The sequence below is a fragment of the Pipra filicauda genome, unplaced genomic scaffold (genome assembly GCF_003945595.2).
Source record: "Pipra filicauda isolate LSUMZ 115617 unplaced genomic scaffold, ASM394559v2 scaffold96_size2947999_pilon, whole genome shotgun sequence".
Taxonomy (NCBI): Eukaryota; Metazoa; Chordata; class Aves; order Passeriformes; family Pipridae; genus Pipra; species Pipra filicauda.
Genome location: NW_024105164.1, coordinates 1850261 through 2085689, shown reverse-complemented (window position 1 = coordinate 2085689; position 235429 = coordinate 1850261). Strand labels below are relative to the sequence as shown.

At 43.2% G+C, this 235429-nt stretch overlaps 7 protein-coding genes and 1 long non-coding RNA gene across 8 annotated transcripts; 3 read left to right on the top strand and 5 right to left on the bottom strand.

The window, feature by feature from the left end:
- Window positions 1-1917: 1917 nt before the first annotated feature.
- On the bottom strand, window positions 1918-14904 carry LOC120322484 (zona pellucida sperm-binding protein 4-like). The gene is made up of 7 exons (XM_039377877.1): window positions 14709-14904; window positions 14234-14355; window positions 14053-14155; window positions 13345-13500; window positions 12780-12967; window positions 12500-12597; window positions 1918-1981 (listed from the first exon to the last, which is right to left on the bottom strand). The coding sequence occupies exons 1-7, from the start codon at window positions 14902-14904 to the stop codon at window positions 1975-1977; spliced, it is 870 nt and encodes a 289-aa protein (XP_039233811.1). The 3' UTR covers window positions 1918-1974.
- On the top strand, window positions 5786-11875 carry LOC113987116 (cytochrome P450 2C19-like). Its single transcript, XM_039391471.1, has 9 exons — window positions 5786-5969; window positions 6309-6471; window positions 6971-7120; window positions 7423-7583; window positions 7974-8150; window positions 8622-8763; window positions 9191-9378; window positions 10504-10645; window positions 11317-11875. Exons 1-9 carry the CDS (start codon window positions 5790-5792, stop codon window positions 11496-11498), a joined length of 1485 nt encoding a protein of 494 aa, XP_039247405.1. The 5' UTR covers window positions 5786-5789; the 3' UTR covers window positions 11499-11875.
- A 2790-nt stretch (window positions 14905-17694) lies between the features above and the next one.
- On the top strand, window positions 17695-23751 carry LOC120325366 (cytochrome P450 2C19-like). The gene is made up of 9 exons (XM_039377876.1): window positions 17695-17894; window positions 18235-18397; window positions 18897-19046; window positions 19349-19509; window positions 19900-20076; window positions 20591-20732; window positions 21160-21347; window positions 22473-22614; window positions 23286-23751. The coding sequence occupies exons 1-9, from the start codon at window positions 17715-17717 to the stop codon at window positions 23465-23467; spliced, it is 1485 nt and encodes a 494-aa protein (XP_039233810.1). The 5' UTR covers window positions 17695-17714; the 3' UTR covers window positions 23468-23751.
- A 318-nt stretch (window positions 23752-24069) lies between these two features.
- LOC113987713 lies at window positions 24070-31661 on the bottom strand. Its single transcript, XR_003540628.2, has 3 exons — window positions 31482-31661; window positions 25077-25142; window positions 24070-24643 (listed from the first exon to the last, which is right to left on the bottom strand). It is a non-coding gene; the product is annotated as an uncharacterized LOC113987713 (long non-coding RNA).
- Window positions 31662-33964: 2303 nt separating this feature from the next.
- TLL2 (tolloid like 2) lies at window positions 33965-124858 on the bottom strand. The gene is made up of 21 exons (XM_027719388.2): window positions 124708-124858; window positions 90388-90498; window positions 73686-73763; window positions 70986-71156; window positions 70632-70749; window positions 70071-70249; window positions 69657-69762; window positions 64799-64923; window positions 59906-60021; window positions 57884-57986; window positions 54968-55084; window positions 51428-51573; window positions 50286-50481; window positions 46121-46246; window positions 44214-44374; window positions 42697-42877; window positions 41271-41396; window positions 40313-40440; window positions 39309-39522; window positions 38007-38257; window positions 33965-36812 (listed from the first exon to the last, which is right to left on the bottom strand). Exons 1-21 carry the CDS (start codon window positions 124856-124858, stop codon window positions 36678-36680), a joined length of 3039 nt encoding a protein of 1012 aa, XP_027575189.1. The 3' UTR covers window positions 33965-36677.
- Window positions 124859-132996: 8138 nt separating this feature from the next.
- Window positions 132997-176766, bottom strand: TM9SF3 (transmembrane 9 superfamily member 3). The gene is made up of 15 exons (XM_027719365.2): window positions 176644-176766; window positions 168343-168538; window positions 165121-165243; window positions 160929-161089; window positions 158052-158129; window positions 156981-157112; window positions 156285-156451; window positions 153603-153697; window positions 151606-151736; window positions 142899-143038; window positions 141282-141350; window positions 141041-141187; window positions 140800-140883; window positions 140612-140688; window positions 132997-136284 (listed from the first exon to the last, which is right to left on the bottom strand). The coding sequence occupies exons 1-15, from the start codon at window positions 176719-176721 to the stop codon at window positions 136217-136219; spliced, it is 1746 nt and encodes a 581-aa protein (XP_027575166.1). The 5' UTR covers window positions 176722-176766; the 3' UTR covers window positions 132997-136216.
- A 1028-nt stretch (window positions 176767-177794) lies between these two features.
- PIK3AP1 (phosphoinositide-3-kinase adaptor protein 1) lies at window positions 177795-218497 on the bottom strand. Its single transcript, XM_027719301.2, has 17 exons — window positions 218424-218497; window positions 212299-212715; window positions 200670-200818; window positions 199677-199821; window positions 198070-198212; window positions 196811-196943; window positions 196228-196424; window positions 194791-194980; window positions 189253-189348; window positions 188551-188727; window positions 187719-187781; window positions 186579-186784; window positions 184920-184992; window positions 184437-184592; window positions 182634-182704; window positions 182343-182452; window positions 177795-181536 (listed from the first exon to the last, which is right to left on the bottom strand). Exons 1-17 carry the CDS (start codon window positions 218434-218436, stop codon window positions 181482-181484), a joined length of 2394 nt encoding a protein of 797 aa, XP_027575102.1. The 5' UTR covers window positions 218437-218497; the 3' UTR covers window positions 177795-181481.
- A 4625-nt stretch (window positions 218498-223122) lies between these two features.
- On the top strand, window positions 223123-235037 carry NOLC1 (nucleolar and coiled-body phosphoprotein 1). Its single transcript, XM_027719347.2, has 14 exons — window positions 223123-223236; window positions 223333-223388; window positions 223504-223616; window positions 225198-225313; window positions 226081-226225; window positions 226761-226864; window positions 227517-227667; window positions 228533-228676; window positions 229095-229184; window positions 230449-230595; window positions 230816-231382; window positions 232095-232207; window positions 232599-232679; window positions 232961-235037. The coding sequence occupies exons 1-14, from the start codon at window positions 223123-223125 to the stop codon at window positions 233117-233119; spliced, it is 2100 nt and encodes a 699-aa protein (XP_027575148.1). The 3' UTR covers window positions 233120-235037.
- Window positions 235038-235429: the final 392 nt, after the last annotated feature.

Below are 235429 nucleotides of genomic sequence, written 5' to 3'. Positions count from 1 at the left end.
ACAAGTTCTTTCTCCATCCAATTACTTTTAGTCTTGGTCTCTATAGAATTTCATGTAGGCTCAAAGAGAAAACATTGAATACAATGGCACCCAGCAACATCAGCCCCAGGGTAATACCTCAAAGTGCTATCCCTAGTGACAGAGCCAAGGCTTGCAGTTTTCACATCCCTGGATGCCACCAACTCATTCTCATATATGGCTTGGTCTCCAGTCACCTAGAACAACAGACAGGCATCAATCACTGTGGTAAAGTCAAGCTGGATCACTATGAGGCTGGAGAACACCACTTGGCCTCTGGAAGTCTATAGGGTGTCCATTCAGTAGCCAAAGCCACGTCAGGTTGTGCCAGGTCTGACAGCTTCTGCTATTGCAGCCTAGTGACAGCTGCAACTCTTACCTGAAAAGTGGTGCCACAGGCAGAGAGTGGGAACTGGTACACAACAAATGCATTGTTTTTCACAGTAGGAACACAGCCAGTACTGTGCCCACTGGCCAGTTGCACAGAGTCCAGGACAATGGGTGGCAGGGTCACATCTCGAGAAACAGCAATGGAAAACTGGCCATCTGGTGTGCAATGAGCTGTCACTAGAGGAAAAGATACAATCAGTCTTAAGCTCAGGAAGAAGAGGAATGGAAAGGAGACTCAAAACATCACAGCAAAGATGAGGCCAGCAAGTTTTGCGAGTTCTCCTGCCTTTAAGCCCTGAAACAATTGCTAAGCATGGCAAGGCAAGTGCAACCAGCTCTAACAGCAACATCGATTCTGGCCATAAACCCAGGTCTGTTGCAATACACTTGAAAAGGCTGGACACCTCAATAGAACATGGTATTCTTGACAGGCAAAAACATAGCCCTGAGCCACCTGCAGGACTGATAATACACCAACTCCACTCTGACAGCAAAGTGAGGAATCCTGTTTTGAAGCAACTCAGCAGGAGGGGAGGACAGCTGCTCAGGCTTACCTGTGTTACCAAAGTAGCAAGGATTTACCCTGTCTCTAGGGTCATAGCAGCAGCCTCGCACTTCACAGTTTCCCTGGCTGACAGGCAAGGAGGCACATGGCAGCCGGTCCTGGCTGGGAACGGCCGAACAGACACTACTGCTTGGAGCATCTAGGGGTGGAAAAAAAAACAGCAGGAGTTTGCAGCTAAAGCACAAAAGCAGGGGGACAAAGACAAAGGACTTTGGTGGAAGATGTCCTGGTGACTCTGCATAAAAATGAAGGGAAATTAAAGTCAGGTGAGGGTTAAACACATGGCCTGGAGGTGGCATGGAAGCCTGCTCAGAAGGGACATGCATTTCCCTGGAACAGAATCTCCCCTAGAAGCCACGTACAGGAGACTGGACTTGTATGAGATCTGTCAAAATACAGTGTTTTGGATCAACTCTTGGTAGTTAGGAAAATCATTGTACCTAGTCTCTGGCTCAATCCCTGAACTTGCAGGGACCCAAGCAGTCAAAATATGGCTAGAGACACAGTGAACATGTTCACCCGCCGATCCTGCAAAGACGCACAAGTTCCCAGCAAGTTGGTGGTTCCTATGTCCAAACCCTTTTGCAGGGAGTTTTCTGCCCAGCAGAAAGTCTCCTTTCCTAGCCCCCAGACTGACCAGAAACAGCCAACTGAAAGGCATGGCACTCATCACCCACAAGATACAAGCAACTATCAGAATCTTACCAGGAAGGTCCACAGGGCACCTGAGCAGCGTCTCTTCATGAAGAACCTTTTGCCCAGCAGCATCTGTTCCTTCAAGCCCAACCAGCAGAAGGTAATGGCCATTCTAGGGGAAAGCCACACCAGTCAGGGCAGCCAGAGCAGCAGTAGTCACAGTCCCAGCAGAATCCATAAGGTCACTCACCCATTCAAAGATATAACAGCCAGTATAAGAAACCAATACTTTCCTGGAGCCATCTGGAGTCTCAGATACCAAGAGCCCACAGTCAGAGTCATTCTGCAGAGCATGTGCCTTCCCCTCAGTATCTATGGAAAGAGAAGACACAGCAGCAGTGGCTTTAACATCCCACATTACAGATAGGGTCCACTACAATCCTACCTTTCTGTAGGAAACAGGGACCTAGACAGTATTAGGGTCTGGACCAGGAGGGGTGCATGTGAGAGAATCCAGCAGCCAAGACCATCTAGATCCAGGCACAGTACTTCACCAAAACCCTTGACTACTGGGTCACATAAACAGCCCCCTGATCATACAAGATGCACTGAAAGCTGTTCAGCAACACTTCCCATCAAAACCCACTCCTTCCTCCTCTTTCCAGGCATACCTCTGCAGTGTGCAAAGATACGGCTAAAAATGCCTCTGGACACTGCCCTCACTTACCCCAAGTAGTCAGCACCAATGAAGCATTCCCTTCCCAGCCCAGAGGTAAGGTGAGCTGTAAGCTTTCTTGGCCACAAATCAGCAGGGTGGGGTCAGAAAAAACACTACGAGCCCCCATAACCAAAGCTAGGGGACCAAGAAACACCCAGAAAAGCACAGCACCCAATGCAGCCCCAGACTGTCCTACAACACCCATCCTGCTCTCTTGCTAAGGACCATGAAGTAACTGTTCTTAGCCTAGCCCTTTTAAATTGTGGAGCCAGCTGGGATCAGAAATCTCTGAAGTGTCCAGGTGGGGACAGCCCAGCAGTTTTTAGCACCTGTCATTGCCCTCACCTGAACCCAACAGAGCCTGCTTGCACCCTTTGAAGGAAACCATAGAGCAAGAGCTGAGCGTATGTCAAGAGATGGGTCTGTATTCATAGACCCCCAGCAGGGTCTTCAAATCCTTTTTGTCACTCTCAGTTCTTCCAACGGCCGAGACATGCAGGACATCTGGCTGCTTTTCCCCAGGTGCCCTATTGCTGCTCTAATTGCTCATTACAAGGCATGAGTGCCAGAAACTGAGTGACAGTGCTCTTTTGCTCTTTTATTCTCTTAAAGCTGACACTGCCTCAAATGCCAGATGTAGGGTGCTGACATGAAAGCACAGAAATAGCCCTTCACATGAAATCTGTGGGAAACTATGGAGCTCAGGAGGCTTTGCACACCTAAAAGGTGGTGATTCCCTGTAAACACTCTTGGCTATGGACTTACAGCCCTGTTTGCAGTGTGGTTGTGCAGGGATAAGCTGCAGAACTGGTCTAGGCCTGGCTGGCAGGTGGCAGGACTGTATGCTCTGTTGGATCCCCGCTCCCAAAAACTTACAGGGGGTCCCTTAGATGGGCTTGAAACACACATAAGGGGAGCCTCTGTGATCCCCGAGAAAACTGTGCCCTTCCAGCACCCGTTGCCTGCCTGTAACTGCAATGTGTCTCATGTCGAGCCTTCTCCCTAGCCATGCACCAGGCAGCCACACACCTCGTTGTCCATCTTTCCATACAGATGTTTCTGCATTCATGTAATGGAATTTTTACACTGTTGAGTGAATGTTTTTACACTGTTGCAGAAGTGATGCACACATTTGTGTTTGTGCATGCCTTTTTGTGCCCCATGTTTTGCAGTGGGAATGCTGGCATAGCCTGAGCCATCCATGTTCTTTTGTAGTCTGCTTATTTCTTTGGGAGTCGATCAACACACAGACATCCCAACATGGTGTGCGTTAGATGTGTGGGATTTCTAATCTTGACCCTTAATAATGTGCTTCCATTGGTAGCCACTCATGCTTCTGCCCTCATCAGACCCTCCAGCTCCTGGATGTCTGCACAGCACTGTGCAGCAGTCAGCCACTTGTTCCTCCAGCTAGTCCTCACCACAGGAAGGGTGGATAGTAACTGAGTCTGTGGGAGCCATTTCCTCTGCTCTTTCACCTCAGCCCACAGCCCATCTTTGCTCTGCAGGTATACAGGCTGCCATGATCCCAGCTGGGTGAAGAACATCACTGTGCCTACCCTGCACATTGCTAATTTCATGCACCAGTCAGGATGGCTGTTCCACAAAGTACAAGACCTTCGGAGCTGCTTTGCTTTGTTTGAAAGAAGTTGTTATAGAAAGTGGGAAGCAGCCTGGCTGAGATAAAACAGGCAGGTTTCTCTTCCTCACAGATCTTTTCCTCACCCATTTGATAGTTCTCGTGCATTACAATGACCCAGCTGTAAGCACCAGTTTAGGCAGCACCCAAGACCACCACAAACAGGACATGGAGAGGATGAGGACAGGAGAAGCAAATGTCTCTGTGGTCCACTAGCCTGAAGCTGATCAGTGAGGGTCATGGGAACAAGGGAACTTTACAGACAAGGTGGAAAGTTCATGATTGCTGTTAGCTGGCAGCTACCTCATATAGCAGTGCAAACTCTCATGAACTTTACTTTTATCAGGTGAAAGTCCATAAAGCTACATGAACTGCCATGAACTGCCCTGACATCTGAGCTGATGCAGGAATTTAGGCCAGCAGATAAGCACCCAGCCAAAAGTTGTTGGTAATTCAGTTTTCCCACTAAAATATCTAGTGTGGGTCTTTAAGAAGTAAAATGAGATTTAAAAAGAACAATTAGCAAATTATTGCACCTATGCAAGAGAGCGAGGGTGACTTAAGAACTCATAGGGAAGGGAAGGTACAGAAACTTTTGCAAGGGATGGAGACTTTCCCTAGCACCTCTGAGTGGAAGGGGAAACTCACATTAACACACGGACTTAGAGCAAACCCAGCACAGTCCAGCTAAGCACTCAATTCACCCAGGCCTCTTGCTAATTCCTGCCAAGTCCTGCATCCCCTGTTCTTGCAACACCTGATCAGTTGGATCTGTCTGCCTGCAAAAGTGTCACAGTTCAGGAGAGACAGTGGGATAAGGCCAGACTGAGCAAGCTGAGAACAACCTTGAGGGTCCTTTCCCAGACATGCTCTGCTGTTTCTCAGAGCACCTATGGACCTTCTGGGGCAGCAGTTCCTCCTAGTGGAGTCAGACATAACAAAACAAGAGCTTGTGCATGCCAGCTTCCAGCAGTAGTTTGGGTGATCTTCTTTGGTCATTACAAGTGCAAGGACTAGTTGCCAGGTTGCACTAACCTATACTCAGCCTCTGCTCTGTCACAATTTGGGAAGCCATTCCCCAGAGACCCTCTCAAGTTCTTAATTTCTCTTCTCTGCCTGCTTTTCTCAATTGTTTTCTCCTCTAGAGAAAACTCCTCTCCTTGAAGAGGTCAGAGTCCCAAGGTCTCATCCACTTTTCTTATGTCTTTGTCTACTGTGATGTCTGGAGACCTTTCTGCCCATGCTAGATGGATATTTTACACTTTCCTCTCTTGTGAGGCCAGACACCCCTAGGGAGAGAGACTGAGGCATTTAATTGCTGTGCACTTTCTGTATGTCCTTTGGCAAGTCACATGCAGCGCAAACTCTACCAGTGTCAGGAAGATTTCAGGAACAATCAAGGATGGCTCACATCACTGAGAGTTTGCACAATTGATACTGAAGAATTAAAATCCTAAATGGCACTGAAGATGCTCCCATGAGAGGGAATTACTGTGAGCGCCTCAGTACAAGAATGCACCCTTGGTGTGATCTCTTTAACAATTAACTGTAGGGTAAACAAAACAAGATTTATGAGCACATTATAAATTTCTTAGCCTCTGTTGGCCTCTGCAGTTGTTTGAGATGAGGCGTGTCTTCAATGACCAATTAATAGCAATAAAAGTCTTAGTTTCATAACACAGGGCAATGTAACAAATGATTGACTAGTAACACTGACTAACTCAGCCATGTGACCTAAAACCTGCTCTTGAGCTAACACAGCCCTCAGTATATAACTTGGACTCTGGCAGCCAGACTCACCCTCTCCTGAACTGCAGAAACAAATGGAGCTCCTGGGAGCAGCCACTGTTGTCCTTCTGATTTGCATTGCTTGCCTGCTCTCCCTTGCATCATGGAAAGGGAAGTCTGGAAAGGGGAAGATGCCTCCAGGACCAACTCCCCTTCCCATTCTAGGTAACTTGCTGCATGTGAGACCAAATAATTTGGCCAAAACCCTCGAGAAGGTAAGGCCACTTTCTTTTCTCTCTTTCTTCTGTGGATGAGAAACGTGTGGCACCTGCGCATGGGGACAACCTCTGGCTATAGCTTGATGAATTGCAATCCCAGAGGAGCAGCAGAGTCATGGGGATTGCAGCTGCTCCCCCTTGTTGCTGTTGCCCTGGTTGTTCAGGGCTGGATAGCTGGGACTCCTCTCTGTAGCCACATTTATCACGAGAGGACCAAATCTCGATGTTGCTGGTGTGTGAGGCTCACTGCCTGCAGTGGGATGCAGCAGCAAGGACACTTTTCAGCTCTTCCTTCCTATTTGCTACATGGTTGTGTTCTCTCTTGCATTTTTACAGCTTGGTGAAGAGTATGGACCAGTGTTCACAGTGCACCTGGGCTCTGACCCAGTGGTGGTGCTGCACGGACACGATGTGGTGAAAGAAGCTTTGGTTGATCGTGCGGATGAGTTTGCTGCCAGAGGACACATGCCAATAGGAGAGAGGGCCAACAATGGATTAGGTCTGTTTGCTGACTGACCTCCTTCTGAGAAGGGAAGGGCTGTGAGGATGTGTTCAGCAGATTAGAGCTGGAATGTACCATGCACGAGGGAGACTGCAGGGTGTGGGTGCGTCCCACCTGGAGAAGGGAAGGCAAAGTGGGCTGTAGTTCCTGGCTTCCACCACCCAAAGGGGGAGAGGTATCAGAGAAGTGGAGCCAGTTGTTCTCAGAGATGGGCTGGGAAGGGGCAAGGGGCAACAGCCCCCAGCTGCAGCCAGGGAAGCTGTGAGTGGATATGAGTGATCAATTATTCACAAGGAGGTTGGGTATGTAGTGGAGAAGGCCAGAAGCAGACAGTTGGACTACAGAACCTCCAGAGATTGCCTCCAAACCACAGGACTCTGTGACCCTACCATGTCAGTGCTCTCCAGGGACAGGATTCTCTGTCACTGTGAGCCACCGTTCATCCCACACCCAGCATGCCCAAACCAGGTCTTCCCTCTTCCTTCTTCGTCTGCAGGGATTATTTTTAGCAACAACGAGCCGTGGTTACAAGTCCGGCGGTTTGCTCTCACCACTCTGCGGAACTTTGGAATGGGGAAGAGGAGCATCGAAGAGAGGATACAGGAGGAATCTGACTACTTGCTGGAAGAGATAAACAAAACAAAGGGTATGGTCCATTTTTAATATATCTTAGGTTTGAAAAAAATTTACTGTAGTAGGGGAGCTCATGTCTTTAGCAAAGAACTGAAGTTCCTATGGATTTGGTCCATGCATCAGATACCCCTCATTACAAAGGTGTAAATAATTTCATGATCATGTACTGTTCTCTTTGGAGGACCCTTCTGTGTCACTCAGAGACTGTGATCTGATATTTCCACTAACAACCAGAGTTCAGATTACCCACAGTAGCCATAAGTAAATATAGTTTTGTGAGGTTTTTTTATAGCTGTAACTTTTCTGAAATCACAGGAACACCTTTTGACCCAACCTTCATGCTGAGCTGTTCTGTCTCCAATGTCATATGCTCCATCGTCTTTGGGAAACGGTATGATTATAAAGACAAGAAGTTCCTGGCTCTGATGAACAACATGAACAATATCCTTCAGATGATGAGCTCCCATTGGGGACAGGTACATTCAGAAGCCATTTCACAGTGGCAACATTCTCCCAGAGGAGCAGGAGGCCTCCCTCCCAATGAAGTTCCATTTCAGTCTTCTAATTAGGAGCCCATCAATGCTCTGCTGCACAGAAGGGATTTCATTTGAGAGCAAGAAGCACCCTCACCAATGGAATTGGCTTTGCTAAGTGCAGCTTCCCATTAGTCCTGAACACCCTTCTTCTCCAACTCTAAGGTTCCTACTACCACTAAGCAAGCCCCTACAGCCCTGCCAGACTGCCCAGGCTCATAGTCCTTCTGCTTGGCTCAGTTGACAGGATTGTGATCTTCCTTGGTTTTTTTGTTAACATCAAAGGATGCGTTAATGGTCATACTAGCAACCTTCCTGTTTCTTTCCTTCTAGCTCTACCAGATGTTCTCAAAGATCATGGATTACTTGCCTGGTCCACACAACAAAATATTTGAAGAATTTGATGCTCTCAAAGCCTTTGTGGCAGAGGAGGTGAAGTTGCACCAAGCCTCCCTAGATCCCAACTCCCCTCAGGATTTCATCGACTGTTTCCTCAGCAAAATGCAGGAGGTAAGGAGACAGCATACAGCCCCAGCTCATCCCCAAACACACCTATGCTGAGTCTATTCCCTCTCATAAGTAACACAGACATTGGGATGACCCCTTCCCTGTCAGCTGTGCAATGGGAAGACATATCCCAGATATTGCCTGTGCCAGAGCTTATAGTTCTGGGTGTGCATGCTCCCCAGCCCCCACTACCTGCAGCTGCTTGGACAGGGAGAGCTTCATCTGCTCTCACCATAACACAGGACATTTTCACTCTAGTCTTCCACTTCTTTCACTGGAAAGCAGCTGGTATAGCAGGAAGGTTGCTCAAGGCAGTTTGAGTTTACTGCTCAAGGTAGCATTGCAGTGTCCCAGATGGTGCTGCACTTTAACACAAAAATGCAAAAGCTCTAGGTAAAAAGGAAGCCTGGGATGGCATGAGAAAGGGCCACATTTCTCAGCTTAGCCAGAGAAACAACCCAGCCTTTTCCCTAGGAGAAAGATCGTCCGGATTCCAGTTTCCACCTGAAGAACCTGATAACAAGCACCTTTGATTTGTTTATTGCTGGAACTGAGACAACAAGCACCACCATACGATATGGGCTTCTGCTGCTTCTCAAACATCCAAAGATACAAGGTACCAGTTTGTGATCTCTTCCTTTCTAGCATTTTCCCTGGGCTGGGCACATGCCTAATGCCACATCCTTCTCCCAGCTTTTTCTCTCTCTCTCTCTCTCTTTTATCCAAGTGGACAAAGTCCTTACACTGTCATTCCTCATGGTGGCCAATGGAGGCCCCTCAGCCCCACTGGTATCATCATCAGCTACAGTCCCTTCACAGCCTGGCACCTGACTGTGTCCACACCTTTATCTCCCAGTACTCCTGTTTAGCCAAGTCAATAGGAAAACTTTCTTTGCATGGGCAGCAGTGGAACTGTGTTCTAGTGAACACCAAAACCAACATCAATGCCCCTGCCATCTGCGATTTGTAAACAGCTTAGGGCAACCTATTTATGTAGGTTTGGTTATATTTACCCACTTTATGGTTTGTGCCTCTCATGATAGAGAAAGTTCAAGAAGAGATTGACCAAGTAATAGGACGATCACGAAAACCGTGTGTGGCTGACCGGACCCAGATGCCCTACACAGATGCGGTGGTCCATGAAATCCAGCGCTTCATCTCTCTTATCCCCCTGGCTCTCCCTCACACTGTGACCAAAGACACCTCCTTCAGAGAGTACATCATTCCTAAGGTTAGTGGGCAAGCTCCCTTAAGTTCAGCACGAGGTGGCAGCACATTTGCCCTTAGGCTGTTACAGCCAGAAGCCAGAACTGTTGTGGCTTGACCTTGTTTTCACCCAGACCTAGTTGAAGGTTTTATCCTCAGGCTTCTGTAGCTCATTTGCACTCCCTTGTTGACACTCCATGGGCCAAGACTAGAACAGTAGCGCTGACCAACACATTTGTTCCCTTGCTTTACCTATCTGTGGAAGCACAGTGGGTTCACAAAAACCCAGAGCAGCAAAGTCATGGAGCTGCTCACCACCATCCAGGACAGCCTATGCACATGCTTGGGAGCAAAGTCAGTTGCTGGTTATTGAGCACAGAAAGCCCCTGAGCCACAAAGTGCTGGAGGGTATGTTTCCATTCAATGGAACAAGCAAAACCTGTTTGCTCTGTTCTCACATACTTCCTGAGGCAGTCTCTGCTGGCCACTGCCAGAAGCAGGCTGGTGGGTTACAGCAGCCCATGGCTTGGCCTGGCCCACTGCAGCAATGCTTGTTGCTCTTCTGGGTGACTGTAAACAGCAGCACATGTGCTGTTGGCATTGTGATTTCCAGCTGTCTGTGTAAAATCACAAGGCAGGATCCAGAGAACTGCTCAACTTCCAGCAAAGAGCTCTTCTGTCATCACTGCCGATTAATCCAGCCCCCATCAATGCCTGGTCAGGAAGAGGATTGTGGCAGGAGAAATCTGTCAGGGGAGGGGAAGTGAGCTTCATTTCCACAACCTTGTGTGCTTTCGCTTTTTGAGGCTCACAGAAAAGAAGGGACATGGTGCCTCTACAAGTTCATTATTGTGAAACACTAAGAAAGAGGAAGAATTAGCTCTGATGTCCCCTGATGACCAGAGCAAGGTGAGGATAAATGTTCTGGAAGTGAGAGGGAACATTAAGGAAGAGCAGCCAACAACTGTCACTGCTGTGACATCCACTAGGGTCTCCCTAACGCTGCCTCCCCAAAAGAAGGGTCCCCAAAGGGAAACCAAAGGCACTGGTAGGGCTATACTGGGAATCTCAGTTTTAACTTGGCAGGCAGTCAAATTGAGTGATCTAAGTTACCTCCCCTTCACGTTCTGCTCTTCTTGTGTTACTTCAGGGAACCACAATTTATCCTGTCCTCAGTTCTGTCCTCCATGACAGTAAAGAGTTTGCAAATCCATATGAGTTCAACCCTGAACATTTCTTGAACAAGAATGGCACCTTTAAGAAGAGCAACTTCTTCATGCCCTTCTCAGCAGGTAAAGCACAGGCTTTCTCTTTTTCTCTGTCTGTCAGCCTTCTCCTCTGGTGACTACCCGGCCTTTCCCTGTAACACACACTGCCTCTTCTCAACATGGTCCTACTGGGGCTTCCTCGGGGCTCACTGCTCTCTGGATGACTCTTCCCTGCTGCTCCCATCTCCAGTGGCATTTCCCACCTTGTTCAGGCCTGAAGGCTTCCCAAATTTCCTACTAGGAGTTGCCAATGTAATGATGTGAATGGGATCCACTGACACTTTCTAAAATACCTGTCACCTTCCTATACAACCACCAAAGTCATCCTGAACCAACCTTTTTCAGTGGTAGCTCCGCTTTTTCCCAGCACCTCTACATGCAACCACTCACCTAAAAATAACCTCAGCCTTCCACTTTTTCACCTGTGCTTTATGTCCCCTTGCTCTCTCTCATCTTCACTCCTGTGATGTTCTGTCCGTGTTTGAGACTTCTCCTACTCCTGTTCTTCCTTCATACACCCATCCAAACTGCCAAGGGTACTTTCTTCTCTTGAAAATGTCCTTAGTAAATCTTGACAGTCATCTCACTGCTGTGGCTGTGGGTAGTAAACAAAGCTGTGCAACACATCTGCTTAGTACAAACTCTGGTCTACTTAGAAACACCTACTGAGTGCTGGTTTGTGCTTCCACTTTCAGGAAAGCGAATATGCCCTGGAGAGGGCTTGGCACGAATGGAGATATTCTTACTCATAGCCACCATCTTGCAGAACTTTACCTTGAAGTCTATTGTCGACCCCCAGGAGCTCAGCATAACCCCAACACTGAGTGGGACAGGCAACGTACCTCCTGCCTACCAGCTCTGTGCTCTCCCCCGCTGAAAAGCACTAAACCAATCTCTACAGCATCCTCAGCCTGGCTATTCCTTTACATCTCCTTTACTGAAACCAACAGCAGGAGCATTGGCCCACCTTGCCCAGGTTCCAGGAAGGCAGTCCAAACATAGATATATGCACAGAGTAGACAGCTTTGAAACCTCCCAGAACTCCACCCCATCACAGGACGCTCTGGGTGACATTGCAGCCCCTTGCACTGACACTCAGTCATGAGATCATTGAGCACAGTGGCTGCATCAATCAGCTGCTTTTCTCACACACACACAGATCCCATGGCTGCTCCTGCAGCCCATGTCCCACCAAGACCATGCTTTGCAGATGGATAGCGCTGCATGTGTGTACATTAACAAGCCAATTAAAAAAAAAAATCTATTTATGAGCATTTGAGCTGTTATTTAATTTGGGTTGGGGCAGTGCCCACATCTGCTGCTACACTGCAGAGTAGGTCTGCAGTGCCTGTGGCCAGTGCCCTGTGGGAGGGGCTGTTCCTCCCAGGCAAGGGTCCTTCCTTGTTCATCTGCTGTGCTCACTGCTGCTGCCTGCAAGGATCTGAGCAGTTGCAACAGACCACCAGTCAGGAAGGCTCATGGTGTTAGAGGGGAAGAGAGTCCTGCAGCCTGAGGGCTTTCTGCCAAATGAAAAGAATGCCTTCCTGTTTTTTGAAGGTTGAGGCAAAGGAACTCAGTTACCTGGGACTGCAACCAACTCTCTGGCTGCTCTTTTCTACCATCAGTATCACTGCAGGGATTTAGATGTTCTTTATTAAAATGAATTAATGTAGGAGAACAGCAAAACCATCTCTTTCAGAGAACTTGGGGTACTCCAGTGGAATCTGATTTTGCTTCTACATCTCAGAGGCACGATTGCAAACAAGTTCTTTCTCCATCCAATTACTTTTAGTCTTGGTCTCTATAGAATTTCATGTAGGCTCAAAGAGAAAACATTGAATACAATGGCACCCAGCAACATCAGCCCCAGGGTAATACCTCAAAGTGCTATCCCTAGTGACAGAGCCAAGGCTTGCAGTTTTCACATCCCTGGATGCCACCAACTCATTCTCATATATGGCTTGGTCTCCAGTCACCTAGAACAACAGACAGGCATCAATCACTGTGGTAAAGTCAAGCTGGATCACTATGAGGCTGGAGAACACCACTTGGCCTCTGGAAGTCTATAGGGTGTCCATTCAGTAGCCAAAGCCACGTCAGGTTGTGCCAGGTCTGACAGCTTCTGCTATTGCAGCCTAGTGACAGCTGCAACTCTTACCTGAAAAGTGGTGCCACAGGCAGAGAGTGGGAACTGGTACACAACAAATGCATTGTTTTTCACAGTAGGAACACAGCCAGTACTGTGCCCACTGGCCAGTTGCACAGAGTCCAGGACAATGGGTGGCAGGGTCACATCTCGAGAAACAGCAATGGAAAACTGGCCATCTGGTGTGCAATGAGCTGTCACTAGAGGAAAAGATACAATCAGTCTTAAGCTCAGGAAGAAGAGGAATGGAAAGGAGACTCAAAACATCACAGCAAAGATGAGGCCAGCAAGTTTTGCGAGTTCTCCTGCCTTTAAGCCCTGAAACAATTGCTAAGCATGGCAAGGCAAGTGCAACCAGCTCTAACAGCAACATCGATTCTGGCCATAAACCCAGGTCTGTTGCAATACACTTGAAAAGGCTGGACACCTCAATAGAACATGGTATTCTTGACAGGCAAAAACATAGCCCTGAGCCACCTGCAGGACTGATAATACACCAACTCCACTCTGACAGCAAAGTGAGGAATCCTGTTTTGAAGCAACTCAGTAGGAGGGGAGGACAGCTGCTCAGGCTTACCTGTGTTACCAAAGTAGCAAGGATTTACCCTGTCTCTAGGGTCATAGCAGCAGCCTCGCACTTCACAGTTTCCCTGGCTGACAGGCAAGGAGGCACATGGCAGCCGGTCCTGGCTGGGAACGGCCGAACAGACACTACTGCTTGGAGCATCTAGGGCTGGAAAAAAACAGCAGGAGTTTGCAGCTAAAGCACAAAAGCAGGGGGACAAATGACTTTAGTGGAAGATGTCCTAGTGACTCTGCATAAAAATGAAGGGAAATTAAAGTCAGGTGAGGGTTAAACACATGGCCTGGAGGTGGCATGGAAGCCTGCTCAGAAGGGACATGCATTTCCCTGGAACAGAATCTCCCCTAGAAGCCACGTACAGGAGACTGGACTTGTATGAGATCTGTCAAAATACAGTGTTTTGGATCAACTCTTGGTAGTTAGGAAAATCATTGTACCTAGTCTCTGGCTCAATCCCTGAACTTGCAGGGACCCAAGCAGTCAAAATATGGCTAGAGACACAGTGAACATGTTCACCTGCCGATCCTGCAAAGACGCACAAGTTCCCAGCAAGTTGGTGGTTCCTATGTCCAAACCCTTTTGCAGGGAGTTTTCTGCCCAGCAGAAAGTCTCCTTTCCTAGCCCCCAGACTGACCAGAAACAGCCAACTGAAAGGCATGGCACTCATCACCCACAAGATACAAGCAACTATCAGAATCTTACCAGGAAGGTCCACAGGGCACCTGAGCAGCGTCTCTTCATGAAGAACCTTTTGCCCAGCAGCATCTGTTCCTTCAAGCCCAACCAGCAGAAGGTAATGGCCATTCTAGGGGAAAGCCACACCAGTCAGGGCAGCCAGAGCAGCAGTAGTCACAGTCCCAGCAGAATCCATAAGGTCACTCACCCATTCAAAGATATAACAGCCAGTATAAGAAACCAATACTTTCCTGGAGCCATCTGGAGTCTCAGATACCAAAAGCCCACAGTCAGAGTCATTCTGCAGAGCATGTGCCTTCCCCTCAGTATCTATGGAAAGAGAAGACAGCAGCAGTGGCTTTAACATCCCACATTACAGATAGGGTCCACTACAATCCTACCTTTCTGTAGGAAACAGGGACCTAGACAGTATTAGGGTCTGGACCAGGAGGGGTGCATGTGAGAGAATCCAGCAGCCAAGACCATCTAGATCCAGGCACAGTACTTCACCAAAACCCTTGACTACTGGGTCACATAAACAGCCCCCTGATCATACAAGATGCACTGAAAGCTGTTCAGCAACACTTCCCATCAAAACCCACTCCTTCCTCCTCTTTCCAGGCATACCTCTGCAGTGTGCAAAGATACGGCTAAAAATGCCTCTGGACACTGCCCTCACTTACCCCAAGTAGTCAGCACCAATGAAGCATTCCCTTCCCAGCCCAGAGGTAAGGTGAGCTGTAAGCTTTCTTGGCCACAAATCAGCAGGGTGGGGTCAGAAAAAACACTACGAGCCCCCATAACCAAAGCTAGGAGACCAAGAAGCACCCAGAAAAGCACAGCACCCAATGCAGCCCCAGACTGTCCTACAACACCCATCCTGCCCTCTTGCTAAGGACCATGAAGTAACTGTCCTTAGCCTAGCCCTTTTAAATTGTGGAGCCAGCTGGGATGCGTGGGATTTCTAATCTTGGCCCTTAATACTGCACTTCCATTGGTAGCCACTCATGCTTCTGCCCTCGTCAGACCCTCCAGCTCCTGGATGTCTGCACAGCCCTGTGCAGCAGTCAGCCACTTGTCCCTCCAGCTAGTCCTCACCACAGGAAGGGTGGATAGTAACTGAGTCTGTGGGAGCCATTTCCTCTGCTCTTTCACCTCAGCCCACAGCCCACCTTTGCTCTGCAGGTATACAGGCTGCCATGATCCCAGCTGGGTGAAGAACATCACTGTGCCTACCCTGCACATTGCTAATTTCATGCACCAGTCAGGATGGCTGTTCCACAAAGTACAAGACCTTCGGAGCTGCTTTGCACAGCAGGAACCCAAGCAAATGGATCTCGACGGGCTGTGGTTTGAGCAGCACACATGAACCAAGTGTGCTCACCACAGTTCCTGCCTGGGCACTGGGCAGAGGCATTGGGGATGCACCCAGGGAAGACATTTGGACTTTGGCAGGGAGAACATTTGGACTTTGGCAGGGAGGCAGGCTTCATCTTTGTAGAAGCTGAATCTTGCGCTTGCTCAGATCGCACTGCCACTGCTTGACTGCTGAATGCTTCATTTGACTGCATTACCTGATGATAATTAGGTAAAAGATAACAAACAAAATACTTTGGAGCTATAGGGATGTAGCTTTAGTTACTCTTTAACCCATTAATATTTTGTTTATGCTGACAGGAAAAATATCTACATGGAGATAAAGAATAATTCTACATGAAAGAACCCTGAGAGTGCTGTAGATCCAACAAGCAATACCTGTGCTGAGAACAGTTTCAGGTAATTGTCCTTTCCTAATACCTACACACACACTGGACAGGGATGAGAGGCACTTGAAATGAGCCTGAAATTCATGGAAGTGAAATGCTTTGTTTGAAAGAAGTTGTTATAGAAAGTGGGAAGCAGCCTGGCTGAGATAAAACAGGCAGGTTTCTCTTCCTCACAGATCTTTTCCTCACCCATTTGATAGTTCTCGTGCATTACAATGACCCAGCTGTAAGCACCAGTTTAGGCAGCACCCAAGACCACCACAAACAGGACATGGAGAGGATGAGGACAGGAGAAGCAAATGTCTCTGTGGTCCACTAGCCTGAAGCTGATCAGTGAGGGTCATGGGAACAAGGGAACTTTACAGACAAGGTGGAAAGTTCATGATTGCTGTTAGCTGGCAGCTACCTCATATAGCAGTGCAAACTCTCATGAACTTTACTTTTATCAGGTGAAAGTCCATAAAGCTACATGAACTGCCATGAACTGCCCTGACATCTGAGCTGATGCAGGAATTTAGGCCAGCAGATAAGCACCCAGCCAAAAGTTGTTGGTAATTCAGTTTTCCCACTAAAATATCTAGTGTGGGTCTTTAAGAAGTAAAATGAGATTTAAAAAGAACAATTAGCAAATTATTGCACCTATGCAAGAGAGCGAGGGTGACTTAAGAACTCATAGGGAAGGGAAGGTACAGAAACTTTTGCAAGGGATGGAGACTTTCCCTAGCACCTCTGAGTGGAAGGGGAAACTCACATTAACACACGGACTTAGAGCAAACCCAGCACAGTCCAGCTAAGCACTCAATTCACCCAGGCCTCTTGCTAATTCCTGCCAAGTCCTGCATCCCCTGTTCTTGCAACACCTGATCAGTTGGATCTGTCTGCCTGCAAAAGTGTCACAGTTCAGGAGAGACAGTGGGATAAGGCCAGACTGAGCAAGCTGAGAACAACCTTGAGGGTCCTTTCCCAGACATGCTCTGCTGTTTCTCAGAGCACCTATGGACCTTCTGGGGCAGCAGTTCCTCCTAGTGGAGTCAGACATAACAAAACAAGAGCTTGTGCATGCCAGCTTCCAGCAGTAGTTTGGGTGATCTTCTTTGGTCATTACAAGTGCAAGGACTAGTTGCCAGGTTGCACTAACCTATACTCAGCCTCTGCTCTGTCACAATTTGGGAAGCCATTCCCCAGAGACCCTCTCAAGTTCTTAATTTCTCTTCTCTGCCTGCTTTTCTCAATTGTTTTCTCCTCTAGAGAAAACTCCTCTCCTTGAAGAGGTCAGAGTCCCAAGGTCTCATCCACTTTTCTTATGTCTTTGTCTACTGTGATGTCTGGAGACCTTTCTGCCCATGCTAGATGGATATTTTACACTTTCCTCTCTTGTGAGGCCAGACACCCCTAGGGAGAGAGACTGAGGCATTTAATTGCTGTGCACTTTCTGTATGTCCTTTGGCAAGTCACATGCAGCGCAAACTCTACCAGTGTCAGGAAGATTTCAGGAACAATCAAGGATGGCTCACATCACTGAGAGTTTGCACAATTGATACTGAAGAATTAAAATCCTAAATGGCACTGAAGATGCTCCCATGAGAGGGAATTACTGTGAGCGCCTCAGTACAAGAATGCACCCTTGGTGTGATCTCTTTAACAATTAACTGTAGGGTAAACAAAACAAGATTTATGAGCACATTATAAATTTCTTAGCCTCTGTTGGCCTCTGCAGTTGTTTGAGATAAGGCGTCTTCAATGACCAATTAATAGCAATAAAAGTCTTAGTTTCATAACACAGGGCAATGTAACAAATGATTGATCAGTAACACTGACTAACTCAGCCATGTGACCTAAAACCTGCTCCTGACTAACACAGCCCTGAGTATATAACTCGAACTCTGGCAGCCAGACTCACCCTCTCCTGAACTGCAGAAACAAATGGAGCTCCTGGGAGCAGCCACTGTTGTCCTTCTGATTTGCATTGCTTGCCTGCTCTCCCTTGCATCATGGAAAGGGAAGTCTGGAAAGGGGAAGATGCCTCCAGGACCAACTCCCCTTCCCATTCTAGGTAACTTGCTGCATGTGAGACCAAATAACTTGACCAAAACCCTTGAGAAGGTAAGGCCACTTTCTTTTCCTCTCTTTCTTCTGTGGATGAGAAACGTGTGGCACCTGCGCATGGGGACAACCTCTGGCTATAGCTTGATGAATTGCAATCCCAGAGGAGCAGCAGAGTCATGGGGATTGCAGCTGCTCCCCCTTGTCGCTGTTGCCCTGGTTGTTCAGGGCTGGATAGCTGGGACTCCTCTCTGTAGCCACATTTATCACGAGAGGACCAAATCTCGATGTTGCTGGTGTGTGAGGCTCACTGCCTGCAGTGGGATGCAGCAGCAAGGACACTTTTCAGCTCTTCCTTCCTATTTGCTACATGGTTGTGTTCTCTCTTGCATTTTTACAGCTCAGTGAAGAGTATGGACCAGTGTTCACAGTGCACCTGGGCTCTGACCCAGTGGTGGTGCTGCACGGACACGATGTGGTGAAAGAAGCTTTGGTTGATCGTGCGGATGAGTTTGCTGCCAGAGGACACATGCCAATAGGAGAGAGGGCCAACAATGGATTAGGTCTGTTTGCTGACTGACCTCCTTCTGAGAAGGGAAGGGCTGTGAGGATGTGTTCAGCAGATTAGAGCTGGAATGTACCATGCACGAGGGAGACTGCAGGGTGTGGGTGCATCCCACCTGGAGAAGGGAAGGCAAAGTGGGCTGTAGTTCCTGGCTTCCACCACCCAAAGGGGGAGAGGTATCAGAGAAGTGGAGCCAGTTGTTCTCAGAGATGGGCTGGGAAGGGGCAAGGGGCAACAGCCCCCAGCTGCAGCAAGGGAAGCTGTGAGTGGATATGAGTGATCAATTATTCACAAGGAGGTTGGGTATGTAGTGGAGAAGGCCAGAAGCAGACAGTTGGACTACAGAACCTCCAGAGATTGCCTCCAAACCACAGGACTCTGTGACACTACCATGTCAGTGCTCTCCAGGGACAGGATTCTCTGTCACTGTGAGCCACCGTTCATCCCACACCCAGCATGCCCAAACCAGGTCTTCCCTCTTCCTTCTTTCTCTGCAGGGATTGTTTTCAGCAACAACGAGCCGTGGTTACAAGTCCGGCGGTTTGCTCTCACCACTCTGCGGAACTTTGGAATGGGGAAGAGGAGCATCGAAGAGAGGATACAGGAGGAATCTGACTACTTGCTGGAAGAGATAAACAAAACAAAGGGTATGGTCCATTTTTAATATATCTTAGGTTTGAAAAAAATTTACTGTAGTAGGGGAGCTCATGTCTTTAGCAAAGAACTGAAGTTCCTATGGATTTGGTCCATGCATCAGATACCCCTCATTACAAAGGTGTAAATAATTTCATGATCATGTACTGTTCTCTTTGGAGGACCCTTCTGTGTCACTCAGAGACTGTGATCTGATATTTCCACTAACAACCAGAGTTCAGATTACCCACAGTAGCCATAAGTAAATATAGTTTTGTGAGGTTTTTTTATAGCTGTAACTTTTCTGAAATCACAGGAACACCTTTTGACCCAACCTTCATGCTGAGCTGTTCTGTCTCCAATGTCATATGCTCCATCGTCTTTGGGAAACGGTATGATTACAAAGACAAGAAGTTCCTGGCTCTGATGAACAACATGAACAACATCTTTGAGATTACGAACTCCCATTGGGGACAGGTACATTCAGTAGCCATTTCACAGTGGCAACATTCTCCCAGAGGAGCAGGAGGCCTCCCTCCCAATGAAGTTCCATTTCAGTCTTCTAATTAGGAGCCCATCAATGCTCTGCTGCACAGAAGGGATTTCATTTGAGAGCAAGAAGCACCCTCACCAATGGAATTGGCTTTGCTAAGTGCAGCTTCCCATTAGTCCTGAACACCCTTCTTCTCCAACTCTAAGGTTCCTACTACCACTAAGCAAGCCCCTACAGCCCTGCCAGACTGCCCAGGCTCATAGTCCTTCTGCTTGGCTCAGTTGACAGGATTGTGATCTTCCTTGGTTTTTTTGTTAACATCAAAGGATGCGTTAATGGTCATACTAGCAACCTTCCTGTTTCTTTCCTTCTAGCTCTACCAGATGTTCTCAAAGATCATGGATTACTTGCCTGGCCCACATAACAAAATATTTGAAGAATTTGATGCTCTCAAAGCCTTTGTGGCAGAGGAGGTGAAGTTGCACCAAGCCTCCCTAGATCCCAACTCCCCTCAGGATTTCATCGACTGTTTCCTCAGCAAAATGCAGGAGGTAAGGAGACAGCATACAGCACCAGCTCATCCCCAAACACACCTATGCTGAGTCTGTTCCCTCTCATAAGTAACACAGACATTGGGATGACCCCTTCCCTGTCAGCTGTGCAATGGAAGACATATCCCAGATATTGCCTGTGCCAGAGCTTATAGTTCTGGGTGTGCATGCTCCCCAGCCCCCACTACCTGCAGCTGCTTGGACAGGGAGAGCTTCATCTGCTCTCGCCATAACACAGGACATTTTCACTCTAGTCTTGCACTTCTTTCACTGGAAAGCAGTTGGTATAGCAAGGGTAAACAAGCACTTGAGTACCATTCGATGCTCAACTTGAAAGAAGGTTGATCAAGGCAGTTTGAGTTTACTGCTCAAGGTAGCATTGCTGTGCCCCAGATGGTGCTGCACTTTAACACAAAAATGCAAAAGCTCTAGGTGAAAAGAAAGGCCAGGGATGACATGAGAAAGGGCCACATTTCTCAGCTTAGCCAGAGAAACAACCCAGCCTTTTCCCTAGGAGAAAGATCGTCCGGATTCCAGTTTCCACCTGAAGAACCTGATAACAAGCACCTTTGACTTGTTTATTGCTGGAACTGAGACAACAAGCACCACCATACGATATGGGCTTCTGCTGCTTCTCAAACATCCAAAGATACAAGGTACCAGTTTGTGATCTCTTCCTTTCTAGCATTTTCCCTGGGCTGGGCACATGCCTAATGCCACATCCTTCTCCCAGCTTTTCCTCTCTCTCTCTCTCTCTTTTATCCAAGTGGACAAAGTCCTTACACTGTCATTCCTCATGGTGGCCAATGGAGGCCCCTCAGCCCCACTGGTATCATCATCAGCTACAGTCCCTTCACAGCCTGGCACCTGACTGTGTCCACACCTTTATCTCCCAGTACTCCTGTTTAGCCAAGTCAATAGGAAAACTTTCTTTGCATGGGCAGCAGTGGAACTGTGTTCTAGTGAACACCAAAACCAACATCAATGCCCCTGCCATCTGCGATTTGTAAACAGCTTAGGGCAACCTATTTATGTAGGTTTGGTTATATTTACCCATTTTATGGTTTGTGCCTCTCATGACAGAGAAAGTTCAAGAAGAGATTGACCAAGTAATAGGACGATCACGAAAACCGTGTGTGGCTGACCGGACCCAGATGCCCTACACAGATGCGGTGGTCCATGAAATCCAGCGCTTCATCTCTCTTATCCCCCTGGCTCTCCCTCACACTGTGACCAAAGACACCTCCTTCAGAGAGTACATCATTCCTAAGGTTAGTGGGCAAGCTCCCTTAAGTTCAGCACGAGGTGGCAGCACATTTGCCCTTAGGCTGTTACAGCCAGAAGCCAGAACTGTTGTGGCTTGACCTTGTTTTCACCCAGACCTAGTTGAAGGTTTTATCCTCAGGCTTCTGTAGCTCATTTGCACTCCCTTGTTGACACTCCATGGGCCAAGACTAGAACAGTAGTGCTGACCAACACATTTGTTCCCTTGCTTTACCTATCTGTGGAAGCACAGTGGGTTCACAAAAACCCAGAGCAGCAAAGTCATGGAGCTGCTCACCACCATCCAGGACAGCCTATGCACATGCTTGGGAGCAAAGTCAGTTGCTGGTTATTGAGCACAGAAAGCCCCTGAGCCACAAAGTGCTGGAGGGTATGTTTCCATTCAATGGAACAAGCAAAACCTGTTTGCTCTGTTCTCACATACTTCCTGAGGCAGTCTCTGCTGGCCACTGCCAGAGGCAGGCTGGTGGGTTACAGCAGCCCATGGCTTGGCCTGGCCCACTGCAGCAATGCTTGTTGCTCTTCTGGGTGACTGTAAACAGCAGCACATGTGCTGTTGGCATTGTGATTTCCAGCTGTCTGTGTAAAATCACAAGGCAGGATCCAGAGAACTGCTCAACTTCCAGCAAAGAGCTCTTCTGTCATCACTGCCGATTAATCCAGCCCCCATCAATGCCTGGTCAGGAAGAGGATTGTGGCAGGAGAAATCTGTCAGGGGAGGGGAAGTGAGCTTCATTTCCACAACCTTGTGTGCTTTCGCTTTTTGAGGCTCACAGAAAAGAAGGGACATGGTGCCTCTACAAGTTCATTATTGTGAAACACTAAGAAAGAGGAAGAATTAGCTCTGATGTCCCCTGATGACCAGAGCAAGGTGAGGATAAATGTTCTGGAAGTGAGAGGGAACATTAAGGAAGAGCAGCCAACAACTGTCACTGCTGTGACATCCACTAGGGTCTCCCTAACGCTGCCTCCCCAAAAGAAGGGTCCCCAAAGGGAAACCAAAGGCACTGGTAGGGCTATACTGGGAATCTCAGTTTTAACTTGGCAGGCAGTCAAATTGAGTGATCTAAGTTACCTCCCCTTCACGTTCTGCTCTTCTTGTGTTACTTCAGGGAACCACAATTTATCCTGTCCTCAGTTCTGTCCTCCATGACAGTAAAGAGTTTGCAAATCCATATGAGTTCAACCCTGAACATTTCTTGAACAAGAATGGCACCTTTAAGAAGAGCAACTTCTTCATGCCCTTCTCAGCAGGTAAAGCACAGGCTTTCTCTTTTTCTCTGTCTGTCAGCCTTCTCCTCTGGTGACTACCCGGCCTTTCCCTGTAACACACACTGCCTCTTCTCAACATGGTCCCACTGGGGCTTCCTCGGGGCTCACTGCTCTCTGGATGACTCTTCCCTGCTGCTCCCATCTCCAGTGGCATGTCCCACCTTGTTCAGACCTGAAGGCTTCCCAAATTTCCTACTAGGAGTTGCCAATGTAATGATGTGAATGGGATCCACTGACACTTTCTAAAATACCTGTCACCTTCCTATACAACCACCAAAGTCATCCTGAACCAACCTTCTTTCAGTGGTAGCTCCGCTTTTTCCCAGCACCTCTACATGCAACCACTCACCTAAAAATAACCTCAGCCTTCCACTTTTTCACCTGTGCTTTATGTCCCCTTGCTCTCTCTCATCTTCACTCCTGTGATGTTCTGTCCGTGTCTGAGACTTCTCCTACTCCTGTCTTCCTTCATACACCCATCCAAACTGCCAAGGGTACTTTCTTCTCTTGAAAATGTGCTTAGTAAATCTTGACAGTCATCTCACTGCTGTGGCTGTGGGTAGTAAACAAAGCTGTGCAACACATCTGCTTAGTACAAACTCTGGTCTACTTAGAAACACCTACTGAGTGCTGGTTTGTGCTTCCACTTTCAGGAAAGCGAATATGCCCTGGAGAGGGCTTGGCACGAATGGAGATATTCTTACTCATAGCCACCATCTTGCAGAACTTTACCTTGAAGTCTGTTGTCGACCCCCAGGAGCTCAGCATAACCCCAACACTGAGTGGGGCAAGCAACATACCTCCTGCCTACCAGCTCTGTGCTCTCCCCCGCTGAAAAGCACTAAACCAATCTCTACAGCATCCTCAGCCTGGCTATTCCTTTACATCTCCTTTACTGAAACCAACAGCAGGAGCATTGGCCCACCTTGCCCAGATTCCAGGAAGGCAGTCCAAACATAGATATATGCACAGAGTAGACAGCTTTGAAACCTCCACCCCATCACAGGAGGCTCTGGGTGACATTGCAGCCCCTTGCACTGACACTCAGTCATGAGATCATTGAGCACAGTGGCTGCATCAATCAGCTGCTTTTCTCACACACACAGATCCCATGGCTGCTCCATGTGTGTACTTTAACAAACCAATAAAGGAAAATCTCTTTATGAGCATTTGAGCTGTTATTTAATTTGGGTTGGGGCAGTGCCCACATCTGCTGCTACACTGCAGAGTAGGTCTGCAGTGCCTGTGGCCAGCACCCTCTGGGAGTGGCTGTTCCTCCCAGGCAGGGGTCCTTCCTTGTTCATCTGCTGTGCTCACTGCTGCTGCCTGCAAGGATCTGAGCAGTTGCAACAGACCACCAGTCAGGAAGGCTCATGGTGTTAGAGGGGAAGAGAGTCCTGCAGCCTGAGGGCTTTCTGCCAAATGAAAAGAATGCCTTCCTGTTTTTTGAAGGTTGAGGCAAAGGAACTCAGTTACCTGGGACTGCAACCAACTCTCTGGCTGCTCTTTTCTACCATCAGTATCACTGCAGGGATTTAGATGTTCTTTATTAAAATGAATTAATGTAGGAGAACAGCAAAACCATCTCTTTCAGAGAACTTGGGGTACTCCAGTGGAATCTGATTTTGCTTCTACATCTCAGAGGCACGATTGCAAACAAGTTCTTTCTCCATCCAATTACTTTTAGTCTCTATAGAATTTCATGTAGGCACAAAAAGAAAACTCTCTTGTTCATAAACTGCAACTGTGTGACCCCTGATGTCCAGGAAAAGGGTTGTGTCTTGTTGTTATTTCTGGTTGTTATTTCTGGCCCCAGATACAATTTTGTGCTTTTCTTTCAGTTAGAGACTGGATGGTTTTCATAAAAATATTCCACCACAGGCGACTCTCTTCTGGGCTCCTTTGTTCTCATGGGCCTTGGCTGTGTCTGGATGTTCAGTTTGAGGTGTTTGTCTTGATCTTCATTTACATAGATACTTGTTGTCCCCTGCATCATGGTCATATAGAAGTCCTAGAAGCAAAATATAATTTCTTTGATTGGTTGTCACAAGGTACTCGAAAACCAAGTGAGTACTGCAGAGAATACAGTATGCAAGAATTCCCACCTCCCTTTGAAAATGTTTAGCATTATTTTGAAGGAAATATCCTATCTGCCCACGTCAGGTCCATCCCTCCTTCCCCCTCCGTTTTTTGCCCACGAAGGCTGCAGTGCTAATGCCTGTGTATTCTAAAACAATGGCAAACCATTGCTGACCTCTCATCTGGGATTGCATCAAATGGACAGACATGCAACCAGAAACAGCAGTCATGTAGGAGACACAGGCAAGCCTGGGGAGGAGGTTATGACGAGCTTTCTATTAGTCTAGGGCTACCCTTAAAGCCAGTCCTGTGATCAGTAACTCAGCAGCATGTGTGCTATGTTGACAAATTAACAGATGGCTTACGTCTGGAGGTCTGGGAGGGGATGATTCATATTCGTGTCCTTCCTGCCGGCTGGGATGTTGATTCGTCTGAAGCAATGAACAAAACAGTGACAAACAACATCTATCAACAAGTCACAAACAACTGCATGAGAAGCACAGGGCAGTGAGAAAATGTTCTGTTAGTAAACAACTCCAGAACGCAGGACGTACTCGGGGGATAAATAACCACACAGGGGATAATATTTGGTATAATATCCAACATATTTTAAGCTGGATGCCAAAACACTCCTTCATTTGGAACAATTATAGGGTCCACTTGACACCTGCCCATGAGAATGACCTTGCAAAGGGGAAATCAATGCCTGACTGTTGCCTTATTAGAACATCCAAAATCTATCTGGTCTTTTAACATAGGGGAAAACCTTTGCTTTCACATTTAAACTTGAGAGAAGAGGAGAAGAGAGGAGAGAAAAAAGAAAAAGAAGGAAAGGGAAAGAAGTTGACCAACAACAACTACAGGGAAATCGTCTCCCTCAGTATTGTTACCTTACTTGCTAAAGTAAGAAAACAAAGATCCAAGAATGCAAAAAAGCTGGTTAAAAACATCTGTAAACTGGTAGGGAAAGAAAAGGGACCTTTTAAGTGGAACTGTCAATGTCTGGCTGCCAGAATGCTTCACAGTATTCTTCCTCTGTGGGCAGGTTGACTGTCTCTCTGGTGGTGCAGATGATTTTTTCACCTCAGAGGAAAAAATATGATGCTACAGAAACTCCTAACTCTGGAAACCCCAGCACTGTGGATGTAGGCAGAGCATGAAGACCCACCCCATGGGCTCAAACAGAGGAAGCAAGTGATCAAACTAAACATACTACGAAACACCTTGGCAATGTTTCTGGAGCCAAATAATACCATTTGTACTGAGAGGATGATTTCCTGTAGGAAATGAGAGAGAAATCCACTGAAGAACAATGGTGATAGCTTGTGGATTTTTAATTTCCTGCTATTTAAACAGACCACTTGGCAGTGCCCTTTCAGTATTTGAACATGAATTTCTGTTTTATCCTCATGAACCCTTCAAATTCTAGGCTGAGGTCCAGCCTTTGAGAGACAGTGCAGAAACAATTGGAAAGTCAAGAGATGTGGTCCTGAACTTCCCAAGAGCTGAAAAGGGTGTTGAATCAGGTTTCTGATATGGAGATCTAGGCTTAGAAGCAGCAAGACACCCAGGAGATGGAAGGTAGTCACCTGATTCCAGCTGTAGTTCTTCCACCGGAGAATACAGACCACTGCCAAGATGACAGCAAGGACCAAGGCCAGAATGCTGGGTATTCCTGTGGCTACTCCAACCACCCATGGTTCATACTAACTTACAAAGAAAGATAGCCCAGTCAAATGCATGCAGTGTGGTCCTTTACAACAGAGTTAGTAGCCGAGTGAGTGGCTACCATAAAACAGCAAGAAAAGCCAATGTGAGGAATAAACCTGAAGCCCTGGATCAAAACAGTAGCTTCCAGCCCAGCTGTACTGTGAACTGGGGTGGACAGGGGAAGCAGAGGTTTGATTGCAGAGGGAAAAAATTCCATGTAATCAATTGCCTTAAACAATGAAATATACTCTTACCCCAGAAGAGCAATCTGGCTGGACAGTTGCATTTCCAGATGTCTGCGCAGAATTCTAGAAATACATGGTTATAGAACATATACAAAAGAGTGTTTCATACAAAGCAAGCAAGGGGAGAGTGAGCAGCTGCAAGACTCCAACAACAGCATGTTGTAACATGGTCAGTAACACATGGAACACCCAGCCACGCTCCAAGGTCATGGCCTGTACTTGCCAGTCATAAGCAAGAACCAAAATTCTGCTCCTTCCAACAATGTCTCTGGCTGAAGGGAAGGAATATATGCTTTTCCTCAAAAAGGGGCCTGAGGCTGAAAAAAAAGCATATACAAAGCCTGTACAAGAGAAAAGTACAAATATACCCTAGAGAAAGTTTGACTCGGAAAAGCAGCACAAAGGGGAGTGGGAAGCCCCAGAAAAGATGTGTTTTTGTAACAGTCTGCTCTCTGTCCTTCCCATGGCGCTGAAGGCAACTGCCTGCACGGCCTTGCCTAGATGCATGTGCAGGGCTCTAGCAAACCTCGTGTGCCCTAACACAAAACCCTCTGGCATTTTCTACCCATTGCAAAATGTCACACTCAGCTCCAAATTATGAGGCAGCTCCAGCAAAAAGGAAGTCCACCACACAGGCAGTGATGACAGCAGGTGCCTCTCTTCTCCCGTCTCCCAGACTGACCCACCACCTCAAGCTGACATTGCTGCAGCTGAGAGCTGCAGGACCCAACATCCACCCCAGACAGCCCTGGGGAGAGGGCTCTGGGAACAGGCCAGAGGTCGAGAGCTGAACATGTTCCCTCAAAGGCCACAGGCCAGATGGGTCTTCTCTGGACCCTGCAGATAACAGATGCTTGACAAAGAATAGCCATGATCAATACCCACATCTACAGTCATCTTTCAGCAACTCAGCAGTCAGAAAATTGCCTTTCCGCATTCTGGGGCAGGCTGTGGCTGGACTGATTGTACACAATGACTATGATTCAGCAGAAAAAAGCAACCGACTGATTCCTGGCTGGATAACAAAGCAGTGAAATGCCATTGAACCCTGACTGGGAGGATGCAAAACCAGAAAGGGTCTGTGCATCAGAACAGAGACTACATTTCACAATATAGCAAGCAGGAAGGTAGGATTAGAAATACCAGTTGTTTGCAGGCCCACAACTTCTGGTGGAGAAAGAAGAACCTTGTGTCTTTTACCAAAGAATTGGCTATGACATGTATCTTAAATGAGTGTCAGGACATGTAAAGGACCGTCTGGTAACTGCTGTGATGGCTGGTGCCCTGCTCCCCTCACCATCCCCTCTCCCACTGTGAGAAAACAGAAATGAAATCTGAAACAACACTCACATTCCCTTTGGTGAAAGGAGCAGGAAAGAAGTTCTGTTGCATTACAGTAGGCTTAGCAAAATAACTTCTAGTTGGATTTGATAATTTTTAAATAAACAGGAAAACAGGCACAAATGCAGGAATCTGGGTACTTTAAGACTCTCACCTTTCTTTATTGCTACAAAATACCATCAGCATCATTAGGACAGTCTGTCAGAAGATCCACATCAACACTCACTCATAAAAGCAGAAATTTCTCTTCCAGAATTCCACCCCCCGCTCCTACAGATAACGTGATGGTGTGCAGCTAGCTGATCTTCACCTTAAGCAGTGTATTTACCAAATTTACTGTTGGACTGTAAAACCATGAGAATGACTCTGATGTCTCCTGTAGAGAAATAAAACAAAACCAAACAAAACCCCCAAACAAAACAAAACAAAGCAAACAACAAAAGCAAACCAAATCAATCAATCAATCAAACAAACAAACAAAAAAGAAAATCAGAACTGAATATTAGCAATTGGGAGATGCTTCTGGCCAGGTATGGAATGGGGAGGGGTGCTTCTGAAGTGACTGGAAATGATAACATGAGAATATAGTAATTTGAGCTGAACAGGGCAGGCACGCTAGTTACTCCAGAGAAAACAAAAACTCTGTCATGCTGTTGAAGATATGAGGAAACATGAACTGGTTTGCCTGAATCGTTTATACCATGTAAGGCCTCTGAGTAGTCAGGGGCCTTATTGTTTAATTACACTGGCATTTATGCCAACAGCTCCCGAGTGAGAAAGGGTAAGGCTGTGTAACCCCACTGCAGTTTGGGAGCTGGAGTACAACAGTAGCTTGTAAACCAGCAAGGACTTGCACCTGCAACCTTTGAGTCACAAACTAATCTCATGTGTCTGCTTCTGTAGATTCAAGGACAGATGAAAATGACAGAAACATATTAACTCCTCGCTGACCAGATTGTTCCCACACATAGAAAGGGAAGTATTCAGAAGAATCTCTGTTGGATGTGCTGTCTGTCAGTTAGATGGGATATAAAGACTCTGCCATCCGGGAGGAATGTAAAAAGACGCTTGGAGACAGTTGAAGGCTGCTCTCAGCTTCTTTTGCTGGTGCAGCATTACTGCTGGAAGCAATACTGGGCACATTATATGGGGAGCTCTATGGGCAGCTGGGGCTGCCTGCAGGGATCAGTGCTAGTGATGGGAATAGTACTGAGAAGAAGCTTAGCTTCAGGCATGGGTTATCAGGAAAAGCAGTTGCAGGACCCTCTCCTATAATCCAGGGCCAATTAATATGCACTTCTGTATGAAACAGCTCCTTTAAGACACTTACGTGAGAACACCAGTCAGTCCCAGAAACGTGTAAGAATTAAATAAACTGAAGAGAAAGAGCAAAGCTGCTGAGGTCTCCCTTGCAGCTGAGATTGGTGCTCTGCAAAGTGTCAGGAAAAGGGCAAAAGACCTTTGCTTTGCATCCACAAAAAGCCAGCAGAGAGGGAGCTGGCAGAAAGCTGTCCTTTTTCTGCCTGCAGAAGTTCTGTTGCCATGCACTGAGGAGGGAGAGCCTGGTTGTTCAAAGCAGGAGGTCAGTGCAGTGAAAGCTTGTCAATAGCAGGTTGTGGAGAAAAAAGGCTCAAGATGCGAGTCGTGAGAGATTTGGATCAGTCCAAGTCCTGTAGTCTAGGAGCGGGGCACAGCACTATGTGTTGAGGACCATAATCCACAACAAAGTCAAAGAGGGGGTGAGATTACCAAAAGATCCAGAATTTATCCTCCCATTACAGATACCAGCTGGAGGTTTGTTTAGAAATGTGGCCTTTATATGCAAGCAATGAACACTGTACTGAAAGTTTAACCTTTGAACAGCTGAGCTACGGGACTGCAGATGTTGTGAAATGCCTCTTGGCATGCAGACACAGCTAGCAATCGGCCACTGAGTGGAAAGGATCTCTTTCAAACTCTACTTAGAGGTGCAGGTACTGCTGCATCCAGGCTGCCAACTGGGAATGAAATATAGCAGACATTTCTCACCCAGATTTCATACTGTGCCTTCCTTGGACTTACTCACTAAACCACAGCTTTGTGAATAGCTGATTTGTTAATTTGAGCTTGGATTTTCATACCTGCCCCTTCTCTGAAACTGTAAATTTATTTCTTTCTTCTTGGCTAAAGACAGTGCACTTAATGAACTTCATTATTATTTCTAGGGCTGTGCCTGCAAGTTAAGTGAAAGTTTGAATAGAAAGAGCCACATCAATAATATATTTACATATGGTCACCTTTCTCAGGTCAAGTTCTTTGTGAAACTACATTTGTGTATGCAATGGAATAGGTCTGTTACTCACAATAACCTGATTGGTAGCCCTTGATTTGAGAAGAAATGTTTCTCCTGGCTTATTCTGTCACCAGGGTTAAATACTTAGTTTCTTAAGGTGGGACACAAGAAGATAGACCATATAACTCCTTACTTAAAGGAAAAACCTAGTTCTGCCCTTAAATCTCTAACAGCTGACTTGCAGGGCAGTGGGTATTTGTGCTCTCTTCTGACTTGAATTACAAAATTCAAGATTTGGGACATCCTAAGAGTTCATATTTGGAAACTGAAGTGTCTAACCTGCTAGCAAGCAAATATAGAAAGCCATAGCAAGACACTGAAAAATAGGCTGTTTCTTTCAGTTGTCCCATGGTTTAAAGCCAGTGTCTCAAGTTACTTGCAAAAATGGATCAGTATACAAGTTTGTATTTAGCCTCATCAGGAGAGACATGAAGATTACGATTGACCTCCAATTTAGTTACTTAAAAAAAGAAAGCAGAGGATGTTTCTAATCCTCCTGATTAAAACTCCTGACCATTGCTCTGAAATTTCTAAATGTAAAGTGAATGTAATTAAATATTGTGAGATCTTTCTATGCCTGCACTGCTCCTGCTTTTGCTCACAGATTGCCCTGACTACTCCACAGTAAGTTTTAAGGGGCTCTGAGTACCAGTTACTCTGATATGAGTCAGGTAGGTTTCCCGACAGCATTGACCGCCTGCCAAGAGCACATCTTGGGTGAGAGAAAACCTTTTACTGCAGCTGAGGGAAAAACTAAACACTGCAACCCTTCCCTCTCCCTTCTTGCCATTCAGTAACTCAGAGCATCCTGCAGACCTGCAAAGAAAAGGAGACCACAAGGAGACAGGCCTCTTCCCCAGCCAAGTCCATATCACTGGAACCCTGCATCTCAGTGCAGAGAGCCTCTCATGGAAGGGAGGGGAGTTGGATGAATGCAATTAACACACACGGCATGATCAGGTGCTCTAGATTTACATCTCAGTTTTAACACAGATGCTTCCACCTCTCAGCATCAACTGTCCAACATACAGATAATACTCCCTTTCCCCTAGCTTTTCTTGCACTTGTTCAAACTGTGATTGCTGATGGTCAGGGACCACTCCCTCTTTGGTGCCTATACAGCTCCATGGGTAACAACTCACCAGTTCTTGGATGGAGCTGGCACAGGCCATTCACTGAGTAAGGCTGAGGAAGAGAGACAAAGGGAGATCCCAAAGGGACCAATAGGGGGAACTGAGAGAAGACCAACAGAGGTTAGAGAGATCAAAGCCATTAATATATTATTTCTGCTTGTATGCCATTAACAAGTAACTTTGTGCTGCACTTCCATAAGTCTTCTGTTGATCAGTGAATGCTCATGGAATTAGTTCATTATTACATTTCAGAGGAGAATGTTGCTTTAGCCCAGAGTCAGCTAGGTGCTGGGAGGAGGGAGGTTTCACTCTCAGCCACTCTCACCTGGCCATTTTTAAACAGATACCAGTGTGTTTCAGCTCCCAGGACAAGAAATCTCCTGAAGGGTCCACTTCATGATTCAGGGCATCAGTGTCCTCTTTGCTCCAACTGCCCTAAGACCAGGCAATACCACCAGGACAGAAAAGCTGGGGCAGATGTTAAAATCCAAGCAGATATCTGAACCTATCTGTTGCACCATAAGGAAATGCACAGCAAACAATCAGCTTGACTGATCTGGTCAGGGCAGAGAATGGGAGGGTTAAACACCCCAGGGAGCTTTTCAACCGATAGATAACCGGTTCAGTGGCCTCACCTCTTCTGCTCTCTGATGTCCTCATCCTCTCATTACTTCCATCCAAACAAAGCCAGCCAACTCCTACTCACCATTTTGCTCTTCTCCCCGAGAAATCCCTGCATGCAGTAACAGCAGACTGCCCAATGCCAGGGTTAGTGCTCGTTTTAAGATGAGTTTCTCTTCCTCCTAATACACAAACTGTGGACCTGTAAAGAGGAAGAGATGATGGCATTTCTCTTGGGCTGACTCAGACAACCTGGCTGGGTCCCAGCACACCTGACAGAGCCAAGTCCCTGCCAGGAGCAGGGTCTGGCATGCACCTGGGAAGCTGGGCTTCAGGGCACTGGAAACTCCACCTCTTCTCTGCCAGATACATGGCAAATAAGAGCTCCTGGCTCCAAGAGTGTGCCACAGATCAGCTTGAGGGGAATCCTGCTTTTGGTTTCTAAGGCTAGCACCTTATCTGCCAGAGCACCTGCTGGAAATGTCAGAACAAAGTGAAGGATTTCTGCTGGCTTAATGCTGAGACCAACAAGCCTGTCTGGTCTGAGGCATCGTTCTTTGTCTGAAATGAGTTGTGCCACTGGGTACTTGCGTTTTTAAAGGATGAAGAATCTTCTGGCAGACAATGGATATGCCCTTTATCAACTCACACACAGTGACTGGATGGTCTTTGGGCACTTTCTGGAAAATTAAGTCCTGTTTATATAAGTAAGTAGAGAAAAAAAGGACCAGCCCTGTCACAGCACTGGTGGCAGACAGTGTGGAAAGAGATATTAAGGGAACATGATAGTTGAACAGTAGAGAAACAACAAACCTGCAAAAGATCTTTACACACACAATAGATACATCATGCACACAGTAAGAACCTATCTCGCTGTAACCGCAAATGTCTCTGTGTTTCTTTAACAGCTGTGACTCCAGTTCATATCCCACCTTCTATTTTACCTCCCATTTCCTACCAGCTTCACTTGGGCTGCATCATTTCTAATGTTTCAACGTTGCTTTGCTTTGTAACTATCCATATGACTGAAGACTCATGGGTGTCATTTTGGAAATCATGTCTACCTACTGTCTTGACTGTCAGCCTCTAGGTTCATTCCAGGGTCATACTGTGCCATGGTACTCTGATGCAGGAGGCTACACGGGGATGCTTATTCCTTACTTGATATCCGTTGCTGCTTTGCCTTTGGGAACAGCTGGGAGGAAATTCAGTCACCATGAAGGTTTGGGTAGCTTTGACACACCACAGGAAATGTTCTAGGTGGTAGGTCACAGATGAACTAGGTATGTGTTGGGGAAAGAACACAGACATGGTTCTTAGCAAGCAGGGTAGACATCAAGCACTAGACAGAAAGAGGAAGAAAAGCATTTTAGGTTCTACCTATCGGCATTTGGCTGCTATGGTGCATGGACCACAACTTTGCAATACGGAACATCTGCCTCATGCTCATCCTGCTGTCCTTTGCACAGGAGTTTCATGTCTCTTGTCTTTGGGACCTGCTGATGAAGGCCATAGCCTGTAGTGTAGCAAATGAGCCTCATCCTTTGAGGTATACTTATGGACTAATTACCAGATCTCTAATGTTTATCACTGCAGATCTGTATCTCAGCCCACTAAAGTGTAAGTGCGCAACACGAACCAACGATGTAGCTCTTTGGCTGAACAACTTGTTTCTCTGCCCCACTTACTAATGCTCTCTTGATTGCAAAAGGGAGACAAGCCTAAAGGCTCACAGGAAAGCACTTCCTGCAGAGAGTAAATCCCACCTGGTATTAGCAGAAGACACAAACAACAGCTGGCAGAACAAGGAATATAGTAACAAATGTCCTCCCCTTGAAGAAGTGGAAAATGCATGCATACAACAGAATGTGCAACTGAATCCACAGTCTTTAATGAATGCAGAGACTCACTCACTCGTTCTGGGCACAGGTACATTTATGATTGCCCCCACACCCTCCTCTCCTTCCCCTCTAAAAAATTATTTTAGTTAGTGAAATGTAAAAACCACACAAAGACCAGAATACATACACACACATCAGAGGGTCTGACATTTTTTTTCTTAAGAAAATTTCACACGTTTAGAATTATTGACTGCTAGGTCCAGTCAGTACAGCAGAAATATTCTACATAGATCATTGGTTGAAATGCACAGTACAACAGTTGTGAGCACACTGTCACAAGAGACACCTGGATGAATGCTAATGAGTCTAGTACATCTGTCAAACCACATTGCAAGCATCTGAAACAAACCAGTCTGGGGTAGATGGGAAATTACCAGAACAACGAACAGAGATGTTAAAGCACATGTCTACAGCTCCTACAGTCACTTTTCCCTAGAGCCATTGCTGCCACTACAGGGTCAGGAAACTTGAACTGCTGCTTGCCACCTGAAACTTTGCTTCTGTTTCAGAGGCACTGATGTCACATTTTATTTCCAGACCTGAGTCACTGTAATTTTGCTTGAACTGGAGCAAGGAAAAGAAGGATAAACACACACCTCGTCTAGCAGTGCTCACTTCCCCAGACCTGCATGGTCAAACAGCTTGAGATCAGAGGTCTTGCCTGTAAGAAGGCCTCAAAATTTGAAAAAAAGAAACAAAGCAGAGCTAAAAAAACCCCAAAACACAAACAAAAAACCAAAACCAAAACAGAGATAACGTGATTTTATACAGCCTGCAATAAAGCTATAGTCAGTGGTACAGTATTGTTCACTTTACACTTATTAAGGCTTTGACTACTGGTCTTCTACATGCACATTTTATATACATATAATCTTCCATGTGTGTGTATAAATTACTTTACTTTTCTTGTTCTAAGCAAGAAAATATTTTCATGCATTTGCTTCTCCTAGTATTCACAATACTTGGACCATATCCTGTTCAAGGATTTCTGGAGAGGGCTGAGTCTATTTATTATCCATCTGAAAATGCCCTCATCTCCAGGAATGTCGTTTGTGCCTGACAGTGGCGCTGGCCCCATACTTCTCCACAGTGGTACACCACAAAGGAGGTGTCATCTCGGAGCCTGACAGCACATTGGTTATGTAAACATAGTAATCCTTGGATTATAAATACTTTATTAAAGCTAACACACCTCAGCTTTTAGCTCATAATTGCCCGTGAGTGCCTTAATGAAACATTCAGAATAAAGTCTTTTTTTTAACTTCCATATCAACAGTTCAATTACGGTGGTTCCCCCAAAAGCAGAGTTTTCCCTACTTTTTTCCCAAAGAAGTGTCAAGCTACCTTTTAATTCTTCAAGCCTGTGGTAGCTTCCATGAGCAAACAAGAGCAGGTCTGAGCCTTATAGCCCAAAGTGCTCTAAGTCACCGTCTCACTTGCACCCTTGCCATGAAATTAAGAGACTGGGCCATGCACCAGTGACGAACGAGGAGGAAGCAGAAACCAGAAGAGCTCTTCTGTTCCTAGTCCCGTGCCTGCAGGTTGCATATGTTTGACAGGTTCCCACAGCTCACCAGAGCTGACCCGTAGCATGGCCTGTGTCCCTCTGCCTCAGGGACACCCAGGCTCCCTCTGCCCCAGCATTCCCTTCAGTGACATACTCCAGCTAGCAGATGCTGCAGAGCACTCCTACGTTGTGGTGGGCAGCCCTGGGGAGAGCAGCTCAGCTGTGAAAAGGAAGGGCTCACAGGGAAATGGTAGTAAGCAAAGGAAGCAGTGAAAAGAAGGCTGAGAAAGCAGGCAGGGGTGGAGTGAGGAGGAGAGAGATCCCTTATTTAAGATAAGGCCTGGACTGCTGCCACAGCTCTCTGAGCTGCTTTCCCTGGTGGTGTAACTGGAGCATGCTGTCAGTGTTCCTGTTACTAAGCTTTGCCACCATCACAGAGTCATGCTTTGCATTCCACCACAGCATTTCCATATCAGCCACCACCTTTCCCTTGGGCACTACATCGAAGTACCTCCATTCAATGTACATCACGACAATTACCACTAATCAGACACTGGGCCTGTCTCATTTACTGGGATCTAAGTAGCTAGCAGCTCTAAAAAAATTGTCCCTGTCCCCTGCCTTGCTCTCCACTCAACAATAAGCAAGACAATAAATAGAAGGGACAGAAGGAGTGATGGATGTCCAGCCATCTGGTTGTTCTCTTATTGCACAGAGTATTTTAGGCTGGTAGGGGAGAGTGGGTGGCTCAAAAAGTCCTTTGAAGAAATCCTACTGGGTATCTGTCCACATCACCTGCATCAGAAAATATGTTCAGACAGCTCATGTGGGTGATTGGGAATTATCACCTAGAAACAAGATATGCAACAGACGAAGGCTTTTCTCAATTCAAGTTCAGTCTTACTCAGCCTCATGGCAAGTTGTGCAAAATACAATGTTTATGCCCTGGCAGGTATGATTAGAAGACAATTTTTTGGTCCTGGGTATGTTAACAAGAAAGGGTCATGCTAATAATTGCAGAGGCAAACCTTTGAGACTGGATTTAGTTTTAGTTACAGAAAATACTGTACACTTCTTTTGGCCAGGTGCACAGAAGCTTAAAAAAAAAAAAAGGACAAAGATCACAGTTAAATGTCTCAATCTTCATATGGGGAATGTCTGTGAGGAGCAGTCAAACTACTTTCTCATGTGCAATGCATCCTGAAATTTGGTACTTGTGTATCGGGCATGAAAGCCTTTCTTGTTGATGGTGTCATCTGTATGGAATCGAATCATGATGGAATCCCCTGCAGAGTAGATTTCTTCCAGAGGCTGCAGAAAAGGAAAGAAGACAGTACATAGTGGTCAAGTCTACAGACTAAATAACTGCACTATGATAATAGAGTTTAAGCTCACAGTGAAGACAGATTGGTCAGTAAATGTGCAGACTGAGTGCTCAGTACCTCCTGCCCTGATCTGCCTTTCCATGCATATTTTCCTTGCTCTTTATGTTTGAATACTGATGCCAGTCCAATCTACAATCTCAGTTCTTCCAGTTATTTTTTTCACAGGACTTTCTGGATATTCTTGTTCCAGTTTTCAGGTTTACTCTAATTTGCCATTATCTTTTCAGGAAATGACACAATACAAACTGGACCCTGTTTGGCAGCTGAGGCTCTCCCAGGGTTCATTAGCAGCAAAACGACTTAGGTACTTATATTTCATGACAACTCTGGTTATCTCCCACACTGCTGTGAGCTGCTACAATGTCCCTGTGCTTCTCTGCAGGACCAACACTTTCCCAGCCATTCTTCATTTGTCAGTGTGCAGGTAGGTACATTACTACTCTGCTGCCCTGAACTTTTTCACAGTGAGCTGCTATGCCTTTGTTTATATTCCAGACCATTTCCCCAGTTTGTGAGGACTTCTTCCATACCTACTCCCTGATTGTCTCTCTTTAAATTCAATAAGAACCTTCTCCATTTCATTGCTGAAGTCCTAGAGAAATCAAACACAGACCCTCTGATTTTAAAAACCACACACCATCACTCATGCTAGAGTCACTCCTGTTAATGGGGTTGCAGGTAACAGTTTAGGAGACAGCAATGCCATTCTAGAGTCAACAAGCAGCTCTGTAAGTCCCTCCACTGTTCCCCCTTGGCATAGCATGGCCACAACGTAACCTGGCTTCAGGCAGCAAGTGACTGAAACTGCCCTTTGGAAGCTGTTTCTCACATTTACACATCACTTTTGTGGCAGGGCTGGGGCACAGCAGTGCAGCAGTCTTGTGCTGCTGTACATGGTCCTGGGCTAAAAAGGGACTATCCGTCAGCACCATTTTCCAGCCAGCTCTGTGCATCAGATAAAATGGCTGTGATCTCCAGCCAAAGGGGAAGAAACAAAACCCAGTCAAAAAGGATTCTCATTACCAGTTTGTGACAGCTGCCCCTCTCCAGAAGTGGTATGACAGTATTCTTCCTTGCCACCCCCAGTGATCCCTAAGAAATCACCACCATCATGGCTTACCCCTGAGCCACAGAAGCGTCCCAGACGGGGTGCAGTGCTGTCGTAACCATCATAAATCTCCATGTAGTCGTACCCACAGTCAGCCTCCTCCTCAATCTCGAATATCTGGAATATTAGCTCCACCCCATAACCATCTTCAGCTACAATCACCCATTCACAGTTGGCTTGACCTGGGTAGTTGTTGTCCCCAAACTGAGCATGGGAATATAGCTCCTTAGTTCGTACTTCAGCCTTTAGGAGCCCACCACACTCTGAAGGAAGAAAAGGGCACAAAACAGTCTCTCAAAGGCCTTACCTCACAAGAAAGACTCATCCCACTTTTGGGCCGGTCATGAGCAGAAAAGACCTCCAGCTTGAAGTACAGTAGGGAAGGTAATTAAACACTGCACCAAACTACCATAAATAGTGGTTGTTCACCACAGTGAATTCTCCAGTCACCCATGAATCCATAGACCCACAGAGCTAAGAGGAACTTGGTCCTTTTGGTACAGAACACGCATGGAAAGAGGTGACCAGTTTAAACTGGCAGGATGGGGTTCTTGACACATTATACTCTGGGAAAATGTATTGTTTTAGAAAGCAACTGCTTTGTTCTTTGCACTTGTCCTGTAGCTGAAATTCTGACCCCAAGTATTTTGTCAGCAGGAAGTTGAAGCACATCAAAAAACTGGGGAGCAAAACAATCCTTTTCTGCCCACACAATACACAAAAGTAGCCCTGTGTTTGTGCAGAAGGGGTATACTTTAACACAGAGTTTTCCTGCAGCCAATGAGGAAGATGCCTCTTCACCAGTCTCTCATGCACTGCCACTCAGAGCACATTTCACCTGTTTACAGTGGCAGGGATTTCAAAGAAGTGAATGTTGGTACAACACGCCCACCTCTGGGCTGCCACAGATAAGAGGATCAAGCTGTGTCTGTCCACAGCACAGCTCTGCTTCTACCATAATCAATCTCATGTGGGCCTGTTTTGTGTGTGGGCCAGTACGTGGACTAAACTGCACCACCTCCTTTTCTGATGGTTGATGTGGAACAGAAGGCATTGTTGCTCAATCAAACACCTCCAATTTAAACAAAAGAGCATGAGCAGAAATGTCCAGTACCAGGAGACCTCAGAGTTGTTATGGAAGCTGGTATTTATGGTATTGTGGCAGCAACGGTCTGAGAACTGAATATACAACCAGTTAAAGTTCGGGCTAAGCTTATTTGGGAGAAAAGTGTGTTTGGTTTTGCCTAGTAAAAAAATGCAGTGAGACTTGATGATATCTTATGGCACTGGGGTATTGGCAGGCAACCAGCTTACCTGTGCTATGCTTTGCCTGGAAACCTCTCCTTTGCACAGAAGCATCAGAGTAAAACCTGAGGAACATCTTGTTGGTAGAAGCCACTACAGGGTCTGGTTTCTTGCTGCCACAGAAGCGGCCAAGGATAGGTGACTTGCTGTTGGGTCCATCATACATTTCTAAGTGGTCATAGGCACATTCTTGGTGCTGTTCAATCTCAAACTCATTGAAGGTCTACAGCAAGAATATGGAGAATTAAGACAGACATCTGTAAATCTAAGTATGCAGTTTAGCAGAGGATGAAATGCCAAGTGAGAAACAGATCAAACAGTGCATCTGTCCCACTCCTCCCACAGAACAGTGTGCTTTCAGACAAGAATGATCTCAGGGTGGCAGAGCTCAGAATTCCATATCAATGTGCCATGTTGCCTTAGCTTTGCTGCCTCACATAGGTGCATGACAACAGTTGTCAACTGCAAGTCTTATAAGCATTTATTTTTTTCCACTGGGAACACTGCCCAGCACACCAAATGGGCTGTTCTTCAATATTACTTCCACTGAGCATAGGGATTATTTCCCCCAGTGCTTGGGCCATCTGCACAGATTTGGGTATGTCCTGTCATTTCCATGAGGCCATGTTGTAAAATGGCCCTGATGCCCGTCCCTCAGAGGGGCTGGGGATCAGCTCAGCCACCACCTTATTTAGATACCACCCCAACAAAGTGGTCCACAAGGAGAGGTAGGGGTGGGAGGGCGTGTTATTGCCTGTAAACAGAGGGCAATACTCCACAGTTGTCATCTGCTGGAGTATCCTCTAAGCTGCCTCTCCCCGCCTGGTGTCTCTCTTGAGACCTTCTGCCCTTTTGCAAGCCAGGACAGCCTCCCACAATGCTCTCCTCCAAGAGCCCCAAACAGGACCTGTAGGCATCAACCTCCTGCTCACACAGTGGTGGTGGGAAGTCACTTGAGCTCCTCACAACCCAGCCTGCTTCTCCCCTCACAGTCCCGCTCTCTGGTTACTCACCACTTTCACTCGGTGGCCAGGTGTTGCAGAGATGTCCCAGGTGCACTCTTTCCGGCTGGGGTACTTGTCAGGCCAGTTGGGACTGCTCATCATTCCCTCCGCACCACTCAGCTTGTGCTCACAACCAGCTTGATAGAGAGAGAGTACACTGAGGCAAGTCTCACATGGGAACCCTCTAGTGTCCTACATGCTCCTCTCTGCCCACTGAGACCCCTCCACAGGGCAGAGATAGGGAAGGCTTCAGTCACCAAACAAGACCTTTTAGTATTATTGCATAGTTCTGGTAGGTTTGTCCTATACTTTTTTGAGCTAACCTGGCAGTTGGTGAAATGGACCATCTCATTCCCCTGGGCCTCACTGACCTCATTTACATCCTCACTCCCTAATTATTCTTCTGCTCCTCCATCTCATCTGCCCTGCTCCCAAGGCGATGATGTCAACCCCTCCACTGTGTTGACTCTGGTGCTATCTCAGCCTCACACTGTTTTGCCAACTTGGAAAGTTGAATCAGCTCATGGAGAGATCAGACAAGGACCGGAGACGATACACAGGAGGGCCATGGCAGCACAGAGCAGGGGTGGTGGTGCAGGAAGAAAGGTAATTTTGGCACCAGCAAATGGTTAGATCAGCCCATCCTTTTTCTTCTGACTCAAACACAATAATTGAATGAAGCAGCAGTGACCGGTCTAATGGTGATGTCCCACAACTGCTCCTTTTGCTAGCCCAACTTCTTATTCCCACCCTGTCTCCCCTATGGTGATATAGAGGGCAAGACTGGGGAATGGGTCAGCCCCCTACCCCTTTTTCTTGGGCAGTTTTTCAGCTAGTTGGGGCTTTTTTGGTGCCCCAGCCTAGTACATTGTACAAACTTCCTGCCAACACAGGGCAGAAAGGACCCTGAATCAAGCCATGTTTGAAGTACCTTGGCTTTCCTGAGGGCAGGAAGTGGGGACCTTACCTTCTTTACAATCATGGCCATTTTCATGCAGCATGAAGCCATTTCTGCACTGGCATGTATAACTCCCAAAGGTGTTGATACATTCGTGCTGGCAACCACCATTGTCTTTGGAGCATTCATCCTTGTCTGGGCAGGATCAAAACAACAAACACTGAGTTGACAGTGAGACAGACTACCACGGTCACCAACTGGGAACCCCACACCCAGGCTGGCAGATAGCAGTGCAAACCTTCAACCTCTACTGCTGGATTAGTCCAGTCAGCTTTTTAGCCCAGATACTATTCTCTTCAATTGTCTATCATTTAATAAAATACATCACAAATGTATTTTATTTTATAATGTAAGTTTAATGGTTAAAGACTTCTGTCTAAAAGAAGCATATAGCAGTGTCTCATACTTTTAAAATAGAGTCCAGGAAAAGTATCACATAAATTCACTAGTTTAGGCAAAAATCTACTGGCCAGCCTTTATATTTTCAAGTTCCTTTGTGCCCTGATGAGCCTCTATTTTTAAATAGCTCTGTCCGAAAGCACGAACAGTCAGATAGGAAGAAGATCTAAGGTATGAGCTGCTCTCTGAAGCTGAAATATGCCCCAGTTGATGTTCAGGACTATATTCCTCAATCTCACTGTTCTGAGCATAGGATCTGCTCACAGTTTCCAGTTCAACCTAAATTATGAGCAGTTTATCTCCATTTTTTCTTGGGACAATGCCCTCCCTAGATCTCATTAACCCCATCTGTCTTCTCACTCCCAAACACACTACCAGATGAAACATACCGACCTCATCATTCCTCCTGCTAGATTTAATAAGTCAACCCCCTAGCCCTGATTCTACTCTGCACCTGTCTTAATTCAAGGCTGTTTTGCCTGATCATCCTCCGCAAAAATCATTAATACTCTTTGGTCTCCGCTGAAAAGACAGCATGAAATTGAATTTCTACTTCCAAATGACATACAATTAACCTCCAGAACTGCCTGCCAGCAAGGTCCATCACTGACACAAAGTATTCAGAACAGAGGATGAGGAACTTCCACTAGCACACACTGCTTTGATGGGAATAGTTGCTGTACAGAACATTACTGGAAATTTTCTAAATCTTCTAGTTTCAGAGGAAAAAGCTTTCCTTTAATGACTCTAGGGACAGAGATAACTTCTAGAATTGGGTTCCCCATTGTTTCCTGCTGTGGAAAGACTGGAGGCATTGATGCAATCCATGCATCTTGCTGATACTACACTATGAAACTAGACCATACACTGCACTGAGAAACCAAGATGATGGTGACACAGCACAGAGCAACCATGCTTTTAAATGTAACCATGTCAGGCTCTGCCTGATCTAACAGGAGGTTGAAGAAAATTCATCAAAACCAAGAGGTTTGGTCAGAAGACACAGCTAAGCAAGTGAAAGGATACAGCCACGTACCAGAGAAGTAGTGAACTTTAAAGCCTTTCTTGGAGACCGTGTTGTCTGATTTGAACTCCAGTCTCATGTTGTTGCCATAGGATGTGATTACTTCGGGCTTCTCTGAGCCACAGAATCTGCCATGTAGCTTGGAGTCAGAAGCCAGCTCACTACGAACCTCAACATAGTCATATTTACAGACCTGACAAGAGAGAAGATTTCTCAGCTCTGTGGACTTGGAACAGAGAATTTCAGAGGAAGGGGACAGAGGCTTCACTGAGAAGGAACAGAAACAGTCTTGTACTCAAACATACTCCTAACTTCCCCCAAACCTCCTTTGTCAGTTTTCTCACCCCTTCCCTTGTTGTCCTGATTTTAAAGCATAGTTGTGTTTATCAAAACAGCAATGGTTCCATTTAATTTAGCTAAAATAATTTAGCTTATCCAAGAGCCTGACAGTGTTGAATGAACTTCAGCAGCCTACTGAATTAAGGAAGTGCCACTGCTCCCATTTACAGTGCAGAAAATGAGACCTGAATGCTTTGTTCAAACTCCACCCTGCCCTTGGCAGGACAGAGAACAGCCTCTTTTACTGGTTATTTCATTTATCCTTGAAGAACTCTACTTTATTGTTCATTTCCAATTACTTTCCTGCAAAGGCAGTACTGGGGAAGTGGGGGATGGTACATCAGGGCTGGAAAATACCTACAATTATGCAAAACTGGTAGAGAAAAGAAGTCCATTGTGCTGGTTTTGGCTGGGGTAGATTTAATTTTCTTCACAATGGCTAGTATGGGGTTGTGTTTTGGATTTGTGCTGAAAACAGGGTTGATAATATAAAGATGTTTTTGTTATTTCTGAGCAGCACTTCCAAGTCAAGGCCTTTTCTGCTTCTCATACCATTCCACTAGCAAGGAGGCTGGGAGTGTGCAAGGAGTTAGGAAGGGACACAGTCAGGACAGCTGATCCTAACTGACCAAAGGGATATTCCAGACCATATGACATCATGCTCAGTATATAAAGTGGGGGGAAGAAGGAGGAAAGGGGAACATTCAGAGTGACGGTGTTTGTCTTCCCAAGTAACCATTGTGTGTGATGGAGCCTTGTTTTGCTGGGGATGGCTGAACACCTGCCTGCCCACTGGAAGTAGTGAATTAATTCCTTGTTTTTCTTTGCTTGCTTGTGTGGTTTTTGCTTCATCTATTAGATTGTTTATCTCAACCCATGAGCTTTTCTCACTTTTACCCTTCCAATTCTTCCCCCACTCCACTGGGGGGAAGTGAGCGAGCAGTTGTGTGGTGTTTAGTTGCCAGATGGGGTTAAACCATTACATGTATTTATAATAGAACAGCCTTAATCCTTCCACTCTATAGAGAAAGCTGATTCAGACTTCAAGGAGAACAATCACTGTTATTCGTGTCATTCTGCCTTACTCTACCAGTAAGACAGAGCCTCCTCTTCCTTGTACCCCAAGGATTTATCCAGTTCTGAGTATAGCCAATAGTCCCACCTCTGAGATGCAGGGACTGGTTACGTACATCATTGCCTTCCAGATCAAACACTTCGAACTGCAGAGAGATCCGGTACTGGGCTGGAGCTACCACCTGCCAGACGCAGTTTTTGTTAGTAGGGTATTCCTTGGGCCATCCAGGGCTAGTAATGGTCCCATTGAGCTTGGTGATGAAGCCCCCACAGGCAGCTGGAGAGGCAATAAATGAACACAAGGTTTACTTGGTTCTGTTCAGACACACAGATTGGGCCACAGTGTTAACTAGGAGATGAATCAGATCTGGGTTGGTGGCACATTTCAAATCCCAGCCTCCAGAACAGGTTTAAAATGCTGGCAACTGTGAAGAAGACAGAAACCTCACCTGCCCAGTGAAATACAGAGTTAGGCTATGTCCCTGAGAGCCACCACATAAGACTGATCTCCTCTTTAATCTCTCTTCTTGGGCTTACTGTGAATCAGTTGACTTGACATGCACAACACAGTTTTAAAGGCCAGCTCAGTAAATTCACCTGCACTTAGTGCTACAAACCGTACTATTTCAAGCTGATCAGTAACAGAACAATTATAAGATAATAGAATCCTAGGGAAGACACTGTCAACTCTTCAGGGGCTTATTATATGTGGACTGCTTCTTCTCTAGGGAAAATAAATGACAAAGTCAGACTTAGCTTTATTATCCCATTTCCTTTAAAAATTTAGGACATCTCAGCTTCATTCTCTTATGGGAGGGCAGGGCTTTTACCTCAAAGGAGTCAGCCTCAATTTGCTCTTTTGCTGCAAAATTCTATTTGCAATGAAGCATTTTTTATCCTCTTTTTTCTTGCTGTTTCTTGAGAGCAATGAGATATGGCCACATCCTCAAAACCCACAGGGACAAAAGCTTTCTGTGTCTTGTTCCCAGCACCATTTTGCATTAAGAGAACTAACCCAAGGGAGCAGCTTCAATATAAATAGTGTAGCAAGCATATCTGGAGAAACAAAAGCAATTTACTCTGTTGTATGTTGCTACATTTTTAAAGACCATCCCACAAATGAAGTTTAAAACAGGAGGTTAAGAGTGAAGTTCAAAAAACGCTTGCTAAGTTATAGTGGTTTGCCCTAGTTATAGTGGCTTGACCACATTATACTGGTTTGCTCAAAATTGCAAGAAATTATTAAAAAAAAAAAAAAAGACAAAAGCCTTTTGCACACACCTAACTCTGCCCTCACCAAGTCAACAGCACTCTTCCCCAGACAGTTTGACAAAAGGAGAAGTCAGGGCAACCTGGATGACTTTGAGAGCACCACTCACAGGGTGTGGAGCTCCCTTCATGTCTCAGCTGACAGGCAGAGCTATGAGACAAGAACAAAGGATGGATTTTCAGCACATCAACAGCTGTATTGTTGGCAGGAGCAAACACTTGTTGCATGAGATTAACAGTATAAATAGAAAGCTGACACAAACAGTTTCTATTGAAGGTGTGGGGCTTTTTCCTCCATAACAGAGCAGGGGAATTTACTCCTCAGTATAGAGAATATCTGTTTTGCATGCAGACAAAATATTCATATTTTATTATATGACGTAAATTTTTTTCAGAAAAGAAAAAATCAGCTTTAGATTTATATACTTTTAGGCCACTCAATGGTTAGGTTGTAATGCCTACACTCCTTTGTGCTGTACTGTGGGAGATCTGGTCTGAACAGCAATCTGGCCACAAAGGACAACTGGTTTTAGGGATGTTTAGCAGTAGAGAATCAGAGTATTTTCAGGTTTTTAACCAAAACTTGTTTTTCAGTGGAAGATGTTGACAAAAAGAAATTTTTCAGGTGGTGGAAAATAAACTGAAACAAAGAGGATGTAGGGGCAAGGAAAATCATCTCCAAAGACTGTTAAATTTCATTATTAGCCATAGTACCCATCCTATAGACAGATGCCTCAATCTGTAAGTTACTTACCTTCACAGCTCTTTTTATCAGCTGTCAACTCATAGCCAGGCTCACAGGTACATTTGTAACTGCCCAGTGTGTTCTCACAGTGCTGCTCACAACCACCATTGTCCGGCAGAGAACATTCATCCATCTCTGTCAGGAGAAAACCAGAACGAGTCACACTTTCTTGACCACCTAAACTTTATATTCCTCATAGAACCCTTCTGTACAGAAGGAACAGAGCAATAGCTGCTCATCTGAGCCCATGGAGTGGGCACTGCAGCAAACCTCACAGATGCTAAAGCACTCCTAAACATGAAACCATAAAGGACTACAATTACTGTTGGTACCCACTAGTGCTTTTTCTAGACAGGAGCAGGGAAACAGAGGCTCCTGTAAAGACTTTACTGCCTTTTGTTCTCATTTGCCTATTTCTTTGTTCTGTTTGTTTTAAGTTCCTTATGCTCTTGAGTGACAGAAACCAGCCCATTATGGTGCCCACAGTAATGGAGCTGAGGGAGGTCATACCCCACGGAACAGGGTGCAGCAGGGGAGCTGGGAGGACATGCAAGTAGTTCTGCCTTTTCATAGACACATGAAATCTTTCTACCCTGGGCTTTGAAGTCAGGCTCTTCAATCACATCTCAACAACTTGAACTGACATTTTAATATACAGATAGCCAGATGTACTGGCTTTTGATCCTGACCTCTGATTCCACATGCATGCCTTAATAGATGATTTTATTAACATGGGGTAGGTTGGCTTCAGCTAGCAGCCAAACTCCCACCAAGCTGCTGGTTCACTCCCCACCCCCTCCCACTCCAGTGGAACAAGGGAGAAAACAGGAAGAATAGGAGCAAGAAAGCTCCTGGGTTGAGACAGGCAAATTACCCACCAATTACTGTTGTGGGCCAAACAGACTCAACTTTGGGGAATGTAATTTCATTTACTGACAATTAATATAAATATTTGAGTACTGGTTTTGGTATTGGGATACAGAAGCTGAAAACAAATATGTTAAAATACTTATGGAAAACAGCTTTCTGCTCCCCTTTTCTGGCTCAACTTCACTCCAGGCTCCTCTCCTCCTGTTTTGTATCACCACAACTTACACTCAGTCCCTTCAGAAAAGCCATGAGCATGCAAAGGCAGGAGGAGATGGGAGGCCACAGTCCATACACGACTCTGCTTCTTCTTCCTTCTCATACTTCTCTCCTGCTCCAGCATGGGTTCTCCATGAGCAGGGAACATTTGCTCTGTCATGAAGCACCCCCACCTTCTCTTCCTGTGACCTTGGACTTACCTCTGCTATTTTACATTTTTTGTTTCCTCCTCCTCTCTCTCTGTCATTTTTAACCTATCTTAAACATGTTTTCACAGAAGTGCCACCAGGCCAGTCGATGGGCTCAGACTTGTCCTGCACTGGGTCCATTGCAGAGCCAGCTGAACCTTCTGTCTTGCACGGGGCAGCCCCTGCAGACTCCACTGCCAACACCTTGACACTTACACCCTATATAATGTTCCCGTAACAGTTACTGCTGTGTACATGAAACAGAAACAGTCTTGACTAGATTATCACTGTAGGTCCCTTGCAGCTGAAATATTCTATTTTCTTCTATTGATAACACTGTCTTCGTGCAAAGCCTTCCTGAAGTCGGGAACCCCCACCGCAACAGTTCCAGTGCAAACAGATTTTATTTTCTGGCTTTTGTTTGTGGATTCACTATGAAGAAAGTAGAGTATTTCTTTGCTGCTCTTTTCTTAGGTATAGGTTTGGTAGTTCTAATCTGGCTGTTAAATTACTTGGTTGAGAAAATTGTGGCTGAAATTCCTATGATCATCAAAAACCCCTGTGATCAGTCTTTACCCTGGTTAGGACATGTCCTGGATATGGGCAGGTATATTTTACAGAGTGTTGTTTTTCCTCTGATATTTGCCATGAAGAAGAAAGGCACAACAATGTGCGTGTCAGATAACCACATCACTACTAATACTTCAACCATATACAAAACAGGCTTCAGTGACACAAACAATTTGTTACAGAAAGGAAGATAACTAATAAAGAATAATCCTGGAGCCTTCCCTTGAGATGCACCTGATGGGGTGGATATGAGGTAGTTGCTCTTCATATCTTCCTGACATTGCCTCTTGGATGTGACAAAGGCTTACCCTGCCTGAGCTGTTTGTAGATTCATTTTCTCTGAAAAGATAGAAGTTACCGCTGCATGTTCTCATGAAGCATAGCATTCAATTCCACCCTTAACTCTGTTTTTTTTTTAGCTAAGTTATTTTCTTTCATTGTTGTAATACATGTAATTGAAGCTCTATTAATTTCCTAATTCATTAAGGCAAAACTGACCTATTGTTTGGTCAGATATGGGTGGCAGTCTGAAGAGTGCCTGCAGAGCCATCTAATTTGTTTCTTTACTTTGTTCATGAAATGTCTGATAGTCACGATCTCTCTTGATATGGAGGTACAGTTTGCAGACTTTAGATCCCACCTTGAAACTCCACAGGTAGTCTGCAGGTGTGTCTACCCAGCTTTTGCACACTGACATCAACTCTGCCCACAATGCTAGCTGGCTAGAAGTTGTGTAGCTATGTCTACTGTGATGCTTGGTCCAAGCAAATACACTCTGCTCTTCAGCTGAAGTTACTGGCATGGACTTAGAAACAACCCACCCATCCAACAGCTACACGGTTTCTGGTTCAAATATGTGACATCTGAGCAGACACTGGAAGATCTAGTCTGCCAGCAAAACCTACACAGAAAATACCTGTGTCTGCAATTGTACTACTGTGCATGTTTACACATTTTTACATAAAAAAAGAATACATTTATTTCTCACTATCTGTATTACAAAGAAAGCACCCCAGGTTCAAGTGTATAACTTTCTTCCTCTACAAACTTGCAGGAGAACGTCAGATTCTAGAGAATAACTTGCTGTGTCTCCATGTAGTGCTAATCCCTGAAAGACTTTCTGCCACATTCAGCCTTCACTGTTCACTCCTGAAAGAAGCCAAAACGTCTTTAGGAAGAGGTACTCCCTGTGTCTTTATAGAACCTGAAAAATTTAAACAAGGAAGTCTAGACACTGTGAGAGTTGTTCAGGGACTGGAATTAAACATCACAGTATTTGCAATCACCCTTTGTCACAGATCTCTCAAATGTACAGGACAATGTACTCTGTAAATTAAACTTTATTTAACTAATTTTTTTTTCTGCACCTAAGTGCATGGCTTAAGAATTACAGGTTATAGATTATGAAACCTTATTACTTGAATGGTGAAGAAGTGAATTCATGCGATAGACTAATCTCAGCAAAGGGGATTGAGCCCTGACAGGTTTGTTTGCTGTATTTCTTAATGAGCTCATGAACTAAACTTTAATTCACGGAGTACATTCTCCTGCAAATTTGAGAAATCTAAATGGACCGTGACACCCTTAACATAAGACAAAAGTTAAAGTAGAAATAAATAAAGGACTTTTGCAATCCAAATATTGGCATTGCAGCTATTATTTCTGTACAATTGTCACTGAACCTAAGAGAAACATGACTGTCTTCCTTGCAGCAGTTCTGCATGTATTTTTCCCAAGCAGTTAGATATTCCATTCTTGCCTCTATCAAGTCACCAGGATGCTGGTAAAGGACCAGCTCTTAAAAAAAAGAAAAAAAAAAAGTAAAAAAAAAATCTTAGTCTTACTCACATCTTCCTGAAGAGAATCTCAGTTTAGGAACACATTTGTCTCTTAAAGCACTCAGACTTTTTTTCTGGGATTCCACTTGCATTCAGATTTATCATCTCTCCAGAGGCTTCTTTTGGAATAGAACTTAAGCATGCAGTTGTTTTTAATACCCTTTGTGCAATATTAGTACCTTATTTGAAAATGTAAGTGTCCCCTGCATGGTTAAATGGAGGTGACATTCTGTCCAGCTGTGCTACACCAGGTGTTAGTGCCTGTGCTGATACTGGCCCAGCAGGCTTTCTTTCTGTCCTAATCAGGGAGGTGGTGTTCATGCCTCAGTATCAAGCAATTTGTACATAAGTTTGATATTGGCAGTTGCACAGAAAAATCTGACAGCTCTTAACTACAAGTAGATACAATGATAATTGGTCGTTTGGGGATGGCAGTAGTTTAAGGGATGAATCATACCTAGCTTTGACTGTGAGAGGTACTAGATCACATACCTTTAAAGAAATTCGCTGCAAAGCCTGCTTTATTGATGGTTGCATCAGATGCAAACTTCATCCACACTTTGTTCGAACTGGATTTGATGTCTTCTGGCTTCTCGTAGCCACAGAAGTGGCCGATCAGTGGGCTGTGTTCAGTGAGGCCATCCCGGATCTCCAGGTAGTCATAAGAGCATGCATCGTGCCATTCAATCTGCAACAGGAAAAGTGTGTGCCTGTACCTCACTCGTATGGGTTCTTCAAGCCAGGCTAGCTCCCCAGATAGACTTTGGCCAGAGATCAGCTCCCCAGACAACTGGCTACGAGGTACTTGCCTCATGGCTGCCACTGAGCTTTCCTGCAGTTGGAATTGCATTCAAGCCTAGGCACATCTCAGTTCTACCACTATTTTCTGGCTATCCTCTAGTGAAACCCAGGCCCTAACTATCTAAAAACTGCTTTTTCATGAGAAGCTGTAAGAAACAGAGCCGAACAACTGCAAACAAAAAGGTTTAGGAAACCACTGCAGGGTCACAGCTAGGAGCTAGTGGTATCAGCCCTTTACAGGACAAACATGGTAAGCGTACCCAGGCTACAACAGCCTATGGGATAGATGGGATTTATGCACCAGCTAAGGTCCTGTCCACTCCTGTCTGTGATATATGCATCAGTTGTCAAAGACAAACCATTGTGAACCTGACTAAGAGTGTAAGACATCCTATAAGCAGTAGGAGAAAACCTTTTGTGAGCTCTTCAAAGCCTGTTTGCCATCTGGGAACATGATGTTTCCTTGGGGAGTCACATCCTTCAATCTGCCAAGTCCCAGTGACATGAAAAAGAGATTTTTTGCCTGGATTGGGACCATTTACTTTCATTTGACTGGATAAAAATTTAAGGATTCATGAGTCCTTATTTAATGTCATCAACACTTTTGAGTCCCTTCTAATTATATTTCTCTAAAGCAACAGTTTTTGAAAACTCATCATCAAAACCTGGCTTCAAAATCTCTGAGCAAACTTCTGGTGAGAATAAATGATATTCTGAAGTAGTCAAAACATTTAAAAAAAAAAATTACTATTTACACCACTTTCTTCTTAATTTTAAAGGACCTAAAGAGGCAAAATAATATCTGTAATATAATATACAATGACATTTCTCACCTCAAAGGCTTGGAATGTAATTCCTATGTGAAAACCCTCAGAAACTGTGATCTTCCAGATGCACTCTTTGGAAGGTCTGTAGTCATCTGGGTAATTGGGAGATTGGATCTGTCCAGCATCTTTGTGAATTTCTCCACCACAAATAGCTTCATAAAAAAGAAACAGCAAACCCCTGAGATTGCAGGTTTTTCCATAGGTAAAGCCTGCCCCTAATTCAAATCTGTATCAATATCACCTGTTATACAAAGGCAACCCACAAGTCATGGAGGTTTTTACAAATCTAACATCTTGCCTTAGTGACAGTGTCTCCTGTCTTGCTGTGCACACGTCCTTAGAAGGTGAACTCACTGGGACAGAGAATTTTTATGAATTTGTGTGTTTCATACTCCTGGTTGCCTTCATATCTGCTTGAAACCTGCTAACAGCTCTATGAACCAAGAAAAGTTGGCAAAAAACCCCAACAACAAAACCCAAAAATAAAAAAAAAAGTTGCAAATCTAATCCAGCCACACGATGGCAATATTAACAAGCACAAGTTGAGCTGTTCACCACCAGACCATCAGGCTGTCGGCTGTGCATGAAAAATTAAGTTTCAGTGTCAAATGTGAGAATGAGTAAGTTTAAAGACCAAGAACAGAAAATTCAGTGAAAATCTAGTTTTATAAAAAACTAGTAGAGACATCAAAGACAATAACAGTTCAACAAAATTGTCTGCAAGACTACATAAGAAATAAAGGTAAGATCACAGGCTAAAACCTGTGTTACCCCATGATGCATGACACACGTCTACAAAAGACATATGAATGTTTTGGTTGTATTCAAAGTCAAGCAAAAAAAAGCACCAGCAGTAAGTATAAGGGACATGGTACTGCAATGACACTGCCAGACATCAACCATCCTCACCCTTGGGTTCTCCCCACAGTGCATTGTATTAGCAATTCAGAGGTGGGTCTACCTATAGTGTCCTGGAAATTGCTTGCATTGGGTAACACTGTCTTGGTTTTGCATTGTAAGCTGTTAATGTAACCTAGTTAAAAGCACTGTTTTATTAGTGCAGTGCTACAGGCTTTCTTAGAGAATCAGTGTTAAAGCACCTCCAAACAGTTGCACTGAAAAATTCAGTTGCAGAGCACAATTTAGATTGCAGTTTGAGTTCATAAGAGCTACAAGTGGTGCTTGAGAGAAGCTCTGAGGGACTCTTTAAAGAACTGTCTCCCCCACCTAACAGAAAGAGGACTATGAGAGCAGAGAACTGACTTTTTTTTAAGAGCCATAAAACTGACAGCCAATAAATAATATTTTCTCCATCCACTGTGGTAGTTCAGACAACTATAATACTTGGAAAAGCCCTACTGCAAAATGGAGAAAACATCTGCTGACAGAGCCTGAGAAGGCAATAATGATGCCAAATTTCGGGCTGCCAGCAGTGCTGTAGGACAAAACCGCCAACATCTTCCCATCTTGAATCTTATGAAAGAAAGGGGACAGAATGACTGAACTAAGAGGACACTTTCCCTATGTTATCTGTCATTTAGTATCAAGTAATTCTACCATAATGTGGCTACAATGCTTATGCCTCTTTCCTCATATCTTCTGAAAACTCTCAGTCCAAGACTCAGAGGAATCCAAATCCAAAAATCAGTCCTCACCCAAAGAGCTTCCAGTAAAGTTCAGATGCACGAGCATTTACATGCACTCTCACTAAAGCAGAAGACAGAGAAGCAGAGTTAAAACCCACTTTGGTTTTTTTAGTATGTGAGGGAGGAGTTCAAAAGAAAAAGAGAAGTAACAGCAACACAGAAAGATTTTGGACAAAAACTGATAAAAAAATTAAACATTTATGGGCAAACCCTCCTGGAAATAAAGATTACCTTTATTGCCTAAGCATAGAAGTCACAAAACAGCTGAGCAAGCCACCTGACAATGGAGGAAAGAAACAAGCCATTACCAGAGCTTGCTTTAGAGGGAAATAGAGATTAAGGAAGATTTTTAGAAAATCTCCTATTTCAGCAAATAAATTATAGAGAGAGATGCAGATAATCTTACTACCTGCTGCTCTGACAAGAGGAGGCTGAGTTAAGAAAAGAACTATGCAATGTGCCATCACTATTTCTGTTGTACAAGCTGGTTTCCACCAGTCATGCTCTGTGCTTGCTCTCAGGCATAGCCATAGATTCCATACCTTTCCAATGGGAAACTTCTTGCAGGAAAGGCATACATAAAACACCAGTCTTGAAGAGGCAGGAAAATATGAACAGTTGGAGTTTGTTTGACCACTAGATGCACATTCCACTTCCAGTTGCTCTATTCAAAAGTCAAGTGAAGCAAGTATTGCTGATATTTACTGAACCTTTAGGGATCATTTATCAATCAACAGGAAACAGGGAAATTATCAAGAGAAAAGAAAGTCACTTTGCAAAGTGACTTTGGAATGTAGCCAATGTAAATTTTTTTTTCTTCTAATACCATTTAGCAATATTAAGCATGATGCCATATACACTAGTTTGATCACTTCTAATTCCAGCAAACTACCACAAAAGGGGTGTTACAAACCACATGGTCCAAGCAACAGCTGCTTCTCAGCAGAAATATTAAAAAAGAAAAAAAAAATCAGGCAAGCTACCTCTGTCTCTGGGGCAACAATTCCTGCAGAAACCAGATATTTCTCCTGTGAAACAGATTTGTTAGTCCCTTACTGCTGTGAAATCCTCATGTGCTTTATTTGCACTTCTCCAAAAGTCCCATGTTTGCTTCACTTCCCTCTGTTAGTATCATTATTCATGAGTTTATTGGACACTTGGGCACTGGGCTTCCAGCATCATACTTGTTCCTGTGGCTGAAGAAAGGAGATGATGCAATGTCGGTACCAGTACAATACAGTACTGCTGACAATGCTGGTACTTCTAAGAAAATGCCTGTTGCCCACAGAACAATGGAATCATTATTGTAAAAAAAAAAAGCATATATGGAAAAGGGATGTTACTGATTTGTAGTGACTGTGGCAGTATTGCTCCTCCTGTGAAGTGGTTTCATCATCCCAGTGCCATGCAAGTTTCTAAAGTACCTGACCTATAGATCTGACATGCTAATTTCCAATCCTCTGTAAGTAAAACATACAAGGGAGAAACAAAACAACAATCTTTGCATTTGAGAAAAAAAAAAAAAAGAAAAACACCCCAAGACAAGCTGTATTAAGTGATATAAAATGTATGGTCCCAAACAGAACTTTGCCTATTAAAACAGTGAAAGAAACACCCCACACTGCTGCTTACAGGGGCTGGTTAGAGCAAAGAGAACCTGGCCTATGTAGAGAAGCTATTGCTTTGTGTTACTCTCCTGTTGTGCCCCCCAAAACATGATGATCTTGTTGGAAGATCCATGCCTTGTCTACTGAAACAAAATCTGCCAATTTCCATAAAAACAAGAGCATGGCTGTATCTAACCACACAGTGCAGCAGAACTCCTGCTAACCCATAAACCCCCTGCATCCTGTTCTGCCTGCTCCATACAATGTGACAGACTTCTAGCTAAGGGCTGTACCTTCATAGACCACAAAGAAGCCTTTCCCCAGGATGTTACTGCTGCTCCGGAACTCGATCCACAGCCTGCTGTCCGTGGATATTACTGGTTCAGGAATCTTGTCACCACAAAATCTACCTACAAGGCAGGAAAGAGACAATCAGGATCTTTGTGATCTCCTGGCTGATGGGCAGCACAGTGGCTCCAGGAAGCAAAGAATCTGTGGTTAAAGGAGCTGTGCTTGTGGAAAAGACCCTTTCAGTCCCATCACTTGTGCTTTTGAATAAGTTTCTGTGTCCCCCCCTCCATTAATTCATATTCTTTTCAATTATGAAATGAATGAAAGTTCTCTTCAGCTGGGAGCAGAATCCAGTAGTCACAGATGAAGTTTCTGTTGCCCTGGTAAATTCAAAAGGGCTCATGTTTTGATCACATAATTGGGCAAATGAGCTTCAGTGAACTATCCCCAGTCCTTCCAGAGATGTGACATTAGGGAACATTCTTTCCACCTGCTAGGCCTTGGAAACTCCTTCAGCGTTTTGCACGCAAGAGTAAATTGTGTAAGTCAAGCCAAGGGCAAGACACGGCCATGCTGGTGAGGAAAAAACTCTTATTCTCTACTCAACTTCTCCCAGTTAAGCTTCTGCAGTCATTTAATTGCTTTCAAGAGAATGAGACCAAGAGCCTTTTTGCTCCATGGTTCCCCCAGCAATAAGCTCTCTGGCATTCACCAGCACCGGCAAATACCCAAATTCTGCAATCAAGTATGAATCCTGAAACAGATCAGTTGCAGATGCATCTTCAGCCCAAACAACCTCAACAACCTCAATTTGGTGCTCCTCTACCTATTCAAGCCAGATGCTCCTCACAGAAACAGAGCAGGCACCAACTATGCCCTGATAGTCAGGAACCTGCACTTGGGCCAGGAGCTTGCACAGTGCAAACATGGTTTTTTACTTCAGCTGACACCAGCACGGCTATACACTGAATTCAACACGGTCTTGGCACCCTGTCCAACTGAATCCCACTGAGATTTAGACAGAGGCAGAGAATACTTCTTCAGGTTGAATTCAGTCAGGACAGTGGTGAGAGGGATCTTGGCATCTTTGAAAAACCCCTACTGGGTAAAAACCTGGTTAATGCCTTACCTGCAACACAGCCTCTTAATTCCCATTACCTGGCTGGGAATGGCATTTTCACCACCAACTTTTTTCTCTTGCAGAATCACCAATCCAAATACTATCTTGGACCCAGCTTTACTCAGCTACTATTGTGCCCCCAAGCTGTCCAGTACTGTTGGGGTAGCGTGACAACCAATGTACCAATAGCATCTCCCATCTCCACTCCCAAAGGCAATGCTAAAAACAGCATCAGCACTGCAAAGCTCTTTCCTCTAGGGTCACTGAGCAACTGCCTCCTGGATTTAGACTTGGAGTTTAACAGGGGTGTCAAGAAGAGGAAAAGCAGATGAGGAACGAGAATGAGCAAGCTCCTCAGAGTGTGATAAAGGGCCCATTCATAAAAAGTTATACACCATTTAAAGGCTGGGTTTTCACACACTTCCCTGGGAAAATATGCAGCACACATGTATTTTTTCTCTCCGCAAGAAGCCTGTGCTTTCACAATTCACACTAATCCCCCTCCCCACCCCCTGCTGAATTGCCGTCTGTCTGCCTCTTCCGAGCTAATTTCATGGGCTCAGCCCCATGCGGGAGCCATGGCCACTCATGCAGTGTTTCCTTCCAGATGGAATCACTCCCAAGTCCACCTGCACTAGGGGGACAGGGAGGTGCTTGGCTTCTGAAATACCTTTAAATTACTCGGCAGAAAAAAAAAATAACGAGGAGCTAAGTTGCAGCTGCTGGAGCAATGTTACCTGACGCACGTGCAGCAGAGAACAGCAGTAAATGCTGCCAAATCCAAAACAGGCAGGAAGCAGTAAAGCTGGCTGTCAACTGCAGTGAAAGGTAGGCCCACAGAAACCTGGAGACCAGCACAGCTTCAACCTTAGTACCTCACCTGGTACCAGGGCTAGGATGTCCAGTAGGGCCAAGGAGAGCACCCAAACCTCCCTAAACCCTCTGACCCAATGCTGACTGTCCCAGTCCTGGGCTGCAGCATGGGGCACAGCTGCTCTAACACAGCTGGGGATGCTACACAAGCTGATTGCTTCTTTTCTTTCAGGCAGAAGGGGCTGTTTGCAGTGCAGCATTTTACATGTTTGGGACACCGAGGTTAGGGGATGAAGTCAGGATCAGAGCCAATGAAAAAGTAGGTGGGATTCCTGAACCACTCGGGGGTGACAGAAGACTTGCAGTTACAATAGCAGGAGGCAAAGGAATAGGGAGGATACAGAGGAGCTGCACTTCTCAGAGAACACAACTTCTTTGGGAATGGGAGCAGGAGCAGAGCAGAGTCCTTGCACAGTTTGACATCCTAGGCATGGTCTAGCAAGTTCCCTGCTAGGAGTACAGAGGCTCCAAGTACAGAGTACTGTGCATTTGTAAACACAAATACTTGAGAAATAATGGCAAGAGTTTGGGTCAGGAGCTGTAGTACAGCTGCTTCATTCTGACTGCCTGACAATTCCACCCCGGACTTGGGAAAGAGCAATAATAAAACTCCAGAGACCACAGTTTTAGTCCCAGCCAGGGCCCTGACTCACTTCCCTCCCTGCATCCTTTCTCAAGCTGGAAAAGGAAGGAACAAAATCTTTGCTACCAAAGGTCTTGGAGTATGAATCATTTGGAGTGAATATAGCACACAAACATCTCTGGATGGAGACATTAAGGGATGGCCAGTGCATAGGGCCATCCCTGGCTTGACATAGGGTCCTTCCAGGTAAAGAAAGGTTTGTTTCTGTTTATTTTCCCCACTCACTCTCCAATGCATCAAGAACAATACACGAAATGCAATTAAAATGAAACAGGTACTCACCCAATAACGGAGCCTTTCTCCAGTAGCCATCACGCACCTCCACATAATCATACCAGCAAAGGCGACTTTTAAACAGGTCCATTGATGTGAAATTTAACATAATCTGAAAGGAGAGAGTACACATTTCTCTTTGGGGATGGAGTTACTTTAAAAAGAAGATCCTATAGATTGTATTTCATCTCTGCTACAGTGCTGCCTAAGTGAGTATGCAGGAAAAGACAGCTGGGCCGTTGGTGGGATTTGTACATCAGCTTTCCTCAAAAAAGGAAGGCTTCTCAAGGTATTTTAATGAAACCATGACAGTACATGACAGCCAATAACTCTTTACAATCAACTCTGTAATTAAAAGTCAATGCTCCTCAGTTACTAAAATGCTACTCAAAAAAAGCCTGTTTGGATTTTTAAAATTAAAAACCGAATCTTCATTTTTCAATGATGTGAACATCATAGAGAAAGACATTGTCACAAAACACACTTCTGAGGTCTCTACCTTCATATAAATGACACTTGTAAGAAAAATATAATTTTGCTGATTAGGTTCCACATTCTGACAATCAGACTCACAGCATCAGAATGATGCAATTGGGTTTAGTGGCTTTATCAAGCGCAGCTTAGCATTAAAATGTTATTACTTCGGCCTCCTTCCTCTGTCACATGGATCACAGGCCTTGGTCTGGGCCTATGGAGGTCACTGATGGGGTGTACTTGTATATTTTTCTTTGCAAGATTTGACCCATGTATTCATTTACATCCATAGTCTGCCACAGAAATGTCATTAGACTAGAATAGATGTTCTCTCCCAAAGTCCTGACTGGCAGTCCAGAAGGCAGTCTGCAATGATGTCACTCACTTTTTTCATGCTTTTGCAGTTTTCTGACTTCGGACAGCAAAAGGAGATTTATCTGTTTCTATGCAGATGAATGCTACAAGCCCAGTACCTGTTCTCAGCTAACACCTCAGTGCTACAATGCTACTTTGTACCAATCACTGCATTTGATTAAACAGGTAAGTTGCAGCATTCAATCTGAAATCGATGATTTATTTTCTTTTTTAACAGTAGTGGCTCAGCATCCAAACCAACACAACTCTTCTGAAGAGGCTGAGAAGCAAAGGGAGAGTTTACAGTAAATTTCCACACCACAAAACTCCCGGTGCCACAGTTTCCAAACCTGGATGGCTCTTGGCCCTCCTGCCCCAGTGATGCTCTCCCTGCAGCTGATGGCAGGAGCTCAGAATGGCATGGAACTGGGCTTGCAGGTGACAGAACCAGGTCCTGGAGCCAGGCAGCTGTTGCAAAACGAATGAACTCTGCACTTTGTCCAAGTCTTAAGCATGTGTTGAGGGTGGTCCTCAGCAAAGTCACTCTGCTAAGGAGCTCCCAAGCTGGACTGTGCATTCTTGCAGCCTGGTACGGCATGAAAGGCCTGAAAGGCTGGTGTTACTGGATTAAGGAAAGATTTCATTTCTACAGAAAGATCAATAAAACAAAAAGAGCTGAGAAGAAGGTGGACAGGGTGGGTGATTGATGCGCAGCGGGGCTTGGCGTTTCAAGGCGGGAACTGGGAGTTCCCTGACAGGCATATTATGCCTGCGTGATAGGGGCAGGCCACACATGTCACTCATGGCTCCTTGACTCCCTTAAGGACCCCAGATGGCTGGCACATTTTGTCTAACTCATCTGACTGGCACCTGGCTTTGGAAGGTGAGCTCAGCTGGAGATAGCAGGTGATAGGAAATGTCCATGCAGGGTTCAGCCTCGAATTGAGAGTGAGGATCAAAGATCAACACACAGTCCAGACCTGGGAGGAGGCTCCGCTCCAGCAGTACCTCTCCTCTCCTCAGGATCGTGTATCCCTCACTCCATCTCTGGGAGGACAGCACTGGTGCTTGCGAGCCTTTTCAGGCTCCATCCCTGCACCTCAGGCATACAGAGATCTTCTGGCAGCTACTAACACTATCATCACAAGCAAAATCACATGTGAGGGAAATGCAGAGTACACCTTGTGCTGGTGTGGCACCTACCTTCTCCCCTGGGGTCACCGAGATCCTCCAGACACAGTGGGAATAGGAGGGATAGCCATTTGGAAAGCCAGGGGCTGAGAAATTACCTGTTGAGTCTTGCAAGGTCTCTCCACAAGCTGCAGGAGAGGGGAAAAAACCTATCAAAAAGGAGTGACTCTGAAAGACATCAGGGTCTACCAAAATCTTTGTGCATGGCTGTAGTGTGTGGGTTGGTGGTTGGCACTCTAATGATGCTCATTCGTGGTACTGGCCAAAGTTCACTGAGCACCTGAGACCTTGCCAAAGGGGTGATGTGAAATTTGTCAGAATTTCTAGGATAGAAGACGATCAGTGAAAGAATGTAGGGGAAACAGCTTTTAAAGAGGCTACCCTTCTTCCTTCATCTTCCTTCCACGTGCCAGCACTTTCAGGTTTCCACTAATCAAATGCAAAGTATTAACCCCACCCCACCTCACAACCCCACAATTGCTTCGAGCAAATCTGTTTTCCCTTCATTACAAGCTGCTCAATGAAGTTCTCCTTAGTTACCATTGTTAAGTGTCTTTTTTGGGGCTAAAACATCCTAACAAAAGCAGGGCAAGCCCCACTGCCTTCATGCTTTGGCTGCCCTGCACCTACCCTGCCATCACACTGCACAGGACAAAACATGAGCACGGCAGCCCATTGCTCTCCCAACTTCCCATTTTGTGGCCTGCTGAAGTTGATGAAATGTAGATCCCACAGTGATTTTCAGGAAGCAAGGAACATGCACATGCATATGCTCCTTTAGGGAACCACAGCTTCCAACATCTGGGAAAGCTGTGACTACTGTAGTTCCTGCTCTCCGAGCCAGGAAGACTGAGCTGGAACGAAGAGTGACCATCTACATCTGCAGAGCAGCTGACTGGCTAAGTGGGAGGACCACAAATATCAAAGCTCCCATTTTCTTCAGAGTGCTCACTAGACACATCCAAATACCTACTGCAAGATGCAGGGACCTTGGCTTGCCTGCTTCCCAGTTGTTTTTCCAATTTCATAACACACAAGCTGCCCTTGATCTGCAACTTGGTTTCCTCAGAGACGGTAAGGCAGCCCCCAAAAATCCCTGATTAAGCAGCAGTGCTTTGAAAGATCCGACAAGGCCTTTCTTTTCTCATGGAAATGTCAGAGGTTGTTCCTCTGCTTGATGCTATCACACGCTAATTTTGCAGCCGTGATTACATTTAGATGGGCGGGTTGGAAGCTGGAGGTGAAAAGAGAGTGATCCCATTCAAAAAGTTTGGTATCTTCAAACAGGGGAGAAGGAGTTACCTAACCAGAACTTCTTAATTTCCCTAAAGAAGTCTGATACACAGCTTGACAGATCAGATTAGATGAACAATAGGTGGGGACACAAAAAGGGTTTTTTTTTTTTAATGAAGAGGGAATTCCAATCCATAACTCACCAAGATAAATGAATGTTCTTTTTATCTGCTCAAAAATCTATTTAAACAAATATGAAATGATAAAGAGAGCTCTAAATCATGGGAAACACATACAACATAACCATAGTGACATAGGGGATTATCACTCTCAGCTGAACCAGAGTGAAGGTTTCCAACAGCCCAGACTTAATTCTTGTAAGTGTAATTATACAGCTCCTGGCAAGACTGTGAAATTATGGAACAGGTACCATTCCATCTACTTCCAGAGACTGGTCTGTTGAAATATCACGAAAAGGAGACCTATCTAACTATCCACCCTTGCAGAGGAAACTCCCCAGACACACTGAGAGAGGCTGGCCTTTCAGCATGGAGGAAAGTGCTTGCTTGCATGTGCGGGGGGAAGCATGATAACGAGCAGTGCATGCTTGTCTGTAGAGCACAGTCTCTTGCAGAGCACCTCAAAAAGTGATACAACTGCACTCCACTTAGTAGCAAAGAAGCCAGCAGGTCCAATAAAGCCACTGTTTGGTACTTCTGGGATCGAAGAAACTGAGCAGCTAGAAAGCAACAGAGGTGAAAAGCAAAGTAGAAAGGTGAATGCTTCAGAACTCATTTGTAAATGAAGTAGCTGAGTGACAGGCACTTACAGCTCATGAACTGGTTACTGGTACACTGCATCTATTTGAAAATGCCCAGAGGATTGGAAGAGATGATATAATGCAGGATCATTCTCAATTTATAGTTTGACCATTTTCAGTTTATATTTTAACCGTTCCTGAATGGCCACACAGGCCTCTTTCCTTTAGCTCAGCACAAGATAGCAGGATGAGTTTTTTTAAAGCCTTTTGTAGAGACTATAGTCATCAAATCCTCAGCCATGCAGCCATAACAAATCTAGCATTAACTACTATGTAGCAGATTGCATCTTGCCTTCCACAAATTCCTTCAGGAAATTTCATATTGTTTCACCTGGTTTGGCACTAACTTTAACCCAGCAGGTATAAGCTTTGGGGAATTAAGAGCAATTTAAAACAGCAGGGTTTTAGAATGGACAAGCTAAGCAAGCCCTAACTGTAGCAGCCACATGAGCTCCAATCTAATGAAGTTGGAGAGCCCTGTTTCTTACAACAGACACAGCAGTTGTTCTGGCTCATACCAGTGCATACTTGTAACTCATCCTCCATCATACCAGCTCTTTTTTTGGAGAGATATTATAAGGTATTGTCAGATGGAGACTCTCTTTCTAGAAGGGAAGCTATCTGCCATTCAACTTCTGAATGATGTTGCTGCACTTTACCTAAAAATCCTCAGCTTGACTACTGAACAAAGTGTCCTCAACTTAAAGTCTCATTCAGACCCTGTTTGAACACACAGTTGAAGTCCTTTGGTTTTGAACTCTCCCGCTTTGTATTTTGCAGAGGTACAGAACTTTTCAAGCTACAGATTCAAATGGCAGATGAAGATGTTAATGTCATTAAACATACTGCACCTCCTTTAAGGCGCAACCTGAGTATAAATTTTGATGCAAAGAGAAAAAGAAAACCAGACCAGAACAACAGATATTTGAAAAAAAAAAATTGTTTAGTAGGCTTAAAGCTCTAATCATTTTGCTGCCAAATACGTTCTGAACTGCAATAACCTCTGCTAAAGCTTTGTGGAAAAAAATAAGTAGGAAAGTTCTACTTTGCAAGTGGAAAACATGAGACTCAGAAGGGTCCTCATTTTAAAGAATGTTGCTTTGTAGCTTTTAGTTTAACTTTAACCTCAGGCCAAAGTGGCTTTTCAGCTTGCCTCAAGAAATCTAAATCTGTAGTTGATTCTTCCAGCTATGGGAATGAAAAGCCTGTTTGGATTAATTCTGACTCAATCAAAAAACATAGTGCAAAACAAATCAACCCCTAAACTAATCCATGAGATAATTTCTCAAGAACAGTGTTTTGTTCTACCAAAAGCAATTTAGAGATAATTATGGGTGGTAGAAAGAAAAAAAAAGTTAATTAGAACTAACACACCTAAGAAAGTTATACTACCCACTATAAGCTAAAAGCAGTGATTCCCAAACATATGGACCCTGAAGTCCTCAGAATTCATTCTAGACCCTTATGAACCCATACTTTCTGACCTGTACATGGATACAGAGAAGCAGCGGATTTGCACACCAGCTATCCACCACTCTCCGTGGCCTCGCAAATGGTTTACAGAGCAGTGCTAGCCACTTAAGATCACTTACTTAAGATGTGACTCTGTATACCGGTAAAACTTAGCCCTCATCCTCCTCCCCTCTCTTTGTGATCTGTTTATTTCTAGAGGAGTAATCACTTATGATCATATTAGGTTTTTGATCAAAGCCACGCTCAACTGAACTACTTGCTGGCCAGATCAACCCATTAAGATAACCTTCTAGGCTATGCTTGCAAAAGTCCTGTTTTACTTCCCTGCATTATTATAAAAGTTACAGAGTAATTCTGCAAAACTAGGGTAACTCTCTCATTCTCCAGTATCTTCTCATGGATGTTGATAACCTGCAGAAATTCAACAGAGTTTGTTAAATTTTCTACCTCCAAGCATCACACCTATTCCAGTCTCTTCCCAGTCACTGCAGTCCATGCCACAGGCACCAGACTGGGTGCCATCTTTGCTTGAAACCTCTGTTTGCATTCTCATGCTCAGCCTGTCCTTAAGTTTGACAGATTGCTTCTCTGAAATCTGGTTTTCTCTATTAAAATATTCAGCTAAAACAGTGGCATAAACTTCCATTGTCTCCAATTTAAAAGCATTCTCTTGTTCTGATGGATTAATCTAATCTCCCAGTCATACCTGTGACCCCAATGTTCTTTCTGTCAATCTTTCCAGTCCCCATACAAAGTAGGACCTTGGTATTGGTCTATAGTATGTCACACTTACATAGATGGGTTCTCTATCAAAGCTGTTCCCAGTCTATCAACCCTCTGGCAGCAGAAAGAGGGATTCAGCCCATTCCCAAACAGTCCAAAGCACCAGCTTCCAGCACCCAACTGGATGTTTCACAAATCAGCATCTTAGAGCTTTCTTCCATGTTATCTCCCAAGCAACACACCATAATCACAGAGACACACTTAAGGCTCATTTCTGGGACAACAACTATATAAATTACAACAGATATTTGATGCTGTGTAGAGACCTCAGTCTACCAGATATCCTTCTGCCACTTTGATAACTCCTAGTCCCCACTCTGTGGTCTTGTACACTGATTTAATTTTCTGTGAACAGAGCCTACACTGGACCAACTTGAAGCCCTAAACCAAACCAGAACACTGGCAAAGTACTAATAGGAGACACATGTTAGGCAAGTTCACTTCTCCCAGAGCTTCAGCCTGAAGCATTTGATAGTCTATGTTTCCCGAGTCTCTTTCCTCAAAGGGATCGTTAAGGTACTCTTGAACTACAATGCCTTCCAGATAAACCATATGTCTACAATAAAGCTGGAGCCATCTCCACAAGCCATATTTACCTGGGCATTTGTACAACTTCCTTGCCTGAGCGATGTCTCCCTGACTCAGGCGAATACGCTGCCCAATAGTTGGCCGGACCCCATTGTCATCACGACGGGGGAGGATGGTGTCGAGGAAAACCCCTCTAAAGGGAAGAACAGAGAGACACAGAGCAGTGAAATAGGGAAAGGGACACAATGCATAGAAGGTAATCCTGGCAGGCCTCCCACACCCCATCCCCGTGACCCTATCTCCCATGCTAACAAGTAAGAGTGATGCAACTTGTGATAACTGCATGTCTCCAGACAGCCTTCTCACTATAGCAGACAGCTTCTAAATGTACAGGCAAGTCCGCCAAGCCAGTAAATTCCTCTTTGATGTCCCAAGATTGCTGCTGCCTCTGCTTGAGTATAGACACATTCCTTGCCATAAATCAGAAAAAGGAATTAAATATTCTTGCAGAAGGTTCATGGCACATCTGGCTCAGCACAAGCACAGGCTGAATGTTTAAGCCAAAGGAGGAAAGGGAAGGGGAGTTTGTTCAGCAGCAGATTAGGTTGGGCTGGCAATGACTGTGCCTGCCATAGACAAGAGGAAAAGATCAAGTGCTCTACCCTTGTTCTGCACAAGTTTCCAAGCTAGTAACTCCACTTCTGTCTGTCTCTTTTTACTTGCTACTATTTCTTCCATGTGCTTCGTACTCAGGAACTCTTTACAGTACTTCTGATCTCAGTCCAGTGAAGGATTTAAGCTCAGGCCTCACTTCTATTAAAATGCACTCCACGAATCCAAGCAAGAGCTTGCATGCAAGAGAAACCCCCCAAGAGAGAATTAGGACTTCAGGGAGGGAGGGAGACAGAAACCTAAACTCCAGGTTGATGGAGTCCAAGCTCTTGCAGGCAGGCTGTCCAGTCCACAGGAACCCTTTCACTGCACCCCTGAATGTCTAACAGGCTTGGGGCTGCCGAGGCTAACAGTGAGCTTAACTTCAGCATCAGCTCAGTGAGGCAGACTGCTCCTTCTGCAGGACAGGATACAACTGTCCGTAGAGTCCAACAGGAAATCAGGGCAGAAGCAATAATTTTAGTGCTGCCTAATCCTGATACAAGAGTCTTCAAGTATGGGTAACGCACTAAGTGCACAAGTAATTCTGTTCATTGGGCTGCTCAGCTGTGTAAGAGCCTTGGGAAGGAGTTTTAGAGGGCTTTTTTTCACATTGGTTTAATTTTAAATAAATACTGCAAGCAGAGTATTTGTATCACAGCTAACAGAAAATATCATTCTATGAAACATATTGTCTGAGGGGTGGTGGGAGTGTTGGGAGTTTTAAAAACTGGAATCAACTCTTGCATGGGAGATGTTTTTTTCCTGCAATAGAAAAATTCCTCATCAGCACCAAAATTGGTACTTAAAAGATCTGAGGTGAGTCCATCAAATTTTGATTTATAAATTCAGTCTGGTATTCTACACACCAGCTGCATGCCTTGGGCTGAATTTATTGAAGTTTATGTATTAGAAATAAATCCTTCAATTCCAGAAACACCACAAACAGAGAAACAGGTCAGTTTGCTCAAAGTACATTTTCAAGCCTCCTCAGGAGTTCACAGAAGAACTTGGCATTTGGCAGGGACATACTTCTGTGGCCTCTGAAATGATTTCTGCAGATCTCCAAGGTCAACCAGGGAAGAATGACAGAGTTCAACAGAAAAACCACCACTTGCACACACAAACTTTTCATTCTTTTTCCCATTCTAACCCTCACAACTGTTTACTCATAGCCCTCAGCTTTCTGCACATAGCATTCATCTAGGGCATTGCTCACACAATGCAAATAACTCACAACTTCAAATTACCCTTATTACCTGCTATTTTCTTTCAGAAGGTTGTACTCTCAGCTGGGGCAGTAAGATTTTTGGTTTTGCTTTTTTCTCCAACTGAATTTTGGACTCCTTTCACATATATTGCTGAACGTGATTCCCAATTACGAAGCAGTAAGTATAGTTCCTCTCATTTTACCATTAAAAGAACTCCAGCAGAGTCATGAGCATCCACAAAGTACCCTGAATGTGTAAAGTGCCATGCTGATGTTATGAAATTATCAACTGATCTCAATAAATGCTAAACATCCATGCCCCAGTAGATAGGGCAACAGATAGAGGTGCTTAAACAACACTCAAGGAAGCAGATATTCAAGGACCCAGCTGCAGGCAGCTACCTTTTGTTCCAACTCTGTATTTATATCCCCATGTGCAGAAGAGAGACAATGCAGTAAAACCTGTGGAGGATGTGTATACATCTTGTGCAGGATTAGGATGGTGCATTGCAAATACATCAAGAAGATGTCCCTTGGCATGCAGGCAGTGCTACCTGCATCCTGTTTTGTAACTCCAAACATAATGTGCTGCCATTTCTATTAGCAGGCAGCTTAGTAAATTAAGGTAACTTACTATTTGCTTAGGGCTCTGTGGAGGTTTAAACTTTTCTTATTGCTAAGCTGCCATTTATGGGCCTTGACAGCTGTAAAATAAATTGTTTAATGAGACAGCAATATTCAGTTTAGATTGCTGCCATGTCTGTAAGGAATGCATGAGGAAATGAAAGCCTGCAGCCACATTCTGCAAAACAGGCAACTTTCAGATATAGATGAGAACAGAAATTCCCATGGTAAAAACTTGTTACTGCTGTCATTACAGTCCTTTGTGCCACACTCCTATTCCTATTAGCCACAGACACAAATGAGGAATGTGTTTTGCTGTTGAAATGAAAAGGAGGAGTGACTCCTACAGCAATTCTCAAAAGTATGCCTGGAAATAATTTCCACTGCTAGCACTCATTGTGTCTCAGAAAAATTGTACTTTTCTATCCTAGCTACAAAGTTTAGAACAAAAAAGGGCCCAGGATTTACAGCAGCACTTGCCCATGGCAAACACTGTATGATTTGCTATCATCAATACCGGCAGAAGTTAAAACCAACAAGGTTGTGCTAAGTGTCAGGTAAGAATTGCTACAAGAGAGTAAGTCACAGACATGGCTCTGTGCCCTTCCCCTCCTTCTCACTCACATATCTCATCTCTGTTGGTCAGGTGCTCATACCATCCTCTTACACGGGCTTTCTGTTGTCCTAATGTATTAACACACCCACTGCAGCCCTTCCCTTGCAGGGTCATACAGGGACTCTCTCCCTTTCCTACCCACTGATCTTAATGAATCTTGCTGGAACTTAATATCTTCATGGGCTCTGTGCTTTCATCAGTTTGGGTTGCAATTTCATCAGTTTGGCCAGCACTCACAAAGCTCAGTAAGGTGGGCAGGAGACGTGCATACACCCACCAATCTCTACTGACCGGTCAAACCATCGTTCCCTTAGGGGAGCGGATGTCAAGACAGGTCTTGGTAAAGTAAAAGCCTGTTCCCAGCACTGCCTATTTCTGGTGAGAGCACAATTAGCCCACAGAGGCACTTAGCGTTCAGTTCAATTACTGCACAAAGACTGCTCCTGGGGTGAGGGTGAGTCACAGAGACAAAGGGCTTAAAGAAAACAGACTGAAAAATCCTATGAAGCACCAATTTAAATTTAGAAGGTCTCTTGCCATTTTTATCCCATTTTGGTCCAGCAGTGCTCTGAAGGACTTTGGTTTTCAGGAGACACAGACTCAAAAGCATCCACAAAATAAATGGTGGTAATAACTTAATCCTGCTTTTGTGCAAGACAATTCTAACCATTCAGAGTTTAGCAAATGCTGGAAGGGTCCAGCAGATGCCTCAAGGGAAGAAAAATTGTTTGCTTTGGATATCTGATCCAAAGAAATCTCTGAAGGATGCAAGACACCCTTGCCCAGCCACCGTCTCCTCCTGCCAGAACAAGTAGCAGTGATAATTTTCCACTGGTTGATGTGAAGCTGCAGAAACAAAAGCACAAAACAACAGGCTTGGTCCTTTCATACAACTGGGAAATGAGAAAGTTTAAAAAGCCCCAAAGACACCTTTCATTTTTTGAAACAAAAAGTTGTCAAGAGTGTGAATATTTCCACTCTGCCTTCCAAACCCCTTTACTCATAGTATGTAGTGTTAGAGAGCTCTTGTGAAAGAACAATAGGGGGATTTATGAAAAAACCCTTCAAATAATGCAGCAAAATGAAGCTGATCATTCAGTAACTCTCATTTCAAATCCAGGACATAAATAACTATGTTTATTTCACCTCTCTATCCAGTAGAGCAGTTTGATCAGAAAATGGGCTTCATCTGGAGGGATGAGATGACAGTCAAGGGCAAATAGTCTACACAGAAATTGGACAGTTAGTTGGGACAGTACTGATAACTTCTCCATGAAAAACCCACTCACAGAGAACCACACACCTGCAGAGGCCATGATCTAAAGAACATGCATAAATGGTAAAAAAAAAAAATACCCAAGTAATTAAAGATCATGATCTAGAGTTGAATTTTCCCTTGGCAAAGCCACTGGAGACTCTGAAGGCAACACTGCGACTCCAAAGCATAAGCTGGACAACCAAGAGATTCCAAGCTTGTTTTAGCATTACCCACCTTGCATGTGGGCAGACACACACACAGATACACATGTGCTGCCTGGAAAGGTTGCAAAGAGTGTTAACGTGGCTTTAGAAGGTCTCTGAGATTACCAGTATTGTTACTGAGTGAATATAGTGGGAAGAGGAAAACAGGAGTTCACAATACTGCACTCACCTTGCTTTTTCAAATATTTTTCATGCTTTGCAATGCAGCAGAGCTCACTGCTGCATATCTCTACTGCCACATATCTCTACAATAGATCATAGAGATTCTAGGCTCTACTTATCCCTCAGAGCCAACCACAACTACCAAAAATAGTCCTAAGGACATGTAACCTTGGATTATCACCTGGAGAATGTGTTCCTAGCATAGTGCATGATGCTGTCAAAGTCATAGGTCTCTCCTAGTGAGTTCACTTCCCCAGCTTCCATCTTTAAAAAGTTGTACTCTTGACCTGTGATGACAAACAAAAAGGAACAGAAACAAATCACTTAAAGAGAGGACTAAAAAAAAAAAAAAAAAAGACTTTAGTTCTGGGAGCCTGAAATGAAAGGGATATGCTCCTGTGTTCCAGCAATTCCAACTGGAGGTCCAAAATGTCTAGTCATTCAGCTATTTTGAAGCTTATTCTAGACAAGGACTAGCGATATTTCTTTTTGTCCATCCCAGCTCATGGACCACCAGGGTTTTCCACCCTGGTCTAGCAAGAAAGGTTTCTACCCACCCAAAAGCCAGGTGGAATAACCCGAAGTGCAATTTTACCTTGCTGTATGTTCTCTCTGATGATCGTGACATGCTGGTCCCTGTCAGGTCGTGTGTGTTCATGCCAGAAACCTACCACATGACCCAGCTCATGAGCCACAATGCCAAACTTGTCACAGTTCTTTCCAATGGATATAGCCTGAGGGCCCCCTCCTCGTCGACCCACGTATGAGCAACATCTGGAAAAGAAAACACACAAACCCATGCAGCACATCAGTGAATTGGGGAAGTCTGAAACACGGGAACACAGGGTGGCATCTGGCAGGGTTCAGGACAGGCCCACAGTTGTATACACTATACTCACATACTTACATTTATGTATAAAGAAAACATAAAGAAAAGAGTGTATATCTGTAAAAATGCATATATATACAGTCTTAAGTGTTATCCCAGGAAAAAGAATCCAGAAAGGCTTAGCACCTTCAGAGCAAATACTAAACAATTCTAGCTACCCTTACTGAAAGTGACCAACTGCATCTTTGTGATATATTCTCCAATGTAGCCATTGGTCAAAGCCATTTGTCACAGTTTCCAATATAGGTTGGAATACAGATCACTTACCCACATGTTCTGTACGTGAACACAATGAAGCTCTCTTCGTCAGTTCTCTCCACAAATGTCACACAAGTGTGCTTCTCCCAGTGCCTCATTGCTTGCTTAAAGATAGCTCTTTGGGTTCCTGAAATAGAGAAGAGCAAACAGTGAAGGCTTGGCTTTCAGGAAAATCTCTAATGGATTTCAATCTGGATATGGGAACAGTCAACCTTTCCAACAGTTCCTTGTGCAACCACCCTACCTCAGGAGAGAGATTCCCAAGAACCCAAGTAATTTGTGGGAAAACTGCTCCAGAGATTTCTCACACGTTTTGAGACACACACCCCTGAGCAAACAGGGAGCAATATTTTCACTACTGACCAGTGAAATTTCCCCCGATCACATAAGGGATGACCCCGCCTGGCCAGATTCTCTCAGCCCTGGATGTGGTTGCCCTGCGCACTCTGGGAGAGGAGTGTGTATCCATCCCAGACTCATCTTCATATTCCTTCCTCTTCGGTCTCCTTGCAAGTGTTGTGTTCTGCTTGCTGTCTGCAAGACAGAGTGGCAACACCATTTAAATTCTCTTTAGTTCCACCAGTATCCTGGAGCTTCAGAAAAAAGATAAAAAGAAAAAGCAAGGTGTTAAACCAAACCAGAAGTGATAGCCAGATTTTCCAGTGATTTTTTGGGACTTAGTTAATCTGTAGAAAACTGATCCTTCTTGTCTTTGAGCCTTTGAGCACTATGCCAAACCCATTCTCCCATAAAGGCATAAAAGGACATCCTTCCCTATCTCTAGCCACTCACTCTCTGCAACAGCAACTTCTTAGATGGGGGCACAGTACTCAAACAAGGGGAACAGGAGGTAGGGATCAAACAAGCCCAGGCATCACTGTACATTCTCAACATGCCCTACTCACCCAGATCTGCAGAGATTTGTTCTATTAGGGCTGACTTCACAACAGCAACAACTACTCATTCGAGTTGGCTTTGGAAGAATGTGACAGACTTCTTACACTGAAACCTGTATTCAAAGTATTACTTTGGTTTCACATACCAGGTCTCGGGTGGTTTGGAAATCTGCAAAGATCAGACAGTCTCTGCTGGAGGAGGGATGCTCAGGATGGAAAAGCTGAGGCACAAATCTCCATCCATGCTGATTCTCTTCATTGTAATGAAAAGGAGCAAAAATACAAAAGGGAAAGCAGAACACATTTCTTTTTATAAAGGATAGAGGAGCCCTGGCTGTGTGGTGCTCAGTGCTCACCTTAAAACCTGCCAGAGGATTCACACAGGCTTCTAGGCAGACCTTGTACCTTGCCCTGCATCTGTCCTGCTGCAGCTCGGCTTACATAGTGGTTATGCCTACATGAGTTGCACCTTTAATGTGATGTGGGTCTGACCCAGAGAAAATATCCTCTACTCAAAGCTTCCTGGCTGTTCACCCCCTACTTGTTATGCCATGGGAAACTCAAACCTCAAAGCAGCCATAGTCCAGCTGGGCTTTACCAACATGTGTAAGGACTGTGTAGACACACCACTTCTAAGAAGAGCTGCCTGTATTGCACAGCCAACGCATTAGCTGGATGTGGGCAAAGGAATAACAGAGTACAGGGGTTGCTATGCCTTCAGAGAGTGCTGGCCTAAAGGGTCACACCAAGGTGAACTTCCTTGTCACCTTAAGGAACAGCACTGCTGATGGTGGCTCCCCAGTGCTGGTGGACCTCTCTGAAGCCCAAGAGGGCAGATCTAAGCTCCTGCTGCGCTCTTGTGATTTGTATGTAAATCAGCAAGACCGGCTACAGCTTTGCCTCCAAAGTAAGGGACATGGGCTACTGGATTATGAAAAAGCACAAGTCCTGCTAAGACCTTCCTCTAGTGACTAGAGGGCCTGCTGAGAGCCTCTTCTCCCATTCATCCCTCCAGCTGAAGCAGCGGTAAGCAAATCACTACTGTCAAGGCTGAGGGGATGAAAACAATGGGAAGGAAATTCAGACAGTGTAGGGAGGTGAAAAGAATGAACTTTAAACCCTCTCTCCTGCTTCACCAGGTCCAGCCCTTCCTGCTGAAGACCTTGCTCTGAGCTGCAGGACAAAGATGGGAATTTGCTTTTTGTTCCTCTTCCTCCTGAGCACCTCCCTGGCATGCGAGCTGCACCTGGCATTTCAGAAGCTGCCCCATCACTAAGCCAGCTGCTGGATCCTGGAAGGCAGATGCTCTGAGGCTGGGGGTCCTCCCAGCAAAAGAACCACCTTCCCCTTCTTTGCATACATCTGGTACTGCTGGTACCAGACACCAGCACAGGCACTGGCATTATGAGGGCTACAGTCAGAAGAAGAGAGAGGGTCTCAAGACAGAAGTAGTCTTGTCTTCCATTCACAAACTGCTCCTGGCGCTGCCCAAAATCTCAATGGATTTGCACACAGACAGCTTCTGCCAGCAAAGCCAAGCAAGGAGTTATCTGCCCCGTGCTCTCCTGTGCCTAGTGCATCAGGAGCTCTGCACAAAGGACCCTGGGTTCACACTTCTGTATCATCAATGCTTCCATCCCTTGCCAGTAACACACCTTCTCGAGCAAATTCTTTGCAGCAATCCTGCTAGAGCTCTTGACGGCTCCAAATTCCTGCTAAAATTTTCAGCCTTTAACAACTTTAATTTGCAGTGGTCCCTGGAGAGGCCTGACATGCCCTTCTAGCAGGAGCTGCTTGTGGATGGGCATTCGTTGTCTTTATATCACTTGGTTTGTTTATTTTTTTCTCTTTCATTCACTTTATAAACTGTCTTTATCTCAGCCAATGGGTTTTCTCACTTTTGCTTTTCCTGCTCTCTCACCTATCCTGCTGGAGGAGGGGAAGTGACTGGGTGCTTGGCTTCTGGTTGGGGTCAACCCACCACACTATACAAGGCAAACCCACCCTTTCAGAGTCCACCAACAGCAACAAATGCAGATGCCTGAGTAGGGCTGTTCTTCCAGGCACAGAGGCACACACATGTACATAACAGGACAAAGCATGTTTTTACAGGGGGTAAAAAAGTAAATAAAAGATACCCAAAGGTCTGGGTGGGGTACCACATTACCCTTTTTAACTGCTTTGTTACTACGATCAGTTGAAGTGGCATTCTCACTTGACACAAGAGACTGTTCTCCCAGGCCTCCTGCAAAGGAAAAAAGAGCAGAGACGTCTGGTGAGTTGGCTGGCAGAGCTCTGATGTGGAAAGGACAGCAGCTATCAGTGATGCCATTTGGGGGTTTGCTGGCCACAGAAACTGTCTGGTTTCCCTGTACAGGGAGCAGGGATTAAATGCCTGATAAGGCTGTCCTCTTTTCCTGGATTTGTTCCTAGCCAGCAGTGACACCATTACCATCCCATTCCTTAGTTTCTGCATATGCTGAATAGGCAGAAAGTCTCTTCTAGGGAAGGCTAATTTCATGGAGATTTGCTGAGAACAGGAACTATACAAGGATGGTAGCAATAGTAATTACCACTATTAAATCTCAAATTAAAAAAGGGACACTGTCAAGGCAAATAATGATCTACATTCATACAAGTACACTCTTATCAACTCAATACATCTGGCCTGAATTCATTTTAATCTGAAAATAAAAGTCCTTCTCTGTGATGTTAATACATACTGGCTACCAAAGCAGGAAGAACTGCGTTGTTAGTCCCTGGATATTTCTTGTCCTTCATCCAGCACCGAATACCCCTCTCTTTTGGAACAGCCAGGCACACAGAGGTCCCCAGCTTGACTATGGACATGGCTTCCTCCAGCTCAGTCACCAAAACAAAACTGGTTTGTCCCACTCTGAGTGCCTTCCTGCCTGGCTTTCCTATGTCCTCGTGGAAAACCAACCCATGATGTCACTGTGATGCACAAGACACAAACAAGCTGGGGGAGGGATTTGACTGCTTAATGTCACAGCTATTGGGCACAGAAGCCATAGCAGTTCCATGGCGTCTTTGTACCAGCACTGTGCCTAACCTTCTCTTTTCTTCCAGAGGGCACTGCTGCTCCCTCTCCCCACCAGTGAAATCACACTGCTAGGGTCCCGTCTATAGTCCCTACCAGTCTTTTACCACTAAGGTACTGCAGTACTTGTCAATAGACCAGTACTCGATTTTAGTTTTTTTGGATTTTATGATGTAAAAATAGGATCTTCCTTCAATACTGTACCCATTCTGCCACAGAAAAATATTTAAAATGTCATCCCCTTCCAGAAACTGAGTAGAACAAATAACATCTTGTTCACACTTCCGTTTCAAAGGAAACCTGGGCAGCAAGCCACTGAACAGCCACAGACCCAACACGGAAAACCAACTACAATCTCTTTGTCAGGGAAGCTCTCCATGGTCACTGTAGTAGGAAGGAAAACTCAAAAATGGTGCCTAGGGTGAGTGAGCACAACACATGAGACAGTAAGATGTATAACACATGAGACAGTAAGAAATAAAACTGGCACTGACTACATTTCAGCCTTAAGAAGGTGGTGCTGATATGACCACTGTTATCTCTCTTCCTCCTTCCCTAACTTGGTATCGTGAATCCTCTGAGCAGAACGGAGGCCAAATGAGCTGATCTCTGTAAAGGTGTTAGCAAAAGCAAGTTTATGCGTCTTGGTGGCAAGGTAAAGCACGAAGAGCATGATAAACCACCACATGCAGAAAGGAAGATACTGTTATAGTCGTGCAGCACTGCTGGATGTGGTGTGGACACTTCCAAGATGTCTCACTTTCAAGACAGCTGGACACATTCCAGGCATTGAACCAGCCTTGCTTTGCCAGCTAGAAAACTCTCCTTTGCTGTGTAACTGGTTTCTTTCAAATCCTTCTCCAGCCACTCCAAGAGGTAAAAGGTACATGCCTGACATCTTGGAGAAGGACTGAAAGGATCAAATCTCCAACTATTATAACTAATCAGAATATCATGTAAGTGATGATGAAAGACAGCAACAAAATGAGCCAGAATAAAATAAAATGCCCAGACTGTCAGCTGGCTATAGGTTAGGGCTTCCTGGTCCAAGAGACATAGTAAATCAGGGGATTGTCTCCCAAAGGAAGTGCCATAGTTTAACAGAGCTCGACTGGACAAAAGCCACTAGATGTGTGAACAGAAACAAGCCTGATTCAACAAGATGGATTGCTCTGAACTCTATCACTCCTTTCGAGTCTCAATGTCCCATCCTAAGATTTCCCTTTGTTTTCTTTCATGCCCAGACCTCGTCACTTCCTTAAGCCCAAGCTCAACAAAAGTTCCTCTTCTCAGTTAAATTTTACATCCCCAGGACTTCTCATCCCCCCCAGCCCCCCTGAAGTATGCTATTCTTCACACAATATCCCATTCCATTTAAAGGAAACCCCAACTAGCCATTCATCACCAGAATTATTAAGGCATGCAGTCTTTGCTGAGGCAAAGGATAATTTTGTATTTCTAAATAAATGCAGCTTGCTTCCAGTCACAAACAGATTGCTTCTTAATTGAACTTGGGAGGTGAATTATATGGTGAATTAGGGAAAAAGAACAACTCTGTATTTAGTGAATTGTTCTCCTAAGAAGGAGCTGTATGGGATTGAATTGCAAATGATGGCACCAAACCCTAGAGCCGGGCCCCTCTCCTGTGCCCGAGCTGCTGACCTCTGCCGTGCCGCAGTGCCATTTGCGCACACTGCTTTTCCAAGCTGGGAGCACATTCTTTCCCAGAGATCAGTGCAGGCCTTGGTTTCTTATGCAAAGAAGAAGTTTGAATAAACTAGTGTGACTAATGAAATCTACAACATCTTTGCATATTTTGTCTTATTGTAGCTGATGAAAAGGGAGAGCACTACACAAAGGCCAGATATGGGTGTGTAGATATACCGGATATTTTCAAACATTACTAATCTCACTCATAGACACAGGGAGCACCCACAGCCTTCTCTCCCATAAGGGTGTTTTGGAATCAAACATGAAAAGTTTGGAAGATCCTGTTCTGATTCACTTGAGCTTTTAGATGTTTCCTATCATCATGATGCCTAAACATATTCCAAAGTTTAAAGTGACTTGACAGACATTTAGTCCTATTCTGACTTTTTCCAAGAGAGGACTAATGCCGGATCCTAGAAAAACAGAGATAAGTAACTGATATGCCATAATAAATAAATAAGGAAGCCAAGAAATGCACCTTGTATCTGAAAGCAGCTGCATATAGGTTATAGACAATGTGCAGATCCTGTTGCCCCTTTAACACGTTCCTGAAGTTGTACCTCTCTGTTGGACTACTCTGTCACATCCAAGAGCAGAGCATATTCCAGTGTTACTGCTCCAGAGCATGAAATGCCCATGCATGTATTGAAGCCCATTATCATTGGCAACACTGAAGAGGAGAAGGGAGATTTTGGGTTGACATTGTGCTCTCTGGAAAGCCAATGAAAGCAGGCTTGGTCTACCACTTACAGCAATCTGCAAAATAGGATTGACCTTTCTGTTTTAATGGATATCCAGCAGTTAACAAGCCCCCCAGGATCACTTTCATCCTTAGTACTTCCCACGGGCTGCTGTGCTAGACTAGCCCTCACCTTTCTTCAGCCTGACTGTCTGCTTCTCCCACTACCAGGGACGATACACCATTTGGTAGATCAGGCTTCCATGCAGAGAGTTGTACTGGATCTCCTAAGCTCTTTTAACCCCCACATTTTTGCAATTTAATCCTTGTCCTGCTTAACAGCTACAACCCCAGTAGGACACTGCTTGACTCCTTAACTAGATAACTTAGTTTCTATACATGACCTGGCAGAGACACACAAGAGATTCTCTGCCCAGGCTGAGAATATTTTATCTTCTACCTACAGTGCACTTGTACAACAACTTGTTTTTCTGTTTCTCACAGACCAGCACTGCCAAGGGAGCTTGGCTGACTGAAAGAAAAGTCCAGTAGCTTAAATGCACCACAAATCTGAGATAAATCCACCATGCCTGCAACCATGGCTGAAGAACAGGTGCTTTTCAAAAAAAAAAAAAAAAAGTTGTTTTCAGGAACTAGAGAGGCAGCCTGAGGTGGTAAATAAGGGCCCAATGAAGCAGAAATCAGCAGGCTGGGGCATTGTTGGGAAGAAAGCAGTTTATCCCACTCTTCCAGGAGAGGAAAATAAAAATCCAATTTTGTTAAAAGAAGTACAAGTTGTTCAGCTGAAACCAAAATAAAGGACAACATATTAAGAGAGACAGAGTGCACAAGGCATGCCATCAAAACTGTACTGTTTGCAGCTCCCTTGTACCCCACTAGCACAGGGCAGAAGATGTACAACCTGAGGAAAGAGCAGAAAGCAGAATCCATTCAGTACCCATAATTCCCACAAGAGAGGGTGGGACTTGGAGAGTTAGTAATATATCAGACTCGAAAATCTGTCTTCTACAAGATGGAACTTAGGGTTGAAGGTATTTATTGCTGTGCATTTTCTGCCTTTTTTTTTAAGGCTAGGTAGTCTGAACTACCAAAGAGGGGCAGTCAGATCCTTTGTTAACTAAAGCTTCTGTGCTTGCTTCCACTTGCTTATGGACCACAAGGGCCTTCTTGTCTGAAAAAAGAAGAGGAAAGCCAGGCAAAGCATCCAAGAAGCCCAGTGGTGAATTAGGATGCACGTAGTAGGCCTAGAAATACCTACCACCCTTCTGTTGAGTCCCTCTAAGGTTGAGAAGTAGCTGACTTCTGAAATATTTTAGCACCACCTGTCTTCTAGCTTTTATCTGAAAACACTACTTTGGGGTAAGATGAGTTACTCAATCAAAAGCAAGAAAAAACATCAGTCTACCCTGAGATATGCCAAGTTTCATTTTCAAATGATGCCTATCTAGAATTTGAGTCTAAAACCCAACTAACTGACAACAGGAATTGTAGTTGTCTGAACAATTGCAGTTTGAGAACATAGAATATTCCTACATGAGAAGTTGGATGGGATGAAACTTCCTCTTTTTCCCAATTTGTAAAATTTCACATTAAAATCAAAATCACTTTCAGAATAGGTCCAAGCCATGACAAGTTTTCCTCTCCAGACCAGAAAAGAATCTCTTCATGTTCATTGGGTTTTCCCTTCCCTTTCCCTGGTTGCTGTCCACACAGGGAAAGGGTTCCACAGCTGAACTTTGAAGGTAGCTACCACCCATACGTTCATCACCTTTGTTGAGTACAAAGGAGTCCACAGTGAGCACTGGGACTTTGCCAGATTTTCCCATTTTTCTTATTTAACAGAGAATAACTTGGCTGTGCACATAATTATTTGCTCTCAGGTGGATTGAACCACACCAAGACTTTTTCTAATATATCTTATTGTGGACGAAAGGCCATTTCAGAAAGGGAGACAACCCAGTGATAAAAAAATACATTTTAAAAATTGGTAACCATTTCACCTCCCCTACCTAAGCCTTAGAACACCCTGCTTTCATAGTCTCATTCAATATATATGTTAGTCACAACCCACAGTTTAGAGACTGGATTTCGAACAGAGACTGCAATGTAGCATCAACAAAACAAAGTAGTGCAGGTAACGTTAAACACTCATCACTGTTCAGAGTTTCAGTTCTAGTGAACTCTGTCATATTATGACCACCAGAAAAGTTTCTGGAAGAACATGATAAGCCAAACGATGTTACATACAGCTTTTTAACTTCCTCATTAACCAGTGGTCAAAAACTGTTTAGCATAGAAAAAACTTTATTGCACTGGATTTTTCTAACCACAGAAAAAGTGATGATTTTATTAAAACAAGTTCTTCTGGGAAAATGCATTCAGAATGCAGAACAGATGTTTCCCAGAGCTGGTGGAGAGCCTATAGCAAAAACCTTTCATAAACCCCTGGGCCCTGGAGATCTGAGTAAATGATTTGAGATATATCCTTCAGCGTTTCCTGTCAGTGGAATAGCTGAAGTTCTCTCAATTTACTTAAAGAAAAATAAATTAAAGAAGGGAAGAATTCTGAACCCCAAATTCCCTGCAGGAATCTGTTTTTTATATTCAGAGTAAGCTGACTGGCTGCAATAACTCAGGAGAGTCCCAAGGTCCAGAGGCTTGACAGGCAGATGTGTCATCTCCACATCAGCTGCAAATGCTTGTACAGGGAAGGACACTGGCCTCCCAGGGAAGTTCATGAGAAGAGGAAGGTGACACAGCTAAGCAAACGCAGGGTTGCCACAGACACGAGCTGTAAAGCACTCAATGGACCAGGCCCTTCTGCTGGCCAGCCATGTTTGGAGTGGCACAGCAGGCAGAGTAGAAGTGCAGGAAGCACCACTTCCCAACATGCTGTGTTTTCTCTGTGCACTCCCTGCTCTTCTGGAAGTGGCAGCATCACTTTTATACTGTGATGCATCTTGTTTTTAAAGAAGGCACTTCAAGAAAGGGGACAACCTCTCCACCAACCTTTCAGCTGAGAGTTAATGCTTAAGGGGAGCAATGCTCTCGAGACAAGGAAGGACTGAGAAGACCAAAAGGGGCCTTTTCCTCTGGGCTGTAACAATCACCTCTGCTCCCTAGGGTAAAAAGACAGAAAAATGAGAGATAAAAGAAAGAAAAAAAGTTACCCACAACCTGTGTCATCTCAGTGATTTCTTTCATGAGAAAGAGTCCTTCAAGTACAGCACTTTTACTGAGGCAAGGGAAAATCAAAAGCTAAAATGAGTATACAAGTACTTTGGCCATGTGCATATCGCTACTGTTTGGTCAGGTCCCCACACACAGTGTAAGACTTTTCCCCTCCCAGCATATCAAACGAGTAGTGCATAGCACCAGCTACCCCCAGCCCCTTGCACTTGACTTCTTGTCACTCTGATGGATTGAGATCTATTCCTAAGAGATGTCTGCCTCACCACTACATTCCTCTCAATTCACAATAATCATCTCCCCTCCTTATCTCTCTTTTGAAAAGAAAGAAAAACAAGTGAACTTGCAGGCAATAAGGAAACTGTAAGAGCTGGTTTAGGTTTGCCCATTACTATCCTAGCAGGCAGTACCAATCTCCTGGCCCCCCTCAGCTGACATCCCTTTCCTTCTGACCTGCACAGTCTACTGCCCCACTCCAGCTGTGGGCAACCAGGGAGAGCCCAGGGCTCTGTGCAGCCCAGCCAGATCGCTCCTCCCATTCAGCCTTCCTAATCCTCTTGTTTTTCCCCTACCTTGTTTATACTGGATAAAAATTAACTCAAAATGAAAACACTACACTGGAAGCTAAATTACGTTTGAATGCAATTAAAACTCCTTCCATGGAGAGTGTGTTGTGCCAGAATCGAGACCTTTCTTCCAGTTCGCTTTCTGCCTAGATGTTCAGACACTCACAGTCCTGGAGCTTCTTGGAGAATTTTTGGTGCCTTCTTACACCCCAGGAGCCTGCACCAGGTTTAACAGGCAGTTGAGCAGCCTAAGTAGATATAGCTGAGACATCCCATCTGCTTGGTTACCTATCAGCTCCGTCATAGCTCAAAACAACTGCCAAATCAGGGAAGTTGAGGCATGTGCCAGCACTGAGACAGGACAAGTGGGACTTGAAAAGCTTTGGAAGCACAAGCCAAATGTGGCCACTCTTAGGTAACCTTGGGCCATAACCTTCCCCAAGGTCCCAACTCCTTGATGAAACAGATGCCCGAATCATTTACTGTCATTAAAAGAGCCCGGGGAAGCTGGGGAATAAGTGGTAGAGATACTTTCCTCACTGCAGTGAGCTGCCCCCTGACAGCTGCTGGCAGAGGCACTGCCCTGTCCATCCCAGGGACAGCTGCAGTCTGTGGGGCACTCAGGTCTCAAACCCACTCTGCCACAAACTGACTCCAAGATTCAGCAACACCAACAACTGAAGAAAAAGATTGGCTAATCCCCTCCCTAACAGAGCCTGATGCACCTCACACTCCCTTTTCCTCTCTAGGAAGTGGAACAGCAAGATAATTTGAATATTTCCTTTTGCTTCTGATCTTTGCCCTGGAGAAACTTGTTACCCATTCCCCAGGGCTGTCCAAGTCACCATCTGGCCTCAGAACTACAACAGCAAACACAGTACAGTGTTCCAACCTAAAACTAATTTGCTTTCTTTCCCCACTTGACAGCTGAATAAATACTTTGTCCTCACCATTTGAAAAGGGGAGCCGCAGCAAAGGGTTTTTGTCCACTGCAGCTACAAGCATCAGCCTTCTCTCCAAATTAGGCCTGAACAAGTAGGCTCAAAGTGAACACATTTATTTCACAAATGTAACCCCTTTCTGTTCAGAATCAACCTCGAGCAGTTTACAGCTTCTAATTTATTTGTTGTTTGCTATTGTCCATCAAGCCATTTTGGCAACCAGTTGCTTCTTGGAACTTCCAGTCATTTTTCTGACTGGAGTAAGCTGCTTTTATTTTGTGGGCATGGCAACATCCCTGCTTGAAAGGAGAGAGCCTGAGGATCAAGGCATCCCAGCCAGTCTTGCCAAGTGACCCTCCTGCAGTGACTGCTCTCAGAACTTATTAGATCCTACTCTTTCACTGACCATTTCTGCCTCCAAAGTCATATGCCTAAAACACTCTCAGAAATGATAAGACAGCTTATGCAGTTGAGGCAAATTCAATTTTTCATTTGAGAAAATATTCAAGGAAATTAGGCATTTGCCCAGCTCTGAAGCAAATGCATGATCAAGTCAATTCCACAGTTATTGGCTAAGTACTGTCAAATTCCACAATTAGGGTAATGGATTAAACTTTCAGTGTAATTTCCATATGGATAAACTGATCTCCTCAAGTACATTTGCCCATGTGTTCCCTGCATCACAGTTAATTAATATAAAGCTGTTTAATAACCTCCACTTAAACACAAAAGACCATTCAGACTCTTCTGGCATCAGTAAAAGGAACAGCCTCCAAGTGTGTTACACCAGCTGTATACAAGAGCGAAAGAAAATTTAATTAAGAGCGATCAAGAGCACGACAGTTGCAAACAGAAATCAGATGTTATAAACGCTACATGGTGACTACCCCAGCTCCTGAAAGAGTTAATAATGCCAGCCAGCACCAGCTTCCAGGTGGTTGAGATACTCCTAAAAGACAATTTTGGGGATGGGGAAAGTGGTGGAGCTAAAAGCCAGACCCAGGCAAAGTCAGACAGGGAGCAGCGGGGATTCAGCATCATCTGTGCAGCAACACTGCTGCAGCTATGCCCAAAGCTGATGGTGGCACCACATTGAATAGGAAGAAACCATAGACACAGGCTGTTTGGAAGAAGCTTCAACCATGACATCAAGAGATATCGTTTCTGCAGATGTCTTTGGGTGATTAAAGAATGTTAATTGCTCATTAATAAAATCCATGCTGTTTAATTTCTGAAGTGCAGCATTTGACAAGAGTGATGCTGAGTTACTTGTCTTCCTGGCTGATATCTGAAAGAATCTAAAGTTTCCACTAAGGATGAGTAAGCCGCAGAGTTTGAAATAGGTGGGGATTTTTGTTACAATGGAAAAAGTTTTATTGCTTGGATGGATTAATTTGAGCAGTATTACAGAGTTCATAAAACCGTTTTAAAAACCCTATGTAAGGCTGAACATTGACTGCACAGCAGAAATCAAACCACTTATTTTGACAGGTGGAAGGCCACCATCCAGAAAACTTGATTTCAGGGAACAGTGAATTTACAAAACAAACTTTGTGGTGCATGTGACCAGCTTTCATAGGGAACCTAGGCAAGAGGAAAAACAACATCTTACTCTACGGGGAATGCAGAGCAAGTAGTAGGGCTGTGTCATTCAGGTTGTACTCTGCCCATTCAGGTGTATTTAACACTTATTGCTTGGGACTGTCTTTACCCCAACCTGCAGGACCTTTATCACAAGCAAAGGGGAAAAAGGAGATAGACTTCGTCTCCCTGCTTGTCACAAGCCAAGTCTGGAACACCACAGCCAACTGTGTGAAGGAATACTGCAAGGAGGTCTGTCCTCTTTGCACGTACACGTCCCACGCTTTGGCATCTTGACTTGATCACCTTCTCTCCTCTCCTACTGTCAGGCACCAGACTGGCAGATTCTATTCCTATGACTAGCAAAACTGCATCCCTAATATCAGCAATTAGAGAGAAAAATCCTTCTCAATATTTTCCAGTAAGGACTTCAAGCTGTCACTCAGGAATCCAAAAAGAAAAGCATTTGGAGTGAAAACATCAGACCTAAAGATTAGCATTTTCTAGCAGGAGAGTCTTAACTACAGGGAGAATTAGAAGGTTCATCAGCCCAGGGTCATGGGACTTCTAGGTAGGTATCTCTATGCTGGAGAAAATCAGGCAGGTCTGAAAAGGTTGCAAATAGGATTGTAAGACTCTGGGCTAGGATTAAAAAAGCACAGTATCTGCTTTTCTGCAAAGAGAAGATTCATGCAGAAGGCTTTCATTGCACAGAAATGTTCATTTGGGACAGAGAGTAACTCAGAAAAGCAGTGTGAACAAGAGCACTCAGTCCTAAAGGACTTACACAGTTCTTTCAAAGGGGAGCTCCTGCCTTGCCTTAGCAAACTGCAGAACTGTGGGAAATTCATTTCATGGTTGTCTGCTCTAGTAAAACCTCTGATTGAATGGACTCAAAAAGGTAAACATTTGGGCTAGTCATAGGAAAATCATTTGGTGCAGCAACCAAACCTCAGCATCAGGCCAGGCATTAGGCACCTACCTTTCCACTCTTGAGGCTCCTCTTCCTGTTAAGAAGCTGCATGGATTGCAAAGAGACATCCCTAGAGTGCACATCACATGTTGTGGAATACTGAAGGGAAGTATGGAAACAGATGGACAGAGCCCTCAGACAGGTCTGTTGGAACAAAGATGTTCCTCTACCCACACAGGAGGAAGCAACCTTCACTTAAGATTTCCCAGTGGAAGAGCAGATCTCTGCAGGGAGTTCACAGATGTGGGTTATGTTACCTCACATACATAGTTATTTGTGTTGCTCCTGGCCAATTATAGCCAATACAGCTCAGATTAAGTTAACACAATCCATAGATTTGCTCTAAGTCTAAATGAATTAAAGACTGGGGCCCAAGCAGCCCTAAATTCTATGATTCTAAAATTCTGCAAAATCCACTAGTGCTGAAGTCCACCCCTTCTACCCTGAACCAACTGTCGCTACAGTAGAGCACCAAATATGAGTTACAAGGGGAAAAACAGCTGACTTTGGCATGCAAGTGCCAAGTCAGTCGAATTTAAGTCTCACCTTTGAATCCATAAATCAGATCTTTTCTGGAATCTCAGTCAGTCATGGTCTAAAATCCCTGGATTTTGCACTCTTCAAAAAGTGCATTTTGCACTAAATTAAATTTCATTAGAAAAACTTCAGTAGCATCAAAGAGGACTCAAATGAAATTTGCAACACTACTACTGGCCACAGCCCCTATATTGAGCAACTGCTCACCAAGTGAAACAGCAGAAGCCCTGCTTGTGACTGCCACTACCACCTTAACTATTCCACTAGAGAAGTCTTACTCTCCACCAAAGCTAAGCAGCACAACTCTTAGCAGGAGAGCTGTACTCCAGCCCCCTGTCCTGCAAGTAATCCCAGCTTACATGGTAATCAATGCCTTGCCTCAATAATGCAACCAGAGTCAGTGATCTTAGGCATCTTAAAACAAGCAAAAGTAAAGCATCTTCTTGCAGAAGGGTCCTCATGCAGATGTGGAGAAGCAGCAGAGTAGCTGTCTGCATTTTCACAGTACACTCAAGAACAGCAGAGCTGTTGCAAACAAAGCAACTCCCTGTTCTTATTAGGACGAGGTTTAATGCAGAACTCTGGTTGGTCTCATTTGCCAGAGAATTATTTGCATGAATTTGCTGTCAGAACCTCCAGTCTCCTGATTTCAGTAAAAAGCCTGCGTTCAAATATATTCCACTCCCAGCTGCACTGTTATCTGAAGTATTACTCACTCTAGTTAGCAGAGGTGCTCTGTAAATCTCTCCCGACAGTCATTTGTGGCAGTGTGAAAGCCTCATCAAGGCCTTCAAGCCATGAGCCTGAAAACCTCTCAGGATGAGAAGTAAAGAAAACCTGTTTTGACTGTTCTTGAAAAGCATTCTTGGCGGCAGTGGCATGCAGAGTCAGCTCCTCAGCAGCAAGCCCAGCACAGCATGGCATCAGTGAGGGCAGCCAGACTCCCCTGGCTTCTGATCTGCTGCTGCCAAACCCTGAAGAGACAAACTTGCCTTTCTCACTCACAGAGGTGCCTTTCAGGACTATAAACTGTCTCTGTGATACAAAAATCAGGAAAAGAGGTAATATATCAGAAAAGTCCTCTTAGTCCCTAAAATGCCCGTAAAGACTTAAATTAAGCCAGTTAGTATTGAACAGGCACATACTTCCCACAGACATGGCAAGAAATAAGGTCGTCTTCTGTGGCTAATGCTTCAGCAGATAATCAACATGCACCAGTGGACTCATTTGGGTCCAAAAGAGGTGTGACACTGTGCAGTTTTCCACCCTGCCTGTGGATTCTCTTTTTTCCCATTGCAGTAGAGGAGTCCTCAAAGCTTTCAGTCAAGTTTCTTCTAAACTAAAATTATATTGTAAAAGCCAATATTTTCACCGATGTTTTAGAAAAAAAACAAACTATGAGAAACTTTTCAAAACTGAAAGCTTTTTTGAAAAGCCTTTTATCAAAGTGATTAGGAGTTGGTGATGCATGGGCTTGCTGAGATAGCACTCACTGGCAGATCTCCAGGTACCGGATTCATTTCATTATGTTTTGAAGCATTACTGTTTCTCCATGGGGCCAAATCCTAAAGGTATCCATTTCAACACCACTGCATGAGAACACCTGATTTTCATAGTAAACATAACATCTAAACTTAATCCCACAGAAACAGAGATAGAGAGGCAGCTTAAAGATTTTAAATGCAAAGTAAGACTTTCATTTTAACAATGTTCCTCATTGTTTCTCCCTTCTTCTAGCTGCAAAACATTTTTAAGGGGGGGAGGAGAACTTCCCTGTTTGGCAGATTTTATATGGCATTACAGATGGTAATAACAGGATGAGCAAGTGAATTGGAGGGGATACTTTGGTCTGCAGAATCTCTCATAATATAAAGCAACACATAAAAAGATTAGAGGGAATTCTCTGAGTTTAGGAGATTCAAAGGAGAACAGCCAACGAGGGGAAAAATATTTCTGGTTTAGAAAATTAGATCAATCTTATCTCAACTCAAAGGAAGTTCAAATGTGCAACTTCTAAACAGTCCTTTTGCCAGATCACTAATGAGTGTAAAACTAAGCTTCAGGTAAAACAGCTGAGAGCGAGAGACCTGTGGAAAGGAGCACAGAAGTCATATAATTGGAATGATCTAAAATTGGGTTGGAGGACAGCACTTTGGAATAAACTTTCAGAGAAATCATGAAAGGGTCTGAACAAGAAATTAACTAGTTGGTAGCTCTGAGCCCTCTTAGAAGAGCATATATCCTGGCATTGACTCAAAGTTACTTTGCACTGCATGCTAATACTCTCTACTCACACAGCTCAGGGTTTTAACCATTAAAATCAAACATTAAAATCAAAAACTACTTGGATTAAATGGGTACACTGAGCTGTAGACCACTACCACGCCTACCTTTCCCTCAACAGGATCTGAAGAAAACTCCACTTTTATAACTGTACCAGAGAAAGATGTTTGCACACAAGATGCTATTGCCAAGCCTTCTGCAGTTTTCAGCTGCTCAACCTGTACTCTTCCACAGAAATTCTTGGAAAGGAAGCTTCTTTGGAGTAGATGAGACTGCTTATTCTTGTCATATGCTGACATGAATAAGGACTATCAAGTTATATGCTGCACTCCAGAAGGTTTTAAGTACATAACACAAATTATTAAATCCCTGTGCAGTGTCGATTCCCTATGTGACCACTCACACAAAAGAGTCCAGACATACCAGACAGAGATATCCAGCTAATGCCAAAGAGGAACATCATTGCTGAAGTACTGAAGCAAGGTACCAAGGAGACAGCCACCTCTAACCATAAAGTCTACATGAGCAGTCTTCGAGGGGATTGCCAGAGAGCTCTGAGCCAGCATCTCTCAGAGGGGAGGAACCAGGACCCTGCTCTATGACTTCACCAGGAAGAAAGTGCTATTTGGTTCATTGCTCTCAGATACCAGGAATAAAACACTAGTGCCAACATTTGCGAAGAAAATGCTTGGAAACACTGAACTTCAAGGCATCCCGCTCACAAGCAGCCTCTCAAATTTTCAGGGTCTGAAAAGCAACTACGGCATTTCTGCAAGCAGGAAATTAATGGAGGAAACAAGCCTGGAGCACACTCATACTGTGAAACTCACGATGGAGATTTGTGGCAGAACCCAAATACTCCTCAGATTCCCTGCTCCTCTCTTTAAAGGACCCAGGGAAGTACCTAGCTATTTTCTAGACAATGACTAGAAGGTGGTGATGAAGGGGAAAACTTGAAACATCTGACAGTCTCAGCCCTTACCAGCCAAGGCAAAGCTTTCACTAAGGCAGATGCACATCAGCTGGATCCAGAGAAGAACCAAGTGCCCCATTACCCCTGAATACATGGGAACCTCACTCTTCCTCCAGAGCCTGACAGCTGCAGATGCTCCACACAAGCTATTAGGGTGTATACCTATAAATAACCCAACAGTATCAAATGGCACAATTTTTACTCCTCCTCCCAGCTGAACATCATTTTCTGGGAACAAGGAAGCAACACAGGGCAAGAAGAATGCCTGGCTAATAGCATGTTCAGAACTGCAACTCCCAGATACGAAGTGCCTGTGTGTCTGTATCTACGTATTAAGTACTTCCTCCGCTATACAACTAATCCGATTAACAGCTTTAGGAAACTCTGAAATGTTATAATTCAAGGGGTTCCATTCATAAAAGGTCTTAGGCTGTTTCTGTACAGAGGTTGCATTCTTCCCACTGGAAATAAAGCAGAGAGCAGGATTTTCTCCCAGGGAAGAATGAATCCCAAACCCCACCACGTTAAAGTAGACCACCCTCTTACAATTCACATGAGTGTCAAGCAAGCCCCACAAGAGAAGGATCAGCCCCTCCTGCCCCTGCAGAGAGCCCCTCACAAGGCAGGTGAACACAGAGATCCCTCTGTGTGTGCTCTGCAGAAAGCATCACAGACACAGGGGCTGTCCATTTGTCAGCTTGCAGTCCAAGGGTACAAAGGAAGCCTGCCAGAGATGAGGACAGGGGCAAGTGACTGACATGACATCTCCATTCACCTAATGCAAAGCACTGTATGATGCACCAGCAGAAAGTGTGAAGAAGAGTCTAATCCAACCACACAACATGAGCCGTGGCTGTAAGAGACCAATGGCTGCATTACATGATACAGATGTGAGTTATAAAATTCAGTTCATTTTCCAGATGGCATGGGTCTGGCACCAGTGCCAAGTAAAAGAAATGTGCTTGATATGACAACTAAAAAAGTTACCAGAGAAAACTGATACAGTCAGACATCATCTGGCTTTGCTTCCCCAGAAGTGTCCCCATCTAACTTCAGGAACTGACAAAAGGATGTGGAAGAGATGAATGCTGTCTGTCCCACTCAGTTAGTCCTCATTTTCTGATTGATCTTCTGCTCTGAAGGCAACCTACTCCTAATAACCTATCACCTGACCATGTGTCACAGCCCAAAACATGACATAAGTGGGCTAAGTGACATGATAATGCAGGAAAATGGCATTTCCAGGGAGCTATCCATAATCTGAAGAACAGGACAGCCCTCCTCTGCCAATAGTTTCAGCACCTGCATGAGTTTAATCAGTTACATCAACATCTAAAGTATGCCTGTGTTGGATGTGTCATCTTTCACAGGCATCCCAACAGGAAGCTGGAGCACTCATCCCCACAACAGGACCTACACAGTGCTTAGATGCTCTGAAGCCAAAGACAGGCAGTCACAAGGAAACAGTACCAGCCACCAGTGCTTACAAATGATATATGAGCTGAATTGCACAGGGGACAGGTGAACACACAATTTCACTGATTTCTGCCTCTACCCAAGCTTTCACCCTAGTTGCTAACCCAGAGGCAGAACATCAAAGACAGAAAAGAAGTTTGTCCTGACCTGCTCTGTCTCCAGTCCCTCTGGTATCTCTCAGAGATCAGATTCCCAGCAATTTCTCTCTTGCAGCGTTAAGTGGAGTAGAGGCAACAGTATTGTGGGGAACCCTCTGAACCCACTGCAGAACATTTCAGGGACTGCTAGAGCTGGAGTCCAGTCAGAGCTCCTGAGTCAAGAAACAACTTTGGTCTGGCACAAGGCTGAGCATACGTAAGAGTTGTGTAGGGGGGCAGCATAAGCATATACTTTACAGAAAATCAACACAACCGTTTACCTATTTCAATTAGAATACCACTTCAAGGGCAGTCTGTACACTAGACTGCAGTGGGTTTTACCCAAGGTAGATAGCTGAAAAAATGTGTTATTCCATTAAGATCATATAGTGAAAGAAAAAGAAGGAGCACACTAAGAGTCAAAACTCCTGCTACACTGTGTAGCCCAACTTCAAACACAGTTCCTTTCAAGCTGGCAAAAAGGTAGTTCCTCATAGAAAGAGTAACTACTCTGTAAATTTGAAAATCTTCTCCCACAGACAGGATAGGATTTGGCTACATCAAATTGTGACTTGTGTTTTATTTAACAAAGTTCAGAGTTGGATGTCACCCTCAGTGCCATAACGAAGCTCTGCATGCACCGCCTGGGCCATGGGAACAGGCATCACAAACGGAATGGAAGCCCTCCCTCCCTAAGGACAAAACCAGGTGAAAGAAGGCATTGCCCCAGGGCTGCCCTTACCTGAAGTGTGTCTTGCATTGCCATCTGAGTGCTTTGTTAAGTCAACAGTTCTGTCTATTTGAAACAGCTTCAGATCATCTTCATCTAAAGCGATATCTCCCCAAAAGGCAGCTGGAGAGGAAAAAAAGCGCAATTAGTTTAGTTTTTATTTTGGAAGGAAAGTACAATTCCCAGGGGGCCTGTAACGCACCTAAAAGGCAATGACTTCATGGACCAGAAAAAGGTCATACACTGCTGCAGAGTGGACACTGGTGGTATCCAAATGACAGCGCTTAATTTACAATGTAGATCCACCAAGATGAGAAGATTAACTGAGATTCCTTGTGTCACTTGTTATAGGTCTGACTCTCAGCCAGGTGGTGGTGTTCACTCTTGATTAAAGCCTACAGAAGGTTTGGCACCGGCATTGTCCTAGTTCCTGTGAAGGAACTAGCTAAGTCACAGCTCAGATCCTGCCTGAGATGTTGCACCCGCACCATTCCCTTGCTAACAATGTGCATAAGATGGGAGGACAGCAGTGAAGCACTCAAGCTCAGCAGTGTATATCTAAAGGCTACAGCCTTCAGGACCCCACACACGCAGTTAGCACCCAGACACACTGCATTGGTCTCAATCCAAGCTGAGAGCCAGCCTACCATTTCCACTTCACTGGAAAAACACCCTTGTGGATTAATTACCCATATTTAAACTTGCAGAGTTTTTAATTTTGTAAAAATATTTGAATTTCGGCCAGAAGTCAGGAAAATAAGGTAAACAAGCTGATAACTTGACATTCATAGCTCAGAGAAACAGACTAGAAATCATTTGAGTGGAAAAAATTATATCCCTGGAATATCCTGACTGAGTTGATGCTGCACAGTGTATAGTTACCATTTTGGGAATTTGAACAAAATAAACACAGGCAATGAGGCAGTTGACCAAGCAAAACAGATCTTTGAGAGATAAAAAACAGATTACAAAGAGAGCTGTTGAAACTCAGAAAAGAAGTTTGTATAGGCTGATGAAAAATAAGAAAAATCAGAGCAAATTAACAGATGATACAGTTCAAGAGAACTCAGACAAGGAATAACACCAAGTCACTGTCTGCAACAGTGACCAGATTTGATGAAATTGCTTTTTTTTTCTCTTGTTAAGACAAAAACATTTATGTTACTTGAGGGGAAAAAAATCCCACTGCTACACTACCAACATCACTGATCAAAGCACGTTAGGCCTGAGAAACCAATGTATTTTGCTGATCATCTCACTTTATTGCCAAGACCAAATGGAATACAGACCTTTGCCTGAATATCAGAAATCTGCAATCAGATTTCTGGTATTCAGTGGCAACTGAATAATGAAAAGTTAACTCAGAGTTTTCTCTGACACAACATGGTGCTGGTTCTGATGTGGCACTTGCTTCCTCTATTCTGCATCTCAGCACCTCAGTCAGCACAACATTTGCCAATGTCACTGATCTGGGATGTGGGCGTGGCAAGAATTCTTTGCCTGCTGCCTACTACAAGCAGCAGAGTCCTGGCATGAGCAGAGGGTGACTCTGCTGCTTCTCCCTTTCCCAGGACAAAGCTGTCTCCCAGCAACCTGGCCACAGCAGGGGGATGGGAGACAGCCGAAGAAGAGGCTGGCTCCAGCTCTTTGGCTGGGTCTCCTTAACAGTGCTACCAAAACCCAGCTCCAGGAGAGGACACAGTTAGTGTAGACAAACCTGTACAGAGACTGACATCAGTTATAACTAGGGGAGAACCTCTGTTTGCTACACGAACACAGAACTCAGGCTCTCCTCAACTTCTGGGCAATCCAAGCCCTCACACAGAGCATAGAATTTAAAACACTGTCAGATCTCCATCAGGTAACAAGTCTACGAGCACAGCCAAACATCCCAAGCTGATTGGGAATGGTCAGTGGAAAAAAAGCAGTGACATAGGCTCCAATTTGAAGAGAAGACATTTTATCCATCCAGAGAAATTACTTGCTCAGGACAATGTGGCAGTCAAGAGGCAGAGATGCAAATGGCACCCCATGCCATCCAATTCCCTCTCCAGCCACCCTTGGTAAGTCATTACTATACTGGCCAACTACCACCCCCATTCCCTACCCTCCCGTCAAACCTACCATTCCATTTCAGCCCCAAACTATTGCCACTACCCTGGGCTCTCTGGGGCTCTTTTCCATTAGTACCACAGTCTGTTTCTCAGGCCAAGGCAGCCCATGCCAAAGCACATCTTTCAGGGCAAGCCTGCAGCGTGGATTTACATCAGCAGAATTGTTATGTTTTCCTTCCAATGGAAGGCAGTAGTTTTCTCCCAGCCCTAGCAAAGGAATCTCTTTCTGTTACAAAGCCATACATCATCCTGAAAGATAGCCCACTACAAAAGCTGAATTTCCCTAGCATTTATTTCCAGCTCTCTGCAGTCCCAGCGTGCTCCAGGGGAACCATGATTTATCACAGTCCCCAACCAGCTGAACAACTTTCCATACTGGAAGTCCCGGCTGAGAATGCTCCGCTGCAACTTCTCCTGTGCTGTCAAAGGCCCCTTCCTAAAGACACAAGCCTGAAAGCCTGCCTCCATCCCGATGGAGCTGTCCCACAGGAAAGCACAAGTACTTTATTTTAAAAGGTCACAAGTTCAGAGACTGCTGGCAAATGAAGCATCTCAAATCTTCCCTTCTGATTTCCTTTACCAAGATCTCCTTTTTAATTTAATGTGGGAGGATTTCCAAAAAAAAAAAAACAAAAACCAACCAAACAAAAAAATTTAAATCTCCAAACAGCAGGCTAACAAGCTTGGAAACCAGTATTTCTCTTGGCAGAGCTCTGCAGTGTACACCCAGGTGCAAACTCTTAAGACAGTGCAATAGCATGCCAGCTTTTCTTTGAGAAGATGCTTTAATAGCTCTGGATAGTAAGAATAGAGCAGCTCTTACTGAGGTTGATGGAATCAATATGAGAGAGTTTGATTCTATGCTAGACTGGTAACCTGCACCAACCACCTGAATGCTTAACCTCACCACCTCCCAGGATATGCAATTGGACAGTGTTTGTCTGCTAGGGCAAAGGGGAAAGACGACTGTGTTTGACAAACAAATTCTGCACCCAAATGAAAAAAGTAGCCTGGCAAGCTGACTGTGTTTTCAGCACATTTCTCCCCCAGGAAAACAGTCCACATGCTGATGTATGAATTGTGTGCTGAGCACAGAGGTTCCATGACGCCAGGAGAGTATGGCAGATGGCACTGGGAAGAACACCTCCTTCTGGGCAGAGGACAAGCTCAACAGTTTCTCCAGGTGCTCCCCCCACATAGGGCCCAAAACCACCAATGTCTTCGCAGTTCTCATCTTCTACAGTAACATTCTGGGGAGTCCCCAGCAATGTGACAGCACACACTGTCTTCTTTCTAAAAACTTCACTGCTCTTCCCTGCAAATCACCTCCAATCTGTTCCTCCCCCCCCAACACCCCCAAACAATTTCCTTCTCCTATTCCAGCCACCAAGCTGGAGCAAAATTTTCATCCATTTGCCTGCCATGATCTCTTGCCAGGAAGCCCCTATTCCAGCATGAGTGTAGGCTACAGATTTCCCCTGATGACAGAGATCAACAAAGCAGTCACCCTCTGCATGTTATGGAAGACCCCTGCAATTTTCTCTGTAGTGCCCATCAGGACCAGATGTGACAGAGACTGACCAGAAAGAGAGGCCTTGGAAACAGGTATACCTGCCTGCCAGGAAAGCTCCCTCCATCCCACTCCACCTCAAACACAGACTCTTTCGCTTACTGAAGCTTTCATTAAGAAATGGCAGGTTTTAGGTGCTGAATGGGATCTGAACCTGGATTGAAGACTATGTCTTCCACCCTCAGCCAAAGGGGTCCTCTTTCTGTACGGCCACACTAAGTTGTGTAAGTGACCAGCTCAAGGACCTTGTCTGAATTTGCAGCTGGCTGGCACAGCTCACACTGACAGACTTCCTTTCGGTTCTTCTAATACAGCTCTAACACAGTTATGCTGCTCTTGCTGAGCAGGTGTCCCACAGTGCAGTACAGCAATAGGCATGGAAAACAAAGAGCAATGTGAACCTAAGTAGATGCTTCAGAATTGTTTCGTCAGTACTCACAACTTAAATTCAGTTTTCACTTGTGTTCACAACCTCTGTATGTAGATGATACCTGGGTCCCTAAGCAGAGGTACCTCATGACTACTTGTACCAGTACAGACTGTAGTGGGTTGACCCTGGCTGGACATCAGGCACCCACCAAAGCTGCTCCCTCACTCCCCTCTGCAACTGGACAAAGGAGAGAAAATATAACAAAGGGTTCATGGGTTGAGATAAGGGCCAGGAGAGAACACTCACTGATTACTGTCACAGGCAAAACAGACTTGAATTGGGAATATTAATTAAATTTCTTACTGACAAAAATCAGAGCAGAATAATGAGAAGTAAAATCTTGAAAACAACTTCCCCCCAACCCCTCCCTCTTTCCCAAGTTCTACCTCCTCCCCCCCCAGCAGCACAGGGAGAAGGGGAATGGGAGTTACGGTCAGTTCATCACAGATTGTTTTTGCTGCTGCTCAGAGAGAGGAGTCCTTCCCCTGCTCCAGCATGGGGTCCCTCCCACGGGAGACAGTCCTTCACAAACTTCTCTAATGTGAGTCCATCCCATGGGCAACAATTCTTCACAAACTGCTGCAATGTGGGTGCCTTTCCATGGGGTGTATTCAGGCACAGACTGCTCCAGCAGGGGTCCCCCACATGGCCACAAGTCCTGCCAGGTTTCTGGCTCCTCTCTCCATAGGTCAGCAGGTCCCGGCTCCAGCATGAGCCTCCCACAGGGTCACAGCCTCCTTTGAGCATCCACCTGCTCTGGCGTGTACTCCTCCACGGGCTGCAGGTGAATCTCTGCACCCCGATGGTCCTCCATGGGCTGCAGGGGCACAGCTGCTTCGCCATGGTCTGCACCACAGGCTGCAGGGGAATCTCAGCTCCAGGGTCTGGAGCACCCCCTCCCCCTCCTTCTCCACTGACCTTGGTGTCTACGCTGTTGTTCACATGTTCTCACTCTGCTCTTCTCTGGCTGCAATTTTCATCTGCACAATAACTTTTTTTCCCTTTCTTAAGTATGTTATCACAGAGGTGTTACTGTCATTCCTGATGGGCTCGGCCTTGGCCAGCAGGAGGTCCGTTCTGGAGCCAGCTGGCATTGGCTCTACCAGATATGGGCAAAGCTTCTGGCAGCTTGTCATAGAAGCCACCCCTGTAGCCCCCTGCTACCAAAACCTGGCCACAGAAACCCAATGCAAAAATACACAAGGAAGAAGTGTTTGCACTATTAACCTTGACATCTCCAGTTCTGTAAGCATCAACAGATGCCACTACCAGGTAACCGACAGAGCCTGCCTGCCTCAGACTCGGCTGTGTCACCCAAGTGATGAGCCACACTATCTTTTTGGGTCTCACAGTGCAAGTGAAGGATGTGCTCTGAACCCACCTGTGAGATCAGTCTCACATGTATTTGTAAGGCACAGTGTCTATCCCCACCCAGATCTCTGCTCTCCATCATCTACATTATGAAAAGATCCTAGGACACCAGTTAGTTCCTTTTGTTCTAGAATTGACTGTGCCATATCCAAACAGTATAAGGGAAAAACAACATCCCTCCCACCTGAGCAACATGAGCTACTGGCAAGGAGTGTTGGTCATATGTGGACACAGTAACACATGCCACCTCCTGGCAAACAGCAATATGACTATTCATGTGCTGGCAAAACCACACCAGGTTATTTTTTACTATTTTCTGATGCTTCCCAACCAGACAGGTCTGAGTGCTGTGTGATTTAATTTTCAGGGCTGGCCACACTCTGCAGTTTAACAATAAGAAAATAAATCAACAGATCAAAGTTCCCAGCACCTCCATATTTCTTTCCTCGCAGGAAGACAGGTCTGTTGCTGAACTGACTGCTGGCACAGGAACCAGCAGAACAGTGTTCTGAAGCATGCTAAGATTTATACCTTAAAGAAAAAAATTCAACACATTCCCCAAGGGAAAGTAACAACTATGTCAGAGGGGAAAACAAAGCCTCAAAATAAGTCAGAAACCAGTGCAAGAAGAGAGAGAAAAAAGCCCAGACCAACACTTTGGAAATAGAGCCAAGTCCTGAGCACTGCATGCTCAAGCCAAAGGAAGATGGGAAACAAGTGGCAGCAAGAAGTGAAAGAAAAGCATCAGGGCTGCCACATTCAGCCATTTCCTTTTTATCCGGATCAGTTGGTTTCTCCTCAGTAGGAATGATCAGAAGTTTCCCACTGGACAGCTTTGGAGATAAGCTGCCTTGAAGCTCTGGCAGCAAACCCCTCCAGTCAGCAAGGGTGTTTCAAACTAGAGCTGGTGTCTGGCATCAGTGGGGATACCTGGCAATAGGGACTTGGTGATTCAGTTTTCAGTGGGAAGTTCCCCTGTCCAGGGAGCACATTTTGCTTCAGAAATTAGTCTCAGTTTGTGTAGGAATGTCTATGAAGATGGTCTACTTCTAAATGACAACAAATACTTAAAAACCATCAAAATTTCTTGGGAATTAGAGTTCAAATACCTGTTTAGACTTCTGCAGAAACCTAAACTCCCTAAATTATCATGTGTAGTGCTCCCACAGCACCTTTCCTTGGGAAGTGATCTGCAGGAGACTGAATTAGGCCAGAAATTCTGATTCATGTTCAATGCATTTCCTTTTCTGGAAGGTGACAATGCAGGAACTAAGAAATGCTTTGGGCTTGAGTTTGTCCAAAACTGTAAACATACACATGAGCCTACACAATGTGTAGGCCTTCCTGGGCTGAATACCATGTTATTTTAACCATGCCATAGTTAGGTTAGGAGAAAGATATTTTCATTTGAAAATTCATAACTCTCCTGCTGCTGGTTACTTCCTCATTCAAGGTCTTCACCTTTTCCACTTTGACGTGGCAGTCACTCCAGTCCTATGATCTATGAACCCATTCCTGGTAGGATGAGCAATGCAGGAGGGCATATGTAAACAAACAGTCCTGGAAATCCATGCCACAGGCAGCAAAGCAGCTCCCTCTATGGGTTCTGAAATGGTTAAACACCTGCACCTTCATAAGAGCGCTGCAAGGGGATGGATGTCTGCTGCCCAACACTTCAGACCACCTCAGAGGTTTAAGGAAGCTGCTCCCCCGTAATGTGGTGTGCTAAAACCCAAGGGACTGGTTTAACCCCTCCTGCTTCCATGGGAAGTAAATTGAGGTGTGTGAGCTTCATAATACTTTTGCTCTCTCTTTTCTGCTCTAGGTGACAGTGTATGTTCCATGGCAATGCTGACATGAGATAGGGATCTAGTTGTGCATCTCTGAATTTTTCTCCCTGAAAGCAGTCTGCAGTCTGCACAGAGCCTCTTGGCCACATTTTACAAGTAAGCAGAAAACAGACTTTAGGAAGAAGCTATCATGGACACACAAATGCATGTAGCTTGATCTCTACCCCTCAAGAGAGACAGACATCCACAAAGACATCCCACAGGCAGTTAAATTCACTTGGAGACCTCACTCCTCTGCAAGTGAAACCAAACTCTGCAACTCACTCAGCTGTCCTGACCAGGCAACCTTGGCCCCTTCCTGCTGCCTGAAGGACACAGGTATCCTTCCTGATTCCTGTCCAATTCACCACGGCCAGGATGCTCTGCTCTGCTGAGGAGGGGGCTCAATTTCAGCACTTTATTTTCTCAAAAGCCAGGAAGGGCTTTCAGATATAGCTTGTTCCCAAGCACAAGCAGCACGTCCTCACCCTGTGCCACCACTTCAAAGTGAGATTCTTTTCTTGCAACTTCTCCCAGCTCAGCATTTTTTTCCCTCCACCCTAATTGTCTAGCTCTCAACTCAATACCATCCCCTCCCATCATCTCATTCTTGCATGGACTTCTCTCCATTTGCAATTGCTTAGTGTTTGAGGAAACAGTCTGCACATAAGGTAGGCTAGAAAAAACAACTCTTTTACTGCACTTAGCTAGTGGACTGTGAAGTAACAATCACTCTTTAGAGCATCCAGGGATGATGAGTAAACACATATACTGTGTCTTTAGCTACCTACACACATGAGCTGATAGCTTCCTAGCTTGTAGAAGAGACTGCTGGGAAATTGCTTTTAAAGAGGGCTAGCGTTCATAAGTCTGTTTGTTCTCCAAGTTACACAAAGTTCAGAGCCACGCAGAGGAAAAGCCAACAGTGAATGGGAATAAACATGGTATCTCTCTTTAAGTCAACTGGCAAGATGCCCTTGCCAAAACCAAACCAAAACATGAACTCTTGATTTGCAAACTTCATGTGATTTAACCAACTCAGCTGTTGTTTCTTCTGTCCTAGCTGGTTTAAGAAGTGTCAAACCAGCATTTGCACTAAGTTGCAATCACTTTCTCTCCTTCTTGGTCCAATAGATTACAACTGATTGTAGGAACACCTAGTACTGGCCTTGCATCAAGAGACATATTTTTTAGACAAAAAGGTTGTTTTCTGCAGTATCCCACAGCCAGGTGCTATCAAGCCATCAGAGCAACAGTGAATGACAAACAGAAGTTGGGCATGGCAACGGTGCTCACATTGCCAATAAAGACTGGAACTGCTGCATCCAGTTAATCCAAAACTTCAGCCTGCTCTACATGTCCCCGTCCTGCCTAGTGAGCATATTCAGCCATCTATTATGGAAATCAACAGAGGAAACAAACTTTCAGGACTGCCAGACCTTGGACCACTGAGCAGACAGCAAAACCTTTCTCTTGTGATAGTACAGTATGTAGAGAATTCCTCTTGCCCTGCTTATTTCAACAGCATCAGAGAGGACTGCCACAGTTCCTTTTCAGAAGGACAAGAACAGAAAGCTTCATATTCAGCCAGGTTTAAGGGAAGCTCCAGCATCAAACCAAATAAAGGTTTTCCAGGGAAATTTTGGGAAGAAGTCACAGATAGGTAGACCCTGGCAGGTTGAGCTGCATCTCAGCTTATGGGACTTGGCTTCTGAAACTCCATCACAAAGACAAATCCCTGGTGTCTCCAAAGTCTAACCCAGAGAGGGAAAGTACTACACAACAGCCCAGCAAAGCAGCTGATGCAAGCAGGAAAAGCCTCTCACAAAGATAGCACTGATCAGGTGCAGCTTTTCATGAAAAGTACAGAAAGGACACAGATGGCAGCTGGATCACGATACAGGGAAAGTGAAGCCACGTACAATTCTCTCCCTTTTTGACAGTTAGCAAGCGGCCCAGACAAGCCCTGGCCTCCAACAGCTTCTATCACATCCTGCTCAAAAGTTATTCTGATTAAATAAAGGCAGCAGACAGAGAAGAGACCTAGGCACCAGCACCCTCGCCAACACCTCCACCTTGCAGTGCATACAGCTCTCAACCTTAACAGAAGTGGGAAACAGGAAACAAAACCATAAGCAGATGAAAGTATTTTGTGTCTGATCTGAAATGATAGGACCTATAAATAGCAGAGTGGCACTATCTGACAGAGGAAGCCTCTTCCCCAAGTGCCTATGAAGTGACCCTAGTTAGCTCAACCTGCAAGGCAGCAATGCTGACTTAGAAATCCAGCATTGCTTCAGCTGCCCTTTAAGAGCAGGAGACAGCAAGGTTCTGGGTAATGAAATCCAAGAATGCCTTTGTCAATTAATTATGGAGAAAGCTGAACCACACAAGCCCCATCTCACCCCCTCCATCATTTTTGCTGCTCAATATAACTTTAATTAATCTTTCCTTTGGCAATTTGAAGGAAGGGTGAGCACGATGCAAACACCCACTGAGTATTAAATTGATTTCCTGTTTTATAGTCCTCTTTCCCTCCCTATTGGCCCAGCTGTGATTTGTACCCCTTCCCTTGGAGGCATTTTTTCCACGCTAATATAATCCAAAGCCCCGAGCAACAATCGCATCCAGAAAGTAACACTTTGCACAGTCCATTGCTTCAGCCCAGTCTCTGCCAGCACAGAGCAGATTCTCTCTTGCCCCCTTTTCTCCCCCCACCATGAAAATTCAAAGCAACCACTTAGTTTCTCTACTTTCATCATTTTTGCTTAAAAAACTGAAAATGTTTTTGTCCTAAATAACTAAGCAATCACTTTTCTATAGTTTCCTGCCTGCCATTTGTAGTAGTGTATCTCAATTACCAAAACATTAAGGTAAAGCCTATTCCACTGGCAAACACCACCTCCAGGCTGAGATACCAGGCTGGTTTGGTACTCCAGGTACCTGGACCTAAAACCAGAGGGTAGGAATACAAAGCTCAGTTGAGGTCCCAGATAACTTCACCTACTCTCAGCAAGAGACAGCACCCCACCTTGGTCTTGTGGGGCTGAAAGCAGGATCTTTAGCAGGAAGCACACCCACAGTGCACAGGCCAAGACTGGGGTAGGCAGGAAAATAAGGGAAACCAGCTGTGCAGCAATGGAACAAGCTCTTTTCAAAGGACCTTCCCCTTTGTTTTGTGGGGAAGCCAGGCCCTGATTTTCAGCAGTCAACCATTTAGGGGTGAGGGTGGTTAGGGATCACCTTCTTACCCCGTCATCACCTGAAGGACAGGCACAGGAACTGGCTGCCAGCAGTTTCTGTCTCAGGCATTCAGGTTCTTGTTCAACACTACTGATTTTGATACCATGAATTAGAAGACCTTGACCTAAAATATTGCACACCCTTCAGCGGCTGTCCCATAAGACTTTGTGAGCTTTATGGTCACCAGCTTCAGTCTTCTGAGAGGAGACATCCAGGTCAGACCTCCTCCTCAGGTAATTCCCATACCATGGGACTTGCCCTGGATTTATTCCTCAAAAGTAAGCTGAGAAATATAACCTTAGAGATGACAGAAGAAAATTTAAGACTAAAACTGTTCTAACTCTAACTCCCTGTGGAACGGTTCGGTGGCTAAGCCCTGTCCCCCCACTCAGGACGTTTCACTGGCCATGCTCACAATGCAAAGTGAACCATTACTGCTTATTTAATTGCATCATTTGGGGAGAGATGCTTTTCCTTCAGGTGGCCAGACACACTAGGTTTCAAAACTTCACTGTTCTCACCCCAAGCACTGCAGTAGAGGAATGGGTGACCCCAAATAGGCAGGAGATTCACTGCCACCTGCCCACCCACAGAAGAAATTGGCTCATGGCAAAAATGAACAAGAAGCAGAGCCATTAACTGAGCTGTATCCTCAAAAAAGGAAGGCAGCAACCCAGGCCTGCTTGGAGTAAACTTTAAGGCAGGCTGACAATTTAAAACCACATGGTCCTGGATGAAAGGGGAGAGTTCATGATAGATCACATCTATTCAACGGCCAGACAAGGAAAGCAAACATAGGCTCATTTTACTCATTGTTCTTCTTCCACCAACACCAGGAGAGGAGTGTTGCAGCACTGTTGGAAGAGAAAAAAGAAATGGACAGCAGGCAGGAAAAAAATGGGAGCTATTTATGGAGGATAGCTAATTTGAGCTGTTTACAGACTTCCCCTCTGAAAGTTTGGGTATGGGAGGGTGGGCAGAGAGGTGGTTTCAGCCATTAAAAATACAACGTGAGAATCCATTAATTTTCCATAGAAACAATGTCGTCATAGAAGCGAGACAAATCCGATCAGTCATGCAAATGTGCTGATGTTAAATTCTCAGGCCTGGGTGGGGAATTTGGATTGCCAAAAACACAACAATGAAGAGATGAGAATGAGATTAGTAGCCAGAGCGGCTGCAGCACTGACGGCACGGTGGGGGCATGGGATGTAACCAAAGGCACCCCCAGCTTACAGTGGAATTCATGTTTCAATCCAGGCACAGGTGTCCCAGCAGAACAAACAAAAAAAGCCATCTTTGCATGAGATATCAGGAGCAAGGCAAATGCCACATTCCTGCTCTGCAAACCAGCAAGGACCGCAGCTCACTCCAGGGAATGAGGGGTTCAGCAACCCACAGGACTGGGACCCTCACAAGCTGCAAAATCACAGCATCAAGGAAAAGCAAGAGGTGACTGATAGCAGAAGAAACGGGTGAGCGCGCCTCATAGTATAACACAGCAAAGCAGTAGGCAATTCCAGATTTGGAGAGAACTGTCCCAGGCAAATGCTGAGCTGTGATACAGTTTGAAACATGGCATTCACGTTATGTTAATAAGGAGCAAAATACAAAAATGTATTTTTCCCCTCCCAACAAAAAAAACCCCAAAACCAAACCAAACCAACAACCAAAAACAAAACAAGACCATCAGATTTTATCTCCTTTCTCCCTCTTCTCTCTAAAAACCAAACTTTACAAACACTGCAGAGGGAGATACTACACATGGAAAATTACAGAGGCACCTAGAGCAGGAGAAGTGGAAATCACTCACCCTGCTAGCGAAGCACAGCTCTTCTTTGCAAAGAATCCAGCCGCCACCTTAGATTGGCCTCACCACAAATATTTAGGAGTTAAAAATAATCTTGCAAAATGAAGTGCTCCACCCTCTGCAGTACATAAAACATTGCTAGAGTAACACCTGCGACAAGGATGCTTCCAGGTGAGTCTCACTATCAGCAAAGAAACATATGACTGAAACAAACAAAACAAAGCAAGCAAACAAACAAACAAACAAACAAAGAAGAAATTAAGGAGAGGTCAAAACAAATCCCAAGAGATGTTTCACACAGGTTCATCCATAAGCCAAAGTACCAGTATTTGTCATCAGAAACAGCTGTTTGGTTCACTTTTCAGTTTGAAAATGCACTGGTGTTACATCTGAAGCCTTTGATGCTACAGCGATGGGAATCCCCGCCACGCAAGGGCTGTTTGTGCTCACCAGGTGGCTGCTGCTGTCCTCAAGCCTGAGAAGGGCTCAGCCCATCAGTGTCTGAGCAAGGGCACTCACATCTGTATATGCACCTCAGGGAAACTCCCCAGATCACCATCTTGCCCAGAAACAGGCATTTACCAAGTAACTTACCTCAGTCACTGAAACCTGCTCTCTACTGTCATGTAATTCAAAGAGGTGGCTTTCTCAGAAGGGGACAGTCCTGCAGGATACAGTGATGCCCTAGATGGGTACTGTGCTGGTAGCTCAGCACAACACAGCCCAGAGCACAGGCTGCTGAAAGGACACTTGGTTCAAAGAGACACTTGGTTCCAGAGCCCCTAAAACACCACATGCCCCTCTGGTAATTCCCTGTCTGTTTTAAAGTCCTATAAGAAAACCTGAAAAAAGTGATTGTCTCAACATTTATACAGAGTAAACAGGACCTCTTGCTTCCCCTTCTATGGCTCATAAGGCTTGCCAGCAGCCTGTTCAAATACCTCTCTGGATTTGCACTGCTAGACACACAGCAGAGGATCAAGCCAGCCTGCCTGCTCCAGCCAGCACTCTTCAAGTCTGCTTCACAATGGTGAGATTACAAGTCCAGCAGCAGCACACCCCTCCCTGGATACTGCTCTGTGCAGACATCCCTGTGCAGCACACAAAATCACACTGCTGCCCTCATAGGAGAGATTTGTGTTCTGCCATGGTGTGACTTTTGGGGATGGTCCTGTGCAGGGCTAAGCCTTGGACTCAATGATTCTTGTGGGTCCCTTCCAACCCAGCACATTCTGTGATTCCTTCAGGTAGTTCTTTCTGATGTCCTAAAACCTCTTCTTTTCCTGCCAGCCCTACCTGCTCCCAACACTCTGCCTTCACTGCTTCCTCATCCTTTTCTGAATACCACTGCCATAAATGTTCTGTTCTTGACTTTCAGTGTTACTGTCCCACATCAGCTAAACTCAGTCACCCAAACATCAATGATCACTGCATTCTCAGTGACTCCCACTCTGGTCTATTCCATTGCAGTTGGTATGTATAAAGCCAGTGTTCTCAATATTCAAGGCCATTTTTTATTGTCCCAGCCACATACACTACAGTGACCATCTAGCAACACAATCCTCCCAGTGTACAGAGCTCTAGGGCTTCAAACTTCAGAGGCTGTCACAGGTCGTTATAGAAGCATCAGTTTTGGGTGCAATTCCTCCCCATACAAAATTCCTCTCAAGATTCACACCCAAAAGTCACAGTAATCACAGTTCTCTTCAACAAGATCTCATTATGCTCTGTTTACTAAGATTTCTCAGAATTGTGCAGAATCGTGCTCTGATCACACCTCAGAGCGTTAAAGTAGGATGTCGATATGCCAGCATACACATGAAAGACACTGGCATCAAAGTCACAGACCTAGCCTTCTTTTGACACGACTCATCCTGCACCAGCAGTGAGCAACCAGGAAAGCAGTGAGAAGTTAAGTGTCATTACATCCATTCCTCTTATTTATGTAGTAGGTGCACATGAGAAGTTGGTCTTTATCGATACATCCTTTAACATGCTGGTTGCCTGTTTCGCTTCAAGCACTTAAATACATCTGGGTGAGGACATGCTCCCACTTCCCAAGTGAGCCAGCTGCACCCTCCACTCGCTCAAACATCAACGATAAAAGCCTGCTCAAGAATATGCATCTGTTTCACGTATGGCTCATACAGCTAATTTAAACAGTTTCCATATGTTGCCAAAGGGCTGTGACCAAATGCCACTTGCAAATAAATAGGGAGATTGTCTGACTTTCACAGAGAAAAGTTTCATCTTGGAGCAACAGCTCCTTTGTTCCCAAGTCTGCCTGGGCTTCCCCAACCCCTTCTGCAGCTGGATGCTGCTGACTGGTCCAAATGCTGCCTCCTCCTGGGATCATGCCACTGCAGCAACACACTTTATGGACCACAATGGGCAGACTTTGGAAAACACCTGCAATGAACACCTTAACACATGCAGATCATAGAATCACAGAATGGTTTGAGTTGGAAGGAACTTTTAAAGGCCATCTCCCCCCTGCAATCAACAGGGATATTTTCAACTAGATCAGGTTGTTCAGTGCTCTGTCCAACCTGACCTTGAATGCTTCCAGGGATGAGGCATCTACCAGCTCCCTGAGCAATCTGTTGCTGTGTTTCATCACCCTTTTATCAGGTCAGGCAGTACAACCACCTCCTGCTCCTTGTTACAGAAAAGTTACCTACTCATAGGACAGCCATGCTTTTTGCTCAGCTCTTATCCAGATATTTCCATCGGCCACCAGGCTGTAACTGTTGGAACTCCTCAAAGCATAAATGAAGCTCTATGGCTCCATATAAGTTATAATTTCATGTTTCCACATTTTGCTGTGCCACCTGAAGTTAAAATCTCACTTTTAAAGTACCCACAGTGGCTTCCTGCTTAGCTCCAGCCTGGCAACAGGTCACTTGCCATATCAGAGCTGGACCACATCCAAATTAATGGTTTGTAGATGGGAGGACTGTCAGTAAGGCCTTCACTCCAAGAGGTAGATCTAGTCAGGGAAGCAGACAATAAATATCTCTATTTGGAAATGCAGGGGAGGCTATTAGAAGGATTTAAAAATTCAAAGGGAAAGTACACAGATGCCACTATTTTCCTTGTCAACAATGGCTTCCCTGCACCCCAGGGAAGTGCAGTGCAGAGTTTGTGCCTACTGGAACCAGCCTTGCACAGTAAAACCCGCCTCATCTCTTCAGACAGAGCTTGCTGGAGCAGGCACCAAAAAGGTGTCCCAAAGAGTCATCCAAAGATATGGTCCTCAGCCTGTTCTGAAGAAGTGAAGCAATTTTTTTTTGGTCACAGAATCCAGGATAGAGCTGGATGTCCCAGCTCCCCATCCCATGCTCCACCATTAGACCATCTGCTGCTGCCCAGCACCAGGGTGCTGAGGTTCCCTTCCCTTCCCTCTCTTGAGGTTGAAGAGTTTCTACTCCTTGCCACTTCACAAGACAGGCATACTACAGAAAGAGCAGTAGGACCAAGTGAAAGATGAGAGCATCCAGTTCCTCACTGTCTTGCACACGGGGCTGTCTCCCCCTGCCCAAGGCAAGGGGATCCACGCTCACCAAAGCTATCCTGCTCCTACACCTAGTGGCCATCCCGCAGCATCTCCTCCCTCTTTGGGGAAGTTGTCAGGGACCAGAGACACAGTTAACTAAAAATCTCCCTCAAATCTGACATCGGGTGAAGCACATGAAAAATTACTCATGCAATTGATTCACACGGTTTCCGTCATTCATAAATTCCTATGCATAAAGGGGAGACATTGGATTTACACATAACCGACTCAGACAGCTGCAGATTTCCATAGGCACTAAATGTCTGCAGGCAGAAGCCACTCTTCATGTAATCCCGTTAAACAGCTGGAATGAATGGAAATGCTGTGCAATTCAGCATGCTAACAGCAGCCACCTCTGCTTCCTCCACCATTAGTGCAGGGTCCTCTCCAGTTCAGCCTCTTCCCGTGGGTCCAAATTTCAGAAGTTATTTCATGCCCTGAACTCTGCAGGAAGCCTGGAGCACATGCAAGTGTGAGGCTACAGTAATGGAAGGCTGCCCTCAGAAAGCACTAGGAATGTATCAAGGCTCTCCATCACAGTCTTCTTTACTTTTGGGGATATAACAGGAGAACATACAAGTCTTCTCACGAACAGAAATCAGTACACTGGAGATTGGGTGTAGAAGAAAAATCAACACACTGCCATCTCCAAAGGCAAGATGGTGGAATTCATACAAAATATAATTGCTAGTAGATCCAGGTCCAGACTGGAATCAAATGCTCTTAAGATAGGATGTCAGGTGGAAGCTGTTTGCCATTTAGAGACCCTTCATGGCATTCAGCACTGTATCACATCACAGAATATGTGAAGAGCCAGCAAAAAAACACAGTGTTCAGTAATTTGAAGGAGGCTTTGTTAAACCTTCATCTTCCAGGGAAGGCCAGAGAGAGAGACCAGTCTGAGCTCCATTCCCTCAGGCACCCAGCAGAAGATGATATTCAATAAGGCTCATGTTTCATGCATATGTAAATACAGTTTACCTTTCAGACCTCCATAAACTGCTGACTCAGTGCTTTCCAGTCACATTTGATTGTCAATATGTGAAATCTCCTACAACTTCAGGGAAACTGGAGGGTCTCTCAGAGAAGATTAACTACAGACAACTGTCCAGACAAGCAAGCAGGATGAGACAAGCACATGCATAACAGAAATATCATCTCACTGTAGATGGTATGCACCTTGCAGAATTGTTGATTATGCTCCCAGAGGCAGCTGGATTTAGCTCTGCTCTTCTTCCTTTCCAATCACTTGTTCCTATGGTCTCTCCTGTGCTACCACAAGCCTTCACATGACTGGAAAGCAACACAGTAAAAAAAGACTCGGTTCTTAGTAAAAACCAGTTTGTTCCCAACCAGATCAGTCCCTCTGTGCTCAGTTCCCACGGCTCACTGATACTGGGAGAAGGAAGATGGAAGGAAAGACTGTCTTCCTCAGCAGCAGCCCAGCTTTAAGCCAGAATAAAGTGGTCATGACTGCAGCATCAGTGGACATGGCTGGCTCAGAGAGCAGAAGCAGCCCTTCTGAGGCAGTGGATGGACTTCTATTTGAGTATGCCCATCCCTCCCTTTCCAGCTTTGTCCCAAAAACAAAGCATCAGTCAGAGATACTCATCCCAGGCCTTCACAAACATTCACAAAATTACATTATAAATATTAGCTTTGTAAATATATAAATATACACCATAAATGCTTCTGCTGGCCATCCCTCTCTGAAACACCTCAGCTGCACCCTGTGCATTAGTCTGGTCTGTGTCAGAGCTCTGCTCCCCACTTTGCAGCAGCAAGTACTTGGCACTTTTGCAAGTGATCCATATGTCAAACACCCAGAAAAGCACAAAGGTAACAAGGAGCTTTTTTCACACTTGCTCAGTGTGCACCTCCCTGGTTCTGCAAGAGAAGAGAAAAGATCCCTGTCATCATCAGTCCCTGCCACTCTGCTGGATCTACTCCTGAAGCAGTGTCACACAACCATGTAATTATCGACTATCACAACACATAAGCAGGGTTGGATTGAAGGTATAAAAGTAAACCTTAATTTTGACATTTCTTGGCCGTAATAAAAAGTCTTTACACAGGGAATGAAGACAACTTCTTCCTCTGACAAGCTGTTTATGCCCTCTGGATAGCAAACAGTCTTGTGTCAGGAGCGTGCCTGCCTTTGAAGGGGGAGATTGCAGTTTGACAAAAGCAGGGAGCAAAAAAAGAGGAGACAGAGCTGCTTTAAGGCAGTTGCCAGGATTTAACAGTGCCAGTAAGGTCTCCCTGTGTTAGCCTTGCTCTGAAACAGTGAAGCCCTTTTTTGGCTCAGGCTCTAAAAACACTTCGTAGCCACCAATGGCAGACCAGTGTCAGAGAAAACTCCAGCCCAAAGAACTGCAAACTAGAAACTAGTTCCTTTTCCACAGCCTTAGGCCAGGCCTTACCATGAGCAACCCAGGGCATTAGCAGGAGCCAGGGTCACCAGCCCCGCTGGAAAAAAAGGAAGGCATGAAAATAGAAAGTGGCTCGTTCACTGCAGGACACTTGTGCTGGGTTAGAAAGAGGACTCATTGCTCAGGCCTTTGCTTCAGTGGCTGCTGGTTTTCAAGCTCTCCTGCTCCTCCAGAAGATGCCATGGACAGGGGATTAGCTCAGCAGGGGAGCCTGAGGGAACAATAGCAAACCCCTTTCCCTCCCACCATTAGCAGAAAGGATGAACAAAGAGATTTGCCTCTGGCTCACCTGCTCAGAGTCAGCTCTGGATCAGTGGAAAGCAAAATGCAGACATTTTCCAGAAGGGCTGCCCCATTAAAAAAGCATTTCCACCTATTCAGCTATCATAACAAGCCAGCAGCAGCAGATCTGCTCCCCCTCCTGCCAGTTATCCCTCTGCAGCCACATTGACACCCATCAAATGCCAGTGCTCCCCTGCATGGTACACACCTTGCACAAGATTAAAAACCACCATAAAACAGCATGGCCTAACATGGAGGTCTTCAAGCTGTACTCTTCTGATTCCCCTCCAGATTTTGCACAGACCTGCAGCACAGTAGGGAGCAAACCTTCACTGACTCTTCATGCACCTGCAAGAGAGGACAGAACTCCCTCACCATCAGACACTGACCAGCTGAAAATAGTCAAATCTACTGGTAAAAAGGGGTATTAGCAGGGTCTAGAAATCTGAGGATGTTTAGAAAAGTAGTATTTAAGGTAGTCCAGAAAACATAACTCAGTTTCCAACATACACATTCCTCAAACAAAGCAACTAACATGCTGGTTAGGCAGGGGAAGTATGGTTCACAGTGTCCTTTCATATCAAAGGTGTTCCTACTGCAGGACATGGCATAGCTGTCACACGGGAACTGGGTGTCATCAGATGGGGAATCATTATTTTCATGACTGGTAATGCCTTCACATGGTAAGCTTGGTTTTGTCTTCTCACCAGGTCCGAATACACAGGAAAGGTTACAAGTTCTGTGACAGGTGATGGTACAATGGGTCAGAGAGCAAGGGAAAGGGGGAACAAATCAACATATTTCTCTGGGCTTGTTGCTAGTGCACCCTTTTACATCCACACACTAGATGTTGAAAATCAATCATGACTCATTTGAAACTTCATCTGCTCCACTAGTTCTAAACAGAAGGCAAGCAGCCATTGGGGAAGTTTGAGGAAGAAAACCCAAGGAACTTCATGAATCTGGAACGATAAATAAAACCCAAAACATTCCCCTGAAGAGAAAAACCAATGCACTACACTAAATACACGTGCTTCTGCCAGTAGCAGAGAATACTGAGTACCAGGTAGCTGAAGGAGGTGCTCTGCCACTGCATGTTTGCCAGGTGCCATCCGAATGAGGACAGGTTGTGAACTTTCACAAGCTAGGAAGTGCTCCTATCAATTGCTCTTTAAAGCTGCTCTTCCTGAGTCACCCCCATCTCCTAAGAAGAATTCCAAACCAGCTGAAAGCCAGTTATAAGGTCATATGATCTGCTGCAGAGAAGATTTCTACAATTTCTAAGCAATTGCTACAAGGCATGGAGCATGGCTGCCTGCTACTGCACCCAGTCTACCCTCCTTTTCCACAGCCAGTGTGATCTCAGAGTTCTTAAAGAAAGATTTTCCTGCAATAGCAAAGGATGAGCATTTTCTGCTATTAAAAACAGCTGAGGTCCTCTGAATCTCCCCAAGACAAAAGACAACATGTGGGAAGCTTTGGTATAAAAAGAAACAAGAGTGGAAATGGGTAGGCAACACTAAGGAAACCTCTGAGACACCACATGCACTGACTCACAAGTGAATAAGGAAAGAGCAAAGGGATGCTGCAGTTAAGCTCTGGCACTTCTCATCCCGGTAGGCTACAGATGCTAAAAGCTTACACAGGTTCAAAAAGCAAGCAGATGGAAGACAAAGCTATCCAAGATCACTAAAGACAATGAGCCATCTCTGGACTGGGGATTGTGGAGTTTACTGCAGTCAGTGAGACTTTTTGGATGTACCACTCCGTTTTACCCTGCTTTTCTACATCTCCTTAGGCATTTACTGCTACCCAATGGATATAAGTTATTGAGTTTGTTTCGAGGCAGATCAGTCATTCTTAAGTATTAACAGTATATTTCTAAGGGATCATTTTAGCTTTAGCAAAACTCCAGATACGAAAGAATAGATTTATAAAAGGCCTTTAGCAAGTATTTTCTGAGTGCTTATCCTTACCTTTTGGCTCCCAACTAATGTTAAAATTCTGGTCTGAACTGCCTTTGGAGGAAAAAGATAATTTTTATAAAGGGACTTAAATAAAATGGCAGGATGTAACCAACTCTCTGGGATGATACTTTTCTTAGAGAGAAGTCACAGTAAAACATGCACTATGTTGAATACTGAATGACAGGGTAAGTTTTATAAGCGGGGAAAAATAATGTGGTTACCATCTGGGAAACTACTGAAGATGCAGAGCCACAGAGCAGTCCTCATGGTTGGAAAACTCAAATTCCCCCCACTTATAGTTTTATTTTGGCCCAGCTCAGAGCGGGACCTGCCAACTGCAGAGCACCACAAATGGTTTCAAAAGTGGAAAGGTGTTCAGAAGACCTCGCCTTGAGGGTCCAACTTCCAAGCAGCAAGAGGGGGAGAGAGAAAATGCATGGCTGAAATCAGCCCAGACACATTCGGCTTGGCCAAAGCCTCCAGCAGTGGGATTTACCCGGAGCTTAAAGCAGTTCTCTGCGACCCCTTTGTCACAGGAGTGTAGGTACAAACAAACAGTAGCTGGGACAAAGGGAGGCAAAACACATTTTATTAGTAAAAAGTTAATCAGCTTAAAGTGTGCAACTAAATAAGCAAAGCTTACATTAAAGTGATCCACCAAGAAAAGATGCCATGGAAATAAAGTTATAGGAAATACAATATAGTCTCTATGTTCTTTTGTAATCCAGAACGATAAATATTCATGATTCTGGGTTAATGGGGTACACAGCTCTCAGCCACCACAATAGTTTTTTGTTTATTCTCAAGACCATGAACTTTGGAACCATGAACCTGAATTTCAGGACTCTGTATTCATGCATGTTAGCAAAATCTGGGCAAGGCAGGGGGATGGAGACAACGCCAGGACCGGCTTGTGACAGTGTAACGAAGTTTGCTGCAGTTTTTGATAATGAGTAACAAGAGCTCCAGGATGCACAGGATACAACTTCTTGTGTATTCATCTCTCTCTGCCTCAACACCAGCAAAATGAGGGGAGGAGAGGCACCATCTGCAACATAACCCCATCCTTCACCTCCAGCCCTTTCAGGACATGGCTCATTCCAGGGTTTCTCTCTCCAGAGGACAATGGCATCCTCATGCCAGCCCTAAAGGAAGCAGCAGCTGACAGCATCACACAGCAGCACCACGGAGCAGAGGAGAGGTACTTCCCTTGTAAGAAGTGGAAGAACTGCATGCCCCTGAACACAATCACATTAACTGGAAGGACACTTTGGCATTCTGAAAACAGTCCTGCAGGGAGAGGTTGCTAAGATCCAGCCCTGCATTCACACCAGACAGCAAATGCCATTCCAAAGCGTTCTTTCAAAGAGTCCCCAGTCCCCCTAGCCAGCCCTGCATCCAGTTGCTCCTTTGATGGTGCCACCTTCTGGTGGCACATCACCAGCCTTCCCAGTTCTGCTATGAGACCTTCCAACATCTCTACTCCAACTTGCATTAATAGGTACAGATTTCCATTCCCCTGTTCAAGGTATGTCAGGAGTCTCTGGGGTTAATGAAGAACATGAGAAAACTTTAAAAACAAAGAAAAAAACAAAACCACAACAAACAAACAAAAAACTAAACGCCCAAACAAAACCAACAAAACAAAACCCACAAAAACCCCACCACAACCACCACATATAAACTCAAAGTTCAAAGCCTTGAAAGTAATAAGAGGAAAACAACTTGAAATGCTCGATCAAATGCATTTTAAGCTTGCATTTGAGCTTGTTGTGTTTTTTTCCTCACATTTGCTCACAACTAAAAGCAAAGACTATGAACCAGTAAGGTCTTCAGGATTTTTTATAGTGTATCCAACTCACCAAAGTGTCCACTTTCTTTTCCTATAAAACCTTCCCATTAGCTTTTCCCTCTTCTCTCCCATAATGTAGTGAACCATCAAAGCAAGCCTTCAAACAGCCTGGCACCAAAGAGCCTGTCTTGCTGAGAGCTGGGAGTACAGCTCTCCACTCTGCACCACTGTGGATCAGTCTGCTTGGTCTGCAAACAGAGCTCATACCCCTTCACAGACCCCTTGGGGTTAAATTGCCTGTTTTATGGAAAGTGCAGCCTAGGATTTGTAAATAAATCAGATCTGCTCTTCATGCATCTTCCTTTAGAACAGTCTAGATGACAACCCTTGCCACAACCACCTCTGTTTCTCCTTTGGGCAGAGCTCATCATTCTGATCAGCTGAACCTGATCACCACTAGGACAGGCAGTGCAAAGGCCAGCTATTGCTTCGGAATACACCTTCTTGTAACAATACAAAAGTCTGAGAGAAACAACAATGCTCCCTTAGATTTTAAGCCTTTGATGATTCAATTGCAATAGTTCAACACAGGATTAGCATAGAACATTTATACATACAGAAGAGGGGTTTAGTAAAAAACATGCAAGTTGGGAAAATAATACAAAAGGTGAAAGTGTACTTTGGAAGAAAAACTATTTCTCCAACTAGTGAAATATCTGCCTTGAATCATAGAAAGGCTCTCTCTAATAATCAAATACATTAGTAAACAGCAACAACCTTCTCAAAAATAAGGTATCTTGCTGAGACTGCATGTATTTAGCATTTAGGTTTCTAATATTTTATCTTTGCATGGCTGCATTAGCACAGAGATGGCTGTCCAGTGGGAGAAACACACAAATGTACACAGTAGGAGGGGAACTGGTTGGGAAGCAAACACTTTCCCCATTCCCTGTGAGAATTTTGCACTGAATGCTGAAACAGGGGCCACCCCCATGCTCTCCCACTCAGCTCCAAGGACATGCCTCTTCCCCCTCACACTTGCTGTAATGTACCTCCATGATGACAAGCCAGTGGAACAACCCAAACCTGGCAGGTCCTTCTATTTCACCACAAAAGCAGGAGGATCCAGCCACTGCCACAACCCAGGAGGACAGAAAGAGCAGGCACACATGATGGTTTGAGGCTCTCCATTTCATGCATGCTTGCAAACCCCATGGCAAATACGTCACATCTCTGCCAGGAGATGAGGGATTGTACAATGGGCAAAGAGAGCAAAAGAGAGAAAATGCTCTTTTCAGCATCAAAACAAAAGAGGGCAGCTAGGAGGTTTTACTCCTCATGTCAACATCCTATTACCAACCAGCAGTTTGCCTTGACAACAAAGCTTTCCAAGAAAGGGCAGAGACTTGGGCACTTGAGCAATGGCCTTAGGAGACAAGCTCCTTGCCCAGGAAACAGCAAAAAAAAAAAAAAAAGGACCAAAAAAACAACCAGAATATCACATATCACCTTCCTACTGAAGCATGACAAAGAGGAGAATATATGGCAGAAGAGGCCAACAAGGGGAAAAACAGAAATCAATAGGATCTAACAGAGCGTGACGGAAAATCACTTCCCCCATAAAAAGAGGTTACTTACCAGGTTAATGAATCTTTTCTGTTCTGTACTTAGACACCCAGGAAATGGAAGGGGTCACAGGAGCAGTGTGGGTGGGAATGCAATCCCTAGAACATGCTTTCAAGAACAATCAAAGGTTAGAGATTAAATCCAGGCAGCGGTCAACTGCACGACACATCAGCAGCTTGATACAGGGGCCAGCTGCAGCTCAGAGCCTCACTGAGCAAAACACACTTCCAACATCAACAGCACAGCAAATAACAGGCTTCTCTTCCAGGGCAAAACCAGACCGGCAGGCCACCCCTACCCCCTTAAAGGGTCAGCCCCAAGAGCTGGAGCATCTCTGCTTGCCCAGGTCAGCAGTACCAGTACGGATGAAACAAAATAGTCTGTTTGTCTCTGATGTGAGTAACTGGAATAGAAACACAAAAAACAGACTGCACCAGAAATCACAATGTGCAAATAACTCAGAAAGCTCTGGGCTCAGTGGCCAAAACTTCTCAAAACTCACTCATATAAAGAGCTGTGCCTTAACTTAGTTGGGAACACACAGGCAGACAAACGAACAAAGAAGCATCAGGCAGGGTACAAGCTCTGATGATCACAGAAGGTTGAACTAGACCTCTGGAGCATCCAGCACATCCAAAGCCAGATGCATACAGCTTTGAACTGCAGTTTCTTCTGACTGGAGCCCTACTGACAGGCCCCATAAAGGAAGCACAGACTCTTGCTGCTTTATCACTCCCCTGCCCACTCCTAGTTTGAGCTACTACAATAAGCAACCCAAGGAATAGATCTACTTAGGTCCAAGGTAGTCAGTGAAGGAAATACAGGTGCAAGACTTCCATCCTTTTTTCAAGGCCACTGACCTCATAGGTCACTATATTAAGTTCTCCCACTGCCTGCAAGAATCATTTACCAATGGATGTTTCTCAGTCCAATTTACCAACGGATGTTTCTCAGTCTGGGGCCTCTTGACTCCAGCACAGCTCAAACACCTCTGCCATGCAGCTGTACAAGCTTCTCTTGCAGCGGTTGCCTTGTTTGCTACCCAATTTCTGTGACAAAGTCATGGATAATACAGCCAGAAATCCCCTTTGTTATTCATATTTGATGTAGTCTTAGGGTAGACTCGTTGCATAGGGTAGCGGTTTGAGTCAGAGTTCCATGTCAGATCATTTGCCCAAGGAACTATATCACAAGCTCCAAAGCAGATCTAATGCTGGCATTTCTGTAAGAGCGTGTTTTGAATTTGCAAGCCTAGTGAGTTTAAGAATTTTTATATCTGAGGAATTTCAAAGCAAAAACAATGCCTTACTGAACCAATACCTTCATCCCACAGCATCCTGCCAACATACACAGCAGTGTGGACAGACCTCCACTTCCACAGCAAATGTCTGCCTCTGGAGCAGGGACAAGCCCTTCTGCCAGGTACAGCCACTCTAAGTGGGAAGCAGGGCACAGTTTGTAATTACATCTCTCTCCTTCAAAGTCAGCTCTCTGAAATTCTCACCTGAAATTCAGCATGTAAAATGCCAAAAAAAACCCAGCCAGTTTTGCCAAAGTTCTGAGCAACTGAAAGCACTGCTGATTAGGCAATGCTATTTGCAGGCAATGCTATTTAAGTTCAGAGTCACGCTGATGAAGAGTGTGAGACTGGGAACACCCACAGCTATGACAGGAAAAGTGGAGAAAGGTAGTTCTCAGCACCCAGTACTGTATCAACCAGCTTCTTCTAATAAAGAGACTGAGGGACTCAACTGTACTCCAACACCAGCTTTCACCATGAAAAGAGAAAGCACTCAGCAGACTTGAACTTCTGTCTTTTAACACTGTGGTACGGTTTGATCAGTGAACAGCTTTGGGGTTTGTGGATGGAGAAGTTACACAGATGCTTTTTGCTTGAGTGCTGACATTTACATGAACACAAAATGACTTGAGAGGATGCAAATTTCCATTTGGATCTAAAGCTGACCTGATTCATGGACCAGCAGCAGCTGTGGGTCTCTGACAATTTGTACCACTCAAATCAGAGGCTTAAGAAACCAAGATTTACCAATGCCTTGTATTTCTTGTGGGTTTCCTTCTCATCATGCAGTTAGAGATTTCTCTCCACTGCAAGCCAGGCTGACACAAACTGGCCAAGAAAGAACAACCAATCATTGAAAGTTCTTTAGTCAAGGGCTTCCTTGCACATTTAAGCAGTTTCTATTGGCAGGGAACCTTCCTGTTCAGGAAGTGCTAGAGCGGGTCTGAACATCAAAGTACAGGTGCCCTTGGAGATCAGCATTTCTGGAAGCTCAGCTACAACAAAGAAGAAAAAAAAAAACAAAACCAAACCCAGAAGACCTAATAGCTGAATCAAAACAACAGCCACTTTCTGCTCAATCATCTGTCTCTTCTCAGTACTGAAAACAGCGCTGGTTGAAAGCAGTTTTGTTGCAGATTAATAGCTACAATACTCATGATGCAGGAAAACCAGGTCGTTCAGTGTCAGAGGTACCTCTTTCCTTCCAAGGTTGCCCGTCTCCAAAACACCATACTGCCCTGTCAGGTCAGTGTCCCCCCAGTCCCAACATCACCTCCTCAGCACAGACAGCTCTGGACTCTGAGTCACATAAGCCAGCCCCATTCCCCTCCTGTTCCTCAAAGGGAAGGGGAGGTGGGCACAGCAGCCCATCTATTACAGCAAACTGTGTTGCACAGAACTGGCTGATAAAGCACAGCAGGTAGATTCACAACAGGGCTGCTGTTGAGCGAGCAAGGACAGAAGAACCTACTGACCTCTGGGAGTTACTGCTGGGGTAGGAGAGGAGGTGGAGCACCCCACAGCCTGAGGAGAAAGCACTGCAGAACACCTGAGGCAGAAAGCAGAGGAGGGTCTGAGCAATCCTCCAGGTAGGGTCTGGAGAGGGACCCAGCAAAAGGGAGATGGGGGAACATCTGAAATGGATTGGTAGGAAACACAGAGGAAAGCAGGCAGAGAGCACAAAGGTCTCTGCAGCAAAGGCCACGGGAAAAAAAGAAGGAAAATAAAGTATTAGAGAAAGCAGGCTAAAATGTATCAGTGTATGAGGCACATGGCACCGGCAATTTCCCAAGAACTGATGTGTGAGCCCGAACACGTTGCAATAGTTATCTATAGTCACACAGCTCTTCCCCAGTCTGGGGCAGCAGCCACTCACCTGGGAGACACCCACGGGCACAGTTTTAGCAGGAGGAAAGAGGTGGCTTACCAGTAAAATGCACCTACTTCTTGTGTTAGTCATCCAGCAAGGTATAGGCGCACTTCACAGGAGGTTAGGGCAGGAAGAGAACAAAAGCTCCAAGCACAACTGCAAAGGTATAATGTAATTACACAAGTAGAAAATGCCTCCAACCAAAATCCTCGGCTTTGTGGACATTTGAGTCCTGGAAGACTTACAGCACAGTTTCTAAGTGACTTTGTCTGGGACTCTGTGACTTACTAATCTTATGCCACAGAACAGCTGAAGAATAAGCCACATAAGCCACCTTCATTGATCCAACCTGTGCAGGCTATGGTCAAGGGCAGACACCTGTGAACTGCACCCAGACTACAAAGTTCAATTAAAAGCTCTGGAGAAGTATCCATGACAACTCCAAGAACCCTGTCCCCATCCTACCAGTCTTTTTTAAGGAAACTAAACAAAACAGTACAAGTCCCCTGTCCTAAATTTGCCCATCCCTTGTTCTGTCCACTGTTAAATCCCAAAGTGAGGTATAACACTGAGGATTACACAAAGCGGATCCAATACATCCCAAAAAGTGTCAAAAATCGACCATGATTTAGTCAGATCCCAAGAAGACGTATAAATACTGGAAGGACTTCAGACTCAGATCTCAAGTCCCAGTGATTATAAGGTTTTGCTCTCAAATTCCCCAGGCCAGTGGCTTCTCTGCTTGGGAATCTCAGGTGCAATAAAAGGGCCGGTGGCTATTATTTCTTTAAGCCACAGCCATTAGCTTATGCTTGGCTAGAATTATAGTAAAAGTCACCTTAAACCTTCCCTTTGAGGAGGAAGCTTCTGCTGCAGCACTACCTCACTGCAAAACATCTCTCCAGTGGCAAACAGCTGCATCATTGAAGTGTGACTCCAATAGTTTTCACCCACCTGTTTTCTGTTCCGTAACTGCTGTCACCTCCCCAAAGCAGGTAAATTAAAGACTGAACAGTCTGGTCTCTCGTTCTTTCCCAGACCACCCAAAAAGGCTCAGTCAACTTCCTCCTCGAGTATTTAACCCTTCCTGCAACATACTAGGGAAAAAATGTAAGGAGAATGATTGCCAGTGACACCTTTCTCCTTCCTCTATAAAAGTTTGTACCAGCTCAGTAAACAAGGAATCCACAGACTGAGTCATGTCCCAGACTCTTCTTTCAAAGCACTCCTGTAAGCATTGGTAGCAAAGAGAGAAAACTTTCTTTTCTGGAAGGCCACATGCCTTCTAATGTCAGGAGACCAGGATTCAGCTCCCAGCACTGCCACCACCAGAGTGAGTGGCCTTGGGTAAGTCTATAGCTCCCACCACCATCTACAACTCAGACACCACACCAGAGGCATTTGTATCTTAACCACAGCTGCACTCCTGCTTTCCATGTCAGCCCAGAGGCTTCAAAGCTTTATAGAAAATCTGTAAGATGCAAATGAGATTTCTCCACAGGCTTCTATGATTCCTAAGCAAAGAGCAGGTTGGCACATGCTCTGCCGGTGCTCCCAACATTGCTAAACCAAACAGGACCATTTGAGAGATTGCAGGAAGGCCCTTGTCAAGAGGTGAGTGGGCTGGATCCATAGCACAGCCTGCAAAGAGCTTTCAAGTTGCCCTGTTAACATTATGGATTTGTGCTTCCAACAGGGAAAGCAGCATCTGCATCCCACTCAAAACCCAAGCAATATTCAAACGACCCCGACTTTACAGATCCTCTCTCCTCTTTCTCACTTGATTACCCCCTCAAGGCTTTCAGTTCCTAATAGCAAATTCCTCAGCTGCCCATAGAAATGTCTGCACCAAGCCCCGATGAAAATGTAATATCTCCAGAACAAAAGCCACTGTGCCTGTGCAGAGGAAGAGCTGCGAGGAAAAGAACGTCAGTGGAGCACAGTTTACACCTCTCAGGACGGGACTCAGTGTGAGACCTCTAAATGCATGGGGCATTTAGAAGCTGGTGGATCAACTCAGCAGGTCAAACAGGAACATGGATGCACAGGAACACCTTGTGACTGGGCAAGCAGTATCCACACTTGAAGAAGCAGTGGCTTGCAGGAAAAGATGTACTATCACTGCCAAACTGCTTCTCTAATAACTTTTCTAGTTATAGTATAAGAAACCAGGAGATACAGGACTGCTACTCAGTTGGTGCCCCCTCACACCTCTTGCCTCAGTTCTTCCCCTTTTGAGCTCACATCCTAAGTACTCCACAAAATCCTTAGGGGCTAACTCCCTTTCTAGGTGCTGTCTTCCTGCCAGAGTCCTGCTCTGTTTTGTAGCCTCTCCAGGTCAGGCTCTGCCCGCTCAGAGCACTGCAAGCAAAAGCCATCAAGAGATCAAAGTCTCACGGAAAGAAGCTGAGCTTGCTTGCAAGGCTCATTCGTAACTATATGCAACTCCTCCTTGGTCTGGCTTTCCTCAGCAACACAAACCCTCCTGAAGGGCTCTTGAGACACGCACAAGCAGCAGGAGCCCAAGACCCTTTTGGCCTGTGCCTCAGGAGCATATGGCTGGGCAGGCAGCTCTGCCAGTCTCCTAACACAAAGACGTGCACAGAGAAACACTGCATTTGGCCTGGGAGTCAAGACATGTGGGTTGGCCTGTGTCCGGACTCAGTCAGCCTGTAGTCAGGACATGTCACACCAGAATAAACTGCCCAGAGCAGAGAGAAATGGGACTCCAACACAGAACACCTTCAATGGACCCTGGAAGGCTGAGGGAAACGTCAGGTCTTGGAAAGCAACACTGCACCTCCAGCTCAAAAAGGGTAGGAGATACCATGCTAGGAGCCAAAGCACCCAGGAACCAAGATGCTGAGACCAAACTGCAATTTCTTCTCCACCCCTGCTGATTTGGCAAGTAGCAAAGAGCTTCATGGCAGGTTTGAGCTGCAGGGAAGGGGTCATCGAGCCTGTATACATCCAGAGGACGAGTTATTCAGTGCCCAGCTCTCCTTCCTATTTACACCTCCCACCTCCCCTTGTTGACATAACTTGGACAATATCATCCCCAGAGGTCACTTTGAACCTCAGGGATTCTGCTTTTCACCTCAAATTAAAGTTTGTATAAGCTCACGCCAAAATAACTACCAGAACAAATTACAGCCTGTTTAATTCCTTTGGTTCCAGTTTGCCTGAGGAGCCCCAGAAGGACATGCTTGTTTTGTTTAGAAGGCATCCATAGTTCCTCTTGCTGCCTGCCTGTCACGCAGCCTCACTCAGACCTGCACACTGGGCAGGGTGTCCTTAATTGGATCCCCTGAGCAGCAGATCCATCCAAAGCACATGTCAGGCTTGTGACATTTTCCACCTATTACAAAGCAGATCTGAGCAGAACCTTTGTACCGTTCCCTTTGAAAAGCTCCAGTGACCTGCTGCAACACTCAGCAAAACCTGCCTCAGAGTCAGCACTGCCACCTTCCCTGGCAACTCAACCTGACAGTGCAGCCCCGTCTCAGATGCCCTTTGATCAGCTGTTCAGGAATCTCCCCCTTTCTTTCTGCCCTATAAAAAGGCAGGAGAGCAGCCACATTAGGAAAAGAAAATCCTGGTTGGCTGGAGTTAAGAGCTTGAGCAGCAGTGGAGTGATGGCCCATCAGCTGAGCCCAGGTAACGGGGCATGTGTTGATACCAGTACCTCAGTGGTTGCAGTGATTTAGGTTACTGCCCTGTGCTGTCCCTCCTGCCTTGCTGCAGGAGACTATTACATCCTTTGCTAATGCAACAGAGAGGAGCGTGTGCCAGGCTTTTCACTCCCAGTCTAGCAGATCAACCATCGCCAGTCTGCACTCAACCTCAGGGCATGAGCTGCAGGGGTGAGGAACTGCCAAGCTTTCATGTCATAACCTGCCAGTTCTAAATCCATCACAGCCTCTGGGTCAGAGCCATTAGCCTGCAGGAAAAAAAATAAAAATGTAAAGCACTGTAGTTTTAACAGCTTTGGAAATCATGTAAGCATTTTGTCTTCACAATGGGCTAAGAGCCTGCATTCAATCTGCAGCCACAAGACCATGCACAGGAGCCTGTGCCTACAGCAGCGATGGAAACATCACCACAACTCTCGCAGTTCCAGCTCTGTTTCCACAGACCATCAAAAACTCTCCCTCACAAAACATACTGGACACCTGAGCTTTTCAGAGTAGGTCTGCAATCACTGCCCTCTCTCCAGTCATGCTTCTCAACAGATACCGAACTGTCCCACGACTGAAAGAACTCAGGCCCGAGAAAGTTAAGAAGAATTGTCACAGTTATAGCTCATCAGGAACAGAGTGTGACAGACTTCCCAAACAGACATTAGACAACAGCCCTGACAGGCCCTCTTGGAGGGACAACTCCAACAGTGTCTTCACCTTGCCTCACTTGCAGAAACAGATCTCTTCACTTATTAATCCTAGCTGAACTAACCCTTTGAGATGGTGTTTGCAGCAGTGAACACCTGCCTAGCTCCACTGATGGTCTAGGACTGGAAGAGGAAAAAGGCTGCGAATGCAAAGCAGGGTCTAACACAGCTCCACATGGTACAAGTCTTGTTTGGTTTGTCTTGGGGCTAACTTTAAAAACTGGAACCATTCAGTGCACAGAGATAGGTACATGGCATGTAAGGAGTGTCCTGGTCCTTAAGTGCTCTGCACTTTAGGTTGATGCAGCCACATGGAGAGAAACTGGATCAGAGACCCTGGAAGCACAGTCAGGACAGACTGAAAGAACCAGTATCTTTCTTCCACAGAAAAGAAGACTGAAACTTGAGAAAGCCGGTAACGGTGCTCACCAGTGCTCACCAGTACAAGAGGCTGCAGCAAAGCAGTGACCTCTGCGCGCACACAGACTGGGTGAGAAAAGCAGACTCAAACTACAGTGCTGGAGCCTCAGGTCAGACAACAAGGAAGCCAAAGCAATGCTGGGCTAGGCTGCCTAGCAGCCCCCACCACAGACAGCTGTGTGCCAACACCATCAGAAACACCAGCCTGGTCCTGAGTTCCAGAAAAGGAACCACCTGTGTGACCTCCATGGGTCTTGTTCATTCCTCCCTTTCTATCGGAAAGAAGACATTGGAAAAGCATGAGAAGCAAACACTGAGAAGTCAGAAAATAAAGATCATTTCTGCCATTTATCCTGCCTGAATTAACAGGAATAACACACAAAGTTTTTCTGCCCATCATGAGAGGAGGTGTTGATGTACAACAAAGGGAGGCTGTCATCGGCAGTCCAGGGTCTTCTCTGTGTGCATGCAGAAGCAAGGGGGAGAGTTCTTGGGAGAGGAGGGTACTTCAGGAGAAGAAAAAAAAAAAAAGGGTCCTGCAGTAAAGGCAGGTAGATGGAAGATTGGGAAAATATTTTTTTTGCTTTTCTGCCACAGGTTCCCTGTCAGATGTAGGGAAATCAAATAAAGTAAATGTTCTCTATGTGGTCCTTAAAAGAGCATTCCTCATCCTTCGCATATTTGACCTGACAGCAACACTCAAGAGTCACAAGTGCAAGTGAGACACTGGAGACACTGCTATAATTTGGAGGAGAAAGCAAGGAAACATTTTCAGACAGGAAGGCCAAAGCACTGTACCTGTAGCTCTCTAAGTCTAAACCATAGCTGTGTCATTAACAACTAGTTCCACTGGAGAGAGGTCAATTCATTACCATTTAGAAGGAGACACAAATACAGTACAGCCCAAACCATATATCAAATGACAGATGACTTGCTGATCAAGGGAATGTTTTGCACAAAAAAATATTCTGTGGAGAGGACTGAGCTGAAATTTGGAAGAAAACCTACCACACTCAGCCCACATACAAGGCCAGTTAAACTTGCTGTACCAGGCAGAGGGGCTCTGATAGACATTACCTTGACAGAGCTCATCTATGTGAGCAGATACAGCTGTGAGTCCCCCAAAAGCAGGCAGGACAGAGCTGATAACAAGGGAAGCTATCACCAAGGGACACTAAGGAACAGGTAGAAGCAAATTTTGGGGGGCTAAACCCTAACCCAAAAGACCAAGAACACCACACAAAAAGAAACTACTTTTTTTCAACTCCTACAATACTAAGAAAACAGGACTGTGCACAAAGTTATTTGTAAATGGAACATGACAATCGAGGTATCAGTTGCCAATTTCCCAGCAGAGAAGCAATTCATGAGACCATGACATTCTCTGATAGCTGGAACCAAAAAGAATTACAGTCACAACAAGAGTACCTCTCAGTTTTCCAGAGAGAAAACCTGGGTCCACGTTCCCTTTAAATTAAGGGCATTCAACATTAGGGACAACGGCAGCTCTTGAAGAAATGAAATGGATAAAAAGGGTTGCAACGAGCACAGAACTGAGTGCATTTTTAACAGGGGAACGAAAAACTTCAAGGGGATTGAGGGAGCAGCTGGAGGCTTCCTGGAGAGGATGCGGCAACTCGCAGGCAGCTCTAGAGTACCTGGATCCCCCGGGAGGCCGGGCTATGCCTGAGGCGGGTCTCACCAGCTCCCTGCCGCCGGGGAGCCCCGGAGAGCCCCGCCGCGCTCCCGCCGCTCCAGGGCACGCACCGCAACTTCGGGCCGGACAGAGCTCGGGACAAGTTGGAACAGCTGCCAACAGGCTGCAAAAATGCACAGAAAAAGCCAATGGGGGCGGCGGGGGGGGAGTACGGGGGCAACCCCGAAATGCAAAGCACGGCCGCACATTTCCCTGGCTTTGCAGAGGGGATCTCGCGCGGGAGGGAGGGGAACAGGTAGGGGAACGAAGAGATGTGGGAGTCGAGGGCGATTTAAAAAAAAAAAAAAAAAAAAGCCAGGCATAGCCTCCCAGCCGGGGCTGCAGCCCCCAGGCAACGGGGGCAGCGGGGCGCAGGCTGGGACACCGAGAACGCTCCCGCACCGGCGGGCCGGGGAGCGGCGGGGGAGCTCGCCGGGCGTCCGCGGGGTTCGGGAGGGCACCGGGATGCCGAGGCGGCTCCGGCCGGGACGGGGGGCTCCCGCCGCCGCCAGGTGAGCCTGGGCACAGTCCGGCCGGGCGGCCCCGCGGCACCGAGGAGCGCTCCGCAGGGACACCTGTCCACCACCGCCGTGCTTCCAAACTTTCTCCCGGAGTTGCAGCCAGCCCGCTTCCCTACCGGCTTTGCAAGGATCGCGGTACTCCATCAGCTCTTCTGCCGTCTCCGGCTCCCCCAGCGTTAAGGAGGCTCCCGGTCCGGCTGTCCCCGCGGCAGGTAGGATGAGCAGGGACAGCAGCAGGCGGCGGAGCGGGGCGGCCCCGCGGCCCATGTCGGCGGAGCGCTGCGGAGCGGAGCGGAGCGGAGCGGGGCGGGGCGGGCGGGCGGCGCGGCTGCCCGGGGTGCGGGCACTGCGCGGCGGGAGCGGCCGCGCCGCCACCGGGGCCGCGGGGGGCGCCGCCGCTGTCACTCAACGCGCGGGCGGCCAATCACGGCCGCGCCCGCGCCTCTGCCCCGCCCCCGGCGGGCCCCGCGGCCCCGCCCGGCCCGGGGCGCTGCGGACCCCGAGGGCGGGGAAGTCGCTCCCGCCCGCCGCACTCGGGAGGGAGAGCTCCGGTTACGGTTACAGCAGAATTAAAAATTTAGATAATATCGGTATTATAGTTAATTACTACTGTTGTTGTTATTTTTCCCTCAAAATAATCGGCGCTTCAGCGGCGGCTAAAGAGAATTAGCTGACCCGCTGCCGGGAGAAACAGTATCGCAGCCTCCCGTGTCTAAGTGGAGTTGTTAGACCACAGATGTGGAACGATAGGGAAAAAAACCCACGAACTCAAGAACGGGCGAAATTAAGAAAGATGGAACTAGACATCAGGGTGTGTGTTAGTCTCTCTCACCTGCCTGTAGCAGTTTTCAAGGGCAACTGGGCTGTTTTACTGGAAATTTGGGCTTTGGGATGATCCATATGCAGCAAGGCCTGGGAAATGAGGGAGATGGATCGTGTGTGAGATGCCTAGTTGCATCCAAATCTACACCGTGGTATCTGAGCTGGTGGACCCCGGCTGCCTGAGGCTATACAATATTTTGGACATCTCTAACAGCAGAGCATGGGGAACACATTGGAAAGCATCATACTTTTAAGGCTGCTGTCTTGTGATGGAGGTAGTTCACACAGGCAGGATGTCTCTGCTATTTCCATAGTGACCATAGGGAAAGGGCAGATGTCCAAAGCCCAGTCACCTCACCAGAAGCTGAAGAGGGCCAGCCAGGTGCTTCCATATAAATTCAACACCGCATAGGGCAGCCCCTGGTCTGACAAGATGTTACAGTCTGAGTCTGGAGCAATAGCTATGGGTAGATCATCTGTTCTCATGCTGCTCAGCAGATGTAGCATTGGGCAGAGACAGTACAGATGCTATACTGGTGAGCGGAGGAGAGTTGACAAGTGTACAAGCTCAGCGGGGGGTTCCTGGGGTGAACATGCATCCTATAATCTTCCTGTGCTATAACTCTGCTCCTTCAGCTGAGTACTTCCAAGCTCCCACGGCAGGATCTTCAAGCAGCATTTGCCATTACAGCATGGGCTGCAAACCTTCCTTTCTCTAAGACAGATAATAGTTTGCCACCAGCTATCCATAAATTTGTCACTTCTCTTCTAGCCTACAGCAATGAATGATAACTGAGCATAAAAAGGCACAACATGATTCAGGCACCTCCTGAGCAGCAAAGCAGGCTACTGCAAACTATTCCTGACTGTTCCCCCTGCCTCTCATTTAATATTGTCTTCCCAGAAAAGATAAAGTCAGGAAAATAAAATCCTCTCTAAACCTTCACAAAGACCAAAAAGGCTGCATTAAATCCTGACACAAAGACCATAATGAAAAGCTGTGCTAATCAAACACACTGAAGTTTTTTACAACTGGTCCAAACAAATGCAGCAGCTGGTCCAAGACCTGCATTCAGCCTCTAACATCAATGGTTCTGGCAATAGCTGAGCAGAAGACACACTGTTTCCTCCACTTTGTGCTTCCAAGCAGGTCCTAGAGGATCAATGGAGAAACCTGAAGGAAAGGGATGAGCAGGGGGGGAAGTCTGTGTCACCCATGCAGGAAAGTCCCAGGCTACTCCAGAAGTTGTCACTCAAAGGGTAGGAAGAGAAAACCTGCATAGGAAAGGTCTTGTATTTTCACTGGAAGAGTGAAACATCCTTTTGCTATACCAATCTTGGCAAAATGAGGCAAAAACAGGAATAACAAGAACATATTTCAATGCATGTGTCAAGGTTGTGACGAGGACTTACTGCTAATGCTGGATAGCAAACACCTGCCTGGTTGTGTGCTTTCCCTGACAATATTCATTCCAAACTCCCTGCCCTTCACTCCTCACTGATGGTCACCAAATTGGGTATGTAACACCAAATAAAGCTGTTGAGATCAAGCCTGAAGAATATGGGCACTTTGAACAGAAGACCTAAGTGAAGGGCTCACACTTGTGAAGATTTGAAATGCTGACCCATCCACTGATAAGTGTCCTGAACAGAGACAATGAAAGGAATGGTAACTTTGGAAATCAGTCTAGCACCTGACACCTCATGAGCAAAGAAGCACCTTGCTGCACCACCTTAGCAGAAGATTTGACAGGGGTTTTAGGTACAACTCTCAAAGACCTGAGCACAGGGAACAGACAAAAGACAGTTCATTCAAATATGTAAAGGAAGAATAACCATCAGCTGGACCAAGGAAGATTTAGGTGTCAGGCCAAGCCTTCTAGCAGTAAAACAGGGAAACACTAGACCAGATTGCCAGAAGAATCAGGGAGTTTCCATCGCTGTACGTTTTTGAAGAGGAATGTAGACAAACACACATCAGAATAAACTTAGTAAGGTAACCATATCCATCTCTTAAGTTTTATACTGCTCATTACCACACTAACAACTTTTATTTTTTCTGCATTAGGTTGCTACTTTCTATGATTTTGTCAGACAGTGTCCAATTTTAAAACGAAAAGCTGATCACCTCTCTGTGCTTCAGAAGAACTCCCAGCTTTTATGAGCTAGGTACTCTTTTCTCTCTGTAGAGAAGGTCTTGGCAACATTACTTTCTGAGTGTATGGGAAGCTGGAAAATAAAAGCTTGAATCCTTGTAAGAGTAGTCAACATTGTGTCATCACTGTCATCACTGTGGAGAGCTGGGCTGTCACACAGTAAGAACAGCCTTTTGTCTGCATGGAAATTGCTTGTCAACTTCTTCCAGGATATCAGTCTATGCTGGGGAGTCCAACCTCTTCTGCATACAGAAGCTCTGTTACAGACATGGATGGACATACAAGAGGACATACTACAGCTTTGAAGGAGGAAGAGAGCAAAGTAAAATGTGGATCCTTGTTTGTGCAATTAGAATGAGTCTGTGAGGGAGTTCAGAGGAATCTATCACTATTATCCACACTCAAACAATCAAGTTGCCCTAGTACAGTGGACTCTAATGTTAAAGCTGCTCAAACCTTCTAGAAATAGCTCTCAGTAAAAACCATACCACTTTGCAACTGGCAGCTAAAACAGTGTACACAGAACAATGACTGCTATCTTGTGTTTAGGAGATGGGCTCATGTCATCTTGATTTGCAGGTGCCACATCAGTGCAAATAAGGAACATTGAAAGCCCTGTGAAAGGATCTTTTTCATCTGAGCTGGTAAAACAGTTGGAGAAGTCTCATAACAGCAGTGCACCTCGTGACACCAACAGTTAACTATCTGGAAAGAAAACAATCCATATCCATCGCTGTCAAAGGCAGCCTTTTCCTTTGCAGAATTCTCTCCTGCCCAACACATGCAAACAAAATCCACTGTCCTTTCAAGCCTCGCTGAGCAAGAATGCACACAGCTCTTTCTGAATAGCATCAATGAGCAAAGCTATGTGTGAGCTACTTAGTGCTGATGGAATATCCCTGCACGCATCACGTCCCAAGGCCAAAACACACACAAAGTTTGTTAGGTCTTCCACAAGACCTGCTTCTTCCCTCTTGCCAACACTTGGGGTCCACCAAATCTTCTAACAAAGTGAATGAAGCACCACTCCCCCTTGGAGCCTGTCCCACTGCTGATTCCTCAGCTGTTGGCAAGTTTACAAAAAACCAAACACATCAAGCTTGTTACATAACCTATACAAGGGCAGATGGAGCTGGGGCACACCCCTCTGAACCCAGAGAATTCTTTTCTTCTTCCATTTGCATTCCAGAACTCCTCACTTCTCCTTAAACTTCTTTCATTACTTCTTTTTATGGTAGGAAAGAACTCCTGCTGCAGGTGTAGCCCAATGTGCTGTGCATCACTGCCTACAGGCACCACAGGACACTGCAGAACCATCACGCTCCCTCTGCCTCGGCACACTCTATCAAAGGCTCATTTACTCAGTACCGTTACAGGCTTCCCACCCTGATGAAGCCTGTTCACTTCCCCATCTCCTTTTTCTCTGTCTGATTTATCTAGCAGTCTATTGCTCTCGACTCCCCTTATCACTCACGGAGTTGACCACTCTTGGGATGTCCCTTCTTCCCAGCTTGACCACTGTCATGGACAAATCCAGGTGATAAAATGAATATCGACCCCTGCTCTCTCTTCTTTCCATCACCATTTTAGTCTCTCCTGCAATAGGTTGGGGGTAATTTTTTATCAAGTTTATTGCATTGTCACCCAAGAAATACTTGCCATAAGGGTAAATGATTTGCTATCCAAAATGAATCTTTAAAGGTGCTGACACATATGTGCTTAAATGAGTTCCAGAGGTTCTGAAATCCGCTGTACAGACTGCAGTCACAGGCACATTCACCTGTGCTTAAAAAGCTCAACATACATTTAACACAGTCCTGTCATAAACAGGCAGTGATACTTAAGGAAACTAGGAGTAAGTAAGCCATGGTTGGAAAATTCCTTTTTGCTCAACAAAGTAGCAGCAAGCAAGATTTTAAGTAATCCCACATATAAAAAAGCACCAAGTATTTTTCCCATCATTACTGCCATCTTTCAACTATGTGAGAAAAACCAAGATACTTCTGGGGTAATTTTGAGCTGTACAGGCACAAGCTGTGGGAGGCAGGGAGAGAAATCTGTATTGTCTGGAAGTATGAATTTTGGCTTGACCACTGGTTCCCAAAATGAGGCATGTCAAACTGATATTTCATTACTTCACTTAAAATCCATTTTCAGGGTTCATACAGGAGTCAGTTGTGCTTGGAAAGCATTGAGCAAAGCTGGTGGTTTTGGTGATCACTGCAGCAAGGTTAAGCAGAAGGGCATGGGAACATCTTTGGAAAAGCATCTGCCAGTTCAAAATTTCAAAAGGTGAATCCACTGTTTTTTTCAAAGTATTTTTTGCCATAGAAAAAATTCTGTCTTATTTTCTTCTCTTTGCATAGAGGAATAAATCTGGTAGAGTATAAACATTTCTCCAGTCCTCTGCTATGAGACAAAGATGGGATAGCTGCATTTCCCTGTTCACAGGCATCCTTTACAGAGGCTGGTAGCATATGCTACCTGTGTTTAGGCTGTTTCACAAGTGGGTAGAATTTCATGAATCTCTCAGAAAAGATGTTGCTTCATGAAGAATTGCCTTAGAGAATTTTCCCAGTTACAGTGTCTGCACAGGATTTTTGTACATAGATTTATCTATAGTAACATCTTCATCCAAACCACACACTTGGCTGTGGCACAGAACATGCAGGTATTTCCTCTCATTGGGTAAGCAATACTTCAAAATAGGTTCATCTTACAAGTCATCCTTCAGATCACTAAAACAAGGAATGGTGATTTCCTTTTTCATTATTTATTTCACTAAACATATAATTAAAAAATGTTGTTATTTCAGCTTCAGGCGAAGGCGGGTGTTTGATCACTTTCTGATAGTGAAATAAATTGAAAACTATCCTCAACAAAAATCAACTTTCAGCTAAACAATTTCAAATTACAAGAAATGATTCTGCAGAATTTGAATACAGAACTTAAGTAACTTAATGGCATCTTTTCAACATTTTATTACACAGATCTCCAACTCTTGCAGGTTAATGGGTGCCTGACTGAAAAACTGTCACATCTCTTTGTAAAACAAACAGTAGATCATGCTCATTATTCACCTGCCAACTTCTGGCCCGATATTATAAGGAAATGAGGAGAAAATTTCCATCCCATTCTTGCAGTTACTCCTCTGTAGCAGAGCAAGAAAAGCCTCACACTAAGCTAATTACATAACCCACTTTTCTGAGCCCAATCAAATGATAAGACTAGTGATTCAGAATGAAAAAACAACATAAAACTAAATCAAAAGGAGAATTACATCTCTAGTAGCACTAGTGAAAGCACTAGAAAAGCACTGTGCCTTGCCTAGTGCTTTAATATATCCCACATTCTGACATTCCTGATGCAAACCTTTGGGAAATGAGAATGAGCATCCACAAAAACTTCCTTAGGTTCAGTATTGTGTAATGTTCTCATGATGTTCTCTGCCCTGTTTGAAAGCTTCTCAGGAGTTAAATTACTACAGATCTCAAAACATTTCAGAAACCAAAGAAATGCCTGTGACACACAGTCTTCAGGAAAAAATATTTACACATACATGTGGTATCTAACTGTAGCATGTTTTTCTAGGTCAGTCAGCTTGTTAGACAGAACTGCGAGAGACTGGACGTTTTTTTCCCAGATCCAGGATTTCCAGTTTATAGGGCTTAGGTCTAGGCTTTGGTGAATTGGAATCTATCTAGGTAACTACTGCATCATATGGGTAGGCATGCCTCACAATACTAGGAGAATCCTAAAATCACAGATCTGTAATTGTACATAAACTCTCAATTCTAAAAATGCATGTATTTTCTGGACTGTGTAGTCACATAATGCCAGCTGAAGGATAAGCATGAGCCTGTACAGTTATGTTTTGGAATGCTCCAAGCCTGATTCTGAAGGAGATCTTCTATCTAGAATGTAAGAAAAGTTCCAATGGGTTTGGTTTTCATAAGAAAAGAAGCTTCAGCATGCTAGAACCCCCAGAGATTTGATATATTGTTCTGTATTGTATTATTAGGAGCTGGTGAGAAATCTAATGTATCAACAAGCCAAACATCTTGGTAGCAGCTAATAAGATCCCCCTTGTTCATGGCCCATGAGTCCTTGGTTTATTGCAAAAGCCTTGCACCTTAGCAAGTACACTGATGAAAATAAAAGAACTGGTACAGGACTGGGGGCAATGACACCGTGACAGCAAATTTGTCTCCAGGCCTGTCTTCAAGATAGGTTAGTCCACCAGATAAAAAAAGCCTTTTTCTTATCCTTTTCCCGAGTTTCTGTCCTTTAAAGTGATTCTCTCCAAGAACTGCTTGAATTTCCTGGAAATGCACAAAGCCTTCCAGCTTCATGGGTTCTCCCATCATCTTTACAATTCCACACCGCCCCCCTCAAGCCATAACCCAAAAATTGGAGGAAAAATTTCAGAAGCACCAAACTAATAATGAAAATAAATACTGTAACAGTCCCTTCTCTGAACTGAAAAAGCATCTATGAGAGAAAAGCACAAGCTGTGAGGAACTACTTGTAGAACTCACATGCAGATGTCTCCTCTGCAAGTTATGAGAATTTTCTCACTGAAGCCACTTAGCAAAATGGAAATGTTCCCTTGAGAGGCTTTGGAAAACAAATTGGACCAAAACTTTTTTTCCCTCCTGGGGTATGATGCTCCTGAAGAATGCAAGCCATAAACACACTGCTTCAAAACTTTCAAGTGTGGCTTTATTCCAACAGAAGTCCAACAAGCAGGGGCTTTCATGACTTCATGGCTAACCCTGGTAAACAGATACTTGTTTTAGACAGCAGCAGTGCCAACAGCTATTGCAAGGCTGCTCTACCATAGTGCATTTAGCTAGGAAAGGTCCAAGGGATCCAAAACTGGAATTCTTTTTCAATCTACAGGTCCAACAGACTTAAAATGAACCACAAGCTGCACAGTTAAGAATGCATTCAAGACAACAGGACCCCTCTACTCCAGCTCCAAATATTCAGCTTACTTGTCCACAGACTGGAGAGGAGACTTGTCTTTTCTTGAGCTGATGCTTCCTGGACACATTCCAGTGGAAAAACTGCTGATGCACGCACAATTACAGAATTCTGCTGTCTTCAGTGAGGCTGTGTATATATACTTCATTGGCAAATTTGGCTAGATGCTGGTGATGCTGAAGCCAGACCAAAATGTAACCTTCTCCTTTGTGTTAGCTCTGCAGTAATGACACTGATAAGAATGTGCTATCAATTTTACCCAGCTTTAGTACCATAAGAGTAAAAAGTATTAGGGTTTGGGGTTTGTTTTTTATCCTGAAACTTGTTAAAGAAATACACCTAAGACTATCCTACAGAAAACAATTTGTGTGCCCTGTACACAATTTCGAATGTAATTCTGCAGAGGAATTAACAGCATTGTTGCTTCACAACATTCAGACATCAGAGAGAGCATAATGTAATGTTTATTCGCAGTCTCCATTACCTCCAGTCCAGCTTTCACCAATTTTCATACACAAAATACCAGAGGTGTTTTCTATATGCACTCTGCCTCAACTGAAAAGATTTACAATTGTACTTATCTAAAACATTTGGTCAAGATTGGCTATTGCTTATGCAATTATTTACTCAATTCCCTGGCCTCTGTACCAGCAGTGGGAAGTGAAGCACTGACCGGCCAATTGAAAAGTTATCAAAAAGCCTGAATTCAAGAACCAGAAACTCCTAAGAAACAACCATGTTAAGAGGAGTGTTGTCTGTAAGAACTTTATTTCTTCCATAAAAGAAGAAGGACTACATCATCTAAGCAGAGAGCTTCCAAATTCTATTAAGCAAGGGGGTTTAAGCTGCGCCCATGGGGGTTTTTTGGGGGAGGAGGGATAGGAGGGAGGAGAGGGGGAGGACAAATAGCCTTCCCCCAAACAGCAACCATAAAGACAAGCTGTTGAAAACTGGTCACATTTTGCACTCCTTCAGAAACCAAAAGGGGAAAAACAAAGAAAACCCCCAACTTACGTGCTCGGGTGGATGTATAAAAATGTCAATTATTTAAACATAGTACTTCTCTGGAGGAACTTGCTTGCAGAAATGAAAGCAATGCCTGTGCACTATCTATCTTTTCAATGTCACTTTAAAAGATATACAATCCTATCTGGATATGTGAAAGCTAATAATGCCAGAGGACAGAGAAAGCAAGTAGGCAGCCCACCATTCTGTGGCATTAAAAAGTGATTAAATGAAATTCACGAACAGTTTAGTGACATTTCTGATAGACTAATCATATAGCAGTATTCTAAATAGAGAAACGATTATCAAAATATTCCCTTTAAAAAAACTTGTAACTTGGCAGAGTACTTAATGTATATATTGTGTAGAGATAATGGCTTCTCACTTCAGATTTAGAGGAATATGGATGAAAAGAGGGCTTCCCACAGCTGTATGTACTAGAAGTACTAGTACAATATCCAGACTTTGCTTTAAGTCTCCATGTTTTGGAACAAAGGAAAACTAACTATTGACCTAGTTTATAAGCTCATCTTAAAATCAGCCTGTACTTTAAAACTAAAAAAAATTTATTTTATTCAACAGCAGAGTGTTCACCTACAGATACCAATGATTCACTTGAAGCAAAACTTAATTATTTTCAGACAGACTGGTTAAAATTGGCCAGGGAAATCAGAGCTGAAAGCTCAAACACTTTTCAGACATACAGCAGGATGCACTGCTTCCCACTATTACCTACCTGTAGAGTTCCCCCAGGCTCCAACCCATCGCTGCCAAAACACGGACGTTTCTCATTGTGGCTACTGCATTATCAGTACTTTTTATATAGAGACAATACAGTGCTAGTCAATACAAATACTTGGCTCATTTTTTAAATTCAAGAAGTTGCCTTCTCCATGGCAGGTGTTCTATTTCAGACAGCCACACTGATCAAAACATCCCTACATGGCAGATGCCTAAAAAAAACCCATTAAAAAAATCAAGCCAAGTGGCTCTCAAATCTGTCACAAACACATTCAGGATATTTCTAGCTAAATACAGTGCATAATTAACAGTGATCTTAGAAAGACTTAACCTTTATTTGCCCATTTATTTTAGTCCACACTTACCCCAACTTTTCCCAGTACACTGGCTGTATCACAAAACAGATTTCTCCACAGCCAAGAAGAATCTTTTTGGGTTGATCATTCACTTTGGAGTTATACTGTACAATATAGTTGTAAGCAAATTCTGAATTCAAAGCAGGGGGGTTGGATAGATGAAAACCACACTTATACTGTATACAGAAACTGGCGTTCAGCAGTAATCCCTTTTCAAACATTTTCAATTGCAAACTCATCTATTTTCACAATCAATACATTTTTGTCTGAAAAGTTTATTTTAGTTTTCTGAACACTCTAAAGCAACTGTGCTTTTGATGTTACACAAGTGTTCAGATAGGATTAACAAAAATTAAAATGTTCTAAATTACAAATTTAATTCCTGTAAGAGCTTGAGAAAAGAAATAGAACAGAAAAGCATGACATACACACATTGTGAAGAAACCCCAAATTTTCATGCAATGGCAGGCAAGATGTAAAAAGCCACCCGAATTCACACATTTTTACACCGAATCATCAGAAAAGTACTCTGTAGTAAATCTGTACATCCAAATACATTTGGGATCTACACCTAAGTTACATTATTTAATGTTATATACACTTATTACCCCTTGTATGATGTCTAAAGGAAAATCTTCATTCAACCCAAACCCAAAAAAAATGCAAGACTAACTTGGAAAAAAAGGAGAATCACTTTAGACATTCAGTTAAAATGTTGGTTTTGTTTTAATCTAGACCTTAGAGTGTTCATTAAAAAACAAACAATCCTCTTCATTTAACATTTTGCTTTCTAACTGTACAGTAAATTGCATTGCAGAGATCACACTCCGTCTTCAGACTGTATTTTCTTTGGATGGATTTAAGATGTAGCTGGATATTACTTTAAAGATAAATAAAGGGAAGTTGGTCCAACTAGAACAACAGCTGATATATTACATGCATATGGGTTTTTTATATATTTTTAATTTTTTTTTAAACAAATGAATGTAGGGCAGTTGATATCGCAAATAAACCAAAAAGCACCTGGAGTCAAAATATAAAACATACCTCCTATCCGGTCAATGGCAGTAAAAATCAGAAGAGTAATCTTTCTGGAACGGTATTTTTACATAATTTAGAAATGTTAAGTACCAGGAAGACTACTAATCAAGTAGTTTTAGCAGCCAAGTTTCCCTCTTTTTTATTGAATGGAACAAATGCTTTAAATAAACCGTTTGTCCTCTTCACTGAAGAGAGCTAGTCTATTCATCTTTAATGAGCTAGGTTTTTTGTTTTTTTTGATGTTGGTTTTTTTTTTTGGGGGGGGCAGGCGGGGAAGATTAGCCACGTACTGTAGTAATGCCTACTGCATATAATCCAAGCATTTGCTGTGAACAGTTGGAGAAAGCAGTCAGTAAGAACCTAGGATCAATGGAATAGATGTTACTTTAAGCCATCCACAAAATGGAGACCCATATAGTGCCCAGTGTTAAAACCCAAATCTCTTCTCGCGCTTTTTGCTGTGCAAGTTCATCCCCAGGAAAAGAGGAACTGATCCATAGTTCAATTTTCTTATTTCCTTAGTCAATTTTCACATTAGTGTAGATTTTACGAACAAAGGCACTTGTTCCCATGTAACCAATGGCTCCTGCAAAATAAACCAAAAACGTTGAATATGTTAGAGAGCTGATCAAAGTAAAACAGCAATATAAACCACACACACTTAAACAGAGAAAGTCACATAAAGCATGCACTCTGCACACAGAAAATTATCTACCTGCAGTACTTGTTCTCAAACTCCAATTATCCATGCTCCCCCTGAACGTCTGGCAAGAACTTCCCTAGTCTAGCAATCTAAATCCATTAAGCCATCTTACCAAGAGGCCATGCTCACTTGGCCTCGATAAATATAGCAGCCCCCCTACTGCTGCCAATAACCGGGTCCATTTTTTCTGAACAGAGGGTAAAAAACATACAATCACCCACTCTGCAGGGAAGGTGGATGGGAGGGCAGGTTTTTATTATAAGTTACATGCCTTCTGGATGAGTGTTTTATTGGCAGATGGCTTTTTCCCTCCCACAAGGCACAAATAATAATAGATCCCCATCCCAGGAGTCTTACACTCCAAGGAGGTCTGTACAAAGAGATTAAACAAGTAGCAGTTAGTAGTTAAAGGAAATTGCAACCTGTGGTTTTCAAATTAGTAAGAGTCATGAGCAGAGTATGCATTGTCACAGCAGTAATAACAGAACAGGTCACTGGGTTTTTGATAGGGGCAACAGTTTATGCTAAACCCAAAATACTGCAGTACGAAGGACATCCAGAAAAATGAAAGACATGCACTGGACCAAGACCTCTTCTCAGAAAGAGATTCAGCAACTTACCTGGTCAAACCCAGAACCCCAGGTTTGCCAGGCTCAGTAAATACTGTGGTGACTACTGCTGTCAGACCGCCAGCACAGTCATAAAATATGGGAAGGATGGAGAAGTCAGGATCTCTAACTGACTACAGAGAACACCTAACATTAAATGATTGGATGCTTGGTAAAGAACAGAGAAAAGATATTTTTCCTTCCTTGAAGCAATACAGAGCAAAGCATGAAACATTTGCAGTGAACTAGGATGCATCAGAATTGCAGAAGACATGTTAAATACAAAAGTCTAACCAACGCTAGAAGTTTTCTGCTAAACTTTCATTTTTCAGTACAAATATAAAGGGGGTTTTCTGCTTTTATAAATTACGGCCATAGAGACCTGCAGCTGGCAGTGCTGTCTAAGGAGTTATTCAGATCTTGGAAGAGTTCTTTAAATCCCAGGGATGATGTGTTAATTTATGAAGTCACAAGATTTTGATTTTTAGACCCCCAAAAGCCCAAAATTCAGACCTAATCAGGAAATCTGCACAAGGCAGACCTGATGCATCATTTCAATGTTTTTGGAGTGGTAAAGACCCTGTGGAGTCAGTTTTTGTACTGCATAGCATTTCAAGTTGTATAAATATCATGGCAACCATTCAGGTGGCCAGCAAACAAGAGATCTGCATTACTAATTTGGGCAAAGTAGGGTTCAATTAAAACAAATACAGCATACACAAGATCAGGATGTTGCTTGCAAGCCTGCCCATTCAAGGAGAGACCACTACAGCATTTGGACAGACCCAAATGCAGGCTGTGAAGAGAGGTGATGTGAGCTTGGAATCATACAGAGGAACATGCAGATTCTTCTGTAGCTTGTCAAGAAATTAATCTGCCTTATGCAGTAAACGGAGAAAATAATGGCAAGGGACTCTTGTTTTAACACTCATGATGTTTTTCCTGTTAAAGCAAACACTGTCAATAGACCCAAGGCCCATTTTAGTTGCTAAACTCAGATACATTCCAGAACTTGTTCTGAGAGTTCCTCTAGTGATGTGATGCCAGGTATCACAGAGACTTGAGAGAGTAAAGCATTAATTGTGTTTCATTTGGGATCTAGAGAATGGATGAGATGGAAGTGAGGGGGATGAGTAGAGAGTAGCAGTCACATGAGACCACAAGCTCTCATCCCCATAAACAAATCATAACCTATTCTGAATCACAGGAGCCTTATCCATGAAGGCCACTAGTGGCCAATACCCAAGGCAGGGGTTAAGCCTCAAGGCTACTTCACAGGCATTGAATAAAACATGGGGCAGGGAGGCGGAAAGCCTAGGCAATGAGGACTAAAGAATGTCCTCCTGAATCAAATGCAGGGCAGCTGGCTCATCTGAATAAAAAAACACAGTAAAGAGAAATATTTTATTTATGTATTAAACACCTTACCAGATGATATTTATAACTTGGTTATGGCCTATATAGGTTTAGTGGAAATAGACTGCAATCATATTTCAGCAGAACAAGCTTTTAAATAAAGAAAAATGTCCAAATATTTAGGAAGAGCAACTATAAAACAAAAAAAAGATTAATTCCCATCTATTATTTCAAACCAATTAACACTTACTACAGTTGTGACTTTGTAAGCACAGAATTTTTTTTAAAAGCCCTTCAGGCATACTTACAGTATTTATTTGGATGCTGAAGTGTGGTATTGCAAGAGGCCTTTCTATACTATGTAGCTCCTAAGCCATCCACTAAGTTGGGGAATAAGTTTTATTCTTTTCTGTCACTAAGAGGAAAGGGAAACATGAGGAGCTCAAAAGGTTTGGAAGTTCTCATGGGCTCCCTACTGTCCAGCCCCAGAACTGAGATGCTCTGCAGAGAGCAGCCAACTTTGTGGATCAAAGCATCCCACTACATGTGGGGTTTGAGTTCACTAGGCATTGTCAAGGGCATTAAACCCAGAGTTGGATGATACATGCCTACAGAGAGTTCCCCTGCTGCTGCTTTGGGCCCTAACGAGTTGGTCTCGTACCCAACTGTGTGACAGCGAACACGCCCATTCGCGTGAGCCCCCACAGAACAGCTCCACACACTTTTCACAGGACACGTACAGTCAGGAGCACGCACACTGCACAATTCCTTAACACAAATGTCTTTGTTAGACCTCAATGGCTGCAAGTTCCCTAGACAAATGCTTTTTGACAGGGGATTTTTTTTCTTCACTCCACATGCTGAAAATGGGAGTTCTCAGTAAAAAGGAATCTCACAGCTTCTCTTCCAACACACTTAAAAAGACAAAAAGAAATCTCAATAGTGCTATGGAAATAAAGTTTAGTGTGCTAAAGTATTTTCTGTTTTTGAATAAATTTGGATTTTACTCTAATATTCCATCAAATAGTGTCCTACCATGAGTAGAAAGCATTTGACAATCTTCCTTTTCCATGTTTTAAAAAACATTTTAATTACAGAAACTGGTGGGCAAGCTTGGCTTCTGCATCATACACATTTTAATCAATACCAGCCTGAGCACTTTAAAAAGAAAAGATTAGAGCTGAAAAGTATAAGCCTATTAAAGAAAAAAAATGGCTGCAAGACTACCAAAACAGCAGGGAAGTCTTGTAATGTGCCAAGAACCTGATGAAGCAAGATTAGACTGTATGAGGGAAAAGGGGAACAGGTACTCAACAGTTAAGAGATTAATTCCCTCCCCTTTTCATAAAGCATTGTGATATTACCCACCCTCTTGAGATATCAGGAAATCTATACTTTACAGAATTAAGTTCCTGTAAGACATCATGTGTCTCATATAAACTAAAAGAAATCCTCCCATTAGTTACAGGACTATTCATTCACTGCTAAGAAGCATTAAATAAAGATCAAACATAAAAAGCAAATAACATCATAGAAAAGTGCAAAAGAACCAAGAAGCACTTTCTGAAAGTCATAAATAAGAGGATAAAAATAAGGTTAACAGGTGAACAAGTTGATTTGACTTTACCAGATGACCTCCATGCCATGTTTTTCTCTAAACACTGTCAAAACAGTATCTTAAAAAAGCAATGAAATCCAGCTGCACACAGGAGCACTCCGCACTCTCCTCACCTGTGAATATTTCAATACTTATTTGTCAAATGTTGAACTGAAGTTTCAGCCCTTTCTGCTCTGGTCACCCTCATTTACACATGCCACAAGATACAGACAGTACTGTCATCAGTATTGTGCTAACATTTATGCCTCAATGGATGTCCCAGCTCCTTGTCTTGAGGCAACAGTAAAAATTTCGAAGCAAAATGCTAGCATAGATTCAACTTAATTTGGAATTTATTTTGCAGAATTTCTTCCCGAGTATTGAGTCTTTCAAGTTTGCATTGAGGGTGAAATTTTCTGCACAGTGCATAAATTATCTTTCTGCCAGAAGACACAATACACAAAAATCTTTTATATTAGGTAGGAACAAAGTATAAGCAGAGAACTCTTCAGATTCTTTTCAAAGATTCTAAGCTTTTTTGAGCAGACCTTGCAGACACACATTCCACCACCAAAACCATAAGCTAAATTCAGAAATATGACAGTCTGAAAAATTCTGTTAAAAAAATGTGAAAATATCTGAAACTTACCACACATTATTCCCAAAGCTGTGCTAAATACTGCCATATAACCAAAGTAAAATGATGTCTGAAACAAGCCATACATCCTGAAAAAGAAAGACAGGAATTTATGCTAGGTATTTTCCTCAGGTTTTTTGTCAATAAACTTACTTGGCACTACAGTAATCTGATATTCAACCAAGAAAACTACCACTTACTTTGTCTTGAAAAAGTAGTAGTAAAAGGAGTACATGTAAACATAAATCGCAGTTGATGCCGCAGAAAGAAAGCTCGTCCATTGCCTAGAAGTAAACACACATGTCCATCATGCATCTAGCCAAAAGGCTTCCCAAGAAGATGTACAAGGCACTTGGAAAAGACCCATCTAGACTGAAGAAACATTACTTTTCTACAAAACTCTCACAATCTAGTTCACTGTGCAAATTATGCAATACTTACCACCTGTAATCCTCTGCGTTTAGCAGGAAATACGTACAAACAATAGTCACACAAACTGTCACAATGCAGAGGATAACCAGAACCAACATCATAAAGCCATAAACGTAGTAGATCTTGTAAGCCCAGAATGAAGTAAAAATGAAATACCTGTAGAAAGTAAAAAAAATATGCAGATGATATTGTAATTAAACTTAAAATATTATAATTTTTAATCAAGCTGTCAAATAGCTGAGATACTCACATTTCAATAAAAATTGATCCAAAAGGGAGGATTCCACCCAGGCAAACAATAACAGCTGGTTCCATGAACCTGAAAGATATAAAGATTAGGTTAGGGACAATTTTAATTTTTCATTTATAAGCATATTAAGACCAGATAATTAATATAGCACAGGGCATTATTTAAAAGGCATGAAGAACATTTCTGTCTCATATCAGCATATGAGAATGAAGATTCCCTCAAAAATGTCATGGGTAGGGATAAAAGAAGGAGTTATTCTCAGGAACATAACACTCATACCTATCACCTCCAGGCAATAAGGTTAGCCATCTAACCAGCCTTAAAGCCACAAAAAGAAGCTCTCTTGCCCAAAAGAGGACTAAGCAATCAAGCCTCATGACATCCACTAGCCTTGAATGAAGGCAGTGAAAACTCAGTGCTTTTGAAGGCTACAAACACAGCAAACAGTACAAAGAAAATTCTGCAGGATAATCGTTATATAATTAAGAACCAGTGTTTATTTTTAATGCTATACTGAGTCATGAACATATGGCTAAAAATGAATGCTCAGCTACCTGTAGATGATACTGTCACTTACTAAAGGTGACCTCTGTGTAGTACTTGCGATGATGCTGAATCTAACTACTAACCAGTGATTTAATTTGCAGCTTCTTTTATTATTTATAGGGAGAGTTGTCTAAGTTGATGGTGTGCTATTTCATCATCTTCAAGAAAAGTATCTTATTTCTTTTTATCTGTCATGCTGATCCAGAAAAATCCATCAGATTCCCAAGATACAGGTCACAATATAAATCACTTTCTAGCATCTGAGCTGCACAAGTCACTACTAAAAAGAGACTTAGTGTGCTGCACTTCCTGGACATCACAGGCGTACATGTTTCAGTGCCCCCTTCACTTTGTCTGTTCCATTCCTCTGAACAGAGAAAGCAAGAAAAATCTATTTAAAAAATCCTTTGAGGATATTTTAATTTCCATAGCTTGCTGCTTCTGCTTCAGAATGAAATTAATAGGAAAAAGTGACTGCATTGATAATTTTCCAAAAACTTAAGTGTACTTTTTGAGACTAGGCGCCCCTTTACATTCACTTCAAAAATAGTGAAGGCTTCTTCACAATTCAAACCATATACCTGTAATATTTTAGGCTCTGTGCCATCAAAAAAAGTGCAGAATTGGGAACAGCACTGCAAGCTTCTCCCACCATCACCCTGCAAATGTCTCAGCTTATACACAGAGACCATTAATCAGAACAGTTCTGCCTCCAAGGCACACTCAATCCTAAACCTCTAAGAGGCATTAACTAAAGAGGAGAGGTTTTAGTTTCAAGATACCTAGACAAGAACTGCATTGGCTCCATCCCCTTTATACAGGGACTAAAAAACATTTCAGGCAAAATGTAATTCAGCAATCCAGGAGTGTAAAGTCTGCTACAACTATTAACCGTGGTGTTTTAACTCGGAAGAAAAATCATATTAAGGAAACACCAGTTGAGCTGTTCTTTTAGACACAACTCAATTTAAATAAAAAGTTATTTCAGAAAAACTGAAGAAGTTATTTTTAGAAGTTATTTTAAATGTACAGAAGTGATTAATTCTAGTTAACATTCATGCTCATCTTTACCATTTCTTCTCTGGTATGGGACGAGGCACTGCATTGACACGACATGGAAAGTTAGGCTGTCCTGACAGATTTCGGCCAAGAATTGTACCAACCAGGTTCAGTGGAAGGATGACAAAGAAACAAATACAGCACACTGCCACCTGTAAGCAAAACAATTGAAGTTGTAATTTAAAAAAACACATATAAGACAACAAAAGTAAATAACCAACCAATATTAGTCCTTAGTAGTTATTGCTGTAGACTTAAGTAGTTATTGCTGTAGACTTATACTCCTACTATGAAGCATTAGTCAACATATACCTAGTTTATCAAATGGAAGCATATTTTTCCTGAGAAACTTTCTAATAAACATTATTGAGCATATTTTCAAGAATCAGTTGAGAGAACAGAACCATTACAGACTGTTTTACTGTTTCCATCTAATCATTATACTCAATACACTGCACAGGAAATAAAAGGAAATCTTCATGGTACTTCATAACAGAAAATGTCATCAGCATCTCTTACACTTTTGCAGAGTGCTATCCCTGGGAATTAACATCTAGCAGCTAGGCAGTTGCATACAAGATTACAACTGTTAGGTGCAAAACTTTTAATCCAGTCTCAAAAAGACCCAAACAAGAACCGCAAGGCCATGTCAGAATGTCACCAATCAAAATTTTGGGTTCAATTTTTTCCACTATGCACCGACTAGGTTATTAAGAACGTGGACTGAACTAATAAACAGTGACCACTGGTATGCAAAGATTACACTATTTAGAAGCACAATGGCCCTACTTACATGGAGAAACCAAGTTTATGCATAATGCAGCAAAGTCAAGCCAGTGTTCCAGCTCTTTCCAATGGAACAACCTCCCTAAAAATTTACCATGAATCATCTTTTTTTTGCTAGTATACTTATATAGCTCTATTTTTGCTATTCCTTGAAGGTAACATAGTTTATCTTCCAAAACAGGAAAATTTCAAGTATTTACCAAGACATTCACTACTCTTAACTCTTTAGCACAAAATGAACTAGCATTAGACAGTTCAGTAACTTTTTGATATTGATAATTAAAGACAGAACAGTTGCACATAATGCAATAACCACAGTTCTGAATGCTGACCCTGTGACCTTTTCTATGCAAACATATGAAAATACTGCCTTTTAATGGCACTGTTGCCTGAGGCTCTGTGTACACCCTGGTGCCTCCCGAGAAAGAAGCTGTATTCATCTTGCACTCCATCAGAATGCAAACCATGGCAGCACATTAATGCAGAACAATGGACAGGTTTAAGAGTCACACACTGACTTGCTTAAGAAGCAGTTACTCCAAGGATAAATAAAAGCTGTTCATGTATGTTATACCTACAGAAATCTACTGCAAGCAGCTGAAAAGCAAGAACTACACTAGCTCAATACAAACTCAGCATTAGGTGAATCACACAAGTTTAAGGCAACATTTGACTAAAGTCAGTGGATTATTCCTCTATTAATGACTTGTATATCATTAGGTCAGAGGGGAATGGAAAACATTGCCTGGGGCTGGATGGAGCAAGCCTTCATACTTCACAGAAGGGGAACACCAAACTGGTGGTCAACAAGCAGAAGCACTTTCCAGACTGCTCTGTATATCTTTGAGGAAAGGTTATTAAAGAATTACATCATGAGCCACTAAAATATGAAGCTTCAATGGTAAATAAGGAGAAGCTAAGTAGTACTTACAGTTGCAGTATAAATAATATAATAATAAAGCAGTTTTTACACAATTAATTCATATTTAGTAGCTCCCATTTATCTTCCATTACTCAAAACAAACCACAGGTAAGCAAGCATAATGCCTTAGATAGGACACTGAGGTTGCCCAAGAATAAATTACAGCAGAAGTATACAACTTGCTCCATTAATGGATGCAGGTTCTGCCCTTGAAAACTACTCAGTTTAAATGAATGAGCAGATGAGAATTTTCAGAGAAAAATGTCAAAAAGTATCAGAAACATCAAACAACATCATCTTGAGTGCTACCTTTATTAAAATTCTCACCAAAAATTCCCAGCTTGTTTGAAGTGCAGTGAGTAGAAGAGATGTTCAAAAATTAAGGTCTGGATAGGGTTCAAGAATTTCTGATCTGAATATATTGAAACCATTTCCATTTTCAAGAAAAGTGTGCTCTGCTTCCTGCAGCAAGGCCCTCTGGTGTGTCAAGTGGCCCCTGCCCATGGTGCTCTGTGGTGTTCTAGCAGGTAGGTTTCATACCTGGCTGAGGCAAAAAGCTCAGACCCAGGCAGCATGAAAAGACATCTGTACTGCTCATCCAGCCCCAACTGTCTTTTGCATCTATCAAGATGACTGTAGCTTAATTTCTTGATCTCGGAAATTTCCCCTGTCTGGGAACAGTGGTAGAAAGTGAATCCACTGCTTTATTGCATAAAGAAACTGTCTGGGAACAGCCTTGGATTCTGAGATCACCTGGACCAAGACTTAATAGCTTGTATTTGTCCATCTGGTAAAGCATGTCTATTATAGGGAATATACGTAGAAAGAATATAACTATGGACAAGGACCCAAGCAAGGAACATCCAGGCCTAATTACTGATTAGCTGGCAAACTCCTAGATGAAAAAAAGGCTATCAGTAGCATCTCATTCTAGTGACATGCACTGCAGAGCTGAATGGCTTCAAATCAGGTGGGCAAGGAGAAGACCCAGCTTGATCCAGCAGGGCTTGGCTGTTGTGTTATCCAGAAAACTGACTACGCAGCAGCTTTGAAATCTAAAGTGTTTATCTGCATAAAACAAGCTGAGGCAGACCAAGGTTCCTTAAATAATGGCTTCAGTAAGTACAGTCAAGCAGTCCCCAGTACGCTTATAACTGGCATCTGTCAGAAAATCTGAGTGCTTGTGATTTCATTATCAGATCAGTCAAAGCATGACTGATACTGATGTAGCATCTTACATTATACTAACCATCAGCTGAAAAATGAACTCATCTCAGACAGACCAGATGGCATCTTCAGTGAGACCCAGTAAGCAGCATTAGATAAAGTCCCCGTTTTGTTAAACAGTGAACTGCCGTCTGTCAGTGCTATGCTATGTTCTGAGGACAGTGGAAAGTGAAGCACATTCTTTTCCTTTTTTTCATGGAGCCATTTAGGAGTATAAAGTTATCTGAGATGATTTTGCAGTGCAAAGGAAACCCAATCGAGCAAGCAAGGACAGGCCATAGCACAGACTCAGGAATGCCTTCTACTCCCACCTGCCACTGATAACCTGTTCAAAATGATAAAGACGTGAATGTTTTGTCTTCTGAGATAAGCCCACCCTGCTGACAGCAACTTGCTGGTCTTAGCAGGTTGACCAACACAACTGGTCCTAGTTGTACACACCATGCTGAATTCAGTAGCATCTTCTTTCTTGCTGTCTGAATCACAGGTAGTCTACCTGCTCAGATTGATAACTGGTGAAATAGTCTTGGTAGTAATAGTCTTCCCTGGATGTGAGAGATGACTGGAGATAGCTGGCTGTTTGATCTTTTCAGGCACGTTCCTCTTAATTTCAGATCTAAGGCGAAGACAGTGCCCCCCCCCAAACTAAGCAGGTAGTCCCTGTTGCCACAGATGGTAAGGACAGTGATGATGCAGGCTGGGCAGTATCTAAACCTACAGAGTTTAAATCCAAACTGAAGCAAACACAGGGCACTGGGGTACACAAGTATCTTAATGATGAAATTATGAGATTTCTGCCTACAAGATTTTTGAGAGCAAGAGTACAACAGGAAAAGCAGTCCAGGCACTTACTGGCCTCCATTTCACCATCAGAAATGGTAAGAAGAAATGAAGGCAGGATCAAGACACATACCTGCCCTACCCTCCTGCAGAGGTCACCAGTAACACACTAAAAAACCCAAACCCTAATAATAGCTGTTGTGTGACAGGCAGAGATAAGAAAGTTAGGTCTTTGTGAGCCTTTTAAGAGAAGTACTACTGTAACATCAGCCAAGAGAAACTCAAAGAACCACTTTAACTACCAATTCATAAAACACAAATTATGCAGAGGCAAATATACTACATCTACAAAGCTGTTTTTTCATAAAGCAAACAAGTACAGGTTCTCTATAAGCCATATCACTCAAGACCAATTACATAGGTTTCTGTACCAAGACAGTACATTAAAAAATACTTATTCCATTTTGACTGTTGCATTTTTGTTGTACAAAATATCTCATTTATACACAAATCCCTGATTTAGTTTGCAGGTTTTAGTTGCCATAGAAAAGACTGTCAACCTCACCAAGCCTGCATTTTAACTCCTTTTTGTTTTGTTTTGATGGAAAAAGAATATTCTACTGTCCTTGACTAAATGTGCAGAACTCGGTTTTCCATATTTAAAAGGAAACATTGTCAGGAGGGATATAATTTATGTCCTAGTGCCATGTGTTTCATATTTTCTGACAACTGTAGATTAAGCTTCATTCAAAGGTGATAATTAAAATTTTTATGAGCATATCTAATATTAAACAGCTACTGGCAGGCTATGGTGCCTTGACTGCTTAATGCACAGGGAAGAAAAGCAATAAAAATTAACTGTCAAAGCAGCAGCTTGATCTTTCCTGTCAGCTACCAAAACAGCACTCTCAGTCATGAGACTCTCTCCCATATAAAGGTTACTGAATTTGTTTAGTGCAACAGTTTCCAGTATATCATCTGGTCAAAATACATATCATCTTACAGCAACAAGAAAAGAATAGAAGGTTTCAAAATAAAGTGGTATTAAATTTATTACAAGTAAGTTGTTAATCTAGGGTGCTGCTCTGGGTAATAAATTGAACTGTTAAAAATGTAGGCAGAAGCATTAAGCTGTGTCTATTTTCAGCAAAACTAAGGGTTTTGACCAAGGGTACCACAGTCACTTCCAAGCAATTTGAGGAAGCACCCTGCTGAATGTATGTAACAGGATTTTTTTCTATTTTTAGCCAGGTGTATTTCCTTATCTGGCTCAAGGAATGAAAATCTTTGGCACTACCGGGTCCTCTTTTTTTCAGTGGCAGTCAATACTCCTATCAACTCGAACCTGTCAGGGAAAACTGCAGCCTGCATTAAGCTATCTATTGGAGGAATCACTTTCTTCTTTTCAAAACAAGGTATAAAAGATGCAAACAGGGTCTCTCAATCCCAAGAGAAAATCAACGTGCTTTACCTTGTTTAATTAAACCATTAAAAATGCACACTGGAAATGTTAGTCACAAAGGAACCTACTGCTCAAACAAAACAAAACCAGTACATCTTAAACAGTTAATAGAAGCTGCACAGATTCTGCAGTCAGAATATCACATTAGTCATAGCAGGCTTAATGGAAATCTTTAAATTATGTATTGCACACAGAACAACGTAAGCAGTCACAACTTATGAAATGCCCGAATTAAGACGACCCCTTCAAATTCAGTCATGCTGTACTCAGTAGAAATTCTTCATTACTTAGCATTGCTGCACAGAACTACTACCATGCTCCTCAAACATATATGGAAAAGTCACTTCATATGCCATTATTTAAAATTCTTCTTAAATGTTCCATGCTCCACTTTTTACATATAATTCAAACACAACAAAATAGAAAGATGATTAATAAATACATTGAAAAGACTGACAAACATCAACAGAAGGTAAGTCAAGGTGTATAACAACTTCAGAACTTGATGTTCACCAGTAACAGGATATAATAAACAAAATACACATAAAAAATTAAATTTGGGCTCCAAAGGGATGAATAATTGAACAGTACCCATTGCATTTCTATAAAGGTGAAGGGACGAGTGAAAAAAGCAGAGATTTTTATATCTCCTTTATATGTCTAGGGAGTGAAAAGCTTTAAAGTAAAAAGTTTTAAAAAGCTCTCATATTTGAATAAAATCTATCACATTCTAGACTGCATTCTGAAGGAAAGGCCAGCTGAAAGATATCCCAGGGAAGAGATTAAGCCTTTGTTCAGGCTCGTGGTGTATTTCACTGCAGAAGGTCTGTCACTGTAGGTAAGACAGCTTGTACATATTTCCAAAAGGGCTAAGGGCAGAGTCCCAAGAGTGGAGACTGAATTCAGAAAGAAGCTCGAGATCTTCGCAGGTTCTGCCACATCTTTGAGGAGATTCCAGACATCAGGAATGAGTTGTACAAGCTCTGACATTCAAAACAGAGTACAAGGTCGGTGAGATGCATGAAGGTCCTGAAGAGCCCAATCAATTTGAGCATTTCAAGACGCAGTGTAGAAGAGTGGACACCAGGATGCAGCAACTAGGTGTTAACTTGGATGTCTTGGCTTTGATACTATCAGCTGTCCTTGCCTAGATTCCATAGAAAAGTCTATCTGGAGGGAGGAATTAAGTCACAGAGGCTCCCTAGGTTCACTAGGAAGTGGCAATGCCAAATGGGCAAAGCACAGGATGACACATTCAAGAATGGCCTCAGCATCCTTTTAGTTCGGGAACTTTTTTCAGCAACTCAGTTTGTGCTTTTTCCAGGTTTACAGTAGTCGAGAAGAGGGGACAAATCTTGTCAGCAATTTAAATCAAGGAGAGTGGTTTCAAGACATGCCAGGGTAAAGGAAGTAACTTCTGTATTGTAGTACATTTAGATGACAGAGGTTTTATTTCCCCAAGAAATCAGCAGCAGCAAGCTTGCATTATACAATTCTTTACATTGAAAACAAAGGTGGAAAGCTACAAAGGTATCATCCATAAAGCCAGAGGGCTTCCTGGGGACTTCAACCTAAAGCATAACACGGTAATTGCAAGCAATTTCTATTTCCTTCTACAAACCAGCTTGTTGATTTGAAGTCATTAGAGCGTTGCTCATTCTGATGAAGTTTCCGATTCATAACCTGCTCGCCTGCTAACTCTGCTCTAGTTTTATTGCCACAGTCACAATGATTCAAACACTCTCATAAAACCTTGTGAACGTTAAAATCACTGTGTATGGAGTCCTAACATTCTGGTTAAGTGACCCCTGAAGATTTATATATCCATTTGCTTTTGCTTGCACGTTCCCATGATCTCAAAATACAAATCAGTTGAACAAATTCACAAGAAAAACTTCAGCACAGGTGGATTTCCCTTCCCTCAGCATTCCTGGCCTCCAAATGGGAATACAAGTGAGAAATGGGATACCATAACGGCTTGCTCAGCAGTAAAACAGAGCCTCTTCGCACATATCAAAGATCAGGGCTGTAAACTTTTATGACAGTATTGTACATGGCTGCTAGTGTAAGAAAAAAAAAACAATACAGTATTGCTTTGGGGCACTGACCAACTAATACAAACATATTCAAAGATAGAATGTTAGTCTAATTTCTTGAAGAAGAAAACCAGAAAAAAAAAAGGTGAAGAGTTTATAAACATGTTTAGCTTTATATTATATTTAGTTTTGCAAATGTTATATGTATATAACATATAATAATAATTATATATATTATATTTGATTTTGTAACAATGAATTCAATGTAAAAAGTTGATATTTAGGCATGCATTGAAAATACTGTTAATAAGGAGATGACTAGATTCAGCAACGTACATCTAATGACTCTTCCATCAGTAAAAAATTATTGAAAGTCTTTCCCTGAAACTGAGAATTGTCTGTCTTCTTATTATCAGTTATAATGTCTATCACATTCATTCATTAAAAATGTGAAATATTTTCAGTCACGTACTGAATTCAATTATATCCCAAATAATACAATCAATAAGATAGAACTTGTGATACTAAGCTTCATTTTGTGGTAGATTTAAACTAAGAAGAAATCCAAGGTCACTCAAAAATCTCTGAATGGTCTGAACAACGTAACATATCACAAAAACTGATATGCAAAGAAGAAATCTATAAAAAATGTTACATTCCAAGATTTGCTACAGATATTGAAAAGAAAACAAGACTCCCTGTATGAAGATATTTTTATAAGTTAACAGTGGTATTGCACAAAACTAGAAAAAGCAATTTTATGATGCATATTTCAAAAAAATTTCTGCTCTAAAATAATACCCCTTGCAAGACCAAACAGAAATTCTGCTGAAGTGGCAAGTGATTATTTCCTACATTGTATTCACAGGATTATTTGAGGTTGCTTGAAAGGGCCAACATGACAAACAAAATCCCGACAAAAGACACAAGAAATAAAGACAGCCATCATGATTAAATGAAAAAGTAATCCAACCAGCATAGTTTTTCAAGTGATTGGGTAAATTTAGAGACACAAGACCATAACTGGATATTAAATAACACTACACAAAGTGAGAACAGCGAGTCATTTTCGTAAAGACAGATCTCCTCAGAATGTCTTATCTCATATTGTTGCCTGATAATTTATTTTTATTTTTCTGCTTGCTTGCTATGACTTGGAAGTAGCTTTCATTTGGAATCCTTTTGTATTTCATTTTAGATTATAACCAGTTTGCATTGGCCATCCAGAAGAAAATTCAAATTGTTAACTTCCCATGTTTTTAAAACACTAAGCTTGAACACAAAGCAGAAGTATCATTTTAAGCAGAGAGAAGATTGGGTTTGGCATCCAGCAGCTGTTACTATTGTGATTAAAATGAATTATACTTGAAGCACCTTAAACCCCTCCTACAATAAATTTCTAACTAGGAAGATAAAGCTATGACTCATAATTGTATTTAGATTAAAAAAACCCTGTAGTTTTCTGTCTCTACAGTGGTGATTAAATTCTCCAATAAAATGACTCACCATGGTTCCAAATGGTATAGCTCTTGAAGCATGATAATAGATGGCAATGAAGTTAATGAAGAAGGCAGTTCCACACACCATTGCTGGAATGAGGAAGGCTCCGATGAACATCTGCTTTATCCATCGCCTTCCTGTAAGAGGGGACATTCCAATGAGACTGGTGACACACAGCGTGTTTTGTTTAAAAATGTATTAGCAAGCTCTCCAGGATTTAGATGCTAGACTACTTCTCCCAGAAAAAAGGTGAAAGAAATAAATATCAACATACTATATCAATACAAGAGCCAAGAGTGACTCCCGGTCACTCACAAGATGCAGCACATGAATCAATTAGTAGGCCAGGTGAACAGATAGGAAGAGCGATACAGCTGAAGAACAGCATATGCTGACTAAGCTGGCCAAAGGAGCTGGGGTATGAAACCTAAGTGTGTATGTAGGCTGCAGATTAGTAGAGACAGAGACAGCAGAACTGGCCCTGTGCAGAGCCTGCTCACACTCCGAGAGCACAGGAGAGCTCAGCACTGCTCCCAGGACAACTTGGCTCTACAGCTGCTTCCTGGCAGCACCTGCTCCGCGTTGTCTTGACCCAAATAAACTGCTTCCACACATTCAGGATGCATTAAGGAACTGGCTATCCCTGGTATACAGCAAACTGCCACAGCATTTAGCACACAGCAGAATTGAACTCTTGACATCTTCAACAGCAGAAAAGGTAGAAAGAAAGTGATTTCAAAACCCCAAGCACCAAGGGAACAGCGACACTTGTTAGCAGTTATTACTAAGTTTAGAGCTCCCTAAGGAGCTCAAAGAAACCCTCTTGGGCAATGCCTTAAAAATTTGCACTTTCTTTTTATGCTCTTAAATACTGTCTATAATTAAATTTAATACACCATAATATTAATATGCAGTAAATAAAAACAATCAAAATATAGCTTTTTTTTTTTCAAGACCATCATACGTATTTTCACCATAAGCCAACATAATCAGCATTTCACAGCTTGATATGTTTGATCTGTAAAAAAAACAGGCAAATCTGGCTCAACTATACAGTATGGTACATTTCAGACCAGCAACCCTTATCTGCCTAGATCTGTTTTTGTAGAAATTGCTAGGTTTATAAACAAGCCACATGAAAAGAAACATCTAGCCTCCAAACTCAAGAGTACAGCCAAGATTGAATACTAACAAGTACATCAGGCTACAAAGATATAAATTTTCTTTTGTGAACTTCCCAGAATTATTTTTTCTAAAGTACTCTAGAAGGTAATAGATATTGATTACTCTTTTATTGCAGCATAGGGAATGGATGAAGCTAGTGGACTGCAAGGATCTAACTGGTCATAGCTCAGAGGCACAGTGGGGAGCATTTGAAGACAGCCTGCCCATATCTGCTACGTCGATTTTATTTGGCTTCTGCTCTCTACTGATGCTCATTTTGATTTGCAAAGTATAAAGTCAAGTACATAGTGGAAAGCAGAATAACCTTCTTTAAAAGATGATATAAACAGTTTTTCCCATCCCCAATTAATGGTAATAATAGTAAATAATCTATATTCATCTTTTTCGTAGCCTCACATAACCCCCTAGTACCTACAGAAGAGGACCGTGTAGGAGTCATCTGGAGAAGATGACATGAGCTGTTTAACAGTGTGTAACAGAAAAGGGAGAGGCTATTAAACTCTGGATGTCTTGAGCCAAACAATTATATACAAGAGTATAACAAGCAATTCTTAAGTCACAACTGTTAACAGTTTTTCAGCTCTTATTACTTTTAAATTAACCTAAGACTTCAGTTACCTCTTTAGAAAGTGCAGCCAATACTGAGTAGATAATATGAAAGTTAAATATACTCAAAATGGTTTTTTATTCAGAATTTAATGGATTCCATCTGAATGACCTAACTCCATGAGGACACTTCTATATTGGCGCAAATCAGAAAATAATAACTTCTCCATTTAACAATACAATGAAAATGCTGAAACATGAAAACAATTTACCTCCTTGTCTAGCATAAAGGCTTCCTCCAAAATATCCATTCACTGGTGATGTCGCAGCATAAACAAATATAGCTGTGCTAAGCATTGATCCTCTCCTACAAGAAGGGATTTTTTTGGTAAATGGCATATAAAACCAAACATGATTAGAGCAAAAAAAATACTGCAAGGCATGTATTTTTAGCAGAAGCAGTTATTTAATATTTTTATGTAATACAAAAATTTAACAGTGCTTAAATTGGGAAATCTGCATGAGAATGAGAATCCAAAGCTTTTGTCCAACCCAAATTCAATGTGGGAAAAAGAGTTTTGACATACTACATTCTTTTCTAACATGCATTTATTTTCACTGGAGTACAAACATTTCCCCTCTGATAAAAATATTCTGACATTTGGATGTGTGTACTTTGTGTATAAATAACTATTTACATGACAAACATTAAGCCTAAGATTCAACTGCAAATAAAATGTGAAAAGGCCAGTATTAAAAAAATATACTAAGACTGTGAATAATGTTTCTGCCAGCCCTCAGAAATTAACTTTTAAGACAGAAAGTGTTCATCTTGCAGAAAATTAGATTTAGAAACTATAAATACTATAATGAAGTCACACATCAGCATTGAGTAGTGCAATCAGAAGAACTTAGTAATTTTTAAATTATCGCCTCATTAAATGTTGGAGTACTCATTTTGGCATAATTTTTCTGAAATTTTACAGCCAAAGGTAATAATTTTAAATCACAAAAGCCATTTCCAAATACATTTTTTAAATTCATGTCTAAGAATAGCAAGATATAAATGTTATTAATTAAAATACAGTTGTTTCCCCACATCCCTCTGCTATTCTTCAACAGCAAATAGCAGTAGGTTTTCAGACAGCTTGCTGTACTTTCTTCAAAGTAGTTCTGAGAGATTCTAGTCTACTGCCATTTTGGTTTTTGAGGCACCACTACTGGATGTTTGCTGTACTCAAAGAAGAAATCTTTAGCACTTAGGCTTCCATGACTGCATGACCAAAGCAAATATATCTGATGGTCACACACACTGAAGATTGCTTTACTAACATTTGCTTCTTAAAATCTTCTCCTGACTTAACACAATTTAGAAACATGCAAAACTCCAAAGACCAGGTACAGTCTGAAGTGGCACATGTAAAACCAGGCTACCAGTAAAAAGACCAGAGTTGTTAATCTAAAATTATCTCAAAATTTCTTATTTCTGAGCTTACTCACATTTCAAATACTCTAATGAAAATGCTTCTCAAAACACAAACCAGTATTAATAAATTAATAACTGACATGACCAAATTTCACTGTGAGACTTTTAGTTGGCATCAGCTGCATGATGGCTAGGAGTTTAACAGACTTGAAGAACAGTGACAGGCAATCATTCTTGAAATTCTGGTTTACAGCCTTCTTCACTCACATCGCTATTTTCCTAAATAAATTGTCTGCACTAGATTTGGTCAAATTGTTCCATTACATTTGACCAGAATTAAATTCACTTTGAAAGTGATAGAAAGGCCTATCACAATAAAAGACTAAGTGCACATATCTTTTTTAAAATTACTGTTCTGACACATTCCACAATTGCCATTACTAACTTACAGCTTCCCTACAGTGCACAAACATTCTAAAATGGTTTAATTTCCTCTGAAGGGCTGATATGCTGCACAATTAGAAGTGTGCATGTACACCTATACAGAAATATAACCATGGGGCACAAGGAGGGGAATAACACCATACGAAAAATGGAAATATGCCAAGATGCTGGTAACTACAGAGTGGCTTTTTACATACACCATTAAAAGGCAGCTAAATTCAAAAACAAGAGTTCTCTCTAGTGGCACATTAGAAGTATTACAACTTGTTAAAATCAATAGTTACAGGTGAAATTCAAGAAGAACAGAGATTTGAAAGTTTAGTCATTGCTTAAAACAAAGCACTTGTAAGAAAATAACCAACCAGAAAAAAAAAAAACCAAGTAAACCAAAACACAAACGAGTAACCCAAAAATCTCTAGAGATAAAAGGCAAAGAAGAAAACAGGTGAATTGCAAGTAGTGTGTTAAATTTAAATTTGAGTACTATTTGTTTGTTTTAAATGAATTCTCTCCAGTCAGGACCACAGCCCACCTATTGCTGGAGGAGGTTTCACATCAACACAGGCCGAGCACTGTGTTCAAAAGAGCTTCAGAAAGTACATCTCCATTCCTGAGAAGACTTGTGGATAAGATTGACTTAATGCATTGTCAGTAGCAAACAGGACTATTCACAACAGAATACACTCTTACTTCAGCCTTTACAGGACATGGTAGGGAATATAGGGTAAGAAATACAGTAATATCTTGTCCATCTGGATGAAACCAGGGATAAAATATGTACCTTTTAACATTTATTTCCCATATCATCTACATCTGACTCTGCAGAACAACAAACTACTTTCATAATAAATCATGCAAAAAGTAAGCATTAAAAGAGAAAATCAAAGCAGACCAACTCATGTGATAACAGTAGGACAAAGTTTCATTACAAATTAAAAGATCACTTCTTAATATCACATCTGATCTACAGAGAATGACTAAAGACTCTCAAACACTTTTTTCAGGCCAGTTAGAACTGAATTTCTGTAATTATTTTGTTCATTTAAACATTTATATATGGAAGACATGACACAATTATACTTACTCTGTGTATAAATCTTCTATCATTGCAACAACAATGACTATAAGAGACACAGCAAAAATTTGACAGCCAGAACCAATAAGCGATGAAAATATTAGAGGATGACTGGATGGTCTAAACACATCTCCATGGACCTGCTTCCACCCATACTCATCACCTAGATCTCTGTCCTGGGAACAACAACAACAAATTTTAAGTCTAGTCATGACAATTAATGACAAACACACGAGCTAGATATAAACAAAAGGTCTGATTTATTAAAGCAACTTCAAGTGCAAGTGTGTCTTCTCTTCTGAATGCATCAAACCCAGGAGAAAAGTTTACTTTTCAGATGCTTATGGAAGACAACAAAAAATGACTACTGGAATGTACGATGCAGTAAAATCTATCAGAATCCCTCCCTGTCCCTAAATCCTCTGAAGTATTTAGGAGTATATGCAGGCTTACACTACCAAATCAGAATGGACTTCATTTAACCTAAGGCTGGATACGAACATTAACACAGTGACTATGGAAGAATTTTGGGTTGCAACCTAGGAGCATGTTATAAAGAAAACCAGCAACACTTTCAAGACACACAAAAGGCAGTTTTCTGTCCAACTGAGGAAAGCCATTCAGAGCTCCTAACACAATGAATGTATGACAAGAAAACAACAAGCCTTAAAAAAAAAGTTTTTAAAACATGAACACAGATCTTACCATATCATCCATTTCTTCCTCCTTGCTGTATCTTGCATAATCTTTTCGCAAAGTTCTCATTAATATCATAGACACTAAGCCAACCAGAAAGATCACCATCATAAAAGAATTGAAAATTGAAAACCAGTGAATCTACAAAAAGAAAACACACCCTTAAGGTTTAGAACTGTAAATGTGTTTCAAATTGTTCCAATAAGGATAAATGCCTAGCAGGACAGCTTGTCAGCACCAGCTAAGTAACAATAAACCATACTGTAAGTAAGACTACAGTTTCAGAAAGTCACTCAAAAACTGGCACATGAAGCTTTTCAGGAGCCAGCCTTGCCCATGACAAAGTTATCACAGCTTAGCTAAGTAGCAGCTAATTTTGAACAACTGGCTGTGCATGCTCCCTTGGTAAACACAAGGCAACACGATGTACTGCTGCCTTCCTGGAGAAGAAGTTTAAGTAGCAAAAGAGATGCTCACAGCCAAAAAGTCAAAAGAACTATTGCTTTGCACAGGATCAAAATGTGCAGCAGCATTATTTTTCCTCTGACAAGCATAACTTCTGGTTTTCACTGGACTCCAAACAGAATGAGAAATCTCTACTTTCAGAAAGTTGCACAGCTCACTATATCACCCTTAAGGAGACTACAACCCCAGATTTAAACTATCACAACTGATACCACCAACTGCTTTAGGCTAATGCCTTTTGCTTTGCATTTACTTCATAAAGAAGCATACCTAGGGCCAACTGCAGTTATTCAGCCTACACGGTTGCACAGTTTCCCTGAAGCTTCATTGCTTCTCATCATGTGAATATATCTTCTTGAACTGCCATGTATATTCTGCAAGTCTGAAGCTTGCCTGCATACTTACTGAAGCACTCTAAAAGACTGGAGACATCCTTTTTTTTAGCAACAACACTGCCACTTAAAAACTAGACCTAAATCCCCCTGTTTCATTGCCCCAGAACACCTGGGACATCTGAAAAACCAAAGGTGTCATCCAAAAATTCCATGACATCTTCTGAACTAAAGCAACCATTTCAAAGGGTTATTTTGTAAGGTTTCTTAGAACAATACATACTCTGTGTTGAAAGAAAGATGGGTCAAGATATTTGTCAAATCGGTCTTCGAACTTCACATCTGATTTCTTCCATTTCACCTAGAGAGAGAAAAGTTTACATTTTAAAAGCTCATTATAGTATGTTCATCTATACTCACATGCTGAAACCCAGAAGGCATATTAAAAACCACCCACTTCAGATGTTTTTTTCAGTATGAATCCAGGTTTTGGCAAAACCAACGGAATGATTTTCTTAAAGACTGGCATCTACAGGTCATACATGGAATGAACATCAGCCACCTTTCCTCATGGATCTATGCTCGTATATGCTTATGTGTAAAAACAAGGAAGAATCGGTCTTGCACTGCCTCAGTTCTCACCGTTTCTGTGAGGCTAACCAAAGATGCAAACTTGTTGTCAAATACAACAAAGCTTTTTCATGATTATAGAAGGAGCCCATAAAGATACTCATACTGAAGGCACAAACCCCCAAATCCACCAAATGTTCTTATTTTTCAGTTTTGTAAAATGAATAGTTCAAAGATGATGTTTTTTCCCCACAGGAGATACTTGTAAAACCTTTGAAAACTCCTCCCAAATTTCCTCAAGATTTCAGAACAAAGGTTAAAGAAAGAAAGCATGTTTAAATATGTTCGAGAATGACATGCTAGAAAGCACTTGATTTTTTTTTCAGTTTGTTGGGGTTTTTTTTTGCTGGCAGCACATTGCCTTTTCTCAACATTTCCATGTGCTGCATTTTATGAAGCAAGGCTTGTGGAGAACATCGCCAGTGTTCACTGAGCAATAACAACACCGTGTGCTTCTGCTCCCCCAAAGGCAGCTGAACTCTGTTTGGCTACCATGAACTGCAACTGGTATTTAGTGAAATCACCTGTACCTAAATTCTCTGAGTACAGTGCCCAAGGAAAAAGATGCAGTCTAGCAGAAGTGTGGGAAATGAGACAATATAACAAAAGATTTAAAACAGATGCCAATAGGAAAAAAAGGGCATGAACTGAGATACAAGCCCGCTGGAAAGGAACTGGATAAAAGAGATCAAGCTGGACCCTAATAGACAGACATCAAAATTTTAAAAGCTTACAAAACTAAAAGCTGCAGCCCAAAACCTGTAAGACCACAGGATTCTGCAATCTAGACACTTCAACTGCCAACAAATAACTCTGACCAGCTGGAAAAGTATGTGTTTATGGACATACTATCACAGGGTAACAGGATATTACTGCTATCATTTACTCCACAAGCTGCATAGAGGACTCCTTTGAATTTGGAAAATTTAATCGTATTAATTAAATATATGGTGCTAATACAGTAGCACAAAGTATTTTTGAGAATTTTTGCAAGATTTATTTTATTTCTGAAACTGCATTAAAAAATTAAAACAAGCCTATCCTAAAATTTTTTTCAAAAGCATGCCAAAATTTAAAAATATCAGGATTTTCAGTGATATTGAAACAAATGCAGCCCCCTTGTGCCTATCTTTTTAAAACACATGAGAAGCAACTATCCTTTCCAACATGTTCTCTTACTGAGTATAGAAGAAAGTAGATTAAATGTAGATTAAATACCCCAATCGCTCACCACCATCCTGAGACAGACTAAAAAACCCGAAGACTTGAGTACTACTCACTTTGAGGTTTGATATGAATGTTCTTCAGCTCAAATTCCAAACTTATTCAAGATTAGTAGCTCAAAACATTAATAGCTTTCAACATTTTGTTAAGCAGATACATTTCTCATTAGAGCATCTGTCACTATGAAGCAGTGCTTAGAACAAATCCACCAGAGACAATCTGTGAATTAAACAGCACACACAGGCCAGCCCAGCAATTGCCCAGTGGTGCCAACAGAACTGGATAGGTAAGTCTTGAGCTTTGTACACTAAAAAGTATTTTAAGAGAACATCTAATGTTATTTTCATTACTGGTAGCTACTCAGTGCTGTCCAACTTAAAATTCAGAGCAAATGGACTTCACAATGCTGGTGGAATTTGAAATAGCAAATTTCAGAATTTCTACTATTGAATTTCTACTATAGTGTAAATGTAATTCTAAAAAGCACATACAAAACCTAATTATCTGCACTTCAAACTATACAACTTACTCAGCACAAGATCACTGTAATAGCAGCAAGAATATCCTCTGAAATAAAATCTTATGCTGACATCTGCTGCTAACACATGGTAGAAAAGCAATGCATTAAGAACTAGTTTCAGTATACAAATGTGGTGAACATGACAAGTGAATCATTACAGATTTAAGTAACATCAACTAAATAAGGAGGAAAACTGAAAAATTGTTATCTCAATCAGTAAATGTTGTTTATTCATTACCTTTTATGACAGCAATTCAATATAATAGAAGAGAGGTTCAGAAAAAAACCTTATAACCTCATTAATAAGGTTATATAAATAAGAAATTTCTACTGGAATTGCAAAAAGAAAATAAGCTTTGACAGTAATGGCTTGCAAAGCATAAAGGCTTACAGTGGGGTTTTGCCCTAGCTCAGAATCCAGTTCAACTCTACGATGCAAATGTCAGAGGTCCAAACATGAAGAAAATGTGTATCTACTTGAGGGTCCTCTATACTTCTAGTCTCCCTACCTTTTGGGACACCTTCCTTTCCCACCAAAACATATTCTGCAGATAATAGAAGCTTCAGCGTGTTTGGAGTGCTTCAAAAATCATAATTTTATATTTGTTATTAATAAATCTACCAAGGTTTTTCAGTAATTAAACAAAATATTTGAAGGAGTGAAGAGGCATCTTCCTCTAATATAGCCCAATGTAGCAATACATACTGTAAGTATAGAAGTACCTATTTCTGAGCTATTTCACCATGCAGAATTTCTTATCACAGGTGCATCACCAAATTACTTACTGAATATGACATCTGGATTTTTGTGTTTGGTACCAATTTCACCTTTCCTTCACTGGTCAGATTGACATCTACAATTCTATTTCCATTGTAACCAATTTCAAGTTTTTTGTAAGTCCAAAGGTAATAATCTTCTCCATTTTCATCTGCTTCTCCAACAATCCCTGCATAGGAAACAAGTTTAAGCATCTATTACAGGTATGTTTTCAGATATTGTGCATTTATTTTTAAAAAATATGCATTATGAAAGTTTTGCCAGCTAAAAAATGCAACATAACTAAAGAAAACACAGAAGATATTATGCTCTTCTTTTCCACTCTAATACCTGGATTATCGTCAATCCACAGGTCTCTCCAAGAATTTTGTAATGGCATTAAACGAAAAGGCATGCAGCTACAAACACTGCAGAAGATGCAACAACAGTTCCTCTACCTTTATCATTCTTACCAGATAAACAACTAGCTAAATACAGATCCAATATCCCTGAAGACAACTTAGCCAAGACCTCTATAATTCCAATCTCCCATCTACCTCTTAACTTTTTTTTCTTCCTCTTAAAAATTTTACTTTCACTCTGTAATCCTCTTTAGCTGACTCCCCAACACATGCTTTTTGCTCTCATTTGCACACAGGTTTCCACTGCTTGCCAAGAATGTGTATTTGTAAGAAATTCTTTCCTGTGAGGGTGGTGAGGCACTGGAACAAATCGCCCAGGGAAGTTGTGGATGCCCAATCCCTGGAAGTGTTCAAGGTCAGGTTGGATGGAGCTCTGAGCAACCTGATTTAGTGAAATGTGTCCCTGCCTATGGCAGGGGGGTTGAAACTAGATGATCTTTACGGTCCTATCCAACTCAAACCATTCTGTGATTAAGTTCATTTTCAGTAAGCTAATGCAAAATGTCTCATCTACTACAGAAAAATTCCAGAGACTGTACCATGCTGCAGAGAAAAAAAAAGTCTAGCAATCACCAAGTTCACAGGCTACAAGTGTCACCTTTGATATCAAGACCATCATACCAAAGATCACATACAAGATGTACAAGATGGAAACTCACAGTAAAAGCAGCACTCAAGATATACAAAGGTGGGGGGAATGGGAGAACAAGTAGGTGAAGGATATAGAACAGGCTATCACAAAGCAGCAGGTATATGAAGGAATGGCACTTGTGCATCACCTGTGTTTTTTAATTTGCAAAGTGGTGTTTTTCTGTCATGTTTTTTACTTGTGCTCATCTGTCAGGATTGCCTTGTATATGCCATCCACACGGCACACGTGCCAGTTTGTACCTGTGCCATACAGCCCAGCACCTGGCATACCATCTGGGCCCACGGTATTATCCAAAACCATGGCAACGTAGACCTCTAAATTACCTAAAAGGACATTCTGATCAATCACTCCCTGAAGGAGTGAACTAACACAAGTGCCTCATATACTTAGGGAATGTCCAGAAACAGTCAAGCCTTGTCTCTCCACTGTGGGACAGCAATTCAGGAAAAAACATAAAATGGAATCATTTTATCTGAATGCACTTAGCAAAAGATATTTTTCTTTAGTATCTGCCACCACTTTATGAGCCACTAGGCAGGTCTATCCAACACACTCAAAAAGAGCAGCAAAATGGCACAGCCACATGTACAGTATCACTCATGCCACATTCATAGCAGAAATATTTACAATAAAAACTGTGCAATGAGCAGCAAGTCTCAGTGCCACAATTATTGCAGATAAGCCATACTCACAGTTTCCTAAACTGTACTTGGAACACAAAGATCCAAAAGAGTCATTCAGACTTGCAGATAAACACTTCTGATCAGTTCAGGTGCATCCACTCCTTTCTCAGCGCCCCATCAAGAACTGAACAATTTTTCTGAATGAAAGACTGGCTAATATTGATTGACCAATCTGCTAGTTCTGCTAGTTCTACCTAACCCTCACAGACAGACCAAAATTGTCAGCACTGCTTGCTTTCACACCTGATATCAAATTGCATCCTTGCATAATATTACCAATACTTATGATGCTGCAGTCAATCTATTACATGCCACAGCTTGAGGTCCTCCTTCCCAACAACTACCAAAACCAGCCTCTTGATATCTTACAAAGATGATACCTAGATTCTACATGTTTGTTAGCTGATTTCTTGGGCATACAAAGCATACTACTGAAAAACATCAAAAACACTGGAATCACAGGAAAACAGATTTTTTAGCTGAGAGCATAAAATTCAGTCAATGTATACAAGATTTAGTAAGTAGGTTTGTTCTTTGGCATTTGAGGTGATAAAACATGACCAGAAAAATCAATCCTAAAAAAGAAAGCCACACAGGACTCCAAAGAATTTAGCTTAGCATCCATCATCCTTCGGCAATCCAAAGCCTACATGTCTGCCACTAGCCTAGAAAAATCATTCACTGATCTTTTGCTGAAAAGTCAAAACCCTAAAAAATATTGCAGCAACAACTGTCACTCATGCATGCTTTTAAAAAGCCTACCAGCAATTACACAAGCAGTTCAGTAAAGGCCACGTACAGCAATTCAGGTCTACTCCAAGCCCTGCCACAGACCTGTTATACAAAATAAGTAAATCAGCTGAAATGAATAAAATCAATATAAAAGTACTTCTCTTGTCAAGCAAAAATATTCACATTAAAACACAAAACAACAACAAAAAATCCAACAACAAAACCAAACCAACAAATAAAAACCAACCAACCAAAAAAGAACCTTCCTGACTACCAGATAAATAATAAATAAATAAATCTATAAAATGCTAATGTTTCTGTCTGGGGCTCATGTTCATTTGTTCATTAGACAGATACCTTCTAGAACCAATTAAAATTATAAGAGCTAAAAAAAAAAGTCCCCTTTGTCAGAATGAATGAACGATGGGTAGCATTATTCATACCACCTATCAAAGGACTTTTCTCACACAACTTGAACCATATTTTTGTAGGTGTTGCAGGATTTTGTTTATTTTGGGCAGGTTTACCTCTTTCATTGATCACAGGCAACAAAAACCTTACCTTAACAAAACATTTTTCATTTCCTTTCAGTTTATACCTACAACTGGGAGATTAGGGCTGGGGGAGTCTGACTGCTATCAATGCAAAGTGCAATCTGCAGAGCACTCTTTACTAGGAATATGATTACAAGTTACAAAGGAGTAACAAAACACAGAGACCTTAGGAGACAATGGCATTAAGGATACACACATTTTTATTCAAGACACAAGTATTGTGGGCTTATTCTAAGACCAGATAATAATACTCAGCACAAGTAATTTTAAGAATTGTAAAAAAACCAGTAAAATAAAACTCCTTCATGTAAACACAAACTACACAAGCAAAACCGTTAAAAGCCACTAAACTACCATGAAAGTAAACCAAATAGTTCTTGTGTTAGCAGTAAAGAAAAGCAGCAGCAAAATAAAGTTTAAACTCTGAAATAGTTTTATGACAGTTGCTATTCATGAACACAATAACATGGACCTTACATGTAGCTTATCTAACTAACACTCAAACATTTTAAAGAATTTAACCCTAAGAACTTGCTATTATTAAATCAGTGCTCAAGAAACAAAACAGCTTTTCATTGGTTTTGTAATTCATTAGTATAAGCCATCCTACTGGTCTTTCAATGCAAAAATCCCTCAATTTATTTCAAAGAATCATAGAATATGCTGAGTTGGAAGGGACTCATCAGGATCATTGAGTTCAACTCCTGGTCCTGCACAGTATGATCCATGAATCACACTGTGTGCCTGAGAGCATTGTCCAAACGCTTTTTGAACTCTTGTCAGGCTCGGTGCTGTGACCGCTTCCCTGAGGAGCCTGTTCCAGTGCTCAACCACCATCTGGGTGAAAACCTTTTTCCTGATACCCAACCTAACCTGACTCCCTCCCCTGACTCAGTTCCATGCCACTTCCTTGAGTCCTGTCACTGGTCATGAGAGTGAAGAGATCAGCACCCTCCCCTCCGCTGCCCCTCATGAGGATGTTGAAGACCACAAGGAGGTCTGACCTCAGTCTCCTCTTCTCTAGGCTATATTATTTGGTTTTACATTCTTGTGAATTTGGTTTACATGTATGTTTTATGTTCTTGTAACAAAGCTTAGTCATTAAATGACTCCACGAAACCCACTAGTACAGTACTCAGGTAGGTGTAATCCAGTTATTTATACATAATATCACTCACCCCATATTGGCAAGTCATCAATATACATCTGGTACCAATAGTGATTTTTGATAGCATACACAAATGCATCTCTTCTTCCTTTGTCCAAGTCAACTTCACAGTAAGTAGTCTGCATTACATCGTCTGCAAAAAATTAAAGCACAGGTAAAGATTTATTAATGAGCTGGCTGAAAGCAAAGGCAAACCAAGCAAATGGAGGAATGGACACTGATGAAGCCTTCAAGCCATTTTGGCTATCCTCAAGTAGGTAACAAAAAAGGACATTTAAAAAGGAACCATTAAAGCAATTACATGATTGTTTTCATAAATCTACTCTTTCACATGCAGAAGCTTCCCACAGATTGGATATGAAAAGGTTTCAAAGTATCCTTTTGCTACTTCACCCATACTAAATTAAGATCCATTAGCTCATGGAAGATTTACCCAAATAGATCATGAGACCTCTTCTACTTTAACAAGAGGTATGAAATTATTAACAAATACCTAAGACTTTGTACAATATTATCTATTTTAGTACAATAACTCCCACTATTTTGAAAATAAAATAAATCCACCTCTTTGAGTCAGAAAGCTATTCTTCCCCATCTACAATTCATAAGTCATTCTTTCAAATCCCAGTTTCCTTCCCTAATATTTCCTTCTCAAGTGAAAAAAAGACATGTTGACAAGAATTCAGGCAGCAACAGATTTAGAGACAAGTCCCCTCTCATGCACATCTTAGTAAAATTTTCTTCACTCTGCAAATAGTGAAACACAGTGAATGTAAAGAATTCCAGCTTCCCCTCAGCTCTTTTTGTCATCACTGGAATTGAGGACTCATTTCTGGTAGATAAAATATCAAAGGCCATCATCAAGATAGTACAATCAAATCTGGATCAAGTATATTACAAGTTACTCCAGGGCACATACACAAAACCCCAGCAGCATCATTAGAAACAATCTCATTCAATTCTCACGAAACACAGGCACGACATTACATATGGTACAGGATGTCACCCTCAGCCACACTACACGGGTACAGTTTCTCTCACCTCCCCCTAAAACAAGTGAATGAAGACAAGTGTTCCTTTCACCAGCCACTGAGAACGCTGAAGCTGTCATTTAGTTACAGGACAGGATTAGATGGTTAAGCTTAAATCCACTGTGTTCAATGATTAAATGAAAGAAGCTTAGAACACCATGGCTGGGGAACCTGATGTCTACTTCATTATAGCTTTATGAGATCAAAAGTTTTGCATGTGTTAGAGAGTTCTTAGCAGGGTGTGTATCCAAGAGGAATGTGACATTAAAGGTATGTTTTGTGTTGTGTCTACATCAGGGATGCCAAAGAGGTAACATGTGCTATGTAATACAGCTTCAATAACGTCTTGTAGCTCATTAAGCAAATTTTTAAAAAGCATGAAAGCATGACTCATTAAAAAAGTGTGCTTAGCCAAATTTCAAATTTCCTATGAACAGAGATCAATTGGGTTTTATTCAAACTTGCAAACCATATAAACCCTCATTATATCTGACCACCTCCTAGTACAACACTGAACATCAGCCTGAACGGCTGCCCTTTATTCAGGAGGTGTTGCAGAAGGAAGTCTGGGCAAAGAGTTCTCCATTAGAGGTATGGTCATTTAGTAACACTTCCCAACAAGTGTAAAATTCAAGTATGTTAAAAAATCCTTTTTCTCTTTAAATTAACCTTGTCTAAATGGCACTGTATGGCAATATCAAAAATTAATTTTCCAACTGAAGTCACTACGATACCAATGTTCAATATATTTAATAATTTACTAGGTCTCAGGTGTAACAGAGGATGTCAATCCAAATACTTGAATAAAGAACCTGACATATTAATTAAGAAGCATTATTACCCTAGATTTAGCTTGACAAGTAAATTAAGCCAGCTTAAAGTTATATTACAATGTATGTTAATAATTCATTACTTTATTCACACAGATATTTATACAGATTTGATGCCTGTGATAAAAGAACAATATAATTCATACTGTAACAGAAGGGAAATCCAGCTATCTTGTAAGATTGCAGGTATCCTTTCATATGACACATTTTTAAATACAAAAAGAAACACTGATTTATGGGTTCTTGAATATACTGTGGTTTTGCCCCACTAGTCAGTACTGTGAGAATTCAAGTGCTAACTTCCACTCTCAGAAGAACACATTTTTGCAGAACCATAATTTTTTTATTCTAGTTCAAAAATACAGGCAATGCCCAGTGATTCAACTGCCAGTTTTACTTACACAGTTTAGTATTTCAGTTAGTAACAGCTGCAGCCTAAATAATTCTTTGAATATGATGAACAACATGCAGCTTCATGCTTATTGCTGTACAGTCAAACCATGTTGAGAATGGAACTGTTTTTTATTGCAGAAGCTATTTTATTAGAACAATTCCACTTCACCTTTACTCACCCTAAAGGATAAAATCCTAGAAGTATAAAATTCAAATCTAATTTTATTTTGTAAACTCGTACAACACTCATTTAAAGAGAAAAAAATGCCTGTAATTGTTAGTCTTGCCATAATCCCAAACACACATAAGGAAAAGCATGGTTACCTGTTAACTTAGAACTCAGATATGATTCACACATTTATGAAGAAAATCCGTACAAGTTTATTATTGAATGGGACTTGAGCAGCTCTTAATTTACTTCAGCTGCAGGTTTTAGATACTCAACACTCCTTGAAGCCATATCTTATTCTTAAGGCCCTGTGAATCCATTGGTACCAAAACATAAGCATCTGTTTGTCAAAGGCATTTTAAATTAGACACTGACCAGAAGGATACAATAATTAACTTTGTGTTAAGGTAGAATTTTGAGATGTTGAGCCCTTGCTACTCCTTTGCAATTGCAGAGAGTCTGCAAGTACTCAATATCAGAGGAAAAATGACATCTTCAGAATTAATAATTCCAGAATATTAATTCCAGCAAATATTTAAACACTCAAACGCAAAAAAGCTTAGTTCTACTTTTTAAAATGTAATCAGTTACTTCAGAAGCACATATCTGCTGCAAGCATTTTCCTTCAAGGGCACACAGATGAAACCTTCACTGTAAACTCAAAAGCCAATCGCTGTAGACAACCTTGCAGGGTACAAGATACACTCAGTTGCTAGCAGCAACCAATTTTCAGTTCTTCTAGTTAAAAACCCCAAGTTTTAAGGGTTCATGTATATTTTAAGTGACTAAAGGCACTGTGAATTGCTTACCTTTAAATTTGATGTCGAGACCACTAAATTCCAATTCAACTCCTTGAAGTGCTTCCCCTAGGGTTTCATGGTAATGGCTGATGCTTTTTTTTGATCCCACGCAGAAGGGAAGAGAGAAGTATTTGTATGTTTCTTGGCGATTGTGGTAGGGCCCTACAGTATTCATCCATAAAACAACTTCCTCTTTATCTTGGTACTGAAAGATAAAGTTATTGAGTTAGATGAGAACCTGAGCAGAATAAAAATGTTCAAGAAGCTCTCATTCATGTTAACTAGCAGAGCGGGACTGTTGAATCACAGGCAACAGTTACATATAAGACAATTGAGCATTTTTGTCTTTGGGGTGAGAGGAATTCTAGGTAAGATTTTCAGCCTGCTTTCTAACAAAAAAAAAAAAGCTTAGTTGATTATATAGTTTCTTAGAGCCTATCTCTGAAGTATCAAAGAGAGAAGCAGAAGATGTAGAGAGCAGAAGTGGAGAAAAGCAGAAATCTCAAAAATAAATAAGCTTTTACAAATGTTGTGGAAACACATCAGTTCAAAGCAAAATTCTGCTTATCTCCACTGAGAAAAAGGAAATATCAAGTTAATGTCTTGTTATACAAGATCTCAGCAAAGAAATTAGGTAATCTACCCACGGTGACATGTATACTGTATTTTCCTAAAATGCAGCTTCCTTTCATTTTACTAATGGTATAAATTGCATTCAAAATTCCCAGAAGACTGCAATGCCTCACAGGAGACACTAAAATTAAACTGTTGCATACCTACAGGAGCCAAGAGGCAAAGAAGTCAGACAGAAGAACTGTATTTTGATGCATTTCCAACATTCTCACAGTGAAAAAAACAGAACAGCAAGCAGTCTGGTGGCTGCCATGAAATTCTTTCTGGGAACATTCACTCTTCACTTTCCACAGCTACTCTTAGCCAGAAAAATTTATTCCTTGTCTAGGAGCCAGTAATTTTTTTCAAGCCCTTATTACTTCTGAACAAAAGTATTTAAAGCCATTAATCTATCAATATTCAAATACTGCACGAATTCAGGAGAATTAAGTGATCTCAAATAATTACTTGCACTATATCTGTGTGCATCTGGATGAGGTATCAGATTTGCTGATAACTACACAAAGTCTCTCAGCCAACACAACTTCTTCACCTACTAGAACTTCAACAGAACAGGAGGGACAGTGATATAACTTTTAAGGCAAACCCCCTAATTATAACCATATATACATGAAAGCACAACCACCATATAGGTTCTGATGTTTTTAAGTACAGAAGAATAAAGTACTATTTTAAGACAAAACCACAGACACAGAACACACTGGAGAAGCAAAGAAAGTCACATGTTAGTTAGTTGTAACTATTTCATAGTGCACAACTGAAATACTGAATACAGTTATGCATCTCCCTTTTTAACAAATGAACAAAGGTTCTTCAATTCCATTTATTCTGAATAACCACAGCTGTACCATGAGGTTAACTCAGAAATAATTAGGTACATGTGGAATGCAATTAATTCTTCAGATGAGGTGTTTAAAAGTTTAACTCAAGGATTTAAACAAACATGCTTTGGAAAATAATTTAATCCCTTTAAACTAACACATCATCTCTATTACAAGCCTCATCTTTTTTGTTTACAAAGATGTACAAGCGTCATTCCAGCCGCTTATGTGAGTGATTTCCAACAAGAAACTTAAAATCTTACCTATTTCATTCTGAGCTGCAGCAGAGACCAAACATTTATCAGTTTCACAAACCTGCCCACTAGTAGAGCACACACGTCAACACTTCTGATAGACAGAATGTCAAAGAAGGATCAAAGAAAGAGTAAACAACACAGCAAGAGAAAGTAGACATTCCTCCTCTCTTCCAGCAACCAGAAAGGTTATACCAGTGCAGCACAGTTATCCAAAGAAAGTTGGGAAAGAAAGAAAAAAGAAAGAAAAATCACAGTTCCAACTCCCTCAGCCACAGCAGCAGATAGTGGAATCTGCACTTCGAATCTGCCTCTAGCTCTTGCCAAGGCAGCACGGGACAAATTGGTCCATATCTCTTCCTAGACTGTTATGTCTAGCATGTCTTCTGTTTCTTCCTCTAACAGCTGCAGAACATATTTCCAGCCCTTCCTCAAAATGGTCTTAACTTGTCAAGAGCCCACTTTAGCACTACTCCTTGTAACGAACAGCTTACATGTGAGCTCAGCTATGTCTCTGTTCAACCTTCAGTAATAGAATATGACAACATCCTTAGGTCTGTGAGTTCTTCTTTGACAGTGCCTGAATAAAGAAAGCATTGACCACTGCTATACTTAGCTGCTTGTTTCTGACCTGCTTCACACTGAGCTGGGATCTCTGCATTTTTGGAACTATAACAGAAGTGACAGAAGTGGCAGAAACCAACAGAATAAGAATATACTAGTCAAAATCTTCCTACGTTTTCTGATCCAATAATGTAACTACATTGTAATTACAACATCTGCAATAACAAAATTGGTCTTTGCTTGTCTCTTATCTGCAGTGTTTAGCCCTCCTTCAGGGCTTACAAGTTTTTCTCACAATGACTCCAAGATGCCACCAGCCTACTCCGGAGAGAAAAGGGACCAAATCAAACATAAGCAAAGAATTCAGTCTGCATTTATTACTTCCTCCTTTCTCACCCCCCCCCCCCCCCGGAACAGGACAAGAGAAATCTGTCCAGGACTGCTACATAAACAAACACAGCCCCTCAGCCAGCCCAGGTTACACCTCACTCTAAGCAGTCCTTAGTCACAGCAATTTGCAGTCCATCAGGTGCTCCCAGTGGTGTCCCCAAATCAAGGGGGCTGTTGTAAGTAAACCAGCTTAAGCAACTTCAGCCTAAATTTGGGGGTGGTGTCTAGTAAAAACTCAAGCAGATTGTCTTCTCCCTAAATTTTTTGGGGTTTGCTCATTCTCAATTATAAATATGAGCTTTCACATTTAAACACATTTCCCTGTCATGACATATCTCATCCTTATATTCTTAGCCTAGTAGTAGGGTAATTTCGTGGCAAGAACACAGTGCTATTGAAGAGTTCAAGTTCGTGGTGTTTGGGTTTTTTTGGTTGTTTGAGTTTATTTTTCATTATTTCCTTCATAATATCAAAACATCTACAACAAATAACGGTGCCAACATAAAGGAAAACTCTTATTTAGGCAAGACAAAGAACTAGAGTATCTTGTAGGACTTTACTGTCACCTCTATATGAGGACTTCTAGGTTGAGAGAAGGCTTACATACAACACACCTTTCAGCAAAAGGTCACACTGCGAGAGAGAGAATATAAAATAAGCTGAGATGAAGATAGCAAATGACAAGACAAAGAAGGTCAACAAACAAGATGCTGCAATCTGTACTGCGGTATAACTCAGCAAGCTCTTATGGTTTCGGTTCATATAAAAGGATAATATACAGCATATAGCTCAGAGATCCTAATTATATTCATAGACACAAGTGTTTAACAACTTGGTCATAGTGCCACAATTCAGAGCTCACCGCTTCCATGTATGAGAGAAGACTACAAAACACAATTTTATTTATATTTCACTTACAGTAATTTACAAAAAAATGTAGTACTCGTTCCGTAAGTTTTCCATATTTTTCTGCACTAAGCCTAGTATCAGCTCGGTACTTTCAGTAACTATATGGAGTATATAATGATCTCTTTATAGGGGCAGCCTGAAAAGTCTCAGCAGCAACACAAGTTACCTACCATACAGCTGTTACAATCTGATTAAGGGGAGATAAACCTTCAGAAACTTTTTTCTGTAATTGCCACCAGGTGGTGAAGGACTAACCTGCACCTCAAGTGCAACTACGTATCAGCTACAACCCTCATCACAGCTGGGGACATCTGTTCCAAAGCAGCACAATATGGTCACGCTGCCTGTACAGAGTGCTGGGCTGCAGAGATGTTGGGCATGTGCAAGCTAAAATCACGTCCAACCCATCTGTAGTGCTGCCTTGTTGCCTGAATAGATGGGTCTACTCTAGTCCCCTGCAGAACATTAAACTTGTATAAAGCCTGTGCTGTCTGACCTGGCCAAGTGTGGATTTCTTCCATGCAATACAACTACTGAAAAACTGGGAGTATGCACCACTTTGAGGCTTAATACAATTTCCATGTATCTATATGGTTTAAAAACTATTCCACCGTAGCAATACTGAAACTGCCTTCAGCACAGTACATGCATCTTCCTTTCCTGTTACCCAACAGGGCACTCATGATGTGGAAAGCAACTTTATGTTCTCTTTGCACAACTGCAGAAATATGCATGGTAACTCTAGAAATAAACTATTTATTCTACAAAACAATTAAGGCTAGATTAAGTCAGTATACAAAAGGTTGCAGGCAAGGATATGAGACTGTCAAGTTGTTGATGTTCTTTAAACCATGAAAGCACTTTGCAAAAAAAGATGGAGACAGGGAGAGGATTACAACTGCCAAATCTCACGTGATGATTCAGCAAAATAAATTCAAATCGAGACAGTTTCTTTCAGAAAGTATGCAATTTTATTCCTTTTCTCAAATTGAAGTTTGGAATGAGGCTTTCCAAAATGTACATCTTTCAGGGAGGAAAAAAAAGGACCAACATTATCTGTTACTGGCAGAGGAAAGCTGTAAAAGCAGGACAGAAAATACAAGGGGCAGCAAGCAAGACTCAACTGGTGAGTAATATCCCAGACTTCTAGCCCCCAGATACTCTATCAAGCACTGTCATAGTACTCAATGCTTGCAGCTTACATCCATAGCCTATTAAACTGTGGATTTCAGCCTCATGCTCTCCTTTGGACAAAGTAGGTTATTTCTAGTAACACTTCTTCATTTCTCTCTGAATTGTAGGCCTCACCAAAATGAGGGTAGAACTGTACCAGCAGCACAGTCTGAACTACTGTACAAGCAGTACTTTTACTGTTACAGTCCCCAGATGCACAAGATTGCTCAGGCACACCACATCCCGATTCCACAAAATTTATTTCACCTCTTCAAAATGGAAACGGGAGAACTTCAAAGAGGAATCAGGCTGCTCATCTGCACACAACTTCATATGCAAATAAGCGTTTTGCGTGCGCTGAAATATTTTCCACAGTGGTTCTCTAACTGACAATTCTCAGATACTATACAAAGCTCCTAATTTTATGTATTAATTTTAAACAAGCCTTACAGGCTGAGAGCTTTAATATACTTCATTGAGGTGTAGGTCAAACAAAAATGCTTTTCTCAAACATAATAAATTAGGAATTTTGCTACACGGTATAGGCTGGGGTTTGTTTATTTTTCAGTGTTTGTCTTGTGTTTCCATGCTTACAAAAGCACTGACAATTAAACTGAAGCAACGTTAAAATTTAAATGCTACCTACGCCTTAGACCATCCCCCGCAACAAAACCCCCAGGATATTTCAGAATGCTTTTATGGTTTGTCTGTTTCATCATCAACTCCACCAAGTCTAGCAAGAGAAGATGTGAAAGCAAACCAGGCAGGAGCCCACTAACCCTGTTTCTGCAGGATCAGCATACATTGTTATAAGATCACCAGCACCCCACTGATACTATTACTTCCAAAAATAAAAGGACAACTATCAAAAAATGGTGCAATACATGCAATGAGCAAGTGTATGACATGCTCTGAAGCATGACAATAAGTTAAAGTATCAGTAGACAAGTTTTCAGTTAGTTTCTGATATATTACTCTGTTCTGGTCTGAAGTTATACTACTATACTGCCTTTTGACTAAGGAGATTTTAAATGCTGTGTGAAACTCCAATTTCTCTTCACTTACTACTGATTTTTAAATACCCATTTATATTATAATTGTATTTACACTATTATCCCAAAGAAATGCAGACGTGATTTTTAAAGAAGTAATTCAAATTTAAGATAAAGGATTTAGCTCTTGGTTCAATGACACTATCCATACCTGCCACCTCCAGAAACAATAGTACTTATAGACCTAGAGCTTTGTGCAGAGTCCTCTCACAATTGCCTTTTACAATATTTGCTTGGAAGTCCTACAATTATGAAATAAAGGACACATATAAAACATTAACAGCCTATTTTCATTAATACAAAAATACATATTATAGCACACATCTGTATTATTTTATAAGTATTGTACACTATTACATATTGTAGCAGCAGCAACCACATTAAAAATATTAACCTGCTGACACAGGGCATTAAACACCTAAGACAGCACTTCTGTATGCCCAGCAGGCTCAGTACTGGTAAGGCCCTGCACATCAGCAGCTGAAAGTAAACTGTGGCAAGATGCACCGACACACCTTCACCAGACAGCCCAAGTGCCTGTGCACAAGAAGCCACACACTGGAGAGTTGATAAGGAAACGGCAGCACATAGGGATATGTATTCCCACAATAGGTCTCCAGTCTTAAAGTTACTGAAAATTTACACTTTGAGGTTACCAAATCCTAAATTTCCCCTCCACTCCTCCAAAAGTGAGTAGAGCCTCCAAAATGTAATAAAGCACCTTGATTATAGAAAAATTAATCTTCCAACTATAATCATATTTAAAACTGAAATGCATTAAAATGCAGTATTTAAGGTATATTTCCTTCAGGTTCTTAATCTCAAAATCAGCATACTACTACAAAACTCTGTTCATGTTTCATTCATGCTGCTAATGCTTCCACTCCAATCTCCCATAGAACATTAAAGCATCAAAATATCTAAGCAAGGAGACAGCCTTCTAAAAAAGGTAACTGTCTTTCTACATCAACTATTCCTGACCTATCACATGACTGGTCACTTATACTATTATCACTGAGGATCCTAATGATTTCCACAAATCAAGAAGACTTACCATAAATCACGATCAATGACAGCATGATTATTACCATCCCTCAACTGCCATATTTGAGTAATTTAGATGAAAAAAAGCGACAAGCCCTTAAAAGGAATTTGTGATTTCCACTGGTAATTGTTTAGGTAATCATTCAGAAGACTTAAAAACCATCAAAAATCACTTTTGAAGGGAGACTTCAAAACCAAATAAATTCAATGACAGCATTATGATTTTTTGTTCCCCCAGAACATTACCAATATTAATAATGAATAATCCCTCAACTAAACCAGCCTTTAAAATAAACACAGTGCTATACTGAAAACCATCTCACCTCAGCGGAAAACTAACCCTAAAAAGCAGTGTCAGCAACAAAACTGGGACCTAAGCTTGTTCAAAGAATATCTGCTCCTTGAAAGTACTCAATATTAGCCTAATTTTTCTGTCATTAACTGCAGCACTGATAAATCCCTTTCTCTTTAAAAAAAATAAAGACGATCGTATGCAGTTTTCAATTCCTCAAAAATCCATGTAATAGGGCAACTAACTAACTACTGCTTATACAAAAACTATCAATACCGTTAATCTTAGTAAGCTTACCACAGCACACCTAGAGAAAGCTGTGTCAAGAAACTGAGCAAGTGCTCGCCAGTCAGGCTGCTCAGGAGCACTGAAAGTCCTGACAGCCAGACAGACACTGTTTAATCACAGCCACACTCTTAACACGCTCTACTTGGAGCAAATGGGGATGGTTTTTGGCAAAGTCTCGTTCCAAAATCAAGTCTCAACTCATCACAGAGAACTTCCACCCTCCCACACCGAAAGCCATGGGAAATAACACTGATGTAAAACCAGAAACCGACGAAGCCCTTCCTAGAGACTCTTTTCGGGTTATACTGCAAGCACTTTAACAAAAACTATCCTCACCCCAATAGGTGAGCGCTCAAGTCAGCAGTATCGTATCACCATTTTCCTGAAGGGTCCGTGTCAGTGTCCCCATCCTGCTCTCACTTCCCAGCCCATTCCCAGCTATCCCCCCCTCTCCCAAGGCGAGCTGTCCCCCGCAGCGTGTTCCCCGTCACAGCGGGGCTGTGCTCTGCAGCGAGAGCAAACATCCTCCCGGGAGGAGCAAACAGCGCTCTCCAAACAAAGCCCGCGTACCTGCCGGGGCGTTTATCTCTCCCGGAAAAGGTGGGACACCGCGCCCGGCCGCACAAGGATGTGCAAACCGGATCAGAGAGCCCGGCGGCCCTGTCCCGAGCGCCCCGCTCACGCGAACCGGCGAGCGGGGCCCGACCCCGCGCAACCCCGACCGCCCGAGCGGCGCAGGGGGCGCGGAGGGAGCCCCGCGGGGCGGGACCCGCCCGCTCCTCCCGCGGCCGCGGCCCGTCGCCCCCCATCCCGCCCGCCGAGCCGCGCTTCCCGGGCGGCGGGGCCGTGGCCCGAGCGCCGCTCCGGAGGGAAGCCGGGCGCCGCCTCACCGTGTGCTCGTGCTCGTCGGCGCGGGCGCGCAGCGGCAGGAGCGGCAGGAGCAGCAGGAGCAGCCCCGGCGCCGCCATCTCGGGCCTCGGCGTCCCCAGCAGGCCCCGCCGCGGCACCGGCCCGCGCCCGCCGCCGACGACACTTCCGCCCCGCCCGCCACGTCACCCGCCCGCCCGCCGGAACCGCGGGGGCGCTACGGGAGCCCGGGAGCGCCGAGCGCTGCGGCCGCCGCCGGGGAGGGGCCGCGGGCGGGCACAGAGCGGGCCGGGCGGGGCCCGGAGCGCCGCGCACCCTGGGCGGCGGGGGCACTGCGGCCTCCAGCGTGAGCGCGGTCTGTTCTTACCCGGTTTAATTACGCCTGATAAAATCGTGACATTTTGATCGATGAAATAATCTACAGTTATTTGGGAACATCGCGGCGCAGGGCTGTGTGCGAGTACCCACTGGAGCACAAGTCCTGTGAGGAGCGGCCGGGGGAGCTGGGGTTGTGTAGCCTGGAGGAGGCTCAGGGGAGACCTTATCGCTGTAAAAATACCTGAAAGGAGGCTGTAGCCAGGTGGGTGTCGTGCTCTTCTCCCAGGCAACCAGCGACTGGACGAGAGGACACGGGCTCAAGCGGCACCAGGGGAGGTTTAGATTGGACATTAGGAAGAATTTCTTCACGGGAAGGGTGATTAGACATTGGAATGGGCTGCCCAGCGTCACCGGTAGTGGAATCACCGTCCCTGAAGGTGTTTAAGGAGAGACTCAACATGTGCCGTGCTGTAGTTGACAGGCTGGTGCTCGGTCGTAGGTTGGACTCTCACAGGTCTTTTCCAACCTAATTGATTCTGTATCATACGGGGTCCCACCCTCCACACCCCTCGCACAAGCTGCAGGAGCTTTAGGGGCCGAGGGTGGGCACTGAGGCGACACAGCCACACCCGGGCCTCGCCTAAGGGAGGGTTTCCATCAGCGCTGGCTAAGATGAAGCCTGTAAACCTGCCTGTGAACTTGGAAGTCCCTCAAGCTACAAGTCCGAAGTACAAAAACCCCAAACAAATCCCCCAATCCAAAAAGCTCACAGTATTAAGGATTAATTCATCAGACAACTTTTAAACTGAACATACTGTAAAAAAATTTACATACAATAAAAAAATTCAGAGGCTATCCGATGTAATATTAAAAAAAAAAGGTGGGCTACACCATCTTCTCAAATATTGCACAAGCCAACAAATAGACAACGAGGGACACAAGCAGAAGGCAGGAACTGCTCTGCTGGTACCTGCCATCCATGCTTTGTAGGAATGATGCAAAAACAGATTTTCTTGTTTACCACTGACCACCATACTTACACTAAAAGCTTTTCTCTTTGTGGTCTTACACAGTCAGTCTACCAAAGTGAACATATTTCACAAGATGCGTTTATATAAAGCCTTTTCCAGATAGAGCATCTACCATATCCTGCCTATTTTGGTAAAAGGTCCCTGCAGGCAGAGACACTTGCCAAAACCTATGCAAAAGCCCTGCTTATACTACACACACACAAAGAAAACTTAGACAGCTTTGGTAACACCATATGTTTCTTTCTAGTCATTGCATCTCAGTCCAAAACAGAGTAGCTTACCCTTGGGAGACAGAGAGAGGAGGCTTCAGCATCTTCAGTTTATTCAGTACTTAAGCCTCAGTCAGCAACAGGGCCAGCCAGAGCCATCTGCTGCAGCAGGGTTTTCAAGGCATGTTATACAAAGAGCAGACACTTTCTCTGGGCCAGCAGCTGCCAGGTGAGTTTGGTGGATTGGTTGATACCCCCACAGCTGGCCAGGCCACTAACTTTTACCAGCAATTTTATTATCTGTTCAGTCCTTGAACTCTAATGGCCATCAGAAACACTCTTCATTCCCTCCCTCCCAAGCATAATCTTGACTAACACAATCGGTTGCACGCAGTTTTCTTCTCTGGTCTCTTGTGAGCTTCAGTTTCAGCACACTTTTTATCCCAGGTGGAAGCAACGTGCACCACGTGCTCACCAGCACAAATGGAGTCTACAGATACAAACACTCCATATGTTAAGATGTACGAGGTTTAAAGCAACTACATGAATCCAACCTTTGTGGAACATACACTTTGGTGCCTAAGCAGGGGCATCTCTGCTGGCCTGCAAGAGACTTGGAACTCAAGCCTGCATCCCAATTGTTTACCTGCATTTAACAGTGAAGCCGTTTTAGTGCTGTTCCTTTTCTCCTTGATAGGGTGATAGTTTTGCGGTGATTGCTGGTCAGTGAGATCTCTAATTAATCCAGCAGAAGTGAGGCAGGAATGGCTGAGACTACAGCTGCATCTTCAGTTTCCCTCCCTTAGGCAGTGCAGAAGGGCCTTGAACAGAATGCATTTATAATATGCCTCAGGTCCAGCTGTCCCAGCTCACCTCTCCTCCAAAGCAGAGTCCCACTAGCATTTGATTTTGTATGATAGGTCAGGTCAGAGTAAGGAAGTATCAGAGCTTCAAATGGGACAGGGACTGAAAGGCTACTTATGAGCTGCTTTTCAGCAATTCAGATATAAACCATCTCACCACAGCACTAACAATAAAAATCCAGTTCACAGACATGTTATCAGGATTGTGCAGAGGCAACCCCTTAAGTACAGTACATTAAAAACTAGCTTGGAAAGATGGATCCCTGGACTGCTTCAGTCCAACAGCTTTGAAAGGAAATCTTCTGCATGATACACTTTTATATTTTTCTCTTAATTTCCTGCCTTATTGCAGTTTTCCCCACATCCTACAATTTTACCTTATGCTGTGTCTGACAGATGTGGAAGCAGATAAATTCCTCTTATCACATCATGTCTCCAAGCTCTGGGACACAGCTGCAGCCAGCACTAAGGAGATGGGGAATTTTTAAACAAAACCAGGGAACTGTGTGCAAACCAAAGCATGGGACAGCTGAAGACAATCAAGCTGCTGAATGTCCTCTTTTGGTTTATTTCATTTATCCCAAATTCCTTCACTTATCCTTGCTACTATTTTCCTCATTTCAGCATCAAAACCTCCTTCCCTGCTTCCAATTTGACCTAATAGTGGTGGAAACCTTGTTTCATTCAAAGGGGAGCACAGGAAGGCAGCTCCCACCTCACCGTTCCCCTGACAACTGTGAACAAAGAGCAAACTGTCAGTGAGAGTCTATAGTGCCAGAGTTACTGGAGAAGGCACTGAGGTCCTTTAAATAAGGAAAAAAACCCAAACAGAAAGATGCTTCTGTAGCTATAGGCTTGCAGCACAACACCCGCACCCCTCTACAATCAAAAGGAGAGGGTATATAAACTGCATTTGGAGTCATACACTGTGATCTTAATGCATAGATGGTATTTAGCATATGCCTATATCCCTGAAAGCAGCAGGGGCTTTTCCACCTTTATTCAGTGCTGGTTGAGTCACAGTTGCTGTCTTGTCACTCCTGCAGCTTCACACATTGGGTTTGCCACCCTGCAAGAGAAAGGAACTGCAACTCTGTGACCTGATCGGACAGAAGCTTTATGTGTCCTACCTGCATCTGAGGGATCACTTAACACAGGTGTATTTATGTCTTTTTCAGGGCTGGGAGAGGGAGAATGGCTTGAAAACCAAGTAAGTAATGTTGCTTAATTCTCTGCCCTGATTGTTATCTTGAAGAATTCCCATCTGTGTCACTCTTGGACAACCAGAGACCTATACTTGCCCCAAGGGCCAGGATATGCACAGAAGATTTCAAGGTCTGGAAGAGAGCCAAACCAGGAAGCCTCCTTAAGTTTGTAAGCCCTCAGGCAGAAAGAAGGCTGGACACAGCTGTTGTGGATTCACATTGCTAGAAAGGAACTGTAGAGCAAGCAGAGTCCAGCCCCCAGGCTGCCTGTTTCCACTGCAGCCAACTAAAACACAGCTGGTATTTGTGAGGTGTGTGCACTGATAACTGGAGACTCACTGAACTATTTCTGAGCATGAGGTGAAATGCCTTCATATTGCTTCTACGATGACCACATGTAAGAGATACAGAACACAGTACTGCCACCAGTTCCTTCCTCTAATTTGAGAGGCCAGTCATGTGATTTTGTTACACCATACCCACCCCCTCCACAAAAAAAGGTTTAAGTACAGTTGGTTTGTGATACAGCAGGTTCCTTACCAACTACCTTGGAAATTTTCATGTTAAACGCAGCACACACAACCCCTTGTTAATGTCTGTCCTCTTCAAGGAGGGAAGGGAAAGGAAAAGGCATTTTCAAGGCTGTATGCAAAATACATTCTTCAAGACAGACAATTTCTCATCCTCCCGTGGTTTAATGATTGCTGGAGGGGGATGCCATGCCTTCTGAAAGGTCAGTATATCTGTGCCCAAAATGTTTTGCCTAACAGCAGTATATTCACCTGCTCCTGCTGTCATGAGCATTCTTCAAACAACTCATTTTCTTTAGTTTTTCAAGTATGTTTTCCAGTCAAGCCCTTGTAGACCATGTTGAGGGTTTTAGTAACAATGCTTATCAGCATTTAGTTCTTAAAAGGACACGTGTGCTTTCTTGGTCAAAAGGAAACTTCATGTCGGTGCAGGGCTCCCAGGACACACATCAGCATTCTCCTTCCCAACCATGATACTTTTTCATGAAGCCCCAAAGCACCAAAATTCTTCCAACTAAAAAATGTTATAGAAGGCCAAGAAGTCTCAGTGAAAATCATGGGGAAAGTCACCAGAGCTTTAGGGAGGAGGAAGGGGATGAAAACATTTTGGTCCTGCTTATAAATAATTTAAGACAGCCAAAAAATATCTGTACAAACACATGTATAAACAGAAAAAAATCTCATATTCCAGAGATGTTGAGAAACTCAGCGACCTCTTGGTGGTACAGGTGGAGGATAAAAGTCTTCACAACTTACAGGCCTATAAAAAGACAGAGAATAAAAATGCATGCAAAAATAGTAGAAAATAGAGTTCTGGAATAACACATTGTATGCAATAACATCATATGTGAGAATACTTTACAAGCAATAGTCATATAAGAAGAAAAACAGGCTATCAATGATTCAGCAACAGAGCAGATGCCAAGCTGCCAAAGCCCTGTTCCTGTCAAAGCTATTTCTTCTGCTCTTCATCTGCAGTAATTCTACTATTACTGTAAAGAGATACTATAATACTTGGTTGGAGTAAAACTTTGATAGTATGGTAGCTTTCTCCTGAACATTGCATGAAAAGCAATAGGAAGAGATTAAAAGATTCTAAGTCTTTTTTCCAACAGACTACAGATAAATTCCAAATATATTCCTTGCCAGAGCCAAGCCAACATACAGAACTTGCTGCACCCACACAGTGGTAATTACTGCTTTAGCAGCTGGAGAATTTTATTAGTATCTGTACTGAGATAACTTTCTGGGGCTTGGACTTCACAGACTTGCACCGGTTGGCCTGTTTGGAATGTTTACAAGTTAAAGTTAGTGATGTCGTGCATGAACCTCAGTGACAGCACTGCAGGAGGAATGTTACCAACTAGGAAACTGATTCCTCCACGTATTACAGATGAGAAACAAGGATCTTACAATTCCTAACAGTGTGTGTTGGACAGATAAGAGTCTGGTAGATTTTGTTCAAAGATACACTTGCTTCCTGCCCTGCTGCCAGCCTCACTTTCTGTCCAAGGCTTCCATATGGATTCAGGGAAAACTCATTTTTGAGCTGCCTTTTAGTTTTACCTGCTTGCACCTCGAGGAGGCACTCTGGGAGGCCTTTCTGGGAAAGGCAGCCTCTCTACTTGGTGGGCAACTGGGCTGCGGCTTCTAGTTGTTTCTGGGACTTCATTGTCCTACAAAACAAAGAGAAGTGTTTACAGACCAGCAAAATTTGGTTCTTGCTAGCTTCACAACAGAAGTGGCTACATTTTTCCATTTCTGCAAATGCAGTGCCATCTCTGAGCTCCTTTTTTTTGCATGAAAACAAAGCCATGTACTTAGGAACAGCAGTATATAGCAGAGGTGAGAGCTTACCTCACTGTCCCCTTCCATCCCACTGCTGACACTCAATATGCTCCGAGTGCTGGAGCGGTTACTTGCACTACCTAGAGTGAGTAAGCAAGACAAAACAAACTGATTATTAAATTCTGGTGATTTAACTGCAAATCACTAACTCAGGGCTCTTTTAACCTCATGCTTAACTCTTGCACACATAATTTAATGCTTCTTTATTTCCACTGTTATTTTTCACATGTTCAGGATCCAAAGAGCAGCATTTCATACAACACAAACCACAGGGCCACGCTATTAATTATGCTTTCTTTCTAGAAGATTTCTGCCCTATCTAGATCCAGTCTTCTGTTAAATACTCACAAGCATGGTTTAACTGAAAAGATCTGGTGCCAATATCACCTGGCAAGTCAGGCAAATATTTTCACAAGGGTTACACATCCAGCATTTATGTATATTTAAATTATCAGTCCCCATATCTTTAACAACTGCGTGAAGGTAGACAGCTCTGAGCACTGTCACATATTTATTACTGGAATAAGTGACTGATTGAGAGGTTATTGTTCCAAATAGGTGCTTACCACCTCCTCTCACAACAACCCTCACTCATTGCAAGAATGTTTCCTAGTCTGTTTCCAAGCTAAAATGACAAGTTTGTTCATACAACCTTCAGCAACCATCTATACAAACCCATTTAACCGTCATGGACTCAGAGGACGGATTGTTTTTGCAATCAGTCATGCCATCTCCAAAAGTGACAGCAACTCACAAACATATCCTACACTGTTATGGCTGGTTTCAGTCATAAACAGATAATGTTCTATAGGACTGAAATACTGAGACACTAATGTTCAGAAACCTCTATACTGAAATGGTAGCTAGAGGTTTTCTCCTAAGATGCAGTCCTCCTCCCTACTAGCTTTGGTAACATAACTCTCTTTATCAGCTGGTACAAACAGCAGCACTTAAGAGTGCTAAATACTGTGGTATGGTCCATTCTCACAGTCACACTATGAGAAAGAGCACCAAGCTGCACACAGAGAACTCTGCAGACTCTTAACATTTCTCTCACAACTGCTTGTATGCAAGTTACTGGTTCAGTCAGCTTCCTCTGGCACCTATTCTCGATGTGTGCCAGCTATATCTTGCCAAGAGTCAAAGGCAGTAATCTCACTGGGACTCAGTTTTCCTTTCAGAGGACCAAAATGATCCTAATGCTTTCTGCAAGAATTGCTCAGTCTGCAATAAGAGCAAGAATGCAGGGATTTAATTTGCACGAATTAAACCTAATGAAAACCAAAGATAATAAAAATGTGCTGACTGTCCAAGTCACTCAAGAGGTCCCACAGTTACCAATGAAAAATGCTGTCCTTTTTCTACAACAATTGAGGAAATGACATGTAGAGACTGGTTTCCAGCCTGAAATATGAATATGCCCTTCAGGCCAGAAGAGCACACAGCCTGCTGGCAGTCACAGCACGGGAGCATCCTTTTCAATAAGAGAGCAGCTGCCATCTACTCTTCAGAACTGCAGACAGGTGGTATGCCTTCCCCAGGAAAACTCAAGGGAATCTTTTGCTCAGCTTTCAGGTTCTCCTCCTGCAGAGATGCACACACAAGATGCCCAAACCACTTGATGTACACCTGGAGTTGCTTTTACAGTTTTGAGAACAGCCAGCCTGAGGCATGCAGGGTTTGGGGTGGCAGTGTCAGTGCTGGGATTCAGGAACAGCAGTCCTGTCCCCTGAGCTGACTTGAGGGTCAGGCTGGGGAAGTGTTTTCCATGCAGCTTTCTTGTAGAAAGGGTGACACTCAGGGCTTGCTTACTTGTTGTGCTGGATGTGCTTTCTGTTTTCCAGTCTCCTCGCTTTAACTCCTTTTTTGGTGGAAAAACGTTTTTCCTGGGGGTATATTCATATATTCCACATTCTGGTCTCCCCAAAGTATTATGAGAACGTCGAATGGGTACTGTAATTTCTAAATCTGGAAGGAAAAATGAACAGCTCAGAAGGATCTATGCAATTATAGCCTCTGAGAGACAGTTTTGCACTTAAGAACAAAGTTAAACACAAACACATAAGGGCAATCATAACTATACATGAATGAATCAAGATGCACTCCACAGATGTGGGCATATTTTCCTTTTCTGTGAAACTGAGGAGTAAAGAAACTTCCCTATGCTTTTGCCAACTGGCACATGGATGTGCATGTTAAAATATCACAGAAATACAATATACACGGTCATATTTCTGCCTGAAGAGCCTATTAATATGGTTAGGTGCAGAGAATGTGTGAATCAGAGACTGTTACCTGCACTTTTGTCTTTTTTTTGCTTCTCCATTTGCCTCCTGGTTATGCTGTCTCGTAGACGTTTCAGATTTTCCTAGAAACATCACAAGATATGTTTTTCAGGGCTTTGGCTAAAGGAGGATGAGCAGCTTTCTGACAAAACTAATATTATATTTCATCTAACTTTGCAACCAAGCTGTAACAAAGCCTGCTAGACCTGGCTGAAGTCCAAACCATGTCAACAGGTTTTAATCTATTCCCTTCAGAAACCCATGTGTGCCTTTCAGAAGCCAAGATTTTTTAGATGTTCATTGTGTACATTAAGGTCAAGTTCACACACTCAGTTGCAGATAAGCAGCACACTGGGTGTAGAACTCCCTCTATTTTCTGTTTTCACTGTGACATTGGCACAGAAACGAGACACACAATCAACTAACTGCAAAGTTCTTTCTGTACTAATAAACAGGTAATTCTGACTGCAGGGACAGAAAAGGCTGCCACGCATCCCAGAGTGTGAGGAACAACTCAAAGAATTCAGGACATCCCCAGTGAAGCAAGAGGGGACACCTGGAAATGTAACTGGGAGCAAAGTCTCTTCACCATTGTGTGGCAGCATACTGCACCTTACAGTATGAAAAGGTGGGTAGAAAAAAGACAACTTTTTTCAGTAGGGAAATATGTACATATCTGAGAGGAAATATGGTGGAATCAGTGGAAAAGCAAGTGAAGCAATTGCTGTACCATGAAGCAAGATTTGAAGCAGAGACTTTGAAAGCTGCTCGTGGGATGGGGCACAGAGCATACCACTTCATCTCTTCTACAGACAACTACTAAAGTAGCACTGCGTTCTTCACTGACAGGAGAAGGGATTCCTCTGACTGTTTCTGGATAGAGAAGATCCTTCCAAGTGAGAATGAGGAGGAGAAAAGCCTTGACTTTTTCTGACAGCTTCCAAAACAATGTCACACACTGGAGACCAGCACCTCAAGTATGAGAGCAGACTGCCACAGCACAAGCAAAAGGCTCCAAAAGAAGCAAGCAGTGGTTTTAAAGAGGGAGCCTCTAACTTAAGAACGAAAATTTTAAACTATGACTGCTAGTTACATCAGTCATTATGCTGCTGCTGCCAACAAAATTACTCCCTCATTCAGTTAAGCCACCCAAACACCCCGCTTTTACTAATGACTGTTGCTAGACCTTGCCCAGCTGCAAAGAACAGTCCTGGAGCCATCAACAAACACCCAGGGAGGGATCAGACCATCTACCAGCTAGGACTTCACAGCCAACACACCATCTGGGACACAGTCTTCACTGAGCTGAAATGGATGAGAACTGACAAGCTAAATGTTCATCCCAGAAGTCCCCTGCCAGCAGGTAGCTGCTAGGTGACCTCTGGAAAGGTAATTCAGCCAACTGGATTTGGTCCAATTCGGAGTGCACAGATCTCCAAAAACTAACAGTACTGCTGCTGCAAGACAAACAGATCTGCATAACAGCTACCTGCTTGCTGCTGCCTGGGAACAGCCCCTCCATGTCAGGAGAGAACTCTGCTAGTTAGCAGAGTTAGCAGTTAGCAGTCTTCCTGCTCCAACTGGGAAAGAACTGTACCTGCACTGAAACAGCTTGTGATATAACCTAGAGAGACAGATGTATTTCTTAAACAGTAGAGTAAGTCTGTACCTGCTGGAACCGGAATGATTCTGATCTCTTTTTCTGATTCAGTTGCCACTCCTTAAAATGAAGTACAGCTTCATCCACAGTGAGTATGCCCATTTTCACTTGCTCCTGTAATGTAATCAGCTGCCGTTGGCCTGGGGTTTTCATTCCGGCAAATGGATCATATATGCTTGATTGAGACAGGTCCCTTACAGGCCTGACTATTGTCTCTGAAGAGAGAACACCACCAAAAGTATTATTGAACTTGTGGCATCTGCCTTCCTCACTGAATAGAAAGAGCTCAAGCACCCTTGATATAGCAGAGATGCAAAACAAAAAAAAATTATCAGTATTACAGACTGAATGTTTTCTAAGAAGTGTTTTGTTCTTAGGCCATCCTGCTACTCCTTAGGGCTAAAAGCCCAGCTGAGAGGCAGCCTTGTACACAGATATTTCCCGGAGATAATCTCTGTTCTTAAAAACATAATTTAAGTGAACATCACAAAATGTATTCCTTAAAGTGCTCAGCTTCCTCAGCAATCCACAAAACAGAGCTTTCACCTTGGCAGTCACAAACCTAGACTCTTCCTAGGTAATTTGTACAGCATAAGTCCAGAAACTGAAAACTCATTCTACTGATGCTGGCATTTTGTAACTCATTTGTAACATAAAGAGGAGTTCCCAACACATGAGATAAAAGCTTAGATGTGGTACCAGGCACTCTGATAGTGCACAGGATAAGAAGTGAAAGTATGAGGACAGAGGTTTGGAGGTGCAGAGAGCAATGGCAATCGGTTCACTAGAAGTGAAATCACGGGATAATGATTAACAAGGAGTGGCCATATACAGAACATTAAAAGAGGGACATCATTTGCATGAAGTAATATGGTTCACATCATAAAAAAGGACTTCAATGACCATTATGATCCTGACTGAGGATAAACTCCAAGACAGGGGATACATGTAGAGTACATGATAACAGGATATAGTTATAAAGTTTCCAATGTCACATGAGGTCAAAAAGGTTGGGTCATTCATAAAGGACTATTATCCCCAGAGCTTTGTAAAACAGTCTATTCTGTCATATTTCATGCAAATGAAGCTATCTCAGCAGATCTGCTTTTGGACTACTGGAAGGATTTTCAGAGTGAACTTCTGACTTACCTTTCTTAATCCTTCCTCTAGGGACATAAAGATTCTCAGGTCTTTGAGCTTTCTGTGCAAAAACTGCAAAACAAACCTTCTTTAGATACTGAAATGCATCTCATGAAGACAGAAATAGCACGGATGAATATGGGAAGCACACAATTCTGTAGTGCATTACAGCTTCTGTTACCCTACTAAGTCCATTAAAGAAAACAAAGATCTGTACAGAAGAATTCCCTTTCTATTGGCCTCAAAGAATTTAGCCCAGTCACCTCTAAAAGAAATCTGGACATGGTTTCCCCATAATCCTGCCATGGGAAGAAGGAGAAGTCACTGAAATTACTCTCTCACATGGTACTGTGGTTCTTGTGAGAATGTTTGTGAAATATGACCAAGATTTCCAAAACTGTCTAGCAAACTAAGAGGCACAGTCTTCTTTAATTTCAATTAAACCCCATCTCAGAGGGAGATCATGCCCTATATAAATGTGATTGAATCAATGACAGAACAGCAATGTCTCAATTTATTAGCTTGATTGTGTCATAATATCAGGATCTTTCTTTTGTAGTTGGCTTTGTTTATACCATTTGGGGGTAATCTGTCATCCTACTTCTTTCATTAAGAGCAAGCTCAGGCCATAGTCTTGAGATACAATATCCCCATATTTTCAGAGTAGACAGAAGATGAAAAATATTTGAAATTGGATCCCAAAGGTGGTCCCACTCCAGAGTCAAATAATACAGGGATCTCAAAAAGTGTAGGCTTTCTTGGCATTTATTTGGCAACTGAAGCTCATGTCAATGCCATACTAGAGTTGACTAGTCTACATTTCCACTGGTACCCAACTCACTTTTGGAGATGTACAGCTCATTGTCTGGCTGTGGAGAACTAGACTCTGGTCTTGGAACAGGGACTGGAGGTCTGTTAGCCATTTCCTGTGGAAAAGTATCTTGTTCCACTGGGCAGTACACATCTTCGCCACATGGCTCGTAAACTTCCTCTGAATCTGGCACATCCATGCTACTGCCTACAACAGAGTACAGTTTGTAAGAATAACAACCTGGTCACTTCACTGAACACTGGATCCCTCCAGATGCATTATGTACCACATTTTTACCAAGCTGGCTATTTCACAGGCAAAAGCATCCAGTTCTGCAGTGACTTTAGTGTGCCAAAGCCCTTCAGGACAGGACAGGACTTGATAAAGTCATGAACATCTAGTAGCATGTAACTGTTTGCCACTAAACCTGTACCACCTGTTTTGGTGAAGAAATAGTGAAAAACCTCCTAACTCTTTTTAAGAACTTGAAGAACAATTAGTTTAATTAATTCCAGTTAATTGACATACTATAGTTAACAAATCAAACAGAGCACTGGTTTCCAAAAGCTATTTATGATAGTCTACAAAGTACTAAAGAGAATTGTTCCTTTGTCTGAGGCAAGCAAACAGTGTGGACTATCTCCTATCCTTAAGAGATGAACGAGAAATCTCAAATTCTATTTAATTGCTTTAACTGTGCTGCTGCCATCCCTCCCTCCAAACAGGTCTCACCTTCTAAAAACCTGCGGAGCATGGAGTCTTTTGTAGTTAAAGAAACTTCATCTCCAGCAACTGGAGTGTCTGGTTTGGACTGAAGCATCTCTACATCTGAAAAAAAAAAATCAGAATGATGAACCTGTTAATTATATACTTAAATGTGTGGAACAATGTAATATAATATAATATAATAAACTGATGTGGTATTTCTGACTGGACCTTTGGTTTGTGGTGACAACCAAAGAAGAAGCTGGGCAACTGACCAGACATGTTCCTCAAACAAGCCTTCTGAGTTGCCATGTTCAGTCCACTCTGCACAAATCTTTTCCAGCTGCCTGATGCTTACACTTGAGGGTGACTAACACTGCTGTTGAGAAGTTCTGACAAGGCTTCAAGCAGGCACCGAGTATTGGTTACTGTTGAGAGTATGTTGGGCAGATTAAAGTTTTGGCCTCTGCACAGGGCTCTCGAGAGAAAACCTGTGATTTTGCAAGGCAAGACATTAAAGGCAATTTTCCCATGACCCAGAAAATAGTGTTTGTTTTGTTTATTAGCTAAAAGTCAAAACAGTTGGCTGAGTTAATTAGTTAGACTGGAAGGTGTTTAGGGGGTCAGATGATAATCCATATTGAGGAAGGAGTGACAGCAAACAGTAAGATACTTTGTTAATTCAGTGTTTTACATGAAGAATTTTGATTTTTTTTTAAAAAAGGGTCAACCTCACTGCAACCCTAAAACTAATCCTAAAACTAAAATTAAATGTTAGGTAACCATGCTCCTAATGATATTAAAACCAAGACTGATTACTAAGTGAATTGTTGAGGCATATCTATTACTGTGTCATAATTCTATTGCTATATAAACTAGATGGTTTGGGTTATATGTGAGAATATGAAATATTTTTATAAATGTATTTTTATATTTTCTAATATTTCTTATTACTTTCCTGCAAAGTTGTGATTATGAAAAAGGAATAAGAATATGCCAGCAAGATTTTGTGTTTGTTTTTTTTTCATTTTTTTTTTAAATCACCAATTGTCAAAGGACTCACTGACAGTCATATGACTGCACTCAACCTAGATTTAACTTCACAGGAATACCTCCAGCATAGCCACAGCACTACTGCATGCTGTGTGGACTAACCACACCAGCAGCTTCTTAAGAGCTCTGCTGTCCGTGCCACGTTGCATGCTGCTGGAGCTAATCTCTTCACCATCAACTAAATACAAAGTTCATGTAAGTGTCACTGCATTACATGAAAGCACAGATTTGACATTTGAGCATGCTAAAGAATCAGCACTATAGACCTGAAGTTTTCTGTAGAGTGATTTTTCCACCTTATAGCCACTTTGATTATTTTTAAGTTAGCTTTTAGAAATGAACCTGTAGCAAACACCAGCCCAGAGGAAAGCCACTTCTTTATGGGTTTGGGGGCAGAACAGAACATGACAGGTGTGCAAAGTTCCTTTCATTCTCTGTGTAGGAAACAGTATCTTCCCAGTTTTGGCTGTGCTCCACAGGATTACTAAACCATCAGTGCAGAGTACTGCAGGTTTTGCTTTCTATCACATAGTATAGTTAAATTAATCAGCTAACTAGTTCTCCTCAGAAGACAAGATAGCCACCTCGCTACCTTCTTGAACACAGGCCTGTTGCATTACAGAGGAGACCTAACACCTCATCCATATACCATAACTGAAAAGAAGTTCTCCAATTTGTAAGTGATACCACCTGCTCCACTTGCTACAAAAACAGGCTAGTGAGACAGAAGTGACAAGAAGGTGGCACACACAAACGGGTATTACAGGAAAGGTCACCAGATTTTCCTGAGGCTACTAGGGAAAGTTGGTCTGAAGGGTTAGCAGGAAGAGGGTTAAGCAGTTCCTAGAAGTCAGAATTTAGTAGCTAAAAGATATTTATTCAGAGAGTTTCAGTTTCCCTTTGCAGGGTTTAAAGCTGCAGAAGGGAGCTCAACTGACCTGCAAATAGACATACAGAAGATGGATTATGACCTATAGACCCTTCACAACAGCTAAAATATCCATGTGTGGGGACCCTTTAGAAAGTAGGATCACTCTTCCCCCTGTAAACATTTGTAAACACTAGATGCCAGGTATTCCTGCACACAAAGCAAGCTACCTCTTTACAGAGACCTCTTTTCATTATGCAAGACAAAAGATTCAACGTGTTGGCATAAATCACAACTCAGAACTTTATAAGCAGTTATATTTTTGGGTACAGTTCTCTCAGCTTGCTCGAGCATGACAAGGTTACTGTTTCTTGCATTAACTAAGGCAAAAATAAAAATCAGTGTGCTGAAAGTCTGGTCTCAATAAAATGGTGAAGGAGGGAGGGAGGGAATATGCAAGAGAGTAGAATAAGGGCATCACGACTTATTCATATGTGAACTAACATCTATTCTTTAGGTGTTAGAGGTCTGCAAATTACAGGACAATGGACTTTAGTCAGCTGAAACTCTCTAGGTTAAAGGATTAAATCTCTGCATGAAACTCACACTATACAGAGTCTGAGTGTCCACACAGTTCATTAATATAGAAACAGTGTTATGAGTCCAGATCTTTCAACCAGCTCTCAGCTACTGTCAGTGTCAGACCTTGGACAGTGGGAATTCAGCCTCTTTCCCTAAGTAAAACAGCATAACACCACACACAAACCACACTCTTTAATCTTCACACAAATCAAACAGGTTTTCAGCACTTTGAAGAGGCCTTGCTCTCAGAGTTCCTCCTGTGCTCAATTGCAGCCTACTCAAAACACTGTTTTGCAAAAATCAGCAGGAGGTGCTGGTGAAAGGAAAGCAGAACAAGGAAAGCACTTTATCTGATGCTGTAGTTCCCAGTACCAGCCCGATATGATGGAGGCAACCCTCCCTTTTTGCTGTTCAGCTACTGTGTGACTCATCTAAATTACGTTTACCTGCAACCTGCACAAACCTGAAGCAAATTCTGGAAAATTATATTTAACTGTACAAGTATTTTAAAAGTGTAGTAAGAGTGAAGCATGAGGAGAGTGCTCTTCTGAGGAAGGAACAATCAGATTAATGATAAAAAAATTATAGAAGGCAATTCAAACTCCTTAATAAAGAACAGCAAATTAGGTACAGCAAGAGCTAGTGAGGTCCCACTGATGTGCTTAGGAATACTTTATGACCTACAGTGCTCAGGGCATTATATCAGCCATTAAAACCTATCTGGGAAAGAATGCTCCCCTTCAGAGGAGGGGAGGCAGTGTTCTGTAGATGAACAAAACTTCTCCATTTTTTTATCAGTTATTCCAAACCTTAAAGGCACAACTAGCAATGCAACACAGGCGTGTGCAACTTAAGCAGCGTCAGTTTAAGCAAAACTGGGCCCTTGCACAGCTTCTGCACTTTCTCTGAAAATGTTTTCCCAAGACCAAATGCAGAGAGAAAAAAAAATATAAAATTGCATTGAAAAATCAGAAGTGTGAAGAAAAATACAACAGAACACTCTGGTATCCAAGTATTTGCTACGACTTTTAACTCATTACAATGGCTCCAGTCCTGTGTTACCTTATTCTCAAACCAGTTCCTGCCAGACAAATTGACCCTCTGGTATCTAACCTTCCTTTGATCAGTCTCTGAAAAGCTGAGGTGGAAGCCTGCCTTGACCACAATAAATAGGCACACTGCCACAGTATGGCTACACTTAAAATAGCCCAGGTATTGTCCTCTACACCACAGTCATATCTATTCACATAAGAGTAATTCTTAGAGAAAGTACCTCAGTAGAAGTTAATTATGATTTCCTAGGGAGTTTTTCATCCTCACAAACCTTTAAGTCAGTACAAAAGCTTGAATCCTTTATTTGTGATGGCAGTTCTAAACCAGCCAGCACTCCCATTAATTACAGTGGGGGTTTGCCTGTGTATTGTTTGTGTTCTAAATAATAATGAAACACTTTTAACTTTGAGAGAACCAATCTAAGCGTCAAGAACTGTGCCAATTTAAACTTACCTGTTACAATACAGGTCGTTTTTAAGCACTTTTCAGACAAGCTGTAAATATTCTTCAGGCAAAGACTAACAGACTACATGAGAAAAACAGAGAATTTCGATAAAAGACTCCTGAGTAGAAGGCAGCAGAGCTTTGTGTGCAGAGGCAACATACTAGAACTCCAGAAGAAGCAGGAGAGGCTTTTCAGAGTCCAGTTCAAAAGTGATAAATTACAGGGAGCTTGATTTGCGTACATGAAAGAAAGGAATATCCCCTGCATAGTTTCTGGGAGATATGGGCATTTCGGGGCTTGAAGAAGACAAGTTGGGCTTAGTAGTTTTAAGCATGCTTTTTCCCCCTGCACAGGCTTCGTCAATCAACTCCATTCAGCTGTGTACTGATTGCAGGCAGAGCTTGCAAACATCTGCAAACTCACCCCCATTACTGCAAACAACAGCAGCTTTGTTTCTTACAAGTCCAACCCGACTTACTGCTTATCTCCACCTGAAGGCAGAACAATCCTGGTTTTGGTAGCAAAATTATCCCTGCAGCGACCAAACAAAACTTCGCAGAAAAGAATCTATGATTTCAGGCAAAGAACTGACAGAGTCTTCTGGACTCAATAATCAAGGAAAATGTGTTTTATAGTATCATGTAATCTAAAAGAGGAGAAAGACAGCCCAGGACCAATATAGCCTATAAGCAAAAGTGTTTCAGAAAGGAAACTTTTCCTTGGAGGCAGCACACTTAAAACCTGCAGAAACACTAGAAGTCCTTATGGAGGTACTTAAATTATAAGAGGCTAGATTCTTTGCTCATCATGGGAATCATAAAATATATCAGTGGGATAAAGCCAGACCAAATAGGCAGGTAAGTAATGACAGCAAATTTACAATTGCTTAACATAGGTATTTAACTTAATATTTGCAATTGGCCTCACAGAATATTAATGGAACAGTGAAAAAGTTAAACAACTGCATATTTATCAGAATTAGCTCTATATTTTTAGCAATAAACCGACTGTATTAGAATAATGATTTTTCAATTATAATCTTTCCAGTAGACATATTTCAATATGCTCCCTTTCTTTTGCTTTCAAGCTGTTGTGCTAAAGCTCAGTTCATGTTTTTTCAGGTTCCCAGTTGTCAGTAAAATCACATCTTTTTTGTTGGTGCCTGTAAGTCAGAGTGCCCTTAGGCCGCCGGTTCTCAGGAGGGAGAATCAGAACATGGTAGAAAATTTAGTCTCTTCTATATGCTACATTACTTGCTCAAGGTTCAGGGAGTCCTCGAAACACTGAGGAAACAGCTCCTGATCTTGTAAACTAGCAATCAAAAAAAAAAGTATAGAACAATTTTATCAGCTGCCAGTATTAGAGATGGAGCATATTTTCCTTGTGGTGAGAGCAGAAAAGCTGTAACTGTGGCGCTACTGTGCATGAGAGACAGGAGCTCTGAGCAACCTGATCTGTTTGAAGATGTGTCTGCTCATTGCAGGGGGGTTGGATGAGGTGAGCTTTAGAGGTACCTTCTAACCCAAACCACCCGATGATTCTGTGATTCTATGAATATACATACAAAGATCTTCTGGAGCACCAGGGACAAATCCAGCCATGGATTCATAAAGCTCTTCATCGGAGCCAGGATTCAAGGAACACTTCATTAACAGATCTGTGGACAGATGAGCCATGGACTCATAAATAGACTCATCCTCCTCGCCTTGCATCAGCTCTTCCTTAATGTGACTCTTCAGCATATCTGCAGTTTCCTGGAGAGGAAGGAGGGCAAGAAAAAAAAAGTTCAAGTCTCATTTAAATAAAGAATGTGGAGAATCAAAGCAAGCAAACAATACCTCATTCTCCCATCACTTATGGAAAAAAACACCTAAAGGTAGCCCATTCCCAAAGATTAAGTCCTTCAAGATCTATGTTGTAGTAATAGGTAAGGAAGGTGAAACAAGTTGGTCCTAACACATTCTGAAGAGCCATTACAGCCTCCCACCCCTTCAATTTCATGTCCTACCCAATATCTGCAAACTCCCAAAACATAGGTATAGCTCATTCTAAAAATACAAATGCTTGTCAAAGGCTATTTTGGGGCAAGCATAGCTAACCATAAGGGGGAAAGCTTGCCACATGCAGAGCACCTGCAAGATAGCGAAGTTTTAGCTTTGATGTAGATTCAGTTTCAGTTTCTTGGCCATTAGCAGCAGCATGTAACACCCAGAGTGGGAGTACACAGACCCTTTTCTGTGATATTAACAGGAAACCTCACAGCAGGCAGCTGTTCACATAATACAGGCAACTTCTAATTCACAGGACAGCAGAACCCTTTCTCACATATTTGCAACACAGAGCAGGGGAAGAATGCAGATCTTCACCAAACCACACCAGGGAGCAAAATGTAAAGTTTCATTCCATCCTATTCCCAAGTTCCAAGTATGTCACAAGCACAGTCATCTTAACCAGTCACAATACTACGAGATATTCTTCCATCCACAAATGCCAACTCATGGGCCCTCAATCCACAGGGCATGTGTGTCAAAACTGTCTACACACGCTTCCCTTCAAAAAGAGTCAGGCCAGTAGCTCATAAGATGCTCTACAGAGGTGCAGAGGAACCTTTGCTAGAGTGAAAATAAGGTGAGTAAAGGGGTTTACTGGGATTTTCAGATATCCATACTAGTAGTGATTCTAGTCACTACCTTGCAGTTGTGTCACTGGTGCAGATGATTTGTGTGCTCTGGTACTATGCTGCACAGCTTGACAGTCAATAAGCAGGACCTACTCTTAACACAGTTGTCTCTGTGCTGGTGGAGAGAATATGGGAGGAGCACCATACTGCAATAAGAGGTTGGAAGGACTCCCTGCACATCTCTCACTTACCCCAATGCAAAGATTTTGATCCCACAATTTACAGTTTCTGCAGCTCTCCTGCAACACTTAAGTGCCAAGCTTGGTGCCACTGCCCACACTCTCTGTGGGATAAGGCAGAAAGACTGCTGCTTCCTCTTACCACATATTCATCAATGAACTGGCGGAGATCCTTAAAGCCATGCTTTTCTGCTATGGTGTTTGGATAGTGGCCGTACTTGTTGGCTACACTGTAGGCCTGCAGCGCTCCAGGGCATGTAAGCAGCAAGGCAGTGAGGTTCTTCAGCCCATATCTTGCAGAGAAGTGAAGCAGTGTTGGCAACTCCTCATCCCTCTGATCTATGAGAACAGGAGCCCATTAGAATCTAAGTTTTTCTCTAGTAGCAACAGAGATATAGGCGAGAAACAAAGGAGAAAATATGGGAGACATTTGGGGACCATCATCTTTTCACTCTGGTTGTGTTTGAAGCTGTCTACCCAGCTGCATCTGTCACAGTTTAGGAAGTGAGACTGATGAATGTAATTAAAAAAGGGTCAGCTGACACAAAGGGCAATCCCCTTTCTATAGAAACTAATAAAGAAATCACCAGAAATTTAGCTTCTTGGCTGAGATTCAAGATTTTTGAGACAGCCTATGCAGGTACCACATTCCACAGTGTTAAGGCACTTCAAGGTAAAACAATGGATACAAAGTTTAAAAATAAACCAAGAATCTTTTAACTTACTTGCTGTCATATCTTCTTCTTCCAGCTGGTTGATTCCAAACAGGTGTAAACCACTGGCAGGAATGTTCTTCTTGAGTGACTCAGTCAACAGTTTGTCCAGTGCTTCTATGCTGTATGGCACGATTTTAAAGGCCTAGAGATAAATGGAAAGTGCTTTTATTTGGAGGAGTCTGGAGATTCAGTTAAGGTGAGATTTCTATGGTGTTTTTATTATTAAGCACAATCAGAAAACAGTAGGTATAAATGTGGAAGGTAGAAATGTTCAGGTTAAGCAAAGAACATGAATAGCTTCCTGGTCCAGAAACAGCGTATCATTAAACTGAACAGAAGACACTCCACAACAAGACAGAGCACAATAAGAAAGTCACTCATGCAACTGCAAGCACAGAAAACTGTAGCCTCCTACTTCCTTGACAGGCATAATCTTACTTCTATAACTGTTCCAATGAAGTGTCCCTCCTGCTCTAAGTATGCACTAGCCCACGTTTAATTACTCTGGTGCAAACTCTGGGTTTGGCTTTTGAGCTGGTTCTTAGCCACTGTGAAACAAGCCTATTCCCCAAGCAGAGGCATCAACCAGTTCCAACTTCTCCACAACTTGAACTAAAAAGTAAAGAAAACGCAGTCTCCCCTGCCCCAGGTATACTGGTGACTAACAGCACTACTCTGTAGGCTTCTGCTACGTGGCCAACCAGGGACATGCAGGCAGGCAGCAAGGCAACACATCTGAGAGCTTGCCTTGTGCAAGCTTTACCCCTCTGATAGGGTTCAGGTACCCCAACTGGGCAAAATACAATATGAAAACTGAGAAGTGGCTTTGTTAAAGAAGTGCTAAGAGGAAATGAATAATTTTATGTTACTCTGCTTCCTTCAGATAAAACGAACCTTTTTTTCTATTCACATCTTAGGTACAAATTCCCAAACAGTTTATTTCCTTATGGTACTTTCTGTTATACCAAGTTCTGTCATTCCAAGCTTTTCAAGTCATCAAGATCTAAATGTGAGTGTTGACTGACTGCATTTCTTTTTTTGTTAGTTGGATAACCTGACTCAGCCAGCTATGTGCTTCAGAGACAGAAAAAGCACCCATGCTTTCACTAGAAGGGGGTGTTAAGGTTACGTGATAATCCCTAAATAACCTTGCATTTCTTCATTTCAGAAGAGCTACTTCATGGCAAGCATTTTTACTTATGCCCACTTGTCTTAGCCTCTGAAAGAGCTGGTTTCCAAAGCATAGTTTCTGTTTGTAAAGTCATTACCTGGCACATAAACTGTACGGGGTTGGCTGCATTAGCCAAAAGTCTGCTGATTTCCTCCATGTCTGTGTGGTAAGTGACACTTGTTTCTCCCACCATCAAGTCCCCTGAATATATCTGCAGAGGCACTGTCCCAGAGGTTAAATCTTTGAAAAGAAAGAGCAGAAATCACCATTAGAACAAACAATGGCCATGAGTTTGCATCAAATACTGTCAGGATAGGAGTTTGGATATACTGCCAGATGGATACCAAAACAGTTTCTGCTGTACTGAATTCATGAAGAGTCATAAAAAGAGTCATGATCTTGGTCTGAACACTAGGTAGAAAAGTACTTAACTACCTTCTTTATATCTATGTCAATGCACATAGCCTGTGACCTGCTAAGTCGTCTGCTAACAGTAGACTGGACCATTGATGTGAGCAGTACTTCACCTCAAATTAGAAAGCCTCACATCTCTCCATCCCTGGCTTTCTCTGGAGATCTCTTTAAAGCCATGCCATAAAATACAAGAGAAGGGAGAGAAATCTGAAAAGTCACTGAGAATTCTGCAACATCTGTCAGCCTCACTAGTGTCTGAATAAGATCAATTTAAAAGAATTCCAGCTTTGCAACTTTATCCATGCATAAGATTTTCTTCTACCTGCACTTTGAGAGCTTTCTGATGTTTTGTCTAGTGTGTATTCATAAGTCTGGACTTTCTCTTTGAAACACAGATATTTTGAATCCCACTGAAATTAATCTTTCCCTGTTAGCAACTCAGGAAATGACAAAACGGTTACAGTCACACAAGAAATGAATTAAAAATTATTTCTCTTACTGTTAGAAACTGCAGAGCTTCACTTGTACACTCCATCATGTTTATAATTCAAATACAAGCTGGTTTTGAGATCTGTTTATATTATAAGTCTTGATTTAAGACAGATTAAATTGAACCTTTATATGTGGGTGAGGTCACCTTCTTTAAATCAGCTCACCTCACTGACTTTATGGGAGTTGCTATAATGACTATTAGTCTCTATTCTCAGAGCTAGAACAATGACTCTTCAAGAGGACAGACCAAAGCAGATTAAATAAAATAATGCTGGGAAACTACTATCAATCTTTAAGGTTCTGAAATCATGCCCCTAAAGTTTAGTAAACCTAAAGTTTAGACAACCTTCAGTTTTGTAAATGTAAATGTCTAGAGTGACAGAACATACATAAATTAAAAGGCAAGGCAGAATAGTTTCAGTTTTGATCACAGAGATCATTACACATTAAGCTGTCACAGTTATGCAATTATTTAACTTAGCACATTGGTACCCTGCCAATGCTAATGTGGTGGTGGTCATCACATACAGTTAAGTTTAAAGTGCTTTACAAGCTTCAAGGTGTTTCCATACTGCAACCTACTGCTGCTGGGGGAAAACAGAACCCCCAGGCAATAGTATCTCTCAGCTCCTCATCACAAAAGTATCACAAAAGATGAGAATGCAAGTTCAAGATTTTCTGGCCTCCATTTTTTCTGCATTGCAACCTTTACCCCTCTGGCACTTCTCAGGACAGGCAGGTTGAGATAGAAAGGAAGCAATGGGGGAAGGAGGTGGGGAAAATCTCAGTCCAGCTTACTTGGAGCCTTCAGAGAGATTGTGTACTCATTCTCCATCTCGGCCAGCACACGCACAGAGGATGCATTCTCTGGAGAGAATTCAACTTCAGTTTTCATTTCACCATCTAGTTTACATTTCATGATAATATAAACTGTTGTCTGCACCTAAGAGAAAGGGCATTACAAAACACAGGTTCAATAACATAAAAATACTTACTTTGTTAAGTCCATTTTCTTGGAATTTTGTTGTCATTGCAACTAACACATGAATTACCATCTGACACTTTCACAGTCCTGAATGGTTTTCAGGAGCATCTTCCAGTCATGGACTAGCTGGGCAGGTGGCTTCTGTTACAGGTTGCACCAGCACAGATATATGCATTAAACTGATAAAACTCTAGATTTATCAGATAGATTTATAAACTGATTAAAGCTAGATTTATAAAATTATTTCGTTTCAGCTCTATCAGTCTCTTCACTCAAGCAGCACAGCTACATTTTAAACAGAAACAAAAGAAGAAACTTGGACTCTTTCCATCTGGGGAGATGCTATACTAAGAAGTGCTGTTTTTCAGACAAGAAGCCCTGATCCAAGCTCTTCAGAGTCACTTATGAGGCACACACCAGAATTGTCATACTAGACTGCATCCAAGCTGTGGCGTTAATTTGTTCATTACAATCACCTTACTCCATTTGCCACCAGAACAGAGGAAGGGAAGAGTGTGAATCTGCCTCGCAGCACACAAGCCAAGCATCTGTGTTAATGAGACTGTCAACCAGTGACATTGCAGCCTCCACTGCACTGAGCACTGCATGTTACCGAGTTATTCCTGGGCCTAGGGAACCAAGCTCATGAAACAGAGACACTGAAGACAGGGGGTTGAGAGGGAAGGAGACAGAAAATGAATTCAGGACTAATTCCCAGGCCATTCCCAGCTGACCATTACAGAGCAGCATAATGGGTTGCATCAGCACACAGTAAGAACATAGCCCAAGGAGCAGACATACAGTACCCCACATTGTATGCGGTCAGGCTGCACCACTGGGTGGTCCCCAGTGCTCTTGGATGATCTGTGTTCTTCACTCATGGCAAGTCTGTGGAAGTGAGCTGGATTCTTCTCCTCTTCTGTTTCTGTATCAGTCACAGAGTCACAGCCGGAGTCTAAAATAAAGCATGGAGAGTCTTGTTACATCACTCCCCTTTGCTGAAAATGCCTGTCACACACATCCATCCTGAGAAACGGCCAGGGAGCTAGTAGGGTGGAACTTGCCATTCCTCTCAAAGATAAAAGGGGATCTAGCTGAAGAAAGGGAAACTACAGAGCTTCCTCTTTTTTTCCCTTAAGAGGTTTTCCAGGGAAGATTCACAAAGACATAAAAGTGGTGGAATAGCACTGAATATGCTTACAAAACAAACAACAATGCCACTCTTTGCTGAGATGCATAGTCCCCTCTCGTGTTAGGTAGGAAAATTTGTATGTGAATGTCTAATGTAAGACTGATCGTCAACTGACTCCAGCTGCTCTGATACACTGTAGGATGGCCAGCAGCCTTTAGTCTTCCTTTCCTAAAGTAAATGATGAAAACGAACTTTTCTGTCATTTCAGTGGCATCTTTAGTTTTCTCAACCCTGCTTATGCTGCTCACCCAAACTCCCAAGTTCATTATTGCATCAAAAAATACAACATGAGGCAGTAGTATGAAGGGGTTCTGTTCCTTGAGCAACAACTATAAGCTCCAGTATCTATACAAGAGCAAAGCTGAAATGTACCAGAGCCTTTGCATCGAAAGAACAGCACTTTACCTGAACAGTCTCAAGAGTAGAAGTAAACGCATGTGAGCCTACAATAAGTGTGTACAAAACAATGTTCTCATTCCCATTTCCCAAAACCAGCACGGATATTGATGGAAGTGCAAACAAACTGAATTGATACCACTGACTGGAAAAAAAAAAAAAAACAACAACCCTGGCCAGAACTAAAATAGATTACTTACCCCTGCCAGGAAATACTTTTCTCAACTAGAGAAAGGAAACAAAGCGAACACTTTTTTAGCTAGTTTCTACTTCTTGATTCACATGGTTCCCACCAGTTTTTTTCCCCTCTGTCTCCCAGAACATGGGGTGAAAGTCACTGACTTCACCTTGTCAGAAGACTGACATGAATTCTTAAAACTATCTCCCATGACCAAAATTTCCCAAACTTTGGAAAACTGTGGAGCGGTCAAGAATTTAAGACGACATTTTGGAAGTTGTTATTTACTACTTAGTATAAAAACACATCTGTAAAAAGCAGTACAAATTATTTACTAGATAAAACATCAGATTTGGACTGACAGAGTTTTTTATATTAGTAAGAAATGTTCTATTTAAAATGCTCACTCCTGAGGAGAAAGACCTAAGTGACCAACCATGCTGTCTAACCTGTGGCATCCATAGCGTGAAGCTGTCAAGAGTTCTGATTTTACTCAGAATCTCTCAACCTCCAAGTACATTAAGTTTCCACAAATCAAGAGAGCCAAAGTTAGTAAAAGCAGGCCACCACTAGGAGTTCATGTCCTCCTTGTTTCAAACATTGAAGCTAGAAGTCAGTCAGGAATTTAAATCTAGACTTCATTATTATTATTATTATTATTATTATTATTATTATTATTATTATTATTATTATTATAATCATCAAAGACTTAAACTTAAGATATTTGAAATTCTTTGTCACACACTTTTTTTTTTTTTAATATATATTTTCTATACATTTAAATGGGATTTTAGGACTCATAATAAAACAACTTCGCTTTCTGGAGACAAGTTTTAAGCCACAAAACTTTAGCAAATCATTCAGTTGAAATTTTTGTCACAAACAGTGGCGCACACACATTTGAAGTATGTGAAACTCTCCACATAGCAACTAAGCCTACTCACATGAGTACAAGTAGATTGCTGCCTTAATGTTTGCTGTAGAAAGAATGGAGCCAAAAATTTACAGCTCTAAAGTTCAAGTAAGGCATCACCACTAGTACTGACATTTCTTAAACAAACCTAAAACAATGCATGTAATTTAGCAAACAGATTTTAATACTGCACCAACACAAGTCTGAAGATTTGACTAAACAACTACTTTGACACAAGGCTAAAGGCTGTACTGAACGTGGTCTTTCAGATTTTTAAACAGTGGTACCAAGTATTACAGAAAATGAACTAAGGCTTTATATTCCTTAACTCGATATTTTAATCTATACTGTTCAAAGTCGTCAGCTGCAAGAGCCACACACATTTTAGGAACCCTTCTCTGAGAGAAACATGCGCTACTCCCACCCACCTGGGAATGCCAGGCTGCCCAGCTGCACACAGGAGAAAATACAGCACTGGTCCCACATCCTTCCCTTACATGATAGTTATCACGTCAGATATTTGGCATATGCAGAGCAAGATGTCATGTATTTTGGGGAGGAGAAGAGGCAACTATTACTAGAATAGTCTCTCTGTAATTGCTGTTGGTTTCTTCCAATATGACTAAATCAGAACGACTAAGCTCACAGCAGATGAGAGAGCTAGTGATGACCAAATTACAACAAAACATTAATGTTCTTGCAACATATGCACAAATGGACACTTGCCAGCATCCTGATCCTCAGGGTATCATCCCCAACCCCATATGCAACCATTAGTGTGGTAATTTTTACCTCATTTGGTCAACGTGGTCCTTTTCAGAGAAAAATTAAACCTAAAGCTGTGGATCTCAGCTACAACATCTGCAGTAAGCACGGATAAGACAGAGGGCAAGGAGAGAACAAGCCCCTGGTCTCTCTGCTTTAATGATGTTATTTGATACTAGAAACAAAATAACAGATAAAGAATAACTAGAGCTTTTAGGAAGTTCTGCCACTGCCTGACCCTGTCCTGCACTTCTGCATTCTTGTAACAGAGGTGGCTACCCAGAGGTCATATGTGAGCACAGAGTTGTTAGGTAATACAGGAAGAAACAAGCAATGTTAATCAGTAATTGGATTAACAGCTGAAGGAACAGGCATTCCGAGTTTCGGGTATGAATTACTCATCTGTTTTTTCATTCAGAAAATACTGAAATTGCAAAGTACCAAATTCCCACATAAGCAGTGAAATGATCCTATGATTCATCTTGCAAATTCCAATCACGTACTACTGACTGACTCATGAACCTGCAAGAATTGGAAGAGGAAACCATCCCATTACATTCGATAATATCCATGCTCTAAAGCATTGTTAGATCAGGCTTCCCACTCAATAAGATACTTCAGTAATCACAACCTATTTGCATATACAGATTCAGCAATTATATTATTACAATAACACCCATGTTGGAGAGGCCATCACTGAGGAGATCAACAGACTTATTAGAAAGGTAAGCGAATACCTGAATTGAGCTTCTCCATGAGCAGGCGCTGTAGGTCAACAGCTCGTGGCTCTGCCTTTCTGTTCCCCTTTAAATGGAGGCTACCTCAGGCCTCACTTGACAGTCTGTGAAATACTTGTGAGAACAAGCAGCAAGCGGGGGAGATGCGGTCCAAGAAACCCAACCACATTTCCCCTTGAAGAACATGCCCCCCTCCGGGAAGTGTCAGTGGCTGAGCTGCAGAGAGCAGCCCCACGCCCTTCTTGCCCGCCCTGCGGAGCTCCCTGCACAGCTGCCCTGCAGAAACTCACCCCAGAGAAAAACCCAGGGGAAATGGAGGCATGGACATGTGTTTCAAGAGCCATTTAGCACTTTTAGAAGCAAACATGAAGCAGCCAGTTATTTTGGCCTGCTGCTGTAGAGCCCGCACAGCTCGCTCTGTCATCCATTTCCTCCTGGCTAAGCTGGCAGGCTATCGGCATGGAGCCAGCAGCTGTGGTTTTTCACAAGTCAGCCCTTACACCACGGGACACGTGAATGCTTGGAAGGAGTCAGCAGTCTGTCCAGATCACTCTGTCATCCAGACAGTAATGCAAATGGCACAACTGGGCAACAGTGTGTCTCTAAGTTCTGCCTGTGTGGACCAACTCCCAGCTGGCATCTGTGAACACTTCCCATTCTGTCCATCGGCCAGGTGAGACAACCACCTCTCACGAGGCCTCAGACTTCACCCCAGTATGCCCAGAGCAAGATGGAAGGCCCTCAAAGAGAGCTTCTGCTTTTACTTGAAGCTTGCAATTGGCCAGTCTCCTTTTCCAAATGCTAATGAGGACCTAGTCTCCCAGAGCAATGCCAGCTGCATTTGCAAGAAGAAGGCAGAGCACCCCCCCAAAAAGAAAGTCAGGGAAAGCAGGGAAAGTTATCTTTCATCATGCTAACCTCTTTATCAAGGAGATAAACGCTCAGGAGTGAAACATCTTGTGATAAGCCCTCAAAACTGGGTTATACTGTAGCAACATTTCCCCTTTCAACAGAATGGAAAGAAACAGCAGAAAGGCAGCAGTTGAGAAGAACAAAACACAGGAAAATGTAAGACTTTGTAAAACTTCCCCTTCTCTCCAAACCCCTCATCCCAAGCAGCAGCACAGCACCTACAAACAGATTTTCGGTTCTACAAAGAACATGGTCATGTTTCATATGTCGTGTAAAGCTGGAAACTACAATAAACTATTTCTCATTCTCCATCAGGAAATAAGGTATATTTTACTACGTAAAGTTCTGCTGAGGGTCTCACAGGTCTAGTGGTCAATTTATGACAGGATTATGTGTATAAACCTAAAGAACTAGCTGGGGTGCACAGGAACAGGACAGAGGCAGGAAAGAGTTTCTGAGGAGGAAGCAGGGTTCTGGCCACCCAAACAACACACATTGAGTACATGACCAAAATCTCAAGAAAGAGAGGCTGGAATAGTTCATTTCCATCACCTATGCCAGAAGGAGACAACACATACTGACAAAGCGTATGCATGACTTTTGAGAGCGCCAAGAATCACATTACATCCACCACTGATTCAAGTTTTCCTGAGCAGCCACAGATAAGAAACATGAACATCCAACTTGCCAATTCAGTATCTCTTCTTGTCATATCTCCTTGTTTCAGTTTAAGCAGAATGTGTAACACTTGAATGACAGAAAAAACATTCCCTGTAAAAGCCTTCAAAGCTGGAATTCCACCATAGAGAGGTGGGTAGCTGCTTTGGAAATATTCAATGAGATCACTGTTTGACTGAAGGTGTGGTTCTACAAATGGTTTCAGTAGATTTAAAACCACATTACTACTGAAACAGAAGTCCCACTCTCCCTCTCCTTCAAATTGTCTCTCTTGGAATACCACCCTTGCAGTCCAATGCCACACCTAATCATCCAGACCGATGAAAGGTGGAGAATGAGGCAGACCACTTTTTTTCAGCACTCCATGCTAAGGTCAGCCTATGCCACGGATGAAACTTCCCCCTGGGAAACTCAAGATCCACTGTTATTCTCAAGTCACCTTTGAAAATCATGTCAAAAATTTTCTGAGGTAATAACAAACAGCCATGAAAATGCTACAAAATGCACTCCTGGAAACAAGAAACCGTCCAAGTGCCCAACAAAGGTCTTTGAACCTTAATTCTGTTCCACGGATCTCTTCAGACCCGCTCTGTAAAGCATCTTTGGTTTGACCACACACTTCTGCAAAGATTTTTCAGAAATCACTGCAGCTGTTCCAGACTTGAAAGAAAGTGATCAGTGATGGTCACTGGGCAAGTGTTTTAAAGCCTTGCAGTTCACATTGGCAGATACTCAGAATTGGTTTTAGACACTACCATAAAGCAACCTGTGAGAAGATTATCAGAACCACAAGCCACAGAGAAATATTAGTATTTATGATGTGCATGAAGACTATTATAGCCTGACACTTCCTAACCACACCAGTCTCTGTACTTTACTATTTTGGGGCTATCATTTTATTGTCTCTGCTTAGAAAACTTGTATGCACTTATGCTAGCACTGCTTGAATTTTATACTGTCATGAAAGACAAGCCACGAAGTACTGCTTTTAATGTGCATAAACTAGGACTTTATGAAACACCTTGATGACAAACAGTTCATCCATCCTGCAGCTGGGAAGACTGTTTCAACTGCTTGATCCCATTTGCTACAGATGGATAAGGACATTCACACATTATCTCAGTATCACTTGGGGACTTAGTTAAGGGTTCTCCAGTTGCTTTAACCAGATCTCTGAAGTCCCTGTTTTCCCAGCATCAGTCATTTATATCCACACAAGCATCTGCAATGAGAGGCATGCTACCAGCATGTTCTCTCAACCTTAACTCCTGTGTAAGGGTGTCAGAGTTTCCTGTCCTTGACAGGCAGTGAGAACCAGCCAGGTTGCCGAGCTCCCATATAACAAAGTGGACTCTCATTTGCACCCAGAGGGCTGACTAATACCTCACCCGTTCCTCTTCAAAGAGCAGGGTCGAAGAAGCATATCCTTCTGTTTCAACACAACAGAGAAAAATACAGTTTTAAGAACTCACTTACTTTTTCCCCTTCAAAGAGGGATAAAAAGGGGGCAATGGAGGGAGGACTGCATACTACCTCAGGTCTTCAAGGCCACTGCAATAAGCTGGCAGAAATAAATGCTGAAGGTAATTATCTGAGATATGACTACTCAGAACATATTCCTCCACAGAGCACTAAGAGCCAGAAGTAAACACCAAATGGCAGTTCCTGCCAAACTCAAAAATTCCTTGTGAATTTAAGTCTCCAGTCCTAAATGGCAGCTATTAGCAAAAGTTAGCAATCAAATAATTACAGAAGTGTCAGGCTGAAGAGAATCTCCTGCATACTACAACTTCATCCCTCTGGGCTGAGACACACTTGAGAACACCTCATGCATCTGTCCAACCTGACCTTAAATTCCGAGTAGCCTATTACAAGGTTGCTTTATCTTTACAGCTTGAGTCCAGCACAGGACCAGAAAGATGATTACGGAACCACAGGATCTTTCATAAGAGGAGAGGCTGCAAGAGCTGGAACTCTTCAGCCTGGAGAAAAGAAGACTCAGAGGGAGTCTTCAGATAGGAGAGAGTGAAAAAGAGGTACACAGACTCTTCTCCATAGTGCTCACTGACAGGAAAAGAGGCAATGTGCACAAGCTAAAACACATGAAGTTCCACCTGAACACAAGAAAACACTGCTACTCTTGAGGGTGGTCAAATGCTGGAATAGGCTGTTCAGGGAGGTTGTGAAGTCCTGCAGAGTCCCCACCTGCAGAGAGATCCAAAACCCAACTGGACACGGTCTCAGGCAACCTGCTTTATCTGACCATGCTTGAGCAGAAAGGTTAGGCTAGATAATCTCAAAAGGTGCCTTCCAACCTGAATGATTCTGTGATATGCTCTCAAGTTTCATTTGTGGTTTCATCAGCGCAACAGAAGAAAGCCAGGAATTTAATTAAATTCTTTGACATGAACAGGAGGGAGAATGACATAGCTTATGCAGTTTTTGTTATGTCATTTCCCTCTCAAAAAAGCTCACTGCCTTGGTCTCTGGCATCTCTCAGTGAGCCCCTCACTAGGTGGAGCAACATTCCAGCTCTTCCTGATCTACAGAGCTCCAGAAAAATTCTCATCTTCCTTCTAACTGCCCGCTGTCCTCCATATTCACCATACAACTCCTTTTACCCACTTCTGACCCACAAAAAGTTTGCTGGTGCTCATCTTCTGTTCTTGTCTGTTTCACTGCACAAGAGCTCTGCACAGCCAGGGCTGCACTTTTCCTTCAGCAGCACAGTGCACAGCTGCTCTCACATTCAGGTATCACCTTAGCAGTCTCAGGCAGATGACGACTTCCCTGTATTTTTACCTGCAAGAATCTGCTTGGATACAAGTTCAAAGTCACTGATGAATTAATAAATGCTTTGGAAACATCAGCTTTTAAAGTAAGAAATTTGAAATGTTTCAAGACAACATAGGTATGTGGCTGAAATAAACAGAAGCAATTGAAATGTCAACTGAGCTTTGATAATACATGAGGAAGAGAAAGGTCACTGATTTCGACTGTGTGGCACAGATTCCCAGCTGCTTAATGCACGCAGCACAGCATGGTTTTATATCACAAGCCAGACAAGAGGGATGAAGTAGCAGGGTGGTCACTGCACCTGGCTGGTGACTACACCCTGCCAGACCCAAGCTGGCTTGTACAGACACATCCTGAGCAAGGATGTTTCATCTACAGAAAAGGAGGCTCAGGGGAGACCTTACCGCTCTCTACAACTACCTTAAAGGAGGCTATACACTGGTGGGGGGTGATTTCTTCTCCCAGGCAATATACAATAGGACAGGAGGAAACAGCCTCAAGTTGAACCTGGGGAGGTTTAGATTGGATACCAGGAAAAATTTCTTCACTGAAAGGGTGGTCAAGCATTGGAATAGGCTTCCCAGGGAAATGGTGGGATCGCCATTCCCGGAAGTGTTCAAAAAACTTGTAGATGTGGTGTTTACAGACATGGTTTAGTAGTGGACTTAGCAGTGTTGGGTTAATGGTTGGACTCAATCTCAGAGATCTTTTCCAACCTTAATAATTCTATGATTTCCATGTTCTTAGCACAGCTATTGCATAACCTGAAAAACTTCCCCAGGGATAACAGGAGTGCCTGCAAATGCAAACCTTCATGCCCTCTGTATTTTGCCAGAATTGAGAAACTGTAGAACTGAAAATACCCCATCAACAAAACAGCAAGAGTCAGTGTCAGCACAGTTTTCAACAAAGCTAGATGAGTGCTTCCTCATTTCTGAATTCATATCAAACTAATAAAAATTAAAATAGGTTTCAGCATGTGATGTCTGGGGGTGTCATGTTCCCATGATGCCCTAAACTGCAACCAACAGCTGTACTAGAGGCAACAGCACAGCCTGAGCAGGGCCAGTGTGCAGCCTCAGCAGAATTTGCCCTCACTGTATCCTGTCTCACATGCCCCACTAGCTCAGGATTCAGCAATTAGGAAGCTGAAGTTCAGCCATTTTAGCATCAGGCTTAGTTTTTCAGCGTGTGCTGACACTGCTGTTAGAAGTACTGGTGAACGCACGCGAAGAGAAGTATTTCCCAGAGAAAGACACCCAGACCCAAATAATGTCAAACTTTCTCTGCTAAGCACTGTAAGAACTGAGGGCTGCCTTTCTCAGGAAAAGTTCACGGTCTGCTGTGATTTAATTAAGACCTTCTAAGAGCCCCTGACTTCCTCTAAAATCCTAACAATGAAGTGCTGGGAGCAGAGCACAGGTTGTGTTTCTCTTTGGGAGAGGTCTGCTGTCACAAACACTTGTACCTTAAGTCACTCATGCTGGGGCTGGCCGTAATCAAACTGAAAGGCAGATTTTTTTTTTTATTACCAAACAAGAAGAAAGTTTTCACAGTTTCACCCAAAAAGGGAACTATGTACACCTGGGGCTGACTTCTCCTCAGAGGAAACATCAAAACATTTGCATTTGAGGCCATTCACAAAACGTGGTCTGTAGAATCATATAATGGAAGAGGTCACAGAGTCATTTTTTTCCCCACACAGAAGTAGGATCTGATACATTCATCCAAATACTTTGGCCATGAAAGTAGTCCATCTTAATTAGGTTCTTCCTTCACAAGAGTCAGCATGAGATCAGATGGTTTGCCTTTGCAACTGCTCTTTTGTGCATGGTGCAGGCAGGTGACAGCTCTCATCAGGTAGGACTCTCATAACAGTCACAGAAGTCCAGAAATTCTGAATCTTTGTGTACCAAACTATCTGGAACATGCTACAGTACATTCCACAGCAAATGAGTTTGGTTTTATCTTATTTTTTTCTCTCAGTCAAATATTTTCTAGATTCGCTGAAGTCAGTTTGAGATCAATGTATGCTTATTAAAGTGAGAAAACAGAAAATAAGCTGATTTTTTTTTTTTGTTATGTAGAAACAACAACAAAAATCCAAAGCACAATCTCCCCTTCAAAACACCATTTAAGTAAAGCTAAAGCACAGTTCTTTTCAGCACGTGCTAACTTGCAGCACAGATAGCACCTCTGGAGAAGGACTCTACGTCCAACTGTGAAAAGTCAGCCTGCAGAGCCTTTCCCTAAAGAAGTTTTGACACAGATGTCTGACGGGCAGCCCACTAAATTGCTGCTCAAAATGCAGCAAGCCTGAAGAGACTGGTGAGAGCTGGCTCTGGGAAAAGATTTCAGGATCAACATCCCTTTGTATTCTCACACACTCTTCAACTACATGAGAATTTACTCCTAGTCTGTCTTAAAATAACTCTGACAATCCTCAGACATATCAAGTAAAGCCACTAACACTCACATCCAGTGAGATGTTTAAACCTCCCCAACTTTGAATAGCATATTGAAAAATCAATAAAACATTGGTGCCATGCTCCAAGTTTGGAGAAAAACAGTAACTAAACTTTTGCTTTTGCTAGAAAGTGACAGAAAAGTTAATTTAATCTCTGTTCAGTTTTATTTTTCAGAGTATAAAAGTTCAGCCATTGTTTTTTGTTTTCTTCCAGACTTAAAACAAAGGAGCCAGACTACTTTAGTTCTAGGCTATACCTTGGGAATCCAAGATGGTTTAGAGGTGTGTGAAAGAGAAATGCAAACTTCAGTTTATGCAGATTTTTAAAATTTACTAAGAAATATCTGTTGTGATCTGGTTACCTGAGAATGACATCTACAGCATAATCCCTAAATTATCTTCTTTCAGGGGGACCATTTCAGCCAAGATCGTGACTTGTACAATTTATTTTTACAGTGATAAATTTTTTATCGTGGATATTGCACTTGTTATCCCAGCATAAAGCATCTTTATGCACAAAACACTAGACACACTAGAAGACTGCACTGCCTCATTTCTGCCAGAAACAAATCTTAGTTCAAGATGCAACTGCAAGATTCCAATCTTGCTAAGGCTGGCAAAGAATACTATAAACCTACATATGGTAATGTCATAAAAACACCTTGACCAGAATGACTCCCCAGAGCTCTCCATCTTCATTTCAAGAGAAACAGAAAGAAATACTACACACTTATAGAGTTTTAGAAAGTTCTGAATCAATTAAAACTCAGTACATTGGGCTTCTATAATCTCCAGCTGTTAATACTTCTGTGCTAGTTACAAGGTGATCACACTCAGACTGGTTGTACTGTTTTTAAGGCCATCAGTGCAATTCTCAAATTAATCTCTGCCTTTCCATCACAGGTAACAAGCTAATCTGTTACCATGTGGTTACATCTCTGATTTTAGGCCCACTGCTATAGAATACATATTAGACAACCTTATTTTGGTTCTGGTATGACAGAAAAGTAAGTCTTAAAGAAAAGATAATTCTTTTCCTTAAATTAAATACAGAGAAGACATTTTTCCAGTAATTTGGGTCAATAAATTTCAGGGCACAATATTTACAGGCAGAACACTAAAGGTAAAGTATTAATTTCTTTATTTGCTTTCAAAACTAGGCACCTATGACAACCTCAACTTCAGAAGTTCTCTGTGAGTCACTGGTAAACTTCTCTGAATTAGGCACCAATTGACCAGGCATAGAAAAACCTGCATGTAAAAATTCCTAGTTTACAAGAGTTGCACAATGTGCTTTAGTTTTCTATTTCAGTAAAGAACATTAACAGTGTTAAAATAAAAACAATGTATCCCCTCCTCCAACTCCTGACCAGAAGCACAACTTCATGGCTACCATCTTACCTTCTGAAATAGCCTTCTTGACAGCTGCAAGGTAAGCATCAGGCTCGTCATCATTTGTGAGTTCCTGCCACTGAGACCAGTCCTTAAAAAAGGTCAAATAGTCGTCACAGTCCGTAACACCACAGAACAGCTTGACTACTTTGCACGGGGGCCATAAAGCTTCCTGAAGGCTCTGCAGGACGTGAGGAAGATAAAAACTGTGCACGAGCTCTGCAGAAAGCAAAAGGATGATGCTCCGACTTCTGCTGAACAGGTCCAGCTCCTGGGGGGAAATGGCAGACTCGCCTTCCAGTTGGTAGGTCAGAATCCGATGCTTTCGAATGTGCCGAGTAAAGAGGAAGAGGTTCTGGAGGTACTGACACCATTCAGCAGCGTCACTTGCATACACAATCAGCACATCATATTCTCCAGGGGTTCCTGTACAGAGGCAAGATCATCACAGAAAAAAGATTAAATTCAAAGCATGCACTGACCCACAGCTTTGCAACAAAATCCCCACAGTTCTGTCTCTGTAATTCCTGTCAAAAGCTACAAAGCACTTCAAAAGAACAGTAGTTCTATCCAAAGTGAGGTGTTCACAGAAACAGAGGAATTCTAAGGGTGGATGAACTCCTACTTGCATCTACTCCACCAAAATTTAAGTAGTTTTCTCATTCTCAAAAGACTCTCCTACAAAGAAGAGTGTTTCCTATGTAGTTTCAAGTGAAGCAAACTACATGTCGAGATTTACAGATTTAAAGCATGTTGATGGAAAATAAAAAACCACAAAAACCAGACCTCCAAAACAACCTAGCTTGAAAAGGAGAGTTCACCTTTGTGTACAAAGTTAAATCATTTAGGCAAGGAGAGGCTCTGTGCAACACAACTGCAACCATCCTCATTACATGATCAGTTACATGATTAAGTGGAGCATACACTAAACAACACACCTAAAATAAGAAAGTCCTTTATTTAAATGAGGTCCCACCATGCATACAGGAAGTCGCTATGGCTTCCATGGTGTTAGACATTTGCTCTCATTGCAGCAGAAAGCAAACTGCCTGCAAAGTATGCATGCAACTTAGGGTACACCAGCCCCAGTGCCCACAGAGCAGCAATTCTGTCATTCAGCCTTCAGGCATTTTGCAAGCCTGCATTAGAGTCCTTCCCCCAGAGCTGTCACACAATGGTTTCCCAACAATTTTGGCAAGATAAACCCTCTCTTCAGAGGGAAAGAATAAATACAATAGTGGGGCCATAACACAGCCCAAAATATCATCACCAAAGTTAAGTTCTTCCATAATTCTCTAGAGATAGCTTCTACCTACAGACTCATACATTTCTGTGCTCTGGAACGAAAGCATTTTTAAAACTGCTACCAGCTTGCTAAGAAGAGCAGATGCAGGCTGAACCAGCAGGACATGATGCAGTGCTCTCCCACCAATCCCAGGAAAACCTTTAAGTCTAAATTTAATTTTCCCATTTACCTGGGAAGAAGTTTACCCAAATTTGAGGTTGCAGCTCTAGTCCCATGGTAGATTTCAGAGCTGAGCATTTCAAACCTTATTAGCAAATTGTCTTCTTCTAATTCCAGTTTGACTCTTTAAAAGTGTCATTTCCAACCCATATCGATCCAGAAGCAAGCAAAGGCAGATTTTTCTAATTAAAGTCAAAGGCAATGCCTAAAATTTGGCATGCCAAAAAGAGGACCTGCAGAGAGTGAATTTACCAGAACTGAAGATGACAGTTTTGCAGTGAGCATATAAAAATCCAACCAAAATTGCACAGCCTCCAAAGACTTTATTCTACCACCTTCTCCAGAACTTTTATTAAGAAATTAAGGCTGAAATTATGTCTAGGCTGAGGGACTCCAGCCCTAAACTATACAATTAGCAGCTTTAAACTGTAGTTCAACAAAAGTGATACAGTTGAGAAGTAAAGCATGGAGATGTGCTCTGTGCTCAACAAATAGTGTTATGGTTACCTGCATAAATGGGAAGACTCTAACAGTGAAAGGATGATGTCCTAGCTATGGAGAACATGGACAGTGCAGTTCTTCAGTATTCACTAGGACAACTGCAGATTTCTGAGCAAACACAGCTCCTGACCCCAGATGGAGGCTTGTAGGAGACAGCATTCCCAAAGGAGGGAATCCAGCAAACTCATAAAGCAGCCAAAAGAACTCAAAACATTGGGACCTTTAAATTAAGAGTGCAGAACTGCTATGAAAAAAAAGATGGCTTTCACACCAGTGAGTGCACCACTATCGACAAAATATCACAGTGGTGGCTGAACACCACCTGACAAAGATGACAGAATCACATGAGCAAAAACAAGAAAATCAAGCAGAATTCAAGTGTTATTCTAGAAAGGGAGATGTTCCACTGACTTCTGCTTGCACAGTCATGTGCTGATTTACGTGCAGTACAGTGGGAAAGGACAGCACAACTGCCTGCTGAGAATGGAGCCCATGCATTGCATCATGTTCAGCCAAGCCCAACCTCAACAGATGGGGAGGCCACACAGTGACTCTCTGAGGTGTGCCCAAGGTTCCTAAAGTCCTGCCCCAGCACTCTCTGGGAGAAGTCCCACCTCTAGTCTCTGGGAAAATCAGTAGTGGCCTCCCAGGCATTTTAATGTTCTGTAAAATGGAACACCTAATCCTATCATTCGTCTTTAAAAAGTGCACAGCTTCCACAACTAAACCTGTTAGCCAACAGGCCCTTCTCCAGCCCTTCAATGAAAGGAAGCAGCTGTGCTTGGAGACAGGGTGGAGGAGCCAGTGATTTAAAAAATGCATTGCACTGCAGTGGCACTAAGTATCTGAGAAAGCCTCCATTCTCTGATATGTACACAAAAGATGCAAACTTGACAGACTCGCTGCAAGTTCCCTGCCAGAGCAGCGCAGCCTTTGCATCCAGCAGCAAGGAACTTCACCCAGTGTTTAGGAAAGGTACTGATTCCCTAACTAATGCTGCTCTATGGGTGCACCATTCCCCTTAACAGAGCTGTGCCAGCTCTCCTCAGGCCCTCTTACCTCAATTCCTACAGCCTTCTACACTTACATGACAAACTGAGGAACAATGCTCCTAAAAGGAGAACTGAGAAATAAAATTACTGACTCCACCTTTACAGCCAAAGAAACACTCTATGTTCATAAGTAAAAATACTGGAAGTGGGTCTTGCAGAGCTAAATAAGCTTTAGTCAGCATTGGAACTGCTTCAAATAAAACAAAAACCTAGAAATAACCTCAATTGCAACATTCTCTTTTAAAAGAAAGATGACACAGGAGTCACTTTCCCGGATCCCGCTATTATTTGTCTAACCAAATTGCTCCCTTTGCAGAACCAACTACTGTCCAGTCCTCATGGAAAAGTGTAATGAAGAATACAAAACATTTTTTTCCACAATTCTTCACACATCAGTTACAGAAAAATTCACAGAGCACAGTTCTAAGCACAATGTATACTCTGCCTACTGTACACAGATAGGGAAATACCTAGGTGAAAACCAACCATTTTATTTCCTTAAACCTTGACCTTAGATGCTTTGACAATGCTTTTGATAGGATGGTTTTGGAAAAACAGACAGAAGTTTTCAATTAAAGTCAGAAATATATGAAAAATATATAAAATAGCATGATGATGAAAGACTTGTGCCAGCTGACTATCTCAATAATCTTTCACACTCTCAAGAGTAATCTAGTTTAAATTTTAACAATGCCTTATTTCTGCACTCCTAAATTTAGGGTATTAAAATTACTTTTGCCTCCGTTTACAAAGTACCAGCACTATTAATAATATTGCAGGGCATATTTATTTATTTCATAGAAAATCATGAAGGTGCAGTTCTGTTGCAGTTTGCAATGATAAACCATAACCTCTGTACTCCTTTCCAGCTGTAACTGCCTCTTCAGTGCTTAGTTGCACACTCTATTATACAGCAATAATAACAGAGTGATGAGATTACAAGCCAGTATTATACAAATGCCTAAGAACACTAACTGAGGGGTAAGGCCCACAGACTAAATAATAGACAAAGAACACAATACAAAGCTTTCCCCTAGCTTACAAACTGCATGCAGAACGGAAGAGGATGAAACAATTCAGTAAAAATCACTGGAGCCCATGGCAAGAATAGAAGTATCCTATAGTGATAGACTGTGTCATGCCCTCATAGTCCCTCTCTGAGAAGCAAACAATGTCTGAGAGTAGTAAGGTGACAGTCTTCCAGTTAAGAGCACACATGGGATAATGGTTTATGGCCACATCATAAGGTTCTGATTGCCATTGAAACAGATAAAGAATACTGCGGGAAGTTGGCGTATCAGCTCTGGGTAAGACTACATCTTACAATATCAACTGTTATTATCTACTATTTCATTCCACAAGCCAAAGGCTTTGACCTTTTTCAATTTACAGATCATAAAGTTTTCAATTGTACTTATAGGTCCCATAAAGAAAATTCAGGGCCTGTAATAATACACAGCTTTTCTGTGTCATCTTTCACATACCTCTCATAAGTAGATCATGATTTCTCATTGTCCATAGATCAGGTAAAAAACTGAGACACAAATCCTTTACTCCAGCTCAGATGATCACATACAGTGGTGAGTAAATCTATTTTCATCTGCTAGAAAAAAGCCACCTCTGATTCTGACTACATAAGAAAAGCATTATGTAGCCTGCTCCACTTTGGTTTGAGATTCCCGTGTGTGGAAGATACACAAATATTGCAGTCCAAAATAAAAATCCCTCTTCATGAAAGGCAGTTGCCTATGGTATAAATAAAACCCAACTCAAGGTGTCTTAATAATAAAATTCTTTAAAAGAGAGAGCACTTCCAAGAGGTGATAGAAACTACTGGTGGGCCATTAAGAGAAGTCCTCAGCACCTTTCATATTTTAGCGTCTGAAGTGTGGGTATTTAAGTGATGTATGAGGAAATAAATGTCTTCTTTGCATAGATGGAATGCAAAGTAATAGTGATCACTTGCAATAATTATTAACAGCCTAGTGAGACTTCTTACCTTGACTGGAATAGAAAACCTTCACTTTATTTAAAGTGCTGCAAACAAGCAAGAGGAAATAGCAGAATCAAAGCAGATAAAATTTCTGCAAACCAAACTTCAGCGATAGGAACACGAGATTTGCATTATGATATGTTAATCTACAGTTGTTCTATTTTTAAGAGTCTCTGTGAAATCACCTTCCATTTATAAGGAGAAAAGTAGTTTTGCCCACAAGTCTCCTGAGGCCTCCGTTTAGTTTATTTTTACATCACAAGGAGATACGCGCCAGTGAAACGCAAACGTTACTTCACACCCTGAGAATGGCACGTTTTTCCTTTTTTAGATAAAACATATACTTCCCTGCAAGAAGAGGAACTTGCACACTGGGCATTAGCAAGACTTACACAATACAGGCCAAACCCCTTGTCCCCTTGAGTTTACAACTCTGTTCTAGGTAGCTTTGCCTGCACATATGTTAGCTAAAACATTTTAAATTATGGCAACCTAGCTCAGTTTGTGATCCTGAGACATTATCGCAAGGGGCACCAAGTCATACCCCCAAAAGGAAGCGCAGTGCAGGGGGATAAAGCCGTATTTAGGAAGAACTGACTTATCTAGAAAACATCACAGAGAAATACATGAGCAGTAAAGACGGACCGGGACAGATTCCTCTACGGAACACCCTCCCTTAGAGCTCGCCGATCTGCCACCCCGAAGTGCGTTTAAGACGCAGGACAGCTCTGCCAGCACCTGCCCTGAACTCAAGCCAAATGAAGCAAGGCAAGGTAGAGAGAAAACAGCGAACAAAGGAGCCAGCGTTGCTCCGAAGAGCCCCGGGGTTGCCCTGACCTCGGGGAGCGGACCCTCCTTCCCCTCTCCCCAGCAGCGGGGCGCCCGGGGCGCGCAGAGCCGCGCAGCAGCTCCGCCCCGCCGGCGGGAGCGGGCAGGGCTCCGCTACACCCCAAGTACCGGCACCGAGCGGGGACAGCCGCTCCCGGACCGCACCGCACCGCACGGCCGCGGGGAGCCCTGGCCCGCCGGGGCACAGCGCGGGCAGCGCGGGCAGCGCGGCAGGACCGGGCGGACGAGCCCCGCCGCTCCGCCCGGCTACCGGGGCGACAGCCGCGGCACCTACCGGGGGCTGCCATGGTCCGGGGCTGGCGGGGAAAGAGCCGCTTCCCGTCCCTCACATCGCCGGCGGAGCCGAGCGGACTTCCACCCCGGTGCCGCGTCCTCGCCCCCCGCTCGCAGGGGGCTCGGCCCGGCCCCGCGCCCCTCCCGGCCCCGCCTCCCGCCCGCCCGCGCGCCGGGGGCGCCCCCTGCGGAGCCGGGCACGGGCCGCTCCCGCCCCGCCGCGCGTCGCCTTCCCGGGACTCGGAGGGACTCTTCCCAAAGCAGGGAAAGACACTGCCTTTCCCAGCTGGCTCCAGGCACATTCTCCATAGGTGGCCGAGGAAACAGCGCTACCACGAGGAAAAGTTATGTGTTACGGTGACACAGAAACTCCGTATCCTTAGTCACGAGAAACAAGGAGAAAGAGAACAAGCGAAACCTGCTTTATGCATACCGCTAACTTAGGTTTTGACTTCTGTCTCTAATGGGCAAGGAAAACTCCTAGGGGAAAAGCAAGTTGTTCCACGTAGAATGAAGCAGCTTGATGTTATGGGTTTTCATGTAGAAGATGCTGCCTTTCAAATTAGATTTACTGAATTCTGTATGACTACGCTCATGTTTGAGTACATAGAAAATAAGCAGTGGAAGGACACTTAGAGTTCAGAAAGCAAGATTCAATTTATTAATTTTGTTGCTGGAGGCAAAGCACAAATTCTGCCTGTTCCTTTGCAAACTTAGAAAAAACACTTGCACTGATTTGGATTCCGAAACATTTCTTTGCCAAGCACCACTGATGCACTTAGCACAGCAAAAGCAGACTCCCTATAATCTGTTTTCCCAGTCAAGGCAGTCATTCTTAAGCAGTCAGGTTGACGTTCTGAATGCAGCTTAGTGTCACCAACACCAATGTCAGAACTGAGCTGGCTACGAGCAGAAAGGAACCAACTCTTCTACTAATCAACTCTTAGAAGTTGGTCAAACTCTCTTGTTACCTCCAAATCATTCTTTACTCAAAACCCATTTTAAGCTTACGAACTGTGTGCCGCAGCCTGTCTTCCAAAATCAGTGTTTGCTCTCACAATAAGGAAATACCAGGACAGAAAGCACTTTCTGAGCACAGCCTTACGAGAAACTTCAGGTATACAAAGAAGAAACCATAACTTTCCCATCTGAATCATCCTAAAAACATACACGACAATAAAGAACACATGGACACTGGAGAAATGTGCCAATGCAGAACCTACTTGGGATTTATCTGAAGGGCAAAAGTTAACTAATTGAAAACTAGAGTCTCTAGCCAAATTAATTTACTATTATGGAATAGTAAACATATATTAAAAACTATTGAAACAGATTGTATAACCACATGTATGACTTTATAATTGTTCCACATTATTTGACTTGTAAAGCTGTTTATCTTCTAATTTCCAATATAAAAAGTTAAAAAGAAAATCATCTCTCTGATGTTAGATGAGGATTTCAACATGATCTTATGAAATGAGCTTTTAAATTCTTTCTCTCTTTAAAGTCTTGCAGTATCACACGAAGGGCTGGTAGAGTTACCTTCCTGCTTTGTGGGGACCCATAGGGCTTATCCATATGTATCAGTGTCACTTAGGATGCTATGCATTTCATTTAACCAATGCAAGCCCACAGGAAACCTCTTTAAATTTCCCAAGTCTCTAAAGTCAAATTAATGTGTCTCCACAAATGAGGCGGTGAAGTAACTGCCAGCATGTTGTTTCAGCAACCTCCACCTAAAAACTCAGATGATAAATCAAGGCAAAACCCCTTCACACCCTAGAACATTAAGCTGGCCTAAGGGACAGTTACACAGCTCCAAATGGACTAGAGGAAAAAAGGAGGAAACAGAGGGAGCTTTTCATCCTCCCTTGCCTGAAATTGACTGTGCAACTCTTTCCTCACTTCAAATCACTGCAGCATGTAACCACAGCTGCATTTGCAGCATTATTCTCAAGAGTCTGTCTTATCCCTGTCCAAAGAAAAGGACTAGACTGCTTTTTCTAAAGACATTGCTTTTTTGCTAGGTACTTATGAGGGGTTACAACGAAAGGATTCAGTAAGTGTTTGAATACTCACGCTATCTCTCTTCGCTTTTTTTTGGCCACAAAAAAAATAGGAAGAGCAGAGACTTCTCACGAAAATGTTCTCTTCCAAGATGAACAGGTCGCCCTGCAGCCTTAACAAAAGAGATATGGCAGCCAAGGGGAAGACTGAAAAGACCTATGAGGAACAGGTGAGTGGAGCAAAGGAATTCACAAGCAATAGCATCAGGATTTGCTTGCTTTTTAGATCCCAGAATCTTCCACTACTGCCTTGGGGAATTCAAGAACAAAATAGCTTTCCCTTCCAGGTCATCTGAACAGCTGCAGGCACAACACAGGGGAACACACCTAGAAAGACACACACTGCTGAAGAGAAGCTGCTACACAGCACAGGGAACAGACCTTTACTGGCAAAGGCCAGGCAGGAAAGGGAGATCCTAACCAGATGAGAAGCAAAGGGAGTCTGAAGCAAACAGTCAGTAACTTCCCTGGTTCCTCACACCAGTTACTTCAAAGAGCAGGACTTAAAATAAGGACAGTTTACCAGCAATGGCTGCATGTCTTCCTTTCTGATGCAGACAAAAGCACAAGTTTGCTGAGCTTTGCAGATGAAGCTTGCAGCTGTACCTTACTGTGATGGAAACTACAAAAACTAAGAGAAATATTAGTTCCTGGAAACGGTTTCCTTTCTGCAACACAGCCTCGTGTTATTCCATACAGAACAGGGGCAGGTCAGGTCAGGGACATCTGAAAACAAGTACACACATTTAACCAACTCTCAGCTGAATGTCCTTTTTCCACACCACAGGTTATAGCACCTGTACAAAATTACAGGATCTTACAGTATAAAATACCACTACAAGAGCTGACTTTTACTTCCCCATGAGTGCAAACGTGGCACTTTCCAGAGACACCAGCAACAGGAATGCTTTGCTGAGCACAGAGCCCCACCCAAGTGTGTGTGTTCACCAGGCACTAGGAGAGGGACAGAACACCCACATAGCAGGAACAGCAATCTTTGGAGATCGTGAAGTGCAGAATGCTAGGTAAGGGAAATGTAAAAGCATAATGCTACCTACTTACTACTGCTCTTTTTTTACCCTAGCAGCCCTAAATCGAAACTTTCAGCACAGGACTCTCTTCTTCCTTTGCTCCCAGCAAGTTTTATAGCACATTCTATCGAAGAGAATCAAGAAAAAATTCATCACAAAGACAAGGAGAACAGAGAGCTACAACCATCAGAGCAAACCTTCAGTTTTACAGAAAAAAAAACTTCCCTGGAGAAATGACTAACTTAAAGCCACAGCCACCTTTTGCCCATACGCCCAGAAGCTCCATTTAAGCTCAGGCCTGGGTCTTCAGTGTTTGCTCGAGGTATACCTGTTTCATGCCCTGTTTCTAACCTTGCCTCTTTGAAGCTCTTCAAGCCTTTACTGTAAGCAGCCTTATTTCACATTCCCTTTCTGTCTCTTTCTTATAGGTTGTCGCTTTAGGACCATAGTGTTACTTTTACCGTAGTCCTTCTTCCAGCACCATTTCCCCTTGTTCCTGTATGGATTCATTATGGTGTCCCGACCTGGTTTGTTACTGTAAACTGGCAAACAAGAAACCCCTAAGACTCAATTTGTGAGCATTAGGAAGCAGGCATCCTTTATCATCAGCATGGGACACATAGGGAGGATAGCTCCTCTAATCTTGTGTGTGTCCTGTTTTTCGCTCAGCACAGCTAATATTTACTTAAAATTTTACACATTCATCAAATGTCTTACTTATTCACTACTTCTCTCATGAAGTTCAAACATATGTTAATTAGCTCTAAGTTGTTCGGAAGGCCTTGTTTGGTCGCTAGGGGTCTCTGGTGGTCGTTTGGAACTTGAACTTCACTTGGACTTGTCCGTTGAGCAGCGCATTAACAGCCGGTTATAGAGCGTCTTTGTTCAGCATCTCTTATCAAAAACTGGATACTCATGTTGCCACTACTTTAAATAAAACATTCATAAACTTGCTTTTTTCGCAGTTACCCTCACAGAAACTTACACTGCAAACACCTGGGTAAAATTACTGAACAATGGAGAATTATAGCTCTTGGAATTATAGCTCGCTTTTCCTGAGACTACCGATTAACCTCGTTATCAGCAGCCAGCTCTGTCTTCCGTGTTCCAGCCACGTGGGGCTGCGCCGCGTCGGTGAGGGCTCTGCCAGTACCGGCTGCTCACAGCCAGCTTGTTCTCCTGCCTGGAACAGCCTTATTCCTGCTCCCCAGGACTCTCCGAGCTCCTTACTCCTGCTCCCTAGCATTCTCCTTTCAGTGACGGCGTTTAAAGTGGATTACAAGTAGGCTGATCGGGCTTAGGTGGACTTAAGTCTTCCAGTGCCGTGTGGGCGCTGCCGGGTTCCCAGGCCCTTCTCTTCCAAGGCCCTGCTTTTGCACCCTGGGCAGCCGTCCCGCACTGCGTGGAAGCGAGCGGCCCGAAGAAGGTCTTTTTCACTCTCCCTGCCCCGATGCCGCCGTGCCGCCGCCGCGCCCCGAGGCGGTGCTGCCCGGACAACATGGCGGCGGGGCGGGGCCGGGACCGCGCCGTCACGGTGCGCGCGCACGCACGCAGGCGCGCGGGCAGGCGGGGGCGCGCGCGCAGACGGCACGTGTCCCGGTGCATGATGGCGGAGCGGCGCGCGGTGCCGAGCGACCTGTTCCCGCTCGTGCTCGCCTTCCTGCGCGAGAGCGGCTGCCAGGGCGCCGCGCGCGCCTTCGCCAGAGAGGCGGCGGCGGTGAGCGGGGAACGGGAACGGGAGCGGGAACGGGAACGGGAGAGGGGCGGGATGGGGTCGGGGGCGCGATCACTGACGCGGCCTGTCTCGGTTTAGAAGGAGCAGGACCCGAACGCGGCCTCCCTCCTGGACATCTTCACCTACTGGCTGCGGTAAGTGCCTCCCCCCCGCACCGCGGGGCCGCGCTCGCCCCCCGGGCCGGGGCTGCGCGGGTGCCCCCCAGGGCTCCCTCCGCCGCAGGGCCCCGCTCAGCCTCTCTGCCCGCAGGTCTCCGGCGGCCAAGAAGGCAAAGCTGGTCCCGAACGGCGGCCAGGCGAAGAGGAAGCCGTCCTCCAGCAGCTCCAGCGAGGAGGACGAGAAGCCCCCGGCCAAGAAGCCAGGTGGGGTTTGTGAGCGGCCCTGGAGTAGGCTGGGGTTTTGTTTGATGTTTTCTCCTCACCTGCATGTAGAGTCCAGCGTCAGCAGCTCTTTTGAGGTCCTACAGCAGCTATCAGGGCTTGTGTTGACTGATCTCGGTTTTGGCAGGTCTTTTGCCCATGACATGTAAGATATGTTCATCCTAACTAAGAGTAATCTTTTTTATCATCTTATAATTTAGACACATCAGAGTTTGTGTCCCCTAGAAGGTGTTAGCCATTCATTTTCTCTCCTTAGGCTGAGCCTAGGGAAGGCATTGGGCTGTATTGAGTTTGAAGGTGCTGTTAAGTGGCACCTTCATTACCTCATCTAGACTGGAGTTGTACTTTCCAAACACTCACTAGGATATCTCAGCAGGATTATACCTACTTGCTTTGGCACCTTCAGATTATGTGTTGCTTTAAATACTGGGTGAAATTGGAATTTGAGAGTATGCAGAGTGTGCAGGTACTGGGAGGAAGCTACCTTATGGTGTTTTTTTCATGTTATTTTTTAGGAACTCTCTTACTAAGATCTTCAAAGAATGATTTTTCATCTTAATTTTGTAGGAAAATCAATTTAGGTTTTATAAATGCTTGTACAGTTGTTAAAATACTCATAATTTGACAAAACTCCTACATGGCTACAATTTATCTAGGTTTATCAGTGTCCTCTGTATTGGTGGACACCATGACCTGTTAGTTGCAGAGCAGTTGCACAGGGTATGCTTGAATTCCAGAGAAATGCCGGGCATCCTTATTCACCTACTGCTTGTGGGAGGTTACTATCCTTTTTTAACTCTCCAGCTTGTGTACTAATTCTATCAAAAAATACATCTCTCCATTGCATTCTGGTATGTGGTGAGCTGCATTTTTCCTTTTTACCTGGAATTGTTCTCATATCTTCCCTTAATTACACTGTATGTAAGATGTGTGTATCTAGCAGGAAATTTGCAAAGGATAAGGACTAAATAGGGAGAGGTAGAGACAGAAAGAAAACTGGTCTTCAACTCAAACCATCCTAAAGCTGAATTTGAACTTAGATCTGATTTTTATTTGATAAGGACACTTGCAAATATAGTGTGATCCAAAATTATTCCTTTTACTCCACATTATTAAAAAGCAATCAGTAACCAGGAAGTAGATTTGGCTAAAACACATTCAAGCGTCTGGGACTTCAGCCACAGAGAGTGGCTCTCTTTTACAAGCACAAGTCTGTGCTTGTTCAGCAGGTTTCTTTAAACTGAAACTGGTGTGCAGACCCAGTTAATGTTATCTCAGTTTGGGGGGATCTTTCTTTGTGGGCTCTCCTTTTTGGTGATAGAAGTCTGCACTTAAATGTGTATGTGAGAAAGATAAAATCTAGAATTGGTCCTATCCTCTTGCTTACTCATTTTGGAGTAGTTTGCGACATGCTGCTCAAGAAATAAAGTCAGCGTTGTGAACTTCAGTCGTGGTTTAATGACCTTCGTGTATCTTTTACCCTGATACCCACTAGTGCAGGATATAGGTACATGCAAATTGTGAATTAACTTGTCATCAGTGTGCGCTGTCCCATATTTGCAGCTAAAGCAGCAGCTGTTCCCAAAGCAAAAGCAGTTCCTCCGGCCAAGAAGGCAGAGAGCAGCAGTGAGGACTCCAGTGATGATTCAGACTCGGAGGAGGAGGAGAAGCCAACAAAGGTTTGCTTTTCTTTCCAGCCTCTTTGATGCATATTTGACAGCGATAAATAATAGCAAATTTGACCAACAGAATTCTCTCTGAAATTAGGCTCACTTCTCCTGAACAGTGAAGTGCCAAGGCTGCAGCAGGGTGCAATGCAAGACATTTCTGTAATGGACATTGTGCCATTTGGACTGGTCTCAGGAAAAATTAATTTCTTGTCCAGAACTCACTTTGTTTCATATCCAAGTCTGCTCCTGGCTTTTATCCTAAGACTGTTAGGGCTTACTTTTTTGCAAAGAAAGATTTATTTGCACTTGCTACAATAAATTTGATCTTTTTCTAAATATGTGTGTTTATATAGAGAGAGAATCTTCTCTTTCCTTTTTCTTGCTGCAGTCGTGGTCTTGAAAAGTTGGGAGGAGGAAGAATGATATTAGTATACGTCAAAGGACACTGACCAGACTTGCCCAGTTCAGTATTTTCAGTCTTCAAACTAGTGTGATCTGTCGAAGGAAGAAGGTGCCAGCCTCAGATCTGCCTCATTTTGAGGAGGCAGAACTCAAGACTGAGGTGCAAAGGAAGCTTCCCATGGGTTTCTGGGAAGTTTTCCAGAGCAGAATTATTATACAGAGATTTTCAGACTTTTGCCATTAGGCAGAGTGGTGTTTTCAAATCAAAATGGTAATATCTTTGAAAGATAGGTGTTTATACATGTCCCGCTTATTAGCCTCATTTTCTTTTCGTGACTATGAAGGTTAATCAGGTTTTTTTTCCTGTTGTTTAGAAAGGTGCAAAATCTGTGGTGAAACCAGCTGGAACCAAAATCCAGCCTCAGAAGAAAGCAGAGAGTTCCAGCTCTGACTCAAGCAGCTCAGATGAAGAAGCACCAAAGAAGAAACAGCCACCAAAACCAGCAACACCTAAATCGGGTACCTCTTATTGCGTATCATGTGTCAAAGTGATAAAGCAAAACTAGAAAAGCCAAGGGAGGAGTGCTGGGGACTGTATCCGCATGCAAAGGCATATTTATTAACATAACAGTCTGAAAATCTGCTGTCACTGCCATTTGCACTCCAGTCCACTCTGCTTCTGACATAGAAGAGAGGTAGAACTGATTGCAAATAAAACATCTGGTCCTGAATGCTTCATTGTTTGAATAGGTGACCGTAGTCAGCAACCTTAACTGCTGAAGTTTTGCTTTTTCCAGTGTCTTCCCCTGAAAAAGCAGGGAAGATCTTTACTTAGCCTTTAGTCCTGGAATGTCCCATCAGCTAGAACAGACAGTTTTCAGAAAACTTTCTCTAAGCTTGCAGAAGGATAAACCAACAGTTTTGCAGTACTACCTTAATCTGCTCTGTTGGCTTCCTGTGGTTCTTTTCTCTCTATGATACTTTCTGCTCAATGTAGTTATCCTTCATCTGCCATGGCATGTTTTGTAATGTTCCTTTGTACTTCTCTCAAAAGGAAGTAAAGCTGCCCAGGCAGCTACCAAGGTTGTCAATGGAAAAGCAGCAAGCAGTAGCAGCAGTAGTGAAGATTCTGATGAGGAAAAGGCTGCACCAAAAAAGGTAAATTAGACCATGAAAAACTTCATGAACACTGTAGAAGTCTAGTAAGACTGAATGTATCATCTTGCAAGCACAGACTATAGATGCTGTGCTCAGCATACCTCTTATATCTCCTTCTCCTTTATGCAGTCGGATTATGTGTTCTGTACATACCTCTACTGCTCCATGCACTGCATTCTTTCCTACTAGCTCCTTACTGCTTTTTTTGTTCCATCCTTTAACAGGAAAACATCTCATTGTGTTTTAACCATATCATATTCTCCATTATATATTCACTTTGGTATGACTTTTTTGTGCTTAGCTGACTGTAACTTTGAGTTTTCCACTAAGGAGTATTTAAAAATGTTTTCTTCAACACAAAAATAATCATGTGGGAGTTGCTACCATTTCAGTCAGTTCTGAGCCCCTTTGTCAAGAGTAGCTCCCGATTAGGGGTTCATGCAGCAGAAAACAGTAGAAGAGTGGCCAGAGAGATAATAATGCCCATGTGTTTCCTAAAATTTGTATTTGAGAATATTTATTAATCTCTCTCCTTTCGTGTTCAGAATTTGCTCTCTTAAGTGAAGTGTGGAGTTAAACAAAATCTACATCCAGCTGTCCCCACAAGATGTCTGCAACTTCCTTTTTTTTAATGTTTATTTCTTATGATAAGGTTGTTCCCAAGAAATCAACTCTGCCGAAACCTGCAGCTGCTAAAGCATGTCCAGGGAAAAACAAACGTGCCAAGGAAAGTTCCAGTAGTGAGGACTCATCTGACAGCTCAGATGATGAAAAGCCACCTGCAAAACAAAAGCCAAAGTCTGGTACGTACTAAATGCCATTGCTGCTGTGTGGGAGGATACTTTCTGCTAGTCCTGCTGTCCTGGGAGAAGTGCATATGGGGCACAGGCAAGCCCTGCTGCACACAGGGTTCCAGGTGCTGGTGGTGGTAACATGAAACAGAGATGCAGCAGCTCTTTTTATATGTGATGTTTGGGCTGGGCTTACAGTTCAGCTTCTCCCTCACCAAGGGATGGTGAGTGAGACACACTGTGGTGCCCTGCTTGGTTTGCCTGTCAGATAGTCTTTAACTATGTTCTTTGCATGTTTCCTGTCTGCCAAGATGTGGGAAGTAAATATCAAGTGGTTTGATTATTCTGTATCTGCAGCAATTTAAGCTTTTTTAGGGTTTGTTTTTTGTGAAGTATCCAGGGCTGTTCAGTTGTAGTCCAGCTGATGGGCTAAATGGGCTCTGGTCAGTGTGCTTTTAGGGTTCCAGTAGAGAGCTGGTCTGAGGGGAGGGTCAAATCATCAAAGGTCAGTCTGATACTCTAACCAGAGGATTTGAGAAGGCAGTAAATGAAAACTATGAACAGATGACATATCTCTTTTCTTTTCTGGAAAAGTTTGTCAGCAATCTCCTGTTCTTCTAAAAGTGCAGAGAAAACTTGCACAGAGATGGTTGGGTCAGCTGAACCCCAAGAGGAGAGTTAAACCCACAGTAGAAACAGGGAGGTAGCAGTGGGATGGGTATAACCTTTCAAATTATAAACTGGTATGTTTGGTTGTAGTTACAGAAGGGGAATAAATGGAACCGAATAGAAGTGCTTTATTCTAACTAACAGCAAACATCTCACGTGCTGCTCACATTATCATACAGGTATCTGAACACTATGTTTCTCTTCATAGGTCAGTACAGTGCTGTACCACCTCCTCAGGGAACGCAGACAAAAAAAGGCCTTGCCAAGGCTCCTGCAAAAAAGGCTGAGAGCAGTGACTCTTCAGACAGTAGTGATGAGGCAGAGCAGGTGCCCCCAAAGGGAGCAGCAGCAGGTATGTTGTGAGGGGGGGAGGCTGCAGAGGATGTGCTACATGGAGCCAACAGTGTTTTGGCAATGTCCTGGTTTCCTTGAAAAGGGCATTTGCCTTTGGTCTGTGTTGCTATTTGCTTTTCTGGAAGCTTCTGATTAATTCGAAGGCCTCCCAAACAACACTGTACAACTTGTGGATCTGAACTGTATGTAGGTTAGATTACTTTACATGTGGTGGTTTGAAAAGTCATCAGGATCTGGTTTAGTGGGAATAAGCCAAGTTCTTGCTTGGCTTCCAATTGCTGGCTGATACACTGAGAAGATACTTGGAGAATATCTGATACACTGAGAATGGAGCTTTTTAACATCTGGAAGGGTTTAGATATTGGGACAAAGGTTTGGTGTGGATGTGGCTGTTAATTTTCGACTTGCTTTTGCAGGCAAAGCCGTAGTAGCTAAAACAATCCCTGGCCCCCAAAACAAAGCTGTGACTAGCAAGAAGGCTAAATCCAGTTCTGACAGTGACTCAGGTAATTCAAGAAATAAAGTTTTGATTCTTTTGTGTTAATGTTTTTATTGGCCAGGTTGCTGTAAAGTGATGTATCTGCTGAGATCTTTAGTGTATGGGCTAGCAAGATGTGAAAGTGAAAAGCAGCAGCCTGCTATGCAGAGTGCAGTCTGACCATGAGACAACGAGACCATTGGCAAGCACAGAAAGGTCTTCATATTGCTGGATAGAAAGGGTGGGGAATCACGTATCAGGTTTCTCGAGGAAGGTTAATGGTTAAACGTTTTGAGGATCTGTGTCTTAAGGTTTTTGGTTTCTGTTATCCCATTGTGTTTGGGAGAAGTTTCTGAGATAAAAATGTAACCACCATACGAAGTTCGAAATAGACTCAGAAGATGCCTTCTCCTCATGCGACCCTAGAAATGGGGACAGTGTGCTTTGTAGCTCCTGTTCATCAGCTCAGAGGTTTGCAGGGCTGTATTTCCCATGTAAATTCCCTATGTGCTACATTTCTCCTCCACGTTCAAGGTGCTCCTGTTGTGTATCTCAGTACCTCTGGTGCCACAGCAGGGACTGTGGGTGGCAGATGCCTGTCTGTTGTGAACAGTTAGCAGTAGATTGTGTGACAGTGCAGTGAATGTCAGGCGTTGTGTTCTCTGGTTTTGTTGCCTAATTTCTATCAAAATAGTCAAGTTTTTGGTTGCTGTTAATAAAGTTTTCAGAAATACTGGAAAAGATCAGGTTTAGTATTCCAGATTCCTGTAACACACAATACAAAGCTGTATTTGTACTCCAGAGTCTCCAGTCCATCCTCAGACTGCTGCTAAACTCATCTCATACAGGAAGTAGTTAAAATGAGATACTGTGCTGTCACTGCCTCACTTTGAATGCTTTGTAAACTTTATCTCCTAGTTTCTTGTATGTTTTTTGATCCTTACTACATATCTTCTTTTCCCAGTGTTTCTTCTTCCTGAGTTTAGTCTTGGTGATACTGGTACTTTCTCCAGTCCCTTATTCTGTACCTCTTCTCCTACATTAATCTCCAAATGTCTTCTTCCTTGTGCACGTATTTGTGAAGAACTTAAACTGTTTGTTTTCACTTCCTCCCAACAAAGCCAAAACCATTCCAGTGTTTATCAAATGCTGCTGGTTGCTAGTTGCCTAGTGGCTCAGCCTTGAGCCACAAGCCATTTTGCTTTTCACTTCCCTGTGAGTTATATACATGTTATTACTAAAGTAGCTTGCACATGAATCCTGCTAACTTAAAAAACATTTTTTTTTGTTAGATTCCAGCTCTGAAGATGACAAAAAGAAGGCAGGGAGTAAACTCCCAGCTAAACCACCTGTGATAAAGAATACTTCCAAACCAGCAAAAGTAGTTGTCAAGCCTGGACAAGCAAAGAAAGACTCCAGTTCTTCCTCAGACAGCTCAGGTATTGGGGTAGGAGAAAAGGAGAATTTCTACATGCATGTTGATCTAGCTCAGACCTCTGTGTTTCTAGGCAGGGTAGGAGGTTGTGGTTGGACAGGAATACCCATTACAGTGTTGTTTCAAACACTTTGCAATGTGTATAAACATTAAATCTGTATGTTAGCTTTGTGTTGAAGGAATGGGACTTAGCCTGATTGTTTTTTCTTTTCTTTCCATTCTAGATTCTGATAGTTCTGACAAGAAGGCAGCTCCTGTGAAGCCCACAACTAAAGCAGCAACCCCTGCAGCAAAGAAGTCACAAGCTGCCACAAAGAAAGCACAAAGCAGCTCTGATTCAGATAGCAGCTCCAGCAGTTCTGAGGATGAGAAGGAAAAGAAGAAAGCCCCTCCAGCTAAATTAGCTGGCAAAGTGGCTAAGCCAGTGTCCAAACCTTCTACTCCAGCTTCCAAAGCAGACACATCTGACTCTGATAGCTCAAGCAGTGAAGAAGAAAAGAAGCCAGCAGTGAAACCAGCCACTAAATCTACAGGGGCAGCAAAAGCAACTGTGGGGAAGAAGGCAGCTGCCTCTAGTAGTAGCAGCAGCTCATCAGATAGTTCCAGTGAAGAGAATGGGAAGCCCAAAAAGGTGGCAAAAGGGGTACAGAATGGTTCTAAGGCCACTGCCTCCACAGAGAAAGCAAAAGCATCCTCAACAGCAGCAAACAACATGAAGTCTAAGCCAGCTGGTGGCAGTAGTAGTAGCAGTGAAAGCAGCTCTGAAGAAGAAACCGGAAAAGTTAATGGAGGTATTATTACCTACAGTCTGGGAAGTGGGTCTGTCAGTGTTACTGAGCCAAACATGAATGGAAGACTTTCTTAAACAATATTCAGTCCAATCTCTGTTACTGGATTATGCCATTTGGTGCAGTACTGAGAGGGAAGGGCTAGTTTTGCATTTGATGGAATCCTTTTTGTCTGTATTGCATAGCTGCTGGCAGTAGAATTTGTGGTAATGCTGAAGCACATTTCTGTATAGCTGTTGCCAGTTGCCATCTGTGCATGCACAAGATTTAGTGACAGCAAAGTGGACTGCTGGAGGACCTTGTCCATGTGGAGTGGGACACCACAGTTGATGCCGCAATGCGCAATCTCAATCTTTAACCCTCCAGGAGGAAAACTAGTGATGCCCTAATGAGGTGTGCAAGTGCATATGGTATGACTCCAAAACCTGGCAAACTTTGACCAACAGAATTCTCTCAAGTATGCAAAATCATTAAAATACAGGTACCCTATTCCATCAAATTATTTTTATCCCTTAGGATAGGATGGGAAGATCCTTGCTGACCCAAAATGGCTTTTAGTGTCTGGTACAGCAGTCTGTTTTCTGGATGAAGTAATGCAGAGACCAATTCTCACACCTATGTCAACACTGGGTTAGCTTTCTGGGGGAGGGATGCCATTACCTTTCCCAACACTGCAGTTACTCCCTTTAAAGTTTTGCTGCTGTACATCTAACAGGTTCAATCGGGAAGAAACAGAAGAGGGAAGATGTTCAGGAGCCAGAGACACCACACAGTAAAAAAGCAAAGGTCAAAGCCAAAACACCACACACAGTTCCCAAGGTGAAACGGGTAAGTGAGGGCGGACTGTGGCAACTGGCTGAAGAGGCATCTGTCTCCTAAACAACTAGGATTGTTTGGGGATTTTGTGGGAGGTTGGGCCCACAGAATTATTTGTATTTTTATTCCTTCTTCAAGCACTTAAATCTTGTCTGGAGAACCCTAGGGGGAGTGCACATATGTGCATAGTATTATTTTGGCAAAAGCTGCTTGGATATGCTTGCACAGGAGCATCCCTGAGCTGCCTGATCTGAAGAAGGGAAAGAACCATGAATCTGAGAAACACTTAAAGATTGAGGTGATGTGAACAGGGCCGCCTATTTGCAGGGCAAGGAAGGAGGTTGTCAGTAAGAGAATGTTGTGTGTTTGCATGTGCTTACTGTCTCATTTTCTTTCTCAACAGCCAGCCTCTCCATTCCGCCGTGTAAGGGAAGAAGAGATTGAGGTGGATGCCCGTGTTGCTGATAACTCATTTGAAGCAAAGGTAGGGCTAGGTAGTGTCCAGGGTGGTAACACTCAGTCTCTGAAAGCACATGTCGGCAGAGCAGCCTTGGTGTGGGGAGTGTTTCTGGTGAGAACTTTTTCCACCAGGAGGAGCTGTTAAGAAGCATGTGAGCAGTGACAGGAGGTGCATGGGAGAGCGGTATCAGCTCCAGTGTTAATGTACTAGTGTTCGCTGGGTAGGGTAAATTGCAAAGCATTGCCTTTACTCTCTTGGGTACCGACTTGAATTTCTTTTTTCTTCTCCCCCCTCATCCCTCACAGAAAGGAGCAGCTGGTGACTGGGGTGAGAAGGCTAACAATATCCTGAAATACACTAAGGGCAAATCTTTCCGCCATGAGAAGACAAAGAAAAAACGAGGCAGCTACCGCGGGGGCACTATATCAACCCAAGTCAATTCCGTCAAGTTTGAAAGTGACTGAGAATGTTTCCTTTGGAATTCATAAACCATCTGCTCACCAGAACATCTTGGATGGGCATGTGAACATTATGGATATCAAGCCTGCCTGGAACGCTACCTCCCCTAGTAGCATGGTACAGGCAGCTCCAGTGTAGGGATGTGGGAGAATGGCTGGATGTTTCCCCCTTTTATTTCTAATTTTGGTTTAGTCTCCTAATTTGGAACCATCCTTGAGCTGGTGTGACTAGCACCACCAGGGTGACCTCCAAGGCTTATATTTTCTACAGTCTTATTTTAAAAGGCTGGCAATGATTTTTGGTTTTGGTTTCCTGCCCAACTAATAGAAGAAAGAGAAATCATTCTCCTGTATTTTAACCTCCCATTTCTTTTTCAGCCAGTTTAAATCTGATACCTGTGAAAAGGCAAGTATTGTAACTTGCCTTTGATTAGTTACTGTAAGAACAACTGATTCGAGCCCTCTGGCTGTAATCCCCAACCCCACCTGACATTTCAAATTCACACTTGCAGTGTGACAGAGTTCCTCTTTTCTGTGTTCTTTTATGGTTTTACCTTGTAATAAATACCTACCTTCCTCTTCCTTGCACTCCTGTTGAGGCTACTAACCAGAGTACTTGGAGAAGCAGCATCTAAATACATCTTAGTGGTTGAATAACAGTATTGCTTGCAGTTGCAAGGTGGGGGGCAGAAAGACCAAGGTCTATAATACAGCTGTGGCAATCCTGTCAACACTTCCATTAGGAGTGTAGCTGGGGAGTGGAGTTGTGAAGAAACTTGACTGCATGGATGTTTCACTTGGTGGGATCAGGTAGGGAGGCAGAGGAGATAAAACCCTCTTTCCAGCTCTGCTTTTTGCTGTGTTTTTGTTTCAGAGACTCTGACTGCAGTGGCATTACTCCTTGTTCTGTCTGAACATATATAATGTGCCAGCTTATGCTTATTGCCAGCAGTGTGAGCTGCAGCGTGGTAGGAGTCAAGATGAATGTATCATTAATGCCTTAAATTCCTTTTCTGGGTTGGATCACTTGCTCTTTGAGCTGTTTTCCATCTGTTAAATCCCTCTTGAGAAGTAAAATGCCAGCTTCCCTTAGCACTAAGGCAAATAAAGCCTAGTGTGGTAAGGTTTGAAGTGTTAGCTACAAGTACATGTTCAGTATGGGGAGCCAAAAGTTCGGAAACTTGCAGCCAAAACTGAGACTAGTTGAGGCTTACTGCTGGTGAGGGGCAGGCTTGCTTTCCATCCAGTTGTGTCACTGCCTCCTTACTTATGGTGCAGCTTATATTTGGTTCCCCCAAATACTTTGCCTCCTGTTAGGGGGTTCAGGTTAACTAGTTTGTGGAGCAGTTGGCTGAGCCCACAGCCAGTGTGAGTTTAACAATGGTACTACATGTTTGGGAAACGGAGTAGTGGGCTGTGGTGAAGCTGCCAGCCGCTGAGAGTGCGAGGCCTGATTTCCATGTTTCCATTTCCTCCCTAAAGGCTGCCAATGAGAGCAGCCTTGTTACAGGAAGCTACATTAGTGTGCAAAGCAGTGTCGCCTAATGGAGGGTTGGATGAGACTTGATGAGCCACCCCCATGTACGTGAGCAGCAGCTTTTTCCAAATGAGCCTTTTTCATGTCTTCCCCTCTGGCTTGCACAATCACTGTGGTGCCTGGATTCAAGGCTACAGTGCAGAGGGGCCCAGGAGACCGTGGTTATTTAAAGAAAATAAAGGTTATAGGCCAAAGAAGGTGGGAAGAGTATTTTCTACATAAAGACTTAAACGTCATCTTGTGTGTCATTTGCCCTCTTTTTTTCTGTTTATCCGGAACTTATATTTGGAACTCTTTTAAATACTTTTATGCTTTGGAGTTCTTAAAAAAGTTTAAAGTGTGAATTTGATGTGTCAAAAAATAAAGATTGCTGCCTTTGTAGTCTGAGTGGATCTGGTAGTTAAAGATAGAGAATGGCGGGTGGGAAAAGGGAGGGTACCAGTGCTGGGGGTAACAGCACTGTCTACATCCACTTGTCTTATTTACATGATTGTGGTCATGTGACAGACCTTCAGAAGTGAAAGGGGGCCTCTGCAGCTGTCTGTTGAGTGCAAGGAATTTGGATAAAATTCTAGAAGAGTATTTGTGTATACCAAGATAAAGTGAGGATGTTCAAGTCCCTTTCCACTAGAGTATTGAGTTAGTTCTCAAATATTGCTGCCAAATTAGCAGTATGCCAGCTGGCCTTATAAGAAGCACCAGCATATGGAATAAGAAAGAATAGGCATAACTGAAAAATCCTGTGTATACCAGGTTAAAATAAGTAATTTCTGTAACCT

Bases quoted from the DNA above. Each gene is read 5' to 3' on its own strand.
- LOC120325366 (XM_039377876.1), top strand. From the start codon at position 17,715: ATGGAGCTCCTGGGAGCAGCCACTGTTGTCCTTCTGATTTGCATTGCT. The intron at 20,077-20,590 runs GTAAGGAGACAG...CCTTTTCCCTAG, and splicing joins TCCTCAGCAAAATGCAGGAG to GAGAAAGATCGTCCGGATTC. The intron at 22,615-23,285 runs GTAAAGCACAGG...TTCCACTTTCAG, and splicing joins CTTCATGCCCTTCTCAGCAG to GAAAGCGAATATGCCCTGGA.
- TM9SF3 (XM_027719365.2), bottom strand. From the start codon at position 176,721: ATGGCGGCGCCGGGGCTGCTCCTGCTGCTCCTGCCGCTCCTGCCGCTG. The intron at 156,452-156,980 runs GTAAGATCTGTG...TGTTGTTCCCAG, and splicing joins AGGAAGAAATGGATGATATG to GACAGAGATCTAGGTGATGA. The intron at 141,351-142,898 runs GTAAAGATGAGC...TATATCTTTCAG, and splicing joins CCCATACCAGAGAAGAAATG to GTTCATGGAACCAGCTGTTA.
- LOC120322484 (XM_039377877.1), bottom strand. From the start codon at position 14,904: ATGGGTGTTGTAGGACAGTCTGGGGCTGCATTGGGTGCTGTGCTTTTC. The intron at 13,501-14,052 runs GTAAGATTCTGA...GTTTTTTTCCAG, and splicing joins GTGCCCTGTGGACCTTCCTG to CCCTAGATGCTCCAAGCAGT. The intron at 12,968-13,344 runs GTAAGCCTGAGC...CTTTTCCTCTAG, and splicing joins TTGCTACTTTGGTAACACAG to TGACAGCTCATTGCACACCA.
- NOLC1 (XM_027719347.2), top strand. From the start codon at position 223,123: ATGATGGCGGAGCGGCGCGCGGTGCCGAGCGACCTGTTCCCGCTCGTG. The intron at 223,237-223,332 runs GTGAGCGGGGAA...GTCTCGGTTTAG, and splicing joins TCGCCAGAGAGGCGGCGGCG to AAGGAGCAGGACCCGAACGC. The intron at 223,617-225,197 runs GTGGGGTTTGTG...CCATATTTGCAG, and splicing joins GCCCCCGGCCAAGAAGCCAG to CTAAAGCAGCAGCTGTTCCC.
- LOC113987116 (XM_039391471.1), top strand. From the start codon at position 5,790: ATGGAGCTCCTGGGAGCAGCCACTGTTGTCCTTCTGATTTGCATTGCT. The intron at 8,764-9,190 runs GTACCAGTTTGT...CTCTCATGATAG, and splicing joins CAAACATCCAAAGATACAAG to AGAAAGTTCAAGAAGAGATT. The intron at 10,646-11,316 runs GTAAAGCACAGG...TTCCACTTTCAG, and splicing joins CTTCATGCCCTTCTCAGCAG to GAAAGCGAATATGCCCTGGA.
- PIK3AP1 (XM_027719301.2), bottom strand. The intron at 186,785-187,718 runs GTAAGTCAGAAG...TTCTCTCTTCAG, and splicing joins TAGAGGAAGGATTAAGAAAG to AGACAATAGTCAGGCCTGTA. The intron at 184,593-184,919 runs GTAACAGTCTCT...TTTTCCTTCCAG, and splicing joins AAAAAAAGACAAAAGTGCAG to ATTTAGAAATTACAGTACCC.
- TLL2 (XM_027719388.2), bottom strand. From the start codon at position 124,858: ATGGGCCGCGGGGCCGCCCCGCTCCGCCGCCTGCTGCTGTCCCTGCTC. The intron at 39,523-40,312 runs GTGAGTAACCAG...TTCTTGCTGTAG, and splicing joins CTGGCCACCGAGTGAAAGTG to ACCTTCAATGAGTTTGAGAT. The intron at 36,813-38,006 runs GTAAGCCATGAT...CCTTTTCTGCAG, and splicing joins GACGCTTCTGTGGCTCAGGG to CCTCTGGAAGAAATCTACTC.